Source organism: Staurois parvus, unplaced genomic scaffold (assembly GCF_062004578.1).
Source record: "Staurois parvus isolate SC_StPar_1 unplaced genomic scaffold, SC_StPar_1.0 ptg000708l, whole genome shotgun sequence".
Lineage (NCBI taxonomy): Eukaryota > Metazoa > Chordata > Amphibia > Anura > Ranidae > Staurois > Staurois parvus.
Genome location: NW_028318504.1, coordinates 8,269,272 through 8,557,629, shown reverse-complemented (window position 1 = coordinate 8,557,629; position 288,358 = coordinate 8,269,272). Strand labels below are relative to the sequence as shown.

At 42.7% G+C, this 288,358-nt stretch overlaps 3 protein-coding genes across 4 annotated transcripts; 2 read left to right on the top strand and 1 right to left on the bottom strand.

Moving 5' to 3' along the window:
* The first annotated feature begins 15,662 nt into the window (after positions 1 to 15,662).
* LOC149445829 (mesotocin-neurophysin MT) lies at positions 15,663 to 42,983 on the top strand. Its single transcript, XM_089653344.1, has 3 exons — positions 15,663 to 15,837; positions 39,782 to 39,986; positions 42,784 to 42,983. The coding sequence occupies exons 1-3, from the start codon at positions 15,703 to 15,705 to the stop codon at positions 42,831 to 42,833; spliced, it is 390 nt and encodes a 129-aa protein (XP_089509470.1). The 5' UTR covers positions 15,663 to 15,702; the 3' UTR covers positions 42,834 to 42,983.
* A 49,822-nt stretch (positions 42,984 to 92,805) lies between these two features.
* LZTS3 (leucine zipper tumor suppressor family member 3) lies at positions 92,806 to 273,442 on the bottom strand. Of its 2 annotated transcripts, none has more exons than XM_089653363.1 (4): positions 273,172 to 273,442; positions 120,739 to 121,080; positions 110,885 to 111,715; positions 92,806 to 96,522 (listed from the first exon to the last, which is right to left on the bottom strand). In XM_089653363.1, the coding sequence occupies exons 2-4, from the start codon at positions 121,042 to 121,044 to the stop codon at positions 95,821 to 95,823; spliced, it is 1,839 nt and encodes a 612-aa protein (XP_089509489.1). In that variant the 5' UTR covers positions 121,045 to 121,080; positions 273,172 to 273,442; the 3' UTR covers positions 92,806 to 95,820. The 2 variants fall into 2 exon arrangements, with proteins under 2 accessions (XP_089509489.1, XP_089509490.1); XM_089653364.1 differs by lacking the exon at positions 273,172 to 273,442 and adding an exon at positions 231,683 to 232,111.
* Positions 103,622 to 106,288, top strand: LOC149445828 (uncharacterized). Its single transcript, XM_089653373.1, has 2 exons — positions 103,622 to 104,223; positions 106,261 to 106,288. Exons 1-2 carry the CDS (start codon positions 103,622 to 103,624, stop codon positions 106,286 to 106,288), a joined length of 630 nt encoding a protein of 209 aa, XP_089509499.1.
* Positions 273,443 to 288,358: the final 14,916 nt, after the last annotated feature.

Below are 288,358 nucleotides of genomic sequence, written 5' to 3'. Positions count from 1 at the left end.
GGGCCCTGCTCTTTCGAGCTTACAATCTAGGAGGGAGGGGATGGTGGTACAGGAGGAGATAGCTGTGGGGGATGGAGTGGTAGGAAGAGTGGAGGAGGTCGGCAAGTTAGCAGGGGGTGGGGTAGGCTTCCCTGAAGAGATGGGTTTTCAGGGTGCGCCTAAAGGAGAGGAGAGTAGGTGATAATCTGATGGGTTGGGACAGGGAGTTCCAGAGGATGGGTGACACCCTGGAGAAGTCCTGGAGGCGGGCATGGGAAGAGGAGACCAGGGAACTAGAGAGAAGGAGGTCTTGTGAGGAGCGGAGTGTGTGTGCTGGGTGGTATTTGGATATTAGGTCAGTGATGTAGTTTGGGGCAGTATGGTGGACAGCTTTGTATGTCAGCGTTAGGATTTTGAATTTGATCTGTTGGGCAATCGGAAGCCAGTGGAGGGATTGGCAGAGGGGGGTGGCGGAAATGGAGCGGTTGGAAAGGTGAATGAGTCTGGCAGCCGTATTCAGGATGGACTGAAGCGGTGATAGCCAGCGGCGAGGCAGGCCAGTGAGGAGGGAGTTGCAGTAGTCGAGTTGTGATATGATGAGGGAGTGGATGAACTGTTAAGTGGTTTCTGGGGTTAGGAACGTGCGGATTTTGGCGATGTTGCGGAGGTGGAGTCTGCACGAGCTTGTTAAAGATTGGACTTGGGGCTGGAAGGATAGGTTGGAGTCCAGAATGACACCAAGTACTGTGGCCTGCGGGGCGGGTTTGATGGTTTAAAGATAGTTTTCTATTTAAGACACAATAATAATTTAGTTTATTAATTTAGTTTTTTATTATATGAAATGGAGCTTAGTTATGCAGCATGAGGCTGTATATTCTGCAATATATACATTTTTGGTAAATTCATTCAATGAATCCAAGCTCTACAAGCCGAGATAACATGCACTGCATTGATGCATTCACACAATTTCACAGTAACCATGAGAAAAAACATGAAATAAAAGAATCTGAGTCGTTCTCCAGCTATGTGTGATTAACCTATTAACCTAAAATCGGTTCTGATATCGCTGTTTTACTAACCTGACAGCTTATTATTCTAAAAAGGAAACCTTCATTTGGTTTGCAAATATTAAAGATTCTAACTACCAGCAAGATTGAGTTGGATTCCTTACATTTAAAGAGCACCTGTCATTTTAGAGCCATCATGGTAGTGCCTATTAGCGGGCATCCATTGACCTGCTGCCGCCACGTCCTTCGCCTTGTTGTGTCACTGCCGCATCACCAGCCATCCCATTAAAGTAAAGGGGACTGTCAGTGAGTCAACAGCAGGTCAGAGGAGGAGCCGCTGCGGGACAGAGATGACATTTGCTCTTTTAAAAAAATTATGATGACTCTGTACTCTACCCCTGGTGCCCTTGAGGGTGTCGGGGACTAGAGGAGCTTCTATTGCTCACCCCTTAGCATGAGCTCACCCCTTCAGCAACACCCAGACTGGTCACTATTCTCAGAGTGTGCTTCCTCATACCCACTACAGGCCTTACAACCACAGCGCACACTTGCATAAGCCCATCACTAGGGGACATTCCCAATGGAGATTAGGAGAAAGAAGAGTCCAGAAATGGAAGGCCCTTTTTCAGTGCTTTACTGATCAGTCAAATCCATATATACACAGTTACAGTCATCCTGATCCCAGGTGCTGGTACAATCCTTAAGTCACAAACAATACAGAAAAAGAATGTGCATTAAGGAGTAACCTGCACCTTCACAGGGTTTACCCAGAGTCCACCATCCCTAGTCAGGGATGTGAGTGATCCAAAGTCTTGCTCCTCTCATTGCTTGATCCCCTGGGGGAAGTTCTAGGATAGGTCCTTCCAACCTGTGTCCTGCTGTAGCTTGGTCTTCAATACTTACCAAGACCGATGGTTGGTGGCTCCCCGGGGGCATGGTTGGCTTTAACAATAGGTGTCCCTTGACTATCACAGGCATCCTACCTACGAGGACCTCTAGTGGCTCCTACCTACTCTGCTTGTCAGTCCAAGTAATCCTGGATTTATGCTATTCTATTAATTCTGTCACCACCATGTGGCTGGAAAGAGGAACTAGATGAGGCAAAGCCGTTCCAATACCCAAGACACCTGTGTTGCTACAACAAAAAAAGAGGGGAGTGTTCCTAAATTGGTCACAGGCAGCAATGCAAACCTAAATGATGTTCTAATCCTTCTCAACTCTATTCAAATGTAAAGCAAAGCTACCTAAACCCAATAACCCCTCCAATAGTGTCATTCTCCTGGTTGTGCTGTCTGGTAGGAGTGTGAGAATCACAAGATTGTCAGAATGGCAAATATTTCTGCCAGGTGAGACAAATCATGTGAGATTGATTCAGCTTTGCATTTATCTGTTTGGATGGAGATCACTTTGAAGCTAAACTGCAGCAGAAGAAAGTTAACACATTCCCTACAACCTAATCCTAACTTTCCTGTACCACTATTACTAACCTACCCTGTAACAGTTACTATACCCTGTGAGTAGGTACTGCTGTCTGATACATTTCACACTGACCCAGGGGTGGACTGACAACTCATGGGGCTCCCGGGCAATAGGGGATCATGGGGCCCCTGTGTCCTTGCCCACACTCAAAAAAGCCTATAAAAAAGGTATCAGGGGCATTTCATGGGCCCCCCTACTCACCCCGGGCCCTCGGACAGTGCCCGAGTGCTCTAATGGTCAGTCCGCCCCTGCACTGATCTATAGAGGTGCTAAGAGGAGGCGTTTCAAGGGGGCAGAAATCACTGCTTGCAGGTAGCAAGGGATGATGGGACATGTAGTCCTTAGAAATGGAAAGTAAACAGCAGAGGAGAAGCTCCAAGGCATGCATGGAATCTAGGAGGTTGTGGAAAAAGATGGTCAGCAGACAGGCAGAACTCACAATTTGAAGGGAAATTTATCATTAAGATTATATTGCATTGTCAAATATAACTATTGTTTGCATTGTTATTACAATGTTGAGGTTATATAATGAAAGTGTATGATGTGACCATAGAACTCCTTTAACCACTTTTGGACCACCTGCCCACAATGTGCTGTGGATGGGCGGCCCATGCAGGCACAGTGATATACTGGTACTTCTGGGTATAGGGCATGTGCATGGAGAAGCGCATCAATTCCTGTTAAAGAGTTACCATAACTAACATATAGGATACTAAACAGAGAAAGTGAATGTCAGAACAAACACAAAACTGAACAAAGACAGCATAAACCAAGTGTGACTAACCTGTTTAAAGAGAACACAAAACACATAATGCTCACTTGCTCATTCTGAGTTTAATGTGAGCTTGTTGGTTATTAGTCTCCTGAGTCACACTTGGTCACTAAGTCACACTACAAATCATTAGAGCTCCCTCTAGAGGCAGCATAGTAATAGCATTATTGGGAGATTTGTTCATTTTCTTGCTACACTAGCACTAACTATCCTTACAACCTTTAATTAGTTAACCTTTTCTTAGAGGGAGTACAGCAATTTTCATCCTGATGGTGTTTGTCACATACCCACAAGGGTTTTATACATAACCTACTAAGCCACTCTGTAACTAAAACCTTAACCTTTCCTGAACTATCCACTAACTCTTAGATTTTGCTGCTTCTCTAGAAAAGGAGTCTCCAGACTTTCTAAACAAAGGACCAGTTTACTTAGGGGGACCAGATTGTAGCCAGAGAGGGTAAAAAATGTTTTCCCCCATCCATCAGTGGACATAAACAATATCTCAGGTTTGGTTGACAATGGGAGTAAAAAAAATGGCATGGGGCGGTTGTCAGTAGGATTAATAATTGGTGTCAGTTAGGGGAATAGTGACTCATCAATAGAAGGAATGGTGCAATACATGTATCTGCAGTGCACTAGTGCAGGGTTCAAGGGGGATAAAGCAGGCAATGATGAAGTGATACAACGCTTCCTCACTGGCTGTCAAATGCCCTCTGAAGAGCAATTTGGTGAGAAAGCATTTTATCATCTCCTTACCACCTGCTTCAACCCCTTGAACTCTGCAGTACCTTGCCCCAATTGCGGATATTGCACACAGTTGCAGGGTACTTGTAGAGAAGCCCCATTCACTTGAATAGGTTCCATTTGGTGGGTGCTACTGCTGCCGAAAATGACAAGGGGTATAATGCCTGCTGTGGCTGCAAAGGAAAGAATTATGGCCCTGGCATATATACACTTCCAGGCAACGGCTGCTGCATCTACAGGGAGAGTGGTTGAGAGATGGTAAAAATACAGCTTAACCACAGGGTTTTACAGCTCCCAAGTTGATCTTCCAGTCCACTGGCAAATTAGAGAGCAGCCCTGAGAACACCTGTACCCATGTCTTGGTAACTTTAATTGGTTTCATTTGTTGTTTTCCTGCTATTACCTGCACACATTTCATTTGTAAATATCAAAATATCTAGCAGTAAAAAAAAAAAGAGTAGTTCTTCTTTATAAAAAAAAAGGGAAATTCCTTTCCATGTTACTGACTTACCCCTGGCCCCTCCCCAGACACACACCACACTTCCAGAAGTTAGCAGATCCCACATTACTTGCACCCACCTTGGAATGGCAGCTGGTGGGAAAAGGCTTTAAAAATATCCGCTTGTTGCCTGCTCTGAACTGCCGGGCCCAGTTCGGGTGATGTGCGCCTTGATGTCACCATGCTGGACCTGCCTCTCTGCCTGAGCCCAGCAGTTCACCAATCAGTCAGCTTGGGAACTTTACATTCACAGTTCAGAGTTGATGACAAGCGGATATTTTTACAGGCACTTTTCTCCTGTTCACGGACAGTTATGGACAGGAGAACAGTGCCTGTTTTTTACAAACTGTAATTTTACACATGGTTGGCAACAATGATGGTGCCCCCTCATTGGTGTCAGTGATGGGAATTGTGCTCCATCATTGGTATCAGCTGAAGAAATTTTGCCAGATTGTTGGTGTCAGTGGGAAGAATAGTGTCCCATTATTGGTATCAGTGGGAGGAATAGTGCCCCATCATCGGTATCAGTGGGAGGAACAGTGCCCCATCATTGATATCAGCTGGAGAAATAGTGCCCGATTGTTGGTGTCAGTGGGAAGAATAGTGCCACATCATTGGTAGCAATGGGAGCAATAATGCCCCATTGTTGGTGTCAGTGGGAGGAATGGTGCACCATCACTTTTATCAGTTGAAGGAATAGTTCCCCATTATTGGCATCAGTTAGAATAATAGTGCTCCACTGTTGGTGTCAGTGGGAAAAATGGTACCTCATCATTGGTGTCAGTGGGAGGCAGGGGCGGACTGACAACTCATGGGGCCCCCGGGCAATAGGGGATCGTGGGGCCCCTGTGTCCTTGCCCAAACTCAAAAAAGCCTATGAAAAAGGTACCAGGGGCATCTCATGGGGCCCCCTACTGACCCCGGGCCCTCGGGCAGTGCCTGAGTTTCCAAATGGTCAGTTCGCCCCTGGTGAGAAGAACAGTGCCCCCTCATTGGTGTCAGTGATGGGAATTGTGCTCCATCATTGGTATCAGCTGAAGAAATTTTGCCAGATTGTTGGTGTCAGTGGGAAGAATAGTGTCCCATTATTGGTATCAGTGGGAGGAATAGTGCCCCATCATCGGTATCAGTGGGAGGAACAGTGCCCCATCATTGATATCAGCTGGAGAAATAGTGCCCGATTGTTGGTGTCAGTGGGAAGAATAGTGCCACATCATTGGTAGCAATGGGAGCAATAATGCCCCATTGTTGGTGTCAGTGGGAGGAATGGTGCACCATCACTTTTATCAGTTGAAGGAATAGTTCCCCATTATTGGCATCAGTTAGAATAATAGTGCTCCACTGTTGGTGTCAGTGGGAAAAATGGTACCTCATCATTGGTGTCAGTGGGAGGCAGGGGCGGACTGACAACTCATGGGGCCCCCGGGCAATAGGGGATCGTGGGGCCCCTGTGTCCTTGCCCAAACTCAAAAAAGCCTATGAAAAAGGTACCAGGGGCATCTCATGGGGCCCCCTACTGACCCCGGGCCCTCGGGCAGTGCCTGAGTTTCCAAATGGTCAGTTCGCCCCTGGTGAGAAGAACAGTGCCCCATCATTGGAGTCCATTAGAGGAATAATGCCCCATCATTGGTATCAGCTGGAGAAATAGTGCTTGATTGTTGGCTTCAGTGGGAGTAATAATCCTATTACAACCCCCTGATGACGCCACGTGACCTATGGCGTAACGCGTAGGGGTGGGGCTACGACGTCACTCGGCACCAGAAGAGATTAGACGGCAGATGGCAAGTACATGCCTCAGCGGCTGACAGAGGATTTATTGTTACCTAGTGTTTTTATTTTCTCTTAAATGTGAGTGCAATAGAGATTGGTTTTGGATTAAAACACATTGTTTTAAGGATAAAGCACTATGTTTCCTATCTCCCTTTATTACTGAGGAATGAATAAGGAGGAGAAAAGCAGGTGATTTCTGGCAGATCAAGGAGGGATTAATCCCTGCAGGGATATCCAGCTAACAAGGGGCTAGCCGTGTTATCCATAGGAAGGAGCACATATCCATGGTATACTACAACTATTCTGGCAGGTTCCAGGTTGTGTGAACCACAAGCGTGTGTAGCCTATTTTTTAGGCATAGAAGGAGGTGAGCGCACAATTTTACTGGTTGGAGGATCACGGAAAGTCACCATTTGATGATTTATAAGTCACTACGTCACTATTATTGGATCACTTATTGATTGATGGGACTATTTTTCAGAGCAAAACAATAACCACATTTTTTATTTTGAAAATGTTTTTATTTTTTATTTATTCAGATCATGGTCACTGTAATTGTTTGTTTATGGTATGTGTTTATCACAAATTACAAATATATATTTATTTATTTTGAGGTATTAGGGAGCGCTACATTTATAAATGTATTATTAGATTGCACAGTTAGAGTTATGTGTTAAATGTTGGTGATCCATAGAAACACTTTATTGAGTATATAGTTTGGCTCGCAAGTCATACATATTTTTACAGTAATAGTGCCTCATCATTGGTATCAGTGGGAGCAATAGTGCCCCATTGTTGGTGTCAGTGAGAGGAATAGTGATCCATCATTGGTATCAGCTGAAGAAATAGTGCCCGAATGTTGATGTCAGTTGGAGGAATAGTACCTCATCTTTGCATTAGGAGCAACAGGGCCCCATTGTTGGTGTCAGTGGGGGAAATGGTGTCCCATCACTGGTACATTTGAAGGAATAGTGCCCCATTATTGGAATCAGTTGGAAGAATAGTGCTCCATTGTTTGTGTCAGTGGCAGAACTGATGCCTCTTTGTTGGTGTCAGTGGGAGGAATAATGGACCATTGTTATTGTCAGTGGGAGGGATGGTGCCCCACCACTGGTACATTTGAAGGAATAGTGCCCCATTATTGGCATCAGTTGGAAGAATAGTGCTCTATTGTTGGTGTCAATAGGAGGAATGGTGCCCCATCACTGGTACATTTGAAGGAATAGTGCCCCATTATTGGCATCAGTTGGAAGAATAGTGCTCTATTGTTGGTGTCAATAGGAGGAATGGTGCCCCATCACTGGTACATTTAAAGGAATAGAGCCCCATTATTGGCATCAGTTGGAAGACTAGTGCTCCATTGTTGGTGTTAGTGGCAATAATTATGCCTCTCTGTTATTGTCAGTGGGATGACAAGTGCCTAATATCAGTTGGAGGACTAGTGCCCTATTGTTGGTGTCAGTGGCAAGAATTATGCCTCTCTGTTGGTGTCAGTAGGAGGAATAGTGCCTAATATCAATTGGAGGCATAGTGCCCCAAGGTCCAGATAAAGACAAGCAAATGGTCTGGAGACCAATGCTGCCGAACCTCCACTTGCCACAAGCTTGCAGTTAACCATGGTGGTACACACATGGACATCAAGCAGGAAACAAAACTGCAATGGCATTTGTTTATTTAATGCAAGAAAACGGAAAAACTGTCTTTATCATGTGGATGGCAAGTAACATGGGAGTGAAGGGGTTAGTAAAATCATTAAAAAGATTAAGGCCAGAACTAATCCTTAATTTTTACATTGACAAGCCCTAGAGATTTCAGTCGGCTGTTCTCTTAATGGCTTAATTTCCAGGAATATTAGAAATATCATGTGAGGGCAATTCATTGGCTAAGCAGGTCCATGCTCCAGCTTAAGTGCTGTAATTAAGCCTCAGCTCCGACTTCTCTTCAATTATATGACCTGTCATTGTCACACATTACTGTTTAAGTGTCTGATATTTAAACTTGAAGATCCTGAAAAGCATTAAGATAATGACTGACACTTATTGGCTATTGTTAAGGGAAGACAGGAAAGAAGAAGCATCTATCAATCACATCCTGGACCTTGTTAAGAAATAATTCTCAATCTGCGTTTCATTGCCTTGTTCCCCACTAAATACCCTGACATTGGAATCACAGATAGGCATTTGGATGACAGGAAGGTGAAAAAAAAAATCATGGAGGTCAGAGTAGTGTTTTAATGAGGTCCCCATCTTCTGTGTTCTTTAGTAACTTAGGGGTTTATGGAAAGAACAAGAAGGCTCTGGTGGGGGTACGATATCTGACATCCCTAGAAATATCAGACAGCACCAGTCCTCAATCTCTTCAACAGAGTGAAGATTTAAAGCAGAGCTCCAGCCAAAAAGATTGGGGAGATAATAAACAAGAATTCAGATTGGTTTCTGTAGGCTTACCACCCTCCTAGTTAGCTAGGGAGTGCTAGCCGATTGTTTTTTAGTTAGAAAGGCTGAGTAGCAGCATGGGCAATAGTCAACTAGGTCAAATTTGCTTCAGGATTGAGAGGCTCTGCAGATCAGTTCCTTGATACCTCCTTCTGATCTAGAATCTTGGAGAAGTTTCTAGAAGCAGTGGGCTGGGGTGAGAAGGGGTTGGTTTGCACTCTTAAAAGGATCCTGACCTATCCCCAAGCAGGAGGCTTGGTATGGGGTCAGGACAGCCCTTAAAAGTGGTTGAGCCTGCTCAGTGGCAGGGAGAGTTCGAGTAGAAGACATGAGGAAGCTAAGATGAAGGAGCCTGGGAGGGGACCCAGTGTCTACCTACAGACAGGGTGCTGGAAAGGAGGATCGCTCAGCCTCACTGGCCTCCAGAGTGAGGACCACCTGTAGAGCCAGGAAAGAAGCCAGCCCAGGGAAAGGTCTGAAGGTAGCCGCCTACCTAAACCAGCTCACAGAACTGAGACTGAGTGAGAATTCCTACACCCCTTGGGTCAGTTAAGAGAAAAAAGAGCACTCTGGTGGGAAACCTAATTAGCTTATTACCAGGGGTGGACTGACAACTCATGGGGCCCCTGGGCAATAGGGGATCATGGGGCCCCTGTTTCCTTGCCCAAACTCAAAAAAGCCTATGAAAAAGGTACCAGGGGCATGTCATGGGGCCCCCTACTGACCCTGGGCCCTCGGCAGTGCCCAAGTTTCCAAATGGTCAGTCCGCCTCTGGGTGCAGTGATAAAGGAGTTCCACACTAATGCCCTGTACACACGATAAGAAAATCGTATTATTGCTGCTGATTCTTGGACCTCATGCACGCTGCAGCTGCGAATCGCCTGTTTTAGGGCTCATTTACACTTGCTTCAGCTTTAACTCACATTAAAGCTCCTACTGCTTCAACATGTTTTCTTTTATGTGTTTTTGATGCTTCTGTGATGCTTCAGTGATGCTTTTTTGAAGCTTTAATGAAGCTTGGCAAATGCTCCATGTGTGTTGATTTTCTATTTGTTTTAAAGGGGTCCAGTAAAACCCTGGCAGTAGTACCCCCACTCAGCAACTCCCCAGGTCATTAGTACCCTTGTTCAATAGATCCCCAGCTTATTAGTACCCTCATTCAGCAGATCTCATGCTCAGTAGTACCCCCAGCTTTGCTGATTCCCCGTTCAGTAGAACCCCCAGCTTTGCTGATCCCCCACTCATTGGTAGTAAAACCCAGCTCTGCCGATCCCTCCCATTATTACCCCCAGTTTTGCTGATTCCCCGTTCAGTAGAACCCCCAGCTTTGCTAATCCCCCACTCAGTAGTAAACCCCAGCTCTGCTGATCCCTCCCAGTATTACCCCAGATTTGCTGATTCCCCATTCAGTAGAACCCCCAGCTTTGCTGTTCCCCCACTCAGTAGTAAACCCCAGCTCTGCTGATCCCTCCCAGTATTACCCCCAGATTTGCTGATTCCCTGTTCAGAAGAACCCCCAGCTTTGCTGATCCCCCACTCAGTAGTAAACCCCAGTTCTGCTGATCCCTCCCAGTATTACCCCCAGATTTGCTGATTCTCCGTTCAGAAGAACCCCCAGCTTTGCTGATCCCCCACTCAGTAGTAAACCCCAGCTCTGCTGATCCCCGCCCAGTATTACCCCCAGCTTTGCAGATCCCCCATTCAATAGTAACTCCCAGCTCTGCCCACATGGAAGAAAAATATATTTGAAATATATTTTACAAATATGACATATATTTAAAAACACTACAATCTTGGCCATATTCAATATGTTTCAATATATATATATATATATATATATATATATATATATATATATATATATATGTGTGTGTGTTTTTATTACAAAATATATGAAAAATATTCTTAAACATACATTTTCAAATATACTGTATGTCTTTAAAAATACAAATCTACATTTTTGGAGTACATTTACAGTTATATGTAAAAATATATGTTAAAATGACTTTTTTATTACAAAATATATGAAAAATGTTTTTAAGAATATATATATTTTTAAATATATTCTTCAGATTTTTTGTAACATATAATAAAAATTTTAACATATATATTATACATATGTTTGTAAATGTACTCCAAAAATGTAGATTTGTATTTTTAAAGACATACAGTATATTTGAAAATGTATTTTAAAAATACTTGTTCATATACTTTTTAATAAAAATGCATTTCAACATACAGTATATATATATATATATATATATATATATATATATGTAGGAATATATTTTAAAATATATTGAATATGGCCAAAATTGTGGTATTTTAAATATATGTTAATATATTTGGGAAGAACATTTGTAAAATATATTTCAAATATATTTTTATTCCATGTGGGTGCTGATGCACCATTTAATAGTACCCCCAGCTCTGCTGATCCCCCACTCAGTAGTAGCCCACAACTCTGATCCTCTGGTTTGCTGATCCTCCTCTCCCTCTGGTTCTCTCTCACCTCCCACTCTATTGCTCCCACACTGCACACCACGTATGACATCTGCTAGCTTCTCCTGTTCCAGTCCCCCAGCTCTGCCGATACTGTGCTGCTCAGTCCTCTTCCTCAGATCCCCACTCACCTTCCGCTATAGTGTTCCCATGTTGCACATTACGTTTATCATCTCCATTCTGGACCCTGCTCACCTTCCTGCTCCTCCAAGTTTCACACCAGATGTGATGCCTACACCAGACACTTCCAGAATATATACATGTGAACCCGCAGTGACTTCTGATGACATCTTTCCAGTTCCTTTGTTGGTTTCCCAGTGCATTCTAAGCCATCTCATATCTGCAATACCTCCAAAACAAAGTGAAGCTAACTCTGATCAAAAGCCCCTCAAAGCTTGGTGCAGTTAGCGAGCTTTGACATAGACCTCTGTGGAGGCTTTGGTGATGATTTGAAGGACCAAGAAAGCGACATGGGTATAATTTTTGAAGCAAAGCAAAGGAAACACGACAGTGTGGACAGGACTGTAAGGTAACCATTTTATTTAGGGGCAGGAGCTTTGATTTGTATTCAGAGTGCCTTAAAAAAGCATGTCCAATACCACATTTTGAACAAAGACTAAATGAGCCCTTTTATTTTCTGCCCCTAAACACCCCTCTCTACCAGGGGCGGACTGACCATTTGGAAACTCGGGCACTGCCCGAGGGCCCGGGGTCAGTAGGGGGCCCCATGAGATGCCCCTGGTACCTTTTTCATAGGCTTTTTTGAGTTTGGGCAAGGACACAGGGGCCCCATGATCCCCTATTGCCCGGGGGCCCCATGAGTTGTCAGTCCGCCCCTGCTCTCTATATAGGCATGTAGAGGAGTTTAGAGGCAGAAGCCTTTAGGGGCAGAAATATAAAAACATCAAATTTTAATTCCGGAAGGAAGGAGCTTATGGGCAAAAAAAAAGCCTGACATGTCTAAATGCACCTAAACACTAGGCATGTTTTTTCATTTCAAAGCCAGAATAAATGAATATTCTGACCAATGAAATAATCAAACGCCCAAGCGCTTGACTTGCCTACATTTTTTTTTGAAGCTACTTTTCTTTTGCTAGGAGAAAAGCGCTTACAAAAGCCCCAGTGTGCATGAAGCCTCAAGGTGGGAATACACGATTTGAAAATCGACTGATTGGTCATCCAACGTCCAAGAGGCGTTCGTTCGTGGCCCACATTAACCAATCTAAAAAAATTGTTCTTCGGGCAATACGTAGTGTTGACATCTTCCGTACAAGTGGAAGTGATGCGGTGTGCGTTTGACCTTCTGGCCAGAACTAGCGATATACACAACAATTACCAGCAATGAGTATAATATAGTTTATTACATGATCTATATACATAAATAGTGATACATAAAATATAATCTGCAGAATTCTGGTTTCATTATCTCATTAGACCAATCTACTTTTAACATTTGGATTTTTCGTTCGTGTTTACGAAGATTCCCTGGAAATAAACATCTTCTGTTTCCGCTCATGTGTGATAGCGCTTGATAGATTTTTTTCATACAACCGTCATGCCACCGCATAGAAAATTGGTCGTTCGTATGCGAAACAACAAATATTTTACTGTTGTTCAACCAGATTTTTTCGTTCACAATATTGTTATCGGTTAAAACATCCTACTCATCAACGAAGAGAAAATTGTTCGATCAGTGGTTTCCGCAAAATGTTTTGTACGATTTTCTTATCGTGTGTACAGGCCATTAGTGTGGAACTCCTTTATCACTGCACCCAGAGGCGGACTGACCATTTGGAAACTCGGGCACTGCCGAGGGTCAGTAGGGGGCCCCATGACATGCCCCTGGTACCTTTTTCATAGGCTTTTTTGAGTTTGGGCAAGGACAGAGGGGCCCCATGATCCCCTATTGCCCGGGGGCCCCATGAGTTGTCAGTCTGCCAATGACTGCACCAGAGAAGGTGGGTGTGCTGTAGAAGGAGTTAAACAGAACTAGCAAAAGGCTGTTCATTTTATTTATGGGGCAGCACAGTTGCTAAATGGTTAGCTCTTCCACCTGGCAGTACTAGGGTTGTTTGCTCAAATCCCAACCATGGTACCACCTGCCTGGAGTTTGCCTATTCTCCCTGTGCCTGAGTGAGTTTCCTCCGGGTACTCCGGTTTCCTCTCACACTCCAAAGACATGCCCATTCAAGTCTATGGTGACGCTCCACGTTCTGCAGTAAACGTCTCTAAGTTTTAGAATGTGCTTTAAAGTAGGGATATGGCTACTTAAAGGACATTTATATTTACCTGGGTTTGGCACCAAAGGCTCAGGGCCAAAGCCAAAGCAAAGGGGCTTCATGTTTTCTGATGATGGACCTAACCAGACATATTAGGAAGGAAAGGGTAATGTTCATTTCCAGAATTGGCCTCTCACAGCCCAGAAAAACCCTCCCAGCTACAAACATCAACAGCTTACTTATTACTAATTCACCTTCCATCTCTACCACGTCTACTGGGACACAGAGTCTATGAACACCCGATAATCCATAGAGCAGGCGACCAGCAGTTATGGATCATTACCTCTGTGCCCCTCCTTTGTATTGGTCCACCAATTAAGACTTATATCAGCAATGATGAAAGTTAATCATTGAAATCAATATTGATATACACCCAAGGGAAGTATACTGCAAATGACCAGTAGTGCCAAGTTGATAACAAGTTATGTCAATATGTAAATGGATTTTAATCTATCTATCTATCTATCTATCTATCTATCTATCTATCTATCTATCTATCTATATATCTATCTATCTATCTATATATATGTCTGTCTGTCTATCCATCTCTCTCTCTCTCTCTCTCTCTCTCTCTCTCTCTCTCTCTCTCTCTCTCTTCATGCTGTATAGGGTTTCTTTCTTTCTTTCTGTCTTATTTCTAACTGTGCTTTATAGGGTTTTATGTTGCCTTCCTCTAGATCAACTGATATAGAGTTCCATATCTACCACATATGCGCGACTGGCCGTTGGCCATCGCAAATGCTGGAAAGACTCGATTTTAGTGTTTGTACATGCTGATTTATGTCCATTATCACGTGAGTGCAATTTTACCATATAATAAACTTCGTATTTGAGGATTTTACGGTATGTGGAGAAATCTTTTTTTACATGTCTACTGCAACGAGCTCTGGTCTCATGTAACTTACCTGGAGCAGTCAAAGTCATCATATATAGTGACCGGCATAGCAGGACCACCAATCTCTCCCTTTTGGGTATCCAGAGGATGATTCCATCTGCCCATCTCTCCAGATGTCATATAATAAAAGCGTGATTGACAACTCTTAATAGGGGGTGGGGGGGGTCACATTTTTTCCGGAGGGCCTTGTGTGCAGGTGGTTGGTGTTGCATTGGCTGTCCTCGGAGGTTTTTCTGTCTCGTCTCGGTGTTTGGGGGCTGTTTTGCTTCGATTTTATTATTTGATGTTTCATTATGAACATTTGAAATATTAATTTTTTCTTAATTATAATTTTTTGATTATTATTTTCATATATTTTTTATATTTTTTTGTCTGAGCACTGCACTTTATTTGTACACATGATACAGAGTTCTGTACATGGATTTCTTTATTCTTCTTTCTTCCTTTCATTCTTTCTCTTTCCTTCTTCTTCCTCTTTCCTTCTTTCTTCTTCCTTCTTTCTTCCTTTCATTCTTTCTCCTTCCTTCTTTCTTCCTTTCATTCTTTCTCCTTCCTTCTTTCTTCCTTTCATTCTTTCTCCTTCCTTCCTTCCTTCCTCTATCTATCTGTCTGTCTATCTATCAATCTGTCTTATTTCTAACCATGGTTTATAGGGTTTTTCTTTTGCCTTCCAATAGATCAACTGTGGATATAGAGTTCTGTACATGGATTTCTATTTATTTATGAATCTTTCTTTCTGCCTATCTATCTATCTATCTATCTATCTATCTATCTATCTATCTATCTATCTTTCCACCCATGACAATACATGTAATGTAGTTTTGTGTCTCGCGGATGTCTTGATTCAAGCTCTGAGTCATTTCCTTGAATTCCATTTTCCGCACAATATATTTAATTTAGGAGGGCAAAAAATATTTCTTTCTGAAATGAAAAATATTTAATCCACCCGTAATCTATATTTGGAAGAAGCGCAACCATTTGCCTATTATAAAGCTTAAAAAGGTTGTGACCACTCATAAAATTCCAGTCCACCGTCGGCTGACCTTGAGGATGGTAATAATTAAAAGGAATGTCTTGCACAGCCAGGCATTATTTCTTAACACGTTTCAGAAATCTTCTGACAAAATGATGTGTTCTTTGGAAACCTCACATACTCAACCTTGGGTTAATAATGGAGGAATTTGGTGTCACAGTCAACGTGCTCCTCTAACAACAGAGTTCATGACGTGGCAGGTAAATGGGGGTGGCTGGGAGGAGTTGCAGGGAGATATATAGCAAGGGTTATAAGACCAGGTGATAGGAGAACTTTCAAATATAGTCAATAATATTGACACTGGCAACATGACAGCCATGACTTATAACTCTCTGCTGGCTGTCAGCTTCTTCTGCCTGTTAGCCATTTCCTCAGCATGCTACATCCAAAACTGTCCGATCGGAGGGAAGAGATCAGTGCTGGACATCATGGACGTCCGAAAGGTAAGTTGCCAACCCTTTAAAATAATTTCCGTAACCTCTTTGCTGTGCAGTCTTTACATCTTAGCTAGGCATGCATGCTCTTGGAAGACCATGGCATACAGTGAGGATAGTTTACTAAAAAAAGCTGGGAATTTTCAAAGGTGGGACCATACACTTCAGTTATGCAATCATGAGGAAAGCAAATTTCTGTTCAACTTGAATACCCAATAATGCACAGATGCTTTTTACATGATTGGACACTTGAAGTAAATATTGTATTAGGTGGGTTCATTAAAGTCAGATAGGTTGTTCACTTTGCAGGGGAGTATTCCCATAGCTTAATGAATGAGATGAAACTCTTCCATCATCCAATAATGTGCAAGTAATTATGCCCCTTTTTTTGCCTTTCACGTGTTTGGGTATTCTTTGCAAAGTGAATTTTGATCACATTCATTAAGCTAAGGGAAAACGCATTTGAAAAGTAAACGGCATATTTGCTATTAGCAAATCAACCCCTTTGAGTGAAGATTCTCAATTCCTTTAGTAATTCATCCATGAAAAATTGAAATATGATGTTTTAAACAATATGAATATCAACACTCTTTTGAATTGTAAAAGCTTCCCCACTACCGACAGTGATCAAAATATATCTTGGACATGGTATCAAAATGTTTTAACTGTTTTCGGGCTTCTATTACTGAAATGTAGGGAAAAAAATTTGGATGGGTTTCTTATAATTTCACTAAACTTATATACATACAGTTACATCCTGCATAAGCACACAACAATATTAAAGTATCGCTACTAAAATCCATACAGGCCCACTGAAATACATTTCAATTCTAATGGGTCTGTATGGATTGTAGCAAAGGAATATTTTGACATTTGATAGTGTGTTTTATATGCGGGGGTTCAACAAACATAACATTTAAAGACATATTTTATTTATAATATATATATATATATATTTTTTTTTATATATATATTTTTTTATATATATATATTTATATATATATATATATATATATTTATATTATATTGATTTATTCTATTTTTTGTTAATTATTATTTATTTATTTTTAGACAACCTAGATCCCTACCAAATATTTTTTCCTAAATTTTAGTTATTTAACGAAGGCTAGAGGTTTCTACAATATGTATTTTGGGAAGTATAATCAGCTATGGTATGGTCAGTGCCATCATACCATCTCCTGTTCAGATTTTTATTGCTGTTTTGGTAGATGCTAAGGACAATCAACCTCTCTATTTTTTCAATTTTTCCTGGTGAACATTGACATGGGGCCAGGAAGTGAGGGGAAATCCCACATTTGGAGCTGTCACCAGAGCAGGATTGGTGGGGAAATCTTCCAATATGGACATTTTTTGGGGGGTGATGATTTGTTTGTCTTTAGGGAAATCTTTTCTTGCTTCCTGTTGTTTCTCCAAGATAAGAAAAGAAAGAATTTTTCCCTAAAAGGATACAGACAGCAAAAAAAAAAAAGAAAAAGAAAACAGAAGTAAAAATAAACTTTATAGGGTTGTTTTTTAACCATTTCTTACTCCTCAACCTGAAATTTAAAGACAGTTTCTGACTTTATATATATTTTAATGTCTAGTTATGATGCTCTAATCAACTGGAACATGACCAGGGGCAGACTGACCATCCAGGCACTCGGGCACTGCCCAAGGGCCCAGGGTCAGTAGGGGGCCCCATGAGATGCCCCTGGTAGCTTTCATAGGCTTTTTTGGGTGTGGTTTGAGTGTGGGCGAGGACACAGGGGCCCCATGATCTCCTATTGCTCGGGGGCCCCATGAGTTGTCAGTCCGCCCCTGAACATGACCATATATAATGTAAATAACTGTAATAATAAAAGCATAGAATTGAATTAAAGTGCATTGGTGCTCAGGCTGTAGTTTTTTAAAAGACACATTCTTAACAAACAGTAAAAGAGCTTTAAAGCAAACCATCCCTGATCTATGTTGCTGCATGTACTGTAAAGTAATACATTTTCAAATTTCACAACAAAGACTCTACAGTCTAGTTTACTTTGGTTTCTAACAGCTTACAATAGAGGACTGGCATGCTGCCAAGATTCTGTTGTAATAGAGAGTAATAGGAAAAGATTTCAGTGTCTCTGTTGTGAGGATGAATTTCTTCACAATGCACATAGCTACAAAGATGAATGAGAGCTTGTTTTAAACTTGTACTGCTTGTTTAGAATATGTAAATACTTTATTGTGCATAGTCTGAATACAGGTTCACTTTAACATTTTACAGAAAGAGAAGACTTATTTTACTTTTCGAAGACCACTATAGTTATGGAAGCTAATGTAATGCATTATTCTCAATTTATATAACAGATGTACAGAGAATATAACTGGATACTAACATTTATAGGTAAAGTTGATCCAGGGAATATCTGATTGCCTCTCTGGGGATCAGGAAGGTCTTTTTTTTCCCAGCAGGAGCAAATTGGATCATGCCTTGCTGTTTTTTTGCCTTCCTCTGGATCAACTGTAGGTATAGGATTATAACTTTTTTTTTTTAATGGTTGAACTGGATGGACTTTTATCTTTTTTCAGCCAGACTAACTATGTAACTATATTGTATGTTCCCAATATCCATTAAACCAGACTACCAATTTAGCTCCAAAATACAAAATAAAGATATTATTTATGTATTATATAAATTAAAAAAAAACTGTGTAAAACTGTGTTTGATAACGTAATAAGCATAGTATCATACATTCTTAAAACTATAAAATATATACTCACATATTCTATTAAACAGCAATTTCCCCTTTATACATTTTTCTGACAAAGCTATTATTTTAAAGTGATTGTAAAGTCTAACTTTTTTTTAACCCTTTGCCTACCGGACACTTATACCTCCTTCCTACCCAGGCCAATATTCAGCTTTCAGCGCTGTCACACTTTGAGTGACAACTCTGCAGTCATGCAACACTGTACCCATATGAAATTTGTATCATTTTTTTCACACAAATGGAGATTTATTTTGGTGGTATTTAATCACCACTGGGTGTTTTAATTTTTGCACTATAAACAAAAAAAGAGCAAAAAATGTAAAAAAAAATCGTTTTTCTTTGTTTCTGTTATAAAATTTTGCAAACAGGTAATTTTTCTCCTTCACTGATGTGCATTGATGAGGCTGCACTGATAGGCAGCACTGATGGGCACTGATAGGCAGCACTGATGGGCACTGATAGGCAGCACCGATGACCAATGATAGGAGGCACTGATGGGCACTGATAGGAGTCACAGATGAGGTGGCATGGAAAGGGAGCAATGATGGGCACCGATAGGCAGCACTGATGGGCACTGATAGGCAGCACTGATGGGCAGCACTGATGGGCACAGGTGGGTGGCACTACTAGGCACTGATGGGCACAGGTGGGTGGCAGTTCTGGGCACTTGTGGGCGGCACTGCAGGGCACAAGTGGGCGGCACTGGTGGGTGGCACTGCTGGGAACTGATCTTCAGGGCACTGATCATCAGTGCCGATCCATCCTCTGACAATTGCCGGTCACAGCATGAGGAAAGTGCAGCCGATAACCGACAACTGCATTTACCGATGATCTGCTGTGTCATTGGACACAGCTGATCATGTGGTAAAAGGCCGCTGTGATTAGCCTTTTACCACATCACGTGATCAGCTGTGTTCGTAGGACACAGTGATCACAGAGATCATCGGGTGCGCACCCCCAGGGGCGCAGGGAGGCTGCGTTCTGGGAGGACATCATATGATGCCCTCCCAGGACTGGATAACCGCACTGTAGCCATCATTCGGCTATAGCACAGTTGGCTAGTGGTTAAAGTATTTTATTATTATTATACAGTATTTTTTTTAAAGCGCTAACAGTTCGCTCACTGCTGTACATTACAATGGGAGACAGAACATGCGACATGCGACATGCGACAGTACAATAACAATACAATGCGATACACGAGGGGTTCGAGGGCCCTGCTCCTTGGAGCTTACAATCTAGGAGGGAGGGGATAGTGGTACAGGAGGAGATAGCTGTGGGGGATGGAGTGGTAGAAAGAGTGGAGGAGGTCGGGAATTAGCAGGGGGTGGAGTAGGCTTCCCCGAAGAGATGAGTTTTCAGGGTGCGCCTAAAGGAGAGGAGAGTAGGTGATAGTCTGATGGATTGGGGTAGGGAGTTCCAGAGTATGGGTGACGCCCTGGAGAAGTCCTGGAGGCGGGCATGGGAGGAGGAGACTAGGGAACTAGAGAGAAGGAGGTCTTGTGAGGAGCGGAGTGTGCGTGCTGGGTGGTACTTGGATATTAGGTCAGTGATGTAGTTTGGGGCAGTATGGTGGACAGCTTTGTACATCAGTGTTAGGATTTTGAATTTGATCCGTTGGGCAATCGGAAGCCAGTGGAGGGATTGGCAGAGGGGGGTGGTGGAAACGGAGCGGTTGGTAGAGTGGATGAGTCTGTCTGCCATATTCAGGATTGACTGAAGTGGGGATAGCCTGTGGCGAGGCATGCCAGTGAGGAGGGAGTTGCAGTAATCGAGCCGTGATATGATGAGGGAGTGGATGAGCTGTTTAGTGGTTTCTGGGGTTAGGAACGTGCGGATTTTGGCGATGTTGCGGAGGTGGAGTCTGCATGAGTTTGTTAAAGATTGTACTTGGGGCTGGAAGGATAGATTGGAGTCAAGAATGACACCAAGTACTCTGGCCTGTGGAGTACAAACATGTTCTTGCTCTGTGCAATAGTATTGCACAGAATGGCCTGGAGCCTCCTTTTCAGAGGTCCCCCGCTGGCACTCTAGGCTCCACCTTTTCTCTGTGCACCCCCATTGGAAGTGGCTTTTTTTGTACAGTTGGCTCGCTCCTTATCCAACTGTACAAAAAAGTGTCAACCACCCCAACCTATACCTGGCACTTGCAGTAAGGTGCACATGGAAGGCAAGGCACACCACAAACAAACAAAGGATTTTCCAGCACACTTACCAGCCAGCCTGCAAAACAACTGAATTGGCCCAGTCTAACCATTTATGTTAAAAGCAGAGGGTATTGTTTGCACACATTTGCAAATATATGTGTAAGTTGCAGTGCCCACCTTAAGGGACCTCTGTATATACTGCTTTTCTAACTCTAAATTTCCAGAGCCTCAATAGTGGGAGCACATATAAGAATGGATAGATTAAGGGCAGCTATGCCTGGAGGAGCCCACCCATCTTCAACACCTTCCCACCCGGCCTATAGCAGATTGACGGCCGGGTGGGACACTGGTCGTTGTGACTGGGTGTCATATGACATCCTGTCAAAACGAGCTGGTCATGCGGCCACGGGGCCGTGCAGTGGCGTGATCTGTCACCGGCTGTGTCCACGGGACCCCGTGTCAGTGCCCGAGTGCTCGAATGGTCAGTCCGCCCCTGGCTCCTACTCAACTCTAAGGGCTCCATGTACACAGGATGTTTGGAAAACATTTCTGAACGATGGAAACTGACTGATTAAAAACATAGGTTAAAAAACGTCTGTTTAGCTGCGTTTGCATACCGTGTTTATGTGCGTTTGCGTTTAGAAGCCCTTTTTAAGATAACCTCAGCAGACTTTCCAAAATGCCCAGAATGCACTGAAAACAGTAAAAATTAACTATTTCAGACATTTTGAGAGAAATAGAGAGAGCAGAAGCAGAGAGAGCAGTATGTGTTAAGATGACCTGTCTTTTCTGGTTGTATTCACTATGGATCCCATCATGAACATATTGCGGCACGTTCTACCATTTTTTTCCGTCACGCAAAACCTGGAACTGACTGCGCTGGTGTACTGGGTCCATTGGAATACATGGAAAATGCTTTGCATGCATTTCTGATGATGAAAAAAGGCTCTGGACAGCATCTGGATATTGAATGGTTAAAAAACACTTCTAAACGCAAACGCTTATAAACGTGGTTAGCCGTGGTTAGCCGCGGTTAGCAGGGTTTACACACGTTTACAAGTGTTTGCTGTTTGAAAAGCTTATAAAATCTACTCCTGAACGCAAGTTTGGTGCACTCAAAAAAATGACTGTAAACTCAACTGCCTGTAAACAAGATAGTGTACATGGACACATAGGAAAACATTAGGTAGAGTTCAGGGGCTGCTAAAAAAACACAGAACATCAGTTTATCAGCTGCAGTGTACATGAGCCCTAACAGTTGGGTATTATATATAGGCAACTCCTGTTAAGACAATAAACACTTTAGTTAAAAGTATGCAAAAGTGGAGTGAAGGGATCAGCAGTGTATGACATACTATGTACTGTATACAACACAGGGGTATATAACAAACAATGTAGTGTATAGAGTATAGGGGTAAGAAGAATGCAACGTATAACATACAACTTATTGTACAGAATACAGGGATCAAGGGTATATAACATACTTTTTATTGTAACGTGTACAGGGGTCAGAGTTATAGAACTTGCTACATATCAGATAGATAACATGTTATATGATTTGATTTCTATGAGAGGGTAACTATATGTTATCTATATGATACAGTATATGTATAACATACAACATGGTGTATAGAGTGCAAGGCTCATGGGTATAAACCATACTACATATTGTATAGAGTGTAGGGGTCAAGAGTAAATAACATACTACTTACTGCAGAGGTGTGTACCATATTGCATATCATGTACAGTGCAGGTGTCAGGAGTGTATAACGTTCAACATAGCATATTTATTGCAGGGTTCAGGGGTAAATAACATATTACATATCCTATAGAGTGCAGTGGTCAGGAGTAAAACACATACTACATATCATATAGAGTGTAGGGGTGTACACCATACAACGTATTGTGCAGCGTACAGGGGTCAGGAGTGTATAACATACCACATAGTGAATTAAGTGCAGGATTCAGGGGTATATAATGTACAATGTAGTATATAGAGTACAGGGGTCAGTACTATGTAATGTACAACATAGTGGGGGTTATTTAATAAACCTGGAGAGTGCATACTCTGGTGCAACTTTGCACAGAAACCAAAGCTGCACCATATTCTGAGTGCACCCGTTTTAGTAAATCTCCCCTACTGCATACTATGTAGCAGCCAGTAGTATGTGTCATAGTGCACCTTATACAGCTAATAAGTGAGAAGGCCTGGTGTTTGTGGTCAGTCGCAGAAAAATGCCCTACATTTCGTGTCAGTGTAAGGAAGTGGTAGACTAATTGCAAGGTATAGGCATGAGTCTGGGGGTTAGCCTCCCTCTACCATCTGCCACCTCTCCCCACAAAGGACCCCAAACATCCAGATATCAGTGTAGGTATATCATCCCACTTACCAACTTTCCTTCTCTTCCTAACTGTCCTCAGCACCGCATTAATTCCAGAGCAGACTGGAGCCTGCCTCCACACCCCAGCCATACACAAGCAGATAATAATGGATCCCCAGTCAATGGTAGTGGTGCCTTGGGGTGCTGGCCAATAAAAGGTGACCCATAGCTGCCAGGTAGTCAGTCATCATGGCACAGGGGCAGGGGCGGACTGACCATTTGGAAACTCGGGCATTGCCTGAGGGCCCGGGGTCAGTAGGGGGACCCATGAGATGCCACTGGTACCTTTTTCATAGGCTTTTTTGAGTTTGGGCAAGGACACGGGGGCCCCATGATCCCCTATTGCCCGGGGGCCCCATGAGTTGTCAGTCTGCCCCTGCACAGGGGGAACCATTTGTAAGTAGTACACACACTTACTGGTCAAAGGTGAGTGCTTAGTGTTGGATCTAACCGTCCAGCACCCGAAACAGGGACACCGCCTGAACTGATGGGACACAAGGATTTTTTAAAAATGAGATCTAAGATATTCACACAAGGTTCAGGATTGTTTGGGGTATGGAGATGCACCATATGTACAGTTATTCTTTAGAGCCAAATTTCAGCTAAAACATATTTTTGGGGGTTTTGTTTGGAGCAGGCAATGGTTAGAACCTGTGCCATGTTTTTATTTGCTATGTGTATCCCTTTAATGGAAATTTCCTCTGACTTCCGGTCCTAGAGACTAGACAGGATTTGATGATATCTGTTAATGGGGACAGCAATAATAACCTGACAGAGGGTCTCATCTTTACCCTTTTGGTGTCTGTGTCCCTAACGAAGGGACTTTGATCACTTCCTGCCTCAGTGACCAAACAAGAAGCAAGGGTGGCTACAGAAACATCAATCAAACCTGGCAGAGGTTTGTAGTCCCACTCCCCAAGGACTTGTGTCTGCCACTCTGTCTGAAACTGAAAAATAGGTTTTGGCTTTTGGTTGTGCCTTAAAGTAATTATAAAGGTAATTTTTAAAAAATATAATAAACATGTTATACTTACCTGCTCTGTGCAGTGGTTTTGGACAGTGCAGCCCTGATCCCCCTCTTCTTGGGTCCTCCACCAGTGCTCCCAACTCCTCTCCCTCACCAAGTGCCCCCATAGGAAGCCACTAGACACAGACAGCAGGACTCACCCTGCCCCCTGCTTCTATGTTATAGAATTTGATTGACAGCAGCAGGAGCCAATGGCTTCCACTGTTATCAATCTGCCCTGTAAGGAAGGAGAGAAAAGAGAGAGACGCTGGATCAAAATCAGGCTCAGGTAAGTATAAGGGGGGGGGGGGGGGGGGAGCTGCATATGGAAGGTTTTTTACCTTCATGCATAGAATGCATGAAGGTAAAAAAACCTTAAGCCTTTAGAACCATTTCAACAATTTAAAGTGTATGTTCAGCCAAAGCTTTACTTTTTTGTAGTAGTGTAGGGGAGATCTTGAACCCCTTTCAGCTTTAGATTTCTGTCTCTTTAACCTTCTGCAGATTCCCTTATTCCCTTACTCCCTGTCTTGTTAATCTGTTATTACCAATGGTAAAGCTCGGTTCAAACAGCTTGAAAGTCGTGCGACTTCCAAGGCAGCTTTGCATTTTGTCTTGCATGAAACTTGATGTGACTTCAATGTGACTTTCATGCAACTTTGATGTTATGCCTCTTCGGTTTTGGCTAAAATCCCTCTGAAGTCAGATGCTGTTGCATCAAAGTTACATAGATGAAGACAATCCTTGCGACTTTTGTGATTTTAGCATTGCAGTCTATGGCACTGAAGTTGCACTAAAGATGCAGAAAAGTAGTGCAGGAATTTATTTTTAAGTCACCATGACTTGAGTCTCATTGACTAAGATGGCACCCATTAAAATGAATTTTTTTTTACTTATCATGTGACTTTATGGGGGAGATGTACTAAAACTGGAGCACACAGAATCGGCTGCCTATTTTTTCTAGGGGCGAGGACTAAGCTCATACTCAGGGGCGGCCTGACCATTTGGAAACTCGGGCACTGCTCGAGGGCCCGGGGTCAGTAGGAGGCCCCATGAGATGCCTCTGGTACCTTTTTCATAGGCTTTTTTGAGTTTGGGCAAGGACACAGGGGCCCCATGATCCCCTATTGCCCGGGGGCCCCATGAGTTGTCAGTCCGCCCCTGCGTCTTACTCACCTATGGAAAAGCAGTCCCCCATGGTCCAGTGGTGGACTGTTCCTGTCTATGGAGCATGCATTGAGCATACTGACGTCAGGAACAGCCCATTTACAAGACCACTAGATGACCGGGGGGGGGCAAGAGCCGAAAGGACCTGTCTTGTGTGGGGAGAATCGGCAGGTCAGGTGAGTATATCTTCGGTGTCCTCTACCCTAGAATAAAACAAGCATTTGACCCGTGCAGTGTCGGCATGGCCCCACTGCGCGGGCCAAAACATTTTTTACCGGATTTCTGCTTTAAGCTTTGACAATAAAACCTAGAAACTGATTGGTACCAGAATCTGTGTGCTCCAATTTTAGTAACCCCCCCATGTGTCGGTCCAGAAGTTTGGGTTCAACTTTTGGTAACAAAAGATTGGTAACAATTTAGCAATTTTCTTGTCTTCTAAAATTTACCTATAATGTTTCCAAAGTCATAACTGAAATCTAAATTGTTATTTCTACACCAACAATTTGCTGAATTTGCACAAAATTTTATGCCCTTCATAAAAAAAATTGTGGCCTCAATTTACACTTTCAGACATTCAGTAATAACTTAGCAATTATCTTTTCTTTTTTTTTTTCTCTTCTAAATTATAACAATAATGTTTCCAGAATCATAACTGAAATCAAAAATTTTATTGCTACACTAACACTTCTCAAAATTTTAAATGACACAGCTTCTGAACACTATTTCTAAACCTCCTTACACAATAAGCAGCTAATAAGCCTTTTATTCTAATAGATTATATACATCAACATTAGTTTCAACTACAGTATGTTTAAATTCAAAAACTGAAAAGAACAGACACTAAAGCAATGAGCGCAAAAAACTGCACAAGGGACAAAATACAAAAGAGCTGTACAGGAGAACATTCTGCTGTAGTGATTCTAAAGAAGTAGTTCGACTAGTTATAAAGAATGGCATAGAAGGTGGGAGTCAGAGCTGGAAAACTCAGAAATATGAGACAGAGAAAGAAAATTAGAAAAGTGAATCCAAAGCAAAATACGAGACAGTAACATTTAGAAAACGTAGAACAATCACTCAATAGTGATTACAGTTTCAATGTGGTTCCTATTCAGCGCTTTACAATATAACGGGAGACAATACAGCAACAATACAGTTCAATACAAGAGGGTTAGGAGGGCCCTGCTCCTTGGAGCTTACAATCTAAGAGGGAGGGGCTAGTGGTACAAAAGGTAGTAACTGTGGGGGATGGACTGGTAGGAGGAATAGAAGATTCCGTTATTAGCTGAAGGCGAGATAGGCTTCCCTGAAGAGATACGTTTTCAGAGATCACCTAAAAGTGAGCAGAGTAAGCGATAGTCTGATAAATTGGGGTAGAGAGTTCCAGAGGATGGGGGAGGCTCTGGAGAAGTCCTGGAGATGAGCATGGGAGGAGGAGACAAGGGAGCTAGAGAGCAGGAGGTCGTGCGAAGAGCTGAGAGTACGGTTTGGGTAATATTTGGAGACAAGATCGGTGATGTAATTTGGGGCAGAGTTATAAATGACTTTATAAGTTATTGTTAATGTTTTACATTTTATTTGTTGAGCAATAGGAAGCCAGTGGAGGGATTGGCAAAGAGGGGTGGCAGATGAGAAATGGTTAGTAAGGTGGATGAGTCTGGCAGCAGCATTCATGATAGACAGAAGAGGGGATAGCCTGCGATGAGGTCGGCCAATGAGGAGGGAGTTACAATAGTCAAGGTGAGAGATAACAAGGGAGTGAATAAGTTGCTTAGTAGTTTCAGAGGTTAAGAACAGGCGTATCTTGGGGATGTTGCGGAGGTGAAGTCTACAACATTTGGACAACTTAATGGAACAATCCACCCCAAAGTGATACTTAAGCAATCTGTAAAGTCTTGTTGGCGGCGAAGGAAGTCATTTTTTAAATGCCTTGGATGATCCAACATTTCCCATAATTTTTTACTCTTGTTTCTGTTCTCCTGGGAATTTTGGGTGTTCCCATCCACATTTGTGTATTCTAGCTCCTCTTGTTACATTCTCCATATTATAAAACAAAAAATCCAGCAAGGAGTGTGAATCCCTCATAATGGCCATAATAGGCGCATAATATTTCCTCATATTTACTAAGATTCTTAACTGGTCTCTGCACTCAGTAAGTTCACCATGGATTCCTTATACTCTTTGGTACTCAAGGAATGGGACCAATGCACAGGAATCTGCTTACAGGAACATGTAAACTGGTCATGGACCCACCTCCACTAAACTTTATTCTCCTACCAGTGATAAAATGATTAACTATCCAAAATGGTACAAATTCTTACCTGAATACATGGTCATGTGAGGTGCCAGGTCCCAACCTATCTTTCTTTGGAAGTGCAGGGTGCGTTGGCTTTCATTTGATTGCCCATATTACTAGTCAGAAGTATGGGGTATGCTGCTCCCAAGCCCTGAATTGGGTCACCCTCGTGTTGAGTGCCAGTGAGGGCTTGTCCTATGCACCACCAACTGCACAAATCCAAGGGAAAAGCTACAGTAAAAAATAAAAAAAATTTTAAATGTAACAATCAAACTCTGGAGACTTAGGTTAGATGTAGGTTCCCACCTGAGAGGAGTATCCAGGTGGCCTGAGAAGCATCCTCTGCAAGAGGAGGAGGACTCTCTCAGAATGCAACAGGTCTTTTCCTTTGGATTTGTGCCCATGTCGCTACCTTGTGAAGTAGACGCCTTCTCATTGGCTGTTCATCGGTGGGGTCCTCTCAGGTTCCTGAAGACTCTGGCGGTGGTGTGATGATATCGCGAAGAGGGGTTGTAGCAAGACTGGTCAACAGCGAGCCTGGACTGCAACGGTGGATCACTGGTCTTAACTCCTTGAAGAGCCGCCATGGAGGGTCACTTAACAGCGGATTCAGGTAAATAAAAAAGTATTTTGATTGTTTTATAAGTTTTTGATTGGGTGGGAATGGGATGGCTGTGAGGTTTTGAGGGTGGAACAATATTTGCTTGGGGAAGGGCTTTAAAGCAAACCTGTACTTTGCCAAAGTTCTGCCCCGTTTACCTGTTAGAGCTTGTGAAATATGGTATGATATGGTGGCACATTGAACATCACTGCATAGTTACATAATTAGTATGGTTGAAAAAAGACAAAAGTCCATCTAGTTCAACCAATAGAAGGGGAGGAAAAAAATTATATGCAACTGTATATATACACAATCCTATACCAATTGTTGGTCCAAAGGAAAGCAAAAAACCCCCAAAAAAGCACGATCAAAATCGCTCCAGTGGGGAAAAAGATTCTTTCCTGATCCTCCAAGAGGCAATCTGATATTCCCTGGATCACCTTCACCTACAATATTAGTATCGAGCTATATTTTGTGTATATAGGAAAGAATCCAGGCCTTTTTAAAGCAATCTATTGAGCTGACCAGAACCAAATCTTGAGGGAGTCTATTCCACATTTTCACAGCTCTTACTGAATGTGAAGGAGTCTTTCTGTATTTGGAGGTTAAATCTCTTTTCCTCCAGACATAAAGAGTGCCCCCTTGTCCTCTGTGATGACCTTAAAGTGAATAACTGTAAACCAAGTTCACTATATGGACCACTTATGTATGTATACATGTTGATCATACCCCCCCCCCCTTTTCTCCCTTTTTCAAGAGAGAATAAATTCAGTTCCTTTAATATTTTCTCATAGCTGAGCTCCTTTATGCCTTTTATTAGTTTGGATGCCCTTCTCTGCCCTTTCTCAGATATCCTTTCTGTGAATTGGTGCCAAAAATTGAACAGCATATTCTAGATGAGGTCTTATTAATGTTTTGCACAGGGGTATAATTATATCTCTCTTTCTGGAGTCTGTAACACTCTTAATACAAGAAAGGATTTTGCTCACTTTGGAAACCACAACTTGGCATTGAATGCCATTATTACGATTATGATCTTCCAGAATCCCTACATCCTTTTGCAAAATTGAGTCCCCCAGTTGTACTCCCCCCTAGCATGTATGTTACATGTTACATTTATCAACAATAAACCTCATTAGCCACATATTGTAGTTGCCCAATTGAACAGTGCATTGAGGTCAGCTTGTAAGTTGGAGACATCCTGTGGACATTATTCCACTGCTTGGCTTGGTGTCATCTGCAAAGAATGAAATGGTACTTTTAGTCCCAGACCCTATATTAAAAAGATAAGGTCCCAACACCTGGGGTACACCACTAACACCCCTAGACCATTCAGAGTATGAATCATTAATCATTACTCTCTGAATACAGTCTTTTAGTCAATTGTCTATTCATTTATTGATTTTTACAAGCCTGGAGACTTTACCTTACATATTAGGCACGTGTGGGGAACTGTGTCAAATGCTTTTACAAAATCCAAATATATTATCTCCACAGCCACTCCTTTGTCTAATGTATTGCTTACCTCCTCAAAAAAAAGTGAGATGAACCCAGGCTGTATGTTGCTTAAAATATTTTTTTCTGGCAAGAGCTCATCTATGTGGTCTTTTATTAAACTCTAGTATCTTCCCAACTATAGATGTTAAACTAACAGGTCTATAGATACTTGGTAAGGACTTTTCTCTTGACCCAGGAGCGAAACCTCATAAAAGCAAGATAAAAAATAAAACACAGGGCAAATAAACAGTTCTCTAATATAGTTGTATGCCATTGATATATCATCAGATGGGGTGATGTGGGCATAGAAATATAGGAAAAAGTAATTTATTGGGCCCCAATATGAGAATGGTCATAGTTCTATAGTCAGGGAAAAGATTTGCATCTTTTTTGCTATCAATGTAGGTTACACTCTTTAAGCAAAGTCAGTAAAGTGTTAATTAATTTCCATCTGCAGCCGGGACAAAAATATGCAGCATTCTTTCTTTTCAAATAAAGAAACGTACATCTTCAATTAAAAGAGAAAAAGTTGAAAAGTTCTCTAAAGACATTCAAAGCACTATAGATTCCAGATAACACAGAATAATGTGCTGTAATTGAATGAACAGTAAGTCAACAGTGTCCTTACAAGTGTTCTTAAATCTCAGTTACCCAAGACATCTTAGCCAGTTTCAGTGGTTTACTCCAACGTTACACACTGCATGTCAGTGCTGAAAAGCAGAGCTATGCGTTTCAAGTGTTAAAATATTAAATATAAAATATAGTAGTGTCCAGCATAGCATGTCGGGGTCCCTGTAGTTCTGGGAGATAGCAATAACATGCATTGCTAAACTGCAACAAGCAAGGTCAGCAGACTATTAGCATTAGAAAGAGTGTGTACTCAAGAGACAAAACTATAATTTTACCAATTTACAAAACTCTGGCCATGTCTTGAATATGCTGTCCTGTTCTGGTCACCAAATCTCATGAATGATGTGCTTGACCTGGAGAGAGTACAGAGAAGGTCAACAAAGCTAATAAGGGGGATGGAGGACCTTAGTTATGAGAAACAACAACAAACAATAAACATTCTCTGTGGAGAAGAGACATCCAAGAGGGGAAATGATAGCAATATATAAATATTTGAACGGTGACTAGCATTGGGAGGAAATTTTTTAATGTTGGGTCTTGGAAGGTTGGAAAATTTGAAACTGCTTAAGGGGCGCTTTACTCTTAGGATAGTAATGATGTAGAACTCCCTCACACAGTTGGTGGTGTCTACAGGGAGTATAGATAAGTTCAAAAAAGTGTTTAGATGTGTTTCTTAATAAACACAATGTTTAGGGATATGGAAAACAGTAGTTACACTCACATACATACACACTCTCAGGTTGAACTGGATGTACCGGTGTCTTTATTCAATCTTACCAACTATGTAACTATCAATCAGCCTTAATGTTAGGGACCTGCTGATGGTAGCCTCTAGAGTTCCACAGACCGGAATTCCCCAAGGCGCGGAATCTAAGCCCCGACCTGCTTGTTCACCAGGGCCCCTGATGGTGGGGATGGACTTGGAGCAGGCCGAAACCAGATCGCGGCCCCTGGGTGCACCCAGCTGTGGTAGAAGCGCTTGCCGGAGGTGTTTAGCAGGTGAGAGCCTGATGTAAGGAGGTAGAAAGAGCAGAGTCGGGGAGGCCGGGTCGGTAGCGGTGGAGTCAGCACGGTACAAAACAGTAGACAGAAGGATAAACTGGTCACGAGCCGGGTTCGGTAACAAGAGATCAAAACGTGTGGGATTAGACAGGAGAATGATCAGGCAAGCCAAGGTTCAGAGCAGGAGACAATCAGCACATCAAGGTCAGGCAGGGTGGGCAACAAAGCAATCTTAAATCAGGAACACGGGATACAGGTAAGACCATACGGCAATTAGAGCACAGACCTGACCTGTTTTAAATAGGGCGCCCTACGCCCTAATTGGTGCCAAGCGTGCATCTGAGATCGTGAGCGCGAATGCGTGACCGCCTCTGCCGTCGTGGATGCCCAGGTCCCAATGCCGGGCATACCATGCATGCGCAGACCCGTGCGCGATCGTGGACAAATCTGGGGTCCCTGACACTCAAACTTCATATATTTCTTGGAAGAAATTACAGAAACAAAGCTGAACTTGAGTTCCAATCTCCTCTGACCAGGCATGGCCAGTCATTACAATTGATGACATCTCCCTGAAGGATTTTTCAATAATATAAAGCAGTCTGTAGATCTCAGAAGTTAGGTGTGTAGATATGATGTAGTCATCATGAAACATCTTGTAATATAGGAATATACGTTTTTAAATTGCACGAGTGGTAATGTTTCTGCGTATAGTGAAGGGAAAGAAAAGAGGGCACTTCCAGCACTATTTATCCAGTGCTGGGACAAGATCCTGCAGCACCCAGGGCAAAAAGGCCAAAGCACACCCCAAACCCAACTCCCCCTCGAAGAGTTGTACACTGCTACAACAGCATAGCTTTGTTTCCTGTCCTTTTACTACCTGCCCTCTTCCTACTGAAGAGCTGTGGCCACTCTTCTTTCTACACCTTGGCCTGACCCTGGCTTTATTTCTGGACCCATAATCACATGATGAGATTTTTAATAAAGATTGTTCCTCTCAGAAAATGGTTCCTTGAAGGTATCTGCTTATGTAACAGACATGGGACTACTTCTGGCCATTTTTACAATGATGTTTTTGTCATCATCACATTATGAAGACTAAAGTAAGAGGGTTGAGACTCCTCATTGCAACTAGAGGATTGAAAATACGATCCTTCATTTAAGAGATACAATCTAATGCTATCTGTCTAGGACTCCCTTTAGCACTGAGGCAATTGTTTTTGTCTCTGTACATAAAGATATAAAGATCACCAATAAATATCTGACCATCTAAACTCAGGTCACGCTGATCTTTTAACTTTTCGGCCTCAGGGAACTACTGTTGTGACATCTAGTGTGGGCTTTAAGGTCACCACAACTATGGTGACTATTATGATGGGTTCTCACTCTCTCTGCTGCTTTTTATTTATTTTATATTATGGAGAATGTAACAGGAGGAGCTGAACACAAAGGTGGGAACACTGGAAACTTCCAGGTGCACAGGTACTGAATCAAAAACTATTGTAGCACCCTCCTAGTATAAGACATTGGGTAAATTTAGTGTTTGGCTCCTTCTGTAATCAAGGGAGCAGTGATCATTTGTCCTGGTCTGTTTAAAGTTTCACAAGCTGGGAATTTGATTGCTTCCTCCTGCTTTTGGATGAAGCTTCCAGAGCTTAGGGAAGGAGACGCAAGTAACCAGCCTGAATTTTTATCACGCTCCAGACAAACCCTGGAGAGGAATGTACAGTAGGGGGCTAAAAAGGTCATAAATAGTCTGAAGAACTGGAGAGCTGTGTTCCTTCTCCCCAAGATGGTTCCAAGCCTGAGGGGCTGCTGCCTTCAGGCAGCCCATGGACTGTGCAGTTGTTTAGAGGCCTCAGTGGTGTCAAGGCTGAGAGTCTGGATGGACCTTGTTAGAAGCTGTTTTCAGGACCTCACCACAAGAGATCTGGTCTGGAGAAGGACTGTCTCACTCACTGGACCATGTCTGGAGGAAACTGGAAGGAGGCAGCTGTCCTGGAGACTTGTGAGTGAAGACCCTAAATTGATCCCTGTGACTGTGCAGTGTTCTGGAAATTGCGCTGGGTACCAGTAGTTGTGTATTGGCGCAAGGTATCCAGATGCTAAAGAGACTTGCCTCATGGCCCCCAGCTGTGAGGCCTTAGACTGCTCAGAGGCTTGCCTCATGGTTCCTCAACTGTGAGGCAGTAGACTGTTCAACACCCACAAATGCTTCAGGAGAAGAATATCCTCTAATTGCTAGGTACTAGTAACTTTGGAGTATCCCATGCCCTAACTCCTCTCCTGTTAAGGTTTCTTCAAGCAATAAAAAAAACATCCACTATACTGTGCTATTGAAGCTGCTGTGTATGGGCTGGGGATTCTTGGGGCCATGGGTTCAGCGGTCAACCGCTGAAGAACAAGGTAATACCAGCAACCCCTATGGGGGAAGCGCTAAACTATAGTGAGGAGATTTCTTTTTTGTAATATGCAAGACATATTATAAGCCAGGGGCTGACACCATCTAAAACTAAAATGTCGGTTTTGGATTGACCAACTCTTTAAAGTCAGAGTTAGCATCATTCCTGTTAAGAAATCAGTGGGCCTTATTTCAGTAGAGTTTTTGATTTTGTACAATTTCCCAAGAGAAAAAATAGTCCAGTAGGATTTTAAAAAGTCGTATGTGTGAGCACTTTTCATTTACCCTTCTCCTTACAAGACACTGCTCCATATTCCCATCACTGGCTGCCAGCCACTGAAGGGTGCTTTGTTCAGCATTTTCTCCAGGAAGTGAAACTATTTTGTGTTGCATTTCAATTATAGGTTATGACTAAGGCCGTTTGGCCGAAACCCGTCAACCTACTGTACTTTTGATGTCATTTTTTGTGACTGATTTAATAAAAATGTGTTGCATTTCAATACTCTTTATTTAGCCGCCATGGACGTTAACATGGGTTTATCTTCTAAGTAGACATAGCTAAACAATCATTTTTATGTTTGTGGCACGTATCCACTTTTACATGTAGATCACATTTTACTGATTGCCTTCCAGCTTCTGGCAATGTTCATGTGAAAGAATACAAATAAAAGTATAAGTGCAGAGCATTGTTGAGCCAGTCATACTATGAGCATGTGAAGGACATTACTGAAGGTGCATTGTGTACACTTTATAAAGAACTTATGAATACAAGAATTATTGGAATGTAATACTGAACTGCAGTTCAGCAACCAATACATAGTAACATTGTTCAAACCCTTCAATAATGACTCGAAAGGTCAAAGTGATTTCATATTTGTATTTTGCTAAGCCTATTGAGCATCCTGGTAAATGAGCTGCATAAAGGAACTGTTTTCTTTACGTCTCGCAGGAAGGGAAATGTTTTATTCTTTTAAAGCAGGCAGCAGCCATTCTAACTTCTTGTATTTTTTTTTCTTTTGACTAGAATGTCTTTTTAAAAAAAGGCAGTTTGCAATTTGTGCTCCCCACCTGTACACCCCCAATGAACCAGATCAATTGTTACATTTTAGCTGTTACCTCGCAGTCATTTTGTCATTTCATATGACACAAAAATAATATGTATTAGACATGTGCAGAACGAAAAAAAAAAGTGTCTTGTATTGATTAATTATTTAAATAATTTTGATTAGTTAAATTTGTTAAATTTACTTAATTCGTTTTCGGAATTTATTTAGTTTAGGTTAATTTTCAAATTCGATTAACATTTTCCAAATTCGACTGAAATAAACTTAATTTGACCGAATCGAAAAGTATCAGTTCAAATTTATTCTATTCGAAATTCAAATTGGTTAATTAAAATAGTTATATTTTCATTATTTTATTTTATTATTTTTTTCTATTAGTTTATATTCTATTCTATTATCTTCTATTCTTTTCAAATTCGAATTTATTCTATTCGAATTTCGGAAGACGGTTATATTCTTTCTATTTTATTCAATTCTATTCTATTGTTTTTTTCTCTTCTATTCTTTTATTTTCTATTCTATTTTATTCTGTTTTACTCTATTCTCTTATGTTCTATTCTATTTTGTTTTATTCTATTCTATTCTTTTCAAAATTCGGAAAGGCAGCTATATTCTATTCTATTCTTTTAATTTCTATTTTATTCTTTTATTTTCTATTCTATTCTGTTTTACTCTATTCTTTTATATTCTATTCTGCTCTGTTTTATTTTATGTTAGAAATTCGAATTTCAGAAGGCAGCTATAGTCTATTTGATTCTATTCTATGCTATTATATTCTTTTATATTCTATTATTTTCTATTCTATTCCTTTATTTTTTATTCTATTCTACTTTATTTTTGTATTTTCTATTCTATTTTACTGTATTCTATTCTTTTATATTCTATTATATTCCTTTATTTTTTATTCTATTTAATCTATTCTTGGTTTCAAATTCAATTTCGTTTTGGAATTCGATTTCAATTTCATTTTTGAATTTGAATTCTATTCAAATTTCGGACAACATTTTTTTCATTATTTCAGATTCATTTAAATTCGTTACTATTGAAAATTGGAAATTTGGATACATCTGAATAATGAGAAATTTGTCCAAATTATGTTTTGGACCGAAATGAACCGCACAAGTCTAATATGTATATTATAAGGCTTTCTATTGACGGTATTGGGTAAGGGGAAAAGGGGCTTGATTAAAATTATGGAAGGGTCATTAAAGGGTTAAAGAACAATTATTATTATTTTAAGTTTATATAATGCTATCTTTATAAAGACAGCTTGAATAGAGTGACTCAATACCTGTTTTGGAGCAGTGTGATGGCATGGGCATGCATGGCTGCCAGTGGCACTGGGTCATTAGTGTTTATTGATGATGTGACAGAAGACAGAAGCAGCTGGATGAATTCTGCAGTGTTTACAGATATACTGTCACCCCAGATTCAGCCAAATGCAGCAAAGTTGATTGGACGACACTTCACAGTACAGGTGGACAATGATCCAAAACACACTGCAAAAGCAACCCAGGAGCTTTTGAAGGAAAAAAAGTGGAATATTCTCCAATGGCCGAGTCAATCACCTGATCTTAACCCAACTGAGCATGCATTTCACTGGCTGAAGGCAAAACTAAAGGCAGAAAGACCCACAAATAAAGAACAACGAAAGACAGCTGCAGTTAGAGCCTGGCAAAGCATCAGAAAGGAGGAAACCCAGTCTTTGGTAATATCCATGGGTTCCAGACTTCAGGCAGTCATTGCCAGTAAAGGATTCTCAACAAAATATTAAAAATGAACATTTTATTTATGATTATATTCAATTGTCCAGTTACTTTTGGTCCCTTGAAAAAGGGAGGATGGCTACTCTTAAGAGCCGTAATTCCTAAACCTTTCCTCCAATTTGGATGTACATACCCTCAAATTAAACCTGAGAGTGTGCACTTTCAGCCCATATCCATTATATAACTATAGCTTGAATATGTTTTGGTAAATACCTGAAAAAACTAAAATTGTGCCTGTGTCCAAATATATAAGGACCTGAATGTATATGAACTATACAGTGGGGATTGAAAGTTTGGGCACCCCAGCTAAAAATTTGTATTAATGTGCATAAAGAAGCCAAGGAAAGATGGAAAAATCTCCAAAAGGCATCAAATTACAGATTAGACATTCTTATAATATGTCAACAAAAGTTAGATTTTATTTCCATCATTTACACTTTCAAAATAACAGAAAACAAAAAAATGGCATCTGCAAAAGTTTGGGCACCCTGCAGAATTTATAGCATGCACTGCCCCCTTTGCAAAGCTGAGACATGCCAGTGTCATGGATTGTTCTCAATCATCATCTGGGCAGACCAGGTGTTGTCAATCTCAAAGGTTTTAAATGCCCAGACTCATCTGACCTTGCCCCAACAATCAGCACCATGGGTTCTTCTAAGCAGTTGTCTAGAAAACTGAAACTGAAAATAGTTGACGCTCACAAAGCTGGAGAAGGCTATAAGAAGATAGCAAAGCGTTTTCAGATGTCAATATCCTCTGTTCGGAATGTAATTAAGAAATGGCAGTCATCAGGAACAGTGGAACTTAAAGCAAGATCTGGAAGACAAAGAAAAATATCAGACAGAACAGCTCGCAGGATTGTGAGAAAAACAATTCAAAACCCACGTTTGACTGCACGATCCCTCCAGAAAGATCTGGCAGACACTGGAGTTGTGGTACACTATTCCACTATAAAGAGATACTTGTACATATATGGTCTTCATGGAAGAGTCATCAGAAGAAAACCTCTTCTACGTCCTCACCACAAAAATCATCATTTGAACTTTGCAAATGAACATATAGACAAGGCTGACGCATTTTGGAAACAAGTCCTGTGGTCCGATGAGGTTAAAATTGAACTGTTTGGCCGGAATGAGCAAAGGTAAGTTTGGAGAAGAAGGGGCACAGAATTTAATGAAAAGAACCTCTGTCCAACTGTTAAGCATGGGATTGGATCAATCATGCTTTGGGGTTGTGTTGCAGCCAGTGGCACAGGGAACATCTCACGAGTAGAAGGAAAAATGGATTCAATAACATTTCAGCAAATTTTGGATGGTAACTTGATGCCATCTGTGAAAAAGCTGAAGTTAAAGAGAGGATGGCTTCTACAAATGGATAATGATCCTAAACACACCTCGAAATCCACGGGGGGATTACATCAAGAGGCGTAAACTGAAGGTTTTGCCATGGCCTTCACAATCTCCTGACCTCAACATAATTGAAAATCTATGGATAGACCTTAAAAAGAGCAGTGCGTGACAGACAGCCCAGAAATCTCAAAGAACTGGAAGACTTTTGTAAGGAAGAATGGGCAAAGATACCTCAAACAAGAATTGAAAGACTCTTGGCTGGCTACAAAAAGCGTTTACAAGCTGTGATACTTGCCAAAGGGGGCAGTACAAGATATTAACTCTGCAGGGTGCCCAAACTTTTGCAGACGCCATTTTTTTGTTTTCTGTTATTTTGAAAGTGTAAATGATGGAAATAAAATCTAACTTTTGTTGACATATTATAAGAATGTCTAATCTGTAATTTGATGCCTTTTGGAGATTTTTCCATCTTTCCTTGGCTTCTTTATGCACATTAATACAAATTTTTAGCTGGGGTGCCCAAACTTTCGAACCCCACTGTATATATATATATATATATATATATATATATATATATATACCCAAAATAGGTACAGAGGACTCTATACAAGATGTCTTTGGAAATATGGACTGAGCTTAATAAAAATGTTGACTATAAAATGCTGTTGCTTTGATTTATCTCTGCTGCAAGCCCCTTGAGTGCCTTTATACCTGTTTTCAAGATTTATTTGTGGGTGAGCACCTGGACCTTCACCTTATACATAGGCTGCCGTGGCATCCCTTGGGATATAAAGCAGGCAGTAGGTGTACTCAATGGGACTTGCAACAGGAGGATTTTTTCAACAAAATTTAATCAACGTGAACATTTCGGCAGGGCGCAGCCCACTTTCTCAAGTCTTCCAGTTGAGTACATCTACTGCCTGCTTCATATTTTACATACATTTTTCCTGCATTGCACCAAGGCCAAAATCCCTACAGGTGTGTGTAGTGGTTCAGATCTACACTGTATATATCAGATAGATTTCTCTTCACTTCCTGTTCCAGAGCAACAGGAGAAGGTAAGAGGAGATGCAAAGCGATACCTCTTTGGGGAGGTGCAGTGTGGTGCGGCGGCAGTAAATTCACAGTGCCCAGTTGTAGAAACAGAACTTTGATTAAATTCAACTTTACAGAAATCTTGGCAGGAGGACACCAGACCAGGAACACTCACAAGTTGTAGTGATAATTTAGAACAGAGCAGGTCTTGAAGGTGCTGACAGTGTCTGTCCTAGAGGGTGGAATGCGGCCTGGCCAGTTGGCACTGAAATGGGAAGTTTCCAGGAAGGATGGCATGTCCCTATCCTGTCTCTACTCATCTGGAATTTTTTCCTACTGCTATTTACTTTCCCTAACAGACAGGTGAACTGTCCCTACGCTACCCACTCGTAATATGTGTGCCAAATCCTGGAACCAGGGTTTTAAATAGACTCTTCCTGACCCATGATGGCCACCAGAGTCACATGGGGTAGCAGCATCCAACTGGATAGTTCCACCAGTGACCCAGGAAGCCATAGAGAAACATTATTCCTCTTGATTTCCTCTCCCTATGCTATGCCGCTGCAGTTGAGCACCACCTGCAGTAGGGAAAGCAGACTGCACCTGCCTACACCTCTCTCAAACAGGTATCCCCATGTGAAGATCACAACAACATACACTGTGACAATAGAGTTATAACATGTTTAGGAATAAAGTGCGCAACTGCTGTTGACAGGCTTAGTTCAAGCAGAAGCCAATATCTCCACAGATTATACCCGAGAGAGAAAGTTCCCCAAGAGGGAAAAGGTTTAAAAGAGTTAAAAGGTTTTTGTGTATTTCTCTGTTCCCCCCAGCTTTAACCATGTTCTGCTCTGTTTACTCTAGTGCATTCCCTGTGGTCCAAGAAACAAAGGTCACTGCTTCGGGCCCAGTATCTGCTGTGGTGAGGAGCTGGGCTGTTACTTTGGTACTTCAGAGACACTTAGATGCCAGGAGGAAAATTATCTGCCCTCGCCCTGTGAGTCCGGGAGGAAACCATGCGGGAATAATGGTGGCAACTGTGCGGCCTCTGGCATCTGCTGTAACCACGGTGAGATCCTGCAGAAAATGTGTAGACAGACTAGTCAGAACCATTTCAGTAATTGGTTGAAAATGGGAAGGAGCCCAAGGCTTACCATAAAAGAGGGCTCACTAGCAGGGCTGCTAGCAATGCACTTGGATAGTTAATGTTCTAAGACAATGTTCTAAACCCATTCCTAAAAATACTTGCAACCAGTCATGTTGCTAGGGCTTATTCACTCTATTGTGGGACTTTAATGTGTGTTATGCCATGCATTAATGTGCATTCCCTTTGGATATAAAAAAGGTCCATGTAATATTTTTGGCAGCTGTCACTGGTGGTCTTCATTTGAAAATTTTAGAAGCCTGGCTGTCATCTCAATATGTTGAGAAAAGTTGAACTTGAAGCGCCACACCATTGTTAAGAGGTCCAGATACAACTTTACTCCATTAAAGGTCAGGGGTATAATTTGAGTAGCCAACACGTTTCGGGAGCCCAAGTGCCCCCTTCATCAGGGCTTTACTGGCCAAAAAAAGTGAACAGATCAGGAGTGAATTGGACCTACAATGGTATTTATTCCAGTGTGAATTAAAAGCAAAGGCCTAATCAGCAGCTTGTTTGGCAGCCAATTTCAATATGTTGAGCCACTGACCAAGAACAGAATTTTGACTTAAGCTGCTACATCCATTTCTTGTTCAGTGATTTAGAAGGTTCTGTAGCTAGAAGGTCAGCATGACAGCCAGGCCACTGGTCAGTGAGAGGTTTGGCCCTCTTGTGCGATAGCCAGAACTGTTAAGAGGTCAAGCATTTGTCACAGGTGGCTTTCTTACCTTGGTAGTTGTGGATATTTTTCATCTCTGATCAATGAAGTCACTGTCAGTTGACTTTAGCCACAGAGATGCCTTCCATTGCTTGAGGAACCACATATTCAATTAACCACTTGCCAACAACAACAGTAGTAGCTTCTGCGCTCAGGGCCCTCCCCGGCCAACGTCCGCTGTGATTGAACACAACAGAATTTTGTCAGCAGGTTTCAGCCGATGATTCATGGCTGAGACCTACTAATCTGCTGTGTCCAATCACAGCCCAGAGTCCTGTGTTGACAAAAAACCCAGGGCTCTGTACAGAGGGAATGATCTGTTTGTTTCTACTCCCTACAAAGCAGGGAGAAAGAACAAGCAGATATTTAGCAAAAAGCTGCAAAAATTGTAAATATTAACATTGTTAGGCACACAGTTGAGTGCCCAAGTTGTTAATCCCCTTCCCAGCCACTGTCATTAGTACAGTGACAGTGTATAGTATTATCCCTGATCACTATATAGTTAGTTTGTGTACCTCCCAGCCAGTGTCAGTTAGTGTCAGATTGTCACCCACACTATCACTCTCACACTATAAGTTGCTGATCACCGCCATTATTAGAATTAAAAAATTAAATAAAAATTCCAGTATATATACCATAGTTGTAGACTAAATAACTTTCACACATACCAATTAATATACACTATTTTTTACCAAAGATATGTAGCAGAATACATTTCGGCCTAAATGAAGAAATTTGATTTTTTTTTTAACATATTTTATAGCAGAAACATTTTCAGTCTTTTTGTTTATATAAAAAAAAAATAGAAAACCCATTGGTATCAAATACCACCAAAAAAAAATCTCTATTTGTGTGAAAAAAAGTATATACATTTCATTTGGGTACAGCACTGCATGACCGCGCAATTGCCAGTTAAAGTAACGCAGTGCTAAATAGCAAAACATGACCTGGTCATGAAGGGGGTAAAACCTTCCAGAGCTCAAGTGGTTAACTAGAGTGTAACCTCTAACATTTACAAAATACGTACTGAGTTCTGGAAGGCTCTGAGTGAGGCTGGGTGTCATTGTGAGGAAATTAGGGTTCTGGAGGGGATTAGGGGACTCTGCAGCCGACTTAGTGGCCGGTTCTTAGACACGTGCCGTTTGTTTCAATCCAAATCAAAATTCGGACGAAATTTTCATTATTCGCAGATTCGGATGCATACGAATTTCCAAATTACAATAATACCAAATGTAAACGAATCAGATATAACTAAATTAAATTTCGTCCAAAATAACAAATTATCTGAGTTTGAATCAAATTTGAAACAAATTTGAAAATGAAATCGAATTCGAAAACAAATTCAAAATGTAAACATATTGCTGACTATTGCTGATTTCCTTTGAAGACTGTGTATTAGAATATAACTGTCTTGCGAAATTAGAATTTTAAAAAGAATAGAATAGAATAAAACAGAATAGAATAAAAAAGAATAGAATAGAAAAAAAATAATAGAATAAAAATAAAGGAATAGAATAGAAAAGAATAGAAGAATAGAATAGACCAGAATAAGATAGAAAGAATATAGCCGTCTTCTAACTATTCAATTTTCGAAAAGAATAGAATAGAAAATAAAAGAATATAATACAATACAAAAAAATATAGAAGATTTACCCCCCTTCCTGACTAGGCCATATTTGTAATATGGCGCTATTTTACTTTAACTGTCAATTGCGCAGTCATGCAATGCTGTGCCCAAATGAAATGTATTTCCTTTTTTTCCCACAAGTTTTTACTTTCTGCGTTATAAACAAAAAAGAACGCAATTTTGAAAAAAAATATATATATATTTTTTATTTTCTACTATAAAACATATCCAATAAAAAATGTTAAAAATCAAATTTCTTCATAAATTTAGGACAAAATGTATTCTGCTACATGTCTTTCCTAAAAGAACTGGTAGTGGGCCAAGGCTGATAGTTGAAAACTGCGGCTGGCGACTAAACTTACGCTTTGTTCCTCCTGCAGAGAGCTGTACAGTGGATCCGGCCTGTGAACAGGACTCTGTATTTTCCTAGTTCTTGTACATACAAACCACGTGTCTCATCCAGTGCAAACCAACCAAGAACATCTCAGCAAGACGGCACCAACACATCGAGCGGGATACAAACAGCCAGAGTATAGGTGTACTGTATGATGAATAAAGTATCTAAAAACAGTATAAACAAGTCTGCCCTCTATTTGAAAATTATTTAATCAGAGGTTTTTTGTTTTTTAACAGAGGATTTTTCATATATTTATCTAATCTATTTGGTGATTAGATAGGTGATTCTGCCACAACTCATTCTGAACCTTTCTCTGTTTTTATATGCTTCCCCAGCAAAGTGGTGGCATAGATAATAAGGGGTCTATTTATAAAAAAAAGATCGCTCAGCATTTGTACAACTGTATTGTGTCAGTATGTGTATTTCCTATGATTCTCAGCTCCATCTAGTGGCCATAAGGCGGTATTATCACTGAAATACCACAATCAGGAAAATACTGCATTATGACGACAAAATGGAGCTGATGATCACAGGAAATATCCCTATTAGACAAAATTCAGGGCTTATTTGTGATGGCTGTGCAAATGCTTGTGACATTTTCACAGTGATTTGTTTATACAGAGAGGGTTTTTTTTTTTTGTTTTATTGTTTTTTTTTTGTTGCAGGTCTATGGTGTCTTTCAGATCAGTAATGACTGAAAAGTTACTATTGTGGTTTTCACCCAATGTTTTTGGACCTCACTTAATAAAAAGCTAACAGTTATTGAATAGCCCTTTGGTGTGGGTCACCTAATCATCCCCAACCCTTCCATACTCCTCCAAAAAAAAAATAATATATATATATATATATATATATATATATATACAGTATATACACTGCTCAAAAAAATGAAATGAACACTTTGAAAACACCTCAGCTCTCAATGGGGAAAAATCTCCTGCTGGATATCTATACTGACATGGACAGGGTAATGTGTTAGGAACATAAGGATGCCCCATAATTTGATGGAAATGAAAATTATCAACCTACAGAGGAATGAATTCAAAGACATCCCGAAAATCAAAGTGAAAAAATGATGCAGCAGGCTAGTCCATTTTGCTGAAATTTCATTGCAGCAACTCAACATGGTCCTCAGTAGTTTGTATGGCCCCCATGTGCTTGTATGCATGCCTGACAACGTCGGGGCATGCTCCAAATAAGACGACGGATGGTGTCCTGGGGGATTTCCTCCCAGATCTGGACTAGGGCATCACTGAGCTCCTGGACAGTCTGAGGAGCAACCTGGCGGCATTAGATGGACTGAAACATGATATCCCAGAGGTGTTCTATTGGATTTAGGTCAGGCGAGTGTGGGGGCCATTCAATGGTATCAATTCCTTCATCCTCCAGGAACTGCCTGCATACTCTTGCCACATAAGGCTGGGCATTGTTGTGTACCAGGAGGAACACTGCACCAGCGTAGGGTCTGACAATGGATCCAAGGATTTCATCCTGATACCTAATGGCAGTCAGGGTGCCATTGTCGAGCCTGTAGAGGTCTGTGTGTCCCTCCATGGATATGCCTCTCCAGACCATCACTGACCCACCACCAAAACGGTCATGCTGAACAATGTTACAGGCAGCATAATGTTCTACACGGCTTCTCCAGACCCTTTCATGTCTGTCACATGTGCTCAGGGTGAACCTGCTCTCATCTGTGAAAAGCACAGGGTGCCAGTGGTGGACCTGCCAATTCTGGCGTTCAATGGCAAATGCCAGCCAAGCTCTATGGTGCCAGGCAGTGAGCACAGGGCCCACTAGAGGACATCGGGCCCTCAGGCCACCCTCATGAAGTCTGTTTCTGATTGTTTGGTCAGAGACATTCACACCAGTGGCCTGCTGGAGGTCATTTTTTAGGGCTCTGGCAGTGGTCATCCTGTTTCTCCTTGTACAAAGGAGCAAGTAAAGGTCCTGCTGATGGGTTAAGGACCTTCTACAGCCCTGTCCAACTCTCTAGAGTAACTGCCTGTCTCCTGGAATCTCCTCCATGCTCTTGAGACTGTGCTGGGAGACACAGCAAACCTTCTGGCAATGGTACGTATTGATGTGACATCCTGGAGGAGTTGGACTGCCTGTGCAACCTCTGTAGGGTCCAGGTATCACCTCTTGCTACCAGTAGTGACACTGACCCTAGCCAAATGCAAAACTAGTGAAAAACAGAAAAGATGAGTAGAGACAAAAATGTCAGTGACCTCCACCTGTAAAACTATTCCTGTTTTGGGGGTCATCTCATTGTTGCCCATCTAATGCACCTGTTGGTAATTTCATTGACACCAAAGCAGCTGAAACTGGTTAACAACCCCCTCTGCTACTTAACTGACCAGATCAATATCCCAGGAGTTTCATTGACTTGATGCTATACTCTGATTAAAAAGTATTCCGTAAATTTTTTTGAGCAATATATATATGTATATATATATATATACAGTATATATATATAAAGTGTGGGGGAACTAGCATCAAATGGTAGAGCTTTTCCAGCACACAGCCACTCGCTTTCTTTTTTAAAGGCTTTTTAGCCCAATTTTATTAAAAGGAAAGTTCTATAACATATGTTTCCCACGCAGGGGTAGCCACCATCAAACAAATGAAACAACATTCAGCCTCCTGGCTCTCTCAGATATACAGCCCCTTGCTGCTCTGGCTCCCATCTCTCCTAGGTGGAGCCCTCCTGACTCCTGGGCATGACCTCCTGTCTGCTGAGGTGGAGCCCAGAATCATGGTTTTGGCTTCTACAAAAAGGCCTGCACACGCCTGCGCAATTTGTGTGCTGGCTGCTCTCAAAACATGGACCCAGGATTGGAGATTTCATCCCTCCCAAATCTCTTAGAAATCTCCAGGCCACAGGTCCCAAAACGGGCTTTACAAACCAAAGAGCGAACTGCTAAACCAGTTTCCTCTGCATTAAGAGAAGTGCCTGGAGCCCCTCAGCCTGTATAGTTGAGAATCCTGGGTTATCACCGTGATTTTCACCGTGGCAGGATACAGCACTGCCACTATATATATACAGTATATACACAATATATTGCCAAAAGTATTGGGCCAGCCCTCCAAATCATTGGATTCAGGTGTTCCAATCACCTCCATGGTCACAGGTGTATAAAATCAAGCACCTAGGCATGCAGACTGCTTCTACAAACATTGGTGAAAGAATGGGTCACTCTCGAGAGCTCAGTGAATTCAAGCGTGGTACTGTGATAGGTTGCCACCTGTGGTGACCTGGTAGGCCATGTAAAATAGGTGATAGGTTGCCACCGTGAAATTTCCTTGCTACTAAATATTCCATAGTCAACTGTCAGTGGAATTACAAAGTGGAAGCAACTGGGAACAACAGCAGGCCACGTAAAATGACAGAGTAGCATAGTTCTGTCGCAGGTCATCCATTTTCCCACATAAGAAGCAGCCCGGGATACGCAACAAAATCACCCATTAGTACACTCCCTACACAAAACACTAAACAGTTAATAACATTTAGAAAATCTTTACCATTTAGGAGAAAAGTCTAATTGCATTTTCATGGCCTCATCTCTGTAATTCAAAAGATAACAGAATCTTCTCTGCCAAGGAGGAGGAGTAACAGCGGAGGTTACATCATATCCTCTCCTCTCATTCTGCAGTAAAAGGAAACTACAGTTCCCATCAAACACAGGGAATTGTAGTGAATGTGGGGGGTACACTAGGCCTGCACATGTTGAATGTGTCTGAGAGTCTCGGTCTGCCCACCACTGCAAGTGGGGCTGAATTGCATCACTGCTTCCTGGAGAAAGAACTACAGAAGGGATGTGCCAAGACTGGTGGCTGGGGGAATAGGAGGCATAGCAGCCACTGGTCTTACAAACAGGAAACCAAAGAAAATTAATGGTTTGATTTTGAAAATTAATAGGCTATTGCAGAGCAACTAATGAGTCAACCAGAAGATGGATGACATATTCAGTGAAGGTAGAAAATCAGCAACAAGGACATGTAAAGAAGCTTTTCCCCAGAGTTCTGCATTAACCTCTTCCTGTCCGCTCATTGTACATAGACAGCAGACAGGAAGCAGCGCATCGATGGCTTGTGTGTGGCTCAGAGAGGCGCACCCCCGAGTCTGGTGATTGGTGTGTCACCCGAACATAGCGGATCACATTACCGCTGTGTTCGGGTAATCACATGATGTTTTACCATGTGACTGCAGTGACCAATCACAGCAATCACATAGTAAACATTGAAACTGAAAATAAAAATCGCTTCTCTTTGCTCTCAGTGTGAGAACAGAGAGAAGCGATCCTGCAGTGTGTACAGTAGCCTGTCAGGCTGCTTGTATACTCACACACTGCAGTGCCAGCCACCCTAGTGCCCCAATTCAGTGCCCCTGTGTCCCTAAACACTGCCCCACAAAGCCTATAATAAACAATGCAGGGAGGCCCCTGTCACCTTTCCCACTGCACACAAAACACCCCCATACACCTTACCAATGTCCTGATCACAGTCATACCCAAAACCAACACCCTGATCACTGCCATATGCCATACTAGCACCCTAATCACCACCATTCCCCATAACAGCATTCTGATCACTGCCATACCCCATACCAGCATCCTGATCACCACCATACCCCATACCAGAGTCCTGATCACTGCCATACCCCATACCAGCGTCCTGATCACTGCCATACCCCATACCAGAGTCCTGATCACTGCCATACTCCATACCAGCGTCCTGATCACCGCCATACCCCATACCAGTGTCCTGATCACTGCCATACCCCATATCAGCATCCTGATCACCCCTTATGCCATATCAGCATCCTGATAACCGCCATACTCAATATCATGTCCTAATTATCGCCATACCTGCATCCTGATCACCACCATACCCCACACCAGCATTTTGATCACCACCATACTCCATACCAGCATCCTGATCACCCCCCTAACCCATAACAGTGTCCTGGCTACTGCCATACCAGCATCCTGATCACCACCATACCTCATGCAAATGTTCTGATCACCACCATACCCCATACCAAATTCCTAATCACCACCATACCCCATACCAGCGTCCTGATCACCACCATACCTCATGCTAACATCTTGATCACCACCATACCAGCTTCCTGATCACCACCATACCCCATACCAGCATCCTGATCACCACCATACCTCATGCTAACATCCTGATCACCACCATACCCCATACCAGCTTCCTGATCACCCCCCTAACCCATAACAGTGTCCTGGCTACTGCCATACCAGCATCCTGATCACCACCATACCTCATGCAAATTTCCTGATCACTGCTATATGCCATACCAGCATCTGGCAATTTAAGATCTCAATTATTAATAAATCTTAATTGTTTTCAAATATACTGTATATCCCATCGTTTGTAGACTCTATGTAGCAGAATACATTTTGGCTTAAATTTATAAAGAGAAATGATCTATTTGCAAAACTGTATAACAAAAACTAATCAAAAAATTTATTTTTTCAACATTTTCGGTGTAGGTGATCAAATACCACCAAAAGAAAGCTCTATCTATTTCTCCAAAAAAGGGATAACAATGTCACGTGGGTACAGTGTTGCATGACTGAGTAATTGTCATTCAAAGTGTAATAGCGCTGAAAGCTGAAAATTGGCCTGGACTGGAAGGGGGTGTAAATGTCCGGACTTGAAGTGGTTAAATGTGCACTGTTTAGCAGACATTCAGTGTTTTTCCAGCCGGTGACATCACTGGTGCACACATTCTGAAGGGATGCATGCTCATGCCGTCCCTTCAGTGCTCTGTGCCGCGGCCGTGACTGCCGCGCACATGCTAGAGAGTGACGTCATCGCGGATTGGCCATTCAAATGGCTTGAGCCCACAAACTCAGGAGGAAGACCGGGTGAAGATGGAGCTCTGTCTGCAGTGACAATGCACCTCTGGATGGCTTCGTTTTATGGTAAGTCTTTTATAATGTGCTAGTAGTACATAATGCTCTTAACTGTCTTGTGAGATTCATATCAGGGCATAGTGTGAACAGACCCTAAAGTTGAACACCGACCAAAAATAATATCCAGACGTGCACTGTATAAACATTGACCCGCACAGTCTGAATGTCCGGAGTTGACACTTACACTTGTCTACAATACAGTTCTCACAGCAAGTCACTCATTCTGCAGTTCATCCATTCAGTGAATGGCTTGCATTCTTTGATTGGATAAGGCGAAGTTGTGAAGTTCATGTGCCCTTCCTGCAATCACAGAACACCATACAGTCAGTGAAAAGAATACAAGGTGTTTGCTGAATGGATGAGCTGCAGTGTGAGTGACCCACTGTGAGAGCTGCACCCCAACCTGAAATGTATAGTGCCCCATTAAAGCTGGCCAAAAAGGGACATGTGTGTTCCAGTGTGTTTTTGGTGTGTTTTGGTGCCTTTTGGTGCATTCCAGAGTGTTTTTGATGCGTTTTACCATGTTCCAGTACAGTTCTGTGCAGAAAAAAATGCAGCCTGTTCTACTTTTTTTTTTGCAACCAGAACGCACTGGAACTGCAAGCACTAATGTGAGCTATGACACTGGCAACCATATAACCTACTTTCTGTGCGTTTTGGATGCAGAAAAAAAGCAACTGAAATGCCTGTAGTGTGAACTGGCCCTAAATCAGGAGGTGAGGAGGCACCCACATATCGCCTTCTCACCACCTGTGAAACACACTCAGATCTCTGAGGAGCAGCAGTGCCTGCACCTGTAAATGAGCCCTTAGTTGCATGGGCAGTGGCACTTGGGACTCATTCACATGTAAAGTTGATGGGAGGGGGGTAAAACCCTGCGGCTGAGTTACAATTTTTCCACCCCTAGTCCTTACCCCCTTCAGCTGCTGAGGTACACATGTCGCAGTAGAAATTAAACCCCCTGTCTCTTTTGGTGGGTGCCACCACCTGTCAATCGAGACCCATTCAAGTAAATGGGGCCACTCTGCAAGTGACCCAAAACTGTACGCTTATGGGGGGTCCAAAAGGTGAAGGGGGGGCGGGTGGTGAAAAAGCAGCACGCAGCTGCCTGCTTTAACCTCTTGTTTGCTGTACTGCACAAGGGCACTTGCAGAGTGGCCTTATTCACATGAATGGGTAATGCTTGGCAGATGCTACACCCACCAACTATGACAGGGCTTAGGAGCCAGCACTATAGACGAGACATCATTTATGCGTTTCTTGATCCCTACAGCTCCAACTTTACAAGTCTCTCCGCATTGTACTCTGTTTTATGCTGTTGGATGGCCAGCAAGCCCAGATTGTGATCTACCAGTCACCTGGCCAAGATCTACTGGTTGCTGACCCCTGATATATCAGCTTGGTGCTGAGGTCTTCATAGGCGGTGATCAAGTTAGTCTGAGTTCTCTGTTTTATAAAACATATACTGTATATACGTTCGCTCAGGTGATGCGCATGTCCCCAGGGAGAAGCTGATCACACAATATCTTGATATGAGATACATGCTATTATATAACCTAAAAGGCAGCACTAACCCCATGTATCACAGTGAAGTAAATGTGATTTAAAGGGTAACTCGCTTTCATGCAAAAAAAAAAAAGTCAGTAATAAAAAATAATCTAGCATATACAATTGCCACAAAAGTCATATTGTAATTGAATGTTAATAAATATTACCTTTCCTTTTCAATCTGCAGTGCTGATATTTTCTGTAAAATGCAAGGTAATATGCATGGGCAGACTGACAACTCATGGGGCCCCCGGGCTATAGGGGATCATGGGGCCCCTGTGTCCTCGCCCACACCCAAAAAAGCCTATGAAAAAAGCCAATGAAAGGTACCAGGGGCATCACATGGGGTCCCCTACTGACCCCAGGCTCTCGGGCACTGCCCGAGTGCTCGAATGGTTAGTCCGCCCCTGGTAATATGGTATACAGAATGTCTCCCAGAAATGTAATTTCCTGCTTGTGTGATTGGCTCATTTTCCCAGAAGTCTGTGCTAAGATACAAGACAAAATTTGGGCATCCTCTGTAACAAAAATACTCTCAAAAGGAAATCACGTCCAAAGGGATGCAGACCCTGCCACTTTTCTCATTAGAGCCCTGCAAGTGCAGCAGCTGATTGATAATTATAAAGTCACTCCCACGCACATTCATTTTGCACATGTGCGAAACAAACAAACAGCTATTTCTTCAGAAAAACAAAAGGTTGTGCTCTGCAACAAAGTTTGTTAAAATCCCTGCAATGTACATAGATCACCCAGAGGGGAATGTTTTTTTTTTTCCTCAACAAAAGGGAAATTACTTTTTAAATAAAAATCTGAAAAAAAAGTATACATGTATACAATGCTGTGAAAAAGTATTTCACCCTTCCTGATTTTTTTTTTTCGCTTATTTTTCACACTTACATGATTCAGATCATCAAACAAATTTTAATATTACACAAAGATAACCCAAGTACTGTAAATACAAAATGCAGTTTTTAAATGGTGATTTTATTTAGTAAGGGAAAAAAGCTGCCCAAAAGCTGCCCACATCTTCTATGTGAAAAAGTAATTGCCCCCCAAACCTAATAGCTGGTTGTGCCACCCTTGGCAGTAACAACTGCCATCGAGCGTTTACAATAACTGGCAATGAGTCGTTCACATCACTGTGGAGGGATTTTGGCCCACTCTTCTTTGCAGAACAGTTTTAATTTAGCCACATTGGGGGTTTTCGAGCATGAATGGTCTGTTTAAGGTCATGCCATAGCATCTCAATCGGATTTAAGTCCAGGTTTTGACTAGGCCACTCCAAAATCTTAATTTTGTTTTTTTGAGTCATTCAGAGGTGGACTTGCTGGTGTGTTTCAGATGATTGTCCTGCTGCATATCTCAAGTGCACTTGAGCTTGAGGTCACGTCCTGATGGGCGGACATTCTCCTTCTGGATTTCTTGGTAGAGCACAGAATTCATGATTCCATTAATTATGGCAGGTCATCCAGGTCTTGAAGCTGCAAAGCAGCCCCAGACCATCACACTACCACCACCATGTTTGACTGTTAGTATGATGTTCTCTTTTTGAAATGCTGTGTTTGTTTTCTGGCAGATGTAACGGGACGTACACCTTCCAAAAAGTTCAACTTTTGTCTCATCAGTACACAGAACATTTGCCAAAAAGGTTGGGGATAATCACATTTTTTTTTGGCAAATGGGAGCTGAGCCTTTCTGTTCTTTTTGGTCAGGAGTGGCTTTTGCCTTTGAACGCTCCCATGGATGCCATTTTGCACAGTCTCCTTCTTATTGTTGGATCATGAACACTGACCTTAACTGAGGCAAGTGAGGCCTGCAGTTCTTTAGATGTTGTTCTAGGTGCTTTTATGACCTCCTGGATGAGTCCTCATTGTGCACTTTGAAAAACTTTCATAGGCTGGCCACTCCTGGGAAGGTTCACCACTGTTCCAAGTTCTCTCCGTTTGTGGATATTGGCTCTCACCGTGGCTTGCTGGAGTCCCAAAGCCTTAGAAATAGCTTTGTAACCCTTTCCAGACTGATACATATCAATTACTTTGTGTCTCATCTGTTATTGAATTCCTTTAGATTGCGGGATGATGTGTTGCTTTTTTAGATCTTTTTGCATGCTTCACTTTGTCAGAGAGCGTCTATTTAAGTGATTTCTTGATTGAACAGCTCTGGCAGTAATCTGGCCTGGGTGTGTCAAGTGAAATTTAATTCAGCTTTCCAAAAAAATTTGGTTAATCACAGTTCATTCATGATTTAGCAAAGGGGGGGGGAGAGCCAGGCAGGTTTTGACAGCTTTTTTCCTTTAATAAATGAAATCATCATTTACAAACTGCATTTTGTATTTACTTTGAATAATATTAAAATTTGTTTGATCTGAATCATGTAAGTGTGACAAATATGAAAAAAAAACAGGAAGGGGGCAAAAGACATTTCACAATGCAAATTAATCTTGTTAAAAAGTATGTGAATAAATATATATAGATAATCCAGTCCAAAAAGTCCCAATATTAACAAATCAGTGCAACTAAAGTTCAAAATATAGTACTAGGCAGTACTAGGGTCGTTGGTTCGAATCCCAGCCACGGCACCACCTGCCTGGAGTTTGCATGTTCTCCCTGTGCCTGCGTGGGTTTCCTCCAGGTACTCCGGTTTCCTCCCACACTCCAAAGACATGCTGGTAGGTTAATTGGCTCCTGTCTAAATTGTCCCTAGTATGTGTATGTATGAATGTAAGTTAGGGACCTTAGATTGTACACCCCTTGAGGGTTAGGGACTGATGTGAATGTACAATATATATGTGTTAAGCACTGCGTAAGTTGATGGTGCTATATAAGTACCTGAAATAAATAAATAAATAAAAATAAGGAAATCTTCCTAAAGTGGTTGTAAAGGCAGAAGGTTTTTTTACCTTTATGCATTATATGCATGAAAGTAAAAAAACCTTCTGTATGCAGCAGCCCCCTCTCGATCCAGTGTGCACAGGAGTCTAAGCTATCTCGCGTCTTTCTCTCTTGATTGGCGGAGACCCAGCAGCGGGAGCCATTGGCTCCCACTGCTGTCAATCACAGCCAGTGAGCTAATGAGCAGAGAGGGGGGGGTGAGTCATGGCTCTGTGTGTCTTATGGATACATAGAGTGGAGCTCGGGAGCGAGCATGCACCAATGCCCCCATAGCAAGCAGCTTGCTATTGGGGGCACTGGTCAAGGGAGAGCAGAGTGCTGGCAGGGGACCCGAGAAGAAGAGGATCAGGGCTGCTCAGTGCAAAACCATTACACAGAGCAGGTAAGTATGATGTGTTTATTATAAAAAAAAACCCTTTACTATCACTTTAACCTCTTGACGCCAGCCGTACGCAAATATGCGGCCTCTCAGCGGCTGGGCCTTGATGCTAAGTGGCTGCATATTTGCTTACCATCTGAAAACACATATGTGCTGAGAGCGTGCACCCAGCACATGTATCGGTCTCTCACGGAAAGGTCCCGATCTCCCTTTGCGATCGGGGCCTTTTACGATCATGTGACCGCCATGACAGCGAATCATGGCAGTCACATGACCCTAAAACCCCGCCCTGCCTCCTGGCGTCTGAAACCCCTTAAAGGGCTGGGAGGCGCCAATGCGAAGAGGTTAAGGAATGTTTGTATTCAATTCAAGGTGATACACAGGATTAGCATTGCATTTATTGTATATTTTAGGGGGTTCTCTGTTTTGCACATACAGTGCTCAGCATAAATAAGTACACTCTAGATTTGTCAGAAAACCTTTACTTTCCTTTCAGAATCAACATTTTCTATGGGACACTATACTACAAAATACTCCCACTAATATGGGCCATTGATTGCAAGCAAGTGTACCACTACCCCCATAGGAGTTGCTGAAGCTTTGGGTACCTTTATAGTACTGCACAGCCAGGCAACACATATTTTCACACCAACTTGCATTCAGGAGTCAATAACCAGTCCTTGAGCTTGTTTTTTGGATTTTATTTGGGGGATTTCAACTTGGATAGGGTAAGGGGTGTACAGGATACCCAATGGAACTGAGAAATGAGGACAGCTTTCTGAACTTTGTACAAGTGATTACAGCAAACAGTTTCTTCTGGAGAGCTGTCAGGGCAGCACTTGTGGGCACCTGCCCTCCAGCAGCATCTTTGACCAGATAGTGGGTGATGGCAGGCAGGCAGCCTTCCTCCGCTGTAAGGATCCGTCATAGGCGTAGGGGAGTCACGGTTCTGGGACTCAACCCTGCTCTGTGTCTCAGACTTTGAACACCTTCCTGCTTGTTGAGCTTATTTATTTGGATTTTATTAGGGGGATTTCAACTTGGATAGAGTAAGGGGTGTACGGGATGCCCAATGGAACTGAGAAACAGAGGACAACTTTCTGAACTATGTACAAGTGGTTACAGCAAACAGTCTCTTCTGGAGAACTAGCTGGCATCTCCCATAGTACCACCCAAGACCCTAGATACTCCTTATCCAGCTGTTCTGGGTGAATCCCTGAGCAGGGGATATGGTGCCTGCCACATAAATAGTGAAACAGTCCCAGGTGGTAGGCTAATCCAGCTTCCCACTAGAGTGGCTCCTTCCCCTTTCTGGCCCAGGGGGCGCAGGTCTACTCACTCAGTCCTTCTCCTGTGCTGCTGATGGGTTGGTGTCTGCTACCAGGCCTTTTAGCTGGGCCACTATTTCCCTGCTACAAAGGTGGTCCTCGCCCTGGGGGCCGGTGAAGGTCTGAGCTTTCCTCCTTCCAAGCTCAACTGCCTGTAGGTGAGCCCCCTCCCATCTGGGCCACCTCCCAGACTCCTTTCCCCAGCCTCACTCCATCTTCAACATCCACTCAAACTCCTCTTCTCCGATTCCTTCTTCTTCTCCTTCTCCTGCTGAGCAGGCTTAGCTACTCTTTAAGGTTGCCCTAGCCCCTTGCCAAGCCTCCTCTTGGGGATTGGCCAGGATCTTCTAAAAGTACAGATTAGCCACTCCTCAGATACACCCACTGCTTCTAGATATTTCTCCAAAGTTTTAGAGCAGGGGGAAATTCCAGAGGGCTGGTCTGCAGAGGCTCTCAGCTCTGACCACAATTTAACCCATGCTAGCTATGACACACAGACTGTTACTCAGCCCCCTTACTAACAATTGGTGTCTAGCTCCCCCTAGCAGACTAGGAGGGTGCTACACAAGATTTGTTAATTTGCACACACAAAAAAGTATTTTTCCTAACAAATTCATTCAAGATCATGTTGCAAAAATGAACAAAAATGAAAGTCTTAAGAGCAAAGCTTAATTTTAGACAACAAAATCCTAATTAACAAGAATTCAACTATAGGTTGAAAGTCTACTTTTTCATTAAACAGATGTCCAGCAGACAGATGATTATAAAAGGGTGTTACTTAACAAAGAAAACCCCTCCCATTTCATGCTGTCAGCAATGGCACCACATGGAAGAGAAATGTCACAAGGCCTGAGACAGAAAATAATTTATTTACATGAGAAAGGTCAAAGCTACAAGAAGATCAGCAAAGCTTTACTTATCAGTCAGGATACTGTTCAACTGGAGATGGGGGGCCGGCTGCAGATTATGAGTGAACTGTCGCGGGACAGGAACAGATGTGGAAGGAGTTAACTAAAGAAATGTGAAGGTTATGAAAAGATAAACAGTCACTAGCTACAGCAGTTGCACGTAAGCAGGACAGAAAGTTTTTCGTAACAAAAAGTGATACAAAAATGTAACAAAGATGGAACTGCAACCATCTCACAGAGCAGTCCAGGCCATCCATGGAAGTGAACACCTCAACAGGAGCACCTTCTGATGAAGAAAATCACCATGCAAGTTCACTGCAGTTAGCTAAAGAAGTAGAAAGCCAAACTGGGGTGATTGTTTCCCGTGACACAATACAGCGTACACTGCAGAGGAATGGCATGAATGGGTGTCATCCATGAAGGAAGCCTCTGCTTAAGCCCATGCACAAAAAAGCCTGCCTAGAATTCCTCAGGGCCCCTGCTGAAAAAGAAGACCTGTCAGGTTTTCTGCCATCTGTGTCCCATTGGGGAGATTTCCTTTCTCTTTCTGTTCCATAGCCAAAACAAGAAGTAAGAGGAAATCTTCACAAAGTGAGGGAATTCCTGGTTTTTACCAGAACAAGTGTCCCCATTGGAAGATTTCCCCTCTTTTCATGTTCTGGTGACAATTCAAAATTTAGGATTTTTTTTCACTCTCAATAAACATGACAAATAGGGTAAATTGGAAAAATGACGAGTGGTTGACAATCATCATATTGCACCGCATCCCTATAAGAATTGTAAAGAAAAGAGTAGGTTGTGGGATTGTGAAGGTGCATAATAGTAATTAGAATAACCTTTTTTTTAAATAATTTTTTTGCAATTTATTAATGTCAGTAAACTTACATTTAATATGAATGGTTACAACAGATTTAACAGTCACAACATGCTTGACTGTTTCCTGCGGTGCACAGATGATACTTCCCAACATGTTTCGCCCTACTTGGGCTTCATCAGGGGAAGAGAAAAGCTATCCGCAATACCGTCTACAATTATATAAAAAATACAACATTAATCAAACATATATGGTTTACTAATTATTATTACGCACCTTCAAAACTTACTCTTTTCTGTACAATGACAAATAGGGTGTTTCTCCCTAATGGGGACACAGACAGCAATAAACACCTGGAAGGGGTTCTAATCCATCCTCAATCTATCCAAAACTGAAAAAAAAGACTTTAGTTATACTTTAATAATGAATTATTCCATTAGCTACCATGGGTGCGGATGATAAACATGCCTTTCACCAGCATTGATGCCACCTCAACCCAACGGCCCACTTTCTGGTTTAGATATCAAAACCCAAAGACAAGAACTGATAGTATTACAGCTGTGCTTAGATGTGGTGGCTGTATTAGTTTTCTTTTTTCACACTTTTTTTATTAAGATAATCCTATCATCAACAGGCATCCTGCCCAAGGGGAAACAACCATACTGAGCACCCCCGTCACACTAGGAGTAGTAGTGTTAGTACTACATAACACCTCCATCTCTGCTGCATAACGGGACATGTTTTGTAGTCCTAAAGGCAGAGAGCACAAAAAGTTTTTCTCTCACAGGATTTCTGACTGGATGACCAGTTGTTTTTCTTTTTCTTTGCTTGTTAAATAGATATGTATTGATTAACCACTTCAATATCGGGCACTTTCACCCCCTTCCTGCCCAGGAAGGAATTTTCAGCTTTCAGCGCTGTCACTCTTTGAATGACAATTGTGTGGTTATGCAACACTGTACCCATACAAATTTTTATAATTTTTTTCACACAAATAGAGCTTTGGTGGTGTTTAGTCACCACTGGGTTTTTATTTTTTGCTAAATACCGTATTTTTCACTCCATAAGACGCACTTTTTTCCCCCCAAAAAAGGGGGGAAATGTAAGTTCATCTTATGGAGCGAATATGGAGCGGCCGGTCCGGTATTTCCACCGCCGCCGTGTCAGAATACCGGGCCGGCCGCTCAGCTCTGCAGCGGGACCTTACCTGTTCCTCTATCCAGCGGTGCGCTGTCTTCCCGGCTTCTGTAGTGTGGGCGCTCGGCTTGACAGCTGGGTGCCAAGTGCGCATGCGCAAGAAGCTGTTTGTGAATGGTAAGGCGGCACCTGGGACACATGACAGGTCCCAGAAGCCGCCGGACCAATCACAAAGCGCAACGCTTCTCGCTCATGTGCACTGGGCATCCAGCTGTCAAGCCGAGCGCCCACACTACAGAAGCCGGGAAGACAGCGCGCCGCTGGATAGAGGAACAGGTAAGATCAAAGAACAACTCCACGGAAGTAAGAGCGGGTACCTGTCAAATTCAGGTACCCGCTCCCCCCTCCCCCCCCCTCCCCAGAGGTCAGCAGTCATCTCCTGTACTGTGTCCGCAGTCTCTGGTCATCTCCTGTACTGTGTCCGCAATCTCTGGTCATCTCCTGTACTATGTCCACAGTCTCTGGTCATCTCCTGTCCTGTGTCTGCAGTCTCTGGTCATCTCCTGTACTATGTCCGCAGTCTCTGGTCATCTCCTGTACTATGTCCGCAGTCTCTGGTCATCTCCTGTACTATGTCCGCAGTCTCTGGTCATCTCCTGTACTATGCCCGCAGTCTCTGGTCATCTCCTGTACTGTGTCCGCAGTCTCTGGTCATCTCCTGTACTGTGTCCGCAGTCTCTGGTCATCTCCTGTACTGTGTCCGCAGTCTCTGGTCATCTCCTGTACTGTGTCCGCAGTCTCTGGTCATCTCCTGTACTGTGTCCGCAGTCTCTGGTCATCTCCTGTACTGTGTCCACAGTCTCTGGTCATCTCCTGTACTGTGTCCGTAGTCTCTGGTCATCTCCTGTACTGTGTCCGCAGTCTCCGGTCATCTCCTGTGCTATGTATGCAGTCTCCGGTCATTCCCTGTACTATGTCTGCAGTCTCTGGTCATCTCCTGTACTATGTCCGCAGTCTCTGATCATCTCCTGTACTATGTCCACAGTCTCTGGTCATCTCCTGTACTGTGTCCGCAAGTCTCTGGACATCTCCTGTACTATGTCTGCAGTCTCTGGTCATCTCCTGTACTGTTTGCAGTCTCTGGTCATCTCCTGTACTATGTCTGCAGTCTCTGGTCATCTCCTGTACTGTTTGCAGTCTCTGGTCATCTCCTGTACTGTTTGCAGTCTCTGGTCATCTCCTGTACTGTTTGCAGTCTTTGGTCATCTCCTGTAGTATGTACGCAGTCTCTGGTCATCTCCTGTACTATGTCCGCAGCCTCTAGTCATCTCCTGTACTGTGTCCGTAGTCTCTGGTCATCTCCTGTACTATGTCCGCAGTCTCTGGTCATCTCCTGTACTGTGCCTGCAGTCTCTGGTCATCTCCTGTACTATGTCCGCAGTCTCTGGTCATCTCCTGTACTATGTCTGCAGTCTCTGGTCATCTCCTGTACTATGTCCGCAGTCTCTGGTCATCTCCTGTACTATGTCCGCAGTCTCTGGTCATCTCCTGTACTATGTCTGCAGTCTCTGGTCATCTCCTGTACTATGTCTGCAGTCTCTGGTCATTTCCTGTACTATGTCCGCAGTCTCTGGTCATCTCCTGTACTGTCCGCAGTCTCTGGTCATCTCCTGTACTATGTCCGCAGTCTCTGGTCATCTCCTGTACTGTGTCCGCAGTCTCTGGTCATCTCCTGTACTATGTCCGCAGTCTCTGGTCATCTCCTGTACTGTGTCCGCAGTCTCTGGTCATCTCCTGTACTATGTCCGCAGTCTCTGGTCATCTCCTGTACTGTGTCCGCGGTCTCTGGTCATCTCCTGTACTATGTCTGCAGTCTCTGGTCATCTCCTGTACTGTGTCCGCAGTCTCTGGTCATTCCCTGTACTGTGTCTGCAGTCTCTGGTCATCTCCTGTATAATGTCTGCAGTCCATTGGTTCAGAATATTTTTTCCCCTGTTTTTCTTATGGAGCGAAAAATACGGTAAATGAAAAAAGAAAAAAAAAAAGTTTTTTTCTTAATTTCTGTTATAAAATTTTGAAAATAAATAGTCGTTCTTCAAAAATTTGGGCCAAAATTAATTCTGATACATTTCCTTGGTGAAAAAAACCCAAATCAGTGTATAATATTTAGTCTGTAGGAAAGTTATAGAGTCCACAAACTATGGGATATATCTGAAGATTGATCAATCCTGATGTACTGACAGGCGATCTAATTTCTTGAGGCCCTAATGGAGATGGCCCTAATGACATCTTGTGGTTAAACTGCAGAATGCCAGTCAAAACATTTAATTTACTCCACACAAGCAGTATTCAAACAATGAGAGCTGTTTCCTCATCTCACAACAATACCCAGTGTTACACTAGTTTTTGCATGCAAGGGTGGCTCCATAGCATTTTGCAAGACAAAGGAGCCACCCTGAGACAGGAAACATGGGCAGTGATCATGTCACCAGCTTAAACTGGAACATAGGCAAGGAACAAAAGATAAACTAAGTTGCATACTGAGTATCAGTAACCAGCTGCTGAAAGTGAAGAAAAAATTGAGGGTTTAGCATTACGTTAAACAATTGATTATGTGTTTAAAAACGTCAATACCGGGCACTTTCACCCCCTCCCTGCCCAGGCCAATTTTCAGCTTTCAGCACCGTTGCACTTTGCATGACAATTGTGCGGTCATGCAACACAGTACCGAAGCTTTATTTTATTTTTTTTTTCACACAAATAGAGCTTTCTTTTGGTGGGATTTAATCACCACTTGGGTTTTTATCCACTGCTAAATAAACACAAAATGGCCAAAATTTGTGGAAAAAAACCCATGTTTTCTTCATTTAAGTGATGATGCTGTACTGCATTGGTGAAAGTATAAAATAAAAAAAAATTGTTTTTTTTTAGCAATGTCTTCATCTTCCAAAAAAAAATTATGACAAATTACAACTTCAAAAAACTCACCATCTTACTAAATACCTTGGACTGTCTACTTTCCAAAAAGTGGTCATTTGGGGGATATTTGTACTGTCCTGTACTATACCAGACCCGAAGGGCTTGGTATGGATGGGAGGGGGGACCCCATGCCGTTTTTTAAATAATTTTTTTAATTGCCGGCATTTCTTTCTTTTACATTCAGCTGTCAGTGGGGAACTCCGCTGACAGTTGAAACATTAACACATGGTTGTCACTACTAAAATACCGCATGACTTGATAAAATAACTCATGCTGTATTTTAGTAGTGTTTCTGGTGAATTCAAACTTTTTTTTAAAAAATGTAAGATACCGCTTAGTGAATTGTGCCCAGTGAGCCTCTCACCTGGCCGCCTACTGACCCAGGCCCTAGGGGAATTCCCGAATGCCCAAATGGTCAGTCCGCCCCTGGTTGGGCAAGTCCTGGTGACTATGGTCATCGAATTGGGAAAGCAGATTGGTGGATGCCAATGCCAAAGTAGCGAGCTGGAAGAGATGGAGGCTCTCCTTGAGGGAGAGGGTTGACTTGATTAAAACTTACCTGATCTCAATCTTTTTATATGTCAGCTTTGTCTGTATCTTGCCGGTAACTCTCTATGCAAGGGTACAATCTTGGTAAGCAGAGATGCCGCCAGGATGGGTGGGTATTTTTCAATCTTGGTTTAAGTCTTTTCTGTTTTGCTGGGAAGATTGCGGGCCAGTGAAAAGTCTGAGAGTCCAACATGGCAAGCTCCTGGCGTATGTTGCCCCATGTCTGAAAATACTTTGACAGTGGCAGGTGACAGTGGAGGATATCAGGTTCCTTTCCAGGAAGCTTCTGAGGGAGAAGATTATGGCTTCTGCTTTCAGTGTGTCACTGGCTTTAAAGGATTGCTCAGACTCCGTAATGAGGGAGGGGTTGCGTTTAATTAATTTGGAGAGAATCCCTTTGAAGTTTAGGGATCAAGCCTGGCTCGCTTTCCATGGAAGTCTCTATGTGAGAGGGAACCTGCAGCACTGCCCTGTTGATGATCAGGATTGTCCTAGAATGGAGTGTGTTGGTAAAGTAAAGTCTATGGACCACTTTCTGATCCAGTGTCCCTTTAACACAGAGGTGTATAAAAGGGTGGGGAGGGTTCTGGGCATCCACTTTCTCTATCGCATGAGTTATGCAAAGTGGGTGTACGGGGCATTCCCAGCTCGGTGAGACTTTGATTTGGATACACTTTTTTCAGTTAGTATAGTTGTTCGTTACTTCACATGAAATGCACGGTGTCAGATTACCCTGTGGAAGAAAATCCTCCCCGTTGAGGTGGTGGTGCACAATATTCTGGGTGAGTTTGGGAAAATTTGGGGTCTTGAGAAGGGCAGGTAGTCTCGGGTGGTCTGGATAAGGGCGTGGAGGAATATCAGACCTGCCTTTAGTGAACTGTCTATCACTGGTTGAGGGGCACTTTTCTTATGCTGTTCTTTTCACTCCCTTAGTTTTTGTTGTATAAGATCTTCTTTTTGAAGAAGGGCTGCATGCATAATGGAGAAGGGGCTGTTTCTTGACCTCTTAGGTTTGGCTCCAAATAATGGACAGTCCCTCCAATTAAGGGAGAGGTGGGATGTATGCACACACATCATTCTAGCTCTTGGCTCTCAAAATGTGGGAGATTTAGGCAAACTCCTGAGAGACCAGAAGACTGTCCCAAAATATCAGATGACTTCCAGGTTTCTCTGGAGACTTGACAATCCTGAAATCGTCACATTCGTTATACAGGGAACAGATATTTTGAAGCACGGTCCTGATCATTATTTACACATTATATAATTGAATTGATCACTTAGGCTTTTCCAATTAGTGCCAATGGAGAATAGGGCACACGTGCACTGTACCCTTTGACCTCCCATGGATAAGAAGATGACCAAATCATCACCTGGTGTAAGCCATGGCTCCTAAACCAGGGCACCTATTTTAGGTACAAAGGGATATACCTATCATGAGAGAATGTTAGGATTAGTTTATTAGAAAGCATATTTATCCATTAACCACTCGCCCTCCAGAGGATTTACCCCCCTTCCTGACCAGGCCATTTTTTTTCAATACAGCGCTGCCTTACTTTAACTGACAATTGAGCGGTCATACAACTCTGCACCCAAATGAAATATATGTCCTCCCAGGGATCGGTTTGAGCGGCGTTCATCCTCATCTATACTTTTCCAGTTTGCAGAAATGCTCTGCAGTCCATTCAACATGGAAAGGGTCAGGGACTTTTTTTTCCTGCAGCAGATTGCTTTTGCGTGTAATAGATTTCAAAGGACCAGCAGCAAAAACGCAAGTGTTGTGTTTTTTATGGTTTTTGCGCTTTTTTTTGCTAATGGGAAAGTATGACAGTTCTTGCAGTGCGAATGTAAGGCCCAAATAGCCTACGGGTATGACAATAAAATTAATGAACATTTTACAAAGCTGTAGGTTTTTGTAACGTACCAGGGCCTCTTGATTGCATGTTTTCTTTGTAAAAATAAATTTTTCAGTTATATGTGTGATTTGTTAGTATTTGTCTCCATCTAGTGGATACAATGCAATTTGCGACAGCAAATGTTAAAGTAGAATTAAAGTTAAAACTTTTGCATTTTGGATATAGAAGGGGAGGGTTATAACCCCTGTCTGTTTTTTCTTTCTGCCATGTGTCCCATTGGGGAGATTTCCCTTCACTTCCTGTCCCATTGCCAAAACAGGAAGTGAGAGGAAATCCCTCCAAAGGCCACCAGAATTAGTGTCCCCATTGGAAGATTTACTTTTCTGGGGACAACCCAAAACTTTTCTTTTACTTTAACTTTCAATAATAATGATAAACAGGATAAATAGAGAAAATCTCCCTAATGAGGGGCACAGAAAGCAATAAAAACTGACAAGCAGACTGACCATTTGGAAACTCGGGCACTGCCGGAGGGCCCGGGGTCAGTCGGGGGCCCCATGAGATGCCCCTGGTACCTTTTTCATAGGCTTTTTTGAGTTTGGGCAAGGACACAGGGGCCCCATGATCCCCTATTGCCTGGGGGTCCCATGAGTTGTCAGTCCGCCCCTGATGACAAGTGTTCTAATCCCTCAGCACTCTAAAAAAAAAAGTTTTACCTTTAGTTATACTTTAGTTTATAGTATGGGAAAATGTTAGGATTTTGACCTTTATTAAAGAAAAAGTTAGGCATTTTGGCTGGTCTACCGGCTTTCTTCTTTTTTCATTCAGGATGAAGTTGCTGGAGAGAAAATGAAAGGGGATTTAAAGTATAGCTGATCACTGGATTGGTTGCTGATATGTTGGCAAGAAAATTGATATCCAATAAGTAGTAGTCTAAGGCTGGCCATACATTATACAATTTTTTGTCCGATCTCTGAGCAATTTTCTTTAGGTTTACCTTCAACTGTGTAGTGCAAGGGCCTGCCTAATTGGATAGAATTGAAAGTGTTACTCCACTGAAACTGCCCTACTAATACTCACTAATGATTTACTAACTGCTAAAACCAATGGCCACTACTCCGTACTCTTACTACGCAACCTCTCTGCGGCTTTTGATACAGTTGACCATCCCCTCCTCCTCAAAAAATTCCACTCTCTTGCCTCCGAGACTCTGCTCTCTCCTGGTTCTCCTCCTACCTATCGCAGCGCTCCTTCAGTGTTACCTATAACGCTGCCTCCTCCTCTTCACTCCCTCTTTCTGTAGGGGTCCCTCAAGGGTCTCTCCTTGGACCCCTTCTCTTCTCCATCTACACCTCCTCCCTTGGTCACTTGATAAACTCTCATGGCTTTAAGTACCATCTCTATGCTGATGACACACAAATCTATCTTTCTACCCCTCACCTCACCCCTTCAATCGCCTCTCGCATTACTAACCTACTAAGCGACATATCGGCATGGATGTCACTCCACTTCCTCAAACTCAATCTTTCCAAAACTGAGCTCTTAGTATTCCCCCCAGCCCGTGCCCCCCCCCCTGACTTCTCCATCAAGATCAATAACACAACCATCATTCCCTCCCCTCATGCCAGGGTACTAGGTGTAATCCTAGGCTTCCATCTGTCCTTTCAGTCCCAAATCCAATCACTGTCCAAATCTTGTAGACTACATCTCCAAGATACGCCCGTTCCTAACCTCAGAAACCACTAAGCAACTTATTCACTCCCTTGTTATATCTCGCCTCGACTATTGTAACTCCCTCCTCATTGGCCTACCACATCGCAGGCTATCCCCTCTTCAGTCTATCATGAATGCTGCTGCCAGACTCATCCACCTCAGTAACCGTTCTGTATCAGCCATCCCTCTCTGCCAATCCTTCCACTGGCTTCCCATTGCCCAACGAATACAATTCAAAACATTAACAATCACATATAAAACCATTTATAACTCTGCCCCAATTACATCACCAATCTTGTCTCCAAATATCACCCAAACCATCATCTCCGCTCCTCCCATGACCTCCTGCTCTCTAGCTCCCTTGTCTCCTCCTCCCATGCTCGTCCCCAAGACTTCTCCAGAGCCTCTCACATCCTCTGGAACTCTCTACCCCAATCTATCCGTCTATCGCCTACTCTGCCAACTTTTAGGGGATCTCTGAAAACCTATCTCTTCAGGGAAGCCTATCCCACCTTCAGCTAATAGTGGAATCTTCTATTTCTCCTATCAATTCATCCCCCACAGTTATTAACTTTTGTACCACCAGCCCCTCCCTCTTAGATTGCAAGCTCCAAGGAGCAGGGCCCTCCTATCCCTCTTGTATTGAACTGTATTGTTGCTGTATTGTCTCCCGTTATATTGTAAAGCGCTGAGCAAACTGTTGGCACTATATAAATCCTGTATAATAATAATAATAATAATAAAGTGTTTTTAGATTTGTCCTCACATTATATGTTTTTTAGTAAATCTAAAGCAAAATTCTCAAGAAAATTGTATAATGTATGGCCAGCCTTAGTAGAGTAGAGCTATCAGTGAAGGTTTGCAGCGGTTTTATCTACAACAGCAAGCTGCAAATTTAATGGTGTTTATGTTTTGTAATGATACCCATTCTGCATAATTTATGATGCAGGATACAAAAAGCAGGAAGAGCTGGCAACTCCAAAATCCTCATGAAAGCTTTATTAGTAATACTGGAGTGACATAAAAGTACGCTGACGCGTTTCGACAAGTAGCCTTGATCACATGCTGTGAGTAATATTGTTGAGTAATATTGTGTTCATACCTAGGAACCAGGGACAGACTGACCATTTGGAAACGAGGGCCCGGGGTCAGTAGGGGGCCCCATGAGATGCCCCTGGTACCTTTTTCATAGGCTTTTCTGAGTTTGGGCAAGGACACAGGGGCCCCATGATTCCCTATTGCCCGGGGGCCCCATGAGTTGTCAGTCCGCCCCTGCTAGGAACTTATCAGATTTGACACAGTAACACCAAAATTTAGCTCCAGCTCATTACCTTCTTAACACCTTCCCACCAACTTTACACATATATGCAGCCTGTCAGGGCTCCCAGGTGTGACCAGAGATGTGTGACTGACGCAGGGAAACGCAGACCTCAGATATGTTATAAACAATATAATTTATTAACACTAACAATACAAACATAAACGCAGTGCAATACTAAAACATAATACAGTGCAAACAAACCAAACCACCCACAGATAACAGTACATACAAGCAAGCGTCGTCAGGCAGGCCGGGTCAATATCAATAGGGCAGGTAGGTACAGGGGGAGCAAGCGGAGATTGGTCAGGGTCACAAGCCAGGGATCAGAACAGGTAGCAAGCAGCGTAGTACAGAGGGTCAGACAGAGGGATGGTCAGGAGTGAGCCGGGATCAGAGCAGGAGAAGTCAGCAGCGGTTCAGAAACAGGATGCAGGACAGAAACAGGATACAGGGCCCAGGACAAACACACACCAAGGCAGAGTCTGTGGGTCTGGCCATCCCTTAAATACCCCAGCATAATCAGTTACAGGTGTTAGCTGGCTGCAAAGTTGAGTCTCTGATTGCTGGGAACACCCGCTGGCCAGCCCTGGTACTGCAGATCAAAAGGCAGGTGAGTCCCACCATAGCTGGCCAGTCCATTCCTGACACAGCCTCACAGAACTGGCCTTTTTTCTGTGGGGCCGGACATGAGTATCTGTCTTTGTTCTGGGAGCGTTCCACGCAGCGTGCTCCCAGCACAAAGACCGGGCTGTCACCGGGAGCCCCGGGTCTCGTACTAATGTTCGGTGCCCAGGACTTTTGGGTCACCTGATTGCTATGATAGCCTCTGATTGGCTATCACAGTGCACATTCATTGTGCAGTTCACCCGTTTTACACACAAACGTGTGTAAAAAAAACAATAATAATAATAATAAAAAGGAAAGGTTAAATCTAGGTCAATGCCAGGGTTAGTGTTAAGGTAAAAGGTCGGGGTCAGTAAATTTTGGGCAGGATTTGTTTTTAACCCCTTTCCGACTGCATCTCCTGTGCTGGATCACGTATCTAGTACGTAATCCAGCTCTTCCAGGTAGGACGCCTGCTGCCCCAGCTGTGCTGTGATTAGACACAGCACAAGTCGATCAGCGGGTCCTCACCAATGATTGACGCCAGAACCCAGTGATCAGCGAAAAGGCTGACAAGACTGAGCTCTGTGTATGTAAACAATACAGAGCTCTGCCCTGTCAGCGGGGATGTGCCGATTTTTGTTTCCCTGCAAAGGTAATTTTTTTACCAAAAATATATAGCTGATTACATTTTTTCCTAAATTTATGAAGACATTTGATTTTTTAATTTTTTTTTTCCATTGGGTATGTTTTATAGCAGAAAGTAGAAAAAAATATTTTTTTCAAAATTTTTATGTTTATTATTATTATTATTTAGCAAAAAATAAAAACCCCAGTGACGAATACCACCAAAAGAAAGCATTTACATTTGTATGAAAAAAAATTATATAAATTTCATGTGGGTGCCGTGTTGCATGACAGCAATTGTCAGTTAAAGTAGCACAGTGCAGTATAGCAAAAAATGGCTTGGAAGGGGGAAAAAATCTTCCAGAGGGCAAGTGGTTAAAAAAGCATTTTTAAAATTATTATCAGTGTCAGTGTGTTTTGAGTAGGATAAAAGAAAGCAAATTGCATACTTGTTTCTAGGCCCTACTACGGCTACAAACAACAACACACATACACTCACCGGCCAATTTATTAGGTACACCTTGGTACCTGGTGTGGTCTGCTGCTGTAGCTCATTTGCTTCAAGGTTCGACATGTTGTGCGTACACAACAATGTGTGAGGAAAGGAAATGCTGATAACCTTCAAGTTTGTTTACATGGGATCAGGTTTGATTGGACATGGTAAAGGGCCACTGTGATTGGCCCTTTACCTCAATCTGTGATTAGTTGTGTCCAAAGGAAAACTTCAATTCTGAATGAAAAGAACTGCACAGGTCTAGCAAGAACTTTAGTCCTTCTCCCAGGCCAAGGGTGTGCCTTCAAGCTGAGGCCATCAACTCTTCAATGCGGGTCTTTACATTAAAAACAGCATTTGGCTGAGCAAGATTTCTGAAGGTGTTCCTCTTCTTTAGCCACATTCCTATCTTCCAGGACCATTTCCTATTTCCTGGGACTAGATTCTAAAACTGATGAGGCCTCCTTAGGCAGCAGGCCTGGCAGAAGAGGCTCCTCACAATGGACCTCCTTGCCAGGCAAAACCTGGAAGACAAGGGCTGGGTCCCTAGACTCACATCCTCTCCATGGAAAACCTGGGAGGAATAGGCCCGTTATATAGGGCCCCCTAATATTTATCGCCTTCCCAAGTCAACATCACTGGCAATAAACCTCCTAGTGATTGGCCAGGGTGAAATAAATATTCATAACTCATAACCTTGTTTCTTATTGTTTTACTTACTGGAGAACATTCCCCAGCAGCAAGCAGAAGCAAACAATATCCTGAGCTTAGGGGAACCCTATAGATACAGAAAACTTGAACAATCAGAGCTCATGCTGGCTACAGCCTGATGTCCTACTACATTTATACTAGTGGCCCACTGGTAGGGCCACTACACCAGCCAAAAGTTTTTCTTTTAGTTTTGGATAGAGCCTGGGGAGGGTTAGAACCTCTCTCGTGGTTTTATTGGTTGCTGTGCCTCCATTTATAAGTTCAACTCTTATTGTTTGGGAAAGAGAACTGGAAATTTTAGCATTTTCATTGTAACAGGGCCAGAGTGGATATCCCCCAATAGGGGCATCTGTTTGAGTGACAGCTGTCAAAGGTCTGCCTTCTCAATTTCAAAAGATTTGCTGCAGTACTACTTTAACCACTTCCCCTCCAGAAGATTTACCCCCCTTCCTGACCAGGCCATTTTTTGTGATACGGCACTGTGTTACTTTAACCGACAACTGCACGGTCATGCAACGCAGTACATATATGAAATTTATTTATGTTATTTTTTTTACCACAAATAGAACTTTCTTTCAGTGGTATTTGATTGCTTCTGCGTTTATTTTATGCACTATAAGCAAAAAAAGACCGACAATTTTGAAAAAAAAAATATATATTTTTGACTTTTTGCTATAAAACATGTCCAATAAAAAAATAAAAAAAATACAATGTCTTCATAAATTGAGGCCAAAATGTATTCTGCTCCATGTCTTTGCTAAAAAAAAATCCCAATACATGTAAATTAATTGGTTTATGTGAAAATAATAGTCTACAAATCACGCTATACAGTCATGGCCGAAATTGTTGGCACCCTTGATATTTTTCCTGAAAATCAAGTATTTCACACAAAAAAGGTATTGCATTAACACATGTTTTGCTATACACATGTTTATTCCCTTTGTATGTATTGGAACAAATATAAAACAGAGGCAGAAAAGCAAATATGACATAATGTCACACAAAACCCCAAAAATGGGCTGGACAAAAGTATTGGCACCCTTAACTTAATATTTGGTTGCACACCCTTTGGAAAACATAACTGAAATCAGTCGCTTCCTATAACCATCAATAAGCTTCTGACACCTCTCACCCGGAATTTTGGACCACTCTTCCTTTGCAAACAGCTCCAGGTCTCTCTTATTGGAAGGACACCTTTTCCCAACAGCAATTTTAAGATCTCTCCACAGGTGTTCAATGGGATTTAGATCTGGGCTCATTGCTGGCCACTTCAGAACTCTCCAGCGCTTCTTTGCCATCCATTTCTGAGTGCTTTTTGACGTATGTTTGGGGTCATTGTCCTGCTGGAAGACCCAGGATCTTGGACGCAAACCCAGCTTTCTGACACTGGGCCCTACAGTGCGACCCAAAATCCTTTGGTAATCCTCAGATTTCATGATGCCTTGCACACAGTCAAGGCACCCAGTGCCAGAGGCAGCAAAACAACCCCAAAACATCATTGAACCTCCACCATATTTTACCGTAGGTACTGTGTTTTGTTCTTTGTAGGCCTCATTCCGTTTTCGGTAAACAGTAGAATGATGTGCTTTACCGAAAAGCTCTATCTTGGTCTCATCTGTCCACAAGACGTTTTCCCAGAAGGCTTTTGGCTTACTCAAGTACATTTTGGCAAACTGTAGTCTTGCTTTTTTATGTCTCTGTGTCAGCAGTGGGGTCCTCCTGGGTCTCCTGCCATAGCGTTTCATTTCATTTAAATGTCGACGGATAGTTCGCGCTGACACTGATGCTCCCTGAGCCTGCAGGACAGCTTGAATGTCTTTGGAACATGTTTGGGGCTGCTTATCCACCATCCGGACTATTCTGCGTTGCAATCTTTCATCAATTTTCCTCATCCGTCCACGACCAGGGAGATTAGCTACAGTGCCATGGGTTGCAAACTTCTTGATAATGTTGCGCACTGTGGACAAAGGCAAATCTAGTTCTCTGGAGATGGACTTGTAACCTTGAGATTGTTGATATTTTGCCACAATTTTGGTTCTCAGGTCCTCAGACAGTTCTCGTCTCCTCTTTCTGTTGTCCATGCTTAGTGTGGCACAGACAGACACACAATGCAAAGGTTAAGTGAACGTCTCTCCTTTTTATCTGCTTTCAGGTGTGATTTCTATATTGCCCACACCTGTTACTTGCCCCAGGTGAGTTTACAGGAGCATCACATGCTTGTAACATTCTTATTTATCCGCAGTTGTGAAAGGGTGCCAATACTTTTGTCCAGCCCATTTTTGGAGGTTTGTGTGACATTATGTCGAATTTGCTTTCTTTCCTCCCTTTTTTTGTTTTGTCCCAATACACACAAAGGGAATAAACATGTGTATAGCAAAACATGTGTTAATGCAATACGTTTCGTGAGAAATACATGATTTCCTGGAGAAATATCAAGGGTGCCAACAATTTCGGCCATGACTGTATATACTGGAATATTTTTTGTTTTATATACAGTATATACTAGTAATGGTGGCGATCAGTGACTTATAGCAGGACTGCTTGATTGCAACGGGCATTCTGATACTGGGTGGCAACTGACTAACTGCCACTGACATCCCCAATGACATCAATACAGTGATCAGTGCTAATAAAGAGCACTGACACTGTACTAATGACACTGGGCAGGAAGGGGTTAACATCTGGGGCGATCATAGGGTTAACTGTGTGCTGTTTTACATGATGTGTATTTATAATCCTTATGCTGCTAGTAAATAAATAGGAATGTATATCAAATTTACTTGTTTTAAACTTTTTTTTTACATTTCTTCAGTTACTTCCTCGTTTCAAGGCCTAGGCAAATGATGTCATACATCCCAGGAGTCTTCAGTAGAGGAGGAGGAATTTTCTCAGCTGAGCACGCCCTCCTGCTTTCATGCCTGAGCTAAGGGTAGATGGATTTCAGGAAGTAAATGCTACAGGAATCATCTGCCGTTTCTCAAGATGGCCACAGCCATAAATGCTAGGGGGGCGTTTTTCACTAAATTAAATACAATTAAATAGTGTTTTTGGTGCTGAGATGTAGCCACTTTAAGATGAAAATAAAATTGCTCAATCCTTGCTTTGTCACAGTATTAGCATAGCCATCACAAATAACCCCCATAACGTGTCTAGTACGTTTATTTCTTATGATCATCAACTCCATCTAGTGGCCATAATGCAGTCTTTTCCTGATTAAAGTTTTTCAGGAAAATACTGCAATATGGCCACTAGATGGGACTGACCATCATAGAAAATAGACATATTAAACACATTATGGGGATTATTCCAATTTTTTAAAATATAAAAAGACCCCGTAGTGTACTCAACTGCCTGGACCTTGAAGAAGGGGACATACCCCAAAAGCTTGTCCTCAAAATTGTATGTTAGTGCAAATAAAAAAAGTATCACGTCAGTACTCAATTGTTTCTAGTGCAAAGTGTGGAAGGGAAAAAGATGCGCATTGCCTGGCTGTGCAGAGCTTTAGGGGTACCCACAACACAGCGGCTCTCACAAGGGTAGCACTACAGGTGGAACATGTAACATGTTCCCACTGCTGCAGCCACTGCCCGCTGCCTTCTCATTCTGTGACAGCAATATGGGGAGAAGCAGGGGCAGACTGACAACTCATGGGGCCCCTGGGCAATAGGGGATCATGGGGCCCCTGTGTCTTGACCCACACTCAAACCACACCCAAAAAAGCCTATGAAAGGTATCAGGGGACCTGATTTGGGGGTCGTTTCATTGTTGACCATCAAGTGCGCCTGTTGTTAATTTAATTAACACCAAAGCAGCTGAAACTGATTAAAAAACCCCTCTGCTACTTACCTGACCAGACCAATATCCCAGCAGTTTAATTGACTTGATGCTATACTCTGATTAAAACGTGTTTAATTTTTTTGAGCAGTGTATAACTAAAGGCAAAACTTTTTTACTTTTATAGAGTGGAGAGGGAACACTTGTCAGGTTTTTATTCCCGTCTGTGTCCCCATTAGGGAGATTCATCCTGTTTGCCCTGTTTACCGTATGAAAGTAAAAAAAAATCCTACATCATGGGTTGTCACCAGAACAGTAACATAGGAGAAATCTTCGAATGGGGGCAATAATGCTAAGGACAACCATAGATTCCTTCGCTTTGGAGAGATTTCCTTTCACTTCATGTTTTAGCTATAGGTCAGGAAGTGAAGGGAAATTTCTCCAATGGGGCGCATATGGGGAAAAAAAAACTGACTGGGGTTATAATCCTCCGTTACTCGAACTAAGGCCCCATGTGCACGGGACACGTCTGAACAATGGAAACTGACTGCTGGAAAACGTATACCGTGCATACCGTGTTCATGCGCGTTTTTGTGCAGTTGAGTTTAGAAGCATTTTTTAAAGATAAGCACAGGAGAACCTCCCAAATGTCCAGAATGCACTGAAAAGTGGTAAATTATTAACTATTTCAGACTGTTTAAGAGAAATACAGAGAGTAGAAGCAGAGACAGCAGTATGTGTTGAGATAATTAGGTGTGAGTTGCTCATTAACATGTGTTTTGTTTCCAAGGGTGGGAAAGGTGCCTGGTGGAGGGAGTCATTAAGGCCACCTGGCAGGGGGTCTTCATGAGGAATTTGAGGCGTGAATGGTCATTAACATATCTTTTGTTTCCAGGGGTGGGAGAGGTCTGAGGTGTGAATTGGTCATTACAATGTGTGACAAGCTTGGTATGAACATCCTGTGTTCAGTGTTTTGTCCATCTGAGCACCTTGAAATTATTTGCATGCATTTTTCATGATGAAAAAAGTCTCTGGACAGCATCGGGAACTGGAAGAGTTAAAAACATTTTCAGAAGCAAACGCTTATAGACGCGATTTGCTGCCTTTAGACGCATTTACAAGCTTGAAACACTGATAAAATTGGCTGCTGAATGCAAGTTTTCTGCGTTCAAAAAAACAACTGAAAAACTCAAATGCCTGTAAATGACTGTAAAGGAAGATGTGTACATGGACACATAGGAATACATTAGGGAGAGTTCAGGGGCTGCTGAAAAAAACGCTGAACAGCTCCTGAACGTGAGTTTATCAGCTGCAGTGTACGTGAGCCCTAAAATGGAAAAAAAAAGTTTTGCTTTTATAGTTCTGCTTTAAAAAAAAATGTTTTTTTTGTTTTTTTTTTACCAAGAAGGCAAAATGTTTTTATTGAATAAAAGCAAACAGGAGATTACAGTATAAAGCATTGAAAAGGGTTCTTATATTTAGTGTGATTACCAATAGAAACCGTCTTGTATTGCCTTGGCGTCTTCAGTGAAATCTGATTGGTTGCAATATGTTTTTATTGGTTTAACCATTTGCCGCCCGGCCTATAGCCGTTTGGTGGCCGCAAAAATGCATTAGCTTTCCAGAGTGTACGCCATTTGGCGTTCTCCTGCACATGCGCAGTTCACGCGGTTGCAGAGCCGCGCAGCGGCGCGATCTGTCACCGGCCGTGTACCTCGGACATGGCCGATGACAGATCTGAGTACCGGCCCCTGTTGCCGGTACCATGTGACCTGCTGTGACCAATCACAGCAGGTCACATGACAGTTGTATAGAATGGATGGCTTCATTCATGCCATCCATTGTATACTAGTGTCTAGCTGTGAATGGTCACAGCAGGTCACATGCACATGTCATGTGATTAGCTGTGGCCAAATCACAGCTAAGCGCAAAAAAAAAATACCTGAATGAATCGATGTCATTCAGGTAAATGCTTGTTTATAGCAAAGTAATTCTTTGCTATAAGCAAATTGTGTAAAAAAAGAAAAGAAATACTGATCACTTCCCCAAAGTAGTACAATGTTACTATGGTAACATTGTACTACTTTGGTCATAGTAAAATATGAAAAAAAATCTTAAAAAAATAAAAAAATGTAATAAAAAATTAAAAATAATAAAGAAATAAAAAAATATATTTTTTTTTTTCATGCTGTCACCAGTCAGTGTCCCTGTTCACCGCCATGCCAGTTATATGATGATGCTGTACTGCACTGGTGACAGTATGTAAAAAGAAAATAGTGAAAATAATTTTTTTAATTTTTTCATTGTCCGAAAAATGATGACAAAAAAAATACAACTTCAAAAAACTCGCCATTCCTCTTATGAAGTACGTCGGACTGTCTACTTTACAAAAAGGGGTCATTTGGGGGATATCTGTACTGTTCTGACATTCTTGGACCTCAAGAAATTAGATTGGCTGTCAGTATTTCAGGATTGATCAATATTCAGATCTATACCATAGTTTGTGAACTCTATAACTTTCCTACAAACTAAACAATACATCCTAATTTGGGTTATTTTCACCAAAGACATGTAGCAGAATACATCTCGGCCTAAATTTATGAAGAACAATTATTTGTAAACTTTTATAACAGAAACAAAGAAAAACGTGTTTTTTTTCAAAATTTTTGGTCTTTTTTTGTTAATTTAGCAAAAAATAAAAACCCTGATAAAATTTTAGTTTGGGAACAATGTTGTATGACCGCGCAATTGTCATTCAAAGTGTGAGAGCGCTGAAACATGAAAACTGGCCTGGGCAGGAAGGTGTAAAATTGCCCGGTATTGAATTGGTTAATGTGAGAAGGAATTGAAACAAAAAAATACACCACAACTGTTTCCCAAAATGACTCGACTTTATTTTAATATCAGCTTTCTTCATCTCTTGTCGCAAATCTCGCTGTAAATCCTCATAGAAACATACACTCCATGTTAGTATTGCTAACATATACGTGTACATACTTTATATACAGAAATAGTCCTATTTATATCAAAGTACACTTGATTTTTTTTTATATATATATATAACGTAGCAGCATATCAAATAAGAATAAAATTCTATTCAACTCTGGAACCAGGTCACATATTTAAAACTTCCAGTGATTCCTTGTTTAAAATTCTTTTTTTTTTCCTTTTTTACATTTTTTTTTATGTATTTTAGGTGCACTGGTCGTCCTAGCACAGCATGGTGGCCATTTTGTGAGCTTCGCCATTGTCGTGGATATTGAGGCCTAGCAAATGATTAAAAGCCTCTTGCCGTGCTTCAGCCTACAAAATGGCCGCCGGCCCTCTGTGCGGGTCACAGGTGCACCGTGATCGATCACAACCCCCAAAATACGTAAAATATACATGTGTACGTGAGCCATGGCATACAGCGTTGTGTTCAAAGGTGAAACATTCAACAATAAACTTGGGTGATATCATAGTATACCTCTTCACCAGTAAATCACCGACAATAGTTCATACGGCATAAACTACTAAATAATGTAACAGAAAATAGCTTTTCACATAGATCGTTGTTTTCTTTTCTCTCATAAACGCCCTGCGCTGTCGGCAGGGTTTCTTTTCTCCATATAAAATTAGATATTTACAGTTATTTGCCTATTCATAGAACTCTTTTTAGTTCTGTGCATGCACACAACAGGCAGCTGGACACATGCACACACGTGCACTTCTACACGGAACCACGCTAAGACACGCACGCAGGCACGCACTCACACACGTATTATTGCAAACTCCCTCGATGCTCGGTATTGTGTGCAGGGCATAGCAAGGGTGCTGAGAGTATAAAAAGGGGAGACTGCGGTTGGCGGCCATTTTGAGAGGATGGCAAGGGCTGAGGATGAGGTTTGCAAAATGAATAAGGTCTGGTTTTAGACCGAAATGCGTTAAACGTTTGCCATGGAATATTTTTACTGCTTTATGTAATAAAGAAGATTTTTGTATTCACCTGCTGCCAACATTTTTGGAATAGGGAGGGAAATGGGCCTGTGTTGCTATGGAGACCGGTTGGCTGTTATTGTTCTTGCTCCCCATTCACACTTGAGCGTGAGGGCTTTGGGGTGATTTTGAAGCTTTTTTGTGCGCTTTCTTTTTTCTTTTGAGTGTTTATAATGTGTTTTTAGGCTTCAGGTGTCCCCATTCACACTTCAACATGAGCGCTTTCAGGCGATTTTGAAGTGCACTTTTGTTGCACATTTTAAAGTGTTTTTCATGTACATTTTTTAGGCATTTTTGTTTTGGCCAATGGAAAGCGGTATCATCCGTGACGCCATATATTGTCGCATCTGAAGAAAGGCTGCAGACTAATCACCTCAGTCCTTTGGGACAACTTTAGGCCTCCTTTACACATGCGTTGTATTGGATCGCTTTTCAAAGGCCATTGGACAGGCAGTGAAGAGGCGTCATGTTGCCTCCTCCCCACCTGTTTTTACCATTAAACACTTCACCAGGGCACTACAGCCGGTTGCATTGCCTGCGTTGCTGAGTTGGGGAGCACCCCTATTAGGTTGGGGATCATTTTTGCTACGCTGTGATGCAAAGCATCATGGCAGTGGACTGGCAACTCATGGGGCCCCTGGGCAATAGGGGATCATGGGGCCCCTGTGTCCTCGCCCACACCCAAAAAATTCTATGAAAAAGCCCATGAAAGGTACCAGGGGCATCTCATGGGGCCCCCTACTGACCCCAGGCCCTTGGGCAGTGCCCGAGTGCTCTAATGGTCAGTCCGCCCCTGGCAGTGGGATATGTACACCCCATTCTATAGCATTTGCGGCTTAACCTCCCTAGCAGTCTGATTATGTCAGTATTTCTGTGCTCAAAGCGGTACATTTTGTTGCATGGAAATATGTTCTTTTTTTATTGTAGGCCTGTAATTCTTAGGAAAAGCTCACTGAAGTAAACATCTAGTAAACATCCCGGGTATGATAAAACTTGAAACACAAAATCATAAATTATAATATAATAAATAATCATAAAAAATAATAATAACACATTTAATTCAATAATATAGTCAAACCAAAAACACTGAAATGTGAAATAGAGCGCCAAGTTCGCACATCGCTGAGCAAAGTCGCAAAATCGTTTTCAGTGTCTGATGAAGAATTTCCCCACGAATCATTATCACTCAATTCTGCAAGTGGTTCTGATTTACTATCGCTGTTCTCTAGCTGGTCTAAAACCGATTTTGACCTAAAGGGACGCTTTTTGGACGCCATGGACATTACTCAGTTTCAAGGCAGAAAGAACAGTAAAAATGCAGGCAGGGGACAGGACAAAGCACTCGGGGCAAAATGTATGTGAAATGGTTTGATACAGTAATATAATACTATGTAATTTTAGTGGATTAGGTGAATGTTACATTTTTACATTTTTGAATTTCCCGCCGGTTCTGTCCCCCGTACATCCCGACCAGGGGCGGACTGACAACTCATGGGGCCCCCGGGCAATAGGGGATCGTGGGGCCCCTGTGTCCTTGCCCAAACTCAAAAAAGCATATGAAAAAGGTACCATGGATCATGGGGCCCCCTACTGACCCCGGGCCCTCGGGCAGTGCCCAGGTTTCCAAATGGTCAGTCCGCCCCTGATCCCGACACTCGCAGGGAATGGAACCTGGAAGGCAGATGCCGGCATCGGCTGGAGGAGATGGCCGGGGGGGACATTGCGGGAGGACAGGACAAGGTAAGTGCTGGAGGGATCCCTGAGCAACGCTGCAGGGTATTCCTGAGTGTAGCTCAGGGTTAACGCTTCTGGTACTGAAAGTTAAGCCCGAGCTACACTCGGGAATACTGCCGGGGGGGGGGGGGGTTAAGGAGAAACAGCTGGGGGACGGTTTAAATGCAGCTCAACTGCGCAAGAGTAAACTAGGCTCTATTCAAGGTCTGCTCGTTGTCAGTCCCCATTTGTAGCCATGCCCTCTGATACGTTTCACCCTGATTGGAACATGAGATCTCTATGACGAAGCCCAATCAGAGCAAAACGCGTCAATGGCATTGTGGCTAGAGGCGGGAACTGTCAACAAACAGACCTTGAATAAAGTTACTCCAAAGGAGTGATGTGATCAGTGTGCAGCCTTTCTTGTACAGATCCTGTGATGCACCAGAGCTAGGATGAGCTCTTAGGGCCAGAACCTGCCTCATCCTAGAATGGGGAGGACAAGCGGGGTCTGGAACGGCACATACTACAAGAGTCCTATGACATGGTCATTGTTGTATCTGTTTTCTGCTTTTGCTGTGCGGTGTTGTGGTATCTTGAGCTATCGAAGCTCTTGAGTCATGTTCCCTGTGCCGATTTCTTCCACGGCCCTTTTGCTACACGGCCATGGTTCTTGTCATGGGCGTCACTGAGGTTGTAGAGGTTCTTGTGGGCCCTCACTAGGTGGATGAAAGTCTTCACATCCAACATGGACCCTCCTGAATCCTCCATGGTGTTCACAGGCCTGAGGTTGCTAGGAGAAGCAGACCAAGCGTTAGGCGCAAAAATGCTCCAAAAATGTGCTAAAATGTTCGTGGTGCGTGTTTTCAGGTAGTATAATTGCAATCTATAGGGCCAAGGATGCACGATGCTGTCCAAAAAAATACCCTCATGTACATGGGGCAGCATGACGCTCAGGTGTGAACAGGCCGCATTGGCCATAATAGAACATTTCACGTTGAGCGTATTTGCGCTTTAGGAAACGTGAAAAATTGCTTAGGAATGAATAGGGGCTTAAAGGAGAAGTGCAGCCAAAGCTCGTTTGGCTGTACTTCTCCTGTGGATCATAGGAGTGCAGTTCGCTCTGCACTCCTGTGACTCATTTTCAGCCGACAGCGGGATACAGTTCACTGTTGGCTGATGTCACTCAGCCAGTCCAGCCTGGGGAAAGATCCCGACATTAAAGTCGGAATCCACCCAGTTGTCTGGACTGGCACCTGGCTCAGCCTCTCAGCGATCCACTGAATGATCCTCCGGTGAGTGCCGAGGAGGGGGGCAGAGCAGACAGCAGTGACTGACAGAGCCAGCGGGGGACAGCCAAGATAAGTAGGATTTTTTTTTTAAAAATTGATTTTAACTGCAGTAGAAAAATAGTATTTGAAATTTGATTGGTCACCATAGGCAACACAAACATACAGTATTCCTTCAGGTTAATACTTGAGACCTAATGATCTGTTGTTGGCACAATTTCTGAAGAGATGCCATCTGTCCCAGATATGCTGGAATAGTCCTGCTTCTTGGACCCCAATCCTGACAATGCTGTGTTCTGGGCAATGTCCTGGGATCACTCTTATTTAGCTTCATGCACACAGGGCGTATTATCAGCCACTTTTAGGGTCAGCAGGCGTTTTTTTTTTCTTTTTTTTCTTACTGCTTCCAACAGCCCTCCATATTGTCCTATGTGTCCATGCACACATATACTTTTAGAAGCTTTTAGCAGCAGTAGCGTTTACCAGCAGGAACAAAAACCCAGGGCTAGTTCTTCCATGAGCAGCAGCGTCTTAACAGAAAAAATGCTTGATGCGTCTAAACTCATCTAAACGTGCCTAAATGCGTGCTTACATTTTTATTCTGGCCACTGAAGTGAATTAACATCCAATGAAGTGAATTAACATCCAAGAACTTGATGCAGGTAAATGTGCCTAAAAATGTGAGACGCATTGACAAGCATTTTTTTCTGCCAAAACGCTGCTCCAAGAGGAGCATTTTAAAACGTCCTGTGTACATGGGGCCTTTGAGTTATCGTGCACGTGCAGTAGCTCAATAAGGCAGTCATTATGGTGATTAGGAGCTGTGAGCAGGCGGTCTCCACATAATTTTGGCCATATTCAATATGGATATATATATAAAAAAATGTGAAGAATATATTTAAAAAATATATATTTTTATATATATATATATATATATATATATATATTTTTTTTTTTTAACTATATTCTTCACATTTTTTTACATATAAGAAAGTATTTTTAATATATATTTTTACATGTATTTGTAAATGCATTCCAAAAATGTAGCTTTGTATTTTTAAATACAGTATATTTGAAATGTATTTTTAAATATATTTTGCAATAAAAACGCATTTCAACATGCACTATATATATAGATTGTAAGCTCGAAAGAGCAGGGCCCTCAATCCCCTCATGTTTTGCATTGTATTGGTATTGTGTCACATGTTCTGTCCCCCTCTGTAATGTACAGCGCTGAGCGAACTATTGGCGCTTTATAAATACTGTATAATAATAATATATATATATATATATATATATATATATATATATATTTATTGAAATATTTGAAATATATTGAATGTGGCCAAAATTGTAGCATTTCAAATATGTGGCAATATATTTGGGAAGAATATTTTAAAAGTATATTTCAAATATATATTTCTTCCATGTGGGTCAACTGTTCTTTTCACAATGTGGAAAGAGGAGACCAGTGCACTGGCTAAGGCGTTCACTCCTCACAGCATAAATCCACAATATCCCGGTAACTCGGACAGCTTTATTATTGTAAATCTTTATTGGTTACATGTGGATCCTATATTCATGTAACCTCATAGCATGCTTTGAGGAAGGCTTTGTGAAGTCGAAATGCGTCAGTTGTGGATCCCGTATTCATGTAACCTCATAGCATGCTATGAGGAAGGCTTTGTGAAGTCGAAATGCGTCAGTGGTGGATCCCGTATTCATGTAACCTCATAGCATGCTTTGAGGAAGGCTTCGTGAAGTCGAAATGCATCAGCTGTAGATTCTGTATTCATGTAACCAATAAAGATTTCCATTAAGAAGCTATCCAAGTTGCCGGTTACCTATATTGTGGACTCGTTGACACCATACAAGCAGAAAAACTGCTAGAAAAAAATGCACCGATTTTACTGGCAGAGACACAAGATTACATCAGTTTTCATGCGCATTTCAGGGAGTTTTATACACGTTGCAGATTCCTGAGCAGAAGAAAATGTGCGCGTGATTCTAGTGTTGTGGTGTGAACAGGGCAGATAGAGAACAATTTATTTTGTTGTGCCCTTGCAGACTGGATGCAGAAAAACTCACATCTCTGCACCATGGTGTGAACGAGGACTAAGGGTTTGTGCCGGCAACTCTAGTAAGCAGGTGGGGTCTGGGTAACCTAAAATATTGGGAAGCATGCTATCAGTGCTGGGACAGTCATCCTGCACCCCGGTCAAAGATGCCAAATGCCCCATTCATGATGTGCAAGCTTAGGGGATCCTATGCCCAGCAGTCACTCATTTGTCAAGATCACTTCCACTATCACTACTCTTGTCAGTCTTGTAAATGAATGAAGGCATCCCCATCCCTACAGTAAACCATTGCTCACAGGGCAGCTGCCCCTCCCGCCTACCCCTTGTCCCAGCCCTGCATGCTATTGGCAATATCACAGTGGATTATGGCTTGCCCATAGCACCCAACTAGGCACTTTTCTTGGTATTTCAACCACCATTGTCAAAATGTTTTTTTTTGTGATCTACTTGGTTGCCACAAAATGCTTACTGTATTTCAGATACTTTGATAAAGGAGGCTAAAAGCAAGTAAATTCACTGATGATTTGAAAACAAAACAAAAAAAAAGATGTTAGTAGCAATTCAAATACCAGCTGTCTAGGGGGAAATAAAGAATATGTAAGATTTAGCCTGCTTATCAAAGTCTCCGGACAAAGTCTATGGGCAGGAAGAGTTTGGCTTTAGATGTTAGGTGGAGTGGCCTAGGCTATGGAGCTTTGATGATGATTATTTGGACAGACATCTACAAGAAGTAGGCAAAATATTGGAAACGTGTGCATTGGCATTATTTTTTTTTTTGCCACCCCCAACACAATTCACCTGCATTGCAGCTCTCTATGGCACTGCCCCCTAAGCAAGAGAAAAAAAAATAAAGGTTCAATTTCTCTTGGGTTGGGGGTCATTCAAAATCAATGCACAACATAGCGTGAACAAGCCCAACATTTAGGTGCTGGGTCAAAGAGGTGCTGAAACTGTATATAGCTGAAGGCAACTTTTACGGCTTTTAGCAGCTTTCTTGCCATGATGGATCCATCTCTATTGTTGAGCATAAACGAATGACTGCTATTCGAATTTATTACTGTTTGGTTTATTGTCATTTTATATAATATTTCTCTTGACACATAATTTAGATTTTTTTTTTTTTACGAATTGTGAATTGTTCAAGCGTCAGCCTCCTACTTCATGCTTTAAAAACACACATATCAAAGGAATGATACTAATAATAAGTGCCTAAAATTGTCCAAAATTCGTCTGCCAGAATCCTGACACCAGGCCAGGGATGTGAGGAAGAGGTCCTTGACCTCACCAACATGTGGACAAGGTGCTTTGCCAGGAGGAACCCTATGCTTTTCTTTTCTGCAGTGGGTTTTCCCCTAAGATCTATACCAGACTCACAGTGTCTGGTATGGAATTTGGATGGGACTCTATACCCTTTTTTTTATCAGCATGGAGCCCCTCTAGGATAAGGGGTCTGATATGTCTTTTGGCTGGATCTCCATGGTTTTTTTTTTTCAACAGTAGACACGTGCAATTCGTTTTGTTATGAATAGAAATTTGGATTAAATTTTCGTTATTCAGATACATCCGAATCTGTGAATCACAATAGTAACAAATTTCAACAAATCCATAATAAATTATAATGAAAACAACAATTTAATTTGTATTAATTTGTTTCATTCAGATGACATGATGCTATAGTTTGTTAATGTTTGAAGCATCTGAAATAATGTAACATAACAAATTATCTGAATTGATTAGAATCCTATCGTTTTCAGATGATGGTGGCGTGGTAGTCTTTGACTCATGGATAATCAGTCAAATATTATGCATTAACATTTTTCATTATTATAAAAAAATGCACTACAAGTGAAAGGTAAACCTATCACAATAAATACAGTAAGGTATACAAGTGAAATACGATGAGTCCTACTTATTGTGTTTGGGTTGGATGGAGGTGGATCCATCAGAGTCTCCAAGTCATAACATAATGAATGAATCCGAAATTATTCTCATTCTATTTGTTACTTTCAGATGCACGTGACTCCAGTCAATATCGTCCAATCAGCCCATTCCATTTCTCTTTGTGGATTGGACTAGCAGGGATGACTCGGTGTGCATTAATAATCTCCCAAAATAACAAATGAACGCGTTATAACGAATATAGCCAATCTTCCAAAATAACTTCAAAAATTACGTATCGATTCAGAACAACATATATACGGACCAATTTCCGAAAATAAATCATTCTAACATAACAAATATGTTGAAACAAAATTATTAACGTAACAAATCAGTGGACAGACCCTCTGCTGAGCAGAGCAGATTAACCCAACCCCCCGTGTGAAAGGGGCCTTACTGTTAGTCAAGCCAAGCCTCAAATTTGGGAAAATAAAGCCCATAGTAACAAAGCAAAACCACAACTAATGGGGCACACGGATTAAGGTTTTCTGTTTAAAGTGGTCATAAAGTCTCAATTTTGATTTTTTTTTTTTACCCACAGGTCAGCTTTTAATAAAGTTTACCTGAAGGTAAAATGAATATCTCCTAAATTTTCACAGTTTAGGAGATATTCTAGAGAGCAGCAGTTGGTGCCGTCACCGGCGCATGTGCTCTGAGGAAACGGCATACCAGTGCGTTCCTGCAGACCTTTGTGCCGTAGCCATGACGTCTGGCCTGAGTGATCGGAAGTGAGATCAATTGCGGCTCGACCATTCAAGACGCCGCAGCCCGGGAACCCAGAAGGAAGACCGGGTGCAGATGGAAGCCTCTACAGTGGTGACAGCACGCCGCTGGAGGGCTTCATTCTCAGGCAAGTCTTTCATAATATGCTAGTATGCAGTGCAGGGGCGGACTGACCATTTGGAAACTCAGGCACTGCCTGAGGGCCCGGGGTCAGTAGGGGACCCCTGGTACCTTTTTCATAGGCTTTTTTGAGTTTGGGCAAGGACACAGGGGTCCCATGATCCCCTATTGCCCGGGGGCCCCATGAGTTGTCAGTCTGCCCCGATGCAGTGCATTCTAGCACATTATACCTTTACCTTGCAGGGTTTGCTTTTGTTTTGTTACATTTACTACCGCTTTAATGAAGATAAAATTGGGCATGTTATGATGCGTGATCTTAGGTGGGCCTTTTCCTTTTTACATATTAATCAAACGTTTATTTATTTATTTGCAATAATAGACAAAGTCCCACTGTACTCTAACTTTCTTTATAGCAGACCATCACTAAAAAGTGAAAGGACTGCTCACCCTCCTCCCTACTTCACTTCCAACACATTTGAGGGTTTTTTTTTGTTCTTAATGAGGAGCAGGTACCTTTTTAGACAGATGACTAGTCGAGAATGATGTTGCTTATCCCGCTCCCATCCCTGGCCTTAGCCTTCTGGAACACATCACATGTCCCAGGAGGCTGCAGGATCAGTCTCACAGCGCCACACAATTTTGCCCATAAGCAGGGGAGAGCCAGCTGTGATTTATTAGTAAGTCACTTGGCTCCCAAATCCAAGATGGCGGTGCAGGACTAGAGCAGTGAGAAGAATCAGCTGCTGAAAGACCGCTCTACTTTTCACTAATTAAAAAAAAGTCTTCTTTAATTAAATTGGCACTAAGCCCGTCAATTTAACAGTTTCAAAAACAGTTAGATTCCCAGCATGCCAAGAATTCTGTCACAGTGGTTGTGCTCTCAACCAAACTGTCAAAACCATCAAATGGCTGGTGCCATAACTGATCACATGTGCAGCACCATGGCAGTTGCAGATAAAAAAGAGGCTAAGATGGCAGCTTCCTTGGCTGTAAAGGATAGGAGGACTTAGTTCTGCATTTTTTTCCTGCCCAGAGTCATCTGTCTAGGGTACACTTCCTTGCTCCTGTTGAACATAACAGTACTCAATTTTCTACTTCTACCTCTGGCTTAATTGGTCAACCCTTACAATGAACTGTTTTTAATTTGCTCCCTTTTGGTATGTTAAAGTGGAACTAAACCCATCGATTTGATTGATTCCCAGAACAGTCGCCTTCAAGGCTTGCCAGGAATGCTAACTGTCACAGTTGCTTGTGCTCTCCACCAAACTGTCAACCCATCAAATGACTGATCAAATGTGCGGCACCATGGCAACTGCAGATCAGAGAGACTAAGATGGCAGCTGCTTTGACTGTAAAGGAGAGAAGGGTTTATTTCCGCTTTAAATATACCATTGAAAACATTTTGTTATAATTGTTTTATGTGTACAAAAAAATAAATGTTAATTTTGCTGACCCCTGCGCTCTGACTATTTAGCCTTCCCTCTGCCTAGACTACAAGTCAATTAGTCCCTATGCTGTTGATAAGAAAGCAGTGGTTAAGTACTTCAGCAAAAGACAATGGGGCAGTGCTGACACCACTTAGTCCACAAAAATGATATATGCTCTCAATTTCCCACAAAAGGAAATTAAGAACGGAGTGCTTTTCTGGCAGATCTACAGGTATTGTTCTGTATTTGCAAGGTCTTTAAATGGATAAAAAATGGGTAAACGTGCATGTATTGTGAAGATATACTGAACTTTTTAATTATACTTTGACATACACTTTAATCAGTAATCAGACTGATAGAAGATTATGAGAATCTCAAGTCAGAAGGCACAGGGTATGAATAGACTTGGATTCCAAACTGGCAAATTAATAGAAGAGGAGCAAAAAGGTCAGTGTGTGACAGCATCACATCACCTCAGCCAACTGTAACAGTTGGCACTTTGGGTACCCATACATGGCTTGAAAAATGCAAACAATGTAACATATCCATGTAAGGGTGAGGAAGTGGCACTGGCGTGTGCTCCAGACTTGGTCATAGGTGGGCTGGTGAATTTTTTTTCCGACAGGTTTGCTTTAAGGAGAGGATTATTGGGTGTTCAAGAGTTATCCAGCACAATGGGAAATCTCTGCATCCAATCACCGATTGTGCCCTTTCTATACAGAAAAGAGATCCATTCATTGCACATGCACATATCTGAATCTTGGGTAAGTTGGGAGAAATCGCAGCAGGTAGCAGTGGTGTATAGTTCAAGCGCAAAAGGTCTGCTCTGCCAACCCCTTGTCCTCAGTGACATCTATTGATGCTTCCCTTGAATCAACAGCAAGGCATCTAAATACATGCCAGTACAGATTCTATGGATCTGATTGGCTGGTAACTGTAAAGGGAACATAATTTTTTTTTTTTCAAACCTATTAAGTATACATTTGAATGTGATCAGCTCAAAGTAAATCCTCTTGATGAGCAGTAATGCTTTCAAATCCTTGTTTAAAGGGTCAGTTCATATATATATATATGTATATATATACACACACACACAATACCTACAGGGTGGCAGCCGCCATATTTGTTCATTAAATGTGCAGGCTCTGTTTCCTACTTAAAAATACTGAATGCTGATTGTCCTACTTCCCTATCAAGAAAAATATATCAATCTTGACAGACTGAATGAAAACAACATTCTGATATATTATAACTGAATAAAACAAGACAAAGGTCAACAGTGATTTCTGATTAGCTGCTCTTGACAACAGCTTTGCTTTAGTTCCCTTTTTCTTTTCCCCAGTTTCTAATCATCTCCTATATGGCTAAAGCAGCAGACTTTCAGCAGAGATGCTGACCTCGTATCAATATAGAGACAGCCACTAGAGGGAGCCTCAATTAATCCATATATTAAAAACAATCATGAAAATATGGAATAACAAAAATGTGACACATCATAAAATTACTTTTGGGTAAATGTCGCAGTAATAATTCAGAATGTATACTTGCTGAATTTACAGTACAACATCGTTTTCTTTAAACATCTAATTTATAAGACACACTACAGCAATAGAACAACGTAAGCAGGCCACAGAAAGGTCGAAAACCGAACAAAAATTTGTTTTTCACATCATTAGTGTGGCAGCTGCGATACGTAATTTTCAGGTTTCAATTCAATGTGCCTGATCCAACATGATGGGTTTTGTTTAGAAGAATGAAAAAAATGATGGCACAATCGTATGCAGCATTTCCATTTTTCGATCAACAGAACGCTCGGTCTTCGACTCTTCTATGGCTGGCCTTAGCTTACTTAAAGTGGATCTTCACCCTAAAATGAATGTTCCCTCCTCTCCAACTCTCCTCATCTCTGCTACACAGATAGGGCACTTTTTTTTGTTATTAACCTTTTTTTTTTACAGAAACACTTCTGCTCCCCCCCTTCCTTCAGGTTAATGACACATTGTATGCCTCATGTGCCTTCTGGGAAATGCACATCACATATCCTAAGAGGCACAGCCCTCTATTGACAAAGGAGGAGGGGATTGGGCCTAGCATTGTGACATTGGAAGGCCCAGCGGCTGAACTTGGAAGAGCCGGCAGCCGTCACACAAGAAGATGGGGGTGCCGGAGCTGCTGAGAAGAGGATCTCAACAGGACAAAGCTGGATCTCCGCTAGGTGGGTGAGTATCTGAAATGTGCAGAACACAACATCAGGTAAGCAGGTGTTAAACACAAATAAGGGGAGGGTGAAGGTCCACTTGAAACCAAACCTGGGAACTCTAAAATGAGAATAGAATGAAAGTATATAAGCTGTGGTTACCTTCAGTGAAAACCACATGACAAAGCAATCAATAGATCCAGAGATATAGGCTGAAGTTCTATGCAATTCTTGCTTTTACCTGAAAATGTTGAACTTGACCCTGTCCCCTTATGCCTCACAATCCTCCGACTGAGAGGTAGCAAGGGGCAGGATCAAACTCTCTTTTGAGGAAAAATCAAGATTTGAGAACTTCAGCGACTTTCATCTTTGGATCTACTAATTGTTTAAATGTACTATTTTCACTGAAGGCAACCTCTTATAAATTGTCTCATCATATTCTCAAGTTTTAATTGTCTATTTTGTGAGTTGTTTACTTTAATACCCAGTTGCAAGAGTCCAACAATGATTTATTGGATGAATAAATGGCCACAGAATGGACCACAAACATCCAATGAATTTCAAGGGCCCATAAATCTCAAAATTTAAGTACAATGAAATGGTCTAGGGACTTAGAAGTGGCAACATCCCCAGAGTTTGATTGCTTGCTCTGTGAAAAGCCAGATGTGACCAGGATCAGTGAATCAATGAATCAACAATAAAGCCCTCAAAATGTGTTGAATGTTTGCAATCTTTTCCTTGGTCATTTACTGAACCAATAAATCATTGTTGGATTCTTGTATCACTTGTTTGGTGTTCTTCTTGGTCAAATGTATATAGACTACTCAATTTAGATGACCCTTATTTTTGAGGGGCACCCACTTTGAGGAAATCCGCCAAACCAAGGCCATTTGGCTCCACTATGGACTAAACTTCTATTGGTAGAGGATCCACCTCCACCTTGTTTCAGTTTACTTATAAGGCAGTGCAGAGAGCATTAACAATGAGCAGTGTAATATTCTATTGCACATATTCTATTGCATTCTGCACCTTGCACATTATTCTTTGATTTAGTAAATGAACTTATCTGTGCATTAAATTCCAACAATCTGAGTAGTCCCACAACTAATGTCTTAGTCTTCCCTCTTAAGGTGGCATCAAAAACACTCTCTACACTGGATTGGTAAACATGTACACTCATTGCAGTCATTGCAGTATTGTTTATTAAATAAAATCTAGGTCATCATATTCTACCATCTGTGAACAGGTTCTATTACTAAAGTAATAGTGGCTAGTTAAGGATCTGAATAGTCTCAGCTGACAGGAAGTTCTAGACGGCAGTCTCCTGGCTGAAATAATGGTCTGTAGGTTATTGTACTAGTGGTAACACCCACCAATTCCTTAAGAATTGGTGGCCAATAGGCAACATGTTCCTGAAGACATACAGTGTTTCTTTGGTTTGATCCCTGGGATTGTTATCTGAATTGTTTCAGAGTGTAAGAAAATTGCAAAGAGATGAAACATATCATCATCAGTTTGCTCATCGTCAGCACGTGTGTATGTGTGTTTGTGAGAGGGGAAGGGGGCCACACTACCAAAAACAAAAAATGTAGTTTAGTAAAGGTGCCGATGTTGCTGGATCACTTGCCAGCTGATGGAAAACTAATAGAGAAGGACACAATGCAGTAGGACAGCCATTCTCAAAAAGGGTTCCATGGAAACCTAGGTGTTCACCTAAGGTTGCAAGGGGTTCTTTGAGCTGTGGCTGATTTACCTCCAATTTGATACTGTCTATACAGTTTCAGGGCCAATTCCACTTGGCAGAACCAGCTGCTTGGCACAAATAATATTTTTAGCTGTTTGGAAAGGTGGCATTCTGTCCATCACTATAAGGGGGCACTTTCCCCACTGGCCGCCATTAGAAGGTGCAATTTTCCACTGACCCCCAATTAATTGGTTTAAGCAGGAGTCCTCTGAATTCATAAAATCATTTCAAGGGTTCCTCTGGAACAAAAAGGTTGGGAAAGGCTGCATTAGGAGGACCCAAGGGCATGAGAGACAAATATAGGAACTGAAATAACAGTTTTAGAGGTTATTCCTACAAATGGAATTCTAGCCAAATGGTGAGATTAGGGAGAAGCAGTGAGTGACTAGGATTTAAATCTGCAGTATCTTAAAGTGTTTTTCTTTTATATCAGCTTGTGTTTCAGGGAGATGGACATTACCTAAGTACAAGTCAGCAGGCCACATAGAAAAGTAATGTATCCCCAGAAAAACCTTGCATTTTAGGATAAAGAAGCTATAGGAAAATGTCCAGCTAATAAATATTCTACATATAGTCATAATTATTTGAAAGATTTGAGGATTTATACCATGTACAGTAGTTTTTACCACTCATAGAGTAACATAATATGAGGGGTCTTCAAAACGTTTCCGCACTTTTTTAAACTCTATTTATTAAGAGTTTCACAAACAATGTGACAAATGGTATACTAAACTGCAAGGTCCGCCAGCTTGCCAGACAGACTAGTCACACTAGTCACACTAGTCACACTAGTCACATAACACTCAGACATGTTGAGGATTCATTACCCAAATCACTAAAAGATTCCAGAACAGAGAGAGGTCTCTACTGATGGATCTGTGGCACTGCGACCTAGTTATGAGCATTATGAAACCAAGCAAGGGTTTCACTCCTTGCCTAATGAAGTCTCCAAAACACAAAATAACAGGATGAACTGAAAATTCTGAGACGAGACCATCACATAATGTTTTTGCACAGGGAAACATGCAGAAACAATGTGGTGGTTTCATCACCCAAGTCACCAACAGATTTCAGTAACCATTGAGTGTTTTGTCCATGATTTTTAGCACGGTCTTTAAGAATGTGAAGCACTTGGAACCTAATACATCACTGTATCATCTCTGCCAAATATTGGAGACTGCACCATTGTGTGTTACCAGTGCATCTGGTTCTCCATCAAATACCAATGGCATTAGAATAATATTGAAATAGGTGGTTGTAATCATGCAAGTAGATCCAAAAACAACACAATGTGGTCCAGAGGAAGTGACAATGATGGTAGTAACCGACTCATAGGGACATGTTTTGCCCATGGTTTACTCCATATGATTATTGCCTCCCCCACACTAGCAATTTGTGTCGTTCAAAAGGTATCCATATTGACTCTTTAGTTTGATTCCTCAGCACATGGAATATATATATATATATATATATATATATATATATATACACACACACAGGGTGATTGAAAAGTAACTCCCTATTTTAAACAATTTTTTATATGAAGTTACTTTTTTCTCAATTCTTTAATGTATGTCCCTTAATCTATGACAATTAAATCTGCGATACCATGAATGCCGAAAGGTATCTCACTATGCTGCAAGATGAAATCTGGCCAGTTGTCAATACTTGGGAGAATATTGAAGACTTGATTTTTATGCAAGATGGTGCTCCTCCACATTTTGCTGTTATTGTTCGTGAATGGCTGAATGAACATTTTCCTGGGAGATGGTTGGGTCGACCTGGTCCGCATGAGTGGCCGGCCAGAAGCCCTAATTTAACACCCTGTGACTTTTTTCTTTGCGGTTGGTTGAAGGAACAAGTTTACTCTACAAAACCAAAGACTTTAGAAGAACTTGAAGGGCGACTACGAAAAGTTATTTCTGCCATCCCACAAGAGTTCCTGAGAAGATCAGTTGATGCGATTCCCGAGCGGCTTCAGAAGCTGCAAGCGAATGCTGGTGCACATATCGAATTTTAAATAAAACTCCATGTTATGTGTGTTCTTCTCATATTCGTTTTTTGGAAAAATAATGATTAAAAAATAAATTATAAGATTTTCAAAATAAGGAGTTGCTTTTCAATCAATCAATATATATATATATATATATATATATTGTTTAGCCCAACTGTCAAACAAGGGCATACAAATAGCTAACGTGGCTTTCTAATACTTTTAACCATATCCAACCAAAGCGAACATAATGTCCCATAATGCCATGAGAGTGATACTTATCAGTCTTGTAAGAAATCCATAATAGGTCCCATCATGACTTACACAGCCTGACTGGTTTCGCCGGGCCTACCCGGCTGCATCAAAGGCTTTGGTTGGATATGGTTAATATAAATACCTTTTGAACAACAGGAATTGCTAGTATGAGGGAGGCCAATAATCATATGGAGTAAACCTTGGGCAACACATGCCCCTATGAGTCTGTTACTACCATCATTGTCACCTCCTCTGGACCACATTGTGTTGTTTTTGGATCTACTTGCTTGATTACAGACACCTTATTCAATTTTGTCTATATATGGAATCTAGGATGCAAATACAATTGAACAGCCCCTAAACAGGACAGATTTAATCAGGCCTGTTATTCAACTGGAGTGTACCTGTTGAGGAAAATCTGTGCACAAACAACTATCCAGCATGCTGGAAAATATATATTCTTCATGGCCACCTTTCTAACTTTTATCTATTTCTATATATCACTGTCCCTGTTTTCCTGAGAGCTCTCAGTAGGAAGTTGCAATAAACTTTTTTTTTATTTAAAATAATGTATATGAAGCCTATAGGTCCCTGAACATGATTGTTTAAGGGTTTTAGTGGAGTTTGTTTTGTACTGAGTGTGTTTTTTTGTCATTTTAATTAATAAATTAAGTGATTTGTATGTTAATGATATCTGTCAATGTTTTTCTTACTGCTATACAATGCTTGAAAAAGTGATTTGGGTAGAGGTTTGAATGGTAAATCCATTTTTTCCTTTGTTGTTTTTTGAAACACATTCAAGTGTCAATGCACTATAAGATCAGCCCATCTTCACTGTGGGCCAGTTTGAATAAAACGGGACATTGGAACCAATGATACAATATATCTATACATCAAAATCAAGATCACTAAATCACCAGATGATGTCCTGTACACAGACCATTTTGGAGAAAACAATGACTAAAATGGACAAATCTCAATAATGTTCCATTTATGATTAGCTTGATATCCAGTTGACAATGGTGAAAAAAGTATTGGCAATAAAAGGAGCAGAAGGGTCCAGAGACTTCATGAACCTTTGCCCCACTTGATATAATCATAAACAAGAAAAAAATAATAATTACAATAACAAAATAATGTTCTCCAAGGTGCTTTCTCCTAATAGTATTTTTTTAAATATTCTATCAAAAATACATTTGTCTGATATCCCTCTGTTCAGATCTACGAGCTTGGGTTACAATTCTAAGGATGTCCAGTATATTAGGCATAAACATTGGTGGAATTATGAAATATGAAATAGTTGTTAATGCCTTCCATACATTATAATTAGAGCAACATATAATTGAAATATATTTATTCAAAATAAAAGCTAATAAAGGCTGCTTAGATTTTACACCTGGGTCTAAAAGAGCATATTGAGCCAAATGGCTTAGTACATATGAAATGAGCACAGATTGTATTTGTTGATGCTAACACTACAATCCTCATTCCCTTGAATATTTCCCCCAGGGCTCTTGCATGATTGATAAAAAAAAGGGAACATCTAAAGTTTCCCATTATACCAAAGATGGTGGCCTAACCTAACCTTGGGATTTTTCCTTATTAAGGCTAAAGTGGACTTTTTTTCACCAGCTGCAAATAAATATTAAATCATCCATCAGCTAAGGGCGTACAGAGATCATACATCAAGCTGTACCTATCATAATCTGGCCATAGATACCAGAAGACAGGATATAAAAGCGTGATTTGTCTTGAGATGGCTTTCAGACCAGATTGCTGCGTAAACATGAAAGCTTGGATTGGCCAATTGTTCATGGTAAGCTTATGAAGAACAGAGGAAATACACACAAACACCCCCAGTTACCTAGAGGGAATCAGACGCCGCTTTCAGATCTGTGTAAGTCTTGCTTGTATTAATACTGTTGGCTGATATTCAGCCAGTGTGTACAGCAGCATGTCCGACAAACTTTTGTTGAACAAGCATGCTGGAAAACCAGCATCTGATCAGCGCTGGAAGCCAATGGCTGCGAGCATTGATCAGTGTGTTCTGACGGGGGATAATCCCTTTGTCAGAACACAATAGGTCAGTGGGGGAGATTGCGACACTAACATTGTTTAGTTAGTAAGCAACCTTTCAGTTGTTTTCATTCAGCCCCCAGGCATCAATGAAAATAAAACTTCCCATGTGTATTTAGCATAACTGATTGGTTTGTTGCCTTGATTCTCCCTCCCCCCAATCTGAGATCTGCTATAAGAGGGATTGCAAACAGCTGATACCAAGTCAAAGTCCAGTACTTAGACTGCTTGCTTTTACCAAAACACATCCAAGTATGTATTGAGAAATATAGAGTTACTCTGGAACTCCCTGCCCCAACCCATCAGATTATCACCTACTCTCCTCTCCTTTAGGCGCACCCTGAAAACCCATCTCTTCAGGGAAGCCTACCCCACCCCCTGCTAACTTGCCGACCTCCTCCACTCTTCCTACCACTCCATCCCCCACAGCTATCTCCTCCTGTGCCACCATCCCCTCCCTCCTAGATTGTAAGCTCGAAAGAGCAGGGCCCTCAATCCCCTCATGTTTTGCATTGTATTGGTATTGTTCTGTCACATGTTCTGTCCCCCTTTGTAATGTACAGCGCTGAGCGAACTATTGGCGCTTTATAAACTCTGTATAATAATAATAATAATTATTATTTTGTGTATTTAATATCGATCTGTAGTTCATTTTTAATTCCTAAACAGAATGGAATTTACCTTAAAATACAATTTCTACAAAAATGCTATCTTTCAAACACCAACTGCCTTCTCTTCTTGACATAAAACAGCCTAAGCTCTACATAGAAGGTTCATCTCTACATAGAACATACAACCTCTACATGGAATAATTTAATCTCTGCATAAAATATTCCAACCTCGTGATTATTCTCACACGATATTCATGCCCTTTCGTACTGTATTGAATGTTCTCACTTGTTCAGTCACAGAAGAATGCCTCTACCACTACACTGAAAGCAACCACTTCTACAAAGAATTTTAAAATTGCACTGTCCTCATCTCACATGGAAAATTCAGAATACCTCCATCTATACACAGAATATCTCCACTTCCAAAAACCATTTCAGCCTCTACCTAACCCCATCCAAACTCTTCACAGAATACTTCTACCACTGTAGATATTGTCTGAACCTCGTTTTAAAGTATTGGCACCTCTTTTAGAAACACTCTCACCTCTATAGAAAGCTTTCATCCCTACATACAGAACCATTGGAGAGATTAAGAAAATTGAATATATCCCTTGTGTTCATTGAATCGTCTTGCAGCATTAACCAGAGACATAATCATGAGTTTTACCTCGAAGTCATAAGATGGATGTAAACAGCATGGTGTGCTGGCAAAAATATTGTTATCCTCTGTTGTTGGAACCCTACGATTTAATATAAAATACAATTACTACTATCCCTCTAAGATTTTTGGATAATTCACAGTAAACAGTGACTAGAGCTGTGGAACGTGTATCATAGGTAGATCGCTAGATTTCACCGCACAGCAGAACTCTCATTACTAGCCAATATGGCTAAAATAACTCAAAGTCCAAGTCATTTTGACCTTTCTTTCCAAGAGTCCAAAAAGGATTAAGGACCAGTAACAGTCACAGACCTGCACCTCCACTTAGTCTGCAACAGACACATCCATTTGTTAAAAAGATAGTGGTCTGGCAGACAGAGAGAGGTGCAGGGAAGGGAAAGGGGAAACAGACATATAGCATCATTGGCGGCATAACAAACTGTATACCATAAATGTTTCATCTGCACTTAGATTACAGCAAGCACTTTTTCTGATGAGACACCTCTGTACTGAAGGGTCTACCAGGTTCTAGAGTCTATGGTCCCTTCAGAACTCAGTAAGGTCTTCTCCTGATGACCATGAGCTGGTTAGGTAGCACATGCACAGTGAGAAACTAGCTTTGTACACTTGGTCAGTTGTCCTCATATTTCGGTGGACTCTATCCTCTCCAACCTAGATGGTGTCCAAGCTTTCTTGTCCTCAGCTGGTGGTGTTGTGACCTTTGTATTTACCTCACAGATCCTTTGCTCCAGTTGTTGATTTTTCTGATACATCTCAACGTAATTGAGCTGTAGCTGTTTCTGGTATTTTATCACCTTCTCCTTCTCCTCTTGCCAAGTACGTTTTTCCTCCTCAAAGTCCAAAATCAGCTGATCCCTTTGTTGTTTCTCTAGGGCTAATTCTATCTGGAGTTTTTCTATGTCTTTCTTTAGACTCGCTACAATGTCCTCACTCTGGCGTTTCATCTTGGCCTCATCACTCTCGCAAAGAGTGTCTCTCACTTTTTCATTGAGTTCTTGGGTGTACGGGTTCTGACCTACATTTGATAAAACCTCCTTTAGGTCTGCAATCTCTTGCTCGCATTGGCTAAGCTTCTCTTTCATTTGTTGAGCCTCGCTTTGTTTCCTCTGCATCTCGCTCTCACAGATCTCAAGGCTGACACTCTTTGAGCTATATGAATCCTTAATGGAGGCAATCTGGTCCTCCTTCTCTCTCAGAAAGGACTTTGCTTCTTTTAGTTGTGTTCTTAGGCCTACTATCTCATTAAGTTTCTGACCTACGTCAGACTGGGAATCTTTCAACTGTTGCTTCAGCAATGATATCTCACCAGCTTTCTGACAAACCTGCAAAGAGAAACACAAATCAGTTATGTGAAATATTTTCAGTAAATAGTTTTTTTCAGTAGACAGTGAGGCAACATAAAAAAGGTTGTGGGTAGGACAAGTTGTATAAAAAGTTCTTGAAAACTTAATTTCCAGTGCAAAGGTCACCACTTCAAATGACCTTCATAGTCTCATTATTGTAATGTCTAGATATTGGAAACCACACTTTGCATTTAGCTGCAGATTGATCTATTCTTGGTTACAGTGCTGTAATTCTTGGAACAATGCCAAGCTCTAGTGTCTCAAACAAAAATCTACACCTTGCTGTATGGTATGCAGGCTACATCCAGAAGTTTATCTGTAAGATTAATAAAAGGATTTGGAAATATTACAGGTTGCCCAGCAGCTTTGTTCCCTTTAAACTTACCATTTTGCTATAGTATAGAATTTAGATGAAGCCATATCAGTAAATGAAGTTTACACTGAATAAAGAATACAGTAGTGAAATTGAAGTCAAAAGGAGGAACCATAGGAGCTGAGAGCTGGGGAAGGGGGTGGAACTAAGGAGATTGACACTCCCAGAAGTGTCAGTTTCACTTCCGACTTCAGCAGATTTCGCAGGATCTGAGCGGCATTTGTTAGTGAAGGCAAAAAGAAAAGTCAGTGTGTACTGACTTCTTTTTTCAGGTATAGTGTCCTCTAAATTCTATACTATAGTAACAGAATTGCTTTAAAGTACAAACTAGGGCAACTCTGATGTAAAAATGTATGAATTGAGGTGATCATTAGTGAAAATGGTATGTCTAAAATAATTAGCAGAGTTGTATAAAAATTTTGGAATTTCCTATAGAACCTATCCTCCTGCTTCGTTCAGAGCATCCCTATTGGTCAGTGGACTAACAGACACATTAAAAGACCAATAGTCAGGTTTAAAGTGGTTTTAAAGCCTGAAGGTTTTTTACATTCATGCATTCTATGCATCAAGGTACAAAACCTTCAGTTTGCAGCTCCCCCCTTAGTTGCCCCCTCATACTCACCTGAGCCCGATTCTGATCTAGCAAAAAGTTAGTGTATATTGACTTCTTTTTACAGCTATAGTTTCCTCTAAATTTTGTACTATAGTAACAGGATTGCTTTAACGTAAACTTGTGACAAACTAGGCCAACTCTGATGTAAATATGTATGAATTGAGATGATCATTTGTTCAGAGACTCCCTATTGGTCAGTGGACCAACAGACGCATTAAAAGACCAATAGTAAGGTTTAAAGTGGTTTTAAAGCCTGAAGGTTTTTTACATTCATGCATTCTATGCATCAAGATAAAAAACCTTCAGCTTGCAGCTTCCCCCCTCATACACCCATATATACTCATCTGAGCCCGATCCTGATCCAGCAATGTGCATGACAGCAGAAGCACTCCAGGGTCTTTGCCTCCTCATTCGCTGAAACACAGTAGCGGGAGCCATTGGCTTCCACTGCTGTCAATCACAGCCAGTGAAGAGCAAGTGGTGGATGGAGCTAAGCTCAGCCCGTCCTGCCCAGTGTCATTAGTACAGTATCAGTGCTTTTTATTAGCACTGATCACTGTATTGGCGTCACAAGAGATATCAGTGACAGCCAGTTCCCCCCAGTGTAGGAGTGCCCGCCGCAGTCCCTCAGTCCCGCTATAAGTCGCTGATCACCGCCATTACTAGTATAATTTTTTTTTTAAAAAACTCCAGTATCTATACCTCCATTTGTAGATGCTATAACTTTCATGTAAACCAATTAATTTACACGTATTGGGATTTTTGTCACTGTGGTGACACTGTACTGCTAGGGTGACAATATGTTAAAAAAAAAACAAAAACAAAAAAATAATAATTTAAAACAAAATAAAATAATGTGAAAAAAAAATTTAAAAATAATTTTTGGTTATAAACTAATTTGGGTTTATTTTTTTTTACTAAAAAGATAGCTGAATACAGTTTGGCCAAGATTTATGAAGAAAGATTATTTATTTGCAAAATGTTATAAGAAAAACACTTTTTTTTTAAAATTTTTGGACTTTTTCATTTATATAGCAAAATAATAAAAATTCCAGTGGTGAATAAATACCACCAAAATAAAGTTTTATCTGTCTCAAAAAAATGCTAAAAAATGTATATGGGTACAGTGTTGCATGACTGCACAATTGTTATTCAAAGTGTGATAGCACAGAAAGCTGATAATTGGCCTGGACAGGAGGGGGTGAAAGTGTCTGGACTTGAAGTGGTTAAGGTACGTTAGGCTGCACATTAATATACATTGCAATAAGATAGCCTGTGCATTTAGAACTTACCACCAGTGCATCACAAAATGTAACTGGTCCATTTCTATAATTTAGAGCAGTGTTTCTCAACCTTTTTTCAGTCAAGGCACCCTTTAAAAATTATTGGCAATCCCGAGGCACCCTTTAAAATTATGGACAGTCTTGAGGCACCCCATTCTAAAATAGGGTGCTCAAGACTGGTCATAATTTTAAAAGAGAACCCCATTCTAAAATGTGAAAAACTATTCTAATAGTAATAGTAAGGCAGGCGTGTCCACCCACTGGGTTGTACAAGTTTTGGGCAATTTTTAGACATTTTGCCGAGGCACCACTGAAGAAACCTCAAGGCACTCCAGGTTGCCTGGGCACCCTGGCTGAGAAAGGCTGATTTAGAGCACCACAAGGCACTGCATGATGTACATTGTGGTGTAATACAGTGTAGGTTTGTTGCCAGATACTGTACTTGTGTATTGGGGTGCAATTCTAAATTAATGTCATCACAACGTAAAGTTTGTTGCTTTACTGCACTTTGTGTCTATACGCAATTTAATGCATATTTTGTTATGCATTACTGCAACAAAAAGGGGTAAAACCAGCCTAAAACTTTACAGAAAATATCAGTTTATGAACCTGCAAAATTAAGAAGTGACTCCACTTTTGTTGAGAAAAACCACTTCTTGGAGATATATGTACATTGCAGGAATTTTAACAAACTGTGTAGCAGATTCCTACCTTTTGTTTCACCATATCCTTTGGATACTGATTGTGAATAGAAGGGTCTGTTGCATTATAGTCACCTATTGCACTCTCAGTGTTCTAATGAGAAAGGATGCAGGGTCTTCATTCAGAAGTATTTAACCCTTGGGGTATATCCCACCAAAACTGAAATTCCTATTGCAAAGGGTGCCTAAAAGTTTACTATCTTAACTCAGACTTCTGGGGAAATCAGTAAGCCAATCACACAAGCAGGAGCTGTCAATTCTGGGAGTATTCCATGCACCAATGGTGTACAGCAGGGGTGCCCAACCTGTGGCCTGCGGGTCACATGTGGCCCTCAACCCCAAATCAGGGAAGCACACTTCTATTTTATCCTGGTGAGCTTTCAAAAAGTTATAATAAAAGTCTATAACAAAGTGCAGCTAACAGGAAAGCTTCAGGTACCATGCACTGCATCCGCAGTGCAGGTAAACCGCAGTGTGAAAGTGGCCTTATAGGGGGCTCAGGACAGTAAGGGTGCATTTACGTTGATTTTTGGGGGCAGTAAAATCCCATAGTTGAGATGTGATTCAACTCACACACCCCTAACCACTGGTGCAGCGTCACACGGGTGACCCCGCCCTATGCTCCAGGGGGCCCGTTCAGCCTCCCCATCACATTCTGTTTTACACTCAGACAAGAAGGGCTGTGGGTGTGGCATATACATGAACCAAACCTCTCCATGTTCCTTCTGCAATTGTTGAAAGCAGGCTTCTCCTCCTCTCCCTCCTGCCAGCATTCAGCAGCTGCAGGAGGACAATATTCATTATGCTATTTAAAATTAAAAATCCAAACTTCTAAATTATTTAATTTCATTGTGGCCCATGAACAGTTACCAAATCACTTAAGTGGCCCTCGCTGTTCAAAAGGTTGAGCACCCCTGGTGTAGAAATTGGCTCCAGGATGCCAAATTGCATTACATTTTACAACAACAAAAAACTACAGTGGCTACAGATTGAAAAAGAAAGGTAATTTTTGTAAGTAATAAATTACAATAAGACTTGAGTAGCAATTTTATATGCTGTGTTATTTGTTTTATTTGTTATATTTTTTTCACATAAATATGAAGTTATCCCTTTAAAGATCAAATGAACAAAAAACATATGCGAAAGCAAAAATTAAAGGGCGTTGCACTGTAAATCTGTTATCAGCTTTGGTAGAAGCTGCTCTACTTTATCTGGAATTTTTGGGCCCAATTCCAAAATTCCAGCAGATATGTGTAGACACTCTCAGCTTCATTATCTCTCGTACATACTTGACCATTGGTTTAACGTTTACTTCATGTATGAGTTTGTCTCCATCTGATGACATATTAGTTTCACAGTACAGAGTCCGTATATCTATATTTAAAAATTAACACCAGATTTGCAAAAAAGGCAAAAAAAGAAAGAAAGAGTTGCTTTATAGTGGACCTTGCACTTCAGCCTAGGTCTGCTTGTTCAACGTGACCTCTGACCTCTCTTCCCCTTCCTAAAACTGTGGGGGCAAAAATACTTGGATATACTTTTTCCACCTTCTGCAGTGCAGGGGATGACAGTATCCATCCAACAAGATCCCAGGGAATGTCAAGGTGCCCAATCTTCAGAAGAAGACATTGCAACACAGTGGAGGATCGTCTTCTTGCAAGATTTGTGCTACCCAACACTTTTCGAGGTCTGGGTGGAAGGAGGAAGACGGCATCCTCACCTAGGTGCAGTGGGAAGACTTTGGGGAAAGGTAGGTATATTATCTAACTTTCAAAAAAGGGGGGTTGTGAAAAAGAGATTCACAGAAAAGCGGCTACATAATGAACAGAACGTGACACTAAGGGAATAATTTCCAAAAATTATGCTTTATTACACACAAATGAATATGACATATGGGCATTTGCCCTGGCTTACCATCACCTCAGTATGAGACAATACACACAGACCTAAAACCATTTAAAATGACACAAAAACCGGTCTAAATGTATGTGTAGCAGGGAAAATGGCTACATGAGTCTAGTGTCCCTGCAACACAAACACACAGGTGAACACTTCCCTAGGGAGGTGTATCCAAAAATTATGCCATGGGCATACCATAATAGAGGATATAAGGGATTAAACAGTAACCATAATGGCAAATCCCTATCAAGAAATCCAAAAAATTATGCTGTAAATATATCACATGTATGCAATGGAGCAAGCACAATATGCGTCAAAAAGGAGAGTAGCAGGCCTCAGACCTGTATGAAGAAAGACATAAATGTCAAATATATTGTACAATACATTCAAAACATAAAAAGCTTGTTATTAAACGTCTTAATCGGAAATGGGATGTATGTTTCCTGGAAGCTTATATTAGACAGAGCATCATCCCACGTGGTTTGAGAAGCAAGGTAGTTCCAGCTGAACATTTACATAATGAAAGATTTTTGGAGAAATGGAAAATGCTGTGCATAGAACATGGAATTAATGGTATGAAACTCATTGTAGAGGAGGAAAAATTACAACTTGAAGAATTGGATCAGGCCATTAATAAAAGTGTGTCTGGACTAGACCCTTTTAAAAATCAGGAGAATTTTGAAAAATATAATGAGCAATTGAAAAAGGAAGTTGAAAAAGTACAAAAAAATCTTAGAACCACTAAACAAACTAAATTTAGACGTGATTTAAAAGACTGGGAAACAGGTGAGATATTTGATCTCACTACAAAAAGAAGTAGAAGTCGGTCTAAACGAAGAGTTTTTCGCTCACACTCTAGATCAATGGGAGAAACTATGTCCAGTGAAAGTGACTCTGAAAATCTTGGAAAATCTGTTTCTTTTTTAGACCAACAAAATGGAGAACTTCCTCATACCAATCAACTACAGATGGGAAGAGGATCCAAAAAGAAAGTAGAGGAATCCTTAAAAAACAAACATCAGGAGGACAAGGGCAGAACAAGAAGTCAGAGGAGGTAGTAGTAGAAAATATCCATGATAAAAAGGTAATCAATTTGGCTAATTTTCCACTCAAAAAAGAGCATATTTCTTTATTGAATAAAGGTATGTCCTTTTCACCAGTGACCCCCATGGACGAGTTTGAGGTATTTAAAGATGTTAACTTATTTTTAAGAAAGGTGTTCTTGAGAATGATACATGGTAATCCCACTATGTTGGAGGATATGGCCTCTGACTCGTCCATGGAGGATCGCAAGATGTTGGATATGTTGATATCTCTCATAGAGGAAAATGAGGATGGTGATGAAAGTGATACTGATCTTGATAATTGTAGTGATATAATTAGAAAGGTTGATCTGAACATTAGATCAACGAAAATGCCGAAAATTCGTTCCAATATGAGGATATCAACGTTTCTAGACTTTGTTGCTGATGATTTGAAAAATCTTGAGTGGAAAATGCCAATTGGTGATAACCTTACCAAAAAAGAAAGGAAAGCCCTTAAAGAACTAAAAGAGACCAAGGATATTGTTATTAAGAGAAGTGATAAAGGGGGTAATGTAGTGATTTTGAATGAACAAAACTATGTTAGGGAAGTGAAACGCTTATTGAGTGACTCATCCACGTATAGGAAAGTGACTACGAATCCTTTTCATATGGTGGCTAAAAAACTAAATTCCATCTTAACATTAGGAAAGGAAGCGGGTCTGTTAACTAGAAAGGAATATGAGTATTTGAGAACTGAAGAATTTAATCACCCTACTTTCTACATTATCCCCAAAATACACAAAAATCAGGAAAATCCTCCGGGTAGACCTATTGTTTCAGCCATTAATGGCCCCCTAGATAAAACAGGGAAATATATAGATTTGTTTCTTAAAGACATGGTCCCTAATCTCCCCTCTTATGTAAGGGATACTAAAGATGTGTTGGCGAAAATTGAGAATATGATTATCAATGATGATGCCATTCTAGTGGGAATAGATGTAGAATCACTTTACACCTCTATCCCACATGAATGTGGTGTGAGATCAGTCTCTTATTTTCTTGACAGAACATATCCTACGTCGGGGGGACAGAATGAGTTTATCAGTGAGCTATTGGAATTTGCATTAAAACATAATTTTTTCCAATTTAATAATACCTTTTATCAACAGACTAGGGGTACCAGTATGGGAGCACCGTGGGCTCCGGCCTATGCATGTCTCCATTTAGGGTTTTGGGAGGAGTGGGTTGTATTCAGATCATCAAGATTTCTTGCAAATGTCCAGATCTGGTTAAGATATATAGATGATGTGTTCCTTGTATGGCGAGGAACATCTGAGGAATTAAAATTGTTTTTGGGAGAGCTCAATCAGAACTCCTTTAACATTGGACTTACATATATATTTGATGAAAGATGTATCTCTTTCCTAGATCTGGAGATTAGAGTTGAAAATGGAAGACTTCTTACAAAGACATATAGAAAACCCACTGCCGCCAACACCCTATTAGAGGCAAGAAGTTATCATCCGCGTTCACTGATTTCAGGGATTCCAGTGGGACAGTTTTTGAGATGCCGGAGAAATTGTTCAAATATCAATGACTTTAGGATGGAGGCCCAGGACCTCTATAGAAGATTTAGGGAAAGAGGATATTCCCATTCCCAAATTAGAAATGCTCGGAGACGGGCATATCAAACTGATCGCGAGGATTTATTATCCTCTAAAAAGGATGTGAAGGCCAAGTTGAGTGATCAACCTGTTAGAATGATAACCCAATTTGGAGCCCAATGGCAAGATGTTAAATTGATATTAGAAAAACATTGGAAGATTTTGACTCAATGCCCCAGATTGAGTAAGATTGTAGGCGAACGCCCCCAGATGGTAGCGAGAAGAGCACCAAATCTTGGTGATCTTCTCATTCACTCAGATTATCAACCATTAAAACAAACAACATGGTTAAAATCACGTACTAAAGGGATGTTTAAATGTGGAAAATGTCAAATTTGCAAATATGTGGATCGTACGGATTCCTTTCATGATTCAGGAAATAATACTCATTATAAAATTCAGAGTCTCATAAATTGCTCTACAGTAAGAGTATTATACATCTTAACCTGTCCCTGTAAAAAGATGTATGTAGGTAAGACCAAAAGACAACTTAAAGTACGAATAGGTGAACATCTTAGAGATATTAGATCTAATGAACCTGATAGTAATCTTGCCCAACATTACGTTAAATATCATGGAGGCAAACTGGATGGTACGAAAGTGAAAGGTTTCTATGCACTGCACTTTCCACAGAGGAGAGGTGATTTTGACAGAGAACTGCTTAAAAAAGAAAAATATTGGATATATAAACTTGATACATTGCACCCTAAGGGGTTAAATGTGGAATGTGATCTCCAAGTATTTTTGGAAAAATAGCTAGAGCCATGTACTTTATTATTGCCATGTGGTGGTTAATTTGTGGGATTTTTGTTTTCACTAATATGTCACTTAAATCCTTAAAAAGTATGTATGTATATGGAAACAACTAAAACAATATGGAAGATCTCAAGTTATGAGTTTAAATATAGCTCCAAACCATATGTATCAGGACGGTATTTTGAGCTAACTTCTTTCTTTCTTTGTACCTTTTTTCTTTAATAATAATCATACCATAGGATGGATATTTAAAAATTGGGGTATTTCTGTTGAAGTGACCCTTAATGAGAATTTTCAGGTTATATTGCCATCTTGTGGTATATTATGGTAATTCAGAGGGGTTTCTCTGATAATTTGATTCAGTGGATAGACTTGTTGATTCTCTGATTAATATCGCCTCCTTCTGGTTAGAATGTGATGGGTGCTTTAGTTGACGAATATATTTAATTCATGAATTTTTGATCAATATATGTATCGTCAAAATTGCTAAAGTCTCTCCCCTCTCTGTTGTCTCCGGATATCTGTTTTTTAATTTTATTCAATAATGACCAGCAGCTGTGCTAAGTATTTAGCCCTTTCTTTCTTCCATTAGGAATAACTGCAGGTTGGCTTTTTGCATAAATGGGTGGGTCTTTACCCACTATAAATAGGAAATTGAAATGCGGTTGTTTCATTGGTCCTGACGAAGCTGAGTGAGATACGCCCATCGGCGAAACGCGTTGACGTCATACGTCAGATACGTCACTTCCGGTCATGCGCACTAGGTGGATTGCACGCTGACCCATAAGGAGGAAGCCATCTTCACAAGCCATGAGGCAAGCCTAAGCAGCACAAGCGCCAAGAAGGGGCTGGAACCCGCGGTATATCGGCGGATGTCAGCGGTGGTTCCTTGGCCGCCTTGGCCCTGTATGGCAGTACCTATGAAGGATTTCTCTTTCATTCCCGTTATCCATAGCACAGGTGGTGAGTGGATTGTTGCAGGACATTAGATATATGGTCCTCTGTGATCTATATGACCTATATATCTTCTATAGAGTGTGAGCTCTGTCAGTGACTTCCCACATATTGTTTGTTTCACTACAGGATGGGGACATCATGGTGCTTTGTATAGGAAACAAGATATACCATATATATTTCAACAGGCAGAAGAGTCTTTGGGATGTGTCTTGTTTTTTCCTACAAAAAGTGGTGTATAGTCCACATGTAGTGGTGAAGAAACCATTTCAAGCAGAGTGCTGCTGTGTGCATCTTTTCTTCCATCCTGGAAATAAATGGGGCATATTCCCATCCAAGAGCTCTAGGAAACAGCTATCTATATTACAGATGAATGGGCCCCAACCACTTGTGCCGGCACAGGAATGTATTGTACAATATATTTGACATTTATGTCTTTCTTCATACAGGTCTGAGGCCTGCTACTCTCCTTTTTGACGCATATTGTGCTTGCTCCATTGCATACATGTGATATATTTACAGCATAATTTTTTGGATTTCTTGATAGGGATTTGCCATTATGGTTACTGTTTAATCCCTTATATCCTCTATTATGGTATGCCCATGGCATAATTTTTGGATACACCTCCCTAGGGAAGTGTTCACCTGTGTGTTTGTGTTGCAGGGACACTAGACTCATGTAGCCATTTTCCCTGCTACACATACATTTAGACCGGTTTTTGTGTCATTTTAAATGGTTTTAGGTCTGTGTGTATTGTCTCATACTGAGGTGATGGTAAGCCAGGGCAAATGCCCATATGTCATATTCATTTGTGTGTAATAAAGCATAATTTTTGGAAATTATTCCCTTAGTGTCACGTTCTGTTCATTATGTAGCCGCTTTTCTGCGAATCTCTTTTTCACAACCCCCCTTTTTTGTATGCCTCTTTTGGCTACTGAATGGAGACCATACATTGGGTGACACGTTAATGTATTTAATAACCTCTTTAATAACTATCTTAGTATATTATCTAACTTTCCCTGCTCCGTACACAGGTTTGTTTGGGGTTTTTTTTCCATTCAATTCAAGCATTTTAAAGCAAAACTAAAGATTAGTAAATAGAGGAAGGTATATTCAATTTTCTTGTTTAACCTTTTTTATTGTATTACATTTTCTCAGTTGCTTCCTGGTTTCTGGCCTAGACTAAAATTATGTCATCCATGCCAGGAGTCTTCATGGCCATATTTTTTCCTTTCATCTAGAGGAGGGGAGGAGGGGTTTTCTCAGCTAAGCACACTCTCCTTCCTGAATGTCTAAGCTAAGAGCAGATTGATTCAAGGTAATAATGTTACATGCATCATCTGCCCTTACTCATGATGGAATAGTAATGCTGGGGGGGGGGTTGTTCAAAGTGATTTCTTAACAATAACGTGTGGAGACATGGATGGACAGGTGAGCTTGCTTTGAATATTAAAAATGTAATTACATAGCTTTTTTCAGTTAACAGTTAAGAAGCACTTTAAGAAATGGGGACCTTGAAAAAGTGCACATGGTCACTGAAGTGGAAGGAACACTTTAAAGAGATACTGTTACCTTGCGCATGCCAAGCTACATGACAGTTTCTGCAAAGGGCCTCTCCCAACATTGACCTTGCTTGCACTGCCTTGTCTGTCCTATGCAGTCAGCAATGAAATGACTGGTAGATCCCCAGTCAGCTGACAGCACTCATTTCTAGAAATTAGCTGCCAGACTCAGGAACAGGGGAGCAGGTCCCATGCTCTACCATACTCACAAGTGCCAGGTATTCTAACCTACTGCAAAGAAGGAAGGTGAGGCAAGAGGTGCTGGCAAGGTGAGTAGAAGTGGGTCGGGAGGACCCTTGCAAAGACAATGTCATTTTGCTCTGCATGGGCAAGGTGACAGGATCTTAAGTTGTAAGATTTTCAAACTTCTTTCAGATTCCTACTTTTGTTTTAAAGTATCCCTGACAATGCCAAAAACATGGCAGCTGGCATTACGGAAATTTGCAGTTGCCTGGCTACATCTGGAGAGAGTTCCTTTGAGTCAGAGACCTAGAAGAATCATGACACAAATTAAATTCGGAATTCCTGTTCTCTTTTTTGTTTCGTGTCTCCAGAAGATTTGATAACTCAAACAGCAACCATGGGGGTAGCCAACAGACATTTTCGGAATGTGGTCAGCAATGGCAGCCCCTGTGATGTTAAAGATATTGGTCTTAGGGCTTGGCCTTGTGGCTGCTGAAATTTATCAAAATAGGTGCCAATTGAAAGGTCCTGCATTTATTATAAATAACTATTCCAAGCCGCTGTTGTAGAAAACTTGCATCCTGGTTATCCTCAGATGTTAGCATACCCTGCACAAAGTTCTTCCCTTATCCCAGAAAACTTAGTCTAAGGGCTAATCCTCAAAGTAAAACAAAAGAGCCTAAGTGGTATATATATATATTTTTTTTTTTTTTTTTTTTTTCAGTGCATGCTAAGTAATGTGTAAGAATAATACATCCAAGTATTTAAACCTTTCATAGAGATCACAGTACCCCCCGACAATGGCTTCATCTGCTTCTAGAAGGAGCCACCTTCGTTCAGGCATCATCCAGGGTCACCATCTACTTCCTGGGCTGAGATACCACAATTATGTTAATCTTCGTGCCTGTGTGGTTTATGGATTGCATTAACAAATTAACACAGCCTCTCATCTTGCAAACTGCAATAGAGTTTCAAGGTTGACGTCTGATCATTGGTGCTATTGCCTACCTGCAGAAGACTGATGACATCATTTCAGCTTTGGTAAAGTCACTGACTGGAGTTAATGGTGTCTCATACCTTACCTCTTGGCTCCCGCTTCTTGTGTGCAGACCAGGGTGACATCACTATCCTTAGGCAAGATATTAGGGAATACCAAGTGGCCCAGATCTCATGAGAAAATGCTCCTGCACTGTGCTGGCCAGGATCTCACTAGAGGGATGGTGACATCACTTCCTGAGGTGCAGCTGTTCTGCAACATTTGGTATGGGAGCTAGGGGGTAAGGTGTGGGGTGGAGGTGTGAATTAATAAGCAGATCTTTGTAGCACAAGGTACTTTTTTAAAGTTTACCAAAAGCCAAAAGTTTTCATCCCAATTTGGATAGAGAAAACAACTATTAAAACCCTATCAGGATTTTTCTTTGCTGTCTGTTCCAGTGAGAAATTTCAATTCTTTCTGTGCTCAGTAATTAATGGGAAAATCTCCCCAAACGTTGTCACCCAGAACAATTATCCTCCATTAGAAGGTTTTACCAAATTAAAAAAGAAAAAAGCGCCACTTACAAAAAACACCAAAGTGTCAGCAGCATATCCCACCCAAAATAAATTTTGGCAACAATAATCCAAATTAAAAGGTATGCGCTAATAACAAACTTATACAAAAGTGTATATCATCATCCAAAAAACATTAGTGTTTTAAATAAATTATAGTGTCCAAACATAAATTAGTGTCCAAAAAAATATATATATATCTTCAGTGACTTGAACCAATTGTGAGAAATCCACCACCAAAGGAGATTAAATGAACTCACCAGAGCTAATGGCTGGTCAGATTATAAACCAGGAACAGCGCTTGTGCTCTGGGAGCAATGAACCCGATGTCCAAATAGATATGGTGATGTTTCAGATACTTCCAGATAATAATAATCACAGCCAAACAACTTTGCAGCCCAAGCTCTTATGATGAACTTCTCCACTCTTTCTCATACCTCCATGAGAGCATACAGTACACTCAGGGAGAAAAAGAGAACATAATGGTGCAATACGTTTTTTTCATTTATCTCTTTAATAAAAAAGGTATAAGGAAACTCACAAACAAGGTGTCCAACAGACACCAGCTTCAATCGCAAAAAAGGGTTGAGATACAGTTAACGCTCACCGCAGATCTCTCCCATGCAGCACAGAACAGCAAGGCTCTCTAACGTCCACATCGAATAGGCTACGCCCAACCGGTTTCGTCACACCGACGTCATCAAGGGGCGGGTTCATTGCTCCCAGAGCACAAGCGCTGTTGCTGGTTTATTATCTGACCAGCCATTAGCTCTGGTGAGTTCATTTAATCTCCTTTGGTGGTGGATTTCTCACAATTGGTTCAAGTCACTGAAGATATATATATATTTTTTTGGACACTAATTTATGTTTGGACACTATAATTTATTTAAAACACTAATGTTTTTTGGATGATGATATACACTTTTGTATAAGTTTGTTATTAGCGCATACCTTTTAATTTGGATCATTAGAAGGTTTTGCCTCATTTTCCATTCTAGTAATAGCTAAAAAAGATTTGGATGTTGCATCACTTTCTGCCCTGCGGCAATGGTCACCAGGATAAATAATGGGATGAATATTCCCTAATGGCAATAAATACCTGACAGGAGGTTCTAATCACTCACCAATTCATCCAAAAATAATTTGAATTAAAGCTGAACTTAGAGGGAAAATAAATAAATACATATATATATATATTTTTTTTTTCCCAGTGGATCTACCCCTGCAATGCAAGGGTTAAATGCATAATTTTTGTCTGGTGTGACATAAAAAAAGTTATACTTACCTTATCCATGCTCCCACATGCCTCATCCCAGCTCTAAGACTGGTTCCACAAAGCCACTTTTCTCGTGGTTGCACTCTGGCATCATCACTTGCAATGCAAAACCATCAGCCCTGCATTGTAAGTGAGGACCCAGAGGGCCACAACCCAGCTTGTCTGAGAGAGGTGTGCTGGCTGCCAGAATATGGGGGATAAAGGTAAGAAAAGCAGTTGTTTAGGTTTCTCTTAGACCAAAAAGAGCATTTAACCCTTGCAGTGAGGAGGAAGCTCCACGGAAAGAGTATATTTTGAATCTTACCCCAGCTCGGTTTTAGGACATGTTTTAAAGCGTACCTTGCAGTAAAAAAATTCAAGCTAGATGTAACAGACATAGCAGTTGTAAAACACAGAACTGCCTAATCTACTTACAGGCCTTAAACTTGTGTATGTAGAAGCTAAGTACATTTGATAGAGTTAAAAGCAATGATCACAGTTGGATTAAATTCATTGAATCCTACCTCCCACTTGGTCTCCTCAATTTTTGGGAGAAACTCCGACTGCTCTTTCTTGAAAGCCATACATTTTTTCTCCAGTTCCTCCCGTTCTTGAAGCAGCTGTGCAACATCATCTTGAAGCTTTTTCTTCTCTTGCTGCAGCTTGAAGATTTGCAGTTGCAATGCCTGCTGGGCCCTCTGTGCTTTCTTAGACACTTGCTGAAGTTTGTTGGCATAGTTCTGTCGCAGGTCCTCCATTTCACGTTCCCAGATCTTCTGCTTCTCTTCGAAGACCTGGAAAATGGCAGCCTCACTTTTGTCTAAGTTCCTTTTCATTTGTATCACCTCCTGTTCCTTTTCCCACAGTCGGTCTTCCAAGTCTTGTATGATGTCATCACTGGAGGGTGAGTGGAAAGGCAAGGCTTCATTGAGATGGTTCAGCCGGCTGAAAGAAGAGGTGCTCTTACTGGAAGATCGTCCACTATCTGAGGTAGATATTCCATTATATCCTACTATATTTTTCTCTACATAGGTGGTCCCAATGCGGTTTATATGGCTTGTCGACGCACTCATTGGGCCAACGTGCTGGCTGTAACCAGTCCCATAGGTGGGTAAACTGGTCAGTGAATTGCGACCAGAATCTGACAGACCTCCCACCTGATTCGAAGACCTGTTGTGACTGGACTTCTCTAAACTGCTCTTCAGGACTGCTGAACTGTTGCTGTTTCCATGGCCAGAGCTTTTTCGATTCTCAATGACGCTGTTATTCAAAGGTGGGCAGAGGTTTTGCATGGAATGGAAATTCTTGGGAACCACCGGTTTAAAGGCAGACGGTCGAAGCAAAGGCTCATTATTCTGTGAAAATTGAGAGCACAGGAACAATTAGAAAAAGTTTAAATTAGATGCATTTTTGTAACAAGCTGTAAATGAGCTCTTAGGCCAGAATAAAATCTGTGTAGTGTGTTAATATGCACATTTTACCATGCATGAGGGCAGTCTATTAATTTTGATGGATCTAAACATGGCCCAAACTGCACTTGACCATTTTTTAGAATGCAGTTCACAGCAGTGTGCTACTGTGCATTGTAGCATATTGCAACCTAGATGCCCTGTCTTATTGCATTGGGGTGCCATTCAAAATTATGTGTGGCACTGCTCATTACCACACTGCAAACATGTGGCCCCAGCCTTAAAAAAAGCCAGGCTGCACACTCTATAAAGCAAGTCATCCTCAAATGTCATAGTAAAGGCATTCTAATCTGGCTGTAACGGGATTCTTAAGGCTCAAGGGCAGTTTGAGCATACAAAATGGGTGTTGTGGGTGCCCACGAGGAACAGATATAGCATATAGCTCACTGCCAGTAGCCTGTCAACCAATGAAAAAACACCACAGCTGTACACAGATGGTTGCTATTCTGAGCGATACTCACATTTTGGGCAGTATGCATTTACGGCATATGTTCCTGAATGCATACTACCCTAAACACGTCTCAGAACAGTGCACAACTGCGTATTTGAGCTCGTCATGACAGCCTTCCGGCGTTCTGATGGAAACACAGAGCAAGTACACTGAGTTTAAATTGGAAGACTGGAAGGATGCCAAGTCATTGCTGATAGAAAGAAATCAGCCTCTGACTAGAGCGCTTTTCATACGAATTTGCAAATGAATTAATCCACAGTGCCAGCAATGACAGAGTTGAATGCGGGCTTCTCTTATTCAAGTACTGCTTGCAAAGGATATGTAAATACCTCAACGTCCATAGCCAAAAGGGATCTTTAAGAATAACTCTAACCAAATAAAACTTAAAAATAAAAGTCAGTTAACCTTCTACATATTGCTTTAAGTGTAGACACATGCCAAATTAAACTAAATTAAAGTGAACCTATGCTGTAACAATTCCTCTAGGCTGCCTGTTCTAATAATATTTATATATATATATATATATATATATATATATATATATATATATATATACAGGTGAAACTCGAAAAATTAGAATATCCTGCAAAAGTTCATTTATTTCAGTAATGCAACTTAAAAGGTGAAACTAATATATGAGATAGACTAATTACATGCAAAGCAAGATAGTTCAAGCCGTGATTTGTCATCATTGTGATGACAACCCCAAATCCACAATCTCAGAAAATTTGAATATTACATGCAATCAATAAAACAAGGATTATACATAGAACAATATCGGACCTCTGAAAAGTATAAGCATGCATATGTACTCAGTACTTGGTTTGGGCCCTTTTGCAGCAATTACTGCCTCGATATGTCGTGGCATGGAAGCTATCAGCCTGTGGCACTGCTGAGGTGTTACGGAAGACCAGGATGCTTCAATAGCGGCCTTCAGCTCTTCTGCATTGTTCGGTCTCATGTCTCATCTTTCTCTTGGCAATGCCCCATAGATTCTCTATGGGGTTCAGGTCAGGCGAGTTTGCTGGCCAATCAAGCACAGTAATCCCACGGTCATTGAACCAGGTTTTGGTGCTTTTGGCAGTGTGGGCAGGTGCCAAGTCCTGCTGGAAAATGAATTCAGCATCCCCATAAAGCTCGTCTACGGAAGGAAGCATGAAGTGCTCCAAAATCTCCTGGTAGACGGCTGCGTTGAGCCTGGACTTAATGAAGCACAGTGGACCAACACCAGCAGATGACATGGGTCCCCAAATCAACACAGACTGTGGAAACTTCACACTGGACTTCAAGCATCTTGCAGTGTGTGCCTCTCCATTCTTCCTCCCTACTCTGGGTCCTTGGTTTCCAAATGAGATGCAAAAGTTGCTCTCATCAGAAAAGAGGACTTTGGACCACTGAGTAGCAGACCAGGTCTCTTTTTCTTTAGCCCAGGTAAGACGCATCTGACGTTGTTTGTTGTTCAGGAGTGGCTTGACAAGAGGAATACGACATTTGAAGCCCATGTCCAGGATCCGTCTGTGTGTGGTGGCTCTTGATGCATTGACTCCAGCCTCAGTCCACTCCTTGTGAAAGTCCCCAACACTTTTGAATGGCCTTTTTATGACAATCCTCTCCAGGCTGCGGTCATCCCTGCTGCTTGTGCACCTTTTTCTTCCACACTCTTCCCTTCCACATAACTTTCTATTAATGTGCTTTGATACAGGACTTTGGGAACATCCAACTTCTTTTGCAATTACCTTTTTATATTCAAATAATTTTTATTGAAATTTAAACATACATAAGTAATATTAGATAGTCGAACATTTTGGTTCACATCGAGAATAACATTATATGAAAAATAATGACAAAAGATAAGCGAAGAATCCCCACCAAGTGGCCGGGGAACTTGTATTCCTGTAGTTTAGTTACATGAGAGGTATGCTCTGTATGTTGTGAACCATTCTAGAAGACTAGTGGGGCATAATAGTGGGGAGAACATGAGGGTAGTGGAAGAACAGGGGAGGAAGTGGGGGGAAGGGAGGGTAAGCACCAATTCAGTATGGGTAGAGAATAATGTATTCCTTTTGAATAGTAATCATTTAATTGAGCAACTGGGATTATTTAACCATCATGACCAATGGGTTTTAAATTTATGGTAGGAGGAATTAGAGAGTGCGGTTCTTCTTTCCATCTCGCATTGGAAATTGAGATCGGAAATGAGGCGGGATAATAAAGGGGTTGTAGAGGATCTCCATAGTTTGGTGATGTTAAGTTTTGCAGCTGCTAGAATGTGGATGATAATAGTGCTTATCCTTTACAGGGAATTTGTCTATTCCGATGTGTAGGAGAGCTAGGGCTGGATTTGGAGTAATTGGAGTTCCTGTGAGTGATGAGATGATCTGGAAAACCTTGTTCCAATAAGATTTAAGAGATTTACAGTCCCAAAGTATGTGAAGGAGAGATCCCTTTTCTCCACAATGTCTCCAGCAGAGTTGTGAATGTTGAGGGTAAAATTGGGATAATTTAGTTGGTGTCAGATACCAATGGTGTAGGATTTTCAGATAATTTTCCCAATGGGAGCTACATTTAGAAGCTTTAAATGTGATATTGAATGTCTTTTCCCAAGTGTTTAGAGCGATTGGTTGGGAGAGATTCTTTTCCCAATTGAGTAAGGAAGAGTTGTTTGTAGTGAACTGTATTTCAGTTATGAGTGAATAGAAAGTCGAAATTCCTTTCTTGGGGTATTGTGTCTTTTGGAAGAAGAGTTGTGCAGTTGCCGGAATTGCTATCTCAAGTGGTATTTGTGTTTTGTGAAGAGAGTGGACTATTCGTAAATAAGTATATTGTTCTTTGTTTGGAAGACGAAATTTCTTTTGGAGGATGGAGAATGAGTCTAGTTTGTGTTTTGTGTAGAGATCTTGGATGTGGGTGATACCAAGACTGCTCCATGTTGATATGTTTAAGTGGGGAGTGAGGGAGTGTAGGGTTGCAAAGGGGGTGGGAATTTTCACATTGCTCTTGTTTGTTTGATTGAGGGCTGAAAAGTCAAACCAAGCATTTAAAGAAGCCTGGATGCATGGGTATGTTTGCAGATTTTTAGGTAGGGCTGTCCTGGGTATGTATAGTATGTCTGTTATCGTGTGTGGTGAGCATAATGAGTTTTCTAGTTTGGTCCAGATCTTCTCGTCGGTTGGGTGCCACCAGAAGAAGAGTTGGTCTAAGAGGACTGCTTGGTAATATGATTTTAGGTGGGGGAGACCTGTCCCACCTCTGGAGGGTGAGCGTAATAATAAGTTCGTGGAACATCTGGGTCTTTTAGAGTTCCATAAAAATTTATTTAGCGTAGCTTGAATTTTTGAGAAGAAGGTATGAGGAACTGGTATAGAGAGCGTCCGAAAAATATATAGTATTTTAGGTAATATACACATTTTTAAAGTTGCTACTCTACCTAAAGTTGATAGTGTGGTTGTGCGTAGAATTTTTATTTCTTGGGGGATGGTTTCCAATAATGGTTTGTAATTAGTTGCGTAAAGTTGGCCAGTGGTTGCGGTAAGTTTTATCCCTAGGTAGGGTATGCTATGTGATTCCCAGGTAAAGGGGAAATGTTTGGAAATTAGATTTTTAGTATCAATAGGTGTATGTAGGTTGAGTATAGATGATTTGAGTTTGTAATACCAAACATCTGCATAACTACGGATATGTGTACGTATCGAATGGAGTGACTTATAGGGGTTTGTAATCATAAGAATAATATCGTCTGCGAAGAGACTAAGTTTGTGCTCATGTTGATACATGTTAATTCCCGTAAAGTTAGATTCATTTCTAAGATTAGTTGCTAATGGCTCGATAAGTAGGGCAAAAATTATGGGGGATAGGGGGCATCCTTGTCTGGTACCATTCGTTATATAGAAAGGTTGTGAAAGTGTGCCATTGGTCAGTACTCTGGCGGTGGGCTTGGAGTAGAGGGATAGTATCGCTGAAAGCATCCAGTCAGTTATTCCAAATTTTTGTAATGTAAGGTTCATAAATTGCCAATGGATTCGGTTGAATGCTTTTTCCGCATCTAATGACAGGAGAAGGGAGGGTTGTTTTTTGTTCTCAAGGTGGTGCAGTATGGATATAATTCGTCTTGTAGCATCTGGGGCCTGTCTACCGGGTATAAATCCCACTTGATCTGGGTGGACTAATGTAGGTAGATATGGGAGTAGTCTTAGGGCGATTATTTTAGCATATATTTTTATGTCTGTATTGAGTAATGAAATCGGTCTATAGTTTTGTACTAATTGGGGATCTTTGCCAGTTTTTGGGATGGTGGTGATTATGGACTGTAGCATGTCCTGGGGAAATTCCCCAGAAGTGGCGACATGATTATATAAGGTCGCTAGGTGGGAAGTAAGATTGGGTGCTAGTGATTTGTAATATTCGTTAATAAAGCCATCGTTTCCTGGTGATTTGTTTAAGGGGAGAGTATTTATAGTTTTTTGGATCTCTAAGGGTGTTATCGGCGTAGAGAGAGATTCTAGTTGATGAGGAGTGATACAAGAAAGATTTGTGTTCTGTAGAAAATTTCTAATGGAAAGAGCTGTTGGTTGGATTGTGTTTGGGTCATCCTTTATATTATACAGATCTTGGTAGTATGTCGCAAACGCATTAGCTATGTCTTGTGGGTTTGTTAAAATGGTGCGAGTGTTAGGGTGTTGAATTGTGGAGATTTTAGCTTTAAGTCGTTTCTGTTTAACAATTTTGGCGAGGAGTGAGTTTGCTTTATTTCCTAGTGCGTAAAATTTGTTTTTTGGAGATTGTTATCATAATTGTGGAGCAGGATGGTTCGTAGTTTATTTCTGTCTAGGGCTAGGGCTGCAGACGTGGAAGGATTTGGGTTCTTTTTGTTTATCTCTTCATGTGCGCGGATAGAGGTTAGTAAATGGTCAATTTGTTGGGATCTGTGTCTATTTGTGCGGGAGTTCAATTGTATAAGGATACCTCTCATGTAGGCTTTGTATGTTTGCCAAAGTGTAGTGATAGAGATATCAGGAGTAGAGTTCGTTTCAAAAAAAAGGTTGTGGGCTTCTAGGATATGTTTCAGGTTTTCTGGGTTTCTCAGTAGTGAAGCGTTCAATCTCTATATGAGTGGTATTGCTGAGCGTGGATTGTCATCTAAGGATATACTGATTGGAGCGTGATCTGACCAAGTTATGGTACCGATGATAGATGATCTCACATGTTGTAATGTCCATTTGTCAGTGATGAACTTGTCGATTCTTGAATAAGAAAGATGAGGAGGGGAGTAGTAGGTGTAATCTCTCTCAGTGCCGTGTTGACATCTCCATATATCGTATAAGTCATGTTCATGTAAGAAGTGGTTAAAGCCCGGCTTGGTGGATTTTTTAGTAGAAGACGAATCTAAGAGCGGATTACCCATAATGTTAAGATCGCCTCCGATGATAAGTCTGCCTTGTTTGTGTTGTGATATGAGTTTGTGGAGTTTGCGGAAAAAGGACAGTTGTTTGCTGTTTGGGCCGTATACATTCACTAGCGTGTATATGATATCGTCTATTTGGCACACCAAGATATGATAACGACCATGCGGATCGGCTATGTTTGAGATAGTTCGGAATGTGGTAGAGTCTTTAACGGCAGTGATAACTCCATTTTTCTTTTTAACATCAGTTGCCATAAATACTTGGGAGAATCGGGGTAGCTGTAGTTTGGGAATTTTTCCTGTGGCAAAGTGGGATTCTTGTATAAAGAAGATGTCGGCTTGGGATTTCCGGATTTCTTTGGAGAGCATCGATCTCTTGAAGGGAGAGTTGAGACCTCGTACATTAAGGGATGTGATTTTAATCATTTAATAGTCTTTTCTTGAGGTGTATATTAAAATGGCATGTTGTTTGAGAGAATCATAGCTCAGTGTAAGGCCATATGCGAGAAGAAAGGTTTCTGACAATGTTATGCAGAGTAGGTTCAATTGGTGGATTATAATTGGTCTTCCATATATATTCGAGATAAGTAGGTCTTGATTGCAAGTTGAATACTTGGTGGTGCCACATTAGGGGAAGGGAAGGGACACATAGAACAATAGTAAAAAAAGACTTGCGCAAAATGCAAGTAAACCTAGTAGCTTCCTTAGCTACTGAAAAACTGGGGGGTTTGAACGGACTTTGACCATCTGAAGGGTCAAGCCAGATGTAACCTCGTAAAACAATTTTCATCGGTTCTAGGCCGATCGCCAGTAACTCGGTATTGAACTAAAGCCTCTGGGGAGGAACGTGAATATAAGTTTGCCTCAACTTATCTTGATCTGCGTTGTTGATCATGTTGTCTCCATATGTTGGAGGGAAGGTAGTGCAGCTCCCTGCGATTCTATGGGTATGATGTTCCATGCTTTGAGTAGGTCTAGGCCTGCTTCTAGAGATTTGATCGTGAATATTCTGCCTTTGTGGCGCACTGTTAGCTTCGTGGGGAAACCCCATTGGTAATGTTATGGTTTCTGAGGGACTTGGTAATGGTTACCATTTTTTTCCTGTTGAGAAGTGTAGCTTTTGTTAAATCAGCATATAATCTAATATTTGTATGCGTTGGTGGGAGTGGCGGTGGATTTCTGGCCGCCGTCATGATTCTCTCTTTGATGTGATAGAAGTGTATACGGGCTAAAACATCTCTTGGAATAGCAGCGGATAGAAAGGAAGGTTTGGGCAATCTATGAGCTCGATCGATCGCCAGCTCTAAGTCCGGGATCGTTGGGATGAGGAGCTTGATGTACTGTTGTAGATAAGGTAGTAGTGTCTCATTAGTGACAGATTCAGGTATCCCTCTAAATTTAATGTTGTTGCGGCGCGATCTATCTTCTAGATCGGCTAGTTTTAGGTTGATTTGTTCGATTTCCGAAGTGTGATCTGCGTGAGCATCAATCAAATCATTATGTGCCGTTATGATATCTCCCATATTGGTTTCTATATGCTGTATTTTGCGTTCTTGTTGACTTATAATGTTCGTAATTTGGTTGAGCGACGTGGAAATATCAATATGTAGGGTCTGACGTAGTGATGAGAGCATGTTCCTCATGCAAATCTCTGTCAGCGGTTGGTCTGAAGCAGGGAACGCATCAATTTCGGTAAAGGCTGCGTGTGGTGTTGGAGCAGGGAGATTTAGGGCCTGATATGAGGAGTCAGGGTCATCATCTAATCGTGGCCGAGATTTAGCTGGGCTGCTTGTTGTAGAGGACAGTGGAGGTGACAACTCACCAGGGTCTCCTGAGTACAGCTGCTGTCTCAGTCTGGGATCCGTTTGCTGGGCCCTGTAGTCCTCCTCAGTGCTGCCTCTGTCTCCCTGTCTGTCTCCCTGTGCGCCGTTGCGGGCGCCATCTTGGATTCCGGGCCCTGCCGCCGGGAAGAAATCTGTCAGCTTCCCGGGTTGCCCCGGGGATTTCCTCCTGCGGGGCATAGGCGCCGAGGTGCGGGCACCCTTCATGAAGGGCTGTGAAGCGGTTGTGGTCCCCAGGGTCGATGTGTGCCGCTCAGTGCTGGCGGATGGACGGAGCTGCCTTCAAAGCACTGCCATCCCGGAGCCGGCCGCGCATGCGCCCCCTGCAATTACCTTTTGAGGCTTTCCCTCCTTATGGAGGGTGTCAATGATGGTTTTCTGCACAACTGTCAGGTCAGCAGTCTTTCCCATGATTGTGATTCCTACTGAACCAGACTGAGAGACCATTTAAAGGCTCAGTAACCCTTTGCAGGTGTTATGGCTTAATTAGCTGATTACAGTGGGACACTTTGAGCCTAGAATATTGCACCTTTTCACAATATTCGAATTTTCTGAGATTGTGGATTTGGGGTTTTCATGAGCTGTAAGCCATAATCATCACAATTATGACAAATCACGGCTTGAACTATCTTGCTTTGCATGTAATGAGTCTATCGCATATATTAGTTTCACCTTTTAAGGTTCATTACTGAAATAAATGAACTTTTGCACAATATTCAAATTTTTTGAGTTTCACATGTATATATACATATATATATATATATATATATATATATATATATATGCTATTAAGTAGGTTTAAAACCCTACCTTATTAAGAAACAGCTTGAGCCTGTGTTAGCTGGGCAGCAAAGGAAGTGTCCAGGCTTTGGTTGCATGACCTCAGCCAAGGGAGATTATGAGTTCCAAGGCAAAGATGCAGACTGGATAGCACTGCCTGAAAGTCCCTTGAGTTAGAATCTGGTGACCAATGCCTAGGCTTGTTGTCACTCCCCTCTAGCACTCTATATATATGCTGCAAGGATCTGAGTACAAACCTCTATTTAATGTTTTGCAGGTTAGTAACCTGTCTTATTTGTCACTTTCCTAGCTGCTTAAGGTTACCCCATGTTTATTCAACAGGTTGGCATATCAGGTGTTACCTCTATGGCCAGACAGTGGATATGTGTATAGCTGTCCTTACATTTTCCCCTACATGCCCAGTTCTGATTCTCACCTTCTCACTCTTGCGCTGTTCCCCATTAATGTACATTGAATTTTTTTCTGTCTTGTAACACTTCTCCTCCCCTGAATATCGGTTGGAGTAGCCGTTCCTGGAGCTGTCATTTTGCTTTAGGCTGTTCTGCGTTCTAGTTCCAACACTCTTCATAGCGAACTCTTGATCATTGGCCACTCCACTGCCTACACTACCCATAGTGCCCTGGGATGGTGAGTCGGAAGATCTGCTGGTGAAAGAGTGGAAGGACTCTTGGCTCTGGTAGGTCGTGTCACTCAGGACAGGTCTTGAGTCTAGTTTTGCCATTGCAGCACAGAGAAGGACGTATGAGAGTTAATGGCACTGCAAGACAAAAATAGAAAATGTTTTATTATACTGTATACTTTTCTTATTTGTCAGAGAAAAAACAGTGATTAGGCCCTCTTCCCTGAACATGAACAGTAAGTCAGAAAATAATGTGCCACATCTCCTGACCTTTTGAAATTAAGTTTTTCATGTAAGGAAGTTTTGTGTCATGTCCACCACTATGTTTCAGAACAGGAAATGAAAACTGTTGTAAGAATTATATAAATTATTTACCATTTCAATTTCTAATCTTGTTCTAGTAGTGGAAATTTGATGAGGTGCAAATACACACTATATAGCCAAATGTGTGTGGACCCCTGATCATCACAACTGTATGAGCATTTAGAGCTTCTTATCCCATCCTATTCTTTCTTCTGAAAAGGCACTTCACAAAATTTTGAGTGTGTCTGTGGTAATTAGTGCCCATTTAACCAAAGAGCAATTGAGAGGTCACGAATTGATGTTTAATGAGAAGACCTGGCTTGCACTCCAATTCACCCAAATGTGTTCATTGAGGTTGAGATCATAGTTCTGTGCTGGCTATTCCAGTACCTTCACAGAAAACTCAATGAACCATGTCTTTCTGGAACTAGATTTCTGCACAGGGGTAGGCCAAGCTGGAATAGAAAAGAACCTTTCCTAAACTGTTGCCGCAAGTGCACAATTTCCTAAAATATATTTGTATGCTGTAGCATTAATAGTACCTTTCATTGGAAACACCCCTGAACTCAATAAATTAGAAAGGGATCCTCATATTTTGGCCATACATGTAACTGAGAAGATCAGGTATCCACAAATGCTTAGCCATACAGTTTATTTTACTCATGGGTAAATGGACTAAAGTGCTTAAAATCAACATTGACTTGGATGGATAATGCAACACCTAATTTAGAGTGTATGAAGAAAATGACACAGACAAGCCCAAGGCTGTGCTCTTTGAGTTCCCAATTCTGTTGAAGTATTATATACCTCAAAGCCTCATTGAGAGCACTTTTTTCGCCACAGAATAGGATTTTAAATAAAAATGTCCCAAATTGTATAAATTATAGCTACACTTGAGTTTGTCTTTCCAAATCTTTGCCCTGTCGCTTCTTTCTGCGTCTTAACAAAAACCCTGTTTTAGGCAGGAAATTAAGAGTCATATCTCGTGACTACTTTGTCTTAATTACAAGAGTTGATTTGAAGCTCTCAGTGGCTGGCAACTCATTTATCACCTATATAAAATGGCAATGACAAAGGTGAAATATTTCTCATTATAAAAATCACTTGCAAAAACAAACAGTGCTGTTACATCAGCAGATTGACAATTGCATATACAGAAAAACCTGCAGTTTAGCTTGTATTACCACTTGACTTACACAGTGTAAATATGTTGTACTCACCAGATCAAGACTGTTGTCAAGACTGATTATTTACCCTCAGTATACTTAGACTCGGTGCCTCACAAGATTGCAAAGTTGGAACTTCACTAACTACTTAGCTATTGGCATATTAATTTTATGCATCTGAGAATGTATACTCTATAGTCTACTTCAACACTGAGTTATTTTGAGATGTTTCTCTCTGGCCTCTTCTAAGAGGTTTTTCTTTTATTTCTTGCTTCTCAATTTACATACTTTCCAGTAGAATCTCTGCTCCTGCATATGTCTCACTGGACTCAAAGATGTGTCATCAGATTGGTCTGGAAGCCTGCCAGAAGAAGCTTCTCTACATCAGTGGTGCAAAGGCCTTCTCTGCCATCACAACCACAGTTGTGATACTGGCCTTTTAGTTGCTGATGTTCTGTAGTAAAATGGAGTTGGCAAAATATGTATGTAAACCAGAAGCCATGCTGAAGGAAAAAGACATCTATCCAGGGGTCTCTTCTTAAATGGAAAACAGTCCAAATGACTGGTAATCTCCACTTTAGCCAGAAAAAACTATGCCTTAAAAATTACTTTTTCCGAAACAAGCATTACAATTCTAAGGAGGTCAAAACTAATGCAGAAGCAGGTCACCAAACATTGCATTTTCCAATGTCCTGATAATACATTACTTGTGCTATAATTGATGTACCCACATTACGTGTGCTGCATTTAATGCACCTACAAAAAATCTTTACAATTATCTCATGTTTGTTCCCTTCCCAGTCTATGACTACATGCATCCTGTCACCTGACGATAGTTTCCAGCTGAGATACGGAGGCCAGCTTTGTGTAGTCCATTTCATTATTTGCTGGGAGCCAGTACCACACAGAGCCGTCTCCCTGAATCCCTGAGGAAGAGACTACAGACGCACTATAGAAGAAGGTCAAAGAATGTTAACATGCTACAGGTGATGGTCAGAGACTGCAGACATACTACAGAAGATGGTCTCGGACTGAAGACATGCTGCAGGTGACAGTCAGAGACTGCAAACATAATACAGGAAATGTTCAGGGAGCGCAGACATGCTACAGGGATGCATGGTTACTGAGGTCATGTTGCAGGAGACAGTCACAGACTGGAGACATGCTACTAGAGACTGATACCAATCACAGCTATGATGGCTATGTTATCAATCGATTCTCCCACATATGTGCCCCTTCAACTACCTTAAAAATGACTGGCATAAGTAAGCACCTAGGGAGGCAATACATTGACTACTGGCGACTGGGGCTTGACAATAACATATGCCCCTTAGTCCACAAGTTGGACAGCAAGGGTCTAAACTATCTACCTCCTCAGACAGTCTCAAGGTAGATATTAAAGGGTCATGAGCAGCCCTAGGAACACCAGCAGGAATAAGCACCTAGGCAGGGAAAACATTAACTACCAGCTACTGGGGCTTGACAAGTATGCAATGAGTTCCATGGAGTCACATATGCTCATTGGGTCACAGGTTGGGCACCAAGGGCCATACCCATCTCTCTCTTCAGATAGTCTCTAGGTATGGATTAAAGGGCCATGAGCAGCCCTAGAAGCACCAGATTGACAAGTCAGCTTTAGAGAAACATCCAGCAGAAGGGTATTGATGTGAGATTACTGTCACCTTGGAGTAGAAAGTTTGTGTAATTAGCTACACCTCCATATGACAGCTCCTGCATAAAAACTTGTTAAAAAAAGGTAATGCTAAAATTTCTTCCTTCCAATCTGACATTTTGCTACTTATGATGTAAGGCACGTTGTCCCTCTCCTCGTTAACAACTTTGCCCGTGTATGAAGTTTTGGTCCCTCTCGAGTTTCTCGCCTCAGCTGTGAACTTTTGGCTCTCCTCCCTCTACGCCTCCCTACGATGCTCTGGCCTCAGTGCTGTCAAAGTCAATTTTTCAGTCGAGAGATTTCCCCAGTTAAGTGTTTGCTGTGAGAGCTGAAGATGAAAGTGAGTTGAAGTAAAGGTTATATGTATAATATTCGCTCCTGTAGAGAAAATTCATAAATTGCCAGTACGTGTCAGGTTGTGTGTGAACTTAAAACTTGCAGGGGAATTTGATTACCAAAAACCCAATCTCAGCCAAAAAATTAACACAGTCCTAAGGGATCAAACAGGTTAAAGATTCATCCTGGTTTCTACATAATTATATCTTTTTTTCACAGTTATAAAGGGGCTTGAATCCCAATGGGTTCACAAGAAAGACAAGCTGCAAATCAATAGAGGATTCAATCGACAACTTTACCACAGAACATGTCAAATATTAACACAATTTCTATCATCCCGCTAAATATTAACAGATAGAAATACCAAACACAAATTTATCCACATTGGTGGATTTGGCAACAAAAATGTTTTTTTTACATCAAATAAATTTGGACCTCAACTTTTATTCTATAAAAGATCTGTAATGGCAGCCATTGCTGTACTGTGGCCTAGGCGAATGCTGGACTCCACGTGTACATGGGTGAGCACCTGTACTCTTTAACTCATTCCTACTTGACACAGGACAGCCGCCTTTGACTCATGCTTTGGGCATGGGATCCTCCCATGAGCACTTTTACAGACGCACCCCCCCAGAGGCCACCTTGCCTGGCCTTACTAGCACCACCAGTAGCCCATGCTATACCATCCTCAAGCCTTACAGCAATGGATCCCAATAGAAGCCTTATCCAGCACAAGTTTTGTTTTCAGATGTTCTCATTTTGGAGTTAGGAGAAGGAAAAGTCCACAAAATGGAAGCTTTTTAACTCTTTTACTGAACAGTAGTTGCTTTACATATATGCATCTTTCTGGTCATCTCATTGGTGGCAGCACATTCTTTGGTTGCAAACAGATAGAGAACACGAGACATGAAAGCCAAGTTGTGGAGAAGCCAATGCCTTTAGGTCCTACAGAGTCCAACATCTCAAGAAAAAGGGGTGTGAGTAGTCCCATCAGTCCTACAGCTCTCCTTGCTTCCCCCCTAAGAGGAAGCTCCCAGAATCTAGATCCTCAAAGATAACACCTTTGTATGCCTATGCCCTTGCAATGCTTCCCATGACCAACTCCGCAGGTGAATATCTGCAGCCTATTTAAACTGCCTTCTACTCTAGATACACACACACTGGCAGGGGCAGAACTGGCAGTTCCTTATTTTGTATGTACCCCACTCTCTACTCTGGGGACCTCTAGTGCCTATTTAGACACCTACACTGCTTAGGCTGCTTTCACACTGAATCATTTTTCTTCAATTTTTGCATTAAAAAAGCGGAAGAAAAATATGTGACCATGTATTCCCATGGAACTCTTCACACTGATCCATTGCAGGCCCGGAGCATTTTTCAAAGTCCAGCTTGCTGCAGTTTTGGTGCAGGTTTGGTGTGGTAAAAAACAACTCACCAAACATGCACCTCCCCAATGAAATCAATGGAAAACGCGGGAAAAACGCACCTGCCGCGTGACAGTAGCTTTACACGGACTACAATTTTCCCAACCCTAACTAAGGTGACAACTAGTAGCCAATCTGAGGAACAACATCAGGCAACTTGGGTGTATAGGGCCAACTGTCCCCAGAACTGATATTTCCAATTTGAAAAGCTGTTGACAGGATATCTTTGTATATTTTCAAGGGATTCACCTGACTCTCTCAGTTCTTCCCAAGTGCTGCAGCCATCACATGACAAGAGGAATACGACATTTGAAGCCCATGTCCAGGATCCGTCTGTGTGTGGTGGCTCTTGATGCACTGACTCCAGCCTCAGTCCACTCCTTGTGAAAGTCCCCAACACTTTTGAATGGCCTTTTCCTGACAATCCTCTCCAGGCTGAGGTCATCCCTGCTGCTTGTGCACCTTTTTCTTCCACACTTTTCCCTTCCACATAACTTTCTATTAATGTGCTTTGATACAGCACTTTGGGAACATACAACTTCTTTTGCAATTACCTTTTGAGGCTTTCCCTCCTTATGGAGGGTGTCAATGATGGTTTTCTGCACACCTGTCAGGCCAGTAGTCTTTCCCATGATTTTTATTCCTACTGAACTAGATTGAGAGACCATTTAAAGGCTCAGGAACCCTTTGCAGGTGTTATGGCTTAATTAGCTGATTAGAGTGGGACACTGTGAGCTGAGAATATTGCACCTTTTCACAATATTCTCATTTTCTGAGATTGTGGATTTGGGGTTTTCATGAGCTATAAGCCATAATCATCACAATGATGACAAATCACGGCTTGAACTATCTTGCTTTGCATGTAATGAGTCTATTTCATATATTAGTTTCACCTTTTAAGTTGCATTACTGAAATAAATGAACTTTTGCACAATATTCTAATTTTTCGAGTTTCACCTGTATATACATTTTAAAGTGTTACTAAACTCAGGACCCTGCATTCACTATATCTGGTCTCCCACAGTACACAGAGCATGGAAATGCAATTATTTTAGTAAATATAAACTGGTAAATACCTTTTCTCATCAGCAGTTAGAGCAGTCTTGTGACTTCTATTAATGTCCAGCTGAGCACTGCTTAATCTTGTAGGCAGAGTTTTCATTCTGCTCTGACTGTCCTATGAGGCACCATAACCTTCTGTCTGGGCAGCACTGATTGGCCCTGTGCTGATCACATGCACCCTCTCTAGCAATACACACCAAACAGAGTATGTGTACAGTGACACCAAGAGCTCTGTACTATCAGCAGATGGATTGGGGACAGTAAAAGAAGAGGAGGATCAAAGGAGACAGAATCAAACAGCCTTTTTTACACAATTCAGATAATTAAGCTCTTATATTTCACAGTGAGTATAACAAGCATGCTTTACTGCATATACAGACTGATTTCATTGTTGTGAGTTTAGTAACACTTTAATGTGTATCCTGCACAAGGCAGATATACATAGGAAAAACAGCAAGGAGAGACTTTAGGTGCCCCAGCCTATTTGTTTATAAGTGAATCTACAGACATGCAATGGTTTGTGTGCCACTTTTAATGTGTTTTGTGGGCTGTGGCAGGACAGTTTAGAAATATCATGAACCTACTCAATGCCTAGTATCATGGAAAAGCATATATGAGGCTAGGCAGCAAACGGGGAGGGTCTTTAGGCCAAATGGACGCAATGGAGTATGGATCTGTGCCCCACATAATGCCATTAGAGGACATTACATGTGTTACAAATGTCAGTTACAGAGACCAAACCTCTGCTGTCTATCATGTGGCTTTGTCATGACTACGGAAGTTGAGTGGACATTTCAGTTGAAGTATTAGAAAACCAGCATTTCACCTTGCTAGAGGACACAGAAACATACTGGTTGTGAAGTTGGCCATGGACCAGTGGCAGACTGACCATTTGGAAACTCGGGCGCTGCCCAAGGGCCCGGGGTCAGTAGGGGGCCCCATGCGATGCCTCTGGTACCTTTTTCATAGGCTTTTTTTGAGTTTGGGCAAGGACACAGGGGCCCCATGATCCCCTATTGCCCGGGGGCCCCATGAGTTGTCAGTCCACCCCTGCCATGGACCCATTTATGGTCAAGTAATCAGCTAGTCACTATGAGATCTTTAAAGTAGACCTGTGTCTTGCCCAAAGAGGGCAAAGTAACAGCTTTATTTTAAAATGTCTTCAAACCCTAACAATGAACTTCTCAAATTTTCTCCCTTTTGGTCTGTTAAATATGCCATTGAAAGAATGTTTTTAATCTGCTTGATGAATGCAAAAAAAATGTCAATTTATTTTGTTAGAAAATCAGAACTCTCTGGTGTCCTGTACATACTCCATGTGGTATCCCTCTAGGATCTGTTTAGCCCTGCAGCTTCCAATGCACACTGTGAGAAGCCCACAGTGTGCAGTGAAATCAGAGGCTCCATGTACACTGCAACTGATAAACTGACATTCAGGAGCTGTTCAGCAATTTTTTCAGCAGCCCCTGAACTCTCCCTAATGTTTTCCTATGTGTCCATGTAGACATAGTTTTTTACAGTCGTTTACAGGCAGTTGAGTTTACAGTCGTTTTTTTGAACGCACCAAACTTGGTAGATTTTACCGGCATTTCAAATGCCAAACGCTTGTAAATGTGGTTAACCACGTTTAGAAGCGTTTTTTAGCTATTCCATGTCCAAATGCTGTCCAGAGCCTTTTTTCATAATCAGAAATGCACGCAAAGCGTTTTCCATGTATTCAAATGGACCCGGTACACCAGCGCAGTCAGTTCCAGGTTTTGCATGAAGGAAAAAATGGTAGAACATGCCGCATTATGCTCATGATGGGATCCATAGTGAATACAACCAGAAAAGACAGCGAATCTCAACACATACTGCTGTCTCTGCTTCTGCTCTCTCTATTTCTCTCAAAATGTCTAAAATAGTTAATTTTTTACTGTTTTTTCAGTGCATTCTGGGCATTTGGGAAGGTGTCCTGAGGTTATCTTTTAAAAATGCTTCTAAACGCAAATGCTCATAAACGCGTATGCAAACGCAACTAAACTGACGTTTTTTAACCTACGTTTTCCAGCAGTCAGTTTCCATCGTTCAGAAGAGTTTTCCAAACGCCCCGTGTACATGAGCCCGAAGACATTTCTGTACAGAAGAAGAGTCTGTACAACTGTGCAAGACTGAAGGTAAGACTACCAGTTCATTTGGGTATGAAGACGGAATGAGAAGCAGGCGACTCATTACCCTTCCTCCCATGTGACCGCACTGGCTCTGGTTGTTCAGCCATCCACTGTTGTCACATGGGAGTAGTGAGAGAGTCCCCAGCCACGTGTAAGCTTTATCTTCAGTGACCTGGAGCCTACACAGAGCCTTGGTTCCTCATTCCCAACTTCTGAACAGCAGGGGAGTGAAAGGACAGCGAGTTTGTGCTGCTCTTATGGCTGGCTTCAAAGTGAACCTTTTGATTTACCGTGCACAAATTCACTTTTTAATGGTGATTTCCCCCTTGTATAATTGGGCAGCCCATGCACAAAGCATCAGTCTGAGGGTTTCTAATCCAGCTTTCAACCAGATTAAAAAAAGCTCAACGAGCAAATTGAGAATAAAACTAGAAACTATAACGCTTTAGTTATTCAACATAAACAAGCTCCCGACACTTCTCTCCTATAAAAACATGAACAGGCGCATTTGGAGTTAAATGTATGCTTAACCACTAGAGCAGATTGGAATTTTTTTTGAAAATAGACTAATCATAGATTATTTCTATGGAGAGATAAACAGGGTTCTCTTTTAGCCTAAAAGCTTAACCCTAGACCCCAAATCCACGCCCTGCCAAAACTCAAACCCTAGGGATGGCACCTTATCCCAAAATCCTCCAATTCAATCTCTAAGAATTTGACACCTTATACAGTGCCCTTTTAAAAAAAAAATTGAGTAATTGCCAATCATCCATTCTGCAATTTCTAAATGCTTTAAATGTTCCTACTCTCTCTATTTGGCATAGGGAACTTATGTATTAACCCATTACCAGAGAGGACATTAGGAAGGCAATAAAAAACTTAAGAGCAAACCAATCTCCAGGCCCCAATGGACTACCCAACAATTATTATAAAAAATTCTCCAATCACTTGATCCCTCATATGGTACTCTATTTTAATTATTTAAGAGATGAAGGGATTGTTCCTCAAGATGAAAATAAAGCATTTATTAGTGTCATCCCAAAATTCAATAAGGACACAACAGACGTCTCCAAATATCATCTGATGTCCCTGATCAACTGTGATCTAGAAATTCTAAAACTAATTCTGCTTAATTCCTTATTAGAGCAATATATACACAACAATCAATCAGGTTTTATTCAACATTGTCGGACTCTAGACCAGGGTTTCTCAACCAAGGTTCCATGGAAATCTAGGATTCCTCCAGAGGTTGCTAGGGGTTCCTTGAGCAACAAGCAATATCTGCCTCTCAGATAGTTTCCTGCTGACAAAATTGGTATTTCTACCTATCTATAAGGGGGTAATTCTTCTCAATGACCTCAAGTGTATGGAACATTCTTCCCACTGACCATCACACCAATGTATCATGAGCTGTAGATACAGTAATTTTTAGCAGGGATGCCCTTAGACCAAAAAGTAATTTCAAGGGTTTCTCTGTGTTGAAAAGGTTGAGAAAGGCTGCTCTAGACTAAATACGCAGAACATTAGCCTTAATTTTTGTTGCTCACTCTCAGTGGGACTCTACAATTGAAAGGGAAGCGATGCTACTGTCTCTCGACTTAAAAAAAACATTGGATAGCTTACTGTGGGACTACCTATTTGGTGTCTTAGAAAATATATGGTTTGGTATTTCATTTTTTACCACATTATGTGCCCTATATCATTCCCCCATGTCACAAATATCTGTCAAAGGATACAAGTCATCTTTGATCTCTCTTCAGCAGGGAATCTGACAAGGCTACCTGCTCTCCCTTCTACTTTTGGCGATAGCCATGGAGCCTCTGGCTATTGCCATATGCTCCAACACAGATATTCGTGTAAAAACTTGCAGCCAACAGAAGCACAAATATGCTCTATTTGCCAGTGACATTTTTTTTATGTATATCGTCTCCTCATACAACCATACCTAACTATTACACAAGTTCTCCAAACTATCAGGTCTGTGGTTAAACCAAAAGGAAACGATAGTCTTGAATGTTAACTTCCCTCCTCACCGGCCTACCCCAGTGCAAACTCACCCCGCTTCAGACCATCCTGAACTCAGCTGCCAGACTCATCCACCTCACCACCCGCTCCACCTCTGCCACCCCCCTCTGCCTCTCCCTCCACTGGCTCCCCATTGCCCAACGCATTAAATTCAAACTGCTCACTCTGACCTATAAAGCCATTCACAACACTGCCCCTAACTACCTCACCGACCTGATTCCCAGATACCACCCTACCCGTACCCTTCGCTCTTCACAGGACCTCCTTCTATCTTGCTCCCTGGTCTCCTCCTCCCACGCACGACTGCAAGACTTCTCCAGGTCCTCCCCCATCCTCTGGAACTCACTACCCCAACCCATCAGACTGTCACCTTCCCTCCTCACCTTCAGGCGCTCCCTGAAAACCCACCTCTTCAGGGAAGCCTACCCCACCCTCACCTAACAGCCGCTGCCCTTCCCTCCTCCTTCCACTCCATCCCCCACAGCCATTTCCTCCTGTACCTCTACCCCCTCCCTCCTAGATTGTAAGCTCGAAAGAGTAGGGCCCTCTTACCCCTTGTGTGCTGTTTGATGTTACTGTACTGTTTCATGTATTGTCCCCCCTCTATTGTACAGCGCTGAGCAAACCCTTTGGCGCTATATAAACTCGATAAATAAATAAATAAATAATAACTTGCCACAATATATTATAGACTTGTTACATGACAATTTTACATTTCATTGGGCTTCTAAATCTATCCCTTACCTAGGGATTCACTTGACCTCTTCTATTTAGACTCTTTAAGCGGAAAACTACTCTCCTCTTTTCAAACAGCTAAGGGCAAATCTGGACAGATAGTCCAGCTTTCCACTTTCTTGGTTTGGAAGAGTTCATTCTGTTAAAAAGAATTTACTACCTAGACTACTTTATTTCATCGAGATGCTTCCCATAGTGATCCCCAGACAGGAAATGCTGTGAGTGCAATACAAAAGTAGTCAGTTTGTTAGGGTCCACAAAGGCCACCAGATAAACATATTTACTCTATATTCCCTGAAAACCCGTGGAGGGTTAGGACTTCCTAACCTCTGTGTATACCACCAAAGTGTCCCTTAGATCCATCGTGGCTCTAATGTGGATTCCTAGTAAATTGTGTCCTCTTATAAAATGTCTCACATTATCAAATTCACTCACTGTTTGGGACAAACAGAGAGCCATAAGATCACTTTCCACTCCCTACTCTAGCACACATCCTAAATAACCCAGAATTTGCCCCAGGCTTACTATCACACCAGTTCCACTGGTGGGAAAGCAAAGGTCTCCTATGGATAGGGAACTTTTTGACTGGTAGCAAGTTATGTTCCCTAGAACCGTGACAAGTTACACTTACCCCCTACTGAACTATTTCACTATAACCAAAATAAAGCTTATATCAAAACTTAACTTAGACTTTTGACAGGTCTTTTAATGCTGACGTTTGAGTTGTCCTGCGAAATCAAGGGAATCCACTAAAGGTTACATCTCTATCTTATACAATATACGAATGGACCCAAATTGCAAATTACTGTATATGCAACAGTGGGAACAAGTGATTGGCATCTTGTTTGAGATTTCTGACTGGCAAGAAATTGCTAACAATTTGTCTAAAATATCCATTAACACTACCGTTTTCGAGTCAAACTACATCAAATTTTTAAGATGGTACCTGATGCCTACTAGAGTGGCAAAAATGCACCCATCAGCATACTCTAACCATTTTAGACAATGTGGTCAAGTAGGCACCATATACCACATATGGTGTCAATGGCCCAAAGTATCCAGGTTCTGGATCTCATCTGATCGGTAACAGGAATACATTTCCATAGATCTCCAGAAACTGCCCTTTTCCAGAAACTGAAATCGTGAAAAAAAGCCAAAATAGTTAATCTCCTATATACTACTGGTGGCAGGAATCCTTGTAACGAGATATTGAAACCAGAACTTGGTGGCATTTGACTAAGTTAAGCAAAAGCTGAATTGGATTATGATTAATGATAAACTCACACGCACCCTCCAAAACAATCATGCTAAGTTCAACAGGACACAGGATCTTCAGATTCATATGTACCAATGGATTCATGAGGCTTCGGGAACACCCTCCCTACTGACTCACGTAGACGTTTTTCCTTTTCTACCCTTCGTTTCTATTTACTTTCTCCTCTTTTCCATGTTTAATTGAAGTTACAATGTTATGTATGGAGACTGATTAATATGAACGGATGATTGATAGATATGAATGGAAGACTGATTGATATGAATGGAAGAATAATTGATTTAAAGGATAGATTAATTGCTATGAACATGAGATTGATTGATATGGACAGAAGATTGGTGTGAATGGAAAATTGATTGTCTAAAATATCCATTAACACTACCGTTTTCAAGTCAAACTACATCAAATTTTTAAGATGGTACCTGATGCCTACTAGAGTGGCAAAAATGCACCCATCAGCATACTCTAACCATTTTAGACAATGTGGTCAAGTAGGCACCATGTACCACATATGGAGTCAATGGCCCAAAGTATCCACGTTCTGGATCTCATCTGATCGGTAACAGGAATACATTTCCATAGATCTCCAGAAACTGCCCTTTTCCAGAAACTGAAATCGCGAAAAAAAGCCAAAATAGTTAATCTCCTATATACTACTGGTGGCAGGAATCCTTGTAACGAGATATTGAAACCAGAACTTGGTGGCATTTGACTAAGTTTAGCAAAAGCTGAATTGGATTATGATTAATGATAAACTCACACGCACCCTCCAAAACAATCATGCTAAGTTCAGCAGGACACAGGATCTTCGGATTCATATGTACCAATGGATTCATGAGGCTTCGGGAACACCCTCCCTACTGACTCACGTAGACTTTTTTCCTTTTCTACCCTTCGTTTCTATTTACTTTCTCCTCTTTTCCATGTTTAATTAAAGTTACAATGTTATGTATGGCCATTGTGCTGCTAGACCATACCTGGGCCCTTGTTTTACCTCAATAAACCCAGGGGTCAACTAGAGAATAACATGCAAAACAAATGTTGCATAGGAGTATTGATAAAACGTTTACTTTCATGATTGGGCCTTCAATGTTTCTATTACTGCTACTGTATTTTTTCTCAAGGATATTCTTGATTATTGAATTTGTACCTGTCCTAATTTGACTTTGTTATGGCAACATTGACTGCGCCCTTTGTACCTACACAAAAAATGTACAAGAGAATGTTTTCTCCTATAGGGAGATTTATATGCCCTGTACTTTTACCCCTTGTTTGTCTCAATACTTGAATAAAAAAGATTGAAATTTAAAATGGTCCCTTCTCTTGCTGTTGTTGACTAATGTATGAGCAGAAACTGGAAGACTGATTGATATCAATTGGAGACTGATTAATATGAACGGATGATTGATAGATATGAATGGAAGACTGATTGATATGAATGGAAGACTATTTGATTTAAAGGATAGATTAATTGCTATGAACATGAGATTGATTGATATGGACAGAAGATTGGTGTGAATGGAAGATTGATTGATAGAAATGATAGATGGATTTATATTAACAAAAGATTGATTGATATGAACCGAATATTGACTTATATGAACAGAAGACTGAGTGATATAAATTATAGATTGATTGATATGAACAAAAGATTGATAGATATGCATGGAAAACTGATGGATATAAATGGAAGACGGACTAATATAAATTAATAATTAATTGATACAAATGATAGATAGATAGATAGATAGATAGATAGATAGATAGATAGATAGATAGATAGATAGATAGATATGAATGGAAAATGTATTGATATGAATGGAAGATTGACTGATATGAGTGGAAAATGAATGATATGAAAATGAGATTGACTGATATGAGTGGAAAATGAATGATATGAACATGAGATTGACTGATATGAACGGGAGATTGATTGATAAGAATGGAAAATTGCTTAACGTGAATGGAAAATTATTGGTGAAAGATTGATATGAATGACAGACTGATTGATATGAATGAAATATTGATTGATATGAATGAAAGATTGAATGACATGAACAGAAGATTGACTGATATGAATGGAAGATTAATTCATATAAATTGAAGACTGCTATGAACAGAAGAATGATTGACATGAATGGTATATTGATTGATATAAAAGGAAAATTGACTGATAAACCTTCTTTTATTTGTGAAAGTCAGCTAACAGTAGAACTATCCCAGAACTACTGCAATGACTTTATGTATGGACTACTTTACAAATAAAATAATTACTGGTCATAAGGCAGAGTTTGTCTGCTAAGACTATCCATCTGTGAAGAGATGTCACCTTTCTTGGAGGTTCTTCATACTCTGTTACAATGTTTGCCTGTAGTCAGGAAACCTCATCTGTACAGTTAATGATTAAGCCCCCTTGTACTTTTGCCTGCTGCATAAGAAACCAGTTTTTCTCCAAATGAGTAAAAAAAAAAACAGATCATGTTTCAACAACCGATCAATATTATTGTTATTATTTTATTAGCATAAATTGTAACCAACATGAACCCACGTGTGCATATGCAATACTAAGATAATATGGAACAAAGACACTGCCGCAGTCATAATACCTGCTTGTCTGTTTCCACTAAGACTATCAACTGACATTCTACAGCAGCTGGAAGATGATGTACCTGATAGGCATATGGCAGCACCTTTGTAGGGAGGTCCAACACGAGTGCCAGACTGAGATCTCTATCACTACAACAGATTCAAAATGAATTACCACCATTTGCAGATAATTAAATTGGCTGTTTTTAAGACCAACTGTGAGCTGGCATACAGAGAGACATCAGTGCTCAGCATGGGACATGTATGTGTACAGGGCTCCTTGGTTGCTATGAAGCCATATGCTGCTCGATTCCTAGCAACCAGTTACGCTTTTCCAGCCCTATTCATCTACTGGCCAGGATATTCCCTGGCCAGCTGCTGAATGTAAACAAAGAATGGGATGCTGGTGATGTCATTAATCAAATATGGCAATGTTCATACTTGGGCAATGATAGGAACCTCCAAGGCAGCAACTGAATGGGACCAGGGATGAGTCATTGGTACAATGCTGACATTGGAATCTAAAGCTGCTGTGCATCTGAGAATTATGGGGTGGGGAGGTTGGCAGAAGCTGAGCCTGCACTGAGGATGTAGTGTCTATTATGGACACCCTGGCCTCAGTGGTGCACATCCCCTCCCCCCTCCACCATGCTTCCATGCACAAATACATGTACCTCTCTTCGACAAGTACATTCATTTGTAGCAGGCACCATCGTTTGTCATGTGGAGGCATGACAACATTTTAAAGAGTGTCTATAACGTAAAGCCAAATATTTTGTTCTTTGATTTGGATAGAACAGATAAGACACAGCCAGGGGCGGACTGACCATTTGGAAACTCAGGCACTTCCCCAGGGCCCTGGGTCAGTAGGGGGCCCCATGAGATGCCGCTGGTACATTTTTCATAGGCTTTTTTGAGTTTGGGCAAGGACACAGGGGCCCCATGAACCCCTATTGCCTGGGGGCCCCATGAGTTGTCAGTCCGCCCCTGGACACAGCACAAAGTTTTGGTAAGAACTGTCTAAGAATGATATACCCCTCACTTTGGAGGTCCATGCTGCAGCCAAGGTTGTCACCTGGCCTAGCTAATAAAAATTGGACTTTTTGCCAATGCTGTTAGGAAAGGGACTGTAAGTCAGATATTTTTTTCCCAGAAAAAGTGGCAACCCTAGAAGGGACATACTAGGTAGGAGGGGGAGTGAGAACACATAGAGAGTTTTTATACAAAATTTGACTTTTACTTTGATTCTGTAATGTAGGGTAGCGATGTGTAGTGCTGTAATCAAGGCTAGTGCTGGAAGCAGGGAACACGCTTTTCCACAGATGTAGATTCTATGAACAATCAGTAAAAAAAAGCATATAGGTAACTATATTGATTTGACTATAGCAGCAGGCAGGGTGCCATAAGGCTTCATGCACATGGCCACAAATGGCTGTGTAGCGTACCATACTGTCTGCAATCAGGGAGGTGAATACGCATACGCCCCTGTACCCACATATTAGTGTGCATATGCACACAGCTGCAGCCTGCCATTGACTGCCCAGGCTGACTAGAAGTGGCTGTACGCTGTTCATGTCACTCCCGGCACAAAAAATGCAACCATATTGTACACTTTAGGGCATGAAGCCTAAAAAATGAAAGCCATAATAAAGTGTAGAACCTCTCAGCAGGTAAGCCATGGACCTAACTCCGTTGGAGAACGTAATTGTCACGTTTAACTGGAGTATACCTTTAAAATGTGTTTTTCATGGCAACATTGCCTTACATGGATAACTTCTATAATTATTACTGCAATAAGTGAGTCAACCCTGCAGTATTCATAAGATGCAGCATACTTCAAACAGAAATGACAGATTAAGGTACATTCCTCTTCATGTAACTCAGATGCATAAAGTCAAGGCGAACATTAAGCAGAACACGCAGGGAAGATTCTATAAGACGCTCTCAGCCCCGTGTGAATCACACATTTGCAAATGTATCATCATTACCTAATCTGTGGATCTTCAATGTTGTATGTTCTCCATATCCCGTTAGCATGGAATGTTAGTGTATGGTGCCAGAGACACGGCGCACAACCTTTGCTCCTACAATCACTCTGTACACATGTTTACTCTGTAGAAGTCAACTTACTATCAACATTGCAATAGAAAAATCTAGGCATTTAAAGGAAAAATTCCTACTATTTTTGCAGACCCCCCCCCCCTCCCCCCCTTCTCCAGCGTATTGCCCAATGTCAAAATCAATATCACCAGTCCTATTGTCCCCCATTTGGAAGGAGTGTGCCCTTTTCCTCTGTCCTTCTTTCCTCCTCAGTTGTCCCTCTTTTTGGTCTGATGTACAGATATCTATGAAAATGTATCATTTTATCATATTACTTAAGTAACTTGCTATTTTAGAGAAATGTAAAGTAAAAGTAATTTTAGATGTAGCACAGACCCCAGACCAGACTGGCTGTTGGGTCCCAGGTTCCATTTCCTGATAGGTAACTGGCATTTCCTGATTTCCTACTGGTTACTCTCCTGACCAAGGCACTTGTCAGCCAGGCACACAGTAGTTCACAGTCACTCAAGTAAGAAAAAAGTCCACGTGTACCTTTTTGTCGTTTATTTGCTAGTTTAACTTGGATGGGGTAAGGGTGAGCTTTGGGATACTCCAAAAACTAAAAAAAAAAAAAAAAAAAAAACAGAAATGCAACAGGGGACACTGAAAACTAGTCTACTCCTTCGGGATATAACTACCTTCTTGAATGCAGAGTTTAAATGAACTTCAATGTAGGAACCCCTCAAGAGGGGTATAATCCTGGCTCAAGACACTGTAGTGTTCTCTCCCAAAGGTAGCAATGACAGTCTCTAGGGACTTTGATGCTAGTACTCACTGGGCCTCAGGTACTGTAATCTGGATGGAGATCTAGCTGGAGCTGGGATCCCTAAAATGATTTCTTCTTTCTGCATTTGACAGCCCAGGGATGTCTTAGCCCTTTGGCTAGGTTTTATTCCCCCAGATACAAGAAACTGCTTTTCCAGGCCCCAGCCTATTTATACCCCTCTCAGTTTCCTACTGGTCACTCTCCTGACCAAGGATTGGCTGAGACAGTATAAATATACAGGCCAGGGTCAGACTCTCCCACCCACTATATCCCATAGTTCAGTGGGATGCAGGGGAAAGATATTGAGCCTGCACCAGCAGAACCCAGAACAGCCAAAAGCTATTGACTACTGCTCCCCTTACTATAGGGAAGCCAAAACACTAAATTTACCTAGAAACTATCAAACTAACTAGGAGGGCACTACATAGAAAAAAATTATTTGGGCTTAGCCAATACATTTTGGCATGTAAATTAATGGTTTGCACAGGGGCGGACTGACAACTCATGGGGCCCCCGGGCAATAGGGGATCATGGGGCCCCTGTGTCCTTGCTCAAACTCAAAAAAGCCTATGAAAAAGGTATCAGGGGCATCTCATGGGGCCCCCTACTGACCCCGGGCCCTCGGGCAGTGCCTGAGTTTCCAAATGGTCAGTCCGCCCCTGGGTTTGCATAGCTGGCAACCCATTTCCTAAATACATTGTGCTAGAAGGTGTCCCTTTAGGAGGTATGATTAGCTATTGCTATGACTTCAATAGCCATCAATAACTCTCTTTTAGGCTTAACAGCTGAAAGAAAATATCATCAGGGTTTTTCATTAAATGTATTTATATAAAAACAGAAAATCATGAATACAAATCATAAAAATTACAACTAGTTAGATGTTTGCTCTTGTTTTTGAATCAAAGCACAGAATGGAGGTCCATCTACTGACAATGTTACTCATAAGTCATTTGACACATCAAGTCAATGTCTCTACTTTGATTACAGGTTCAGTAACATAGAGAAGCTTGCTTATTTAATTATTTTGAGACCTAAACCCATACACTCATTATTTGGTTCATATACAGTTAAGGGGTAAGGATACTCCCAGTAAAAGGGCATTTTCCCCAGGCCTTCCAAACTGGGGCATCTAACTGATCAACAAATAATGAAGCTTGGGTTATGAAATTGCAAAAGGAAATCATACCACATCCCTTGGATGATCATCAGAGTCAAAAGACCCCTGTTTAAAAGAAGAGAAACTAATCGTCCAGATCCCATTTATGCCGGAGAAATTTGAAGTGCAATTTGAAGCTTCAAGGCTCACCACTAGGTTTCCCATAATATTTAATGGCGCCAGTTTACATTTGTAAAGTACATATGTGCACACATTTGTTATATTGTCAATTGCTCTGTTTTTGTCCTTTATTTTTCATTGCCTCGTAGGGTATCCACACCGATTGTGCTTTGACATACCCCAATGGTATGGGCTTCTCAGAACACATGGACTCATGGACTATTGTAGTATTGTGTATTTTTGTGTATGTTTGGTACCAATATAGGGGCATTGTGACCCCTCTTGCTGCACTTTGTGCAATTTCTTTATGTTTATGTACTAAGTTCTTGTAAATTTTGTAAACTTTCACTTAAAATTTATTGAACCGAAAAACGCACAAAATATATGAGTAATGTTTGTTTTTGCCTAGTAACTAGCTTTAAATTGGCAAAAAAAAATGCTCAAGCCTCAAATGCATGCAAAAATATCTGTTCAAATGCTACAACAAACACCCCAAAAATGATCAAAAATGCTCAGCTGAAATGTAAACGGGGCTTTTAATGATGATTTTAAAGAAAATGACTTGTCATTTAGTACATATTTGCTTTCATTCCACACAGACTCCTCCTTGGGGAGTTGTGAAGACCTGAACTATTGCAAACATGCAACTCATAATCGCTTTGCCGATCTGGGTGCTGGCTACTGCCAACAAGGTTCCAGGATTGGAGACTTCATCCCTCTCAAGTCTCTATGAAGCCTCTGGGCTCCAAGCCCCTTCCAAGAATTACTAATCCTAAAGGACACTGCGCAACCAAAAATACCTGTGTACCAAAAATGCATCCTGGAGACCCTCAAACTGTATGAATGAGAACCCTGTGTGCCACCTAACCCTTCTCACACCCTGTCAAGGTGTCGTACTGTCACAATCTGCACAAGTGAATCCTCATCCCAGATCTGGAGCCACAATCAAGTCACCTCTTTCCTCTTTATACAGCCAGGCTATGATAATAATAGGACAATGTGTTACAATGGCAGCTCTTGTATCTCCCAGCATTGCTCCTGGTGTAGATTTGTCATGGGAAGAGAGCAGCCAGCGATGTGGTCTTGATTTTGAAGGTGGGAGTCCCATGGACTGCCATCTGTATCTCACCATCACTTGGAGAGTCACTGACCTGCAACAATGTATATCAGGAGAACCAACAAAAATATGTTTGTCCTGGGTTGTGATGCACTAAGCAGTGCTATGCAGGAGCGGACTGACAACTCATGGGGCCCCCGGGCAATAGGGGATCATGGGGCCCCTGTGTCCTTGCCCAAACTCAAAAAAGCCTATGAAAAAGGTACCAGGGGCACCTCATGGGGCCCCCTACTGACCCCAGGCCCTCGGGCAGTGCCCGAGTTTCCAAATGGTCAGTCCGCCTCTGAGTGAATGGATTTACAATGTAAATACAGTGCATTGCTAGCAATAGTCACATTTAACTGGACTTATTATGTAATGTTGAAAACATTTCATAGCTTCTCCAAAGTACTTCTTCAGTGACTTGGAGAAGCTACTAAACTTCTTCAACATTACAGCCAAGTTTATTGTGACTATTACTATCTATAACATGCCCCGGATGCATTTTGCTCCCATTTACGCAAGCTGATAAGTTCATTGTCCAGAGATAAAGTTGCAAATGCCAACAAACAAAAATTTTTAGCATTAAAAAAAAAGAAAAAGTAATTTCAGGGTTTATGGTAAAGCAGCCATAAAGCTAGAAGTGCGCAGTCTAGAGAAAAAGTTGACAAAAAACAAAGTTTACAGACAGGTGTTGTGTGTTGGATTGTTCCTCCCTTGAAACATGTGCCTGTCTGCTACCATTGCTATTGCTCTCCTTCGTGATTCTTTTCCTGTAGCTCTCCTTATCTTCTTACCTGTGAGTACATGTGGCATGCGTCCCTGGATGTGGAGGTCGGTGGTGGGTAGGTCCTCTGTGTAGCTGCAGGTGCAGTGATCCCTGGAGTTGGGCAGTGTGGTAGCAATAACTGGACCTCTACGTATTGCAGCCAGCATTCACTCACATACCAGGAATTCCTGCTGCCTCTCCAGGGTCACGTGTCTAGCACAAGTCAGTAATAATATAAGATAAAGTGCAGTACTGACAACTCTATGTATCACTGTACTAGTGTGTGTGTGTGTGGGTGTGCGCTCCGTGTGTATACACCTTGTAATCTAAAACTCAACGTGTGTAAACGCACAGGCATAAACATTACAGAATCAGAAGCTGCCACAAAAGAGGACCATTAAAAATTGCCCCTTAACCACGTCAAGTCCGGACACTTTCACCCCCTTCCTGTCCAGGCCAATTTTCAGCTTTCAGTGCTATCACACCTTGAATGACAATTGCGCGGTCATGCAACGCTGTACCCATACAAATTTTTTAGCATTTTTTTTAGACAGATAAAACATTATTTTGGTGGTATTTATTCACCACTGGGATTTTTATTTTTTTGCTATATAAATGAAAAAGTCCAAACATTTGGGAAAAAAAGTGTTTTTCTTATAAAATTTTGCAAATAAATAATCTTTCTTCATAAATATTGGCCAAAATGTATTCAGCTATCTTTTTAGTAAAAAAAATAATAATAACCCAAATTAGTTTATAACCAAAAATTATAATTTTTCAAATTTTTTTACATTTTTATTTTATTTTTTTATATTATTATTTATTTTGGGGTTTTTTTGTTTGTTTTTTTAACATACTGTCACCCCAGCACCATAGTGACACTGTACTACTTGTGGGGGGAGATGAAGATTTCTTTTTTACACTGATTGCTTTTACACCCATAAAAGCTGTAAAAGCAATAATTTCTCCTTCTCTCTGGCTGCATTCTTGCAGCCATTGAGAAATACTGCGAGAACTGTGATTGGTCACAGCTTGTCACATGGTACAAGGCTGTTGTGAATAGCCTTGCACCATGTGACCTCTGTGAACATTCACAGATTTCACATGTGGTAAGCAATGATGTCAGGAAGTGACATCTTGTTTACTACTATGCATGTGATCACTGATTGGCCAATCAGTGATCACATGATCGGGACCTCACACAGAGAGACCGGACACAGTGGGCACTGGATCGCGGTGCCGCGCGCTCCCAGGGAGTGCCCACAGGCAGGGAATGCGGGGAGGACGTTTATAAATGGCCACCCATTCCTGCATTGCTCCCGTCCAGCCGATTATTTACATGGGCCAGATGGGAAGTGGTTAAAGTGCACCTGAGCCCAGACTATGGGCTTTAAAGAAGAATCCCTGGTATGGCATGTTTTACACAGTTACATTGCTCCAGCTTTATCTAATGTAACTACACCCTCTTCCAAATTATTATGCAAATGATATTTTTCTCATTTCCCTAAATAATTGATGTAAATAACAGTCAGCATAATTCTCATGTTATCAACTATTAAGAGTACAATTCACATTTTATTGAACAAACCTCCTAATGATAACAGGATTTTTGTTAAACATAAAACACTTACAATGACTGTTCCAAATTATTCCGCACAGTAAGTTTCAAAACACTTTATAGGTTGTAAAGAACTGAAAATTGTCATTTGTTGTGTTTGCAGCATATTTACTGAAATCAAAAGCTATTTCAATCAAACTTGTAACAACATTTTAGCTTTTTAAACATTTTAACAGGTCACGTTACATTGTAACATAGGACCCCTTATTTGATAGCAGCTTCACAAGTCTTGCATCCATTGAACTTGTGAGTTTTTGGACAGTTTCTGCTTGAATTTGTTTGCAAGATGTCAGAATAGCCTCCCAGAGCTGCTGTTTGGATGTAAACTGCCTCCCACCCTCATAGATCTTTTGCTTGAGGATGCTCCAAAGGTTCTCAATAGGATTGAGGTCAGGGGAGGATGGAGGCCACACCATGACTTTCTCTCCTTTTATCCCCATAGCAGCCATTGATGCAGAGGTATTCTTTGCAGCATGAGATGGTGCATTGTCATGCATGAAGATGATTTTATTACAAAAAGCATAGTTCTTCCTTCTCTACCAGGGAAAAAAGTTGTCATTCATAAACTCCACATACTTTGCAGAGGTCATCTTTACACTTTCGGGGGCTCTAAAGGGGCCGACCAGCTCTGTTCCCATGATTTCGGCCCAAAACATGACTCCACCACCGCTTTGCTGACGTCGCAGCCTTGTTGGAACAGGGTGGCCATCCACCAACCATCCACTACTCTATCCATCTGGACCCTCCAGGGTTGCACAGCACTCATCAGTGAACAGGACTGTTTGAAAATTAGTCTTCATATATTTTTCTGCCCAATGCAGCCATTTCTGCTTGTGAGCATTGGTTAGTGGTGGCCGAATAGAAGGTTTATGCACAGTTACAAGACTCTGGAGGACTCTACACCTTGATGTCCGTGGGACTCCAGAGGCACCAGCAGCTTCAAATATCTGTTTGCTGCTATGTAATGGTATTTTAGCAGCTGCTCTCTTGGATCTGGCAGAAATCTTCCTCAATGTGCCTTTATCTGCACCAACCCGTCTGTGCTCTGAATCAGCCACAAATCTCTTAATAGTGCGATGATCACGCTTAAGTTTTCATGAAATATCTAATGTTTTCATACCTCGTCCAAGGCATCGAACTATTTCATTCTTTTCGGCAGCAGAGAGATCCTTTTTCTTCTCCATATTGCTGGAAAATGGTGCTCTGCCTAATAATGTGGAACACCCTCCTTTAGTAGTTTTTCCTTAAATTGGGCTCACCGGCCAATCTAATTATCACAGGGGTCCGAGATTGTTTTCAGTGATCAAAAGAGCCCTGACACACAATGCCATCCATGAGTTAAACTGAAAATCAAAATATTTCATCTTTGTGACACTTAAATAGAATTTGCATAATAATTTGGAATGTGGTGTATGTATGTACCATATCTGTGGGATCCCTCAAGAAGTTGAAAATCAGTGTAGTAGGCACTGCACTAGTGATCTTCATTGGCTTACGGGTTATGTGCCGAGTGGCTTCCCTGCTGCATTCTGAATACAGGAAGCCAGCTGCCTAGCATGGATATCAATCAGAAAATGCTTTGTATTCTCTAAATGAATGTAAAGCATTCTCTGAATGGATGAGGTGGAGGTGACGTCACATTCGCTACCTCATCCAAATAACCGCTTCCTGACCACCCTATAGCAAAAGTACTCCTACAGGACGTCAGGGATGAGCAAAATCATGTATATATACATGATTTAGCATTTCTGGGTGGGGGGGGCACGCGCTCCCTACCTACGCTGCTATTGGCTCCTCGGCATGTCAGTCACTGGGTCCTGGCCGCCGATTCTCGGCCGGGACTCGGTGATCATAGGAGGAGCTGACAGGGGAGAAGTCTGTATGGAAACAACACAGACCTCTCCCCTGTCAGCACAGACTGATACAATGCAGCTTGTCTACATAGTAAAACACACTGTTAACCCTTTGATCGCCCCAAATTAGTACAATGTCAATGCTTTTTATTAGCACCGATCACTGTTTTTGTGACACTGGGGATGTCAGTGGCAGTTAGTCAGTCCCCCCCCAGTTTCAGAATTACTGCTGCAATCCCACAGTCCCGCTATCAGTCGCTGATCGCCGCTATTACTAGTAAACAAAATAAATAAATAAAAATCCCAGAATATATACCACCATTTGTAGACACTATAATAAAAACAATTAATTTACATGTATTGGGAATTTTTTTTTTTTAAGGAAAAACATATAGCAGAATACATTTTGCCTAAATTTATGAAGAAATTTTAATTTTTTAATTTGTTTTTACTGGATATGTTTTATAGCAAAATGTCAAAAATATTGTTTTTTTTTAAATTGTCAGTCTTTTTTTGTTTATAGCGCAAAAAATAAAAAAAAAAACACAGGTGATCAAATTATTATAATTATTATACAGTATTTATATAGCACCAACGGTTTGCGCAGAGCTTTACAAAATGAAGGTAGACATTACAGTTGCAATATAATTTTGAAGAGGAAACAGAGGGCCCGGCTTGTTAGAGCTTACAATCTACCGCCTTTATTTGCTCTATTTGAAAGCTCTATTTGTTGGAAAAAAAAGGACATACATTTCATTTCTGTGCAGCGTTGCATGACTGTGCAAGTGTCAGTTAAAGTAACGCAGTGCCGTATCGCAACAAACGGCCTGGTCAGGAAGGGGGGGGGGGGGGTAAATCCTCTGGAGGGCAAGTGGTTAAAGAATGCTTTGTATTCTTCGAGAAAATGCAAAATATTCTCTGAATGGTGCAGCCAATATCCTTTGTTTAAAATGCAGCAGTGCAGTGGCTTGGCATGGAATCCAAAAGCTAGTGAGGATCAATGGAGTAGCAATGTCTACAACAGTGGTTTCCAGCTTCTTGCGGGATCCCACATGTGCTATATACATAGTTATCCAAGCTGGACTAATGTAACTATCTAAAAAAATCATACCTGCAATTTTTCTTGAAAGTATTTACATATTTTTAACAAACAATAAAAGAGCTTTTCAAAAAGCCGTCCTAAAAAAATCACAACAAAGACTTCAAAGTTGGTTTAAGTATTTTTCTAACAGTTTAGAATTACCTTTTTTTTACTGCAGAGGAACCCTTAAATAATTTTTATCAGGGAACCACTGTGAATTAATCATGGTCAGAGGGAAGAATGTCTCTTACATTGGTCCAGCTTGGTGGACATTGAGAAGAATGCTACCTTTTCAGTGGTGGTCAGAATGCCAGTCATACAGTCAGGTAAAAAAAAATATTGGTAAGATGCCACTGGTACTGCCAATCAATGAGAAGAATGCTACCCTTTCAGTGGTGGTCAGAATGCCACTCGTACAATCAGGTAAAAACAAATATTGGTAAGATGCCACTGGTACTGCCAGTCAATGAGAAGACTGATACCCTTTCAGTGGTGGTCAGAATGCCACGTGTACAGTCAGGTAAAAAAAAATATTGGTAAGATGCCACTGGTACTGCCAGTCAATGAGAAGACTGATACCCTTTCAGTGGTGGTCAGAATGCCACGTGTACAGTCAGGTAAAAAAAAATATTGGTAAGATGCCACTGGTACTGCCAATCAATGAGAAGACTGATACCCTTTCAGTGTTGGTAAGAATACCACCCTTCCAACCAAATAAAATGATTATTGGTATGATGCCACAGGCACTACCAAGCGGTTTTGGATCCAGATTTATGCAGGTACCATCAAATGGGAAGACAATCAGCCGCACCTCAAGGAATCCCTAGCAACTTCTATAGGAACTCTGTGGTTCTACAGAACCCATGTTGAAAATACATGGCTTAGAAGCACCTGATGTGTGTTTCAATTAGATGGCTGACAGGTTGCCAAAATTCTGCTGCAGTAGGAAGCAATAGGAAAAGAGCTAAGATTTCAGTGTGTCTACTGGGAATTTTGAAGATGAATTTCTCCACAATGCATATATCTGCATAGGTGAATGAGGGGTTGTTTTAAAGTGCTTTTACTGTGTGTTTAGAACATGTAAATATTTGATCTGCATATTCTAGGAACAGGTTCGCTTTAAAGTAAACCTGTACTTTGCCCATAGGTGGTTTGCTTTATGAAAGGCACAAGAATTCTGCACCCAGCTTCCTTGCATTCCCATTGCTTCCCTGAAATAGCTCTCAGAAGACCATGTGATCGTTTGTCATTTCCTAAGGCTTGTGCAGATAAGTGTTGCTGTAAAATATTTTTGGCATTCAATCCCAGCACTGCTCAAATTCATGGGTTCCAACCGCAGAAAAACAGATTGTATATGCAAAGCTTTAGAAAGTCAAATTTTGTATAGGGGTATGCATGCCTCTGCCTCCCACACACACTTAAAAGGGGAACTCAGGCTTAGTGACTGGCTGATCAGCTACCACATGCTGTTTTGTGGGATGTAGGGGAGTGTCACATACCCCCCATCCCAAAATAACATTGAAGTTTTTGTCTGGATTGCAATGATGGATCAAAAAGTGGGGGAGTGCTTAAATGCACATTGTGTCTGCTGTAAAGCAAACCTGTCACTCTGCCTAGTATGAGCAAAGTAAAAGTTCACCTAAATGTTAGTAAATTTCATCTGGTGCATAATAACAGGCTCCTCCAGATGTTTCAAAGTGGCTTCTGCAGTCTTTACATACTGTACATTTTCTCATTTCATATATATCATGTTATTATTCCATCTATTGCAGAGGAATACAAGAGAAATACATGTAAGCCTCATGCATACTGGGTTGGACTGCTTGTGTTCCAAGCAGGGGCGGACTGACAACTCATGGGGCCCCCGGGCAATAGGGAATCACGGGGCCCCTGTGTCCTTGCCCAAACTCAAAAAAGCCTATGAAAAAGGTACCAGGGGCATCTCATGGGGCCCCCTACTGACCCCGGGCCCTCGGGCAGTGCCCGAGTTTCCAAATGGTCAGTCCGCCCCCGTTCCAAGCATTCATCCCTGGGTGCATACTGCCTTAAACGTCAGTGCCACTTACCACTCGGTGCCTAGTCCAGCCCCATCAAGCAGCAGCAGCTGTCAGTCTTTCATAGAGTTTTACAGGCTAATGGCAGCAGGACTGGACGATGTGCCTATGCCTTCTGCCTGCACCCAAACGCCAAAGGCACCAAGGCTAAACGTCAAGTGTGCATAAAGTCTAACAGTGGATATGTTCAACTCCTTTAAAAATCCTGAGGGCCAGGTCACACCACAATTTCTGCATTCTGGATGCGTTTCTGCATGCATATTTTTTCATATTTGCCGGTGTGATTTTGATGCGTTTCAGTCAGTTTTCACCCTCTTTTTTTCCATCTTAATTGAGGACATAGGCATTTCAATGACTTTTTGATGTGTTATGCCATGTTTCATACAGAAAAAATGCAACATGTTCTACTTTTGTTGACTGCACAGGAACGCACTACACTGGTGTGAACTAGGGCCTTTGGAATCCATGTTAAACACTGTCCATGCAGTTTTGAGGCCTGGACTGCATCTGGTGTGAACCAGCCCTGAGAATTGTTCTACTTACTGAGTCTGTAAGGACTCATGCACACTGCTGCTCCTAAATGTGACTTTGGTGGTTTTTTTTATCAAACCCCTGAATTCAACTCAGTGAAAGTCCATGTACACATAGGCTTTTACCAGAGTTTAGGAGCAGCAGAATTTAACCTCCTTAGCGGTATTCCCGAGTGTAGCTCGGGGTAAAATTTCAATACCAAGAGCGGTAAACCCGAGCTACACTCGGGCTTACCATGCGGCGTTGCTCAGGGGGTCCCTGCAGCACTTACCTTGTCCTTCGCTCCCGCAATGTGTCCCCTGCAGCGTCCCCGGCCATCTCCTCCGGCCGATGCCGGCATCCGGCTTCTGTGTTCCGGTCCCTGAGACGTCGGGACGTACGGGCGCCGGAACCGGCGGGAAATTTGAAATTTTTAAAAAATGTCATTTTTGCTGTCATTGCTGTTTCAATGCATTTCACATACATTTTGTCCCGAGTGCTTTGCCCTGCCTGCATTTTGAATGTTCTTTCTGCTTGGAAACTTAGAAAAGTCCATGGCGTCCAAAAAGCGTCCCTTTACATCAAAAGCGGTTTTAGAACAGCGATAGTAAATCAGAACCACTTGCAGAATTGAGTGATAATGATTCGTGGTGAAATTCATCATCAGACACTGAAAACGATTTTGCGACTTTGCTCAGCGATGTGCGAATTTGCCTCTGTATTTCAAATTTCAGTGTTTTTGGTTTAATTATATTATTGAATCAAATTTATTATTATTATATTATTATTTTTTATGATTATTTATTAAATTATAATTTATGATTTCGTGTTTCAAGTTTTATCATATCCGGGATGTTTAATAGACTCTTGTTCGGACAGATTTCAGTGAGTTATTCCTAAAAATTACAGCCTACAATAAAAAAACTACATATTTCCACGCAAAAAAATGGTACCGCTTTCAGCACCAAAAATCGGAAAGAATCATACCGCCGAGGAGGTTAAGGGCAGTTAAATGTCCCTCTCCTGAATGCAGAAGAATCGTCTTCAAGAAAGGAATGTTTTGGCCAAAAAAAGCCAAACGCATCAAAAACACGTGTAAACGTCCAAGCGCTAAACGCGGTACCATATTTATGCACTTTTTTTGCCGTGCTTAGTGTTTTTCTGCTACCAGTAGCGTTATAGTTAGCCTAAGTCAGTGTTTCTCAACTCCAGTCCTCATGGACCCCCAACAGGTCATGTTTTCAGGATTTCCATTATTTTGCACAGGTGATTTGATCAGTTTCACTGCCTTAGTAATTACCACAGCTGTTTCATCTGAGGGAAATCCTGAAAACATGACCTGTTGGGGGTCCATGAGGACTGGAGTTGAGAAACACTGGCCTAAGTTGTGGGGGGCCACTGAGTGCATGTGGAATCTTTCCAGACATACCACTGATTGTTTTGCCTACTGGTTTCTGGTTGTCTGATCTTGATATATGATTGTAAAAAGTATTAAACAAGCCTTAAATATATAAAAACACAACTACAGTACATGGCCAGTGCAAGTAAAAAAAAATCATACTTCCAAAATTTTTTTTTTTTTTCGCTCAGCCAATGGGCTGAATGAAAAAAAAAATGGATAAAACAGATTTCACCTTCTACACATACAAGATGGATGGTGGAAGCCCACCTGTCGAGATATTTTATTCTGACAGCTGCTGATCTACAAACGTTTTCCAACCAGTTTATTCGTTAGGTCAACTTCTGTTGAACAGGACCGTCCACACACTGGGTGAACTTTGTTTGGTCCTTACTGAACTGTAGAATTTTCAATCCATCTATGGCCACCTTTAGTTTGAATGGCTTGTGATAAACTGCATCAGGGAAAAGCTAACTGGAGAAGCTAAAAAGTATAATTCATCTCTCGTTACAACTGTGCAGTCTACCACTCATGGATTGTTGTGTGAGCTGCTATTCAGCTGTATTCTTCTCTTGGCAGAGTAAAATGGAGGGAATCAGCTGTATACTTTGTGAGGTCTCAAACACCCATAGTCCAGGCCCAATCCATAGGACTGTTCTGCTATGCAGTAGGCCCTGACTTAGGGTCCCTGCTGTTGAGAAGGGTAGACATACAGCCACCAATCCTCCCATCCAACAGAACCTTCTTTACTGGCTTCCACCATCTTCTCACCTGAACTGGCTGCTTCGCCTTCATTTCTACCTTTTACGCTACATCACCCAGAAGGGTAACATGAAGGCAAGGGTGGACTGACAACTCATGGGGCCCCTGGGCATTAGGGGATCATGGGGCCCCTGTGTCCTTGCCCAAACTCAAAAAAGCCTATAAAAAAGGTACCAGGGGCATCTCATGGGGCCCCCTACTGACCCCGGGCCCTCGTGCAGTGCCTGAGTTTCCAAATGGTCAGTCCGCCCCTGCATGAAGGTTTACTTTTTATTACCCATATCTATTCACTGTAGAAGCTCACTCGCACTCTCAGTTCACAGTAAATCAGACCAGGCGATTCATTTATCCAGCAACTTCTTTTACTAAATAAAATGATAGAACGTACAATTCCTCTTCTTCTCCACATTAGAATTCTTCATCAAACACATGGCAATGCAGCAGGTTATCTAAGTGAACAGCATTCCTCTTTAAACATTAGGCTGGACTTGGGCTATGCTGTGGAGTCTCAGACTTTAGCTTGTAATAGTTTCCAAGTGATGGTAATTTGGCCCACTATAAGTGAGAAAAAATGGTGCTACGCTACTTATGGGTGAACCTAAATCCACAATCACACATTAACTGCTGATAAATGAGTGAACAATCACAAAAAAAAACAAATTAAAGTGAATACTCCACATACAAGTGCCAAATGTGCACAATAATATCTACAGGAGTGAATCCACAGTGGTGTAACAAGTGGGAATGGCGTGATCACAAAAGGAGAAACAAATGTCAGTGAATAAGTGACACACAAAAAACACTGTCAAAATCAATAAAAAGTGGCATGAAAAAATGGCACAGAATAAATGTGGCCAAATGGTGACTAGGGACCATCAAATAAAGTGGAAAAAAAACTATATAAATATAATAAAATAGCAATTTAAGTGACATATAAATTGTGACACCAAAAAAATAAACTAGACCAATAGGTGAATGCAAAAAAATGTATACACAAAAACAAAACAATTAATGGTGAAAAAATGGACGCAAAATAAGTTCCAAAAAAACACAAAAGTCCAAAAAAACACAGTCCCAAAACACAAACAGTGTGTGAATCTTCAGCACAGGAAAACATGTAGAATTCAGTGATGAAACAAAGGGAGAATCCTTTACCGCTTAGCATGCGCGCTCACCTTCAAACTGTGACCCTCAAGGGGTCACAAAGCGTAAATGCAAGTAGATGATCCACAACCGGATGGATCTCAATTATTATTATTATTATACAGTATTTATAAAGTGCCGCTAGTTCGCTCAGCGCTGTACATTACAAAGGGGGACAGAACATGTGACAGAACAATAACAATACAATGCAAAACATGAGGGGATTGAGGGCCCTGCTCTTTCGAGCTTACAATCTAGGAGGGAGGGGATAGTGGTACAGGAGGAGATAGCTATGGGGGATGGAGTGGTAGGAAGAGTGGAGGAGGTCGGCAAGTTAGCAGGGGGTGGGGTAGGCTTCCCTGAAGAGATGGGTTTTCAGGGTGCGCCTAAAGGAGAGGAGAGTAGGTGATAATCTGATGGGTTGGGGCAGGGAGTTCCAGAGAATGGGTGACACCCTGGAGAAGTCCTGGAGGCGGGAATGGGAGGAGGAGACCAGGGAACTAGAGAGAAGGAGGTCTTGTGAGGAGTGGAGTGCGCATGCTGGGTGGTACTTGGATATTAGGTCAGTGATGTAGTTTGGGGCAGTATGTTGGACGGCTTTGTACGTCAGTGTTAGGATTTTGAATTTGATCCGTTGCGCAATCGGAAGCCAGTGGAGGGATTGGCAGAGGGGGGTGGTGGAGACAGAGCGGTTGGAAAGGTGAATGAGTCTGGCAGCCGTATTCAGGATGGACTGAAGCGGTGATAGCCAGCGGCGAGGCAGGCCAGTGAGGAGGGAGTTGCAGTAGTCGAGTCGTGATATGATGAGGGAGTGGATGAGCTGTTTAGTGGTTTCTGGGGTTAGGAACGTGCGGATTTTGGGCGATGTTGCTGAGGTGGAGTCTGCACGAGCTATCTCAATGGCGAAACACACGAAAGCTCCTCTCCATGGCATCCACAGCAATCAGTGCTAACAACATCCTTTAAGGGTGTGTATACCTTAAACTCTCTTCCACCTCCAAATTCATCATCCGAACAGCTGACGGCAGCCTGGGCCCCAAAAATGACAAGGCCAGCAATCTTATCCATGTCACCGCAGGAGCTCAGTAACAGTCCCATTTCAGGATCCCACCAAAGTAACCCCACTTCGGTGCAGCTGTACATTTCCTTGTGTATGGTTCTTCTTACTCAACCAGGGACAACTCACTGACCATACACCATTGCTGCTTAAACACCCCTGCTATGGGAAGAAGCACCATAGGCTACACTGCAGACATACCACAGCATAATAACCCCTTAGTCAGTAGATATTAACCCATAAATGACATAAATCATTTCATAAATACATTTTAGGCTCCTGCCTGCAAGCTCAGCCTCCCCTGCAAGAAGCAGGGCAAGGGCAAAAACAAGTCCATTCAATGAGTCCTAACAACTAAGGCTCGCTATAGCCTACTGGTAACATGTTGCCTCCATGTCCCACCGGGTGCAGACACCATCATGCAGATATGGACGTGGTATGTTAATAGTAGGCTATAGTTGATGGGACTCATTGGATGCACTTGTATAAAGCCCAGGGGGGGACTGACCATTCGAGCACTCGAGCACTGCCCGAGGGCCCGGGGTCAGTAGGGGACCCCATGAGATGCCCCTGGTACCTTTTATTGGCTTTTTCTTAGGCTTTTTTGGGTGTGGGTGAGGACACGGGGGCCCCATGATCCCCTATTGCCCGGGGGCCCCATGATAAGGCCTTATATATTATCACCAATGAGGCCTAAATTTGGTATGGATATAGATGAAACTTTACAGCTAGCCTGACTCTGGGTGGGATTCAGCCGTGCTCCGGGCCTATCCGGGCCTTGACCCAGTGTCCGCCCGCCGAAGAGTGCTCCATCGTCGACCTCTGCTGCCACCCACCTGAGACGCACATAGATTTTTGTACACATTTCCATTAACATGTTCTCCTTACTTGATCCTCAGCATAGTCCTGAAAAAGCTTGATGAGAAACGCATTGACTTTTGAGGATCTATCACTGGAAGTTGTGTGATATTTGTAATTTATACACTCTATAGAAAGTACATAACATCTAAAAATCATCTACAGGAGTACCTGTTTAATAATTTAATGCGTTCTGCGGACTTTTCGTATTGCAAAATATTTGTATACCGAAACGCGGTTTCCCATAGGAATGCATTGAAAACTAATTAATCCGTTCCGGAGGTCAGAAAAAAGTTTAAAAAAATCTTTTATCTGTTCAAAACTCGTTATAAAATGCACTTTAAAGGCATAAATACTGTACAGGGACATGATTAAAAATGAATTCGTAATTGCATTGAAAACCAATTAATCCGTTCCGTAGGTCAGAAACAAGTCAAAAAAAGTTTTATTTGTTCAAAACTCTTTATAAAGTGCACTTTAAAGGCATAAATACAGTACAGGGACATGATTAAAAAAAAATTGTAAATGCATTGAAAATCAATTAATTCGTTCGTAGTGTGAAAAAACGTAGTAAACCGTGGCATTATTTTCAATAGTTCATTCGTAAACCGAAAATTACGTTAACCAAGGCATTCGTAAACCGAGGTATGCCTGTATAGGAGATGTTGGTATTCACATGCGTTTATGATATTTTAGGACCTGATTATACTTTACTTATGTAATAAAAGGTTGTATATTGTTTTGAAATTGATTTTTATCTGTAAAGTCTGTATATACTTTTTGGTATTAAGACAGTTTTTTATTTGTTATTAACACGTGGTTCAGACAGTCGAGTACACCTTCCCTGACAGGTAGAGATTACCAATAAATATTAAAAACAATGAATAATGCAATAAATAATTTGCGCTAGTAAATATATATATATGTATAAATAATAAAAAAGTTCAAATCATAAGTCCGAAATAAAAATGCCAATACCACAAAAAAATGTGCAAAAAAAATATTTTTGTGCAAAAAAAAATGTCTAAATGTGACAAAAACACCACCAAAAAACCTTGATAATATGATGGCAAGTCATCCATAGGTATATCTTCAGGAAACAAAATTCTGCAGAACACCGATCCTCATAGATCAAATAACAAAATGCAAGAAGCTTTTCATATTATCGGAAATCCACTTCTCCAAAAGAAAAAACCACCTTCAATCGTATCCAAGGAGGAAGATGCCAGGCACTCGAGAAAAACAGAGAAACTTCATGGTGCAATATTATAAAAACCAATTCCTTTATTAGGTACTCATTGCACTTACTCAAGAGGTGTCCCAGCCGACACCAGCATCAACAGCATAGCAGCAATCACATAAAATGAGCCTAGCTACTCAGCACATGCGCAGTAGCTCGTAGCCAAACGTAATGACGTCACATCAATCAAGCTCCGCCCTACGCGTTTCGTCATCGACGTCCTCCGCTCCGTGAGGACGTCGATGACGAAACGCATAGGACGGAGCTTGATTGATGTGACGTCATTACGTTTGGCTACGAGCTACTGCGCATGTGCTGAGTAGCTAGGCTCGTTTTATGTGATTGCTGCTATGCTGTTGATGCTGGTGTCGGCTGGGACACCTCTTGAGTAAGTGCAATGAGTACCTAATAAAGGAATTGGTTTTTATAATATTGCACCATGAAGTTTCTCTGTTTTTCTCGAGTGCCTGGCATCTTCCTCCTTGGATACGATTGAAGGTGGTTTTTTCTTTTGGAGAAGTGGATTTCCGATAATTTGAAAAGCTTCTTGCATTTTGTTATTTGATCTATGAGGATCGGTGTTCTGCAGAATTTCGTTTCCTGAAGATATACCTATGGATGACTTGCCATCATATTATCAAGGTTTTTTGGTGGTGTTTTTGTCACATTTAGACATTTTTTTTTGCACAAAAATATTTTTTTTGCACATTTTTTTGTGGTATTGGCATTTTTATTTTGGACTTATGATTTGAACTTTTTTATTATTTATACATATATATATATTTACTAGTGCAAATTATTTATTGCATTAATTGTTACACTTTATTTATGGTGGTTTTTTTGCAGCTGGTACACTATAAGTGAGTTATATAATTTCTATTTTTCCATAGGCGCTATTATTTATTTTCTTTAAAGACAATGAATGCCTGAAAATAATATTGCACTGCACTAAGAGTTCAGAAGATTCCGATTATTACAATTGCCTATTAACCACTTCCAGTCCGGACACTTTTACCCCCTTCCTGACCAGGGCAATTTTCAGCTTTCAGCACTATCACACTTTGAATGACAATTGCACGGTCATGCAACACTGTACAAATGTGAATTTTTTACCATTTTTTTGAGACAGATAAAGATTTATTTTGGTGGTATTTATTCACCGCTGGGATTTTTATTTTTTTTGCTATATAAATGAAAAAGTCCAAAAATTTTGAAAAAATGTTTTTCTTATAACATTTTGCAAATAAATAATATTTCTTCATAAATCTTGGCCAAAATGTATTCCGTTATCTTTTTAGTAAAAAAAAAAAATATGCCAAATCAGTTATAACCAAAAATTATAATTTTTAAACTTTTTTTTTACATTTTTATTTTATTTTTTTATATTAGTTTTTTTTTTTTACATACAGTCACCCTAGCAGTACAGTGTCACCATGGTGACACTGTACTACTTGTGGGGGGTGATGAAGATTTTTTTTTTTTACAGTGAATGCTTTTACACCCATATAGGATGTAAAAGCAATAATTTCTCTCTCTCTGTCTGCATTCCTGCAGCCATTGAGAAATATTGTGTGAGCTGTGATTGGTCAGAGCTTGTCACATGGTGCAAGGCTGTTGTGACTAGCTTTGTACCATGTGACCTCTGTGATCATTCACAGATTTCACACGTAGTAAGCAATGATGTCACAAGTGACATCTTGCTTACTACTTTGCATGTGATCACTGATTGGCCAATCAGTGATCTCATGATCGGGACCTCGTACAGAGATCCCGTCCGACGATCGGTGTTTCACTGTGTCCGGAGGACACAGCGGGCACCGGATCGCGGTGCTGCGCGCTCCCAGGGAGTGCGCACAACTAGAAATAGCAGGTGCCGTTTATGAACGGCCACCCGCCCCTGGAGCGCCACCGTCCGGCCGTTTAAAAACAGCAGGCGGACGGCAAGTGGTTAATGACAGTTCCCTTTAAACTGAGCTGACAGAAACTGTGTATAATCAATTTTATTTTCTAGGCATTCCTTCAGAATGATCATTTGCTGTGAGGGTGTACTGATAAAAATAGAATGAGTTCAGCCCAGAAACACAAGGACTCGGGTGTGCCAAACTGCTATTCCTTATGTTACCAGAATGCTAAAACATAAGATCTATTATTTGAGCGGATCCAGAAAAGTATTGCTTGAAATTAAACTTTTTGAAGCTCTAATTACACATTATTTGGAAATATAGCAAAAAAGTGATGTCATCTCAAAGAACAACAACTATGGAATGGAAAAAGAAACGCTTTTAGAAAAATGGAATGTTTTCTGATAGGGCTCCACTCATAATACATTACCAGAAAACTTAACTCGAAAATCTCCACAGGAAATAATAAAGTGATACTAAACTCTGGATTAAAAGAAAAATTCTATTCAAGGATTTATTCATAACTCAGAAAAATCCCTTGTATTGCGCTCAGCCTCCTCCAAATCTCCACTTTCCTTTTGTTAGAGGTGTGACGGACGCGGGATCGCTGCCACAAATATGTGACGATCCCACAATCGCTGTCACCAATATGTGACGACCGCGGCGTCAGACCCCAGCCCTTCTCACTAAACTCGTGACCGAAGGACTAGCCAATCTAAAACCGCGATGTCACGTGCGTAACAAAGCCACACCCAGCTGCACCCTGCACAATGATTTTCCAGCTAATTGGACCATAATCTATGTACCGGCATCCTGAGCGTTTGTTACTGGGTCAGGTTAATTACGCAACTAACCCTTCACACTGCCACCACCTCCTTTTTGTACAGAGAAAGAGGAAACTCGGCTATACCAGCAATAAAACTATGATTGAGATAATCATCTGCCTAACACGGTCACCGAAGGCTGGTTATACAGAGGGTTAAACAAACACAGTAGCGCTCTTTTTAGGAGACAGGAATTCCTAAATTGCAATTAAGAGCTATAGAAACAGTTCAACACTTTCAAAAGGAAAGATTTATTACAGAAAGTCAAAAAGGGGTGCAATAAAAATATTTACAGAAAAAAGATGTAACCAATATATATATAAATATACAGAGAACAACAGCACAGCAAAGAGATAACAGAGAGAGGTTAAAGGGTTAAAGTACTTGCCAAAGTCCTGGGTTAGCAGATCAAGTTTCAGAGCGAAAGGGTACGGGTGTCCCCAGGTGGTATTGATGTTAAATGGGAGAATTCTTCAACTTGACTCTCTTAGGCCTGACAGCCCATTTTTTAGTTCCCTAGCAGGGGGTGTCTTTGAAGTCAAGGACCAATGCCCCATTTAGGAAGGGATCATCGGGCGGAGGCCTAAACTAGAGCCAAAATTTATCATAACTCATATTTTGCTCATAACTTTTCCTATGCACAAGTGACATTCCACCCGCGGGTAGATTATTATGCAGCTGCCTCTGAGGAGCGGGTAGATATGAAATATGAAATACATATTTGAACGGTTCACGAGATCTACTTTTCTGCTTTTCTATGTATTCCAACCATGAAGAGTAACCTATCAAACTGTTCGCCTCCTCTTGGCCAATCTGACGATATGCCTGGTTTTTATGTAAGTCTCTCATATTCCAAGATATGAGACATAGAGGAAAAATGGATTTTTAAAAAGGTTATCTGGTTTCCTGCTTCTCTGGAATGCCTTGAACTCCTGGGAAGGCTATCTTTTTACGAAGTGTTAAATTGTTCAGCTCTGGTAGACAACCCGGCATTTCGCTCAGAAATGTTTTATAGCTCTGGGGTTTTCTGCTGTGCTCTGGCCTGTGACACTTTTTAACACACAGGCCATATGTCAATGTGTATGAGCAGAGAGCAAGGGGGGGAGAATGAGGGGACAAAATGGAGATTTCTTAACAAAATGGAGGCTGCGTCCTTCACTGTGTGCACGCTTGTTACAAGAGGGTGGAGATCATTCTCCACGGTGCTAATGTGTGTAGGAATGTAGCCACCCTCTTTTACTCGCCAAAGATTAACTATGGACTATGGGATTTGGCAGCATAAGCAGCATTGAGCAGACCAAAGGTCGATTCTTATCAACTCTAAAGTCCAGAGGCAGCGGTGGATCTCCCATTCTGTCCCTCCTCCTCAGGAACTTTTCCCTAGGACTAGATGCTCTGTCCGTAGCCAGTATGGATCCTGTCCCTTGCCTATCCACTTCACGAATGCATGCCAACTGCAGCTAATAAATAGCACTGTCCTCCCCAAAGATGGCTGCAGAGATCATCTAGTGTTGTAGCGTCTAATTAGACCACTGCTCCCCTGGTGACATCTATGGAGGGGTTCAGAGGAACAAAGTTCCTCTCTTCCTAAATTCCCTCTGTACAGCAGTCGGCAACACAGTGCCACCTACAGAGGGGAGGGTAAACCACACCTACCTACACTCATGACTGCAACTAACAGCACACCACATCATCCAAAAAAAAGCAGAGGCTCAGGAAAAAGAATCCCAATACGTGTAAATTAATTGGTTTACGTGAAAGTTATTGCGTTTACAAATGGTGGTATAGATACTGAAATTTGTTTTTGTTTGTTTTTTTTACTAGTAATGGCAGCGATCTGCAACTTATAGCCGGACTGCGGCTGACATTCTGACACTGGGGGGGAACTGATTTGGTGTCACTGACATCCCCAGTGACAGTAGTGAACATTGTTCTTAACTCGGGGACTGCTTGTATTAAAGGAAAGCTGTCAGAATAATACAGGGGCTATCATAACTTTCCAACTTCTGAAAATGCTAATTGCTGTCTTTGTATCATGGCTGGGGTACAGGGCATCTAAGGAGGAGGTTGGGCGGACGATGCATTGAATAGTGGGTTCACATCAGGAAAGCTAGTAACCGCCTTGTTTAGAACAAGCTCTGGAAGCATTAATTGTTTACTTCCATGCCACGTAACCTGACTGCTGCAGGCAGGGTCCATATAACCTATTAGTCAGTCCCTAGGAGGATTCATAAGGCCAGGACATGCCATTTTGTATCCGCATACAGCTCATAATATCAGAGGGAAAAACTCCCATCTCCCCACGACTTTTTTCTTGGATCTTTTGAGAGATGAAAAATATTCCCTCTGATCTTCAGAAGTGAGCAATGATCTTAGACAGCGTGGTGCCAGATGTGGAATGACTTTTTTCTTCTTTCTAATTTGCACTTGCCAAGTCTAAGAACAGCAAGGTGTTAATTCTTCAAATTTACAGGCCTGCTAGATGCCTATTCAGATTCTGTTACCACTACTCCTTAGAAGAATTAGGAATATTATCATTCTGTTTTCTATATCTGTTACATCTCCCACTGGTAGAATAACGCATAGTTGAGCCAACATGGGTTAGCTGACCCATCTACGTTGGAGGTTCCACCTGGTGGGACAGACCATCAGTGTCCCCATGATTGCTCCCTTTGCCTTGCTGGATGGTGAGGACTAGGCTCCAGCACAGCAATTTCCTGTGTCCCCAGTGACTCGTTGGGGAAGGCACTGCATCAGAGTAGACATTAATTGCATGCCGTGATCACCAAGCATGTCATGGGGAAAACTGACCTGTGCAAAGATGGTCATCAGGGTGGCTCCCCACTGCATTGGAACAGTGTCTTTGAATGACACCAGTTCTGGTGTTATGCCTCCATTCCTCTACTCTGTTTTGTTATTTACAAAGCACAACGCAAACCTCATCGCCGTGCTGTGCTTTACAACAGTATAGGGGGGGGGTAGAGGTGCAACACTGGAACTGGTGAGGAACATCATAGATACTGTTCCCATGCAGCAAGTGCTGGAAGTGTGGCTCCCTGTTGTACATATTCAAATTTATTCAAATTTGATTCAAATACTTTAAATCGATTGGAAAAATTAGAATCCGGTCAAAAATGAATAAATGGGAAAAACCTAAACTCCAAACTGTGTGGAGAGGCTGAGCAGTTGTACTGAAGAAACTCATGCAGTCTCCACCTCCGCAACATCGCCAAAATACGCCCATTCCTAACCCCAGAAACCACTAAGCAGCTCATCCACTCCCTCATCATATCACGACTCGATTACTACAACTCCCTCCTCACTGGCCTGCCTCACAACAGCCTATCCCCACTTCAATCTATCCTGAATACGGCGGCCAGACTCATCCACCTTACTAACCGCTGCGTTTCCGCCACCCCTCTCTGGCAATCCCTCCACTGGCTTCCGATTGCCCAACAGATTAAATTCAAACTGCTAACACTGACATACAAAGCTGTCCATAATACTGCCCCAAACTACATCACCGACCTAATATCCAAGTACCGCCCAGCACGCACACTCCGCTCCTCACAAGATCTCCTTCTCTCTAGTTCCCTGGTCTCCTCCTCCCATGCCCGCCTCCAGGACTTCTCCAGGGTGTCACCCATCCTCTGGAACTCCCTACCCCAACCCATCAGATTATCACCTACTCTCCTCTCCTTTAGGCGCACCCTGAAAACCCATCTCTTCAGGGAAGCCTACCCCACCCCCTGCTAACTTGCCGACCTCCTCCACTCTTCCTACCACTCCATCCCCCACAGCTATTTCCTCCTGTACCACTATCCCCTCCCTCCTAGATTGTAAGCTCCAAGGAGCAGGGCCCTCGAACCCCTCGTATCGCACTGTATTGTTATTGTACTGTCTCATGTATTGTCCCCCATTGTAATGTGCAGCGCTGAGCGAACTGTTGGCACTATATAAATACTGTATAATAATAATAATAACACGGTGCCACCTAATTTTCTCCACAATTCACAAAACAGTTAGATTTAAATGTCCTGTCTGTCCTAGGCATGCATGGAAGGTGACACATTTAAAAAACTCCCGGAACAAAGTAGTATGAAACCCTCCATTTAAAAATCTTGTATTTGATCACATTATCCAAGTTCAAAGACATGTTTTGATTTTCCCTACAGTATATATGCTAAATATATCTTTTATTCATTTGCATCCATTCGTTCCTTCCTTGTTCTATGCTTCCCCCCTCTTCTGGATGGGAAGCGCGCACAGACACACACACACCACACACACACCACACACACGATGGGGATGGATTACATGTCCCATGTGCATTTGCACGGAGTTTGTTTTGCACATGTGCACTACAGCATCATATACATAAACTTGCCAAAGGGACCCTGTCCAGCTGGCGGCCGTGATGTCCCTCGTCGCTCTGGTGCCAGTGTTGGGATCTTTGCCTGGTATCCTTCTGAATAGACATGCGTGGTTTGTTTCATTCCAAATCAAAATTAATTTGTTTTTTGGAGATACGGATGTATCCGAATGTCCACATTACAACAGTAATGAATTTAAACAAATCAGAAATAACGAAACAAAATTTAGTCCGAAATAACAAATTATCCAAATTCAAATGGAATTCGAAAAAAAAAAATTTGAAATGTAAACATATTGCTAACTATTGTTCATTTAAAATTTCAAAAAGAATAGGATAAAACAATAGAACAGAATATAAAAGAAAAGAATAGAATGGAATAGAAAATAAAATAGAACAGAATAGAAAAAATAGAATAGCACAGAATAAAATCAATATCGCGGTCTTTCAAAATTCGAATTTCGAAATGAATATAAAATCAAATAGAATCGAAGAGACTAGAATAGACAATAAAATAGGAAATAAAAGAATAGAGTAGAATAGAAAAAAATAGAGTAGAATAGAAATAAATAGAAGAGAAAAGACATAAATAGAAGAGACTAGAATAAAATAGAATATAGCTGTCTTCCGAAATTCAAATTTTGAAAAGAATATAATATAATAAAGCAATAAAATTGAATAGAAAAGAAAATAATATATTAGAAAATAAAGGAATAGAATAGAAAGGAATAGAAAATAAACTAAATAATCGAATAGAAAATTAATAGGATAGAATAGAATAAAATGGCAAGAATATAGCAGTCTTCGGAATTTTGAATTTCAGAATTTGAATTGCGAATAGAATATAACAGAATGAAATAGAAAGAATATAGTCATCTATTGAAATTCAAATTTCCAAAATTAGAGGATAAAATAGAGGGAATATAGCCATCTTCTGAAATTTGAATTTAGAAAAGAATAGAATAAAACAGAATACAAAATAAAAGAATAGAATAGAAAAATAGAATAGCATACAAAAACTAGAATAGAAAGAAAATAGCTGTCTTACAAAAGTCAAATTTTAAAATTCGAATTTAGAATAGAATAAAATAGACAGAATATAGCCATCTTCCGAAATTCAAACATCTGTGGAACACATTCACATACAGTATGCTCCATCTCCCAAGGGAAGAGAGCTCTGATCAGATCCTCCCAATTATTTATCTCCTCCCCAGCCACACCTTCTGGGTCGGCCTACCAGTGACCGGAAGAGGTCAGATACCTATTCATAACCCAAGGATTGATCCTCCCACACTATTTCTCGAAGATTCTTCCAGAAGCAGGCAGAAGCAATCAGCCACCAAGTTTAGAGATAAATCCGATCAGACCTAAAAAGTAACTTGCAGTTCAGCTGGTTACAGCAAAGCCATATAGCTGGGGTCTCCAAGCCTTCTAAACAAAGGTCGAGTTTACTGTCCTTCAAACTTTAGGGCCAGACTGTGGCCAGTGGGAGTAAAAAAATTACATAGCACTCCAGAGGTCAATAGCAGGAGGAATAGTGCCCAGACATCGGTATTAGTGGGAGAAATAGTGCCCCATGGTTGGTGTCAGTGCGAGCAATAGTGCCCCATCATTGGTTTAAGTGAACAGAATAGTGCCCCATGGTTGGTGTCAGTGGAACAAATAGTCCCCTAGCACTGGTGTCAGAGGAAGAATATATGCTCCATCATCGGTGTCAGTGGGAGGAATAATACCCCATCGTTGAGGTCAGAGGGAGGAATGGTGCGTCAAAGGCAGAGGCAGCTTATAGCCCCTTGGCCGCAATTTGGAGACCACTGCCATTTATTAACGCTAGACAATCCAGAGCAGGGGAGCAACATTTCAATTTAAAAAAATCATTGCTGGCAGGCAGATGCATTTTGTTTTGCAGAGGAGATATGGATAGTTTCTTCTACAATAAAAGCCTACCTACCAGAGATGTTCATCAAATAGGACTCTAGATCTACTTTAGGTCAAACCTGTGCTGAAAACAAATATTGTAAACTGGCAAGTTACTCTGGGTCATGGCCAGATTTAAGGGGTTGCTGGGGTGAGCTATGCACTCCCAGATTTTAGTTGTGCCCCCCCTTAGGTTTCTGAGAGTGCTTCTACTGATCCATGATCCAGTCTGTCTGGGAGCAATTGATGTAAAGGAGCCCTCTGATGTGTTGAAGACAGTTGACATAAGGAGGCACTTTGATTGGGACAACCCATTTAAGGGGTCACTGTGATGGGGATACCTGATGTAAGGGAGCACTCTGATAGGAACAGAAGATGTAAGGGGGCACTCTGATAGGAACAGATGATGTAAGGAGGCACTCTGATAGGAAGAGATGTTGTAAGGGGGCACTTTGATAGGAACAGTTGATGTAAGGGGGCACTCTGATAGGAACAGATGATGTAAGGGGGCACTCTGATAGGAACAGATGATGTAATGGGATACTCTGATAGGAACAGTTGATGTAAGGGGGCACTCTGATAGGAACAGATGATGTAAGGCGGCACTCTGATAGGAACAGATGATGTAAGGGGGCACTCTGATAGGAACAGATACTGTAAGGAGGCACTGTGATAGGAACAGTTGATGTAAGGGGGCACTCTGATAGGAACGGATGATGTAAGGGGGCACTCTTATAGGAACAGATGATGTAAGGGGGCACTCTGATGGAAGTTAGTACTCTGATGGAGATCCTGATGTAAGTGGGAACTCTGATGGGGCCCTTGATGTAAGGGGGCACCCTTTTGGGGACCATGATGTCAAGTGGGAATCTGAGGAGGACACGATACCCAATACATGCTTGTGTTTCCCAGGTCATGACAGTGTGTGACAGCCTGCCAGTGACTCACACAGACTATTGACATTGTGCCCCCTGACTTTTTTTTACTGCACCCCCCAGATTAGATAGGCTAGATCCGGCCCTGCTTAGGGTTACTCCTTTTATAAATACTGTTCTATATGTCAGGTAAAAAAAAAAGAATCATTGAATGATAACGAGATTATGGTACTGGAAGGTGACTTGTCTGTCATTGTCTTTGTTACCATGGCAACCACCAAGCACACGAACAGTGAAATCTCATGTGAACACTTGATTGCACTCAGCTGCTAGACATTCACTGTATACAATGCCCCGGCAGAGCTGAATCCCAAAGATTAAAGTATGCATAAAGGCCAACTCCACCCCAATCTGATTTTTTTTTTTTTTTTTTTTTTGCATGGGTGCTAATGAATGTTGAATTAACTGCTTGCTTAGATTTTCATATCTTGGCAGAATTGTTTTTAAGGAGGAATTTTACCCATACCTAAACTATTTTTTCTGTTTTATACCTTTGGAAAGGTTCCTGTGATTAATTAAAAAATACATACCTCTAGCCAGGGGCGGACTGACAACTCATGGGGCCCCCGGGCAATAGGGGATAATGGGGCCCGTGTCCTTGCCCAAACTCAAAAAACCTATAAAAAAGGTACCAGGGGCATCTCATGGGGCCCCCTACTGACCCCGGGCCCTCGGGCAGTGCACAAGTTTCCAAATGGTCAGTCCACCCCTGCCTCTAGCCCAATGTTCTTTTTCGCTGTGCTCTGGTACTGTGTTCTAGGTCCGACATGAAACACATGGGACCTGGCAGAGCCTTGCAGCAAGTCTGAGCATGTGCAGTGAACTCCCCATGCATGCGCATAGGTGCTGTGGGGTTCTGCTAGGTCCCATAGACTGCTTTGCATGCCCTGGGGGTTTCACACAATTCCACAAATACACAGACATGCTTAACCTCCCTACCGGTATGATTATTATGTCCATATTTCTCTGCTCAAAGCGGTACATTTTTTGCATGGAAATATGTTGTTTTTTTATTGTAGGCCGGTAATTTTTAGGAATAACTCACGGAAATCTGTCCGAACAAGAGTCTAGTAAACATCCCGGGTATGATAACATTTGAAACACAAAATCATAAATGATAATTTAATAAATAATCATAAAAAATAATAATAAAATAATAAATGTAATTCAATAATATAATCAAACCAAAAACACTGAAATTTGAAATATAGCGCCAAGTTCGCACATCACTGAGCAAAGTCGCAAAATCGTTTTCAGTGTCTGATGAGGAATTTCCCCCACGAATCATTATCACTCAATTCTGCAAGTGGTTCTGATTTACTATCGCTGTTCTCTAGCTGGTCTAAAGCCGCTTTTGACCTAAAGGGACGCCTTTTGGACGCCATGGACATTTCTCAGTTTCCAGGCAGAAAGAACAGTAAAAATGCAGGCAGGGCGCCGGACAAAGCACTCGGGACAAAATGTATGTGAAATGGTTTGATACAGGAATGTTTTACTATGTGATTTTAGTGAATGTCACTTTTTAAAATTTTTTAATTTCCCGCCGTTCCATCACCCGTATGTCCCGACATCGCAGGGAATGGAACCCAGAAGACAGATGCCGGCATCGGCTGGAGGAGATGACTGGGGACACTGCAGGGAGGACATGGCGGGAGCGAAGGACAAGGTAAGTGAAGAAGGGATCCTGGAGCAACGCTGCAGTGTATTCCCAAGTGTAGCTCAGGGTTACCGCTTGTGGTACTGAAACTTTATCCTGAGCTACACTTGGGAATACTGCCAGGGGGGTTACCAGCTATGCAAGATCCTATAGATCCCGCTGTATGGCTGCCCATGCTTGAGATCGCAGATGTTCTACTCAATTAGGCAAGGATGAAGGAAATTAAATGCTTCAAAATAAAGTGTCCCTAGTACTGTAAGGGGGGGGGGGGAGTCAGAGGTGAGGAATCATAGTAGAGAGTAAAGGTCCGCTTTAAAGTGAATGTAAAATCCTTTTATTTTGAATAACAATCATGTCATACTTGTGCAATTGCACAGAGGGGCCCGGTCCTACTCTCCTAGGTTACCCCGCAAGCGCTTCTGGCTCCTACTCTTCTCGGTGTGCCACTATAGTAAGCAACTTCCTATTGTGGCACACCTGTGGGCTCAATCCTGAGCCGCGCTGCCTGTGTCCATAGACACAGACAGTGTGGCTTGGCACCACCCCCTGCTCCCTTATCACAGGACTTGACTGACAGCAGTGGGAGTCAATGGTTCCGCTGGCTCAGCGAAGACTGTGAGAGCAGGGATAGCTGCTACAGACGAGCATAGCACTGGTCACAGGATTTGACTGACAGCAGCAGGAGCGAATGGTTCCTGCTAGCTCAGCAAAGCCTGTGAGTGTGGGGAGAGCTGCTACAGATGAGCAAAGCACTGAATCGATTGAGGGCTCAGGTAAGTATAAGGAGGAAGGGCGGAAGGGGCCAAAGGAGTGAGGAGGTAATAGTAATGCCTAAACTTTTTTTTCCCTTTTTTTTGTACTTTAAAACCACTTCAAAGAGAATGATTAAGGATCGGGCATTTGTAGGAGATTTATTCTCTATGCAATTGTGGGATTTATGTGCTGCTTTTCACTTTTATTCCCTCTCTGTTGCCCTAGGCTCACACTTATCCAGATTTCAGTGCATTTTCCAGATTGCAGAAATGCACTACAGTCCATTTAACATGGTTTCCTATGGATCTAGTTCACATCTGTGCGCTTTTTTGGATAGGGTCAGGGACTTTTTTCCTGCAGCAGATTGTGTTTTGCATGTAACAGACTTTAATGGGCCCGCAGCAAAAACTCAAATGTTGTTTTTTTATGCGTTTTGCTAATAGAAAAGTATGACAGTTCAGTTCATGAAATATGACTTTACACTCTCAGACACTCAAGTCGCATCAAAGTTGCATCAAAGTAGCGCAGGTACCTTTATGTATCCAAAGGTGAATGTTAGGGTTAGGGTTACGGGCTAGGCTTAGGGTTAAATGTTAGGGTTAGGATTAAATGTTAGGATTAGGGTTAAGGGCTAGGGTTAGGGTTAAATGCTAAGATCAGGGTTAAGGGCTAGGGCCAACCCTAACCCTTATCCTAACATTTAACCCTAACCCTAACCCTTATCCTAACATTTAACCCTAACCCTAGCCCTTAACCCTAACATTTAACCCTAACCCTAGCCCGTAACCCTAACCCTAACATTTAACCCTAATCCTAACATTTACCCTAGCCTTTAACCCTAACCCTAACATTTAACCCTAATCCTAGCCCTTAACCTAATCCTAACATTTAACCCTAACCCTAGCCCTTAACCCTAACATTTAACCCTAACCCTTATCCTAACCCTAACATTTAACCCTAACCCTAGCCCTTAACCCTAACCCTAACATTTAACCCTAACCCGTAACCCTAACCCTATCCCTTAACCCTAATCCTAACATCTAACCCTAGCCCTTAACCCTAACATTTAACCCTAACATTTATCCTAACCCTAACATTGAACCCTAACCCTAGCCCTTAACCCTAACCCTAACATTTAACCCTAACCCTTATCCTAACCCTAACATCTAACCCTAGCCTTAACCCTAATCCTAACATTTAACCCTAACCCTTATCCTAATCCTAACATTTAACCCTAAACCTAGTCCTTAACTCTAACATTTAACCCTAAACCTAGTCCTTAACCCTAACATTTAACCCTAGCCCATCACAGCTTGAAAGCAAGATGGCTGTGTGGGCAAGGTTCATTTTACTAAAAGTACTATGTTGAAAAGTAACACTTCAACTGACAAGAATGTTTGTCTTGTGCAAACTTTTGTGACTTTTGCTTACAGGCTCTAAATTGGAATTTAAAGGCCAACTCCAGTCTCACCTCATTAGATACAGTGCGTGAAGATGTTCACATTTCATAATTAAAGTGTCACTAAACCCACATCATAAAAAAAAACTATCAATAAATGATGTATTACTTGCTGTTCATACTCACTCTGTAACTATGGGATTTTTTTTATTCTGCTCCTGCTAATCTCTGTCCCTTTCTTCTGTCCAAGTCCACAATTCAGCTAGGGATTTTGCAGAGCAGTGTTGGCACCTCTGCACATGCTCAGTTTTCAGTGAGTTTCTATACTGAACATTTCCTCACTATCACATCCAAGCAGCCCATGTGACTATAGAGTCACACATGTGGGCATATACACAGTGGTAAAAGACAACCCACTCCCTCCCTCCTCCTTCTCCATGCCGATTAACCAGCTAGACACAAAGGGGAAGGGATATTACATGTAGATTGATGGAGGCTTCACCTCCCTCTTATTCCAGAAGACCATGCTATTGTCAAAAAATAATAAAAAGTTGATTTCAAATATATATTTCTATGACAATTTAAAACAGTTCGTTGATATGAATTATTTATTTTTACTCTGTATTCCAAAAGGCTGTTTTTTTTTTTCATTTTCAACATGTGAATAGCAGCAGAGGACTAGAAGCTCCTCCTACTTATGTTTCCCTGCAAACACGTTGGGTGGAGCCACATTGCTGATGTCATGCCGTTGTTGCCTTGGCAAGGAGCGGCGGCTATTTTGGTACCTATTTTTATCTTCCACGTAGATTACCTTTACCTGTGTATACCTACCTTTTAACTAATAAATACTACACTATATGAGAAACCTTTGGCTCCTGTTGTTGAGCAATCTTACCCAGATTTAAAGAGGCACGCACCACCGGTACTGTGAGGGTGCTGGATTAACCTTTAAGCGGTCCTACTACCCCTGCATCCAGATGTGACAAATTGTAATTAATGCCTGTATACATCCAAGTTCTGGTGAGTGCACACCCATCAGAAGTGGTGGATTACCTTTAAAGCCATATGCACGACTGCACTTTGGTCACAGGATTATAGCGCAGATAAACTGAAGAAAGACTCCCGTTGAAATATCTATTTTATTTATTTTATTGAAATCATAATGAATATTATGCACATTTATTGATTGATTGCACTTATTGCACAAATTGCACGAATAGCACTGTATTTATACATTGTGCACTTATTACTTTATAACTCGATTATATTGCCATATTTATATTCATGATAGCGCTGCACTTTCAGATATTAGAATATGTCAATTAGGATTGTTACCTATATCCTTTAGTGCTAGCAGCTACCTGGAATAATTGCTATATATTTGCCTTTTATGTGTATGCGCTCGCTTGTATATTTCTTTAATATTATAAACCTGTTCTATCTATGTATAACCACTTGATCTCCGGAAGATTTTACCCCCTTCCTGATCCGGCCATTTTTTGCTATATTGACGATGTATTACTTTAACTGACGTTTGCGCGGTCATGCAACAATGTACACAAAGAAATTATATCATTTTTTTTAACACAAATAGAGCTTTCTTTTGGTGGTATTTGATCAGCACTGGGGTTTTTTTTTTTGAGCTATAAAATGAAAAAAAGACTGAAATTTTGGAAAAAAACTATATCTTTTACTTTTTCCTATAAAACATTTCTCATAAAATATTAAATTAAATTACATTTCTTCATAAATTTAGACCAAAATGTATTCTGCTACTTGTCTTTGGTAAAACAAATCCCAATAATTGTATATTTATTGGTTTGTACAAAAGTTATATTATATACAGTGGGGCAAAAAAGGATTTAGTCAGCCACCAATTGTGCAAGTTCTCCCACTTAAAAAGATGAGAGAGGCCTGTAATTGGCTTCATAGGTAGACCTCAACTATGGGAGACAAAATGAGAAAAAAAATCCAGACAATCACATTGGCTGATTTGGAAAGAATTTATTTGCAAATTATGGTGGAAAATAAGTATTTTGTCACCTACAAACAAGCAAGATTTCTGGCTCTCACAGACCTGTACCTTCTTCTTTAAGAGGCTCCTCTGTCCTGCACTCATTACCTGTATCAATGGCACCTGTTTGAACTTGTTATCAGTATAAAAGACACCTGTCCACAACCTCAAACAGTCACACTCCACTATGGTGAAGACCAAAGAGCTGTCGAAGGACACCAGAAACAAAATTGTAGACCTGCACCAGGCTGGGAAGACTGAATCTGCAATAGGAAAGCAGCTTGGTGTGAACAAATCAACTGTGGGAGCAATAATTAGAAAATGGAAGACATACAAGACCACTGATAATCTCCCTCGATCTGGGGCTCCACGCAAGATCTCACCCCGTGGGGTCAAAATGATCACAAGAACCGTGAGCAAAAATCCCAGGACCACACGGTGAGACCTAGTGAATGACCTGCAGAGAGCTGGGACCAACGTAACAAAGGGTACCATAAGTAACACACTACGCCGGCAGGGACTCAGATCCTGCAGTGCCAGACGTGTCCCCCTGCTTAAGCCAGTACATGTCCGGGCCCGTCTGAAGTTTGCTGGAGAGCATTTGGATGATCCAGAAGAGGATTGGGAGAATGTCATATGGTCAGATGAAACCAAAATAGAACTGTTTGGTAGAAACACAACTCATCGTGTTTGGAGGAGAGAGAATGCTGAGTTGCATCCAAAGAACACTATACCTACTGTGAAGCATGGGGGTGGCAACATCATGCTTTGGGGCTGTTTCTCCGCAAAGGGACCAGGACGACTGATCCATGTACAGGACAGAATGAATGGGGCCATGTATCGTGAGATTTTGAGTGCAAACCTCCTTCCATCAGCAAGGGCATTGAAGATGAACCGTGGCTGGGTCTTCCAACATGACAATGATCCCAAACATACCGCCCGGGCAACGAAGGAGTGGCTTCGTAAGAAGCAATTCAATGTCCTGGAGTGGCCTAGCCAGTCTCCAGATCTCAACCCCATAGAAAATCTTTGGAGGGAGTTGAAAGTCTGTGTTGCCCAGCAACAGCCCCAAAACATCACTGCTCTAGAGGAGATCTGCATGGAGGAATGGGCCAACATACCAGCAACAGTGTGTGCCAACCTTGTGAAGACTTACAGGAAACGTTTGACCTCTGTCATTTCCAACAAAGGATATATAACAAAGTATTGAGATGAACTTTTGATATTGACCAAATACTTATTTTCTACCATAATTTGCACACAAATTCTTTCCAAATCAGCCAATGTGATTGTCTGGATTTTTTTTCTCGTTTTGTCTCTCATAGTTGAGGTCTACCTATGATGCCAATTACAGGCCTCTCTCGTCTTTTTAAGTGGGAGAACTTGCACAATTGGTGGCTGACTAAATACTTTTTGCCCCTCTGTATAGGAGAATTTTTTTTTTTACACTACTAATGGCAGCGTCCAGCAACTTATAGAGGGACTGTGATAGTACGGCATGCAATCTGACATTAACTGAGTCTAAGTGGGAGCTGACTATCTGGACCTGACATCTCCTGTGACACTAATACAGTGATCAGTGCTAATAATATGCACTGTCACTGTACTGTACTGTAGGAAGGGGTTAACATCTGGTGCAATCAAAGAGTTGACTGTATGCCTAGCAAGTGTGATTGTCTTAGCTGTGTGCTCTTTTTACTAGGGGATGTGACGGTTTTTAATCTCTGCTTTGCCAGGAGATAATAACTGGCACATACTTGCGGTCAGTAAAGAGCTTTGTGCTGATTATAGTCACAAATCTCTCTCCTGTCATCTGCTCTGCTGATTGGCAGGTCCCGGCCAAAAAACATTGGTCCTGGCCATGAAATATTGGCCAGGACCGGCTGATCGGCATCTAAGGAAGTCAGCTAGAGCGCAGCAAGGTGGGCGTGCTTGCACGCGCCCCGCACTCAGAAATAAGCAATCACATATATATGACTCTGTGCAACTGGCCCACACTGTAGCAGTAAAACTACAGTGTTTGGTTGGCAAGCAGATAACGAGTAATGATGTAAGTATAAAGGGGCAGCCATATTTCTCATTACATATACAGGCTGTGAACTACTTATATAATGACACTAAAGCACATCCATTTAGTACTTTGTTCTCTTTGCTGGAGGCTCTGATATGAGGAAGGAAACCCTGCCATTACCAAGATGGCCTCATAGAGACAAACAGAGACAAAGTGTAGAATAAGGCACGGTAAGATAGTAATGAGGAAAGACCAGCTGGAGGGAGACCATAGGCAATACTAATGAGTAGTTATTTGCCCTTTGCTTCCTTTTTATGGGGCTTAACTTCTAGAGGTCAGACCCAATCCTGACCATAGCAAGTGAAGTCCAATGCTTGTACCTTAACAGTCCAGTCATCACTGAAGCAGGCTGCTCATTTCTTGGATCTATTGTACGGTATTGGGGAGCAATAAAAGGTCTTTAAAAAGTAGGGGCATATTTATAAAGCAGTGAATTTATTGGCCATCAATCATTCACTAGTGGTGAATCAATCGTATATTAAAATCTTTTCAACCTGTAGTAAACGTTTGGTGAATTCCACATTCTTTCCTTTTTAACTATGATTCTAACACAACACTAAGATCTAGATACTTAAAGTAAAAGTCAAGCAGATATAAAAATGGCACCATTTAATTCAGTTAGGTATTTTATACAAACACACATTTTAATTATTAAGTATAGTAAATAGTACATTAAACTTTCTAGACTTTAGACTAGCAGAAGGAGGGGTTACATTGTTGGCCAATCAGTCTTTGCTGTGGATCATTGAAATGGAACATGCTAATTGGAGGAGATAGCATAACGATGGCCTCATTGCATTTCCTTCATTCACCAATCAAAACCTTGACCAACCCTTCTTGTATATTGCAGCAGAGAATGTTTGTTCAGGGTCTGACTATGGTGTCTGACAAGGCTGTCTTCATTACTCAACTGTCTGAACACATTTAAGATTCGTTTGGTAGCCAAGATAATTCACACATATGTATTGAACCACTTGACCCCCAGGCCAATTATGACATTTTTCACATACATGTAAAACTCAGCATTTTTTTTTTTACTAGAAAATTACTTAGAACCCCCAAATATTATATAGGTCCTGGAGAATCAAACGTGAATTTTCAGGAAAAAAAAAAAACTTTACTGGATTTCAGTGAACACAAACGCAATATAATACTCCCATGTGAGCACGGGAGACAACATCCCTTGTGATAGCATAGGCCGTGACAGGTCCTCTTTAAGGAGAGATGTCAGATCTATGAGAGCACATATCTCTTCTCTGGCCTCCAAAGTCAGCAATCAAATGAAGATTGGTTCAGCTTGCACTTTACAAGCTGGCAGTGGCTTATAATTTAACAAACTGAAACCGAACATACCAAAATCCTCGTTGCTTCTGGGTTCTGACATTACACAGTGGGAGGTACAAAGTGTTCCTTCCTTTCACTGTGTGCAGGAAAGCCAATGCCACCAGTCAGATCAGTCTCTGTCTCCCCAGTAGGACATGAGAGCCAGGGAAAGGCGGTGGTGGGAGGGAAGAGGGAACCTCCTTCTGCCACCTGTAAAAGTGATCGAGAAGCTTTATAGCCACTCAGATCACTTTTACCAGATAGGGAATCGGCAGCTGAAAATATTGATACCAGGAGCACAGTTGTAGCCACAACCATGATTCTGGTATAACCACCTTAAAACAAGGCCGTATATATACATGCAGCAGTATTTAGGTGGCTTACGTAACTGCACAGAAGCATGCTTAGGTTAATTGGTGCTTTTTCCACCCCCTCATTACCCCCAAAACATTTAAAAGCCAGTACGATCCCCAGAAGGCACCTCTGCTACCATGTAAACCCAATGTAATCCACCCCCCTTTGGTTGCTAGGATGCTGGCACAGCAACCACACTGTGGCCCAGCCGTCAGCGTCCTACCAACCAATGATATTGTGCATCATTGGTTGCTAGGACATTGGTGACTGAGTTGCACAGCATCATTGGTTGCTAGGATGCAGGCAGCTGGGCAATACAGTGCATTGGTTGTTATGGTGCAGGCAGCAATCAGTGGGGGAGGCAATGAGGTCAGAATGCCCATACTGGACACTCCATCTTCACGTTACTGTATACGGGGCTCAGTAATGTAGCATTGTATACAGTAACGTAGCCCTCTAACTGAGCTGTGTGTTGCCGCCTGCACCATAACAACCAATGACCATGTGCGGCCCAGCCAGCAGAATTTTAGCAGCCAGCTCAGTAACACAGCCCTGTGTATGCCGGGCAACATTACTGAGCTGTGGTGAGAATGGCGTGTGCAGTATGGACAATCTGGCCTCAGTGCAACTCCCACCCGAATGCTGTCAGAGGCGGTTGTTGGCGGCAAGCCCTAGAAAATACGTATTTTGCTGTTTGCCTAAAACTACTTTTCAAAGAAAAATAAAACAAATATAGGTTGTGCTAAAAACCATACAATATTTACATAAATATAATATACTGCAGGCAGTGGTGCCACTACCTACCGCACAGGGTGACACCAGACCCGCTCTACGAAAAGGTAAGTTGTAAAGCAAGCCGACAATCCCCGCAGTATGGATCGGATCTGCGGATTGAGCATAATGGATCGGACTCCGATCCATTATGCTCAATCCACAGATCCAATCTATCCTGCGGGGATTGTCAGCATGCAACCTATATGGGGTGACACCGGACCCGCTCCACGAAAAGGTAAGTTGTAAAGGAAACAGACGATCCCCGCAGGATGGATCTGATCTGCGGATTGAACATAATGGAACGGAGTCCAATCCATTATGCTCAATCCGCAGATCCGAACCATCCTGCGGGGATCATTGGTATGCAACCTATACGGGGTAACACTGGACCCACTCCACGAAAAGGTAAGTTATAAAGCAAGCCGACAGTCCCCACAGAATGGATCGGATCTACAGATTGAGCATAATGGATCGGAGTCTGATTTATCATGCTCAATCCGCAGATCCGATCCATTCTGCGGGGATCAGCAGAGGGGGTGTCACTAAGTGTTATCGCATCGGGTGACACCAGCCCTAGGGACACCCCTGACTGCAGGCTCAATTGACAAAGCTAACACACCAGGATAAGGATCCTCATTTTGTTTTTTTTTAAGTGACGGTTATTTTTAGCTGAGATTAGTAAGATTTGAAAATGAGTCATATGGCTGAAATGAGAGATTCTTATCCTTGCATTAAGGCTCAGTGAATTGATCCTTGTGTGTATATATACAGTTGTGTCCAAAATTATTCAACCCCCACTGAAATTGAGTGTTTTGGCCAGTTTGACATTGCTTTTGATCATTCAGTCATCTTGCTTACATTTACATTAAAGAGGCACTTGTAGGTCAGACAAATATAACATAACAGTTATAATGAAATAACCACAAATGTCTTTTCTGTGCTCACAGCATTATCAGTTTTATTCAACCCCCAAGTGACATTCAATCTTAGTACTTAGTACAGCATCCTTTTACAGTTATAACAGCTTTTAAACGTGAAGCATAGCTTGACACAAGTGTCTTGCAGCGATCTACGGGTATCTTCGCCCATTCTTCATGGGCAAAGGCCTCCAGTTCAGTCACATTCTTAGGCTTGCGCACTGCAACTGCTTTCTTTAAGTCCCACCAGAGGTTCTCAATCGGATTTAAGTCTGGTGACTGCGATGGCCACTCCAAAATGTTCCAGCCTTTCCTCTGCAACCATGCTCTAGTGGACTTGGAGGTATGCTTGGGATCATTGTCCTGTTGAAAGGTCCAACGTCTCCCAAGCCTCAGGTGTGTGACGGACTGCATCACGTTTCCATCCAATATCTCCTGGTACTGAAGAGAATTCATGGTACCTTGCACACGCTGAAGCTTCCCTGTACCTGCAGAAGCAAAACAGCCCCAAAGCATGATTGACCCTCCACCATGCTTCACAGTAGGCAAGGTGTTCTTTTCATCATAGGCCTTGTTCTTCCTCCTCCAAACATAGCGTTGATCCATGGGCCCAAACAGTTCTAATTTTGTTTCATCAGTCCACAGAACACTATCCCACAACTTTTGTGGTTTGTCCACATGGCTTTTGGCATACTGCAGTCGACTCTTCTTATTCTTTGGAGACAGCAAGGGGGTACGCCTGGGAGTTCTGGCACGGAGGCCTTCATTACGCAGTGTGCGTCTTATTGTCTGGGCTGAAACTTCTGTACCCACATCTGACAAATCTTTTCTCAGTTCCTCAGCAGTCACACGGGGACTTCTCTCCACTCTACGCTTCAGGTAGCGCACAGCAGTCGAAGTCAGCATCTTCTTTCTGCCACGACCAGGTAGCGTTTCAACAGTGCCCTTTGCCTTGAATTTGCGAATGATGCTTCCTAAGGTGTCTCTTGGTATGTTTAACATCTTTGCAATCTTCTTATAGCCATTGCCCTTCCTGTGAAGAGAAATCACCTCTTCTCTTGTCTTCCTGGACCATTCTCTTGCCTTCACCATGTTTGTAACCACACCAGTAAATGTCTAGAAGGAGCTGAGTATCACAGTCATTTTAAAGCTGCCTAATTGGTGCTTATTATGCTTGATTGCTGCTCGGTGACATCCACAGGTGTTTTCAATACCTGATGGAAAGCACCTGTATGAACCTCTGTTCTTCAGAGTGGTAGTCTTTAAGGGGTTGAATAATTGTGGCAATGAAGAAACCACATAAGAACCATTTACTACTGTATTACATAAACAATTGATGTCATTTTAGTTGCATTTGGGTAGTTACAACGTCCTTGTAGGATTTGATTCTGAATACAATTCCAAATGTACACTATAGTCCCTAAACCCCTTTACAGCATTGGGGGTTGAATAATTTTGGACACAACTGTATATATGAAATTGTTTCTTCAACCTTTAATTCCTCAGTCCTATCAGTGCATACATTGGAACCTATAAGGGGCGCAGACCGCCAGCGTTAGTCCGGTCCTAATTAAGGTCTATCTTGGAGGGATGTGCTATAAAAAGCCTGATTTCATCTCTGGGTTTTCAGCAGAGCGAGTGGGATTGGGCCAGCAGGAGCTGGCTGCTATGGTTACACTCTTCACCGTCTCTGACTGCCAGCGATACATGTTACAATTAATCTCAGGGACTCTGGGAGGCAGTTTTCACTCATTTGCAATGTGCAATGCGTAACACATGTCAGAGACAATCAACGTCTGCACAGAGATCCACACCTTTTAATAAATTCCACTCCACAACATCCACAATCCCAAGACGCACAACATTGCGCATAAAAATAAGACGGCGTTCGCAACGGTAGGAAATGAGATTATTAACATGGACGCAGGTAACAAACCTGATGGAAGATATTCCTATAATTGCTGAGCAGTAATGTCACAACTGCCCTTCCTTGTAGTGTGATGGGTATAAATGAGGAGATTGCTTACCTACTAAAATGTGCTTATACTAATAGGATGATACTGAGGAAAAGATGGCAAGAAATGGGCAATTTCAGGTCAACCAATTTATTGTCCTAAGGCAGTAGTCTCGAAACTAAGCCCCGTGGGCCAGATGTGGCCCTTTGCTTCATTTATATGGCCCTTGGGAAACAATTATACGTGGAACTATTACTCTCACTAAAACCAACAATGCGGCATAATTCCTCCCACTGACACCAGTGATGGGGCACTATTTCTCCCACTGACACCAATAAAGGGGCAATATACATCCCACTGATACCAATGAAAGGGCACTATTTCTCCCTTTGACACCAATGAAGGATTACTGTTCCTCCTACTGACATCAACAATGGGGCATAATTCCTCCTGCTCTTACCAATGATGGGGCACTATTCCTCCCACTGACACAAACTATGGGATCTTATTCCTCCCACTTATACCAATGATGGAGCTCTATTCCTCTTCCTATTGACCACAGGCACTATGTAATTTTTTTTACTCCCACTGACGCTCACTAAAAACAACAATGCGGCATAATTCCTCCCACTGACACCAATGATAGGGCAGTATTCCTCCCACTGACACCAATGATGGGGCACTATTTCTCCCACTGACACCAATAAAGGGGCACTGTTCCTCCCACTGACACCAATGATGGGGCAATATTCATCCCACTGATACCAATGAAAGGGCACTATTTCTGCCACTGACACCAATGAAGGGACACTGTTCCTCCTACTTACATCAACAATGGGGCATAATTCATCCTGCTCATACCAATGATGGGGCATTATTCCTCTCACTTATACCAATAAAGGGGCACTGTTCCTCCCACTGACACCAAACATGGGGCAATATTCATCCCACTGATAACAATGAAATGCACTATGTCTGCCACTGACACCAATGAAGGGACACTGTTCCACCTACTGACATCAACAATGGGGCATAATTCATCCTGCTCATGCCAATGATGGGGCACTGTTCCTCCCACTGACACAAACTATGGGACCTTATTCCTCCCACTAATACCAATGATGGAGCTCTATTCCTCTTCCTATTGACCACAGGCACTATGTAATTTTCTTTTACTCCCACTGATTCCCATTGACGCCAGGACATTTTCTACTCCCACTGGCCACAGTCCGGCCCCCATGAAGTCTGAAGAACAGTAAACTGGCCCTATGTTTGGAAAGATTGGAGAGCCCCGGCCTAACACACAGCTCCCACCTGTCTCTGATTTGAGGGGATGAGCCCATTATTGGAAAGAAAACCCCTCTGTCCCCCTTTCTGCCACAGATGTCCCACTCTTAGATCTGACCTGCAGGACTGTATAATTATGCCTAATTTAAATGTGGAAAGAGTTAATATTGCACTTAGCTTGTCTTCTAGTCTCTTGCATCAGTTGTTGGCAAACACTGGTATAAAGGACAATTGGGGGTGCAAAAAAGCACCAGTGTGATCCAAGCCCAAGAACTAAAATGTTATATAGTGCAGCCTATTGGTTCTTAGCTATGGGCACGTCATTAATTTTCTTTCTTACAGGTTTTTTTTTTCCATATGGTGATCCTGCCAGTAAAACACTTGTCTCAGGATATAAATGCTTAGTTACTTTATCTACAGAGGAGCAGCTTTGCCAAGGCTCATTGAGGACTTTCCCCAATTACTATAGTTTTATACTGCCTAGTCAGCACTAGATACCAGATTGGTAAAACACTGATCGGGTAGGGACCCTAGTATTACAGTCAATGGTTAAATCTTAACTAGGAACCTTTTGTCATGGAGGACACCCCTGGAAGGTGACACAGGCTTACCAGAGGCAGAGAGTCTAAGTGGCAAATTGGCCTTCAAAAAAACACCCCGCAAGGAACAATAGTTTAGCGACCCTAGTGGCTGCCAGGCTGCTTTGCTGCAAGATGTCACTAGGTCATGGACTTCAGTATCACCCCACCAGGGACTCACAGGTGGGTGGGCTGTAATGTACAGGCAGATCAAAACTCCTTAGCTGGTCAAGGTGCAGGCTGTGGCCAGGAGCAGAAGGCAGAGAACAGTAGTCAGAGTCCAGGCAGAGGTTGAGGCAGGTGGCAGTTAGGCGTAGTCAATATTCAAGTAAGGGTTAAGGGTTGAGGCAGGAGGCAGTTAAGCATAGTCAGTGTCCAGGTAGAGGTTGAGGCAGGTGGCAGTTAAGTGTAGTCAGTGTCCAATTAGAGGTTGAGGCAGGCACCAGTTAAGCATAGTCAGTGTCCAAGTAGAGGTTGAGGCAGGTGGTAGTTAAGCGTAGTCAGTTTCCAAGCAGAGGTTGAGGCAGGCACCAGTTCAGCATAGTCAGTGTCCAGGCAGAGGTTGAGGCAGGTAGCAGACAAGGGTAACAGGAACAAACAGGGTTGGCAAAAGGGGAGGCCATACAGACATAGTCAGGCAATCTGGGTTAGTAGCAAGCAAGGAAAGCAGTCAGCAATATCATCAACAGGATAGCTGGCAAGAGGTCACAGCACCAGCCATCATAAGGGAAGTCAAAATATCCCTCTTGGCTTGTGTAAATGCCCAGAGTCAAGAAGGCATGCTAATGCACATACGCACAACCGGACATAGCTAAAAGGCCACAATTTGGTGCAACACGCTAGAAACAGAAATGACAGGCCATGCCTCTGGATGTACAGATTTGGATCCTAGAGGTACTGTAACACCTTGGAGTGCCTCCACATACCTGCAGCAGAAGTCAATGCCCAAACAGCAGGTTGGTCTGATGGCAAAGATCCAGCACATTCCTAAAGGCCAGTGAGGCAACTGGAAGAGCAAGCTAATGGCAGAGCTTTTGTCTGGCAGAACAGGCAGGTTTGGAGGCTACTGAAGGATATCTTATACTCAGTGTGAGTATATATTCACTGCTCAAAAAAAATAAAGGAATACTTTTCAATTAGAGTATAGCATCATGTCAATTAAACTCCTGGGTCTGGAGAAGCCATGAAGAACGTTATGCTGCCTGTAACATCGTATTGTTAGTGGGTCAGTGATGGTCTTGGAAGGCATATCCACGGAGGGATGCACAGACCTCTACAGGCTAGTCAATGGCACCCTGAATGCCATTGGGTATCAGGATGAGATCCTTGGACCCATTGTCAGACCCTACGGTGGTGCAATAGGTCCTGGGTTCCTCCTGGTGCACGACAATGCCCGGCCTCATGTGGCGAGAGTATGCAGGCAGTTCCTGGAGAAAAAAGGAATTGATACCATTGAATGGCCCCCACGCTCTCCTGACCTACATCCAATAGAACACCTCTGGGATATCATGTTTCGGTACATCCGACGCTGCCAGGTTGCACCTCAGCCTGTCCAGGAACACAGTGATGCCCTAGTCCAGACCTGGGAGGAAATACCCCAGGAGACCATCTGTTGTCCCATTAGAAGCATGCCCCGTTGATGTCAGGCATGCATACAAACACGTGGGGGCCATACAAACTACTGAGTACCATTTTTCAAAGTGTTCCTTTAAATTTTTTTTGAGCAGTGTATATACATATATACAGTTGCAAGAAAAAGTATGTGAACCCCTTGGGATTATGTGGAGTTTTGCATGAGTTGGGCATAAAATGTGCTCTGAACGTCATCTGAGTCACAACAATAGAAGAACACAGTCTGCTGAACATAATACTACACAAACATTAGATGTTGCCATGGTTTAATTGCACATAACATGTAAACATTCACAGTGCAGGGAGGAAAAAGTATGTGAACCTTTGGACTTAATAACTGGTTGACCCTCCTTTGGCAGCAATAACCTCAACCAAACGTTTCCTGTAGTTGCAGATCAGACCCGCACAACGATCTGGAGTAATTTTGGACCACTCCTCTTCACAAAACTGTTTCAGTGTAGCAGTAGTCTTGGGATGTCTGGTTTGAATTTCTCTCTTAAGGTCATGCCACAGCATTTCAATCGGGTTGAGGTCAGGACTCTGACTGGGCCACTCCAGCAGGCATATTCTGTGCCGTTGCAGCCATTGTTTTGTTGAATTACTTGTATGCTTTGGGTCATTGTCCTGTTGCATCACCCATCCTCTGCGGAGCTTCAGTTGGCGGACAGATGGTCGTACGTTTTCCTGCAAAATGTCTTGAGAAACTCTGGAATTCATTTTCCCATCAATGACAACAATCCGTCCAGGCCCTGAGGCAGCAAAGCAGCCCCAAACCATGATGCTCCCTCCGCCATGTTTTACAGTGGGGATGAGGTTTTGATGTTGGTGTGCTGTGCCTTTTTTTCTCCACACATAGTGTTGTGTGTTCTTCCCAAACAACTCAATCTTGGTTTCATCTGTCCACAGTATATTTTGCCAGTAGTGCTGTGGAACATCCAGGTGCTCTTTTGCAAACTTCAAACGTGCTGTAATATTCTTTTTGGACAGCAATGGCTTCCTCCGTGGTGTCCTCCCATGTACTCCATTCTTGTTTAATGTTTTCCTTATTGTAGATGTGTCAACAAAAATGTTAGCATGTGCCAGAGATTTCTGTAGGTCTTTAGCTGACACTCTGGGATTCTTCTTTACCTCATGCAGCATTCTGAGCTGTGCTCTTGCAGTCATTTTTACAGGACGACCACGCCTAGGGAGAGTAGCAACAGTGCTAAACTATCTCCATTTGTAGACAATCTGTCTTAGCGTGGACACATGAACATCAAGGCTTTTGGAGATACTTTTGTAACCCTTTCCAGCTTCATGCAAGTCAACAATTCTTGATCGTAGGTCTTCTGAGAGCTCTTTTCTGTGAGGCATGGTTCACATCAGACAGTGCTTCTTGAAACCAGTAAAGCCAAAACAGGTGTGTGTTTTTTAAAGGCAGGACAGCTGTCAGCAACACATCCAATATCATCACACTGATTGGAGTCAAGGTTGGCTCACTCCTGGCTCCAATTAGCTCTGGGAGAAGTCATTAAGCTAGGGCCTCACATACTTTTTCCTCCGTGCACTGTGAATGTTTACATGTTATGTGCAATTAACCCATGGCAACATCTAATGTTTGTGTAGTATTATGTTCAGCAGATTGTGTTCTTCTATTGTTGTGACTTAGATGACGTTCAGGGCACATTTTATGCCCAATTCATGCAAAACTCCACGTAATCCCAAGGGGTTCACATACTTTTTCTTGCAACTGTATATATTCCCTAGATATTTTCCCCAAGCTCAATGAACATGTGAATATCTACCCAACCTTCCTTAGTCTGGATTCACACTTGACCGATTTGCAGCTTGAAGTTTAAAACTCTAAGCTCCAAAAACGCTAAAACTTAAAAAATCAATTGTTCTCTATGGTCCCTGTTCGTGCGATCATGAGTGAACAGGCACCACAGAGAACAATAGATTTTTTAAGTTTGAGCGTTTTTGGAGCTTCAAGCTACAAATTTCTCAAGTGTGAATCCAGCCTAAAGCTCCACTCTTCTTCCTGAAGGATCAAGGCCATCTAATCTCTCTGTGCTTAAGACCACCAGAGGTTTTATTGTTAACTTTTACGTTCTCAGAAATTGTTGGGTCTTCACAAGCAATATTCATGCATTCCTTTTAATTATTGGCCAGTTTATGGCCACCCTAAGCAAACATGCATCTGACTGTTGAAAACAGCAATAACAAAAAAACTGACTCTAGCCAACAGTCAATCAGACTCCATATCGAGTTTTCCCAGTTCAGGTCGAAGAATATAAACTAGATTCTAAATCGTTTGCCTAAACAGCACCTTTATATTTCATTGCTTCTAGTTTTCTCTCAATGAGGTCCCTGGTGTTTATGGATTATTGGTTCTATACATGTTCCTTGGAGCATCTTTTCCATAATATATGCACAAAATTCCTGAAAATGTATATTCCATAACTAAAACCATTATTCAGCACATTGCACTTACCTTCCCTCCAGCAAAGAAATCAAGGTTTAGTCTATGAGAAGAAGATGCAAATCTCCAGAGGTGACTTGCTAAAGGAAATTTCAGGCTGTGATGTGCAGAGCTGGAGGCTAATTTCAGGATGGGGGTAATGTAGGATTGAACTCTGAACTTATCGCAGCTACAAGATTTATGTTTCCGCTTTCTACAGAAAGACTGAATGGAATACGGGGATTGGGGTAGTCTTCTGACTAAAGATCAACTTCAGGTAGTCAATAAAGTTTACCAATGTACTTCTGCTATTCAGGAGAACGTAACAAAACTTTACTTAGCTTCCCAAGCAAGATTCAGCAGCCCTTTTGATAATGGTTGGGAAGCTATATAGTTCTACTGACCAGATGTAAACAAACCCTAGAGGGCACAGGCACAATTACAAGGTAATTATACGTTTAGGGAGGGGGGCTGGGGTAGCACTAAAAATGGGGGTGGGGAAAGACTAAGTGCATTTATCATTCAAGCAATAAGGCTTAAGTCACATTGAAAGCAGGTGATGGCCTGGCTAGTCATAGCCACAATGGCAGATGGAGAACCCCTAATCTAAAGGACTAACCTTTTCGGGCATACCAACACTTGCTCTGTAACTCCCACTCTCCTCCTCTCAATGCATAGTTGGGGACCGATGACTGGATCCTCTGCCCACACTCCTGGTTGTATCTCCTTACCAGGGGCAGACTGACCATTCGAGCACTCAGGCACAGCCCGAGGGCCCGGGGTCAGTAGGGGGCCACATGAAATACCCCTGGTACTTTTTTTAGGCTTTTTTGGGTGTGCTTTAAGGGTGGGCAAGGACACAGGAGCCCCATGATCCCCTATTGCCCGGGAGCCCCATGAGTTGTCAGTCCGCCCCTGCTCCTTTCTCCCAGTGGTATCAAGACTCTGGCCTAATGCTCCCAGGGCCTGGCAGCCAGGTGCCACCACTGCACTATATTCACTCACTTCACCTGCTGCATTATCTGAAGGACTCACACAGAGGCCGCATTGCAGAAAAACGTCTTTACTGAAGATTTGCAATATACTGTATAACAGTCAAACAGGCCTGGGGCCAAACTCAGTTCCACAACAAGTTCCAGACAGATTTGCTGTTGAGAGTCTCTCTGAGGCAAGTGAAATGCAATCAGGCTCAGCTAAGGGAGACACCCTACCAGGAGCATCCAAAATATATATAGTTCTCAGGTGACCATTCTCCTCATGGCTCCCCTTCCCATGGCCAGGGCTCTCTTTCCCCAGCTAACACCTCCCAAAAGATATATATATATATATCAATATCAGGGGCGGACTGACAACTCATGGGGCCCCCAGGCAATAGGGGATTATGGGGCCCCTGTGTCCTCACCCACACCCAAAAAAGCCTATGAAAAAGCCAATGAAATGTACCAGGGGCATCTCATGGGGCCCCCTACTGACCCCGGGCCCTCGGGCAGTGCCTGTGTGTTTGAATGGTCAGTGCGCCCCTGATATATATATATATATATATATATATATATATATATGATTCTGTCAGGAAGAAAGTGTACTCACTCTCCTTCCACTCTTAAGGGGGCCAGGCCACCATGTGGGTCTCACCTTAACCTACCCACACTCTCCCTGTCCCCATGCCTGTGACTGGCCAGTAAAATAGCAACAGCATACTTTTAAGCCACCACTCTGCTCTTTCCTTCTGTCAGCACATCAGCATGCAGCACACTAGATTGGACCCAAGTGCTGCCCCGCCTTTTATCAATTAGCCATTTGCCGAACACCCCATAGCAGATATATTGCTATAGAGCGGCCATGTTATGCAGAATCATGTACTGTATATAAATGTAAATATGCACTTCCTGGTCATGGGTGCGCATGCGCGCCGCCGGTGCGCCACTTCTGCTCTGATTGATCAGCAGAAACCCATCAGCGGTGCCAGCCAATGGATGAGTGCTGGCATCGCTGATCATCTAGGAGACTGACAGAACACAGCTCTGCCTATGGAAACACGGCAGAGGTATGTCCTGGGTCCTGCAAGCAGGGAATAGAATCCAGCACATTACCTAGTGAAAACAGCACATACAGTACACTTTACACATAGCTAGGCACACAGTTAACCCCTTGATCACCTTAGATGTTTAACCCCTTCCCAGCCAGTGTCATTAGTACATAGGTTTAGCACTGATCACTGTATTAGTGTCACTGGTTCCCACATAGTGCCAGTTAGTGTCTGATTGTCCACCACAATATAGCAGTCCTGCTTAAAGTCACTGATCACCACCATTACTAGCATAGAAAACAAAAATAAAAATTCCAGTATATAGTATATTATAGTTTGTAGATGTTATAACTTTTGAGCAAACCAATCAATATACAGTTATTGGGATTTTTTTTACCAAAAATATTTAGAAGAATAAATATTGGCCTAAAGTTATGAAGCAATTTGATTTTGTAAATTTTTTTATTGGATAAGTTTTGTAGCAGAAAGTAAAAAAATTTTTTTACTGTTTTTTTTTCCTAAATGTTCGGTCTTTTTTGTTTATAGAAAAAAAAAAAAAAGACGCAGAAGTGATCAAATACCACCGAAAGAAAGCTCTATTTATGAGGAAATGACATAAATTGTATTTATTTACAAATGAGCATCAATTATTACACCTGCACACTTTGTACACTTGCACAAAAGTCCGGGACTGTGTAGGATTACAGGAGGTGTATGATTAACCAATTATACCAAGCAGGTGCTAATGATCATCAATTTCATATGTAGGTTGACACACACTCATTAACTGAAACAGAAAGAGATGTGTAGGAGGCTTAAAACTGGGTGAGGAACAGCCAAACTCTGCTACTAAGGTTCTGGAAGACAGTTTCATGTCACAGGTCATACACCATGGCAAGACTGAGCACAGCAACAAGACACAAGGTAGTTATGCTGCATCAGCAAGGTCTCTTCCCCGGCAAAGATTGCAAAGCAGACTGGGGTTTCAAGGTGTGCTGTTCAAGCTCTTTCAAAGAAGCACCAAGAAATTGACAACACTGAGGAGCGTAGAAGCAGTGATCGTCGAAGGAAACTTAAAGTATAAATAAAGGCAAAACTTTTTTTCTTTTTTTAGCTTTGGATAGAGTTAGGAGGGATTAGAATGCTTGTCAGTTTTTATTGCTGTCTGCGGCCCCATTGAAGATATTCACCCTCTCTATTTGTCCTGTTTACCATTCTCATTGAAAGTGAAAGTAAAAGAAAATGGGTTGTCCCCAGAAAAGTAATGGAAGGGAAATCTTCCAATGGGGACACCAAGGAATTCCTTTAATTTTCAGGGATTTCTGCTCACTTCCTGTTTGGCTACAGAACTGGCAGAAACCTTTGGGACCCAGATACTCCCCATCTATTGTCCAGAGAAGTCTGGCCAGAAGTTGTCTTCAATGAAGAATTGTGGCCAAAAAGACATACCTCTGACATGGAAACAAGGCTAAACAACTCAACTATGCACGAAACCATAGAAACTGGGGTGCAGAAAAAATGGCAGCACGAGTCAAAATGTGGAATATTTGGATGTAGCAAAAGGCAATTTGTTCCTGAAGGGCTGGAGAGTGGTACAATAATGTGTCTGCAGGCAACAGTGAAGCATGGTGGAGGTTTCATGCAAGTTTGGGGCTGCATTTCTTCAAATGGAGTTGGAGATTTGATCAAGATCAATGGTGTCCTCAATACTAAGAAATACAGGTAGATAATTATCCATCATGCCACACCATCAGTGAGGTGTGTGATTGGCCCCAAATGTATACTGCAGCAGGACAACGATCCCAAACATACAGCCAAAGTCATTAAGAACTATATTCAGCATGAAGAAGAACAAGGAGTCCAGAGAGTAATGATTTGGCCCCCTCAGAGCCCTAATATCATCATCATGGAGTCTTTCTGGGATTACATGAAGATACAGAAGGATCTGAGGCAGTCTGCATCCACAGAAGATCTGTGGTTAGTTCTCCAATATCTGTGAAACAGCCTACCTGCTTGAGTTCCATCAAAAACTGTGTGCAAGTGTACCTAGAAAAATTGATGCTGTTTTGAAGGCAAAGAGTGTCACACATTTGATCTGGATTTCTCTTCTGTTCATGTACTTTCCATTTTGTTAATTGATAAATATAAAATATTAACACTTTTATTTCTGAAAGCATTCTTAATTTACAGTAATTTTTTACACCTGCCTAAAACTTTTTCACAGTAGTGTACATTCCATAGTCACTTGATATACACAGTCAATCACATAAATTGGACGATCTGCAGTATTCACAACTGAAAGCATGCACAGAACCTCACAGCCATATCTCTCTAGTCTCTCCTCTGCCCAGGGTCATCAGTTCTCACAGGACTGTATTTTCTATAGACACCTCCTAGCTGGGTACACCTCTCCCAAGAACCCTCCTGGTACCTGCCAAAATCGGGTACCCACTCCCCAAAGGTGCCAATTTCTCATGGGGAGCGGGGGACCAGTTCTTAAAGCGGAACATCTCCTTTTGGGTAGAGCCCCGATTTAAGGGACAGAATACCTATAAATGGCTCCTTCTACATTAAAGTTCACTCCACCCAGCCTCCTGCCCTGTCCAGGGCCTATGTGTGCTGGTCACATCCTCACATGTGTGGGGCATTTGGCTCCCATGCTCCAGGTGTCACTACCTGTAATACCACACACTATTCTGATGCAGCACCACCAAGTGTCAAAGCTACTAACTGCACCTGCCTACACCAAGTGTCAAAGCTACTAACTGCCCCTGCCTACACCAAGTGTCAAAGCTACTAACTGCACCTGCCTACACTCAACTCTTTCCTTTCCTATCAGATGGGCTGCCAGGGGGTGGTACAAACAAGCAGTTGCTCCCCAACCACCCACCTACAAACATTCATGGTGCCTCTGGGATGGGTATATATCGCCATCACTTTTTGCAGCAATTTTAGTGCTACATAAGTTCAACGGGCAGCTTGACCCCACTTCCTCCTGCCACCTGAGTATCCTTTCACACAGGCTGTCAAGGGATGGCAAAAACAAGAAGGTGGTCCACATTTTCACTGCCCCCTAACCACCAACCTACAAGCTTTCATGGTGCCTCCCGAATGCTTACACATCGCCATGGCTGCAATGCTTTGGATCATGGTGTGGCAATTTTAACGCATTAACTGTCACATGCTTCTATGTAAGTGAATAGGGCCATGCCGCAATACCAGACACTCTGCCCACAGTTGCGGAGTGGTCCTATAGTTCACAATTGCCATGGCAATAATTTTTTTTAAAAAGCCCCCCAAAAACTAAGCATCAAGAGGCAACATCATTGACTCCTGAATGCCTACAAACCTCCCTGCATTATCAATGCAGAGCCTAGGTCCACTGTTTAGGTAGTAAAAGCAGCCAACACATTAAAGGGCCATTGATGTGGGTCAAAGGCAGGAGAGGGCAGGGTCAAGCTGGCCGAGATAAGCATGTTAGAAAAGTTGCCTATACATTGGCACATTTAACCTCAGCTCATGCTTTTTCCTTGTAACTGCATGCTTAATTTCAATTGGTCACATTTAAGTCAGGTTTATTTTTAATCCTGTAAATTCTGCATCTCTCAGGAATGGGTTGATAAGCCAGTGCCTAGGCATTGGTCATATGATCTTTTGAGGTCTGATGTTTAGGAAGAAACCCTTTTTAGCCATTTTTTCTCCCCTTGGCCACCTGACCTGCTCCAGAAGTACAGATTACATGATTTAAGAAGAAAAATATTTGACATTTTTTTCCTCTCTTTGTTTCTCAATGTTTCTGATCATACATATGCTCCTCTATACCTGGAAGTATCAGGTATTTTGTTTTGCTCCTGGAGGTCAAATGGAGTGCTTGAAGGAGTGAAGGGAAGGCATGTACTACTGTGGTTGGGTAAGTGACCCTGTTGATCCTCTACTCTTCCTTTTAACACAAAACAGTAGTTTTGTAAAAAAAAAAAGGTTACTGAGCTAATTGTCCTGCGAAATGTCATTGACATTTATGAAGACATTTGTTCTGTGCCACTGCAAGCAATATTGAATGGTCACTAGGCTATTTTCTCTCCAGGTCGGATGTTCTTCATTCAATAAGAATAGCATGAATCAGAAAACTATCACATTATGGCCACTATATAGAGCTGATGATCATAGGAAAGAATCACTCATTTACTTTGATGATCAACTACATCTAGAGGCTATAACGTGGTCTTTTCCTGATGGACCCTATTTTTATGAAGGAAGACCATTGGACATGAAGAGGAAATAGTCTAGTAACCATTCAATTTTGTAAAGTTGAACTGATGTACAAGCAGTTTGACAAAACAAATAGTTCTGTAACTTTTTTTTCATAAAAATACCCCCAAAAATTGTATGCTTAAATATACCTTGCACCAGGGGCTGACTGGCAACCTTTGGCCAAGGGGGCAAGTACAAACCAGAGGCGTATGGGTCAGGGACTCTAGCCCCATCCTGCTCTCCCTCTGTCCTGCCTCCTCCTGACCCCCATCCCAGGCTGAAACTTTGCTCCAGGTACTCTCTGCTCGTCAGGGTGGGTCGGGCTGGACAGTGCCTGCTTCACCCACTCCGTATTCTCAAACTGGCTGGCAGGGGGCAGCTGGAGGCTGCAGAGGGGAGCCAGAGCGGATTAGTCAAGGCTGGCTGGCCTCTGCTCTGACACAGTGTACACCATCTATGTCAGGGGGTAGCCTATGCTCTGTCCTTGTCCTCATCCCGCATTCGGCAGGACACCGGTGGGGACTTTTCACTCCTCTTCACCAGGAAGCCTTTAGGCATGTCTACGGTGTGACCTTTTTACGGGGCATCAGAGTGGCCCAGGGGGGCAATTGCCCCACTGCCCCGACCCAGTCTGCCCTGCCTTGCACCCATATTTAGCCAGCATTTCTCACTATGCCTGTAGGTGGGACTGAAGCCTTTTCTCACTTGTTTCTGGGTTCTGAAACATATTTCCCAGACCTCACTGAAAGTGTAGCACTGGAATCAGTGAAGGAACTGGTCTACTTTACATTAGACTGAGGGCTGATCACAGAAAAAGGACACCAACCACTAAAAGGTTTAGCTGGAAGACCAGCTGCTGATAAGAAATGCTGCAAAGACAATTAGAGCCACTTAGTCAAGTAGGCAACATCGCCAAAATCCGCACGTTCCTAACCCCAGAAACCACTAAACAACTCATCCACTCTCTCATCATATCACGACTCGACTACTGCAACTCCCTCCTCACTGGCCTGCCTCGCCGCTGGCTATCCCCGCTTCAGTCGATCCTGAATACGGCTGCCAGACTCATTCACCTTTCCAACCGCTCTGTCTCCGCCACCCCCCTCTGCCAATCCCTCCACTGGCTTCCGATTGCGCAACGGATCAAATTCAAAATCCTAACGCTGACGTACAAAGCTGTCCACCATACTGCCCCGAACTACATCACTGACCTAATATCCAAGTACCGCCCAGCACGCACACTCCGCTCCTCACAAGACCTCCTTCTCTCTAGTTCCCTGGTCTCCTCCTCCCATGCCCGCCTCCAGGACTTCTCCAGGGTGTCACCCATCCTCTGGAACTCCCTGCCCCAACCCATCAGATTATCACCTACTCTCCTCTCCTTTAGGCGCACCCTGAAAACCCATCTCTTCAGGGAAGCCTACCCCACCCCCTGCTAACTTGCCGACCTCCTCCACTTTTCCTACCACTCCATCCCCCACAGCTATCTCCTCCTGTGCCACCATCCCCTCCCTCCTAGATTGTAAGCTCGAAAGAGCAGGGCCCTCGATCCCCTCATGTTTTGCATTGTATTGGTATTGTTCTGTCACATGTTCTGTCCCCCTTTGTAATGTACAGCGCTGAGCGAACTATTGGCGCTTTATAAATACTGTATAATAATAATAATAATAATAGGCTGTACCCCAAAAGTAAATTTAAACACAAAATGTCTACATTCAAAAGTAGAGTCTGCATCTAAGAATAGATATAAAAAGAACTTTCAGTGGGAGGAATAGATATGTTTTCCTCTTCATGAGCAGATTTGTACTGTGAACCGAACTGACCTTCCAATCTTTTATCAAGCATAGCTGTCTCTTCTGATCACTCAGTGTTGTGTATCTGTGTGTTCTGGCCAGGTCACGTCAGGTGAGACGCAGATGGAGCAGAAATAATGACTGATAAAACTCTGCTGTAAAATCCAATATACAAAGAAGAAGTATCAGCGTATACTTATAAAAGGAGCAATGATTGATTCAGCAATCGGTCTGCGCTTTTTTTCTGTCAAATGGCTGTTATACCATTTTTTGCATTCATAAAGCCTATCCTTTGTGTAGATTCATGTTTGCCCTGTTTGTACTTCAATGATCTCTGACATCTGGTGTCAGAATCATGGTGCCACCCGTTAAACCAAACACATGTGCATACACGTGTTTCTGTTCATAGAAAGAGAACTATGCAAGGTACTTTGGGCATCACAGTATGTATGCGAAGGTGAGTGCATGTCTATCACTGAAATTGGTTCTAAGTGGGCTGTTTAGTCATGCGTAGGCGCATTGCTGATTGGTCTTTCAATTGGAGTCCCTGTGACCTGCGATCTTTGATCCTGAACTTACGTTCCTTAGTTGCCAAACTGGCAATCCAAGTGTGACCCACTCTTGGATTTCCAAATGCCTACCTTGCCAGCTTTGGTAGCTGGACTGTAAGCAGGGGTTAGTACTCTTTTTAGGAAAACCCCACCTCTTCTGTACTGTGGGTGGGCCTAGCCTATTCCTTCTATTCTGGGGTCGAGAGGTTGATGGGAAAAGGTAGCCTATAGAACATCACTGTGCAAGTCATAGTTCAGGTAGAGAATTCCCTTTGGGGTAAGCCTGATATAGGTCCCATCAGAGAACCCATCTGAGGGAATTTACAGTTGAGGGAAGTGGAAGTGTCGGTCGGTATCCGTGTTAATTTGAGTTTGATCTGTACGATAATGCTCAGGGGCGGACTGACAACTTATGGGGCCCCCAGGCAATAGTGGATCATGGGGCCCCTGTGTCCTTGCCCACACTCAAAGCCCACCCAAAAAAGCCTATAAAAAAGGTACCAGGGGCATTTCATGGGCCCCCCTACTGACTCCGGGCCCTCGGGCAGTGCCCGAATCCCTCAATGGTCAGTCCGCCACTGGTAATGCTCATGTCTGGTGGAAAGAGGAAGCAGTGTACTTCTGTATTGAGATGAACTTTACACTCTGTTCATATACAGTAAAGTGAAACAGAAAAAATACGAGCGCTGGATGTCAAGGTCCTACCTTTTCCCTGAGGTTATGTTACTCCATGTGCTGGCGTCCATCTTGGATTCTGCTGTGCATTATGGGAATCCTTTTATGCCTTCAGGTCTCTGTGGTCCATCCCCCAGAGGGGTGTGGCTGATGACATATAAGCCTGTGGCCCGCACATGCTCTTTGCACTTGTGTCTTGTGTCTTTGTGTAGCTATTACTCTGTTCTGACTCTCGTGACTCTCCTGGTATCTGATTCGGCTTGTGACTTGACTATTCTTTGTATTCTCCCTTGATCTGACCCTCTGTTGCTGAACCCGGCTCGTGACCTGTGATTCTCGTCTGCTGTCCTGTACTGTTTTGTCCTGTTGTTGTTGATCCGGCTTGTCTGACTACTCTTTTGTCTCTTCCACCAGCTACACGCCATTGGCGGCGGCCATTACCGCAGCTGAGGTGTCTCGGGGGCCGCGACCTGGTTCCTGGCTGTGTCAAGTCCATCCCCACCATCAGGGGCCCTGGTGAAGGGCAGCCTGGGACTTAGACTCCGCGCCCTGAGGGACTTCGGTCTGTGGGTAGTGGTTGTCGTCAGCCAGTGCGTTACATTGTTAGGCCTGCCTGTCCATTCCTCGGCCCCTGCCCTGACACTGGATAATCGACCAGACAGCAGCTAGCATGAAAGGCAAATACCAGGAGCCTCAAAACGAAATGACAAACAAACATGCAGCGCTAATACGCACAATGATGCATGCAAATAATCATTTGGTGCAGGTGATAGATAGTAAATGAACATTTGGTGCAGGTAATAGCTGGTAAGATGAACACCACTGAATGCTAAAACAGGATCTAGACAAATTATCTGAAAAGTCCAGGAATAATAATGATGGTGAGTGTAAATCTTTCAACAAGAGTGTTCTTGCGGTGCATAATATATAAAATATCAGGACAAAAAGGTGACACAATAAGTGACTTCTGTGACCATATTCCTCCCGCAGAAATGAGTGTAGATTGCACTAACCAGACAGCGCAATCTCAGTGCGCATTTGAGTGTTAACCAACTCCTGGTCATCCGGCTACTGCAAACTGGAACTGGATCACAGAGTGGTCATCTGGCCTGCATCAGCTGGGCAAACATCACAACCTCAGGGACACCAGATATCAGAGGGCGTGTAGTCATCTCACCACCGGGGGGAGTCTAACCAATCCTGATGTGGCCACCAGATCATCCCAAAAAGCCTTGAAGGAGGGGGGGCTCGGAAGTAACGAGCCAAGACAATAGAAGATTCTGATAGTGTAGTACTTTATTATCCACAGTAGAAAAAATATATACAGGTAGCTGAAAATCTTACTCACATGTGTAGTGAGCAGCTGGTAACAGGGGATTCCAAAATGGCCACCAGCCGTCCACAGGGGCCATGCAGTGAATGCATGAAGGTAAAAAACACTGAGCCTTTACAACCACTTTAAGCAACTGACAACCAAACAGGGGTTCTAAGTGTGGTTTCACACTGCCGCACTGCAATCTAGCCGCAGCACAAGTGCAGTGTATTTGCGGTTTATGCCTTGGTTTCCCATAGACTTTTATTAGATTGCACGATTTTGGTGCATTTTGGTGCATTTTCTGAAAGCACACCAAAGATGCAGCAAGTTCTGAAAATTTTTACCACTCTCGAGTTTTCCTTTTAAGAGAAGACACTTTAAATTATTAATAAAATACCAAAAAGCTTACATTTCAAACTTTTTATTTAGTCTTCTTTAAACTGAGCTAAAAGGTCAGCGATCACATTCCTGCGGGAGATCCATAGACTGAAATTACAAAGAAAAAAGAGGAAAAAAAACCCAACAACGTTCTGCTCTAGTTAGGGCTAGGAAATCAGGAAATTTACATAAAATAAAGGAGGGAAAATGCAACTTGGTTCTCCCCATGAGTTAATCAGCAGAAGCGAGTGTGAGGAACTTTCATTTAAGAGTCAGGCTTTAATTACATCCCCAGTGATCGCTCTCTTTCTGAACGCCTTCCACATGTCCCAGGAAAGTTTCGCCTAGAAAGCCGACATGTATTCCTGCCCTGTGTTCACAGCTCCTTCTCATCTGTTATTATTTGGAACACAGCAATGTTTATAAGGCTCATATTTAGTAATCTGGCATTTGCCAGAGGCCTGTTCTTGTCTAAGATTGCCACCACGTCGCACAAATCTTTTTTAACCCCTTGGCACCAGCGTTTGCCGGCCCTTTAAGGGGTTTGTGATGTTGGGAGGCGGGGTGGAGTTTAGGGTCATGTGGCTGTCACAGCGGTCACATGATTGGAAAGCTCCCAATCACAAGTAATGATTGGGACCTTTCTGTGAGGCACTGGCAAATGTGCCGGGAGAGCGTAGGGCACGCGTTCTCGGCACATGTATGTTTACATTGGGTACACAAGTAATCAACCTCTCAGTGCCAAGGCCTAGCCGCTAAGAGGCTGCATATAAGCTCAGCTCATGCAGAAAAGATATGATCCCCTGTACCTGATCTGCAAGGTCTAATAGCTCGTTTTGTCCAAGGGAGAAGGGAAACAGTTTTACTTTCCGAATCCTCTGCTCCCCTAGTAGGCGGTGCTCCACTACAATTCAGCAATGGACTGTCGCTCGGCGTCCTCACATCCAGAGTAGGGCAATGGACCCTGCTCTGGTCTTCATGATGTCTGGACATTAGAGCGCCAGAACTTGGTGCAGAAGATGCAGGGCCTGGTGTAGCTGCAGGGAGGAGCGAAGGATCAGGCAAGTACTGTATATCTCCTTTTATTTTCCCCTAGACATAACAAGCAAATGACCCTTGCAGTTCACGCAAAGCTCCATCACAAGAGATAATTTTTCATTTGCCCAGAGGTGGGCTTTAATCACTTCAATACCACCTTACGTATACATATAAACAGCTGGTAAAATAAGTATGGAATACATCACCATTTTTCTTGGTAAATATATTTCTACAGGTGCTATTTACATGAAATTTGCACCACGTGTTGGTGAAAACCCATGCAATCCATGCATAGGAAGAGACTGTCAAGAGAACCGAGAACGCAGGGAGAGAGCACAGGAACCCGATGTGCGGACGTTTATTGGGGTACAGACAATAGATCCGTTAGTCTACAGATCCACACCAGACACAGCAACACAGTAAAGTTCTTTGAAAGGCAATATGGAACAACAGGGGGCAGGTAGATCACAGGGTTCAGTAAGACAGGGGCGTGGTGGTTTCGTGGGACTTTGGGTTCCTGGGGAGAATTGGGCTCAGTGTTTTGGGAAGCATGGGGTTAGTCCACTTACTGGATGCGGGGAGCCGAACACGGAGGGTTGCAGTCCACACAGGCAACACAGCAGAGGGCAGTTCAGGCAGGCAATGGGAAAGTCCAGGCACACAGCGGAGGGCAGTTCAGGCAGGCAATGGATAGGTCCGGGCACACAGCAGAGGGCAGTTCAGGCAGGCAATGGGTACGTCTGGGCACACAGCAGAGGGCAGGCTGGCAGGCAATCGGTAAGTCCGAGCACACAGCAGAGGGCAGGCAATGGGTAAGTCTGGGTACACAGCAGGGGGCAGGCTGGTGGGCAGGGGAATCCGGGCACACAGAAGGAAGCTCTGGCAAGCAGGGTAATCCGGGCACACAGCAGAGGGCAGTTCAGGTAGGCAGGGTAATCCAGGCACACAGAAGGCAGTTCAGGCAGGCAGGGTAATCCGGGCACACAGCAGAAGGCAGTTCACATGGTAGCAATCCAGGGACTTACCAGCAACAGAAAGTTAACCCCACACGGGAGAGATCCAGCAACAGACTGGCAGTCAGGTCAGCCAGGGAGAGGAGAGGAGAGCTGGGGAATGGTAGTCCTGAGAAGATGGCCGCAGCACAGTCCTCTTTCAGACACAGCACACAGGCAACAACCGGCCAGTTGCCCTGCTCTGCCTTAAGTACAGAGAGGGGCGCGTTGCTGTTGCCGTGGTAACAGGCCCCGTCTCCCGCGTCTCTGGACCCGCCCAGGAAACACGGCCTTTGTCCCTGTCATGCATGGAGCCCGGGAAGATGTGCACGAGAGGGCAGGGAGAAGGGGTGACAGGAGGAGGCCTGTTTTTGGATTCCCTCAGCAGGGGGGCAACCAGGGAAGCAGGATTCTCCCTCAGCAGGGGGCCAGACTGCCAGCGACAGGGGGGAGAGGGGCTGGTGGGGAGTGGCAGGCAGAAAGCCTGGAGGAAGGGGGGGGGTGAACCAGCTCCGTGACAGAGACCAAAACAGATAAGTTCAGTAAGTTATGTGTAATAAAATGGCACAGGGAAAAGGTATTGAAGAAAGGAGGTGCAAAAAGGCATGGAAAGTCAAGACATCAGCTAAAATCTATCAGTAGTTAGAAAGCAACCCTGCCCCTTATTAGTGCAAATTAATATCAGCTGGTTCAGTCTCAACTGATCGTCTATAAAAAGGTGTCTCATTACCAAGGTGTAAACATCTCATGATGGGTAAAAGCAAAAGAGCTCTCTCAAAAGCTTTGCAACCTTATTGTTGCAAAACATACTGATGGCATTCGTTACAGAAGGATTTCTAAACTTTTGAATGTTCCAGCGATCACTATTGGGGCCATAATCCGGAAAGAACATAATTTCACCATAAACCGGCAATGACCAGGTGCTCCTCGCAAGATTTGTGACACAGGAGTGAAAAGAATTAGAGTTGTCCAAGAGCCAAAGACCACTTGTGGAGAGCTTCAGAAAGACGTGGAATTAGCAAGTTCAATTGCTTCAAAGAAAACAATAAGTAATGCACCCAACCGCCATGACCTGTATGCACGCTCAGCATGCAAGACTCCATTACTGAAGAAAGCGCATATTGAAGCTTGTTTAAAGTTTGCTGCACTTAATTTAGACAAACCTGTGAAATACTGGGAGAATATAGTCTGGTCAGATGAGACCAAAATTGAACTCTTTGGATGCCATAATACACACCATATTTGGAGGTCAAATGACACTGCACATCACCCCAAAAACACCATACCAACAGTGAAGCATGGAGGTGGGAACATCATGGTGTCGTGCTGTGTTTCAACATACGGTACTGGCAAACTTCGTGTCATTAAAGGAGGGATGAATGGAAAAATGTTCCCAGACATTCTTGATAAAAACTTGATGCCATGTACCAGGATGATGAAGATGAAAGGAGGGTGGACATTTCAGCAAGATGATGATCCCAAACACAAAGCCAAGGAAACTCTCAATTAGTTTCAAACAAAGAAAACAAAGCTGCTAGAATGGCTCAGGCAATCACCTTGCAATACGAAATCTATGGAAAAAACTAAAGATCAGAGTTCATAGAAGAGTTCCACGGAACCTTCAAGATTTGAAGACTGTGTGGAAGAATGGGCCAAAATCACACCTTAGCAATGCACACCACTAGTTTTTCCATACAGGAGGTGTCTTGAAGCTGTCATTACCAACAAGGGATTTTGTACCAAGTGTTAAAACAATATCAGTTAGCTTGTTCAATACTTTTTCCCTGTGTCATTCCATTTTTTTTTACTGTGCAGTGAAGTTGTTCCCGCCTCCCTCGGGAGGAGTTTACAGCCAAGCCTCCCTGGGAGAGCCAATGCCTTTACGACTGGCTCTCATTGAACCTGGATGGAGCGCAGGTGGACCGTACATGGATCTGCCCACCTCCTTCGATATCTGGTCCATGTGATCTCAGGACAGCAACCCATTGGCTGCCCTTACTGAATCTGACAGCCAGGACACAGGAGAGCTTCTCCACATCCAGCTGACCTTGGTTTGTTTGTCAGAGTCCTGCAACGTGGCAGTGGATCGCACATGTTGGCGTGTGCTCCAGTCCCACATGTTTTATACCACTATGAACACCACATTCCACCATCATCTCATCCCACAGTCTATCAGTATTCAGCTACGTGGCAGTAGATCACCCATGTTGGCCAGCCCCATATACTATTCACCTTCCCTTACATTTTTTTTTTTTTGTTTGTTTTCATCATATACCACCAATGATCTTCCCATAAGTGTAAGTGTTTACACATTTATTATATTTATTATACGTTATTATTTTTATATATATATATGTTTTCCTAATATAGTTCACAATTATTATTTATTAATTCATAATTTTATTTTTTTTTTTCAATTTGGATGCTACTGGGTCATGTGATGTCAGGCTCCGCCCTCGGGTGGTTCTGATATGGCCCTTTTGATATCATTTAGTAACCTATATAAAGAGAAGTGCAGACTCCTATAGTGTTGGCTCTGAGGAAGAGGTTATGTCCTCGAAACGCGCTAGTCAGTTGGTCATCCAGGGTTCTATCGTATGGACTCAGATGTTGTTTGGATCATACATCTTGTTCAGTTTGACATGCCTGTGTTCTTATGTCTATTGTAAGTATGATACTTACTTTGTTTCTTCAATAAATAGTTTAAATGATAATGCACTAGGTCGGTGCGCCCTTTTTCTGTTTCTCCACTTGCATCTATTCCATTTTATTACACATAACTTGATTTCTAAACGTATTTGTTTTAGTTTCTTTGTATGTATGGATCGCTTGGGTTGTTACAGACAAGTGGTGAAAATTTCATGTCAATGGCACCTTTAGAAATATATTTACTGAGAAAAACGATGACGTGTTCAATACTTGTTTTATCCGCTGTAAATACAACCTTTGAAGTGGTTATACGGGGATCATGGTCAAGGTTTCAACCATGATTCTTGTGCCATTTTTTACAGGAGGTGATTCCCTACAAAGGAAAAGTCATCCAAGCGGTGATACAGCTGCTGGATCACTTTTACAAGGGTCAGGAAGGTGTCAGTCCATCGCCTTTACTGTGCTCCCCTGTCCGATTGGTCACATGCTCTTGGAAGAATGTTCCCACCCTTTTTCTGTGACTTTAGAAGGATTTTGTCACTTCTGGTTTCGGTTTATTAGCCGTAACCTGCTTGTTCAGCATCTGATCATCTGATCTCAGTTTGATCAGTTGCCTTGGAGGCAAGAGGAGAGATGTGGAGTCTAAGGGCTCGTTCACACTAGGCTGTTTTGCCAATGCTTGCCAAACGCCCCTATAGCTTTTGGCAAGCGTTGGTCCAGCGTTTGCGGAGCGTTATTAACGCTCGGCAAACGCTCCGCAAACGCCGCATGCGCGGTTTAGCGGCGGTTGCTAGGCGTTTGCCGAGCGTTAATAACGCCCCACAAACGCCTATAATGCAGTTTGAGTGGTGTTACCGCTCCGCAAACGCCCTGCAACCGCGTCGCAACCGCACCGCAAACGCCGGCCGGGCGTTTGCGGAGCGGCACCATAGACGAGAATAGGAGGCTTCAAAGCCTCCTGACTCGTCCAGAGGCGTCCGTTTTGCCGCGACGCAACGCGACGCGACGCAAACGCTCCCGTTAGAACAGCACCATGTGCTGTAATGTGCAGAATTGGCAGAGGCGTTTGGGAAGCGGTAAAAACGCTTACCAAACGCCTCTCTGCCGCCTGCACACAAGGCTAGTGTGAACGTAGCCTTATAGACCCCAGATCTCTCCATAAAGAGGACCTTCATGCCCATGCTATCACTAGGGATGTTTTTCATCCCTTGTGACAGCAAGAAAGTGATTTAAAAAAAAAATATACAGTGTAAAAAAAAAAAAAAAGTTTAAATTAAATCATTTTTTTTAAAGCGCCCAAGCATGCATATGTTAAAAAGCCGCAAACGTCAGAGAAAGGTATTGCCGCAAATGTCAGAGAAAGAGCAATCATTATAATGCCTGACCTCTTGTGTAACTCTAAACTGGAAACCCGTAAAGGCTTTAAAAGCATCACCTATAGATAACATGAATGCACAGTAGTTTGTCACCATTCCAAAGGGCATGCTCAGTTTTAAACATGACGTATTTAGTATCTGTTTACTCAGCGTAATATCATCTTTTATATTTAAAAAAATATATATATATATTTTCTTTGTGATTACTAAAATTCATTAAAAAGTGTATTTTTATACAATTTTAGTAGCATTTTATTCTTTAGGGCCTCTGCTTAAAAAATATATATAACGTTTGGGGGTTTTAAGTAATTTTCCAGCACAAAAATGCATATTTTTACATGTACAAGAGAAATGTCAGAATTGGCTTGGGGGTCGAGTGGTTAAAGAACATGTTGGGCTATAGATGATAAACGACCATCACCAATTCATGCACATACCTTCTATCCTCCCAGATCCTGTGGGTTTATCCTGATAATCCAGGTCACTTGGATATTCAGCTACTTAGGTTGCCTTCTTTTTCAGCTCAGAGAGCTTGGAGGTAAGTGAGCTAACTTACCTTATTATCTTTATTTTTTTATAGCTTAATGTGTACTTCCAGCCATAATTTTTGTTTTTTTCTTGGGTTCAAACAAAGTAGGGGATTTTTAAAACCCCTGTCAAGTTTTACTCTGCAGTCCTCTCTCCGGTTGGAGAGATTTCCCTTCACTTCTTGTTCCAGAGACACAAGAGGAAGTGACACGAAATGTCTCTAAAGTGAAGAGGAATCGCCAATTAGTTGTCATCAGAATGGGTGCTCTCATTAGTTATTATTATTATTACATCGAGTTTATATAGCGCCAAAGGGTTTGCTCAGCGCTGTACAATATAGGAGGGACAATACATGGCACAGTACAACAATAACAGACAACGTACGAGGGGTAAGAGGGCCCTACTCTTTCGAGCTTACAATCTAGGAGGGAGGGGATAGTGGTACAGTAGGAAGTGGCTGAGGGGAATGAGGGGTGGGAGGAAAGAGGGAAAATGGCCGTTAGGTGAGGGTGGGGTAGGCTTCCCTGAAGAGATGGGTTTTGAGGGAGCACCTGAATGTGAGGAGGGAAGGTGACAGTCTGATGGATTGGGGCAGTGAGTTCCAGAGGATGGGGGAGGACCTGGAGAAGTCTTGAGGTCGTGCATGGGAGGAGGAGACCAGGGAGCAGGATAGAAGGAGGTCCTGTGAGGAGCAAAGGGTACGGGTAGGGCGGTACTTGGGGATCAGGTTGGTGAGGTAGTCAGGGGCAGTGTTGTGAATGGCTTTGTAGGTCAGGGTTAGAAGTTTAAATTTGATGCGTTGAGCAATCGGGAGCCAGTGGAGGGAGAGGCAGAGGGGGGTTGCAGAGGTGGAGCGGGTGGTGAGGTGGATGAGTCTAGTTTTCCCTTGTATCCTGGGGAAAAATAAAGGGGGAGTCTAGGACTATCAGGCCAGGTGTCTCCCTTCAGCAATTTGTCCAGACTATCAAAGCCTGTGAAGCAGGGGCAAAATGCTACCAATATAGTGACATGTAGAAACAATTTTCCATGCCAAATAATGAACAATTTAGGAATCCAAGAATGGATTTTGCATCAGTTCTATGGGTGAGCACCTAATGTTATTTATATTGCCGAAAAAGATGGTGCAACTGGCAGAGTTCAGGAAGCATTGATCAGAAGAAAGCTAACAATACAAGCATTAAATAAGAAAATGATATCTGTCTTCTGTGGAGAGCATGCATGTTGCTAGACCTGTGGCAGATGCCCTAGATTTCCTGTCAGTGTCCTACTTCTAACAGGACCTATGACACAGCATGTCACTGTGACTATCAGCATGACATGCACTGTTGTCACCAGAACTGGTACCATACAGTATATGAACTACACATTGCAAGCTATGCTGTATATTACATATATAACACATGACATTATATAAATCGAGCACATTACATATACATATATATATATAGTCCTGACCACTACAATATATAATAATGTTGTACATTACATAGTCCTGACCCCTGCACTGTACAGTATATGCTATTTCATACATTATATAGTCCTGACTGCTGTGCTCTAAAATGATATGTTGTACGTATATTACATAGTCTATAGTCCTGGCCACTTCACTCTATACATTATGCAGTACGATATATTGTCCTCCTGACAACTGCACTGTATACACTATGTTGTGAGTTGCATAGTCCTGATACCTTCTGTGTATATGCTATGTTATACATTTTATAGCCCTGATCGTTGCACTTTATAACACTATGTTGTCAGGGGTGTATTTACCACAAGGCAAACAAGGCATTTGCATAGGGCGGCATTTTTCAGGGGGGGGGGGGGGGGCAGCACTGCCCCTTGGAAGAAAGGATGTAAGAAGAGATACACGCAGCATGGGGACCTGGTAGGTTCCTAGAGATGCTGTGGGTTTCATGATGGTGTATGCACAGCCTGACTCTCGTTCCTGGGGATGTTCAGAGCTGTGAAGGTTAGTGTCTTTCACTTTCTCGCCATGGGGGATGGTAGCTGGTGTATGGGGGGGCAGTGGTAGTGAAAGGCTCGGGTGGAGGGCAGGGGTGTTTTTGGTCAATGTCAGGCTCTTTCTACGGGGGTGGGGGGGCACCAACTTTTGTGTTGCCTAGGGCAGCACAAAACCTAAATACACCACTGTATGTTGTATTTAACATAGTCTTGGCCATTGTACTCTAAACATTATGTTTTGCAATTTATTGTCCTGACAGCTGCATAGTTTACAATAGGTTTCAGGGTACATAATCCTGACTGCTCCGCTATTTATGCTTTGTTTTCATTACATACAGTCCTAACCCCTGCACTATACATGCTGTGTTGCACATTACATCGTCCTGACTCTTACACTTTATACACTGTGTTGTATGTTACACAATCCTATGCAAAATATTAATTGTCTCAACAGTTGTTAGTTGCATTTAGAATGGCACCCCAACACGCAGGTACAGTAGGTGCCATCGGACTTGCACTGCAGCCCACTACAATGCACATACCATGTTTTGATGTTGTAGTCGCTACTTTAAAAAAATTAGCTGCAGCTCTGGTTTTTCCCATATGGAAGAAAAATATATTTAAAAAAAAAATATTATAGATATATATATAATGTATTGAAATATATTTTGAAATACAGTTGCAAGAAAAAGTATGTGAACCCCTTGGGATTACGTGGAGTTTTGCATGAATTGGGCATAAAATGTGCCCTGAACGTCATCTAAGTCACAACAATAGAAGAACACAATCTGCTGAACATAATACTACACAAACATTAGATGTTGCCATGGGTTAATTGCACATAACATGTAAACATTCACAGTGCACGGAGGAAAAAGTATGTGAGGCCCTAGCTTAATGACTTCTCCCAGAGCTAATTGGAGCCAGGAGTGAGCCAACCTTGACTCCAATCAGTGTGATGATATTGGATGTGTTGCTGACAGCTGTCCTGCCTTTAAAAAACACACACCTGTTTTGGCTTTACTGGTTTCAAGAAGCACTGTCTGATGTGAACCATGCCTCACAGAAAAGAGCTCTCAGAAGACCTACGATCAAGAATTGTTGACTTGCATGAAGCTGGAAAGGGTTACAAAAGTATCTCCAAAAGCCTTGATGTTCATGTGTCCACGCTAAGACAGATTGTCTACAAATGGAGAGAGTTTAGCACTATTGCTACTCTCCCTAGGCGTGGTCGTCCTGTAAAAATGACTGCAAGAGCACAGCTCAGAATGCTGCATGAGGTAAAGAAGAATCCCAGAGTGTCAGCTAAAGACCTACAGAAATCTCTGGCACATGCTAACATTTTTGTTGACACATCTACAATAAGGAAAACATTAAACAAGAATGGAGTACATGGGAGGACACCACGGAGGAAGCCATTGCTGTCCAAAAAGAATATTACAGCACGTTTGAAGTTTGCAAAAGAGCACCTGGATGTTCCACAGCACTACTGGCAAAATATACTGTGGACAGATGAAACCAAGATTGAGTTGTTTGGGAAGAACACACAACACTATGTGTGGAGAAAAAAAGGCACAGCACACCAACATCAAAACCTCATCCCCACTGTAAAACATGGCAGAGGGAGCATCATGGTTTGGGGCTGCTTTGCTGCCTCAGGGCCTGGACGGATTGTTGTCATTGATGGGAAAATGAATTCCAGAGTTTCTCAAGACATTTTGCAGGAAAACGTACGACCATCTGTCCGCCAACTGAAGCTCCGCAGAGGATGGGTGATGCAACAGGACAATGACCCAAAGCATACAAGTAATTCAACAAAACAATGGCTGCAACGGCACAGAATATGCCTGCTGGAGTGGCCCAGTCAGAGTCCTGACCTCAACCCGATTGAAATGCTGTGGCATGACCTTAAGAGAGAAATTCAAACCAGACATCCCAAGACTACTGCTACACTGAAACAGTTTTGTGAAGAGGAGTGGTCCAAAATTACTCCAGATCGTTGTGCGGGTCTGATCTGCAACTACAGGAAACGTTTGGTTGAGGTTATTGCTGCCAAAGGAGGGTCAACCAGTTATTAAGTCCAAAGGTTCACATACTTTTTCCTCCCTGCACTGTGAATGTTTACATGTTATGTGCAATTAAACCATGGCAACATCTAATGTTTGTGTAGTATTATGTTCAGCAGACTGTGTTCTTCTATTGTTGTGACTCAGATGACGTTCAGAGCACATTTTATGCCCAACTCATGCAAAACTCCACATAATCCCAAGGGGTTCACATACTTTTTCTTGCAACTGTATATTGAATATGGCCAAAATTGTAGCATTTCAAATATACAGGTGAAACTCCAAAAATTAGAATATCGTGCAAAAGTTCATTTATTTGAGTAATGCAACTTAAAAGGTGAAACTAATATATGAGATAGACTCATTACATGCAAAGCAAGATAGTTCAAGCTGTGATTTGTCATAATTGTGATGATTATGGCTTACAGCTCATGAAAACCCCAAATCCACAATCTCAGAAAATTAGAATATTACATGCAATCAATAAAACAAGGATTGTACATAGAACAATATCGGACCTCTGAAAAGTATAAGCATGCATATGTACTCAGTATTTGGTTTGGGCCCCTTTTGCAGCAATTACTGCCTCAATGCGGCGTGGCATGGAAGCCATCAGCCTGTGGCACTGCTGAGGTGTTATGGAAGACCAGGATGCTTCAATAGCGGCCTTCAGCTCTTCTGCATTGTTCGGTTTCATGTCTCTTATCTTTCTCTTGGCAATGGGGTTCTCTTGGCGAATAGGCTCCCTTAACACAATACGTAATAACCCACAATATACCGCACATTAATGCCAGGGTGATAAATGCACTGCTAAGTACCGAACAATGTTTGAAGGGACCCTTAAAGTAGGCTCATACAAAGTATTGTCTCTATGTGTATAGACGTTATGCATTGTGGGCTCAGGTACCATATACCCTCTGTCTGTTAAGTGCAATCTGGCCATGGCCACCAGAACTTGTTTCCTTGGTGTGTCCCAGAGTATCCTGGGTCTCACCAACCAAGCACCACCCCTGGTGGAGAAGGATCTTTCCCTAGGGTCAGGTGGGTTGAAGCCTTGTAACCTGAGTACAGAAGGTGGGATACACACAGACTATGTTTTTTGTCCTGAAGGAACTAAGCCAACCTTTATAATTCATATTAACACTGAGGAAACCTTCAAATAACTTTTGAGTCTCAGGGGACCCCTACTAATAAATAATATATCTACAGCTCAGATTACATTAGTTTGATGGTCACAGGGAAGAATGTTCCTTACATTGGTGGTCAATGGGAAGAATGTTCCTTACATTGATGGCCGTGTGAAGAATTTTCCTTATGCAGCTCCCCTCAAGTTTAGCTAGAGGAGCTAGTTAGTTTTTTAGGCAGAGGCTGAGTAGCAGCCTGGGATGAGTCAGCCAGGTTACTCTAGGTCAGGGCTGGGGGCTCTGCAGGTCAGTTCCCTGATACCTCCCCCTGCTCTGGAAACTTGAGAAGTTTCTTGAAGGCAGTGGGTAGGGGTGTAAGGCCTGAAGGCAGCCACCATCTCACCAAGCTCATAGGAGAGACAGAGTGAGTAATCCTATAATCGCTGGGCCGCATAAGGGAGAGAGCAGTCAGAAGGAAAAACCCAACCGGCATTTTATCTGGGGCTATTTTATTAAGCGGCAGTTTCTGCATCCCCTTGCCTAGGGATACTCTCGGGCAGCTGGGTGAACAGGAGGATTCATCTGGGGTCTGAGGTGGTAATCCAGAAGGGCTTGAGAGCTCTTATAAGGAGAGCCTTACTTTTTTTTTTTTTTTTTTGTCCACGGACCTGTACGTAGTTGCTAAGGAGTTCATCCTCACAGTTTACAGTTCCCTTGGGCATCCCATGCAGCCCTCAATCGCACCCAAGTTCTAAACACTTTAATAATACATCAAAACCAAGCTCAAGGACTGTTTACTGACTTCAGTGTGCAGATGTTGAAGAAAATGCATGTTGCCTGGCTGTGCAGAGCTGTAGGGGAACCCAAAAACTCAGATAATTGTTATTATCTCAGCAACCTCTGAAAGAACCCTAGGGTTCCATCGTACCCTGGTTGAGAAAGCCTGCACTAGGCTATGACCAATACCCTCACTCTCTGTATAAGTGCAGAGCTGTAGGGGGATCCAAAAACTCTGCGACTCCTAAGATAATTGCTGTCAGTGGTTACTTATCTATAAGGCAGAAATCGCTCATTGCTAAGAGAACCCTCAGCAACCTCAACCCTAGGGTTCTATGGTACCCTGGTGGAGAAAGCCTGCACTAAGCTATGGCCAATACCCTCACCCTTTGTACAAGTGTAGGGTTGTAGGATTCCCTGTGAAGTGCACCTGTATACAGACTTCTTTGTCATATGCTCGGCATGAACTCTTTAGGTGTGTGATAGGTTTACAGTCATTCTGTACAGAAATCATTCTTCAGAAAGTCGCATTCCTTTAACAGCTTTGTGCTAGAAAAAAAACCCTACAGGCTTCATATTCACATATAGCTTCATGCAGGTGCCACATGCCCTGGCTGTTATTGATAAAAATGACTCCTCCTGCTACTCGTAGATATTATCCATTCACAGTTACCGTAATTGCCCTTTTCACTTGCACTTGTAATTAGTATTCCAGTATGATTATCCTCATTATTCTGGGCTAATGCAATTCTGCTCATTGTTTTCAGTTAATAGGGATAATGAACAAAGTAAAATGTTTCCATACATGTGGATTCTTTAGGCTTGTACTTGCACGGGCCTTCTTAAAGCAAACTTGTCAGGTAAGACCAAACTTTGGAAAGAGCCCAGTAGCCTAGTCATATTGCTAAAATCATTAGTGTCTAATTGTTAAGAATAGGCTCATTGGGTTCCTGTTGTACTAGCTACACAAGCAGCAGGTAGTATTGATCAATCGCACTAAATTGTCACATTGAGCAATCGTGGATTCATTGCTACAACATACTACTTGTTTAACTGCCAATATAGGGAGCTGTTTGTTCTGTGTCGTGATTAACGAAGGCCATAGATTATGCGATTTTCTTCCCTGCAACCACCGTTGGAAGGAGACAAAATTGCGTGATTTCCCCATCAACATAGTGTTGATGGGAGAATCCCTACCGTAACGCTATTGTGTTCTGTCGGCAGTGAGCCTTCCAGAGAAAACACAATGATTACTGCTAGTGGCTGTAGATACCAGCAGTAACTGCATGTAAAAAATCCAACAGACTGGTTTTACCCAAGTCAATTCACATGTAGAACCAGCCTGCCCATAGATTGATTGAATCTTGGATGGTCCCTGCTGAACCAGCCGAGATTCGATCCATCTATGGCCGGCTTAAGGCTACTCTAGGCTAGAGCTACACAAGGGTAATTACCTCCGTATGGAGTAAACTACACAAACATGTAGTCAGGTGGAGGCTACAATACATCCTCCAACCTGAAGGTGGTACTGTAATTTAAGATTTTCAAGAGCCCATAAAAAAGACTGACTGTCTTCTGCTATGGGCTCCTGGCAGCCATCTTTGAGAGGTTGGCAATCCTATTGGATACAGAAGTTCTGCGAGATTTGGGCAGCTATCTTGACTAAGGATTCTATAAATAGTGTGGGAGTAAGATAAAGACAGAGCCCAAACTGATCAGAGAGAGTGTAGGAATAGTGTTAAAGAGAGGTACCTGTTGAGAAGGGAATATCACCTAGGGAAGTGCTGCAATGGCATTGTGGTATGTAAATATCTGTAAATATCTGTAATATTACTATCGCAAAGTGCCTTATGGAAAAACAGTGTATGACCTGCAACATATGTAGTAATATTACTGTCAATCGCCTTATTTACACTCACCGGCCACTTTATTGGGTACACCTTGCTAGTGCCAAGAAAATCTCCCCCACACCATTACACCACCAGCCTGAACAGTTGATACAAGGCAGGATGCATCCATGCTTTTGTGTTGTTTATGCCAAATTCTGACCCTACCATCTGAATGTTGCAGCAACCAGTCTGCCCAATCTCTTCTGACATCAACAAGGCATTTTCATCCACACAAGTTCTGCTCACTGGATATTTTCTCTTTTTCGGACCATTCTCTGCAAACCCTAGAAATGGTTGTGTGAGAAAATCCCGGTAGATCAGCAGTTTAAATACTCAGACCAGTCCGTCTGGCACCAACAACCGTGCCACATTCAAAGCCACTTAAATCCCCTTTCTTCCCCACTCTGATGCTCGGTTTGAACTACAGCAAGTCCTCTTCATCACGCCTAGATGCCTACAGTAAACACATTGAGTTGCTGCCATGTAATTGGCTGATTAGCAATTTGTGTTACAAAGCAATTGAACTGGTGTACCTAATAAAGTGACTGGTGAGTGTATATGAGCAGTCAATTTCTACAAAATAGACAGCGTTTAATCATCCATGTGTGTTTACTAAATTCTTGAGTGCGCCTATTAGGCCTCGTCTATAAGCAGCATTTACGAGTAGTAGAAATCATTCTCCAATCACAATGCTCCGATCATATGCAATTTATCTCTACAAGATGCTACCACATACTACCGGTTTAGCATACTCCATATGTTCCATTTGTTTAGACATCAATTTCTACTATTAGAAAATAACCACTAGTGATTTTAGTAGCCAAATGGACTACCTAAAATTTCCTATGTAGTCCCGGCCTAATTATATAACTGCACGCAAGTAATCCCTCTGGAGGTACTACCATGTTGTATGATATGCTAAAATTTGTCATACTTACAAATTTTTCAACGTTCTCTGGCCAGCCAGTGGACGCACAGCCTTTCTCCAGCCTCCCACTAGGCACCTCATCTTCTCTCTATCTTCTCCAGTCGTAAGAGGTCCTCGTAGATGGAGAGATAGGTGATGTCTCGTCAATCTCTGTATGAATGCATGATAAATGAAGGGGGCATGGCCATGACACTAATTTATTCATAGTATGTCCTTGTGAAACTGGCCGTCATTCAACATGGAAGAATGAGGATATCTTGTGGCAAAAAAGTACTGGGGGGAAAACTTCTGATTGAAGTCCTGCATTGCAGCTTTTTTATTTTTTCAACTGGCTGGGGGGAGGGCCTGATCATTTAAAAAAAAAGGCCCTGAGTTTTACTTTAAATTCACCTGTAGGTAAGTGGCTCAGGTGCTTCGGAACCGAAATGCTGCTCTGTTGGGTTAGCAGTGCTGGGGAATGATAAAGTAAACCTATGATCAGTTACGTTATCATTGCTAACTACTGGTTCTAGAAGGAGCCATAGACTAACCATAGGACTAATGTGTTCTTTGTCATGGACTCCTTGCGCCAACTTCAGAGAGCCTGTGTCTAGTTTTGACAGTTCTTGTGAGATTTTGGTGGTCATTTTAGATACAGAGGCGCACAAATAGCAATCTGTGTCACAAAGGGATGAATAGGGAAGCAAAAGGGATGGTAATAGGTACCCATTTTGTTAGGGACATCTAGGTCTCACCCCACATCTGTAAGTGGGTTGGAATCCTGAGCACCTTGACAGTGAAGGTGCCAGTTATCCCATTAGAAGACTAGTCCCCTACCAACCAACAAAAAAAGCTGTTGTCAGGACCCAGATCTGAACCTTCAAGCTATGTGCTGTGTCTTGCAATATCTCTTCTTGCTGAGCCCACTAGAGATGCTGGACAGCTCCTTGGTCAATATTGCCTTAAACCTTGCTTCTGGTGAACCTTGAATGCTTTGCTCCTCTCATGAACTTCCTATTTAAGCCATACCTTTGCACTTCCTGTTTGCCAGATTACTGTGCTCTCAAGCCAATATCTCACTTATGTCACTTCTGCTGCCGGCCGTATGTTCACTACCATTCCTTACCGACCTTTAGCTTGTTCTTCCACTACACTTCTGCTTGATCCCAATCTGCAACCACCTATTACCAGCCTTTGGCTTGTTTACTGACTACCCTTCTGCTTGACCCTTACCTGCTATATTTGCTACTGGACCCCAGTTTGCTCAATTTCTGGTGGGGTGATCCTGAGGACCGCGACCTGTACGAACATGCAGCAAAGCCCATCCCCACCATCAAAACCTCTGGTGAATACTGGTTAATGCTTAGAACCCTGCACCTTGGGTGAGCCCATGACATCCACCAGGGTTATCCTGCTGGTTGGTGGGAGCCTCTCTACTGCTATAGCTACTGGTCTCCAAGTCTGACTCCTGACCATTACAGCTGTCCAGTTATTTGCAGGGTTACGGTTGCCAACTTATACAGCTTAAGGAAACATGTGCCATGCAATCTCCGATCTGTAAGAGCTTTATCCTTGTTTTGTATTTGTGCATGCAGATAGCCATGTCTTGCTGTTTGAAGTACATCTGAAGAAGATCCATTTGTTACTGTTTCTGCCAGTTTCACTTGGATAAAAGCCATCTAAAAGGAACATTTTTTTGGCCTCCTTGTCTGTAACCCTCATCCCCGGGTAACCACCTGCTACATACCAGTTTTCACTGATGATTTCAGTAGCATGAATAAGTTGCTAAAAATTTCCTGTATGTTTTAAATACTAAATTCTACCAATACCAAATTATATTTTGTGCACTATAGCTTTCTGGTAAGTTATCCCGCAAAGTACTGAAAGTGCCTGAAGAACCAGTACTAATCCTATCAGTAGTTTTTGATACAATGTAGCAGTGCCCACCAACTTTGGAGCAAAAGGTGAGCTGAGGCTCAGTAGACACCAGCAATCAGCAAACACCTTTTAATAGTGCAATATATTGTTTTATACAGATCTATGAATTCAAGGTAGAATAAAGGAAGATCCATGAGGACAAGATGAACAACCAGGTGTGGTTCTTATAGGAAAAACCTCTTCAAAGTTGGAACAGAACTTACCTTAAGTGCAAAATGTGCAGTTAAGAATGATGGGATATGTTCAAGGTATGCTTACTCCCAATTTATTTATTGTTATTTATGTATTTTATGTTATAGACTGCATTGTACCTCATCCTTAATTAACAACTCTAAAGAAACCATAAAAATATTATGGGACTTGACTGGTACAGTATAGGACAGACTCATATTCATAAAAGTTCACATTTTATTAAGGAAGCCATAAAAATATGTTTGTTTAAAAACAATACATGGCTAAGCAGCCCTAATATATCAACAATGTTCTCTATAGCATTATGCTATGCTATTATGTCCTAAGGTTGGCCATCCTTACAGTGAACCCTTATATAGTTACATTGGCTAAAAAAAAAAAAGTCCATTAAGTTCAACCAACAGAGAAAAACACACACACTAATAAAAAAACCTCCTTATACACTATCCTATACCCACAGTTGATCCAGAGGAAGGCAAAATAAAGTATGATCCAATCTGCTCCAACGGTGAAAAAAATCCTTCCTGATCCCCCAAGGGATATTTCCTAGATCAACTTTACCTAAAAATATTAGTATCCAGCTCTTGAGGAAATCTATTACACAGCCCTTACTGTGAAGAAGTATTTAAATATTTGAAGATTAGATTCATTTTCCTCCGGACATGAAGAGTGACCTCCTTTGTGATGACCTTAAAGTGAATAACTCTACACTATATAGAACACCTATGTACACTGCTCAAAACAATTAAAGGCACACTTTGAAAGCACATCAGATCTCAATGGAGATAAATCTCATGCTGGATATCTATACTGACATGGACAGGGTAATGTGTTAGGAACATAAGGATGTCCCATCGTTTGATGGAAATGAAAATTATCAACCTACAGAGGACTGAATTCAAAGACACCCCGAAAATCAAAATTAAAAAATGATGCAGCAGGCTAGTCCATTTTAGTGAAATTTCATTGCAGCAACTCAAAAATGGTTGTCAGTAGTTTGTATGGCCCCCACATGCTTGTATGCATGCCTGAGAAAGTTGGGGCATGCTCCTAATGAGACGACGGATGATGTTCTGGGGTATTTTCTCCCAGATCTGGACCAGGGCATCATTGAATGCCTGGACAGTCTGAGGTGCAACCTGGCATTGTCGGATGGACCGAAACATGATATCCCAGAGGTGTTCTATTGGATTTAGGTCAGGTGAATGTGGGGGCCATTCAATTGTATCAATTTCTTCATCCTCCAGGAACTACCTACATACTCTCGCCACATGATGCCGGGCATTGTTGTGCACTAGGAGGAACCCAGAACCCACTGCACCAGCGTAGGGTCTGACAATGGGTCCAAGGATTTCATCCTGATACCTAATGGCAGTCAGGGTGCCATTGTCTAGCCCAGCAATGGGCAAACTACGGCCCGCGGGCCGTATACGGCCCGCGGACCTTTTAATCCGGCCCGCGGAGCTAGGCTCCCGCAAGGCCAGTGGTCGGCAAGCCGCGGCTCTTTACAAATTTAGATGCGGCTCTCCTGTGTGCCGGGCGCCCGCTCCCCTCCCTCCTCTCCTCCTCTCCCCTCCCTCCTCTCCTCCTCTCCCCTCCCCTCCTCTCCTCTCGGATGGCCGCCCCCCCTCTCGGATGGCCGCCCCCCTCCCTCCTCTCGGACGTCAGGACTCTGCAGCTGTCAGGATGTAGGCGGGGCAGCGTGACGAACTCCTCTCACAGTCCTCCCTGAAGACCAGAACGGCGCGGGAATACGAGAGGAACGCGCGGACCAAAGGTAAGTGAATTGACACAGGGGGGGGACTTACTATATGGGGGATGAATTACTATATGGGGGACTTACTATATGGGGAATGAATTACTATATGGAGGACTTACTATATGGGGAATGAATTACTATATGGGGGACTTACTATATGGGGAATGAATTACTATATGGAGGACTTACTATATGGGGAATGAATTACTATATGGGGGACTTACTATATGGGGAATGAATTACTATATGGAGGACTTACTATATGGGGAATGAATTACTATATGGAGGACTTACTATATGGGGAATGAATTACTATATGGAGGACTTACTATATGGGGAATGAATTACTATATGGGGGACTTACTATATGGGGAATGAATTACTATATGGAGGACTTACTATATGGGGAATGAATTACTATATGGGGGACTTACTATATGGGGGATGAATTACTATATGGGGGATGAATTACTATATGGGGGATGAATTACTATGGGGGATGAATTACTATGGGGGATAAATTACTATAGGGGGGATGAATTACTATGGGGGACGAATTACTATATGGGGGACGAATTACTATATGGGGGACGAATTACTATATGGGGGACGAATTACTATATGGGGGATGAATTACTATGGGGGATGAATTACTATATGGGGGATGAATTACTATGGGGGATGAATTACTATATGGGGGATTAATTACTATATGGGGGATTAATTACTATGGGGGATTAATTACTATGCTTACTATGGGGGAATATTACTATACTTACTATGGATGACACATACACATCATTCATCTACTCTTGGTCCGGCCCCCGGGTCCAATATATGAACCCATTGCGGCCCTCAAGTCAAAAAGTTTGCCCACCCCTGGTCTAGCCTGTAGAGATCTGTGTGTCCCTCCATGGATATGCCTCCCCAGACCATCACTGGCCCACCACCAAAATGGTCATGCTGAACGATGTTAAAGGCAGCATAATGTTATCCATGGCTTCATGTGCTCAGGGTGAACCTGCTCTTATCTGTAAAAAGCACAGGGTGCCAGTGGCGGACCTGCCAATTCTGGTGTTCAATGGCAAATTCCAATCCAGCTCTATGGTGCCAGACAGTGAGCACAGGACCCACAAGAGGACATTGGGCACTAAGGCCACCCTCATGAAGTCTGTTTCTGATTGTTTGGTCAAAGACATTTACACCAGTGGCCTGCTGGAGGTCATTTTGTAGGGTTCTGGCAAAGCTAATCCTGTTCCTCCTTGTACAAAGGAGCAGATACCGGTCCTGCTGATGGGTTAAGGACCTTCTACAGTCCTGTCCAGCTCTCCTAGAGTAACTGCCTGTCTCCTGGAATCTCATCCATGCTCTTGAGACTGTGCTGAGACACAGCAAACCTTCTGGCAATGGCACATATTGATGTGCCATCCTGGAGCAGTTGGACTGCCTGTGCAACCTCTGTAGGGTCCAGGTATCACCTCATGCTACCTGTAGTGACAATGACCCTAGCCAAATGCAAAACTATTGAAAAACAGTCAGACAAGATGAGTAGGGAAAAAAATGTCAGTGTCCTCTACCAGTAAAACTATTCCTGTTTTGGGGGTCATCTCATTGTTGTCCATGTAGTGCACCTGTTGTTAATTTCATTAACACCAAAGCACCTGACTGACCAGATCAATATCCCAGGAGTTTAATTGACTTGATGCTATACTCTGATTAAAATTTGAGCAGTGTATTTTCACAAGTGTAACAGCACAGTCCTCATAAAAAGAAATCAGGTTTGTTTGACAACTTTTGTCTTTCATGTATCAATGCTGTCTGTTGCTTAAAATGTTTTTTTTTTTTTAGCAAAAACTCATCTACCGTATGTGGTCTTTTATTAAACTGTGCAGCATCTTCCCAACTATATGTACAGTAGCGCCCTCAAGTATGCATAGTTAGGTAAATTTAGTTTGGCTTACAAGTAGTGTGAGATGGGGAAACAGCTCTCATTGTTTGAACACTGTTTGTGTGCAGTAAATTATGGTGTGGAGTAAATTGATGTTTTGACTGACATTCTGCGGTTTAGCCACAAGATGTCACTGTTTTTCTAACACAGGCTCAGAGTGCATAGATTATTATTATTATATAGTATTTATAAAGCGCCGATAGTTCGCTCAGCGCTGTACATTACAGAGGGGAACAGAACATGTGACAGAACAATACCAATACAATGCAAAACATGAGGGGATTGAGGGCCCTGCTCTTTTGAGCTTACAATCTAGGATATTTGTATATTCATGAAGAGGTGGGGTTTTCACACAGAGTTGGGGTTGTTAGTGAACAGGAAGAGGAGAATGCAGCCATGTTTTGGACGATGCTGAATGCAGGAGCCATGTTTTGGACGATGCTGAATGCAGGGGGCCGTGTGAGCTGAGAATCCATGACATCCAGGTGTGAAAGCGTCCCTCACTAACCAGAGATTGCTGCCAGGAAGGCTGATGAGAGCAGAGGAACTAAGCAACATTTGTTCTGTTCAGAGTCACCAGCGGATGCAAAGCAGACCCGGGTCGGTAAGATCGTGCACACACCTCATTTCAGTGTTGGGGCCCAGAGACTGAGTCCAGGCAGATAGTTAGTTAGGGTCTCTGTTTGTGTCAGGCCGCAAGTGTTGTTACTGAATATTGGAAGGACTCCACCACTTAAAGTGACATTTCACATTGAAGAACTGATAAAATCCTACAAACTCAAGCCAGACTGGCATTTTGCTCAGAAGGAATAATCAGGCATGTGCTACAGGACCAGTTATGAGAGGGGGAATACTGTAGATTTGTGTAAGATTGTAAGCTGTTGTGCTGCACCGCTGGCTAGCCCATACCGTACACCCATACACTGATTCCTGCTCTTTTAGGGTAATAACAGGTAAGGTGTGGCAGCTTAATTGTGCCCGCCAGTAGGTAAATTACTTCACTTTCTACCTTCATCCATCAGAAGGCGCCGTGCTGTGCAGCACCAGGGTCTCAGCCTTTGGGCTGGGTGTATGGAAATTTATTGTATGTTCCCAGCATTTGTGGTTGTGTTTACTTGCCACATCTAAGTAAAATTCTGTTGTGGCAAAAGCTGGCATTGGGGTTGCTTTCCTCGTTCGTGACTTCACTGTATCCTTGGGGAGCCCACCCCGGTACACGGCTTACAGTAGCTAAAGTGAGCATGTCTGTGGGGTTCAAGCTCAGGTCAAGCTGGAGGGCTCTGTTGGTCAGGCCTCTGTCACCTCCCCCCTGGTTGTGGAAGTTTCCAGAAACGTCTAGATGTTAGTGGGCGGAAGTACCGGGTGCAGGGATCTGAATATTCCTGGTAGTTTGACCAATCCCTGGGCAGGCGACCTGGATCTGCCCATAAATATTGAAGAGCCTGGCCAGCAGGGGTTCATTGCTGGTTTAGAGGACGGAGTGCTGAGTCGAGGTTCGTGAGGCTTGGAGGTGACCCTGGGGCTGGGGGCTCTGCCTCCAATGCAGGAGCTTAGGAAGGACAGAAAGGAGCAGTTTGATCAGAGAGATCTTCACCACCCTTCAACCTCATCCAGGAGACACCCTGTATTGCAATGAAAGGACTCATACAGCAGGAGGCCTGGACTGCAGTTTGTACCGAGCAGCAGGATTTCAAGGGACAGTATGAGTACCTTTACCTTCACCACCCAAAGCCTATAGGGGAGAGACAGCCAGGGACAGCTTCTGCCAACCTTCACCCCTGCTTGGGACAGTCTTGTGCTAATGTGCCAGTGCTGGAATCAGTATCGGAAGTCTGTTTAAAGTTGAAAGTAATTTCCCTTGAAAACATAGTCTGGAGTCTCAGAGTTTTTCTACGGTTTTCACCCCCCCAAAACCTACAACATACAGTGGAGAGGTCCTCTTGTTGATGGGACTTTAAAGGCACAGGTTTATCAAATAAACTGATAGGTCAACAGTAAAAAATAATTAGCAATTTTTATTTTATACAATCTTAAAAAAAAAAGACATAAGTTTCAATACAAAATATGGCTGTATTGCCAAAAGCTGGTAATATGGAGATCAGTCATGCATATATTGCAACGGGTGCGTTTCGAGACCAATTACAGCCTCTTCTTCAGAAGTGCTCAAAAGGCATGACGCCTGCAATAAACATACTTATCAATATATATATATATATATCTATATGTAGGAATTTTCATGATGTGATTAACTTAGAGTGTAGTTAAACACTTACATAGCCCCATATAGGGGCAGGAGGAATAGAAAAGGACCACCAAGGGGTTAAAAGACATTAGTTTCCATAAATACAGCCAAGGATTACATGAGCCTCTAACAGCAATGATGAACAGAAAACGCAGGGAATAAAAGTTGGAAAACGAAAACTGCCGCTCAAACATCTCCTGGAGGGGCCCCGCCTAACCATACCAGTGGTAAACCGAATGTCTGTCTGCGCATTGATATAAATATGATTGATAAAGATATGCCATCGAGAATAAAACATCACTAAAAAATTGGGGATAAATGCACTTACTGGGGAAAGGAGTTTGATAATGACTTGACTTCAAAAAACCCAAGAAGTGTTATCAAGGAGGGAGAAAAAACACTTCTGGACTATTTGCCTATAATAAGTAAAGACAATGGTAAAAATATTCAAAAAAGTTCAAAAACCAAACACCCGGCACATATAGTCACTAATGTGCCTTTAAATATCACTGAAATTGTCCAGCAGAGTTTGTGCAAGTCATTCCCAGTTGCTGTGATGTATAGGCATCAAGGCTGCATCAGCCATGTGCAAGCTTGTTAGCCATTTTATATATCCCCCAGAGGATTTGGAAAAGCTCCAATTAGCTTGAGGCAATGAGTGAAAGGCCGGAGCGGACCTATCCGCATGTCTGGCCAGTAATGACAGCCCCTCCCCGGCCGCGAGGTGTCACCATGCCGCCATAGCGTGATGATGTCGCACGTTGCACCGACGACGACGATGACTCATGGAGCTCAACCAAGAAGAATAGCAGCCAGGAGAGAGTGCAACCCAAGCCTCTCTCTGATGGACCAGTGCTGTGCGAGCACAGCACTGGTCCATCAGAGAGAGGCTTGGATTGCACGCTCTCCTGGCCGCTCTTCTTCCTGGTTAAGATCCGTGTGTCGGCACGACGCGTGACGTCATCAAGCCAAGGTGGCATGGTGACGCGTGCGCCTCGCGACTGGGGAGGGGCTGTCATTACTGGCTGGACATGGGAAGCTCATGAAATCCTTGGCTATATTTATGGAAAATAATGTCTTTTAACCCCTTGGTGGCTCTTTTCTTTTCCTCCTGCCCCTATATGGGGCTATGTAAGTGTTTAACTACACTCTAAGTTAATGACATCATGAAAATTCCTATGTATGATATATATTTATATGTATGTTTATTGCAGATGTCATGCCTTTTGAGCACTTCCGAAGAAGAGACCGTGTTTGATCTTGAAACGCATCAGTTGCATTTATGCATATGAATGACTGGTCTCCATATTACTACTGGATTACATGGTTTTGACAATACCGTATGTCTTTTTTTAAGATTGTATAAAATAAAAATTGATCGTTATTTTTAGCTGTTGACCTATCAGTTTATTATTTGATAAACCTGTGCCTTTAAAGTCCCATCAACAAGAGGAGCTCTCCACTGTATGTGTTCAGGGATGGTGGCACCTCTTGTATTGTATCCCTTCCCTTTTCTTTTCCCCCCAAAGCCTACAAGGGAGACAGCAGCCGAGTATAATATTCAGCTAGCTTTCAGAGGGACAGCATACTGTTATCCTTCACTTTTGCTTTGGGAATTCTCAGTTGAAGTCAGGTGCGCTGGCATTTTCTACTAAGGGGACATATAGCTCCTGCATACAGTTGTAACTTTGCTATTTCTAATAAGAGGACACAGAGATCCAGATCCTAAAAGCAAGTTTACTATTCGCTACTGATCCATTAAGGAATGACTGAGTATAGTCTAGGATCCATTTTTTCTGCAAATGGTATATAGAGACGTTGTCCTCCAAGTTGTTGTTAAACTCAGTTTGGGCATCCCATAATCCCTCTTCCCCATCCAAGTTTATATTCCCCCAAAACAACATAAAAACAATCCCAAGGATTGCTTTCCTGATTACATGGGCCTGTTGAAAATGCATGTTGCCTGGCTGTGCAGACAAAAGGGGACCCTAAATCCAGTGGCTCCTTAGTGGTTCATTTGGGACTGTGTCAATACCAGGGGCAGACTGACCATTTGGAAACACGGGCACTGCCCAAGGGCCCAGGGTCAGTAGGGGGCCCCATGAGATGCCCCTGGTACCTTTTTCATTGGCTTTTTTGAGTTTGGGCAAGGACACAGGGGCCCCATGATCCCCTATTGCCTGGGGGCCCAATGAGTTGTCAGTCCGCCCCTGGTCAATACCATGCCCATTATGGACAAGAGCGTCCCACCCAAGCTACTTTGAATACACAAGAAGGTATTTAATAAATTTGTCTTCTCTTTGTCACCAGTAGACATGTGCAATTCAAAATTCAGACAAATTTTCTGGTATTCGGAAATTCGGATGTATCCGGATTCTGAATTACAATAGTAACAAATTTAAATGAATCTGAAATAACAAAATGAAATTTGAATCGATTCGAAAACACATTCGAAAAAAAAAATTGAATTCGAAAACCAATTTGAATTTGAAAACAAGAATAGAATAAAATAGAACAGATAATAAAGAAATAGAAAATAACAGAATAGAATAGAAAATAATAGAGGAAAAAAAGAACAGAATAGAACTGAATACAGTAGAAAATAATAGAGTAAAACAGAACAAAATAGAATAGAAAATAAAGGAATAGAAAAGAATAGAATCCATTTGAATAGAATAGAAAAGATTAGAATAGCAAATCAAAGAATAGAATAGAAAAGATTAGAATATAGAATCAAAGAATAGAATAGTATAGAACAACAATAGAATAGAATAAAATAGAAAGAATATAACTGCCTTCCGAAATTCAAATTTTGAATAGAACTAATTTGAATTCAAACAGAATTCAAACAGATAACATTAGAATAGAATATAAAATAATAGAAAAGAATAGAAGATTAGAAAAGACTAAAATACTTTACAAAAAATTGTGAGTTGCACTATGGTGAGTAGTGATCAACAAAGGCACTGTGAAAATGTTGCTGAAATAGAAATATCCAATATGGTCACGCAACTCTTCATATAGCCCATATACCATCAAAAACACATATGGATTGTGAATTATGGATTGTAAAATTGGAATTATTATCGAATCCATTAGAATTGTTTTTGAATCCATTAGAAATTTGAACGAATTCAAATAAATTAAATGAATTCTGAAAAATGAATCAATGAATTTAACTAATAGAATGAAACGAAACTAAACAAATGTTTCATTTTGCACGTCTAGTCCCCAGTCACCATAGATTATTTTGTAAAGGGCCCTTATGCTCGGACCGGACCTTTTTACTATCAATATATTTGAAGACTTTTTGGGGGGCTGTCCTACTATCCTTTGCAATCTGTCATTCGTCTTCAATTTTTTCGGCCTTGATTTCATATTTACATATTGTTTTAATCTTTGTAACAAGTAAACTATGATAGCGTTCCTTCATTTTTATATTTAATAAAAGCTCTTTTCTTATTATTTATAGCTTTTTTTAACTTTGGCTGTAAGCTGCTTTTATTTAGGTTTTATTTTCAACCTTTTAAACGTATTGCCCATGGGAATATATTTTGCAGTGTGTTCACAAACAGTCTTTTTAAAGAACTCCCATTTCTGTTCTGTGTTCTTCAATGCCAATATTCTCTCCCAGTCTAAGTCTTGGAGAGCGGCCTTCAGCCTTGGAAAATTTGCTCTCTTAAAGTTAAGTGTTTTTATCTTTCCAGTATGTGCTTGTTGTTTGCAGCTAACATTAAATGAGATCATGTTATGGTCACTGCTACCCTGATGTTGTTTTATATGAACATTAGTAATAGGCTCAGCATGGTTTGAGATTACCAGGTCCAGCAAAGCACCATTCCTAGTTGGAGCTTCTATGAACTATACAGTACGAAAAAAATTGTCTTGTAATAGGTTTATAAATTGTTGTCCTTTAACTGTTCCAGCAGTGCCATTACTCCAGTCAATTCAGGGTAGTTAAAACTAGCCTTAGGTGATACACAGAGATTAAGCAAATCCTCCTGCATAAGTTGTACCTGTTTATCTGCACATTCTCTCTTCTACATCCTTTCAAAGTCCAGAATTTAAACATTCCTTGACTCCAGAAGGCTGAGGGAGGGGATCTGACATCACACACCTCACAGCACAGAGCTTAGTGTAATCTGGGACCAGACTGGAGGGAATGGACACACCCTCTCTACACAGTATCATAAGGAAACAAGTACAGCTGAAGCTCTCAATCACTTGCTTTGTGCTGGGAGGGGTGGGCCATCTCCCTGGATTGTTCAGTGTCGGCATAGACGTGACTCATGCAGATAGCAGAAAATGAGAGGAGACAGACATTACACTTTGTATAGAAGCAATTAAACACTGTAGAAGGATAGGCTTGGTTCATTTTTTCATTTCAAAGGTCTACAACCGCTTTAAATTTCAGTTGGGCCACTTACAGAGATGCGTTGATTTTGCTTCCACATAAGATTGCAAATGTATGAATTTGAACAGAAAAACCCAGCAGGCCTACTCTTTGGATATCTAAGGGCTGGGAAATTGTATACTGTGGCAATAATACTTTACATTGTAATGTGTAAAAATCTGCACACAAATTATACAAACACTAAAAATTAATTTGCTTGCAATAAAAAGATGACTTACAATGATTGGTAGTTTTGGCAGGATTCCAGTATTTCAGGGTCAGCCGGTGATCAAAGGAAAGTTTTGCTAACTACATACACAAATCTCAAGGATTTCCCTTTATCTACTTTCTGTCCTCCCCTCACTGGAGCAATGGAATGTAGCTCACTTCAGAGGTATTAATGTCAAAAAGCTTTTTGATATAAAACAAAGAATAAAGCAGCCTATCATCTTAGCAGCACATTCAGTCAATGGATGGGGGAGAAGTACAAGTTGCTTTGAAATAAACTTGTTCCACAGAATCTGATTAGAAAGGAATGCCAAAAATGTGGCAAAATTTTCTTTAGGTGTTCTAACAACACCAGTACAAAAGCAACTGTAACAAAAATACAAATGTTTATTATACCTTAATAAAACCCAAAGAAAAACAAACCTCCAACATTATGTCTCAACATTCATGCAAGCATAACAAATAATACCCATAATCTTTGTATTATGTACAGTATGTAATAATTTCTTTGTTGCCTTTCACTGGGAAAATGTAGCATTCCCTTACATTTGATCCTAATAGCCAGAACATTCGATCATGGGAGGTAATATTCACCAATAGAGAAAACAGCCTAACACAATGGGAAAAGAGCATTCCACCAGCAAGGGAAATAATATGGGGGAGACCTCAGCACTGAGTACATAGTCTATGAAGAATACTAAGTGAATGGCCCAAGAATGGGTTTACAGCCCAGCAAACCTCCAACTACATTGTGAAGTGAAATATTCAGCAGTGGTATTATTACCACAATATTAATGCAGTTCTATCACACTGTACAATTCTATTACATTCTATACATAGAACACTACACCTCCAACATGACCGACCACTGGACATGACCATAATAATACAATTCTATTACACTCTATACATAGGACCCTACACCTCCAACATGACCGACCACTATAGAATTTGATTACATTCTATACATTGAACCCTACACCGCCAACATAACCGACCACTGGACATGACCATAATAATACAATTCTATTACACTCTATACATAGGACCCTACACCTCCAACGTGACCGACCACTGGACATGACCATAATACAAGTCTATTACACTCTATACATAGAACCATACACCTCCAACATGATCCACCACTGGACATGACCATAATACAACTCTATTACACTCTATACATAGAACCCTACATCCCAACATGACCGACCACTGGACATGACCATAAATACAAGTCTGTTACACTCTATACATAGAACCCTACACCTCCAACGTGACCGACCACTGGACATGACCATAATACAAGTCTATTACACTCTATACATAGAACCATACACCTCCAACATGATCCACCACTGGACATGACCATAATACAACTCTATTACACTCTATACATAGAACCCTACACCCCAACATGACCGACCACTGGACATGACCATAAATACAAGTCTGTTACACTCTATACATAGAACACTACACCCCAAACATGGCTGACCACTGGACATGATCATAATACAATTCTATTACACTCTATACATAGAACACTACACCCAAACATGGGCGACCACTGGACATGACCACAATACAATTCTATTACACTCTATACATAGGACACTACACTCCCAACATGACCGACCACAGGACATGATCATATTACAATTCTATTACACTCTATACATAGAACACTACACCCCAACATGGCTGACCACTGGACATGATCATAATACAGTTCTATTACACGCTATACATAGAACACTACACTCCTACATGGCCGACCACTGGACATGACCACAATACAATTCTATTAAACTCTATACATAGAACACTACACCCCAACATGGCCGACCACTGGACATGACCACAATACCATTCTATTATACTCTATACATAGAACACTACACCCCAACATGGCCTACCACTGGACATGACCACAATACAATTCTATTATACTCCATACATAGAACACTACACCCCCAACATGGCCAACCACTTGACAGGCTGGGCTTGGGCTGGCTCAGGAAGGTCCATTCAGCATCACTGTAAGAACAGGATCATTGCCTGGGAGCAAGGAGGACAGAGCGAGTACATCTGCACAGCCAGGGATTCACAAGCAAACTTTCAAAAGGACAGCACTGTGCTTAGTCCTTTATTCTTGTCCTCGGAGATCTTCAGAGCTGCCCAAAGGGCTAGTAGTGTCTGCAGGCTGTGGAGCTGGGAAGTAGAACAGGTGGGCAGTATCTTCACATGCCGCGTTCAATCCTTGCATGGGAAGGATTGAACGTGAGAGCCTTGCATGGTTCTCTGTGCCATGCAAGGATTGAACGTGGCATGTGAAGATACTGCCCTCCTGTTCTTCTACAGAAGGTATCTTGGACTGTGGAGTCTATGCAATCAGGACAATCAACAGACTGCATATCAATCAACCATGAGCTTCCTCACTGACTCCATCCTGATGGTCATATCTCAGTTATGGTGATACATTGCATGCCCTGCCTGTGGAGGTGAGGAGACAGTGGGCTCTCTAGCAATTACTATCCGATCCGGACCATTCCAAGGATAGGTGGCCAAAAGATACAACATTCGGTTTACTGGGATAGTCCCGCAAGGATGAATGACCATTCTAGAGATAAATGGTCATTGGATGATGGTGAGTGTCAGTCCACGTGGGGCACTGTTTTGAGCACAGTGGAGCACTTGTTAAGTCTTGAAAAGAGTTACCAACCAAGATATGAAACTGGGAGTTGAACACTTCCAAACTTCGTGTGGCTTTCAGATTAGCACAACAACAGTGCGTAGAGAGCTGCATGGAATGGGTTTCCATGGCCGAGCAGCTGCATACAAGCCTTACATCACCAAGTGCAATGCAAAGCGTCAGATGCAGTGGTGTAAAGCACGCCGCCACTGGACTCTAGAGCAGTGGAGATGTGTTCTCTGGAGTGACCAATCATGCTTCTCTATCCGGCAATTGGATGGATGTGTCTGGGTTTGGTGGTTGCCAGGAGAATGGTACTTGCCTGACTGCATTGTGCCAAGTGTAAAGTTTGGAGGAGGGGGGATTATGGTGTGGGGTTGTCCTTCAGGGGTTGGGTTTGGCCCCTTAGTTCCAGTGAAGAGAACTCTTCAGGCATCAGCATACCAAGACAATTTGGACAATTTCATGTTCCCAACTTTGTGGGAAGAGTTTGGGGATGGCCCCATCCTGTTCCAACATGACTGCGCACCAGTGCACAAAGCAAGGTCCATAAAGACATGGATGAGTGAGTTTGGGGTGGAGGAACTTGACTGGCCTGCACAGAGTCCTGACCTCAACCCCACAGAACACCTTTGAGATGAATTAGAGCAGAGACTGTGAGCCAGGCCTTCTCCCCCAACATCAGTGCCTGACCTCACAAATGTGCTTCTGGAAGAATGGTCCAACCTTCCCATAGACACCCTCCTAAACCTTGTGGACGGCCTTCCCAGAAGAGTTGAAGCTGTTATAGCTGCAAAGGGCGGGGCCAACTCAATATTGAACCCTACAGACTAAGACTGGGATGCCATTAAAGTTCATGTGTGTATAAAGGCAGGCCGACCAATACTTTTGGCAATATAGTGTACATAGCGTACGCAGGAGTTTGTTTCTCAGAGAATAGGTGCAGGTACTCCCTCCCCCCAGTTCTCCTTGTCACTCCTTGTCTATGCACCTGACCCACCTCCGAGCACCAATCCTTGGCTCCACCCCCTATGCACCTCCCAATATTGCCCGTTATAGAAAACAGAACCAAGTATCATTTTGTGGAGTCATTTGTATGGGATTTGTTATTAATCACAAGAAAAGCAGTAAAACAGATACACTCTTCAGCAACAATGGATCCCTCCCCAGAAACAATAGACCCCCCCCAGAAACAAAATACCTCTCCAACAGCAAAAGATCTAGCAGCAGTCAGCATCAACAGACCCTCCAGCAGCCAACAACAATAGACCCCTCCCTCAATAATAGATCCCTCCCAGCAACAATAGACCCCTCCCTCAATAATAGATCCCTTCCAGCAACAATGGACCCCTCTCTCAATAATAGATCCCTCCCAGCAACAATGGACCCCTCCTTCAACAATAGATTCCCTCCCCCTAATATCAGTGGACCCCCCCAAATACACCCCAGCACTCCTTACCATTTACATGTATTCAGTGATGGAGGTGCCGGAACTGCGTTCCCCTCCCACAAAAAAGTCCTGCATGTACGTACCTCTATATATACCACTGGTGCACACATACATGTAAGTATCTATATATACCACTGGTGCTCACAAACACACATATGTATATGGATATATAACACTGCTGCATACACACATGTATGTATATGGATATATAGCACCAGTGTACACACACATGTATGTATATGGATATATAGCACCAGTGTACACACACATGTATGTATATGGATATATAGCACCAGTGTACACACACATGTATGTATATGGATATATAGCACCAGTGTACACACACATGTATGTATATGGATATATAGCACCAGTGTACACACACATGTATGTATATGGATATATAGCACCAGTGTACACACACATGTATGTATATGGATATATAGCACAAGTGTACACACACATGTATGTATATGAATATATAGCACCAGTGTACACACACATGTATGTATATGGATATATAGCACAAGTGTACACACACATGTATGTATATGAATATATAGCACCAGTGTACACACGCATGTACGTATATGGATATATAGCACAAGTGTACACACGCATGTATGTATATGAATATATAGCACCAGTGTACACACACATGTACATATATGAATATATAGCACGAGTGTACACACGCATGTATGTATATGGATATATAGCACAAGTGTACACACGCATGTATGTATATGAATATATAGCACCAGTGTACAAACACATGTATGTATATGAATATATAGCACGAGTGTACACACACATGTATGTATATGAATATATAGCACCAGTGTACACACACATGTATGTATATGAATATATAGCACGAGTGTACACACACATGTATGTATATGAATATATAGCACGAGTGTACACACACATGTATGTATATGAATATATAGCACCAGTGTACACACACATGTATGTATATGAATATATAGCACCAGTGTACACACACATGTATGTATATGGATATATAGCACCAGTGTACACACACATGTATGTATATGGATATATAACACTAGTGCACACACGTATGTATATGGATATATAACACTAGTGCACACACATATGTATATGGATATATAACACCAAAGCGCACACACAAACACGTATGTACATGGATAAATAACACTGGTGCACACACACACACACATGTATATGAATATATAATACTGGTTCAAACACACTTGCATGTATATGGATATTTAACACCGCTGCACACACGTATGTATATTGATATATAACACCGCTGCACAAACACATGTATGTATATGGATATATAACACTGGTGCACACACATGTGCAGCATGTATATGAATATATAATACTGGTGCAACACCAATGCACACACACGTATGTATATGAATATAAAACACCAGTGTACACACACATGTATGTATATGAATATTTAACACTGGTGCACACATGTACGTATATGAATATAACATCAATACACACACATGTATGTATGTATATGAATATAAAACACCAGTGCACACACGTATGTATATATAGTACTGGTGCACACACGTATGTATATATAGTACTGGTGCACACACGTATGTATATGGATAAATAACACCAGTGCATACACACATGTACTGTATGTATATGAATATTTAACACTGGTGCACACATGTATGTATATAGATATATAACAGCAATACACACACACGTATGTATATGGATATTTAACACTGAAGCAAACACACCTATATATAACAACAGTGCACATATACTGTACATGAACATATCTCTAAATAGAACACTGGTGTACACACACACACGTATGTATCTCTATATACAATAACGGTGCCCGTACACACATCTATATATATATATATATATATATATATATATATACAGTATATATATAAAACACATGTATGTATGTGGATATTTAACACTGGTGCACACACTCAATTGTATATGAATATATAACACCGGTGCACACACACATACATATGTATATGGATAAATAACACTGATGCACACGCACACACACACGTATGTATATTAATATATAACACTGGTGTAGACACACATGCATGTATATGAATATTTCACACTGGTGCACACATGTATGTATAACACCAATGCACACACATATGTATATAGATAAATAACATCGGTACACACACATGTACAGTATGTATATGAATATTTAACACTGGTGCAAACATACATGTATATATCTCTATAAATAACACTGGTGTACAAACACATGTATATATATGGATATATGTGTATGGACATATAACACCGGTGTACACACACATGTACTATGTGTACGGATATATAACACCGGTGCACCCACACATGTACTATGTGGTGGATACATAACACCGGTGTATTCACACATGTAATATGTGTATGGATCTACAACACTGGTGTACACACATATGTACTATGTGTATGGAGATATAACGCCAGTGCACACACACATGTACTATGTGTGTGGATATATAACACCGGTGCACACACACATGTACTATGTGTGTGGATATATAACAGCGGTGCACACACACATGTACTATGTGTACAGATATATAACACTGGTGCATACACATGTACTATGTGTACAGATATATAACACCAGTGTACACACACATGTACTATGTGTATGGATATATAACACCGGTGCACACACACATGTACTATGTGTACGGATGTATAACACTGGTGTACACATACATGTACTATGTGTATGGATATATAACACCGGTGTACACACACATGTACTATGTGTACGGATATATAACACCGGTGTACACACATGTACAATGTGTATGGATATATAACACCGACGCACACACACATGTACTATGTGTACGGATATATAACACTGGTGTACACATACATGTACTATGTGTATGGATATATAACACCGGTGTACACACATATGTACTATGTATACGGATATATAACACCGGTGTACACACACATGTACTATGTGTATGGATATATAACACCAGTGTACACACACATGTACTATGTGTATGGATATATAACACCAGTGTATACACACACATGTACTATGTGTACGGATATATAACACCGGTGCACACACATGTACTATGTGTACGGAGATATAACACCGGTGTACACACAGATGTACTATGTGTGTGGATATATAACACGGGTGTACACACACATGTACTATGTGTATGGATATATAACACGGGTGTACATACACATGTATGTTTCATGTACAGAAATGCAGACAACACAAGCTATGTGTATGGATATATAACACCGGTGCACGCACACATGTACTATGTGTATGGATATATAACACCGGTGCACAAACATGTACTATGTGTACGGATATATAACACCGGTGCACACACACATGTACTATGTGTATGGATATATAACACATGTAGTATGTGTACGGATATATAACACCGGTGCACACACACATGTACTGTGTGTATGGATATATAACACATGTACTATGTGTATGGATATATAACACCGGTGCACACACATGTACTATGTGTACGGAGATATAACACCGATGTACACACACATGTACTATGTGTACGGATATATAACACCGGTGTACGCACACATGTACTATGTGTATGGATATATAACACCGGTGCACACACATGTACTATGTGTACGGAGATATAACATCAGTGTACACACACATGTACTATGTGTGTGGAGATATAACACCGGTGTACACACACATGTATTATGTGTATGAATATATAACACGGGTGTACACACACATGTATGTTTCATGTACAGGAATGCAGACAACACAATCTATGTGTACGGATATATAACACCAGTGTACACACACATGTACTATGTGTATGGATGTATAACATCGGCGCACACACACACATGTACTATGTGTGTGGATATATAACACGGGTGCGCACACACACATGGATCTGGATGTATAACATGGGATCACACTACTACTGGATGACAATCTGTATTCCCTGCGGAGCAGATTACGTTCTCTGGAAATTGCACATTACAGCCTTGGGAATATAACAGAAGGAAATGTGAAAGGCAAATGTCAGCGTTGAAGGCTTAGTGCTGAGGCCGGTGAACGCTCCTACAAGCTGTGATTAGATGGGGCAGTAAGGAGCCCCTCCTGTTACCTTTCCGGAGTCTGCTCTCCTTGGCGTTCACAGGGCCTCCTGAATCCCGGCTGCCTGCGCTCCCTCCTCACCGGCCACACACGTCCTCCTCCTTCCCCAGCACTGCAGCATCGCCCAGCAATCCGGGAATCCTCATCGCACACACAGACCAAGCGGGCACGGCTTCTCCGGTGTGTGTGCGTGCCTGTGTTCCAGCACACTGAGTCACGTCTCTATGTAGCACGCAGTGTTCATTTGGGATGACTGCCCGAGTGGGTTGATATGTAGGTGGGTATACGGCCCCGGCATCCCACAGTGCCAATTCAACAGCCAAGAGAATTCAGATATTTCTTCATTGGAAGAGCGCAGCCTCCTGAGGATGGAACCGCAAGTCCGCTGCTGATCCTGACCAACTGCGGGCCTTAAGGCTGGACCACAGCCTGGCACGGCTTTACAGGCTCCTCTCCTGGACTGAAATGGCTTACTCTGATTTCACTGCACACTGTGAGCTTCTCAAAATGTGCATGAGAAGCTGCAGCTAGTCAGAGCCTGCCTCATTCCCCGGCTGGAGGACATCCAGCATCATCTAGTCCAGGAAATCATACTCAATTTAATGGAGGACTGCATTGTATCTAGAAGACTATGTATGCAGAGTTCAGGAGCATGCTACGTACAGTGTACAGAGTGCAGGGTTGAAGAGTGATCTACATATAGAGTGCAGGGTTCAGGAGTGCGCTATGTACATAGTGAAGAGTTCAGGAGTGTGCTATGTACATAGTGAAGAGTTCAGGAGTGTGCTATGTACATAGTGTAGAGTTCAGGAGTGTGCTATGTGCAGTGTACAGAGTGCAGGGTTGAAGAGTGATCTACATATAGAGTGCAGGGTTCAGGAGTGTGCTATGTACATAGTGAAGAGTTCAGGAGTGCGCTATGTACATAGTGAAGAGTTCAGGAGTGTGCTATGTACATAGTGTAGAGTTCAGGAGTGTGCTATGTGCAGTGTACAGAGTGCAGGGTTGAAGAGTGATCTACATACAGAGTGCAGGGTTCAGGAGTGTGCTATGTACATAGTGTAGAGTTCAGGAGTGCGCTATGTGCAGTGTACAGAGTGCAGGGTTCAGGAGTGCGCTATGTACATAGTGAAGAGTTCAGGAGCATGCTACGTACAGTGTACAGAGTGCAGGGTTGAAGAGTGATCTACATATAGAGTGCAGGGTTCAGGAGTGCGCTATGTACATAGTGAAGAGTTCAGGAGTGCGCTATGTGCAGTGTACAGAGTGCAGGCTTGAAGAGTGATCTATATACAGAGTGCAGGCTTGAAGAGTGATCTATATACAGAGTGCAGGGTTGAAGAGTGATCTATACAGAGTACAAGGTTCAGGAATGTGCTATGTACATAGTGTAGAGTTCAGGAGTGCACTACATACAGTTTACAGAGTGTTGGGTTGAAGAGTGATCTACATACAGAGCGCAGGGTTCAGGAGTATGCTATGTACAGTTGTGTTCAAAATAATAGCAGTCAGACATCACTAACCGGATCAATCACTGTTTTTGGTAGAAATGATATTTCTACATGGCAAATAATTTACTAACAGGTGTAGTAGAGTAATAGAAATCCAACAGACCTAACAGTCATGACATGCATGCTGCTGATTCTGTGTCATTGAATCACTCATTGAAAGGGGCATGTTCAAAATAATAGCAGTGTGGAGTTCTATTAGTGAGGTCATTCATTCTTTGAAAAACAGGTGGCAATTATTGCCCTTATTTAAGGAAGGAAGGCAGCAAATGTTGTACATGCTGGTTACAGTGCATTTCTCTGTGAAATTCTGAGGAAAATGGGTCGTTCCAGACATTGTTCAGAAGAACAGCGTACCTTGATTAAAAAGTTGATTGGAGAGGGGAAAACATATAAAGAAGTGCAGAAAATGATAGGCTGCTCAGCTAAAATGATCGCAAATGCTTTAAAATGGCAACCAAAACCTGAAAGACGTGGAAGAAAGCGAAAAACTACCATTCGAATGGATAGAAGAATAGCCAAAATGGCAAGGACTCGGCCAACAATCAGCTCCAGGAAGATGAAAGAAGGTGTGACGTTCCCTGTGAGGACTGTTACAATTAGAAGACGCCTATGTGAAGCCAAGCTATCTGCAAGAAGCCCCCGCAAAGCCCCACTGTTGAAAAAAAGACGTGCTGAAGAGGTTACAATTTGCCAAAGAGCACATTGACTGGCCTAAAGAGAAATGGCGCAACATTTTGTGGACTGATGAAAGTAAGATTGTTCTTTTTGGGTCTAGTGGCCGGAGACAGTTTGTCAGACGACCCCCAAACACTGAATTCAAGCCACAGTACACTGTGAAGACAGTGAAGCATGGTGGTGCAAGCATCATGATATGGGGATGTTTCTCATACTACGGTGTTGGGCCTATTTATCGCATACCAGGGATCATGGATCAGTTTGAATACATCAGAATACTTGAAGAGGTCATGCTGCCTTATGCTGAAGAGGAAATGCCCTTGAAATGGGTGTTCCAACAAGACAACCACCCCAAACACACCAGTAAACGTGCAACATCTTGGTTCCAGACCAACAACATTGACGTTATGGAGTGGCCAGCCCAATCCCCGGATCTTAATCCAATAGAAAACTTGTGGGGTGACATCAAAAATGCAGTTTCTGAGGCAAAACCAAGAAATAGAGAAGAACTGTGGAATGTAGTCCAATCATCCTGGGCTGGAATACCTGATCACAGGTGCCAGAAGTTGGGTGACTCCATGCAACACAGATGTACAGCAGTTCTCAGAGACAGTGCGACTACAACCAAATATTCATGAAGTGATTCAAAGGAAAGCAAAATCTTCAAACATTTTTCAGTTTATATAGTGAATGTTTGAGTTTGTAAAGAAGAATACAAACACTGCGATTTTTTTGAACAGTCTAATATTCACTTTTCTTCAATTTTTTTAGAGGAACAACACACATTTGATCTATTTTTCTTCATGTTTTGATTTGGAATAGAATGTGTCGTGTTCCCAATGTATTTGTGTGTATGGAAATAAAAGCTATTAGAAGGATTTTGAGCTTTATTCACTTTTTTCAACACACTGCTATTATTTTGAACACAACTATACATAGTGTAGAGTTCAGAAGTGCACTACGTATGGTGTACAGAGTGCAGGGTTGAAGAGTGATCTACTTAGTGTGCAGGGTTCAGGAGTGCGCTATGTACATAGTGTAGAGTTCAGGAGTGTGCTATGTGCAGTGTACAGAGTGCAGGGTTGAAGAGCGATCTACATAGAGTGCAAGGTTCAGGAATGTGCTATGTACATAGTGTAGAGTTCAGGAGTGCACTATATACAGTTTACAGAGTGTTGGGTTGAAGAGTGATCTACATACAGAGTGCAGGGTTCAGGAGTATGCTATGTACATAATGTAGAGTTCAGGAGTGCACTACACACAGTGTACAGAGTGCTGGGTTGAAGAGTGATCTACATACAGAGTGCAGGGTTCAGGAGTGTGCTATGTACATAGTGTAGAGTTCAGAAGCGCACTACATACAGTGTACAGCATGCTAGGTTGAAGAGTGATCTACATACGGAGTGCAGGGTTCAGGAGTATGCTATGTACATAGTGTAGAGTTCAAGAGTGCACTACGTACGGTGTACAGAGTGCAGGGTTGAAGAGTGATCTACATACAGAGTGCAGGGTTGAAGAGTGATCTATATAGAGTGCAGGGTTCAGGAGTGCACTATGTACATAGTGTAGAGTTCAGCAGTGCACTACGTACAGTGTACAGAGTGCAGGTTTGAAAAGCAATCTACATACAGAGTGCAGGGTTGAAGAGTGATCTACATAGAGCGCAGGGTTCAGGAGTATGCTATGTACATAGTGTGGAGATCAGGAGTGCACTATATACAGTGTACAGAGTTGAAGCGTGATCTACATACAGAGTGCAGGGTTCAGGAGTGTGCTATGTACATAGTGTAGAGTTCAGGAGTGTGCTACATACAGTGTACAGAGTTGAAGAGTGATCTACAGAGTGCAGGGTTCAGGAGTGTGCTATGTACATAGTGTAGAGTTCAGGAGTGCGCTACACACAGTGTACAGAGTTAAAGAGTGATCTACAGAGTGCAGGGTTCAGGAGTATGCTATGTACATAGTGTAGAGTTCAGGAGTGAGCTACATACAGTACACAGAGTTGAAGCGTGATCTACATACAGAGTGCAGGGTTCAGGAGTGTGCTATGTACATAGTGTAGAGTTCAGGAGTGTGCTACATACAGTGTACAGAGTTGAAGAGTGATCTACAGAGTGCAGGGTTCAGGAATATGCTATGTACATAGTGTAGAGTTCAGGAGGGCGCTACATACAGTGTACAGAGTTGAAGAGTGATCTACATACAGAGTGCAGGGTTCAGGAGTATGCTATGTACATAGTGTAGAGTTCAGGAGTGCACTACATACAGTGTACAGAGTTGAAGAGTGATCTACAGAGTGCAGGGTTCTGGAGTATGCTATGTACATAGTGTAGAGTTCAGGAGTGCGCCACATACAGTGTACAGAGTTGAAGAGTGATCTACAGAGTGCAGGGTTCAGGAGTATGCTATGTACATAGTGTAGAGTTCAGGAGTGAGCTACATACAGTACACAGAGTTGAAGAGTGATCTACATACAGAGTGCAGGGTTCAGGAGTGTGCTATGCACAGAGTACAGGACTCAGCTCTTTTTCATAGACTGTCCATATCTCACTTCCAGCCCTCTTCAGCTCTGATTCTGCACCACTCTCCACCTCTGCACACATCTCCCTCCCACCCCCAAAAGCTTCCTCAGATCTCACCTACCCAACTCGGCTCTAGTAACTCCTGTAGGCAGCCCCGCCTCTCTCAATTGCAGAGAGATCATTGGTCGATATCTGTCCCCGTCGTGAATGCATGCAGGGCAGTGTGAGAGCCGCGGGATGCCAAGAGAAAAGCTGTCCTCTTAAACACAGGAGTCTTGTTTAGCAGAGCAGAGGGCGAGAGCCGGAGGTGACGGAACAGAACTCCACCACGATCGGGCTGAAAAAAAGCCCTAGTTGTGAGGGCCACATGAAATGGCCTGGAGGGCTGGATTCGGCCTGCGGGCCTTGTGTTTGGCACATGTCATCGAGCCCTTTCCTCCTCACCCTGAATGTCCCTGGCCCACCCCTTTCATTCCTTGGATGTCAGAACTTTCAATCATAGAGATTCAGCATCACATGTGGGTGTCAGCTAACTTAAGGCGCCTAGCCTACATGCAAATGCTGCCTGCACAGGAACACCCTCCCCCCCAGACTGACACCACCCATCAAGGCATTTTAATATTTGCATAACTCCTCCCAGCCCACTGATCGCATCAGGGTTGAGGGTTCTTGAGACGAGTGCTGTGATGTTTTTCAGGAAGCGGTTAACAGCATCCAGCCAGCCCCTCTCACCAGCCATGATCTGCCTTCATTGCATAGAGATGCACAGAGACCCAGTGATGACATCACAGGCACTACAATAAGGTATCCAATGAAAACGAAGAAGGGAGCGGTAAATCTTGCCTGCTGTGTGCACCCCTTCAGTTGGATGCTGGGCTGCCTATAAGGTCTGTGTATGCCTCCTGCAGACTTGAAAGCCAACTCAGTGGTTGACTGAAGGGGAGCACTTAGCAAGGCTGATATTGCTGCTGCTAATTGCAAGACAGAGGCTTAGCATTGCCAGCCTGGAACAGGAAGCACTGTCATTGGCAGGATCTCCAGGTCAGGAACATTGGAACACATTATAAAAAACAGTATACGATAAAACATGATTCTGAACATAAAAAAATAGATTTGGGGCTGATATGCACTTTAACCTCTTCCTGACCATACTATAGTCAAAAGACTGCTACAGTGCGGTCGTCCAGTTCTGGGAGGGTGTCTGTAGATATCCCCCAGAACTATGCCCCCTGAACGGGGCATGCACTTGGCGTGCTCTGTGATCGGTGTGTCCTTCGAACACAGCTGATCACAAATCGCAGTAAAAATCCAATCGCAGTGGCCCTTTACCATGTGATCATCTGTGTCCAATCGCAGCTGATTACATTGTAAACAGACTTGCCAGTTATCAGTAGTTGTTTCCTCACAGCATGAGGAGAGGAGAGCCGATGGCCGGCAATTCACACAGTGGACATTTACACTGACAGTCAGGGCACTGATCATCAGTGTCCTCATTATCAGTGCAGCCCCATCAGTGCTGCCTATCCCTGCTGGCTATCAGTACCCATCATTGCTGCTTATCAGTGCCTCCTCATCAGTGCTGCCGATCAGTGCCCATCAGTGCTGCCTGTCAGTGCCCATCAGTGCTACCTGTCAGTGCCCGTCAGTGCTGCCTGTCAGTGCTGCCGATCAGTGCCCATCAGTGCTGCCTGTCAGTGCCCATCAGTGCTGTCTGTCAGTGCCTCCCCATCAGTGCTGTCGATCAGTGCCCATCAGTGCTGCCTGTCAGTGCCCATCATTGCTGCCTGTCAGTGCCTCCCCATCAGTGCTGCCGATCAGTGCCCATCAGTGCTGCCTGTCAGTGCCCATCAGTGCTGCCTGTCAGTGCCCATCATTGCTGCCTATCAGTGCCTCCCCATCAGTGCTGCCGATCAGTGCCCATCAGTGCTGCCTGTCAGTGCCCATCAGTGCTGTCTGCCAGTGCCTCCCCATCAGTGCTGTCGATCAGTGCCCATCAGTGCTGCCTGTCAGTGCCCATCATTGCTGCCTGTCAGTGCCTCCTCATCAGTGCTGCCGATCAGTGCCCATCAGTGCTGCCTGTCAGTGCCCATCAGTGCTCTGATGTAACAGGGGGAACTTTGGTATGACGGGGCACTCTGATGTGATGGGGAACCTCTAATGTGATGGGGGAACCCCTGATGTGATGGGGCCCTCTGATGTGATGAGGAAAACTCTGATGTGATGGAGACCTCTGATGTGATGAAGGAGCCTCTGATGTGATGAGGGAACCTCTGAAATGATGGGGGCCTCTGATGTGATGGGAACCCTCTGATATGATGGAGATCTCTCATGTAATGGGGGAACCTCTGATGTAATAGGGGACCTATGATGTGATGGGGGGACCTCTGATGTGATGAGGGAACCTCTGATGAGATGGGGGACCTCTGATGTAATGGGGGAACCTCTGATGTTATGGGGGACCTCTGATGTAATGGGGGAACCTCTAATATGATGAAGGAACCTCTGATATGATGAAGGAACCTCTGATGTGATGAGGGAGCCTCTGATGTAATGGGGACCTCTGATGTAATAAGAGAACCTCTGATGTAATGGGGACCTCTGATGTAATAAGAGAACCTCTGATGTAATGGGGGAACCTCTCATACGATGGGGCCCTCTGATGCAATGGGGGAACCTCTGATGTGGTGGGGCTCTCTGATGTGATGGCGGAACCTCTGATGAGATGGGGGAACCTCTGATGTAATGGGAGAACCTCTGATGTAATGGGGATCTCTGATATTATAAGGGAACCTCTGATGTAATGGGAGAACCTTTGATATGATGGGGCCCTCTGAAGAGATGGAGGATCCTTTGATGTGGTGGGGCCCTCTGATGTGATGGGAGAACCACTGATGTGATGGGGGAACCTCTGATGTGGTGGGGCCCTCTGATGTAATGGGAGAACCTCTGATGTGATGGGGAACCTCTGATGTGATGGGGGAACCTCTGATGTGATGGGGGAACCTCTGATGTGATGGGAGAACCTCTGATGTGATAAGGGAACCTCTGATGTGATGGGGGAACCTCTAATATGATGGGGAAACCTATAATGTGATGTGAACCTCTAATGTGATGGGGGGACCCATGATGTGATGAACGCACCTCTGATATGTTGATGACCTCTGATATGATGAGGGAACCTCTGATGTGATGGGACCCTCTGATGTGATTAAGGAACCTCTGATGTGATAGAGGGACCTCCGATGTGATGAAGCAACCTCTGCTGTGATGGGAAGCGATGAAGGCACCCCTAATGTGTTGGGAACCTCTGATGTGATGAAGGAACCTCTGATGTGATGGGGGACCAACCTCTGATGTGATGAGGGAACCTCTAATGTGATGGGGGAACCTATGATGTGATGTGAACCTCTTATGTGATGGGGGAACCCTTGATTTGATGGGGTCCTCTGATGTGATGGGGATCCTCTGATGTGATGTGGGGACCTCTGATGTGATGGGGGAACCTCTAGTGTGATGGGGACCTCAGATGTTATAGGGGAACCTCTGATGTTATGATGGGGACCTCTGATATGATGGGGACCTCTGATGTAATGGGGGCCTCTGATGTGATGAAGGAACCTATGATGTGATGAAGGAACCTCAGAAGAGTTGGGGGGACCTCCGATGTGATGGGGGACCCCCGATGTGATGAAGGAACCTCTGATGTGATGGGGGACTGACCTCTGATGTGATGAGGGAACCTCTAATGTGATAGGGGAATCTATGATGTGATGTGAAGCTCTTATGTGATGGCGGAACCCATGATGTGATGGGGACCTCTGATGTGATGGGGAACCTCTGATGTAATGTGGGGACGTCTGATGTGATGAAGGAACCTCTGATGTGATGAGAGAACCTCTGATATGATGGGGCCCTCTGAAGTGATGGAAGAACCTCTGATGTGGTGGGGCCCTCTGATGTGATGGGAGAACCTCTGATGTGATGGGGGAACCACTGATGTAATGGTAGAACCTCTGATGTGATAAGGAAACCTCTGCTGTGATGGGGGACCGACCTCTGATGTGATGAGGGAACCTCTAATGTGATGGGGGAACCTATGATGTGATGTGAACCTCTAATGTAATGGGGGAACCCATGATGTGATGAATGCACCTCTGATATGATGAGGGAACCGCTGATGTGATGGGACCCTCTGATGCGATTAAGTAACCTCTGATGTGATAGGGGGACCTCCAATGTGATGAAGGAACCCCTGATGTGATGGAAAGTGACGAAGGCACCCCTGATGTGATGGGAACCTCTGATGTGATGAAGGAACCTCTGATGTGTTGGGAGGACCTCTGATGTGATGAGGGAACCTCTAATGTGATGGGGGAACCTATGATGTGATGTAAACCTCTTATGTGATGGGGGAACCCGTGATGTGATGGGGACCTCTGATGTGATGGGGAACCTCTGATGTGATGTGGGGACCTCTGATGTGAAGGGGGAACCTCTGGTGTGATTGGGGACCTCTGATGTTATGATGGGGACCTCTGATGTAATGGGGGCCTCTGATGTGATGAAGGAATCTCTGATGTGATGAGAGAACCTATGATGTGTTGGGGGGACCTCTGATGTGATGAGAGAACCTCTGATGTTTTGGGGGGACCTCTGATGTGATGGGGGACCTCCGATGTGATGAAGGAACCTCTGATGTGATGGGGGAACAACCTCTGATGTGATGAGGGAACCTCTAATGTGATGGGGGAACCTATGATGTGATGTGAACCTCTTATGTGATGTGGGAACCCATGATGTGATGGAGACCTCTGATGTGATGGGGAACCTCTGATGTGATGTGGGGACCTCTGGTGTGATGAAGACCTCTGATATTATGATGGGGACCTCTGATATGATGAGGGAACCTCTGCTGTGATGGGGGCCTCTGATGTAATGGGGATCTCTGATGTAATGGAGGAACCTCTGATGTGGACTTCTTACGTGATGGGGGAATCTATGGTGTATTGGGAACCTCTGATGTGAAGTTAATTCCATCAAGATGTGCATCATCCCAGGCTCACTGATAAGTAACATTTACATCTTTTACATTCTAGATTGAGGATTTTGTATGGATGCTGCAACTGAAAGAATGCTGACAAATACTGACTTGATCCACGAATCTCACCAAGTATTCTGTCTGGCTAATTAAGGTGAACCTTTGATGGTTGAATTCCCAGCTCCTGAAAGAATTTCAGGACTCGCTAAGTAGTGAGACCAGTATTAGGATGACAGCCCTGGAACTTTCACATTAAAAACAATTTAGCAGTGGCAGCTGCCATTTTTTTTTCTGATCCTGAAAGTCTCACAATAATTTCCTTAATTTTTTTTCCAACATGAACAAATGATAAGCAATTAAAATATATTTATTAGAAAGCTTTAAAGCTTCTTTTTTGCTTTGAGTAGTAAATGGTTAAAACCCCTGTCAGTATCCCACTGGTGAGAGTTCCCTTCACTTCCTGTCCTGGAGACACAACAGGAAATGAGGGAAAATTCTGACATCTGCGACTAGAACAGGTGTCCCCACAGTCAGATTTCCCAATATACTATTCCTATTTTGGTGACAACTGTAATATTTTGGGATTGTTGGACAGTAGTCACCAGGACAATTAGGGTTGATCATAAACAGCAATAAAAACCTGGCCGGGGGTCTATAGGCTATAACACTGACAGTGTGTGATAACCTATACCAAATAGATTTCGGTTCACTGTACCCAGCCCAATAATGGAGTCAAAAGCAGAATTGATTGCAGTGGGTGACTGCGCCGTTCATCTCATCATTGCACTCCGCATCGCCTTATTAAACAAGCCTGGTATTTGGGCTAAATTGCGTAATTGTCAGAGCGCGACAGTTTTTATAATCATCTTTGATTTGTCAAGCAATAACATATTTTGCCGAGTGCGGCTGGAGTTGGGTGCAGCTGTTGTTTTACATAAACAGAAGTAAATCTAAATAGTCTGAAGTCTGATTGTTTCACAATGTGTGCAGAAAACAGTTGTCAGTCCCAATGTCAGGATTATTTAACTGCTTTCCCGCCGCCCTATAGCAGAAATACTGCTACAGTGAGGTAGGGGTGCGCCAAATCAAGAATAGATACGTGATTTTGCAGTTCCAGGTAGGGGGCGTGCGCGAGCCATGTGCATGCCCTACCCACGTCAAATCCGAGGCCTCGGCTGTCAATCACTGGGTCCCAGACGGTGATTACTCGCCGGCACCCGGTGAGTACTCGCCGGCACCCTGTGAGTTTTATCAACTGGGGGAGAGGACTGTATGAAAACAATACAGTTCTTTCCCCTGTCAGCTCTAGCACACTGCTTTGTATGGCATACAAAGCATTGTGCTTACAGTTTACAGTAAAACAGCACACAGTTAACCCTTTGATCATCCCAGATGTTAACCGCTTCCTGCCTAGTGCCATTAGTACAGTGTCAGTGCTTTTTATTAGCACTGATCACTGTATTGGTGTCACTGGGGATGTCAGTCTCACACGTCCCCGTGGCTGCGTGAGCGGCTCGTTTTGACAGGACTTCATATGACACCCAATCACAACGGCGAGTGTCCCGCCCGGCCGTCAATCTGCTCTTGGCCAGGTGGGAAGGTGTTAAAGTGGTTGCATAGGCTGAAGGTTTTTTTACCTTCTTGCAGTCTCTCTCTCTTCATTGGCCCCCCTGCTGTCAATCACAGCCAGTGAGCCAATAAGGGGAGAGCGGGGGAACAGGGCCAAGCGCCTTATGGACGCATATAGAGCGGGGCTCGGGAGCGAGCATGCACCAGTGGTGCCATCGCAAGCATCTTCCTATTAGGGACACTGATCAAGGGGTGGGAGCCAGGAGTGCAATCCGGGGACCCAAGAAGAAGAGGATTGGGGCTTCTCTGTGCAAAACCATTGCACACAGCAAGTAAGTGTGACATGTTTGTTATAAACCCCCCCCCCCAAACCTTTAGAATCCTTTTAACTGATCCCAGGAGGCAGTCCCTTGAAGCCCCATTCACATCTCGCGATTTGGGAGCGTGGGCAGAATCGCTGCGATTCTGCCCGTGATCCAAAATCGAAAACATGCATCTCTCTTTCGGGTATCAGTATTCTTTAACGGCACCTGAATGAGCACAATGACTGATTGGTACCGATCACTCACTGTTTTCATTCATAACTGAACATCCAAAAAAGGAGCATGAGCTTCTTTTCTGGCGGCAAATGCGCATAGGGCAGCCCATGAAGCGAACGTCTGCCCTATGTGTTACACACAAAATCGTGTACAAATCGCTCAACCAAAATCCCAAGCAGGATCGCTTGTTCAAGCTACACGAAAGTGTGAATGCAGCCTGAGGGCTGTTGGCGGTAGTACTGAGGTAGGGTGCTGGAATGTTTTCAAGAGCTATGTATAGCCCCCTGCTAGCCCCTCCCACCAGCCATGATCTGCCTGCATTGCATGGAGAAGCACAGAGACCCAGCGTTGACATCTCGAATAAGGTATGTAATGAAAAGGAAAAGGTTTTATTTTGAAACCTCATTAGAATGTTGATGAGGAGAATGGAGGAACCAGGAAAGGCAACATCTAGGTAGATGACATTTCCTCTTTAAGTGATGGGGCTTGGATACCTGTACATGTTGATCCTGAAGCATGATGGTTGTGCTCAAAGTGAATCATTCAAATGTTAAAGGATAACTCCCCTTAAAAACAAAGTGGTGTTTATTCTGTTTTCACCTTTGCACTGACCTCTCCCACCCTCCCCCTTCACTGATGAATATGGGACACCCCTTTACCCACTATAGCAGTGGTTCCCAACCTTGCTGAGACCAGGGCTTGGTAAATTCTTCCAAAACCCTCCATGCCCCAACAGGAAAAAAGGTTTATACCCACACAATAAATGTATGGGAGTACAAAATATATACTGAAATGTTGGAGGGCTTTGGATGGGGTTGGGTGTAACTATGGGAGGGATGGGGGTTGTGGAGAGGGTTAGGGGACTCTGTAGCAGACTCGTTTGCCATATTGGGGATGAGGGAGTTGGGGTCTCTCGGGGAGATTGCATGGGCACTGTGGAAGACAGGAGGGCACCAAGAGGGCTAGGAGACACTGTTGGATTGGGAAGAACTGTGGGACACTTATGGAAGTTGGGGCACTATGGCACGTGGGAGGCACTGTGGTAGTATAGTAGATCTGCAGCTGGCTGGAGGCACCAGAGGAAGGAGACCATGGTTGGGAGGATGGAGACTTGGGTCTACTGTTCGCAGGCACATACAGCAGCTGCACACACATGTCCTCCCCAAGCAAAGACTAGGAGGTAAGAGAGTTTCCAGAAGGTTACCCCAAGGGTATTCATACCCTTCCCCAGCACACCCCACTGTCAATAAATCTCCTAATGGTTGGCCAGGAAGATCTAATACTTCATAACCCAGGCTACTGGATCTTCTCAGACTAATGCCAGAGACACTCCACAGCAGCAGACAAAAGTAAACTATACCCTAAACGTAAAGGAAATCCTGGAGAAAGCAGAAACTTTTCTGTTGTTAGTAAACAGCAGAAAAGTGCCTGTTGAAACTACATTTGTGCCGGATCTTCTTCTCCCCTTGGTGTCCCCTCCTTGCAAACCTGGCCAGTGGACTGCCCAAGGCCAATTAGTAATCAGTTGAGCTTGGCTTGGGGTCGGCCAGTCTGGGGTTGAGCGGGCAGGCGGCCACTGGTCAAGTGCACAAGGAGAAAGAAAGAGAGTTTGGGGACAAGTGTGTGCGGTGACATGAAAGCGACTGCAAGGAGGGGGTGTGGGGGAGAGGAGGACCAAAGCCACAGAAGGTCAGTGTGGGATGAGGGAGTTGGGGTCTCTCGGGGAGATTGCATGGGCACTGTGGAAGACAGGAAGGCACCAAGAGGGCTAGGAGACGGTGTTGGGTTGGGAAGAACTGTGGGACACTTATGGAAGTTGGGGCACTATGGCAGGTGGGAGGCACTGTGGTAGTATAGTAGATCTGCAGCTGGCTGGAGGCACCGGAGGAAGGAGACCATGGTTGCGAGGATGGAGACTTGGGTCTACTGTTCTCAGGCACATACAGCAGCTGCACACACATGTCCTCCCCAAGCAAAGACTAGGAGGTAAGAGAGTTTCCAGAAGGTTACCCCAAGGGTATTCATACCCTTCCCCAGCACACCCCACTGTCAATAAATCTCCTAATGGTTGGCCAGGAAGATCTAAATCTTCATAACCCAGGCTACTGGATCTTCTCAGACTATTGCCAGAGACGCTCCACAGCAGCAGACAAAAGTAAACTATACCCTGAACGTAAAGGAAATCCTGTAGAAAGCAGAAACCTTTCTGTTGTTAGTAAACAGCAGAAAAGTGCCTGTTTAAACTACATTTGTGCCAGAGCTTCTTCTCCCCTTGGTGTCCCCATCTTGCAAACCTGGCCAGTGGACTGCCCAAGGCCAATTAGTAATCAGTTGAGCTTGGCTTGGGGTCCACCAGTCTGGGGTTCAGTGGGCAGGCCGCCACTGGTCAAGTGCACAAGGAGAAAGAAAGAGAGTTTGGGGACAAGTGTGTGCGGTGACATGAAAGCGACTGCAAGGAGGGGGTGTGGGGGAGAGGAGGACCAAAGCCACAGGAAGTAAGTGTGTTACAGCTCTGTGGGGCAGTCAGTCACTCTATGGGGGTCACTGATATAAGGGGTGAGTGAAGACCCAAAGGTAAGGGGGGACACTGATAAAAAGGCCCCCCTTATATCAGTGTCCTACCTCCCCTCTTACATCAGTGAACCCCTGTACCTTAGTGTATTCACTCTGCAGTCTGGTGTAAAAGGGAACTCTGAAGTAAAAGCCCCCCTTACATCAGAGTCAGCAGAGTTCACCCTTACAGAGCAAGGGGAAACTTTGCAGACTCTGAGGTAAGGAGGAACTCTGCAAACTCTGATGTAAGGAGGGGGCTCTGGTGACAAGAGAACCTCTTACATTAGAGTTCCCCTTTACACAAGAGTCTGCAACATTTCCCCTTACATCAGAGTCCTCAGAGTTTCCCTTTACATCAAGGTCCACAGAGTCCCCCTTTACATCAGGGTCCAGAAAGTCCCCCTTTACATCAGGGTCTGCAGAGTTCCCTTTTACATCAGGGTCCGCAGAGTTCCCCTTTACATCAGAGTCCACAGAGTTCCCCTTTACATCAGAGTCCACAGAGTTCCCCTTTACATCAGGGTCCACAGAGTTCCCCTTTACATCAGAGTCATCAGAGTTCCCCTTTATATCAGAGTCATCAGAGTTCCCCTTTATATCAGGGTCTGCAGAGTTCCCATTTACATCAGGGTCCGAAGAGTTCCCCTTTACATCAGGGTCCGCACAATTCACCTTTACATCGGGGTCCACAGCATTCCTCTTTACATCAAGGTCCGCAGAGGTCCCCTTTACATCATGGTCCACAGAGTTCCACTTTACATCAGGGTCCACAGAGTTCTCCTTTACATCAGGTTCCACAGAGTTCTCCTTTACATCAGGGTCCGCAGAGTTCCCCTTTATATCAGGGTCTGCAGAGTTCCCCTTTATATCAGGGTCCGCAGAGTTCCCCTTTATATCAGGGTCCGCAGAGTCCCCTTTACATCAGGGTCCGCAGAAAACCCTGAGGACTCTGACATACTGTAAAGGGGAACTCTGATGTAAAAGGTGGATTCTAATGTAAGGGCAAGAAGGGAGCCTGCTGCAAAACATGTGAAAGGGTGCAGCAGTGGGACCATAGTAAAGCATCCCCCGACAGCAGTAAAGGGCCCCGGGCTTGGAGGGAAGGTCCCCAGGCTTATTTTTTTGCTTCAGGGCCCTAAAGGTTCTAGTTACGCCTCTCACCGGGATGTAAACAGACACCTGAGGCCACAGACTAGATCAGTGCAAAGGGGTAAACAGGATGGGTGCGCTTTGGCTTAAAATGCACGTATCCTATAAAGTAGCTTTCATGAGCATAAAATGGGGACAGACCCTAAAGTCAGGAACATAGGATACCTCGAGCAAGGAAGGCTTCAGCCTCCTTGCTTTTTCATCATCCAGGCTTGTTCTTGATGTCTAGCAGTTTGGCTGCATTTCAGCTCCTGTTTTGTGCCAGGAGTTTATCACTATCTGCGCGGTCGCCATGGAAACCATGATACCTGGATTGGGCCTGGACCCAAAGTACATCCGGGATGAGTCATGCAGAGATATATATATATATACTCCCAGTATGTATGATTGCTGGAAATGAGATCTTAAGTTTAACTCTGTATGTTGCTCGCACTGAGCTCACACGACTATCCATGCAGCCGCAGGGCCTGTAGGTCAGCAATAAAAAGCTGTTCCAGGGATGAACTGGTTACAAGGCACTTGTAGGTAGCAGTACCAAAAAAAACGTGGATCACCAAAGTACAATGATTTGTTTGTATTATTCCTTTTTTATTTGTCTGGCCACCTCTGTAGACAAGTTGTGTTCTTCAGCACAGAGCTAAAGCGGAAAGGGTGGTCAGGGTTGCTGAGAGGAGTCAGAAGATTCTCTGCTGTTCAAGAGACAACTTGATTTGAAGAGTCAGCTTCGCTGGACTGTACTGTCCACCGGTAGCGTTACACCCAGGGCTGTGGATAATTGGGGTACCACTAGTCCTCCTGTACGGGGCCCAGGCCATCAGAGGGGCCCAGGCAGCTGGGTGGATCAGATGTGGGCAGGGAGGATGATTGGTACAACGGGGCAATTACTGGAACCGATCCTCTGTATGTTTTCCTCTGGACCAGCTGAAAGTTGGCTTCTTGCCCTCTCTCTCCTGCTGGCTTTCAGCTGCTGCAGAGAGACTCATACCGGGGGATCAGTTCCAGTAATTGCCCCTCCCACCTATCCTTCTCCCTGTGCACCATACATTTCCGCAAAGCGAAACAAAAACAAGAAGCGCACCAACCTTGCGCATTACCTCAGTAACCAAAATGTATTAAATACGAAATGATACTCACAAACAGCGAAATAATTCAGGCATGTAAGTCCTCAGAGGAACTTGAAAGTTAGGAAGCCTGCGCGAGTCCCATCATAGGGGTAGACACTCAGAGTCCACTGACGCGTTTCGAAGGGCATTCCTTCTTCATCAGAGCTCTGATGCGCTTCTCGTTTTTGTTTCGTTTTGCAGTACTGGTCGGGCTTCCCCAGCCTTGTTTGGAGCTGCACAACCCTATATGCACTGGTGGTCGAATCTTCCAGTTTTGGTTCCATCCATTCGCCACCCACCTGGGTCTCAGAGCGCAGGAGAGTTCATTTCTGGTTTATCACCATACATTTCCCCCTGTTGCCCAGGCCCCTCTGTGTGTCCCCACCTGCTGTGCCCCAAAATACGTCCTGACAGTGCATTGTGATTGGCCAATCACAGGACGTGATGACGTTACAAGGGGTGGGGTGATCCCACCCCCTTGTGACATCATCACCCTATTTAAGAACAGTTGAGGGCGGAGTGGATTTTCTTTTGATTGACATTGGATCTTCTTCAGGGAACTTTTTTATTTTTAACAAAGGACTTGTCAAAGACTGTCTACAGTCTTTTTTTACACTACACTTTTTTTTGTGAATGTGTAGCGGTACCATGTACCCCATACTCATTTACATAGGAGGGCGTGATCTGGGGGGCGGGATTCCAGATTCCAATAAGCCCCCGCCCGCAGTCCTTAATAACCATTGGCCAGGGTTGTGGGTAAGAGGCCCTTGTCCCCATCAACATAGAGACAAGGTACTTTGGGGGAGGGAGCCCAAAGTACCCCCCATGTTGAGGGCATGTGGCCTGGTATGCTTCGGGAGCGCCCCCCTTTTCTTACCTTTCAGGCTGCATACTCGGATAATGGTCTGGTAAGGTTTTTGGGGGGACCCCCATGCCATTTTTTTAAAAAAATTTAGCATTGGGGGTTTCCCTTAAAATCCATACCAGACCCAAAGGGCTTGGTATGGATGGGAGGGGGGACCCCATGCCGTTTCTATAATTTTTTTTGTCGGGCAATGCCAACAATTCTTTTGACATTCAGCTGTCAGCGGGGAACCCCACTGACAACTAAAATATGAATGAAAGTTTTCACTACTAAAATATTTGACTTAATAATATGACTCATGCCGTATTTTAGTAGCTGTGGGGTATCTTACCACATACTCAGATCAGAACAATAATATGAATAAATGCCTAATGCAGACCATAGACGGGCTGTTTATCAGGTGAATTGTCGGCCGATAAACGAAAAATCGGTCGGCGCCTTTGCTGATGCTGCCACCATTTTCCAGCATGACTGATAAAAGTAAACAAGACGATCCATGAAAAACGGCCGACAGACGGGCACCACTAACAGCGTGAATATCCCGAAAAATCGGCCGATAAACGACCCGTCTATGGCCTGCATAAGTGCTTGATGTGGGTAAACACATGTAAGAGCAGGAAATGCACACATGTTTACGAGCATCAAGTGTTTTTTTTCTGCAAGAAAAAGTTGTTATCAGTGTCCAGTGTGCATGTACCTTAAGTGTTACTGAACCTCAGCAAAAAAGAAAAAAAAAAAAAGGTGTTCTGCCCTGCTGGACAGAGCTATTGCTGTGTGGCAGAGCTGTTTAAATCTCAGAGCTGGATGGCAAAAAATACAAATCCTTTGGCGGGTTTAACAGCTCTCCTATATATATATTTTATCTGCGTATTTAACTGTTTGCCTTGAGTTCAGCTTTGACATTTGATAACTACCTGTCACCTACCTGATGGGAGACTGAAATGACGAGGTCGGCCTCACTTGTCCTGACCCTGCTGGAGTTGGAACAGAGGGAGTCTAGGACCCAGGGGAACAAGAGTGCCAGTAGTTGTTGTTTGCAGCTCTTGCTGATGAAAACCTTGGAAGACTGATGATCCTCTGATCTTGGTACAGTAGTAGTAGGTAGAGCAGGTTTTGCAGATTGCCAGGTGTGCACCAGAGCAAGGCAAGTAGTGAGGACAAGAGACAGGAGCAATGTCATGGAATAGCCAGGGTCATCAACAGTCGGGCAGCACGGTACGGAATCAGAAGGAAAAGCCAAGGTCAGGAGCAGAGCCGAAGTCAGGAACCAGGAGCAGGAGAGCAATCAGAGTCAGGTGAGGAACAAGCCGGGTCAGCAACAAGGGAATCACACAGGAACAAGCAGGACACCAGTCAGCACTGAACATGAGCAGAGACACTCCTTAAATATACCATCTGGTGCCAATCTTCACCGTACGTGTGCATGTGTGTGATCGCGCATTTCCGGTCACGATTCATCTTGCCGGAAATCCCTTACACTACCAAATTGTCTTCCTACAGGTATAGAATATGTAGCACCCTACTAGTCAGCTAGGGGGCGATAAGAGCCTGACTGTTAGCTAGGAAGGCTGAGTAGCAGCCTGGGTGCGATAGCTAACAGGGGAGCTGAGAGGCTCTGCAGGCCAGCCCCTCTGGAATTTCCCCCTGCTCTAGAACTTTGGAGAAAAGTCTAGAAGCGGTGGGTGGATCTGAGGAGTGACTGGCTTGTACTCTTAAGGGATCCTGACCAATCCCCAAGAGGAGGCTTGGCAAGGGGCCAGGAATACCCTTAAAAGTTAGTGAGCCAGCTCAGTGTCAGAGAGCGAGGAGCCAGACACACAAGGAGGTGCAATTAAAGGTAGGTTTATTATACAAAAACAAGACAGAGTCTATGCAAGTCCAACAGCAACAGCAGATGACTTGGTAGAACAGTAGCCAGGAAGGATGGTCGCCAGAGCTGGGGTTAGAAGCCAGGAAGGGTGGTCGCCAGAGCCGGGGTCAGAAGCCAGGAAGGGTGGTCGCCAGAGCCGGGGTCAGAAGCCAGGAAGGATGGTCGCCAGAGCCAGGGTCAGAAGCCAGGAAGGAGTCTTGCCAAAGCCGAGTCGGTATCCAGGAGAGCAATGAAAAACTAAACAGGAGCTTGCTGCTGTGCAACAGACAGGACACGAATGCAATGGCCAGCTACAAACAGCAGACTTATATGTGATAAGCCGCCACCTCCTGGGGGAGGAGCCACAGGGGCTGAAAGCATAAAGGATCCCACAATGCTTTGCAGACACCTAAGATGGATGCCAGAACATATAGCAGCACAAGCCCTGAGGAAAGGTAGGACCTTGACACTCAACTGCAGGAGAGTTTGGGTGGAAGATGGAGAGGAAGATGTGAGGCTGAAGGCAGGAGCCTGGAAGGAGGCCCAGATGGAGATAAGGACTCACCTACAGGCAGTGGAGCTGGGAAAGATGAAAGGTTTAAACCCTCACCAGCCCCCAGTGCGAGGACCACCAGTGTGGCAGGGAAGGAGTGGCCCAGCTAGAGAGCCTGGTAGCAGCCACCAACCTACCAGCTGCACAGAAGGAGGACTGAATGAGTACCCTTGCACCTCTGAGCCTGATAGGAGAAGGAGCACTCTGGTGTAAAGCCTGATTCGTCACCTACTGGGGCTGTCTAATCTCTTATACTGAGAGGCACCAGATCCCCGGCTCAGGGATACCTACAGACAGCCAGCTAAAGGAAGAGGAGTTTATCTAGTGTCTGGGGTGGTACATTAGGAAATGCCGGCTAGCTCTCCAACAGAGATTGTGTTGCAGTGAAGGCTTGTAAATAGTTCCAAGAAGTCGTCCTCAGTTCATCAGTTCCATTGGGCATCCTGTACACCCCTAACTCTATCCCAGTAAAAATCCCCCTAATAAAATCACAAAAAAAACAAAGCTCAAGGACTGATCTCTGACTCCTGGTTGCAAGTCTGCGTGAAAATGCGTGTTGCCTGGCTGTGCAAGTCTATAGGGGGACCCGAAATCTTTGCAACTCATAAGGGGGTAGTGCTACAAATATTAAAAAAAGAGAAAAATATGTTTTTTCCCCTTTATGGTTGAACTAGATGGACTTCTTTTGTTTTCTTTTGTGGGCTTTCTTTTATTTTTATCTGGTGATACAGGAGTCAGAGAGCAGTCTGTTGTTTTTCAAAAGAACAAGCTTTCCTGCAGATGTATCAGTTACTTGGGTCAATCAAACCATTTAACACTGGCAGGGGTGTTTACAATGATCAGCTTTTTTTTATTCATGTAAAACTTTTATCCCAAAAGAAAAAAAGACTGTTTTGTACCTGCCTGTGTAACTGCAGTGTTAGCTGGAGTTCAGCTTCAATGTATTAGTGTTTCACTGCTAGTCCATCTAACACTCCTTCCCCCCGACTGACAATGCTGCATAGGTGCCCCCTGTGCTCCTCCATCCAGACTGGGGGAGCCCTCTCTAATTCAGGAGGTGTGCTACTGGCCAGATCATCAGGTGAAAACAGAGAAAAAAAAGCCTAAAAAAAGAAAACTAATGTAGCCACCATGTCTAACGATTGTTAAGCTGCAATATATAACATTTTTGGTTTGGGGTTTAATAGAGCATTCATTTAAAAGGCAAGAATTAGCATCATGTATGCATGTCATTCATACAATTCCTGCTGATCAGTGACTTATAGAGGGACTATGAGCATTCTGACACTGGGGGGAACTGACTTGGTGTCACTGACATCCCCACTGACTTGGTGTCACTGACATCCTTAGTGACACCAATACAGTGATCAGTGCTAATAAAAAGCACTGACACTGTACTAATGGCACTGGGCAGGAAGGGATTAACATGTGGGGCGATCAAAGGGTTAAATGTGCGCTGTTTTACTGTGTGCTGTGTGTGTGCTTTCAACTGTAAGCACATTGTTTTGTATGGCTCTGTTATGCAGAGCCATACAAAGCAGTGTAGAGGAGCTGACAGGGGAGAGATCTGTATTGTTTACATACAGTTCTCTCCCCCTGTTGGTATTACTTGGTGATCACCGGGTGCCGGAAAGTACTCACCGGCCGGGACATGGTGATTGACAGCCGAGGCGGCACGGGTAGGGCACGAGCTGTGATCATGCACGCCCCCTACCCGGAAATGCAAGATCACGTATATATACATGATTTTGCAAACCCCTGCCGCCCTGTAGCAGTATATTTGCTATATGGCGGAAAGAAAGCCGTTAACAACCCAACAGAAAGAGAAAGAGAGAGATTCTCTCATATCAGTTATACTAGTAGCACAACAGTAGGTCAACTCAAATACAGAATCATGAAATTTTAGCAATGAGTGATTCAACACACTCCAAAATCCAAGCAAAACTTGACTTTCTTGGTGGACTTACCCTCTAAGACCCACCCTGAATGGCAATCATAATCTACATCTACTGGCAGATGAAGGCCACTAGCTGTGAATGGGTTAAGAACATAGAGTCATTTAGTATTCTCTAGTACTTTATATAGCAAAACATTAGACAATGTAACAGAAAGTGCTGACACAAGTCAGCTGGGCCTCTTGGGAACAGACAACACAGAAACATGCAAATCATTTTACTCCAACACATCTATGGCCAGGCAATGGCTCTTCTTCTGTTTGAGTGCAATTTTCACCTTCGAATAACTCTTCAAGAATGAAAGAGACAAAAACTCTAAAAACTTTGTGTTCAACATCGCTTTGACATTTTTTTGGACGTTCTTTCCTCTATGTTTGCTGATTTTTCCTTCCTATTTAGAATATTAAAATATTATCATTTGTAATTAATGGAATTCCATACCTCCGGGCTTTATGTGACGGAAATGAGGAACAACTATTAGCAAAAATATGTAGGGATAGGACACACCCCTTTCCACGCCCCCCTTAGAGGAGAAAGGGGACTTTGTTCCAAATGAGGGACAGTCCCTCAAAATCAGGGACAGTTTGGAGCTATGTAATTCTAAAGTGGACTTGACCTTGGCCTAAGGCATGCCTATGGTAACAAAATAATTGAAATCAAGGCACCAAGTATAAGCATTACTTTTTGAAAGTATGTATATGCTGCTGGGAGGTCTGCATTCAAGTGAATGCATTGCTTTGCCCTGCATGGGTATTGCACCGATTCATTTTCACGGGACTCCGTCATCTTGCCAATGCAGTATTGGGAGGATATGGATGTGAGGTGTTTAAACACTGTCTATTTTAGTCAATTTTGATGTGATGAACAGGAATTCATGGAGCTTGATGCTGTTGTTGGGTAGGTGCAGCATGGTGCGGCGACAGTGATCACACAATGACCCGGAGTGCAGTAACCGATATATTGAAGAACTTGCAAACAGTACAAGAGCCCAGCGGGGAGCTCACCCTGTCGGGAACTTGCAGTCAATGCAGCGGAGAATCACCAGTAATAGGCTCAACCTGAAGACCAAGGGAGATGGAATGTAGCCTGGCTGGTCCAACCCAAGAGGGAGCTTTCCCTACTCCTCTGGAACCTTTACCTACCTCTAAGGCTGTCATTGACAGGCGGGTATGCTCTTCTTATACTAGCCATGTTGCAAATATGTGCCAAATCCTGGGGGACTTAAACAGACTCTGCAAGACCTAAGATTGCCACCAGGGTCACGTGGATGTAGAGTAGCCAACCAGAACACTGCTCCAGGGAACCACAGAGAAAACAAGTTTCCCTTGACGTCCCCTCCAGCTGCAGTACTGCTCCAGACAAGTGCCACCTACAGTGGAGAAAACAGACTGCAGCTGCCTACACTCATATACCAGGAGGCCAGAGGGAGTATCCCAGCAGAAACCAAATGTATAAAACACAAAGTGAGGACAACACTAACAGTTGTGTAGTTCAAAAATCTAAAATGTATTAGTGTTTATTTGGAATGACACCAAATTTTATAGCCAATGTGTTAGGGCCTCAGAGGATATCCAGGAGAAGTGCAAATGTATAAAACACAAAATGAGGGCCATACCAACTGTTGTAGGAAGCCTCAGTGAATAATCTGGGAGAAGCCCAAATGTGTAAAACACAAAGGGGTTGATTTACTAAAGACAATTAGACTGTGCACTTTTCACTCTGCAAGTGCAGTTGCTCCAGAGCTTAGTAAATGAGCAGAAGCTACTGACTTCCATCATCCAATCATGTTTTTTTTTTTATTTACCTTGCATGTGATGGGGTATTCTTGGCCAAAAGGAAGTTTTACCTAATTTATTATGCTCTGGAGCAACTGCACATGCGAGGGCAAAGTGTACAGTCTAATTGCCTTTAGTAAATCAACTGTGAGGGCCATACCAACTGTTGTGGGAAGCCTTTGAAATACCCTTGGAGAGGACTAAGTGTATATAATACAAAGTGAGGGCCATACCAAAATGGAAATAAAAACTAAGGAAGCCTCATGGAATACCCCTACAGAAGTCTAAATGTATAGAACACAAAGTGAGGGCCATACCAACTGTTGTAGGAAGCTTCAGGGAATGCCCCTGGAGAAGTCTAAATTTATAGAACACAAAGTGAGGGCCAAACCAACTGTTGTAGAAAGCCTTATGGAATACCCCTACGGAAGTCTAAATGTATAGAACACAAAGTGAGGGCCATACCAACTGGTGTAGGAAGCCTTGGAGAATACCACTGGAGAAGTCTAAATGTATAGAACACAAAGTGAGGGTCATACCAACTGTTGTAGGAAGCCTTGGAGAATACCACTGGAGAAGTCTAAATGCATAGAACACAAAGTGAGGGTCATACCAACTGGTGTAGGAAGCCTCAGGGAATACCCATAGAGTATGTATAAAACACAAATGAACATCATATGAACTATTGCAGAAGGCCTCGTGGAGTGCCCCAGGAGAAGTCCAAATGTATAAAAGACAAAGTGAGTGCCATACCAATAGTTAAAGAGTTAAAAAATGTAAAGTTTATTGCTCCTTATTTGGAGTGACACCAGATGTTATAACCGATGTGTTATTAAACCCCTTTTACGAGGGCCCCAAGGAATACCCAGAGAGAAGTCTAAGGCACAAAGGAGTTGATTTACTAAAACTGGGAAAAGCTAAATCTGGTTCCACTCTACATAGAAACCAACCAGCTTCCAGGGTTTTCTGTCAAAGCTTAATTGAACAAGTTGAAGTCAGGAGCTGATCGGCTATCATGTACAGATGCACCAGATTTTGCACTCTCCAGTTTTAGTGAATCAGCCCCAAAGTGAACACCGCACCAACTGTTGTAGGAGGCCTCACGAACCACTCCAGGAGTCCAAACATATAAAAGAGAAATCATATGTGAATGTACCATGAAAATCTGCACGAGTTCAGATAAATCATAAGCTGCCAACACTAAATTCTGATACAAAGAATTTGCAAGACATACAAATAATAATAATTAGCGCTACACTTTTATTTGTATATAAAAGAGAAGGTGTAATTCGCTGTACATATGTATGTCTTTTGTACCTTTTTGTATGCTCTGCTCACCCAATGTACCATAATGGCCTGTCTTTTCTAGTTACTCATTCTGCTATGTTTTCAACAAAATTAATACAAATTTGAAAAAGAGAAAGTGAGTGCCACACCAATAGTTGAAAAAATCCAAAAGTCTAAAGCAGTACAATGGAATGCCAACAGATGTTATAGCCAACATGTTTCGGGGGTTACTAAAGTCTCCCTTCATTGGGGCTTTTAAAGCTGTAAAGAACTAGGAGGCAGAACTTTTGGAAGAATGTTTCAGAAGCTAATGTTCCTTAATGCTAAAGAAGTAGTGAAGCAGTCAGGACAAAGTGGCAGTGTCCCTGCAAATAAACTCTTCTGCCCAACCCTCTTAAGGTCTGCTTTGATGGCATCAGTTTGAGACACCTCTAGGATCATTGACAGGTATATCTGACCTGCAGTTGACTTCCTTCTAACCTACTTTTGACCTACTTGAAGCAGGTTTTGCATTCCCGCATGTATGCAAAACCCTGTGAAGCACACGAAAAAGCCCATTGACATAAACCCATATACTCCTCTTGCTGAAATTGGTTGTGTCAGCAACCAAGGAAAGTTGTGATGACCCTCCCTGAGTCATGTGACAGTGTTAGCACTTAGGCCTGACAGCCAGTGACTAGGTCACAATCACATGGGAACAAGTCACATGCACTCCCATACCTGGAGGTTCTAAGGAGTATTGCTGGCTGTGAGGAAAGAAGCAGCAGTGAGGGAGCACTGGCAAGGTGAGTAAAAAGGGTCCTTACCAGGGGCGGACTGACAACTCATTGGGCCCCCGGGCAATAGGGGATCATGGGGCCCCTGTGTCCTTGCCCAAACTCAAAAAAGCCTATGAAAAAGGTACCAGGGGCATCTCATGGGGCCCCCTACTGATCCCAGGCCCTCGGGCAGTGCCCGAGTTTCCAAATGGTTAGTCCGCCCCTGGTCCTTACAAAGACACTGCCTGGGCAAGGTGATGGTGTCTCTTTAAATCTGACTTTTGGATGGGTTGGCCCTTTAACAGTCTTCATTAAAGTGGTAGTTCACCCTGGAATTACTTGCATAGCTCCATGTGTGACATCTATTCATGCTCCAGTTCTCAAACAATCAGCACTGGAAACAGGGGCATATTTACCACAATTCAAAAAGGCATTTGCCTATGGTGGCATTTTTTCAGGGGGGCAGCAGCATTTTTTAGGGGGGCAGCACCGCCCCACGAAAGAAGGGATGGAGGAAAGGACACACGCAGCATGGGGACCAGGTGGGATCTGAAAGAGGCTGCAGGCTGCTTGATGGTGTATGCAGAGCCTGACTCTTGTCCCCGGGGATGTCCGGAGCTGTGAAGTTGAGTGTCTTCTCTCTCGCCAGGGTGGGGGTGGTTGCCAGTGTGTATGGGGTGATGGTAGTGGAAGGCTCTCACGTCAGGGGGGGGCTGGAATGGGGTGTTGTTGGTCAATGTCAGGCTCTTATTGTGGGAGAGGGGGGTGTTTGTCAGGGTCTCTCCATGGGGGGAGCTGATTTTTTTGTTGCCTATGGCAGTACGTAACCTAAATACACCACTGACTGGAAACTGCCAGATATTCAACTCCTGGGGCTTGATTTACTAAGCCCCCATGCACACTGGATGCTTTGATAATGCTGGTAATGTTAGCTGTGTAAAGTCATGTTAAAAATTTGTTTTTCAGCTTTTTTTTAGCGTTTTCCCACGTTTTTCCACGTTTGCGTTTTTTAGCGTTTATTTTTAACAAAAATTTTTTTTGTCAAAAAAAGTCCAAAAATGCTGGTTTGCAGCATTTTACCGCGTTGTACCACGTTTTGCCTCGTTTTTCAGCATTAGAGCGTTTCTACAGCTAAAAAACTCCTCTAGAAACCCACTAGTCCTGGGTTATATTTCCAGCAAAAAAAACCTCCCAGCCAAAAATCATTGATTACAGTCTATATGTGTATGGACACATAGGATAACATGCTGGGGCGTTTACTGGCTGTAGAAAAAAACATCAAAAGCCAAAAATAGCCGCTGTAAAAACGTCCCGTGTGCATGACGACTAAAGCTGGAGAGTGCAAAATCCGGTGCTGCTGTGCATGGTAGCCAATCAGCTTCTAACTTCAGCTTGTTCAATTAAAGTGGTTTCAAAGCCTTAAAGTGGAGTTCCAGTTAAATAAAAAATAAATGAAAGTCAGCAGCTACAAAAACTGTAGCTGCTGACCTTTAAAATACAGACACTTACCTGTCCCTCGGTCCAGCGGTGTCCTCACCACGGCTGGTTGCACTGGCCCTCTTCTCTCCCTGGCACCGGCATCTTTAGTGTGGGCACTCAGCTGTGACAGCTTGCGGCTTCACAGCCGGGTGCCCACTGCGCATGCGCGAGTTGCGAAGTGCTTTGTGAATGGTCCCGTAGTCTTCTGGTGCCTGTCATGTGTCCTAGGAGACTACGGGGAGGACAACTTCTGTTTCCGATCACCTTAGGCGATTGCACCAGAAGTGGGAGTGGGTACCTGTCAAATTTTGGTACGTGCTCCCTCCCCACTCCCCAAAGGTGTTAACCTTAACAGGGAGTGGGGGACAAAGCATTAAAGTGGAACCTACCCTTTTGGGTGGAGCTCCACTTTAAGGTTTTTTTTTTTAACTTAACCCATTCTATGCATTAAAAGTAAAAAAATTTCTGTGCTGCAGGAATCCCCCCCCCCCTTTATTCTTACCTGAGCCCAAGCCTAACCAGCAGCTTCTCTTGCTGCTGTCTCCCTCCTCACTGGACAGACTGAATTAAGTGGGAGGCGTTGGCTCCCACTGCTGTCAATCAAATGCTGTGATGAGGGAACAGGGAGTGGGGCCGAGCCACCTGGTCTGTATCAATAAATGCAGGCAGGGCGGCTCAGGAGGAAGCCTGCACAAGTGCCCTCATGGCGGCACTCGCAGAAGAGGAGGAGCCTGGAGCGCAGGATTGGGGCTGCTCTGTGCAAAACCATTGTACAGATCATGAAAGTATAACATGTTTGTTATTTTACTAAAGAAAAACTGAAGGTTTAGTGTTACTTTGAGCTTTGACAAAAGAAATCCTGGAAGCTGATTGGTTTCTGCACCAGATTTTGCACTCTCCAGTTTTAGTAAATGAACCTCATGGTGTCACTTGCCCCCCTCCCTATATTATCCACATCACTAGCAACATCAGGGCACGGTGGAAGCATTTCCCAGTCAGGCTTTGCAATCACAAGACAAAAATAACATGGGGGGCAGAGTGACACCATAAATTGCTTGGTGTCACTGGTAAATGACTGGCAGTATCCAATGCTGATTGCTGGACAACCAGGGCATGGAGAGAAGTCAAAGATGGGGGCTATGCATTTATCAAGGTACAGATGTTAGATTGCTGTTTAATGTTAATTTAGTAATTTTATTGCAATCTCCCACTTTAAAAGAACTTGGTTGGCACTGTATGCTGGGACTATAGGGTGGCAGTTTGGCATCTTTGCAATAGCAATTTCAGATAGGATCAGTGAGGGAATGATTATTGACAGAGCTAAAGCAGACTTACCTGCCTCTCTACGACCAACAAATATATACCGTTCACATAATCTATGCAACAGTGGTAATTCTGAGAGACAAATTCAGGTCATGCTGTCATCTCAGCAGAACAGGCATGCAGAGTATTGCTGAGCATCAGTCAGCCGACCTCACTGTTATACCAATACAGAGCCATTCCTCCCTGCTACTGTATAGGGGGCCATTGTGTGAGAAACGTTTATAACATAAAAAACATGAAAATGAAATGCATTCTATTATTTTACCAAATCCTTTTTGTCTTGAATGATTTATATTGGTATGTGTGTGTCTAACATTCGGTTCCATTACACTGGTACATATTTATATGCAGGTGAAACTGCACACACAAAGAATGATAAGTTTTTATAATAAATGGCAGTTTCTTTTCTGCAAAAATGTCTCAGGAATAAAACCGTGTGTAAAATGCACTTGAAATGCACAATATGTGACTTTTACTGACATTTTATTAAAAGGAAGAATTACTTTTTCTACACATAAAAATACCATACAGGGCATACATGTTGAAAAGCATCTAAAATACACATGCAATTGCAGTTGTGTTCAAAATAATAGCAGTCAGACATCACTAACCGGATCAATCACTGTTTTTGGTAGAAATGATATTTCTTCATGGCAAATAATTTACTAGCAGGTGTAGTAGAGTAATAGAAATCCAACAGACGCAACAGTCATGACATGCATGCTGCTGATTCTGTGTAATTGAATCACTAATTGAAAGGGGCATGTTCAAAATAATAGCAGTGTGGAGTTCTATTAGTGAGGTCATTCATTCTTTGAAAAACAGGTGGCAATTATTGCCCTTATTTAAGGAAGGAAGGCAGCAAATGTTGTACATGCTGGTTACAGTGCATTTCTCTGTGAAATTCTGAGGAAAATGGGTCGTTCCAGACATTGTTCAGAAGAACAGCCTACCTTGATTAAAAAGTTGATTGGAGAGGGGAAAACATATAAAGAAGTGCAGAAAATGATAGGCTGCTCAGCTAGAATGATCACAAATGCTTTAAAATGGCAACCAAAACCTGAAAGACGTGGAAGAAAGCGAAAAACTACCATTCGAATGGATAGAAGAATAGCCAAAATGACAAGGACTCAGCCAACAATCAGCTCCAGGAAGATGAAAGAAGGTGTGACGTTCCCTGTGAGGACTGTTACAATTATAAGACGCCTATGTGAAGCCAAGCTATCTGCAAGAAGCCCCCGCAAAGTCCCACGGTTGGAAAAAGGACATGTGCTGAAGAGGTTACAATTTGCCAAAGAGCACATTGACTGGCCTAAAGAGAAATGGCGCAACATTTTGTGGACTGATGAAAGTAAGATTGTTCTTTTTGGGTCTAGTGGCCGGAGACAGTTTGTCAGACGACCCCCAAACACTGAATTCAAGCCACAGTACACTGTGAAGACAGTGAAGCATGGTGGTGCAAGCATCATGATATGGGGATGTTTCTCATACTACGGTGTTGGTCCTATTTATCGCATACCAGGGATCATGGATCAGTTTGAATACATCAGAATACTTGAAGAGGTCATGCTGCCTTATGCTGAAGAGGAAATGCCCTTGAAATGGGCGTTCCAACAAGACAACGACCCCAAACACACCAGTAAACGTGCAACATCTTGGTTCCAGACCAACAAGATTGACGTTATGGAGTGGCCAGCCCAATCCAACAGAAAACTTGTGGGGTGACATCAAAAATGCAGTTTCTGAGGCAAAACCAAGAAATAGAGAAGAACTGTGGAATGTCGTCCAATCATCCTGGGCTGGAATACCTGATCACAGCGGCCAGAAGTTGGGTGACTCCATGCAACACAGATGTACAGCAGTTCTCAGAAACAGTGCGACTACAACCAAATATTCATTAAGTGATTCAAAGGGAAGCAAAATCTTCAAACATTTTTCAGTTTATATAGTGAATGTTTGAGTTTGTAAAGAAGAATACAAACACTGCTATTTTTTTGAACAGTCTAATATTCACTTTTCTTCAATTTTTTTAGAGGAACAACACAAATTTGATCTATTTTTCTTCATGTTTTGATTTGGAATAGAATGTGTCGGGTTCCCAATGCATTTGTGTGTATGGAAATAAAAGCTATTAGAAGGATTTTCAGCTTTATTCACTTTTTTCAACACACTGCTATTATTTTGAACACAACTGTATATACAAAAATGAAATACAAAAGTGTCAACCAACCCTTAGACTAGAAATTCATTCAGTATAAAATATAATAAAAAAAAAAATTATCTATGTATGTATGTATGTATGTATGTATATATATATATATATATATATATATATATATATATATATATATATACAGTGGGGATCGAAAGTTTGGGCACCCCAGCTAAAAATGTGTATTAATGTGCATAAAGAAGCCAAGGAAAGATGGAAAAATCTCCAAAAGGCATCAAATTACAGATTAGACATTCTTATAATATGTCAACAAAAGTTAGATTTTATTTCCATCATTTACACTTTCAAAATAACAGAAAACAAAAAAATGGTGTCTGCAAAAGTTTGGGCACCCTGCAGAATTTATAGCATGCACTGCCCCCTTTGCAATGCTGAGACCTGCCAGTGTCATGGATTGTTCTCAATCATCGTCTGGGAAGACCAGGCGATGTCAATCTCAAAGGTTGATGAGTCAGACTCATCTGACCTTGCCCCAACAATCAGCACCATGGGTTCTTCTAAGCAGTTGTCTAGAAAACTGAAACTGAAAATAGTTGACGCTCACAAAGCTGGAGAAGGCTATAAGAAGATAGCAAAGCGTTTTCAGATGTCAATATCCTCTGTTCGGAATGTAATTAAGAAATGGCAGTCATCAGGAACAGTGGACGTTAAAGCAAGATCTGGAAGACCAAAAAAAATATCAGACAGAACAGCTTGCAGGATTGTGAGAAAAAAAAATTCAAAACCCACGTTTGACTGCACAATCCCTCCACAAAGATCTGGCAGACACTGAAGTTGTGGTACACTATTCCACCATAAAGAGATACTTGTATAAATATGGTCTTCATGGAAGAGTCATCAGAAGAAAACCTCTTCTACATCCTCACCACAAAAATCATCGTTTGAACTTTGCAAATGAACATATAGACAAGCCTGATGCATTTTGGAAAAAGTTCTGTGGACCGATGAGGTTAAAATTGAACTTTTTGGCCGGAATGAGCAAAGGTACGTTTGGAGAAGAAGGGGCACAGAATTGAATGAAAAGAACCTCTGTCCAACTGTTAAGCATGGGGTTGGATCAATCATGCTTTGGGGTTGTGTTGCAGCCAGTGGCACAGGGAACATATCACAAGTAGAAGGAAAAATGGATTCAATAAAATTTCAGCAAATTTTGGATGGTAACTTGATGCCATCTGTGAAAAAGCTGAAGTTAAAGAGAGGACGGCTTCTACAAATGGATAATGATCCTAAACACACCTCGAATTCCACGGGGGATTACATCAAGAGGCGTAAACTGAAGGTTTTGCCATGGCCTTCACAATCTCCTGACCTCAACATAATTGAAAATCTATGGATAGACCTTAAAAGAGCAGTGCGTGACAGACAGCCCAGAAATCTCAAAGAACTGGAAGACTTTTGTAAGGAAGAATGGGCAAAGATACCTCAAACAAGAATTGAAAGACTCTTGGCTGGCTACAAAAAGCGTTTACAAGCTGTGATACTTGCCAAAGGGGGCAGTACAAGATATTAACTCTGCAGGGTGCCCAAACTTTTGCAGACGCCATTTTTTTGTTTTCTGTTATTTTTAAAGTGTAAATGATGGAAATAAAATCTAACTTTTGTTGACATATTATAAGAATGTCTAATCTGTAATTTGATGCCTTTTGGAGATTTTTCCATCTTTCCTTGGCTTCTTTATGCACATTAATACAAATTTTTAACTGGGGTGCCCAAACTTTCGATCCCCACTGTATATATATAGATTGGTCATGACTACCCTAAAAATAGACACTACATAGGCAGCAACTGACAATGCTGCAGCAGTCATAACAGTGCCCTGGCTAAGTTTATTATAGGATAGGCTGCGGCCCCAGTCCTTGCTCATTTGGCACAGTATGGTCAGTCACCGACTTCACTCTGCAACACAGGCCTGCTGCATTCAGCTCAACTTGTCACCACTGTTATTTTCTGCAACTCAAGTTACACAGCATTGCCAGTGACCCAGCACTAATTACTCTGCACTGGCTGTGACAATATACCTATTACAGTGTACTGCCAGTGACCTACTTTATATTACCCCCACGAGTGCGACAATACACATATCACAGCACACAGCATTGCCAATAACCTGTGTCATATTACACATTTTTACCTGTGACCTCTTTATTATTGCACAGCCATACCTGCGATGTGTCATACTATGTAGCTATACCTCTGGCCTATATCCTATTACATAACCAAACCTGTGTCTTAGTATACAGCCAAATCTGTGACCTGTATCATATTACAGAGTTGTACCTGTGATCTGAGTCTCATATTACATAAGCATACCCATGTATAGCCAAATCTTTGACTTACTTCATATTATATAGCCATTTCTGTGGCCTGTTTTATATTGCAGAGCCATGCCTGTAACCTGTGTCTTATTACACATCCATACCTGTGACCTGTCTCTTATTACACATCCATACCTGTAACCAGTCTCATATTACACATCCATACCTGTCACCTGTCTCATATTACACATCCATACCTGTGACCTGTCTCATATTACACATCCATATCTGTGACCTGTCTCATATTACACATCCATACTTGTGACCTGTCTCATATTACACATCCATACCTGTGACCTGTCTCATATTACACATCCATATCTGTGACCTGTCTCATATTACACATCCATACCTTTGACCTGTCTCATATTACACATCCATACTTGTGACCTGTCTCATATTACACATCCATACCTTTGACCTGTCTCATATTACACATCCATATCTGTGACCTGTCTCATATTACACATCCATACCTTTGACCTGTCTCATATTACACATCCATACTTGTGACCTGTCTCATATTACACATCCATACCTGTGACCTAACTCATATTACAAAGCCATGCCTGTAACCTGTGTCTAATTACACATCCATACCTGTGACCTGTCTCATATTACACATCCATACTTGTGACCTGTCTCATATTACACATCCATACCTGTGACCTGTCTCATATTACAAAGCCATGCCTGTAACCTGTGTCTTATTACACATCCATACCTGTGACCTGTCTCATATTACACATCCATACCCGTGACCTGTCTCATATTACAAATCCATACCTGTGACCTGTCTCATATTACACATCCATACCTGTGACCTGTCTCATATCACAAAGCCATGCCTGTAACCTGTGTCTTATTACACATCCATACCTGTGACCTGTCTCATATTACAGAGCCATGCCTGTAACCTGTGTCTTATTACACATCCATACCTGTGAACATTCTCATATTACAGAGCCATGCCTGTAACCTGTGTCTTATTACACATCCATACCAGTGACCAGCCTCTTATTACACATCCATACCTGTGACCCAGGGGCGGACTGACCATTTGGGAACTCGGGCACTTCCCGAGGGCCTGGGGTCAGTAGGGAGCCTCATGAGATGCCCCTGGTACCTTTCATAGGCTTTTTTGGGTGTGGTTTGAGTGTGGGCGTAGACACAGGGGCCCTATGATCCCCTATACCCGAGGACCCCATGAGTTGTCAGTCCACCCCTGCTGTGACCTGTCTCATATTACACATCCATACCTGTGACCTGTCTCATATTACACATCCATACCTGTGACCTGTCTCATATTACACATCCATACCGGTGACCTGTCTCATATTACAGAGCCATGCCTGTAACCTGTGTCTTATTACACATCCATACCTGTGACCTGTCTCATATTACACATCTATACCTGTGACCTGTCTCATATTACACATCCATACCTGTGACCTGTCTCATATTACACATCCATACCTGTCACCTGTCTCATATTACACATCCATACCTGTCACCTGTCTCATATCACAAAGCCATGCCTGTGACCTGTGTCTTATTACACATCCATACCTGTGACCTGTCTCATATTACACATCCATACCTGTGACCTGTCTCATATTACACATCCATACCTGTGACCCAAGGGCGGACTGACCATTTGGGAACTCCGGCACTTCCTGAGGGCCTGGGGTCAGTAGGGAGCCTCATGAGATGCCCCTGGTACCTTTCATAGGCTTTTTTGGGTGTGGTTTGAGTGTGGACGTAGACACAGGGGCCCCATGATCTCCTATTGCCCAAGGGCCCCATGAGTTGTCAGTCCACCCCTGCTGTGACCCGTCTCATATTACAGAGCCATGCCTGTAACCTGTGTCTTATTACACATCCATACCTGTGACCTGTCTCATATTACACATCCATACCTTTGACCTGTCTCACATTACACATCCATACCTGTGACCTGTCTCTTATTACACATCCATACCTGTGACCTGTCTCATTATACACATCCATACCTGTGACCTGTCTCACATTACACATCCATACCTTTGACCTGTCTCATATTACACATCCATACCTTTGACCTGTCTCATATTACACATCCATACCTGTGACCTGTCTCATATTACACATCCATACCTGTGAGCTGTCTCATATTACACATCCATACCTGTGACCTGTCTCATATTACACATCCATACCTGTGAGCTGTCTCATATTACACATCCATACCTGTGACCTGTCTCATATTACACATCCATACCGGTGAACTATCTCATATTACACATCCATACCTGTGACCTGTCTCATATTACACATCCATACCTGTGAGCTGTCTCATATTACACATCCATACCTGTGACCTGTCTCATATTACACATCCATACCTGTGACCTGTCTCATATTACACATCCATACCTGTGACCTGTCTCATATTACACATCCATACCGGTGAACTGTCTCATATTACACAGCCATACCGGTGACCTGTCTCATATTACACAGCCATACCTGTGACCTGTCTCATATTACAAAGCCATGCCTGTAACCTGTGTCTTATTACACATCCATACCTGTGACCTGTCTCATATTACACATCCATACCTGTCACCTGTCTCATATTACACATCCATACCTGTGACCTGTCTCATATTACACAACCATACCTGCGACCTGTCTCATATTACACATCCATACCTCTCACCTGTCTCATATTACACATATATACCTGTGACCTGTCTCATATCACAAAGCCATGCCTGTGACCTGTGTCTTATTACACATCCATACCTGTGACCTGTCTCATATTACACATCCATACCTGTGACCTGTCTCTTATTACACATCCTTACCTGTGACCTGTCTCATATTACACATCCATACCTGTGACCTGTCTCATATTACACATCCATACCTGTGACCCAAGGGCGGACTGACCATTTGGGAACTCCGGCACTTCCTGAGGGCCTGGGGTCAGTAGGGAGCCTCATGAGATGCCCCTGGTACCTTTCATAGGCTTTTTTGGGTGTGGTTTGAGTGTGGACGTAGACACAGGGGCCCCATGATCTCCTATTGCCCAAGGGCCCCATGAGTTGTCAGTCCACCCCTGCTGTGACCCGTCTCATATTACAGAGCCATGCCTGTAACCTGTGTCTTATTACACTTCCATACCTGTGACCTGTCTCATATTACACATCCATACCTTTGACCTGTCTCACATTACACATCCATACCTGTGACCTGTCTCTTATTACACATCCATACCTGTGACCTGTCTCATTATACACATCCATACCTGTGACCTGTCTCACATTACACATCCATACCTTTGACCTGTCTCATATTACACATCCATACCTTTGACCTGTCTCATATTACACATCCATACCTGTGACCTGTCTCATATTACACATCCATACCTGTGAGCTGTCTCATATTACACATCCATACCTGTGACCTGTCTCATATTACACATCCATACCTGTGACCTGTCTCATATTACACATCCATACCTGTGACCTGTCTCATATTACACATCCATACCGGTGAACTGTCTCATATTACACAGCCATACCGGTGACCTGTCTCATATTACACATCCATACCTGTGACCTGTCTCATATTACACATCCATACCTGTGAGCTGTCTCATATTACACATCCATACCTGTGACCTGTCTCATATTACACATCCATACCTGTGACCTGTCTCATATTACACATCCATACCTGTGACCTGTCTCATATTACACATCCATACCGGTGAACTGTCTCATATTACACAGCCATACCGGTGACCTGTCTCATATTACACAGCCATACCTGTGACCTGTCTCATATTACAAAGCCATGCCTGTAACCTGTGTCTTATTACACATCCATACCTGTGACCTGTCTCATATTACACATCCATACCTGTCACCTGTCTCATATTACACATCCATACCTGTGACCTGTCTCATATTACACAACCATACCTGCGACCTGTCTCATATTACACATCCATACCTCTCACCTGTCTCATATTACACATCCATACCTGTGACCTGTCTCATATCACAAAGCCATGCCTGTGACCTGTGTCTTATTACACATCCATACCTGTGACCTGTCTCATATTACACATCCATACCTGTGACCTGTCTCTTATTACACATCCTTACCTGTGACCTGTCTCAAATTACACATCCATACCTGTGACCTGTCTCATATTACACATCCATACCTGTGACCCAAGGGCGGACTGACCATTTGGGAACTCCGGCACTTCCTGAGGGCCTGGGGTCAGTAGGGAGCCTCATGAGATGCCCCTGGTACCTTTCATAGGCTTTTTTGGGTGTGGTTTGAGTGTGGACGTAGACACAGGGGCCCCATGATCTCCTATTGCCCAAGGGCCCCATGAGTTGTCAGTCCACCCCTGCTGTGACCCGTCTCATATTACAGAGCCATGCCTGTAACCTGTGTCTTATTACACTTCCATACCTGTGACCTGTCTCATATTACACATCCATACCTTTGACCTGTCTCACATTACACATCCATACCTGTGACCTGTCTCTTATTACACATCCATACCTGTGACCTGTCTCATTATACACATCCATACCTGTGACCTGTCTCACATTACACATCCATACCTTTGACCTGTCTCATATTACACATCCATAGCTTTGATCTGTCTCATATTACACATCCATACCTGTGACCTGTCTCATATTACACATCCATACCTGTGACCTGTCTCATATTACACATCCATACCTGTGACCTGTCTCATATTACACATCCATACCTGTGACCTGTCTCATATTACACATCCATACCTGTGACCTGTCTCATATTACACATCCATACCGGTGAACTGTCTCATATTACACAGCCATACCGGTGACCTGTCTCATATTACACATCCATACCTGTGACCTGTCTCATATTACAAAGCCATGCCTGTAACCTGTGTCTTATTACACATCCATACCTGTGACCTGTCTCATATTACACATCCATACCTGTCACCTGTCTCATATTACACATCCAAACCTGTGACCTGTCTCATATTACACAACCATACCTGCGACCTGTCTCATATTACACATCCATACCTCTCACCTGTCTCATATTACACATCCATACCTGTGACCTGTCTCATATTACACATCCATACCTTTGACCTGTCTCACATTACACATCCATACCTGTGACCTGTCTCTTATTACACATCCATACCTGTGACCTGTCTCATATTACACATCCATACCTGTGACCTGTCTCTTATTACACATCCATACCTGTGACCTGTCTCATTATACACATCCATACCTGTGACCTGTCTCATATTACACATCCATACCTTTGACCTGTCTCATATTACACATCCATACCTTTGACCTGTCTCATATTACACATCCATACCTGTGACCTGTCTCATATTACACATCCATACCTGTGAGCTGTCTCATATTACACATCCATACCTGTGACCTGTCTCATATTACACATCCATACCTGTGACCTGTCTCATATTACACATCCATACCTGTGACCTGTCTCATATTACACATCCATACCGGTGAACTGTCTCATATTACACAGCCATACCGGTGACCTGTCTCATATTACACAGCCATACCTGTGACCTGTCTCATATTACAAAGCCATGCCTGTAACCTGTGTCCTATTACACATCCATACCTGTGACCTGTCTCATATTACACATCCATACCTGTCACCTGTCTCATATTACACATCCATACCTGTGACCTGTCTCATATTACACAACCATACCTACGACTTGTCTCATATTACACATCCATACCTCTCACCTGTCTCATATTACACATCCATACCTGTGACCTGTCTCATATCACAAAGCCATGCCTGTGACCTGTGTCTTATTACACATCCATACCTGTGACCTGTCTCATATTACACATCCATACCTGTGACCTGTCTCTTATTACACATCCTTACCTGTGACCTCTCTCATATCACAGAGAACAGCCAATGATCTCATATTTCACAAGACTGCTAGTTGAGATATATATATATATATATATATATATATATATATATATATATATATATATATATATACGCACACAGTATACTGTACTAGTGTATTATATCCTGCCAGTGACCTAGTTTATATAACATACATATCATTGTTCATCTCATCCTATGTTCACACTGTTAGTGACTGTACATATTGCCGGGACTTGTCACCTTCTATTTACAAAGTTACCAGTGACCCAACTTAACTGTCACTCTCAGTCATCATTGACATAGTGCCAGTGACCAGTATTTAGGTTTTGTGCTGCCCCACAGGGAGAGATTGACATTGACCAACAACACCCCTGCCCCCCACCCAAGGGAGCCTTCCACTACCACTGCCCCCCATACACCAGCCACCATCCCCCATGGAGAGACAGAGAGAGAGAGAGAGAGAGAGGGAGAGACTCACCTTCACAGCTCTGGACATCCCCGGGAACGAGAGTTGGGCTCCGCATACACCGTCATGAAACCCACAGCATCTCTTGGAAACCACCAGGTCCCCATGCCATGTGTGTCCCTTCTTCCATCCCTTCTTCCAAGGGGCAGTGCTCCCCCCTGAAAAATGCTGCCCTAGGCAAATGCCTTGTTTGCCTTGTGGTAAATACACCCCTGCCAGTGACAACATACACATTACACAGTACTGACTATCCTGCCAGTGAACCAACCTAATAGATTTACCTGTGTGAAGTATGAATGCCAATTACCTTATACATACTGCAGAGTCCTGTCTCACATTAGACGTCAGTCACTATCTATATACTCTAAGAAAACATGACGGCCGGCAACTATATACATATCACAGAGACCTTCCAATGACTATACTGGTGTCACACACCCCTTCCAGTGATTATACTGGTGTCACACACCCCTTCCAGTGACTATACTGGTGTCACACACCCCTTCCAGTGACTATACTGGTATCACACGCCCCTTCCAGTGACTATACTGGTATTACTCAGCCCCTCCAATGACTATACTGGTGTCACACAGCCCTTCCAGTAACAATACTGGTATCACACAGCCCTTCCAGTGACTATAATGGTGTCACACAGCCCCTCCAGTGACAATAATATCACACACCCCTTCCAGTGACTATACTGGTATCACACACCCCTTTCCAGTGACTATACTGGTGTCACAAAGCCCTTCCAGTGACAATAATGGTGTCACAAAGCCCTTCCAGCAACAAAACTGGTATCACACAACCCTTCCAGTAACTATACTGGTTTAACATACCCCATCCAATGACTATACTAGTGTCACACAGCCCCTCCAGTGACTATAATGTCACCCACCCCTTCCAGTGATTATACTGGTGTCACACAGCCCCTTCAGTGACACCTTCTGGTGTCATACAGCTTCCAGTAACAAAACTGGTATCACACAGCCCCTCCAGTGACTATACTGGTGTCACACACCCCTTCCAGTAACAATACTGGTATCACACAGCCCATCCACTGACTATATTATCACACACCCTTCCAATAACAATACGTGTTTCACACACCCCTTCCAGTGACTATACTGGTATCATACACCACTTCCAGTGACTTTACTGGTGTCACACAGCCCTTCCAGTGACTGTACTGTTGTCACACACCGCTTCCAGTGACTATACTGCTGTCACACAGCCATTCCAGTGACTATACTGGTATCACACAGCCCCTCCAGTGAATATAGTATCACACACCCCTTCCATTGACTATACTGGTGTCACACACCCCTTCCAGTGACTATACTGGTATCACACAGCCATTACAGTGACTATACAGGTATCACACAGCCCTTCCAGTGATGATACTGGTGTCACACACCCCTTCCAGTGATTATACTGGTGTCACACACCTCTTCCAGTGACTATACTGGTGTCACACACCCCTTCCAGTAACAATACTGGTATCACACACCCCATCCAGTGACTATACTGGTGTCACACACTCCTTCCAGTGATTATACTGGTGTCACACACCTCTTCCAGTGACTATACTGGTGTCACACACCCCTTCCAGTAACAATACTGGTATCACACACCCCATCCAGTGACTATACTGGTGTCACACACTCCTTCCAGTGACTATACTGGTGTCACACACCCCTTCCAGTAACAATACTGGTGTCACACACCCCTTCCAGTAACAATACTGGTGTCACACACCCCTTCCAGTAACAATACTGGTGTCACACACCCCTTCCAGTGACTATACTGGTGTCACACACTCCTTCCAGTGACTATACTGGTGTCATACAGCCCTTGCAGTGCCAATGATAGATCCCTTCCAGTGTCTGCTCTCCTCAGTCCCCCTGGTTGGAGATGACATCATCGGATGATGACTTTTGCTGCACTGCAGTATCTCCATCCCTCCCCGACCACCCGACCCCCCCATAGTGATGGGCACCCACCTCTGTGTCGGGGGTCCTCCAGCTGGCATCTTTTCGGCTCCTGTGCGGGGAAGGCATCGGGTCACCGTGTGATGAGTACAGGGGAGGGGGCTGGCGACGATGGCCGAGATCTACATGTCCTGCTGCCCACCCAGCCGGCTCACCTGGGCGCCCCCTCCATCCCCTGTGCCAGGAATAGATCCAGCGGAGGGGGCTGCAGCTGTCAGTGTGCCCCGGAGGGCAGCAGTCACTCACACTGACAGCCGGCGATGTCCTCCTCCCACCTCCCCGCCCGCAGTGCCAGCATCACTGGTCCAGCACAGCCCTCATCTCCTCCTCATCACAGCCCTCATCTCCTCCTCCTCATCACAGCCCTCATCTCCTCCTCATCACAGCCCTCATCTCCTCATCATCATCATCATCATCACAGCCCTCATCTCCTCCTCATCACAGCCCTCATCTCCTCCTCATCACAGCCCTCATCTCCTCCTGATCATCACAGCCCTCATCTCCTCCTCATCATCATCATCATCACAGCCCTCATCTCCTCCTCATCACAGCCCTCATCTCCTACTCCTCATCATCATCATAGCCCTCCGCTCCTCATCATCAGAGCCCTCATCTCCTCCTCATCATCATCATCACAGCCCTCATCTCCCAATCATCATCATCACAGCCCTCCACTCCTCATCATCACAGCCCTCATCTCCTCCTCCTCATCATCATCACAGTCCTCATCTCCCAATCATCATCATCATCATCACAGCCCTCCACTCCTCATCATCACAGCCCTCATCTCCTCCTCATCATCACAGCCCTCCGCTCCTCATCATCACAGCCCTCATCTCCTCCTGATCATCACAGCCCTCATCTCCTCATCATCATCATCACAGCCCTCATCTCCTCCTGATCATCACAGCCCTCATCTCCTCATCATCATCATCATCACAGCCCTCATCTCCTCCTCATCACAGCCCTCATCTCCTACTCCTCTTCATCATCATAGCCCTCCGCTCCTCATCATCACAGCCCTCATCTCCTCCTCATCATCATCATCACAGCCCTCATCTCCCAATCATCATCATCATCATCACAGCCCTCCACTCCTCATCATCACAGCACTCATCTCCTCCTCATCATCATCATCACAGCCCTCTGCTCCTCATCATCACAGCCCTCATCTCCTCCTGATCATCACAGCCCTCATCTCCTCATCATCATCATCACAGCCCTCATCTCCTCCTCATCACAGCCCTCATCTCCTCATCATCATCATCATCATCATCACAGCCCTCATCTCCTCCTCATCATCATCATCACAGCCCTCATCTCCTCCTCCTCATCATCATCACAGATCTCCGCTCCTCATCACAGCCTTCATCTCCTCATCATCATCACAGCCCTCATCTCCTCCACATCACAGCCCTCATCTCCTCCTCATCACAGCCCTCATCTCCTCCTCCTCATCACAGCCCTCATCTCCTCCTGATCATCACAGCCCTCATCTCCTCATCATCATCATCATCACAGCCCTCATCTCCTCCTCATCACAGCCCTCATCTCCTACTCCTCTTCATCATCATAGCCCTCCGCTCCTCATCTTCACAGCCCTCATCTCCTCATCATCATCATCATCATCACAGCCCTCATCTCCCAATCATCATCATCATCATCACAGCCCTCCACTCCTCATCATCACAGCCCTCATCTCCTCCTCATCATCATCATCATCACAGCCCTCTGCTCCTCATCATCACAGCCCTCATCTCCTCCTGATCATCACAGCCCTCATCTCCTCATCATCATCATCACAGCCCTCATCTCCTCCTCATCACAGCCCTCATCTCCTCATCATCATCACAGCCCTCATCTCTTCCTCCTCCTCATCATCACAGCCCTCATCTCCTCATCATCATCACAGCCCTCCACTCTTCATCGTCACAGCCCTCCCCTCACCATCATCACAGCCCTCCGCTCCTCATCACAGTCATCTGCTCCTCATCACAGTCCTCATCCCCTCATAATAGCCCTCTGCTCTTCATCATAGCCCTCATCTCCTCATCACAATCGTCAGCTCCTCATCACAGCCCTCAGCTCCTCATCACTGCCCACTCCTCCTCATCACAGCCCTCATCTCCTCATCACAGCCCTCATATCTCCATCGCAGTCCTCATTTCCTCATCCCAGCCTTCATCTCCTCATCACAGCCCTCATCTGCTTATCACATCCCTCTGCTCCTCATAATAGTCCTCATTCCCTTATCACAGCCCTCATCTCCTCATAACAACCCTCTGCTCCTCATCACAGCCTTCATCTCCTCATCACAACCCTCTGCTCCTCATCACAGTCCTCATCTCCTCATCACAGCCTTCATCTCCTCATCACAGCCCTCATCTGCTTATCACATCCCTCTGCTCCTCATAACAGTCCTCATTCCCTTATCACAGCCCTCATCTCCTCATCACAACCCTCTGCTCCTCATCACAGCCCTCATCTCCTCATCACAACCCTCTGCTCCTCATCACAGTCCTCATCTCCTCATCACAGCCTTCATCTCCTCATCACATCCCTCATCTGCTTATCACATCCCTCTGCTCCTCATAACAGTCCTCATCTCCTCATTACAACCCTCTGCTCCTCATAACAGTCCTCATCTCCTCATTACAACCCTCTGCTCCTCTTCACAGCCCTCATCTCCTCATCACAGCCTTCATCTCCTCATCACAGCCCTCATAAGCTTATCACATCCCTCTGCTCCTCATAACAGTCCTCATTCCCTTATCACAGCCCTTATCTTCTCATCACAACCCTCTGCTCCTCATCACAGTCCTCATCTCCTCATTACAACCCTCTGCTCCTCATCACATTCCTCATCTCCTCATCACAGCCCTCATCTTCTCATCACTGTCCTCATCTCCTCATCACAACCCTCTTCTCCTCATCACAATCCTCATCTCCTCATCACAGCCCTCATCTCCTCATCGCTGTGCTCATTTCCTCATCGCAGCCCTCATCTCCTCATCACAGTCCCCATCTCTTCATCACCGCCCTCTGTTCATCATCGCAGTCCTCATCACAGTCCTCATCTCCTCATCACAGCCCTCATCTCCTTATCACTGTCCTCATCTCCTCATCACATTCCTCTGCTCCTCACCATAGCACTTTGCTCCTGATCTTAGCCCTCATCTTCTCATCACAGATCTCATCTCCCCATCATAGCCCTCTGCTCTTCAACATAGCCCTCTGCTCCTCATCACATCCTCATGCCAGATCTGGAGCCACAATCAAGTCACCTCTTTCCTCTTTATACAGCCAGGCTATGATAATAATAGGACAATGTGTTACAATGGCAGCTCTTGTATCTCCCAGCATTGCTCCTGGTGTAGATTTGTTACGGGAAGAGAGCAGCCAGCGATGTGGTCTTGATTTTGAAGGTGGGAGTCCCATGGACTGTCATCTGTATCTCACCATCACTTGGAGAGTCACTGACCTGCAACAATGTATATCAGGAGAACCAACAAAAATATGTTTGCCTGGGTTGTGATGCACTAAGCAGTGCTATGCAGGGGCGGACTGACAACTCATGGGGCCCCCGGGAAATAGGGGATCATGGGGCCCCTGTGTCCTTGCCCAAACTCAAAAAAGCCTATGAAAAAGGTACCCGGGGCATCTCATGGGGCCCCCTACTGACCCTGGGCCCTCGGGCAGTGCCCGAGTTTCCAAATGGTCAGTCCGCCCCTGGTGCTATGATGAATAAATTAACCCTTCACTGTGCAAATCAATTTTAGCAGCTGTATATTATTGATCCCATTCAAAGTGTCAATATGTCCAAAAACAGTGAGAACTATAAATCTCCCACAAATGTAGTAATGAAACAATGCTGCAAAACATATAATACAAAATAGCAAAACAAAGTGCTACAAAACAGTGTTGACACTTGTATCTCACCACACTTGTTCATAGACTAACCGCTTGACCTCTGGAAGGTTCTACCTTCAGGACCAGGGCATTTTTTTTTCCTATTCAGCACTGTGCTACTCTAACTGGCAACTGTTTGGTTATGCAACATTGTACCCAAATGAAAATGTTATCACTTTTTTCAAACAAATTGAGTTTTCTTTGGGTGTTACTAAACCCACAACAGTAAAATCAGTCTGTATATGCAGTAAAGCATGCTTGTTATACTCACTGTGAAACCTAAGATGTTAATCCTCTGCATTGTGTAAAAAGGCTGTTTGATCCTGTCTTCTCTGATTCTCTCCTTCTTCTGCTGTCCCCAATCCATCTGCTGATAGTACAGAGCTCTAGGAGTCACTCTGCACATGCTCATTTTAGTGTGTGTTGCTATAGAGTTTTTTTTTCTTTGGGAGAGTACATGTTATCAGCACAGGGCCAATCAACACTCTCCGGACAAAAGGTCGGGGGGGGGGGGTCATGCAGCCTCATAGGACAGTCAGAGCAAAATGAAAACGCCTCATACAAGATTAACCAGTGCTCTACTGGACACTGACATAAGTCACAAGACTGCTCTAACTGAGGATGAGAAAAGGTATTTAGCAGTTTATATTTACTACAATAATTGCATTTCTATATTCTGTGTACTGTGGGAGATCAGATATAGTGAATGCCGGGTCCTGGGTTTAGTAACACTTTAATTAACACTGGGTTTTGTTTTTTGCTATATAAACAAACAAAAAAACAAACAATTTGAAAAAAAAACCCACATTTTTACAAATAAATAAACCATCTCCATAAATTTAGCCCACAATGTATTCTGCTGCACTGCTTTAGTAAAAATAGCCCAAATCAGTGTATATTATTTAATCTGTAGGAAAGTTATAGAATCTACAAACTATGGGATATATATTTGAAAATTGATAAATCATGATGGCCGATCTCATTTCTTGAGGCTCTAAAATGCCAGGACAGTACAAATATCCCCCAAATGACCCCTCTTTGGAAAGTGGACAGTCCAAGGTATTTAATAAGGGGCATAGTGGGGTTTTTGAAGTTGTCATTTTTTTGTCCCAATATTTTGGAAAATGAAGAAATAAAATAATTTTTTATTTCCACAAATGTTTTTTCACTTACTCACCAATGCAGTACAGCGTCATCATATGACTGGTGTGGTGATCGGTGATCAGGGAAGCTGACTGGTGACAGTATGTATTATATGTAAGTATATTTTTAATTCACTTTTGAACATTTTTTTATATTTTTTTTACAATTTTTTAATATACTCTCATCAGAGTAGTTCAGTGTCACCAAAGTGAGGGGGGTGATAAGGGATTTTTCTTTTTTTCTACACTGTGATTGCTTGTTAGTGATCATAACTGTAACAGCAGTCATTTATATTGTCATGAATGGCTTTCATTCAGGACTCATTGAGGTTGATTTACTAAAGGCAAATAGACTGTGCACATTGCAAGTGCAGTTGCCCCAAAGCTTAGTCAATGAGTTGAAGCTTCACTTTGCACAGAATACCCAATCACATGCAAGGAAAAAAACAGCATTTTTTCTTACACATGATTGGATGATAAAAGTCAGCAGAGCTTCCCCTTATTTGCTAAGCTTTGGAGTAACTGAACTACTTCCAAAGTCTATCTGCTTTAGTAAATCAAGCCCATTGCTTACTAATGTGGTTCTGTGATTGGCCCACAGCTATCACATGGTACAGGGTGCTGTGGTACCATCATTGGTGACCAATCACAGGTTACACACACAGTAGTAAGCACTGATGTCATGCATGGATTCCATTCATGACATATGTGTCATATGATCACACAGCGATCATGTGGTATATGGGACGCACACAGCAGCCTGATACCGAGCACTGCAATCTGGTGTGTTCTGTGGTCACAGCGGTTGCAGAGCATGCTGCTACGGCTCAGCGGCAGTAAATGTGCTGCTGGTGGTTGGCAAGTGGTTAAATAACACTTAAGAGTCCAATCCGTACTATCCACTCAGGCTGAATAGGAACAGAGCAGCCAATGGCCAGCAGTTTGTGTCTGATCCTGTGTGTTTGTGATCTTTTGAAGTGCCTTTGGAAACATTTAGGAATTTTACTTTATAATGTGAGTATAACTTATTGTTGTATCATAAAGAATGTGGGGTAGCACAGTGGCTAAATGGTTAGCACTCCCACCTGGCAGCACTCGCATCGTTGGTTCAAATCCCAACCATGGCACCAGCTGCCTGGAGCTTGCATGCTCTCCCTGTACCTGTGGGGGTTTCCTCTGGGTACTCCTGTTTCCTCCCACACGCCAAAGACATTCTGGTAGGCTAATTGTCTCCTGTCTAAAATGGCCCTAGTATGTGTATGTATGAATGTGAGTTAGGGACCTTAGATTGTACACCCCTTGAGGATTAGGGACTGGTGTGAATGTACAATATATACAGTATATGTAAAGCACTGCATAAATTGACAGCGCTATATAAGTACCTGAAATAAATAAAGGCTTACACCATGTGAGTCTCTTTCTATCCATCTATCCAGGATCTTTTTGGAGCTGTGAAAGAAACACACTGTGGAGGATTGCTTTGATTTTAGAGGCTATTTTGGTGGATTGCCCTTAATCAGAAGAAAAATATAAAATAGTTTTGGTGAGATTCCAAATAATGGGTGAAGGGAGTGAAGTCACCATTATCTGAAGATTCACCAGATGTTTCTTGGCATTAGATGCAGCTATACCCACTTTTGGATTTTATTCAAATTCCTTTTTTTTTATCACCATTTTACCAGGAGATCCAACAAAAATATGCTTCTCGTGGGTAGAGATGTGCACGAAGGAAAATTTTAGTTTCAAATTTGTTTGATAAGTTAATCATTTCCTTTATTCATACTGGTTATGTTAGAATGATTTTTTTTTTCGTAATTTGTTTCATATATTCGGTATTTTCAAATCCATTTGAAATTCAAATTTTGAAACTCGAATTTTGGAAGACGGCTATATTCATTCTATTTTAATTTATTCTATTCGAATCTGTTATTTTCTACTCTTTTCTATTCCTTTATTTTCTATTGTGTGTTATTCTATTCTGTTTTATTGTATTCTTTTTTATGTTATTCTTTTATTTTATATTCTATTCATCCTTTTCTAGTCTACTCTGTTGCTTTATTTTCTATTCTATTTTATTATATTATATTCTTTTAGTTTCTATTATGTTCTATGCTATTGCTATATATTCTATTATATTCCTTTCTATTCTTTTGTTTTCTATAAAGCACCCTAAGTAGGAATCATCATCTTATTTTACTTGTATACCTTAGGGTATGTTCTATGTACATATACCCTGCTCAAAAAAATTAAAGGAACACTTTGTAACCACTTGCCAACCATCTATAGCCGAATGACAGCTACAGCATGGTCGTCCAGTTTTGGGAGGGCATCATATGACGTCCACCCAGAATGTGCCCTCCCATGTGCCCCTAGTGGCGTGCACCCGGCGCTCTCCATGATCGCTGTGTCCTACGGACACAGATGAGCACATGATAAGGTAAAAGGCCAATCACAGCGGCCTTTTACCATGTGATCAGCTGTGTCCAATGACACAACAGATCACCGAGTAAATACAATTGCCGGTTATCAGCTGCACTTTTCACACGCTGTCACAGCGTGAGGAAAGTAATGCCGATCACCGACAAATGACAGAGAGGACATCTGCACTGATGGCTACAGGTTAGTAACGCACATCAGTGAAGGAGAAAAATTACCTGTTTGCAAAATGTTATAATAGAAACAAAGAAAAACTTTTTTCTTAAATGCCACCAAAATAAAGCTCTATGTGTGTGAAAACAATTATAAAAATGTCATATGGGTACAATGTTGCATGACAGCACAATTGCCATTTAAAGTGTGACAATACTGAAAGCTGAAAATCAGCCTGGGCACAAAGGGCGTAAAATTGCCCTGTAGGAGTATAGCATCAAGTCAATGAAACTCCTGGGATATTGATCTGGTCAGGTAAGTAGCAGAGGGGATTGTTAATCAGTTCAACTGCTTTGGTGTTAATGAAATTAACGACAGGTGCACTAGATGGGCAACAGTGAGACGATCCCCAAAACAGGAATGGTTTTACAGCTGGAAGCCAATGACACTTTTTTCCCTACTCATCTTTTCTGTTTTCAACTAATTTTGCATTTGGCTAGGGTCAGCATCACTACTGGTAGCATGAGGCCATACCTGGACCCTACAGAGGTTGCACAGGCAGTCCAACTCCTCCAGGACGCCACATCAATACGTGCCATTGCCAGAAGGTTTGCTGTGTCTCCCAGCACAGTCTCAAGAGTATGGAGGAGATTCCAGGAGACAGGCAGTTACTCTAGGAGAGCTGGACAGGGCCAAAGAAGGTCCTTAACCCATCAGCAGGACCGGTATCTGCTCCTTTGTGCAAGGAAGAACAGGATGAGCACTGCCAGAGCCCTACAAAATGACCTCCAGCAGGCCACTGGGGTGAATGTCTCTGACCAAACAATCAGAAACAGACTTCATGAGGGTGGCCTGAGGGCCCGACGTCTTCTAGTGTATCCTGTGCTCACTGGCCGGCACCATAGAGCTGGATTGGCATTTGCCATTGAACACCAGAATTGGCAGGTCGGCCACTGGTGCCCTGTGCTTTTCCCAGATGATATCAGGTTCACCCTGAGCACATGTGACAGATGTGAAAGGGTCTGGAGAATCCATGGAGAATGTTAGGCTGCCTGTAACATCGTTCAGCATGATCGTTTTGGTGGTGGGTCAGTGATGGTCTGGGGAGGCATGTCCATGGAGAGACACACAGACCTCTACAGGCTAGACAATGGCACCATGACTGCCATTAGGTATCAAGATGAAATCCTTGGACCCATTGTCAGACCCTACGCTGGTGCAGTGGGTCCTGGGGTCCTCCTGGTGCACGACAATTCCCGGCCTCATGTGGTGAGAGTATGAAGGCAGTTCCTGGAGGATGAAGGATTTGATACCAATGAATGGCCCCCACGCTCGCCTGACCTATATCCAATAGACCACCTCTGGGATATCATGTTTCGGTCCATCCGGCACTGCCAGGTTGCACCTCAGACTGTCCAGGAGTTCAGTGATGCCTGTATATATGTTTCGATTTAGAATTGGAATTAATTTCTGAATTCTAATTTATTTTCTTTTACATTCAGTTGTCAGTGGGAACCCTGCTGACAACTGAAACGTGATGCATGCTTTTCACTACTAAAATACCGCATGACTTGATAAAATAACTCCTGCGATATCTTAGTAGCCTTTTTTAGTGAATTTACTATTTTTCAGTGCATTCTGGGCATTTGGAAGGTCTCCTGAGGTTATCTTTTAAAAACGCTTCTAAACGTAAACGTGCATAAACGCGGCTAAACGCAGTATGCAAACGCAGCTAAACTGACGTTTTTTAACCTACATTTTCCAGCAGTCAGTTTCCGTCATTCAGAAGAGTTTTCCAAATGCCCCGTGTACATGAGCCCTAAAGAGGCAATAATCTTCTAACCCTTCTGCCCACTATGAAGGCAGATCAAACTGTGTGCTGGGTGTGCTTTACTAGGGAGACATGCTGCTGTGTATTTGTTGTGCAGAGAAATACACAGCAGTATGTTACTGCTGGCAAGAGAGAGACCTGTATAGTTTACACACAGGTCTCTCCCCTGTTAGTGAAATTTGGTGATCGCTGGGTGCCAGCGGGGAATCTCTGGCCGGGACCCTGTGATCAAAAACTGTAGTCGCCCCCTACCCGGAAATGCAAAATCATGTATATATACGTAATTTTGCGCAGCCCTGCCACCCTGTAGCAGTATTTCTGCTTTAGGGTGGCTGGGAAGCAGTTAATTCACATGAATTAATGTTACATATTTACATAGTTAGTCTGGCTGAAAAAAGACAAATGTCCATCCAGTTCAACCATAAAAAAACCCCACAAAGTTATAATCCTATACCCACAGTTGATCCAGAGGAAGGCAAAAAAACCAGCAAAGCATGATCCAATTTGCTCCTGCAGGGGAAAATATTCCTTCCTGATCCCCCGAGAGGCAATCAGATATTCCCTGGATCAACTTTACCTATAAATGTTAGTATCCAGTTATATTCTGTGTATCCAAGAAAGAACCCAGGACTTTTTTAAAGCAATCCACTGAACTGGCCAGAACCAACTCTTGAGGGAGTCTATTCCACATTCTCACAGCTCTCACTGTGAAGAAACCTTTCTGTGTTTGGATATTACATTTATTTTCCTCCAGACGTAAAGAGTCCTCCCTTGTCCTCTGTGATGACCTCAAGGTGCATAACTATATGTGTTTATGTCATGCATTACCTGTGTGTTGCATTAAGGTAGCCCATTGAAATCATTGGGCTTTCGAAGCACCAAAACATAAAAAAAAACATGTCCCAAAATTATTACTGCAATGCTCCACCATGGAGGAAAAGAAATGTAATCTCCAAACACAGAAAGGTTTCTTCACAGTAAAAGCTGTGAAAATGTGGAACAGACTCCCTCAAGAGTTGGATCTGATGCGCTGGCATTTGTTGCAACTAGCCAATGCCTGATCTAATGGTTCTCTCCTCTATAGTTGTTGTTCCAAGTTGGCAATGTCACAGATTTTGGTAGATGTTGGCCAATGCCACCTGTGGACACTTCCGATGGAGGAAATTTTAAAACACCAAACTAACAACGGGCAATCTTTATCTGTCAAGGTCCCACAGATGGTGGATATGGCAGATGTTCATGGAGATATTGGCAGCATGGAGCAGTTGTCCAGTATATGGCCAATCGTTGTCCTATGTCAGATGTCCTATGTTAGATATACATCTAGATCCGTTTACTATCGCGCTTCACTTTGTGCGCTATTTTTAGAAAGCAGCAGTTAAAATGCCAACAAGTATTTATGTTCTGTTTAATATTCATGTTAGAACGGGGAGTATGATTCATAGCCTTTGAAGGATCGTATGTATGGGTCCTGTGCTGTGCAGGGGTTCTGAGGGAAGGCAATATGCCAGTCTTGGTTTTGCTACTGAAAATGTTTTATTTTTCTTGACAATGTCCCTGATTTTCAGCAATGGGCAAGATTAACATAACATCACCATATGCTGCCTAATAACCAATCTGGCATTACTGGACCCGCGCAGTCCTCCCCATCAGCTTTTCCAGTGATATAATACATTAGATTCTTTATGCCAGAGAAATCTTCAAGTAGATGTGCAGTTCATCTCAGTCTGAATCGAAATTCGAACAAAATTTTAGTTTTTTGGATGTATCCAAATTTCTGAAGTACAATAGTAATGAATCTGAAATAACGCAACAAAATTTGAATTGAATTCTACTGAAATTCAAATACGAAAAGAACATAGAATAATAGATTAGAATAGAAAAGAACAGAAAAAAAAATAGAATAGAAAAGAATAGAAAAAAAAACAGAATAGAATACAATAGAATATAACTCTTTTCCAAAAATTCAAATTTCTAATAGAATAATTTTGAATTCGAATAGAATAGAAAGGAATAAAATAGAGCCTGATTATGGTGTGCGTGGAGTGAGAACCTGATGTGAGGGCTCTCAGCTCCCAATACCTCCGTGTGCTCTCCCTTTAGAGCGAGACTCACTGGTGGGAGCGGTGGTCTCGGTGGAGGAGTGCGGGCCCCGTGGAGCGGTGGAGGGGATCCCCGGTGTGGCCGGCGGTGAGGAATGACTTTCCGGGGATCTCTCGGAGGGACGGCTGCTGCGGCGGGATTGCCGCGCTCTCTGCCTCGGAGCATGGAGGACGGTGGGGCCGTCATGTGACCTGCTGCAAGGAAGCACTGGGAGGTGGGGAAGCCAGCCGGCGTTTTCTGAGGTAAGGAGATGCCGGATCCCCCCCCTCCCGCACATGGGACTGTGGCTGCCAGGACCCCACAGAAGTTGGGAGAACCCCCCCCCCTCTGGAGCCTGCCCTAATGAGAGGGTCTACTGAAACCCCCAAATGAGAAGAATTGGCTCTGCTCACCCAGGAGAAAGGGAAGAAAATGACACGAGGGTGAGTGAGAGTTGCAGAATGCTGTGATGGAAGAAATGTGGGGGAATGGAGTTGAGTTGTCACCGCAGACCCGTCAGGCACACATGCCCCTCCCAGTTTGTTACTTCCTGTCTACCCTATCAGGGGTCCCAAACAGGAGTGGTAAGAGGATGCCCTCTTTCCGCATCAGGCTCCACCACCAGGTACGTTACAGTACCAGAAGCCCATGTCAGAGCCTGAGAGAGGGGCCTCTCCTCTAGATGAGATTTGTCATCACATCTCGGCACTAACACAGGTCATCAAGGATCTTCAAGAAGGATACACCTGACTGGAGAACCGCCTTCAGACCATACCTGCACCTGCCTGTCTGATAGGCCTGTAGCAGCTCCTGCTCCCGCTGCTACCCCAGGAAACATAATTCCTCCTGCGGTGATGATGTTACTTCATGAGCCAAGGGTCCCTACACCAGAATGATTCTCTGGTGATTGCAGCAAGTTCCGGGTGTTCCGCAACACATGTGAGCTTTATTTCACTTTACAACCCCGGACCTTTTCCCTTGAAACAACTAAGGTGGGGTTTGTGATTTCTGTGGGGTTTGTGATTTCTCTGCTCCAGGGAGAACCACAGGCATCACTTGCTGGAAAAGGAGGATGCCAAGTTAGCCTCCTTAAACATCTTTTTTAGTTCCATGGCTCAACTGTATGATGACCCCCAGCGAGCCGCATCAGCAGAGGCCGCTCTTCATGTACTCCAGCAGGGACGCAGAGCAGTGGAGGATTACATCACAGAATTTAGGCGCTGGAGCACCGACACCCATTGGAATGATGCTGCACTATGTTACCAGTTCCATCTAGGCCTTGCTGAATCCCTCAAGGATGAACTGGCCCGTGTAGGAGTACCCAGTACTCTGGAGGAGCTCATTACTCTCTCTATACAAATTGACCGTCGTCTTAGGGAGCGTAGATTAGAGAGATCCACTGGGCTAAGTCGCCCCATATGGATGCTACCTAGGGCTCCACCGACAACCAACATGGCACCTACCAGCTCTGCTACACATTCTGTGGAGGAACCTGAACCCATGCAAATAGGTCTATTACGAACCTCTTTGACACCTGAAGAACACCAGCATCGACACCAGAACAATTTATGCCTCTATTGCGGAGAAGTGGGCACTATGTGCGGAACTGCCCCACCAAGATGCGTAAGTTACCAAATGACTTACCTGATAGTTCACCTCCCGCTCCCATCAACCATGCTCACATTTCCATTCCTATCTCCTTTCAGCTTTCGGAATGAGCTTTTCCAGTGTCCGCTATCCTTGACTCCGGAGCTTGCAGCTGTTTTATTGATGTAAACTTCGCCCAGCGACACCAGATACCGTTACGAGCTAAAGTGCAGAAACTTACCGTATATCTGGCTGATGGATCCAACATCAAATCTGGAGCAGTTACCCAGGAAACAATTCCCCTACCAGTCACGATACCATCCTCGGGCCACAAGGAGCTATTATGTCAAGATGCCATTGCCTCCCCAATATTTCTGGTTATCCTAGGAATTCCCTGGTTACAGGCACATAACCCTCACATCAATTGGGTATCTGGTGAAGTAAAGTTCCTGTCCACCTACTGTCGTGAGCACTGCCTGTTCCAACCCTTGGCTCCATCCAGACCCCTCCTATGTATTGACACAGAATCTGAGGTACACCAAATAGTCCCAGCCTATCATAGTTTCCTGGATGTTTTTAGTAAACGTGGTGCCGACTCCTTGCCACCACACAGACCATACGACTGCCCAATCGAGTTACTGCCTGGGGCTGGAATTCCCTTCGGTCAGATTTTCCCTTTGTCAGAGCGGGAATTAGAAGCACTAAAGGAGTACCTCGACGACAGCCTGAGGGGTTTATCCGCCCATCTACCTCCCCGGCGGGAGCTGGCATCTTCTTCGTAGAGAAGAAGGATCATTCTCTTCATCCCTGTGTAGACTACTACATTGAGCTAAACAATATCACCATCAAGAACAGATACCCCCTACCATTGGATCCAGAACTATTTCAGAGGCTTAGATCTGCAACCCTGTTCACTAAGCTGGATCTAAGGGGAGCTTATAACCTGGTACGTATCGGAGAGGGGGATGAATGGAAGACTGCCTTTCGCACCAGATGTGGGCATTTCGAATATCTAGTAATGCCCTTTGGCCTATGCAACGTTCCAGCATTTTGTAAATGACATTTTCAGAGACTTCCTAGACATTTTCGTTATAGTGTACCTTGATGACATTTTAATTTTCTCCGCTTCCCTTGATCTCCACTGAGGCCATGTACACAGAGTCCTCAGCCACCTAAGACTTCATGGTCTTTACGCCAAGCACGAGAAGTGTGAATTTGAACACCAAAGCATCCAATTCCTTGGATTAATAATTTCCATGGAGGGGTTCAGGATGGATCCTCAGAAGGTTTCTGCCATCTTGGAGTGGCCTGCACCAGCAGACAAAAAGGGAATACAACGTTTTATTGGATTCGCAAATTTCTATAGGAGATTCGTCAAGGGCTTCTCATCCATCATAACTCCTATTAACCAATTAACCAAGCAGGGCATCAAATTCCATTGGAGAACCAAAGCACAAACAGCTTTCGACTCCCTAAAGGAATTATTCACCTCAGCACCCACCCTGAGTCATCCAGATCCAACACTCCCCTTTGTGGTGGAGGTTGATGCTTCAGAAAATGCAGTGGGAGCAGACCTATCACAGCGGCAGGGCCTAAAACTTCTGCTACACCCGGTAGCAATCTTTTCCCACAAACTGTCTCCCCCAGAGAGGAATTATGATGTGGGAGATAGGGAGCTGCTGGCAATCAAATCGGCTTTGGAGGAGTGGAGGTATCTCTTGGAAGGAGCAGCACACCCCATCCTAATCTATACAGATCACAAGAACCTGGAATACCTGAAGACGGCTAAACGTTTAAAACCCCGGCAAGCAAGGGTGGGCACTCGTCTTCTCATGTTTCATCTTTCATATTACCTACAGGCCAGGATCCAAGAATGTAAACCCGATGCCTTGTCCCGGATGTTCGACGATCCTAAAAATCTCCCAATTCCTGACACGGTGCTCTCAGCAGGAAACTTCTGTCTCCTACAAACAGAACTGTTGTCACAAGTCCAGCAAGCATCAATGGGGGCTCCCTCACCTCCAGGAGTAACCCTATTGGATAAAGAAGGCTTATTGTG

Coding starts and splice junctions, on each gene's coding strand:
- LZTS3 (XM_089653363.1), bottom strand. CDS start 121,044: ATGGCAAAACTAGACTCAAGACCTGTCCTGAGTGACACGACCTACCAG. Junction 111,716..120,738: donor AACAGCGCAAGAGTGAGAAG/GTGAGAATCAGA, acceptor CAATTTTCACAG/AATAATGAGCCTTTGCTTCG. Junction 96,523..110,884: donor TTGAGGAGACCAAGTGGGAG/GTAGGATTCAAT, acceptor TTCTCTTTGCAG/GTTTGTCAGAAAGCTGGTGA.
- LOC149445829 (XM_089653344.1), top strand. CDS start 15,703: ATGACAGCCATGACTTATAACTCTCTGCTGGCTGTCAGCTTCTTCTGC. Junction 15,838..39,781: donor ACATCATGGACGTCCGAAAG/GTAAGTTGCCAA, acceptor TGTTTACTCTAG/TGCATTCCCTGTGGTCCAAG. Junction 39,987..42,783: donor TGGCATCTGCTGTAACCACG/GTGAGATCCTGC, acceptor TTCCTCCTGCAG/AGAGCTGTACAGTGGATCCG.
- LOC149445828 (XM_089653373.1), top strand. CDS start 103,622: ATGGGAGCACCGTGGGCTCCGGCCTATGCATGTCTCCATTTAGGGTTT. Junction 104,224..106,260: donor ACCCAATTTGGAGCCCAATG/GCAAGATGTTAA, acceptor TTCTTCATACAG/GTCTGAGGCCTGCTACTCTC.